This window comes from Podarcis bocagei (assembly GCF_964188305.1).
Source record: "Podarcis bocagei genome assembly, chromosome: 3".
In the NCBI taxonomy this organism is placed as follows: Eukaryota; Metazoa; Chordata; class Lepidosauria; order Squamata; family Lacertidae; genus Podarcis; species Podarcis bocagei.
In genome coordinates, this window is record NC_138127.1 from 41,428,242 (window position 1) to 41,716,599 (window position 288,358).

General features: G+C 42.3%; 3 protein-coding genes across 10 annotated transcripts; 2 read left to right on the plus strand and 1 right to left on the minus strand.

Moving 5' to 3' along the window:
- Positions 1–86,254: 86,254 nt before the first annotated feature.
- On the minus strand, positions 86,255–156,807 carry TBC1D32 (TBC1 domain family member 32). 5 transcript variants are annotated; one of them, XM_081187618.1, is made up of 35 exons: positions 156,563–156,807; positions 153,236–153,390; positions 152,185–152,346; positions 146,490–146,667; positions 144,936–145,007; positions 144,291–144,416; positions 142,046–142,124; positions 141,835–141,938; positions 141,675–141,736; positions 140,849–140,984; positions 139,069–139,128; positions 138,612–138,711; positions 138,124–138,261; positions 136,319–136,408; positions 135,896–136,038; positions 134,961–135,091; positions 133,339–133,540; positions 131,922–132,004; positions 127,936–127,995; positions 126,435–126,573; positions 126,010–126,097; positions 124,929–125,047; positions 123,196–123,312; positions 120,214–120,302; positions 114,392–114,514; positions 113,064–113,172; positions 112,602–112,695; positions 110,197–110,322; positions 107,340–107,423; positions 100,315–100,381; positions 95,487–95,602; positions 94,861–95,015; positions 93,007–93,147; positions 91,059–91,247; positions 86,255–86,978 (listed from the first exon to the last, which is right to left on the minus strand). In XM_081187618.1, exons 2-35 carry the CDS (start codon positions 153,388–153,390, stop codon positions 86,859–86,861), a joined length of 3,957 nt encoding a protein of 1,318 aa, XP_081043744.1. In that variant the 5' UTR covers positions 156,563–156,807; the 3' UTR covers positions 86,255–86,858. The 5 variants fall into 5 exon arrangements, 4 of the variants coding, with proteins under 4 accessions (XP_081043744.1, XP_081043745.1, XP_081043746.1 ...); XM_081187619.1 differs by lacking the exon at positions 127,936–127,995; XM_081187620.1 differs by lacking the exons at positions 152,185–152,346; positions 156,563–156,807 and adding an exon at positions 152,376–152,567 and having other exon boundaries at positions 153,236–153,331.
- LOC308583636 (uncharacterized protein) lies at positions 155,758–184,629 on the plus strand. Of its 4 annotated transcripts, XR_014006293.1 has the most exons (5): positions 155,758–156,426; positions 173,581–173,696; positions 181,668–181,820; positions 182,291–182,523; positions 184,040–184,629. XR_014006293.1 is itself a non-coding variant. In XM_081187831.1 (4 exons), the coding sequence occupies exons 1-4, from the start codon at positions 156,207–156,209 to the stop codon at positions 184,059–184,061; spliced, it is 429 nt and encodes a 142-aa protein (XP_081043957.1). In that variant the 5' UTR covers positions 155,758–156,206; the 3' UTR covers positions 184,062–184,629. The 4 variants fall into 4 exon arrangements, 2 of the variants coding, with proteins under 2 accessions (XP_081043957.1, XP_081043958.1); XR_014006294.1 differs by lacking the exon at positions 173,581–173,696; XM_081187831.1 differs by lacking the exon at positions 182,291–182,523 and having other exon boundaries at positions 173,663–173,696.
- A 15,239-nt stretch (positions 184,630–199,868) lies between these two features.
- GJA1 (gap junction protein alpha 1) lies at positions 199,869–210,791 on the plus strand. The gene is made up of 2 exons (XM_081186841.1): positions 199,869–200,165; positions 207,376–210,791. Exon 2 carries the CDS (start codon positions 207,392–207,394, stop codon positions 208,538–208,540), a length of 1,149 nt encoding a protein of 382 aa, XP_081042967.1. The 5' UTR covers positions 199,869–200,165; positions 207,376–207,391; the 3' UTR covers positions 208,541–210,791.
- Positions 210,792–288,358: the final 77,567 nt, after the last annotated feature.

Genomic DNA, 288,358 nt, shown 5'->3' on the forward strand with positions numbered 1-288,358 from the left:
TACTCTCCCTGAAATCAGACTGGTAGTGGATGTTCCCCAATCAGTGACTCCAGGCTGGATCTGGTACAACTAGTACAAGATAATTTTCAGTACTCAAAAAAGGCTTCCCTTAATATTGCTGAACTAGTTTTCATTGTCTTTATTAACAGATTTTGTATGCACCAAGAAGGAAGGAAGTTGAAAAGAAAAGGCATCATTTTTGTACATATTGAAACCCAAAACAACTAAATGTGAATGATGATAATATTTTATCTTTATTATGATTTTTTCCCTTTAGGATTTCATAAGTAGCAGATTGTTTTGGTTGCCATATGGGGACTAAAATTATTGCTCCATGTGGTAATTAATAAATGATATCATGATTTAAACCTGCAAAACAGAAAATTGCTCCTCTCTATATAAAAAGGCATTGCTAATTGTCTTACCCCATATGTGTCCAGGGGCCACATAAAACCCATTCTGTATTTGTAAAAAAAACGTTCTTTTAGCGTGGCAGCCTGTGAACTTCCAACATTCCTGCCTGTTGACACACCAGGAAGGCTCATTTACTGCACTCTTTTCAGCACCTGCTTAAAACATTTTAGTTTAGATAAGCCTGTCTAGACATGGAGATGCTGCTGAGTTTTAATCTTTTACTTTTAGTTATCTCTTAGATGTTTTATTTCCTTGTTTGTAATGGGTTTTTATTGTTAATTTTAATATTCCTTGTAAACCGCTCAGAAGTCATATTACAATCAAGCAGTACATAATTTTGCCATATATGGATATGATTCCTTGGGGAGAATTTAAGGCTGAATGTGGTATTTGAGGAATAGTTCATGAGATGCTTTGGGAAGGAGATCCTAACTTTCCTGGCCTCCTATGCATGTTTGGCATGCCATCACTAGTTGGATTTAAGGAGTAGCCGTCAAGTGTCCTCCAGATATTTTTCAACTACAAGTCTCATTATCCCTGACCATTGGTTATGCTGTCTGGGGCTGATGGGAGTTGCAGCCCAGCGACATCTAGAGGGCACCAGAATGACTGTCCCTGGTCTGGAAGGTGGAAAGTCAGCTAAGGCACACTTCTCCCATAAGGTTAAAATCCACAGGCTCAAACCAGAACTTGGGAAATGGTTCAGTGGTAGAGCATCCATTTTGCGTGCAGAAGGTCTCATGTCCAATCCCCAGCACCTCCAAGCAGGGCTAGAAAATACTCCTTGCCTGAAACCCTGGAGTGCTGCTGGGAGTCAGTATATAGAGCTAGATAAACCAATGGCCTGGCTCTGGATAAGGAAGCTTCCTGTATTCCTCTGCTCCAAGTTGCAGCTCAGAAAATAACCCTAAGAATAATGAACTAACAGCAAGCCTAAATTACATTTCAGATTAGCATTGCCTCTCCCTCTGCCCAGGGAAGTTTGCAAACTTGCCATATTTCAGGGCTTGGTTAAACTTACATCAAAGGAGAGGAGAGTTTTAGAAGCCCCTGAATTCTTCTCCGGTTTAGATTAAATTCTGAGCAAGAGAAGACTCTGGGCTAAAGAGCTGATTGCAGGAAAACTGCGCCTAAGGACAAAATTTTTCCCACAAAGGAACCCCTCTTAGTGTAAGGTTTTCCCACAGGTGAGTAGCGTTTTGCCCCTAATATTCAGGGAAAGTTCTTCAATGCACCTCCCCCCACCAAGGAAAACCATTGAGAAATGTTTCCATCACTTTGCCATAGATTGCTTTGGAAGCTGTCCATGTTGGTTCGGCAAGGAACTGAGCTGTTTATCAATTTGAGGGGAAATAGTTCACCCCATTGCCAAGCTAGTGTCTTGCGACTAAAAGAGAGCTGACCCACCTCTACCTCTGCCCTTTTGCCATCAATCTGATTTTGAAACAAAAGTGATTTAAGCATCTGCCATTTATCTTGAGCTCATACACTGTGCTTTTATGAGAATGAGCCCTGAAATACCAGAGGGCTTTGTGCCACCCTCTGCTAGTAGCTGGAGGTTGCACACCAGCCCCCAAGTGGCAAAACAAAATGCCAGAAGCTGAGGCTTTTGGCAAGCCTCTCTCACACACAGCAGAAACTGCTGAGGGCTTCCTTTCTAGCCAAGCACCAAGGTTATAGCATTCTAGCATTAAAACAATCTGCATGTTCCCAGCACACAAGGCCATGTCCTTGTTGTCGTCCTACATATTTCAAGCTTGAAAACCAGACATGCAGGCTGCAGAAGTGTGGAATTATTAGACTATTGATATCCCTCTTTCTCGAAAGATTCAAAGGTTAGTGAATTTGACATTTGAGTGTGAAGAGAAGCATGCACTGACTTGGGTCACCTCCAGACTGTCAGTATTTCACAAGAGCCATTCAACCACACATGAGAAATGCAAGTTTGCACAATCAAAATGAATTAAGGCACTCTTTAATTATTGTTTTTTAATGGTAACTAGGAAAGAGGTGAAGAACTGCATTAAAAAGCGTGGCATAAGTGAACAACTGAGTGGATGTTCATTGTTGTATAACCTCCCTGCAAACAAATCACAACAAATGCTTAAGAAAGAGCAGTCATCACATAATCTCTATGTAAGCTTTGTGTAAGCAGATCAAGAGGAAAGCTCAATCAAGAGGTCATTTTAGAAGGCGTGCAGTTAGTGGTGTGTTAGCCAGGGTATTTGGGTATCTCCTAGTTTGCCTTGTATTTCTTGTGTCAATATGGACTTGTTATTTTTGTAGAAGACTGCTAGGCAATATAGGTCTTTGGCTTGCCAGGTTTTATCTAGAGATTTTGTGCTGCATGGTGGAATGGTGAGCCAAGGGGATTAGTGGGGATGGGGTTGGGGACAGTTTGCCTACTTCTTCCTTTGAGCATGGTCTGTGTCCATGTGTCTGTTCAATCCAGTTGTAAAATCAACAGCCACTAGGCCCTTGACCACCTTCGAAAATCTCCTAACAACAACAGGACATGGCAAGAGAATGGTATCCACAGTATACAAAACACTGCTCCAAAGCCCCACAAACCCCCTTGATGCAATCAATAAACAATGGGAGCATGACATAGGCTACAGAATTAACCCCACCCAATGGACTAGAATGTGGTCTCAACCTCCCTTTAAATCCATATCAGTGAGAGGAAAAGAACTCACTCTGAAACTCACTTATAGATGGTAGCTAATACCATGGAAACTGGCTCTGATACACCCAGGAACCTCACCAAAATGCTGGAGAGGCTGCACCTCCACATGCACATACCTCCACATGTGGTGGGAATGCCCCCAAACCCAACTCTTTTGAACAGCAACCATACAAGAAATAAGCAAAATAACTAAACAGGTACTAGATCCCACCCCAGAACTGGCCCTACTGAACATCTTCCAATATAACAATGCCCACTCACACTATAAAGAGCTCATAACCCACCTACTCTCAGTAACAAGAAACATCTTAGCCAGACATTGGAGGGACCTGTCAGGAATAAACATGGAACACTGGTCTCAAGTAGTATGGGAAACAGCCTTACTAGAAAAGCTAACCAATAGACTGAAGCTGACAAGAGGACAAGTAGAAGAGGATGCCTTCACTCTAGTATGTCTCCCCTTTATCACATACACAGCCCAACAAGACAACAACATGAACCCATCGACAGCATACAATTCAATATGGCTCGCTTAACCCAACAACCCCCCCCCAAACAAATCCCACTGCAGCCAATCAAAGACAACCAGAGACCCTAGGCCACCCTAACCTCTCTCACCACCAAGGAAGCATAACAAGCGAATAGAAGAGAACCTACCCAAGTGACGCTGACACAAAACCCCCACACATACACTAAGTAAAAGAACATAAGCTTTACCATCCCACCCCCTCTTTCCCATCCCCCTTCTTTTCTTCCCAACCCTATACTGCATATAACACCAATGTATCTCAACAAATGTAACTGATCTGTAGAAAACACAACCTGAAGACAGAGACAATGCATGTGCTTTTATAAAATTAATAAAAATTATTATTATTATTATTATTGACATTTTGGGGAGTCCTTGAGTTTTCACTCAAGTGCAAAGACTTCTGTGACCAAACTTGTGTTTTAGGAGGCAAGGAAGGTAGTCTGCTACTTTATGGGGGGTTTCAGAGGATAAGTGGGACAAATGCTCTGACATAACATCATATATTATTATATTTTAAGTTATTTGAAATCCAGCTGTATCAGAGCCTTTTTTGTTTGAGTGATTTCTTTCCCTAAAACTCTTTATTTTCTGGGTATAATAATATGAACTCATGGAAGAGAATGTGCATAAATTTATAAGGATCATTGTAATTAACATGCGTGGTTTCCACCTGGAGACTGTGCCTATTGATTCATCTGGCAGTGTAGAAAGTTTATGCGGCCAGTTTGCGCTCTTTCTCCATGCATTCATATGAACACAGACAATCATTCTCTATTCCCCAATCCCAGCATAAAACCATCCATTTGTTCTCTCTCGCAGGCACACACACAGAGTTGTTGTTTTTTTCTCAGTTACCATTGTGTAGTTTACTCCCATAAACATATTATAAGCAGTATGGAGTTGTTGTGCACAAAGAAAAGATAAGGGAGGGGGGAGGTTCAGTAGAACCTGTCTGAAAATCTACTACTGGGTTTTTCAATTTCCTGCAAATAACATGTAATTTAACAAAAATAAAATAATCCTTTTGAATCAGTCAAGGATTTCTCTCTATATTCACTGAAGAGAGAAAAGGTTGTATACATATGTATTAAGAATGGCTGTGAATCTAAAATGAATGTTGCTGGCTTGCATTTCTGCTTATCTTGGTGTTTTGTTGGAGTGAGTGTTCATTCTGAATCCCAGCCATTTGTAATCAGATTTCCCCACCATCTAAATTAAGAAAAAATAGGGTTAGGGTAGACAGAAAACTGCTTAGACAGATGCTGACATTTGTGATTGGAAGGGTAAAGAGGTTCCTTTCATTCTCTCACTTTCCCTTTCTCTCCCCATAGTACTTGAACAGCCAAGGTATGAAAATAAATCTTGCACTCTTGCATGTGCAGCACTTTTCTATTTTAAGGCAGCTGATTTCATAGATGGCACCATCCTTTTCAAGAGGGCCAGCGGTGGCTAGCATTTAAGAGATGAGCTATTGGCTGGTGACAGATTGGCATGTTCATACCATGAGGCCATGGAAGCTCAGGCATCAAAGGCCTGAACAAGGGTTGGTTTACCATATCTGCATAAGCTGAAATATTTTACATGACCACAATGTGGGTTCTATCTCTCCATAATCGACTGAAAGGATACCTGAAGGAGTGTCTCCACCTCCATCGTTCTGCCCAGACACTGAGATCCAGCGCCGAGGGCCTTCTAGAGGTTCCCTCACTGTGAGAAGTGAAGTTACAGGGAACTAGGCAGAGGGCCTTCTCAGTAGTGGTGCCCACACTGTGGAATGCTCTCACATCAGATGTCAAGGAAATAAACAACTATATGACATTTAGAAGACATCTGAAGGCAGCCCTGTTTAGGGAACTTTTTAATGACTGGTGTTTTAATGTATTTTTAATCTTTTGTTGGAAGCCGCCCAGATGGGCAAGGTAGAAATAATAAGTTGTTGTTATTGTTGTTGTTATTCCCGCCCTTAGCGATCAGAAGCTGCAGTCATGTTCCTCATGTTTCAATGAACCCTTGAGGGATGGGATATTGTTTAGGGCTTTTGTTGCTGTTGTGGATATATATTTATATTGTATAATTTTAGATCTTATGATTTATGTGGAAATTGTTTGATTTGGTTGTGTGCTTTTTGATGTGTTTTATTTATTGTCTATGATTACGTTTGGGTTTTTTGTAATTATGTAAATACTTTTGTGTTGAGAGCTGCCTTGAGCATAGTTTTAACTATAGAAAGGTTACATACAAATAAAATGAGGAGGATGATGAGGCAGAAAAAGGCCCATCCTCTCCGTTGAATGCTCCACACAAGTGTGAGGCTGGAGGTCAGAAAAGTGGGAGGGAAATAAGGGGAGGGAAATGTAAGGGTCAGACTGAGTCCAAACCAAAGGCCAGGCGGAACAGCTTTGTCTTGCAGGACCCTAGTCTCTTGTGACAGAGCGTTCCACCAAGTCGGGGCCAGTACTGAAAAGTCCCTGGCCCTAGTTGAGACCAGTCTAACCACCTTGCGACTTGGGACCTCCAAAATGTTGTCATTTGCGAACCTTAAAGTCCTCCGCGGGGCATACCCAGAGAGGCGGTCACGTAGGTACGTAGGTACATGCGATGGAGCTGCAGTGGCAGGAGTATGCAATAGGCTCTGCCACTGCACATGCACTGCACTGAGATCCCTGCTGCCTTGCTCCTCACTCTCTCAGTAACCAACAATGAAGGGAAACTGGGTAAGCAACACTGCCTTGCCACTGCTGGTGGAAAGGTGAGTCAATGTCTTTCACATGTCAGCAGGATCAGATTAGAGTTCAATGTTACTTTTATTCCATTTTTGTTTTTGTTTTAATTATCCCTGTCTTCTGTGGTAGAGCATATGCCTGTCCAAAATTATCAGAAAAGAAGGTAATGGCGGTTCCCTCACTGCGAGAAGCCAAGTTACAGGGAACCAGGCAGAGGGCCTTCTCGGTAGTGGCACCTTCCCTGTGGAACGCCCTCCCACCAGATGTCAAAGAGAACAACAACTACCAGACTTTTAGAAGACATCTGAAGGCAGCCCTGTTTAGGAAAGCTTTTAATGTTTGATGTATCACAGTATTTTAATACTCTTTTGGAAGCCGCCCAGAGTGGCTGGGGAAACCCAGCCAGATGGGCGGGGTATAAATAATAAATTATTATTATTATTATTATTATTATTATTATTATTATTATTATTATTATTATTATTATTATTCCCATGTACCACTGCTCGTCTATGACATGCACAGATGATATGCACTATAGTCACTGAAAACAGACTTCTGAAAATACGATGCAAAGAATAAAATAAAGTCAGGGCCTTTCCACATGTCAAAACATGCCCAAAGTTATAGTGCCATAAGGTAAATGATCATTTATTACATTGTAAGTGATGTACGAGAGAATTGATTTTATGACACTGTGAAATATCATGCTATATATCACCAGCCCCAACACATCCATGGCTTCAATGGATGCCACAGTTTAAGAGGACTGTCAAAAATCTCTAATCCGACCCCGCTGGACATGAGAGACATCATCTCACCTTTCCATCTCGCCGGCTTCAAAATGAGAAAACCCATAAAACCAATCAGAACATCCCCACACACCTGCAACTCCACTGCCAAGTTCTCCTTCATTTCCACTAGCTGACTGGTTATCTGCTTTTAAAGCGAGAGAACAGAGCGACAGGAACAATTTCAACTGCAATGGTGGAGGAGGCAAACTAACGTCAGCACTCCAACCGTCTCACAACCGCTCCGAAGCTGTGGCTGAAATATTCATTTGAAGAAATCCAAAGAGAAAATAAGACAGAAAGTGTTGGCACAGAGAGAATTGAAGGAACATGCAGAAACACGCACAAGACACGTGGAAGTCTTTATTAGTGAGTGGGGGAGATGGGAATAGGTGGTAAAGCTGAAAGTGCCTTTGAGGGGGAAAGATGTGAAGAATAATCCCACCATCAAACATGTGTATAACTGCAGGGGTTCTTTCCCAAGCATCTGCAACAACTTAACATGATCTATGCTCCTGGAGTCTCTGAAGGAGGTGCAGTAGAAACGGAATCTGCTTAAGGGGGTGGGAGGTGTATTAGCAATGAATGAAAATGAATGCACACACACACACACCCTAAGCTTTGAGGATCTCATTATCAGAAGTGGTTGGGTAGTGCAGGCTGAGGGGATTCCCCCCACCCACAGTTTTCTCCCCTACCTCTCTCTCTTATGTGTAAGTCACCTCTGCTATGCTGAGCGATGACAGCTCAGCTGTATATGAGGATCAATATTTTGCCGCAATCTTTGAAAGGTAGTATTCCAAAAAGGGATTTTCCTGGTGCAGAGTTAATGAACGAGGAATTTGCTTTGATTATAACGTGCCGTTTTGTTCATGCTAAGAACAAGAGGCTCGCGCCCAGGATGTTCAAGACCTGGCTGCCCAGGAAAAAGCCATTTCCTTAATTGAGAAATCTCATTTGGAAAAGAGCAGCATGCCAGGTCGCCAAAGCATATTGCACACAGAGCACGTAGAGGAGAGATTATGCTTTCATCTTTGGCTTTGATGGGGGCTTTGCCTCCCACAGAATTTGAGTTTAAATCCGAGCTCAGTTGGCACATGGGGCTCCCTGCAGTGTGGCATTCATCTCTCTGCCTAACTCCGTGTCCTTGAGGCGGGCAGCCTTTGGTGTCATTGTTTCTTGAAATCGAGGCTTCTGACATCTAGCACAGAAGCATGGCCTGTGCTGTATTGCTATGGAGCATAAGGCATATATACAGTCAAAGGCTACCGTGGAATGCCCTTAGTCTTTGTGGGGCTTGCAAAACAGGCCTTTGGCCATGTTTTCATGGAATACGTTTGCTTCCTTCATTTGATTCTTTAATATAAGAAGTGGTTTAGTGGGTGAGAAGTAACAGGAAATCTCAGGCAGTATAAAGCAAAGGGGATTTTGGTAGGAGACGTGCGGGGATAAACTCAAAGGAAAGCAAAGGGACAATAAATCTACAGCAGAGTAGGGGACCTGTCAATCTCATTTTTTCTCAGTTTCTCATTTTTCCAACCTTAAATTCCATTGTCCACATCAGTTAGAGAGAGAGAGAGAGAGAGAGAGAGAGAGAGAGAGAGAGAGAGACGGAGAGAGAGAGAAAGAGAGAAAGAGAAAGAGAGATTCTCGTGAAAATTCATTGACATTTGAGAGTTAATTTTTCCTATATTTGTATGCAATTTTGCCTAAATTCTGCAATGCATCCCCCCCCAATGCAATGCATGCTGTACATTTTTTATGCACACTTTACCTTGTGCACATCACTTGACTGGAGAACTGCTTCACAAAATTTGGAGAAGTGCGAATTTCAAAGGTTGGCTTTGTTTTGGTTTGTGCATTCTTTTAGAAAGCATGTATTAGATGAGTTCATGTTTAAATGCCTGCTAAAGGCATTACAATCAACTAATGAACCTATTTAGTTTTGCCATGGCCTCATGATGCCTTGTGGTAACATGGAGGCAGGTTTTTTTCACTAGTGGTCGTGAAATGACCTCTCAGCTGAAAGGGAGGCCCAATCAGTACTGGCTTTCCACCAGCCCTTGTTTAGGAAAGCATACCCCTGAACTGATACTGCTTCATGTATATCATCTCAGTAATCCTTACAACAGCTCTATAAGGTAGGGTAGGCCAATCTTATTATCCCACTATTGCAAATCATATATAGAGGCTGAGAACGAGTGTCTTGCCTAAAGCCAATATTGAGTTCACAAAACTATGATTTGAACTGGGAATTTTCTGCATCACCACACACAAGATCCAGCCTAATGAACTAATGTAGAAGCCTTATAGTGTTCAAGAACCTGGAAGCAAGTATTGCTATATAGAATATGCCCAATGAATTTAATGTGTACTTAGTGCAAAGAAAGAAAAATATGTGCAGTGGTAGATCACGAAGCACATGGAGCACCTGGGGTGTTCTAGGAATGTACCTGAGCATTTTAAATAGGTTCCTAGTACATGTATGATTTGTCAGCATAATAGAGATGTATTCATTTCCCAACTCATCCTCTTGGTCACAAAGCAGGGGCTGGGAACCATTTCCAGGTCTTGGTCCAGATGGCCTAAGGTCCCCATGGCCTATTTTCACAAGTGGGTGGCATTTCAGTCAACAGATTGCTGGCACCTGCAATGCTCCTTGTCCTTGCAGATGGGCAGAGCTTTGCATGAGTGATGATCAGTTGGTCAACAGTGCCTCGAATCCCCACTTTAGGCAGAGACCAGCATCTTTACTTGCCATTCATATCATGTGAGATGCAGTGAGGGGAAAACCTGTCAGTATCGGTTTCACTGAGTTTCATAATATTCCAATCTTAAATCATGTTCTTCACATTTCTGCAGCAATTTGTGCATTACTATTTTTTTTAAAAAAACCTCATGAAAATTCATCAGCCTTTTAGTGCAACTTTCTCTTCATGAACACATTTTTGTATGCATTTTTTTACTAATGTACACATTTTTGAAGAAAAAATTCTCTCATATAATGCATTATGCTACATGCTATTTGGTTGGAGATCTGCATTACAAAATTCATAGAAGTGCAGACTTCAAAAGACAGCTGTGCTTTGGTTTATGCATTTGTTTGAGATGTACAAATTAGGCAGCTTCTCATTAAAAAAACCAGCACAAATAACTGCACCATTCATAGTCAGGTGTATGGAACGGTAGGAGTAACATGGCCAATATGGCCTCCCAAGCCAATTGAAAAGGCATACTGGGTCTAATTAAAGCCAGGGGCTGGAGATTCCACACCACTGTTCTAAAGGATGTGGCAGTGTTGATAAAGCAACCTGAAAGACACTTAAATGAGATTGTTGGGTGTTTTGCTGCTGTTGAATGAATTCTTGCCAGGGTTTTATAAGGAAGTGTCGCTGAAGGAGTGAGAAAAGAAACTTGATGTAGCTGCCTGTAGAGCAGGCATGGCCAAACTTGGCCCTCCAGCTGTTCTGGGACTACAACTCCCATCATCCCTAGCTAACAGGACCAGTGATCAGGGATGATGAGAATTGTAGTCCCAAAACAGCTGGAGGGCCAAGTTTGGCCATGCCTGCTGTAGAGGAAGCTAAAAACAATTGTGGCAGCTGCGTGTCTTGTGCTTCTCAGCTGTATGAAGGTGAGTATGCATGATTTCTTTCAGCTGACAGTATTTTGCCAGCTGGAATCAAAGGAGACCTAACATCTGTGTTTAAAATGGTCGGATTTATTGCAGTGGCATCAAATGGGTGGCTGGTTGGGGAGTGCCGATAGGTAAAAAATACTATGCTACAAGCTGTGTTGTGTATTTGGGGCATGGTCTAGGATTGTATTCTGTGATTATGTTCATTGATCTTGCCTTTAGGTGCTGCCTTTTGGAGATAAATATAAATAGGAAGCCACGTATTCCACCTTGACTGCAAATAGATGTTCATTTGGTTCACTCTTCTGCCAGCTGCTGTGAATATCAGAAAATAATGATTTTATTATCCAGAAAGCTGCTTTTTACAGCTTTCTGTAGATTAGTAGGCTGGACAGTAATCTGTCTCCAGAGAGGCTAATGTATAGTCAAAGCAAAGAGATCAGACATGCTCGCCAAGATTATTATCTGCCTCCTCAGAATCATGCTGGGTGCTAATTCTGTTGCAATTTCTCACATGGTTCACAGAAGAACCTCTACAGGGCACAGAACATTCACCTGTCAGACACAGGAACATAGGGAGGTGCCTTACAGGGAGCCAGAGAATTGTTCTATCTAGTTTCTTGTTGTCTGCACTGCAACAGCTCTCCAGGGTTTCAAGCAGGGAACATTCCCAGCTGGAGATGCTGGGATTGAACCTAGGACCTTATGAATACAAAGCAGATACAGCACTCTACCACTGAGTTGCAGCCCTTTCCAAAACCATTAACATGAGCAGCAATATTTTCCTGCAAGATCTCCAGTGTGAGCTATGGGAATTTATCTTGGGCAGGTGGAGGGAGGCAGGCTAAGCAGAGACTTGCTCCCTCTCTCGTGGTAGCGCTGTGGGGAAAGAAGAAGAATAGAGATAGGTAGGAATCAAGCAGGCAACTCAGTGGCACCTTTAATGTAACTGGGAATTCCTGAGGCTTGCCACCAGGAATATAAGGACCCAGAGGCAGGATGTGGGTTCCTTTGGGGGTGAAATTGTTTCACCTACCCTGAGCTGTGAGAATGGGGTGCAGGAGCAGATGCTAAAGGATGGCCTCCCTCAGTACCTGAACAGGCATAAGCTAAAGGAAATGTGGGAATAAGTGATTGTTCCCTCCCCAGCTCAATGGGCTTAATTTAGATAGATTTCAGTTTCTTTTCAGTTCCTCTCCCCCCACAATCTTGAGTTCAGTTTGCCTAATTTCTACAAAAGGTTTTTTTTTGGGGGGGGGGAAGGGGTTATTAAGTCTGTATGGGAAGTGGCACATATGGAGGTAGTGTGGTGGCAGCTCGGGGCCCCTTGATTTCAGAAAGCAAGGTTCTTGGGGATAAAAGACAGATCAATGTGTCGTGGTCCTGGTTCTATCAAACAAGCTCTCCATGGAAGTCCTCCTTAGCATTTCACAGGTATGAACCAAATTTGGAGTGGTGGACTTTTAAATTCTTAAGTGTTCTGATTGCTTATGCTTTTACTGTGGTTGCTTTTAAACTGATTTCAAAATTTGATTGCAGTTTGGCTTTGTGTTTTAGTAGAAGCCACTGGAAAGTTTTCAAGTGAGTGAAATAAAAACTGTAAATCACTAGCTGCCAATACAAAGGGTCAAGGTCGTCTGCATTTCTATACACAGCTCTGTGTCTTTCCTTGCCCTATCTAGATAGTTAATGAAATGGGCAGGAGGAAGAAAAACAAGGGCAGTATATATGCTAGCTGTTTGGCAGAATGAACTATCAGGATAGATCGGTTAGTAGTTTTGACTTGGCAACTCTCCCTGAACCATCAAAATGCTGCTGCGGCTCTTTAGAAAGAAGGATGTAGAAATTATGGTGGCTGCAGAGAACTATAGGTCATATATTTCTGGCATTCCAAATGCAAGTGACCATGACAGCAGCAAAGGGGCACTGTCATGAGGACCAACTCCAGAAAACAGAGCATAGTTTTTCTGTTGTTTTCTAAAGAGAAGTTATAAGCTACTAAAGGAATGAAGAAAAAGAGTGGTGAAGGATAGATCTCAATGCAAAGGTTAGTTAGAAGTATGGAGTGAAAAGGAATAAGATAATTCAGTAAAGCACCGGTGTGACTGTGGATGTGCTGGACCATTGTCTTGCCTTGATAATGTTCTGTATGCCAACAAACTGAATCTTAATCCGGATAAGACAGTGACACTGATAGTGGGTGGTTTCCAGTAATAAAGAATGAAAGATGGAGCCTACAGTGGCCTTTAGCTGGTGGAAAACAGCTTGATCCAAGGTGAGTTGCAACAGGAACACTTCCACCATGCAAATATATTGTAAATAAGAAATGTGTCCCCAAATGCATGCTTGGGTTAAAAGGGAGTCCTTTTTTATTTTATAAATATTTATTAAAGTTTTCACAGTATTACATAATGAAAAATAAAAAATAAAAAATAAAAAACAGTTGAAAATAATTCCATCTTTTCATCACTTATCTTTCATTTACTTGTTTCCCGGACCTCCTCATACCTCCCTTTTTTGTATTCCAGTTCAATTTATTAGTTCAGCAATTCCTTTCCCTCCTTATTATCCTGATCTTTAATCTTAATATATTATAACATTAATTTTTTACCTATTATAAATCCAATTTTTCCATATTCTTTTAAACCATTACAGCTAGAAACCACTTAACCTCAATCCAACATCATTCTAACATTCATTAATTTTGCAATATTTCTGTAAATAGTCTTTAAATTTCTTCCAATCTTCTTCCACCGACTCTTCTCCCTGGTCTCAGATTCTGCCAGTCATTTCCGCCAATTCCATGTAGTCCATCATTTTCATCTGCCATTCTTCCAGAGTGGGTAAGTCTTGTGTCTTCCAATACTTTGCAATAAGTATTCTTGCTGCTGTTGTAGCATACATAAAGAAAGTTCTGTCCTTCTTTAACACCGATTGGCCGACTATGCCCAGGAGAAAGGCCTCTGGTTTCTTCAAGAGGGTTAAAAGGGAGTCCTGGGTCATAAAAGGTTGAAGTAGTTGTCTACCCCACATCAGAAAACAAAAGCTACAAGAAGGTTGGGGAAAACTCAGAACCTTTCCAACTGAAGGGAGGAAACCACTCAGAAGTTATGTTTAGCATTATAGTATCCACATAATGGATGGGATAATCTTGTGCAAAGAATGCTTACGGAGTGGTGGGCTCTTGGTGCTGCAATTTTGGGGGAAAGCGAGGGAGAGTAAACCAGATTAAAAGGACCCACCCCTGAAAGCCTTACCTCTCCTATGTCTTTTAACATCTTTATCAGATTTTGGAGGTAAGGCAAGGAAGTAATTAAGGTCTTTAATTACTGGTTTTTATTTAATTAATTTGAACCAGTCAGGGTTTGGAGTGGACCAGTGGAAGAAGGGAGCACACAGAGGTCATAGGAAAGAAAATTAAAATTACAGTGTGGGGAGGGGGTCAACAAGGGAATGGAATGTGTATGGGATGGGCAAATTGTGTCAATTAAAAGGGGGGGGAGCTCCCAGTGCTGGCAATTTTATTTATTAGGGAATTAAGTGCCCCACTCACCCATGGTGGCATGGTGCTTATCCTCTGTCAGGGATTCTTTAGCTGTGATTCCTACATTGCAGGCGGTTGCACTATTGAGGTCTTCCAACTCTACAGTTCTGTGATTCTTTCAGTGGTGATATGAGCATTTCCCAAGATGAAGCCACAATGACATTAATCCACACAGCACTCCAAATATAGCTTAAGAACATAAGCAGAGCTCTTATGGACCAGACCAAAGAGCTCTTTCAGTACATGATCCTGTTTCCCAGGGTGGACAAGCAGATGCCTATAGGCAGCCCAGAAACAGGACAGGTGAGCAATAGCATCTATTGTTCCCCAGAAACTGGTATTCATGCTTCCTGTGATCCTAGAGGTAATACAGAGCCAGCACTAGCTGGGAAAAAATAATGGTATTTTACCACTGACAAGATATTGAATTATGAGTGCTGGGGAAGTGTGACTTCCTTCCAGCATAAATGCTTCCTGGAGGAAAATATTTTTGACAACTTTGCAAAATCTGTACATTTATCATGAAGGAAACCGGGTCTCTCAGACACCTGATGGATCAAACCGCAGAATGAGCCACAGGAATGATTGCCCTGGGAACTGAAGCCTTTTGATGTTTCAGTGAGCTGAACTCGAACAAGGTTTCATTCTGTTATGAAATGTACAAAAACAATTTGTGAGCTTCCCAGCTCCATCAGGAAACCCCAAAGCCTCTTTTAATTGTCATTATGGTCTCAGGTATCAAGTAGGGAAGGCCATTTCCTGTGTGAGTTAAGTGCTCTGCTGTGCGGAGGCTCCTGACGTCTCTTTTTAATGTGCCCTATTGGGTATTAATAGTGCTTAGCTTTATTTTACATAATTTAGAGGTTGCCTTATCAAATATTAAAATGCTTATTAATGTTTTGGGAAACTGGCAAAGCAACAAACATAAATTACGGGCAGTGGCGAGAGTGCTGATCTGCGCCATACTAATTAGCTACACAGCAACACTTAACTGTTATTCATGTGATGACAAGTTGGAGGCAAAATCCTCCTGTCCCCTTCCGAAAAGTATCACTGTCAGGGCTGCCACTCAGTCCCAGCTCACATAGGACCACGTTAGCCAGCGTTCAGGTTAAAAGAGTCTTTATTGGATTACAGCTTCCATTTCCAAACTGCGATATGCAGCCCTACTTCTTCTAGGTCAGACCGGCGGAGACCCGTCTGAGTCTCCGCCTCTAGCACACCAGCTTAATACCCTAGCCTTGCTCCACCTCCTGCGCCTTTCCCTCCGTCTCTGGGTCCTTCTGCCCCCCGGGGTCTCCTTTTTCCTACTCTCTTCTGACGCGGACCCCCCTGACCCTTCCGCCTCCTTGCGGCGGGCTTTGGGACCTGGTTCACTCTCTGGGCTGCTTACTGCGCCAGCTTCCGCTACATTTGAACTTGGCGCGCGCGCCCAACTCTCAACCTTCCTCTTGATCGTTTCGTCGCTCCCCGAGGTGGGCGTGACTACTCCTGACTCATGCCCTCCCTCCTTCTGAAAGCCTCCGGAACCCGATATCTGGTCCCCTTTCTCCCCGCTGTTCCCGTCTGGGTACGTGGGTCCCGATCTCCAACTGCTGCTCTCTGATTCCTCTCTGGACCCTTCTTCCTGGGGTGTCCCCCTGCTTTCCCCCCCTTGCTCTGACTGCTGGCGCTCCCTTCTGGGAATCCTCGGACTCACTGGATAAGCTCGGCGATCTCGGTTCGTCATCCCCACTCATCTTTCCTTCGTATTCCTCCCCCTCGCTCTCTGTCTCCTCCCTTCTCTGCGTCTCTGCTTCTGAACCCCTGACATCCATCCCCCCCTCGAAGCCCCCCCTTCCCCCCTCCCCACTTTCAAGGGTGGTTGCAGGGTGCTCCATCATCACAGGAGTGAATGCCGGATACAGTTCGCTCCTCGTTGCTGGCCGCCAACTGAAGACCTCCGAGTCTTCCTCCTCGCGTTCCTCAACGGTGAGCTGCTCCGCCTCCATTTCAGTGCCGCCGTGCTCGAAACCGAGATCCTCCCCGCACACGTCCATGTCAGTCTCTGCGTCGGTCGCTTGACCTGGCATCTCCAGCCACCTCCGGCGCCACTGCTCCTCTGGCCGATCGTCCCACCAATACGAGGTGTCGGACGCCGAACCCTCCGGTGACCCCTCTGGGGAATGTGTGCGCTGTGCGGGCTCCCCGTCCGAGTCGAAGCCATGGAACGTGCTGGAGGAAAGTGTGGGCGTGAACAACCAGTCGTCGAAGAAGCCTGCTGGCATGGGTCTGTGTGGGAAAAGGGCATGAAACTCGTCCTTGAGCAGGGGTTCCTCCAAAGCGTAGTCTGGCACCCAGCTATTAGCACTAGCCCGGGTGCCCTCTCTGGCTAGGAGGTATTCCACTCCGTCTTCCCCCCATCTGGAGTCCAAAATCTCCGTGACTTCGTTGATGGGGTCCTGCTGTGGCAATCTTCCCGCCTCCGACCGCTCCTGAGACGGACTCGGTGCTGTTCCTGGTTCCTGGAACCTGTGAGGTGTCCTGTAGGGAGTGAGCACCGACCTGTGGAACACCGGATGCATCCTGGAACCCTCCGGGAGCACCAGCCTGAAAGCTACTGGGTTGATCTGCGCTTCGACTTGGTATGGACCGAGTTGCTTGTGCCCCAACTTCTTTTTGGCTAACGATCTGGTCGGCACTGCGTGGGCTGCCAACCAGACCCAGTCTCCCACTCGGATCTCTTCGCCAACCCGCCTGTGCTTGTCCGCTTGCACCTTGTATGCGTGCTTCGCTAGCTCCAGCTGCCGTCGGAGTTGATCGTGGACCTCCTGTAACTCAGACGCGAAAGCGTCCGCCGTCTGCGGTTCCCCTTCCCCCACTCTGTCCAGTCCCGGGAAGGTTCTGGGATTCCTCCCATTGTTGGCGAAGAACGGTGTCACCCCTGTGGACACGTGCTTCGTGTTGTTGTAGGCGAACTCGGCGAGCGGCAGGTAATCCACCCACGTCGCAGGCTGTTGATTGGCATAGCATCTCAGGTACTGCTGCATGATGGCATTGACCCTCTCCGCTTGCCCGTTGGTCTGCGGGTGTCTCGCTGATGTCAGGTTGATTTTGACGTTCAGGAAGCCCATCAGCTTCTGCCAGAAATTCGAGATGAACTGGCGACCGCGGTCGGACAGTATAGACCGCGGCAGCCCGTGCACTTTGAACACGTGATCTATGAACAGTTTGGCTGTTTGTTCTGCCGTGGCCACCTTCGCACACGGTATGAAGTGTGCCATCTTGGTGAACAAGTCCACCACCACTAGTACAGCCGTCTTGCCTCTCGAGCTGGGTAGATCCGTGACAAAGTCCAGGGCCACCCTCTCCCACGGTTCAAACGGCGTTTGCAGCGGTTCGAGCAGTCCCGCCGGTGGTTTGTGCACCGGCTTGGCCCTCTGGCAGGTGTCGCACCTCGCGACGTAGTCCGCGACTTCCCCTCTCAGTCTGGGCCACCAAAAGTCCCTTGCGACTAATTCCACCGTTTTTTCCGTGCCAAAGTGCCCGGCCGTGGGTGCGTCGTGCAACTGCTGCAGTACCTTGGCGCGAAGTTCATCTCCAGGCACGTAGATGGCCCCTTTACGTAAGAGCAAGCCGTCCCGTATCTGGAACTTGTCGCTCTTCGCCGTGCCCTTGTGCACCTCGGCCATCTTCGCCTGCGCGAATGAGTCGTCCTGCAACGCCCGCTGCAACGCCTCCAGGTCTACTGTGGCTGAAGCTCACGCCCACGCTGTTGGCGCGAAGATGTGCATGGCTGCCGCTGGCGTCGCCTCTTCGAGGTATTGCGGTTTTCGGGACAGTGCATCCGCCATGATGTTGGTGTCGCCTGGGACGTACTCTATTCGGAAATCGAAGTCAGCAAAGAACTCCGCCCAACGTATCTGCCTCTGGTTCAGGAACTTCGCCGTGCGCCAGTGCTCCAGATTCTTGTGGTCCGTGCAGACCTGCACCGTGTGCTTGGCGCCGATCAGGAAGTGCCTCCATGCTTTGAATGCTGCATGAATGGCAAGCAACTCCCTGTCCCAGATGGTGTAGTTCTGCTCCGACTTGCTGAGCTTTCTGGAGTAGAACGCTCCCGGTCTCCAGACCCCCTGTGGGTCCCTCTGCAGCAGGACAGCTCCCACTGCTCTATCGGACGCGTCTGTCTCTACCCGCATCGGTCTGCTGGGGTCGATATGCAGCAGTTGCTCTTCCGACGCGAAGAGACGCTTGAGTGCCTGAAAGGACTGCTCTGCCTGCTCCGTCCAGATGAATTTCTTTTTCTTGGAGCTTAGCGTGTCCGTAATAGCCGCCGTCTGCATCGCGAACCCTTTGATAAACTTGCGATAGAAGTTGGCGAAGCCGACAAACCGCTGGACCTCCTTCCGGTTGCGCGGGCTCTTCCAATCCAACACCGCTCGCACCTTGGCGCTGTCCATGGCTAGCCCCTTGTCCGACAACTTGTAACCCAAGAAATCCACCTCCGTCGTGTCGAACTGGCACTTCTCCAGTTTGGCGTACAGTCTATGCTGCTGCAACCTCTCCAGCACCTCCCGAACGTCTTGGTCATGCGCTTGCTGCGACTCGGAGAATATCAGGATGTCATCCAGAAAGCAGACGCACTTCTTGTAGAGGAGTCCCGCCAACACATGATGCATGAAAGCTTGAAAACAGTGAGAACCGTTTTGCAATCCAAACGGCATCACTCTGTACTCGTAGGTGCCCAGAGGCGTGAACATGGCTGTCTTCCACTCATCGCCCTCCCTCATGCGGATGAGATTGTACGCCCCTCGCAGGTCCAACTTGGTAAACACGCGTCCCTTGCGCACCGTCGCCAGTAGGTCGTCAATCCTGGGCATGGGGAAATCAGAGGGCTTGGTCATCTTGTTCAAGAGGCGAAAATCCACCACCAGCCTCTTTTGGGGCGTGTCCTTCTTCTTCACAAAGAAAACAGGACTGCCCCCTACTGCCCTGGACTCCCGGATGAAACCGCGCTCCAAATTGTGATCTATGAACTGTTTGAGTTCCTGTAGTTCATCCTCAGACATGGAATACAGCCTCCCCTTCGGTAGCGTCGCCCCTGGTAGGAGGTCAATCTTGCAGTCATATTGCCTGTGCGGTGGTAACTTGTCTGCCTCCTTTTCGCAGAAGACCTCCAGAAAGTCTGCGTATTTGTGGGGGACTGCTTGCAACGTTCCCAACTGCAGTTGTGATTCCTCCTCCTCTCCCTCCTGGCCGGGCAGGATGCAGTGTTCTGCGCAGTAAGAGGAGCCGAAGATCAGCTGTCGCTGGTACCACGCCAGTGTCGGACTGTGCCTGTCCAGCCAACTCATGCCCAACACAATGGGTGTGTCCGACAGTCGTGTGACGTTAAAACTGATGACTTCCCTGTGGTTGCCAAGGCGCATCACCATTGGCGGCGTTTGCTTCACCACCTGCCCCCCCAGCAACTCTCTGCCATCCACTGTGACGACTTGCAGGGGCAGAGTGGCCGGCAATAGCTGTATAGCGTGCTGCTCCACAAAATCCTGTGCTATAAAGTCTGCGTTGCTTCCAGAATCCACAGAAAGCGGGACTTCGATAGTGACGCCATCAGGCAGCTGGAGAGATGCTGTGAGTTGCACTACTGGTTTGGGTGGGAGGGGGTCTGTGGGTTGCAAGATCGCTGGGGACTGCTTCAGTGATGCGTCTGGCTGGGCCCCAGTGCCTCTGTCTCCAGCCAGACATCGTCGTTTCCCTGCTGGTGTTCGCTGTGTTGTGCGGCCGCTTTCACCGTTGCGGAGGCTGCAGTGTGCTTGGAGCTCCTCTGGGGACACTCTTTCACCAAGTGTTGAGAGCTGTCGCATATATAACACTTCCTGGTCCCTCTAGGAGGTTTAGTCTTGACTGCCGCCGGTGCAGGGGCTCTGGTAGCTGACTGAGCCCTTGCTCCTCCCACCTCCATAGGTTCCACTCCCCCTCCTGGCAGAGGTGTAGATTGCGCACGCGTAGCGTCCCTGGGAACGAAAGAGAAACTTCTCGCTGCTTCGCGCCCTCCACGTCCTTCGTCTCTGCACCACGGACGTTCTTCCAGCCTCACCCCCACAGTCAGCGCCCTTTGGACCACCTCCTGCGTGCTCCGGGGCCTCTCCCCCCTCGCAATTTCGTCTTTAACAGCACTGCTTAATCCCTCCCAGAAGAGGTCTCTGACTGGGGGCGAATCCCGGTCCCATTCCAAGGCACTGACCAGCGCAAAAAAGCGGGCGTGATACTGGCGTACGCTCGCCCTCCCTTGTTTCAGTCCATGAATCTCCCGTCGGGCAAGATCCACGTCAATGGTAGATAAAAAGCACGCATCCATCGCTTTGATAAAGGCATCTGCATTCTGAAGCGCCGGGTCTTTATCCCTCCACAAATTGCGTAGCCACGCTTTAGCATCCCCATGCAAATGGGATAGTATAAACCCCACTTTCTCTTCCTCATCCCTAAAGTCTTTCGCCAGCAGTTGCAGTGCGCACATTACGTCTGCTCGAAAATTGGGGTACTGTTGTAAATTCCCATCGAAGTGAGCCACAAGCCCTCCTGCTCTCCGTGCCAACCCAACCCCCTCCGGTCTGGGTCCTGGCTGCCCATGCTTAACCAATGCTTCAAACCTGGCGTGGAGATCTCTGTAGGCGGCTGCCGCATCCTCCTCCCTTTTCTTGGATGCCTGTACCTCCGCGTTCAATTGGGTCACTGCCTGTTGCAGCGCTAAAATTTTCTCTGCTTCCGTCATCTCTGCCAACCGTTGTGAGCTCGCTCCCAAACACCAATTTCCTCCTCTCGCTGCTTCTGCCTCCGCTGCGAGGTATCAGGTGTCCGAAGCTTAAAAGGAGACGGGTCTTACTGTCAGGGCTGCCACTCAGTCCCAGCTCACATAGGACCACGTTAGCCAGCGTTCAGGTTAAAAGAGTCTTTATTGGATTACAGCTTCCATTTCCAAACTGCGATATGCAGCCCTACTTCTTCTAGGTCAGACCGGCGGAGACCCGTCTGAGTCTCCGCCTCTAGCACACCAGCTTAATACCCTAGCCTTGCTCCACCTCCTGCGCCTTTCCCTCCGTCTCTGGGTCCTTCTGCCCCCCGGGGTCTCCTTTTTCCTACTCTCTTCTGACGCGGACCCCCCTGACCCTTCCGCCTCCTTGCGGCGGGCTTTGGGACCTGGTTCACTCTCTGGGCTGCTTACTGCGCCAGCTTCCGCTACATTTGAACTTGGCGCGCGCGCCCAACTCTCAACCTTCCTCTTGATCGTTTCGTCGCTCGCCGAGGTGGGCATGACTACTCCTGACTCATGCTCTCCCTCCTTCTGAAAGCCTCCGGAACCCGATATCTGGTCCCCTTTCTCCCCGCTGTTCCCGTCTGGGTACGTGGGTCCCGATCTCCAACTGCTGCTCTCTGATTCCTCTCTGGACCCTTCTTCCTGGGGTGTCCCCCTGCTTTCCCCCCTTGCTCTGACTGCTGGCGCTCCCTTCTGGGAATCCTCGGACTCACTGGATAAGCTCGGCGATCTCGGTTCGTCATCCCCACTCATCTTTCCTTCGTATTCCTCCCCCTCGCTCTCTGTCTCCTCCCTTCTCTGCGTCTCTGCTTCTGAACCCCTGACAATCACTTTTAAAACTTTCTTTGTATTCCCTAATAAGTATTTGCCACACATTTAAAAACACTGAATTGTGTATAGTTGGATTCCAGCATAGTGATTTCCTGTTCACTGTCACCAGAACAGCCACAAGCTCCCCAAAATCCCTTATTCCTCTCTTCCTTTAGCCTAGGAGAAACCTGCTCCAGGCCACACCTGGGAGCTTTGCCAGAGAGCTGGATATAATCCCGCAAACAAAGTAATGCATTTACAAAACAAACAAACCTTTATGGAGAGCCAGTGTGGTGTAGTGGTTAAGAGCGGTAGTCACATAATCTGGGAAACCGGGTTCGTGTCTCCGCTCCTCCACATGCAGCTGCTGGGTGACCTTGGGCCAGTCACACTTCTGTGAAGTCTCTCAGCCCCACTCACCTCACAGACAAAATAAAAAAATTCCTTCCAGTAGCACCTTAAAGACCAACTAAGTTAGTTCTTGGTATGAGCTTTCGTGTGCATGCACACTTCTTCAGATACCAACACAGAGTGTTTGTTGTGGGGGAGGAAGGGAAAGGAGAATGTTAGCCGCTTTGAGACTCCTGAAGGGGAGTGAAAGGCGGGATATCAAATCCAAACTCTTCTTCTTCTTCTTATGGAGCCTGAATTCAAGAGGCAAGGCTCAGTAGACGACGTGGCCTAGTGAGCTTCCATATTGTTGTTTTACTGGTTTTACATTATTAGTTTCATGTTTTAATTCTATATTATTTGTTTGTTTTAGACTGTGCAACACTTAGCGATCTTTGAAACATCAAGCGGTGTATAAATGCTTTTAAATCTAAATCTAATCACTATGTTATAGGTACAAAACATGCCTAAGGCTCACACAATTCCCTCTGCCTTCTCTTCTTTTGGTTTGTCTGTGTGTAGGACATACGAACATTAGAAGAGTTCGCAGGATCAGACCAAACACCCATCTAGTCCAGCATCTTATTGGTCCAGTAGCACCAATCTGCCCATTGTGATTGATTGATTGATTGATTGATTGATTGATTTACTTTTAGTTTTGCCACATTTCCACATGCATTCTTTGTGATTTTTTTTTAATTAACATTTTTCCATGAAAATATATACGGTACATGTTTTTATGGTCATTTCCCCTAATACATTATCAGCTCACATATTTCAGAAAGTGTGGATTAAGTAAGCTTGCCTTGAAATACGAACTGAATTGAATTTCTCCCCATCTCTAGTGACTGTCAAAATACACAGTTATTTCCACAGTGATATTAATTGATGAGAAATTGGAACCCTGTTACTGAATACCTAAAAAATCAGAGCAATCTCTTCAATCAACGATAGCTCGCCTCAGCTCTCAAAACTTCACAGGTTATGCTGCATTTTATGTACATCACATAACTAAAACCAGTGTGAGCTTGACTGGGCTTTAATGTTAAATAAAAGTCAGTAAAAATGGGGGTGACTTTCCAACTTTTAAATCAGGAAGGGAGATGCAAGACGCTCCGTCTATTTTAGCACCCAACTTGAGTGAATGAGCTCTTTGCCTTTTACAGATATCACAGTATGGGTAGCTCAGTGGGAGAGAAAGGGAGGTTTTAAAATGAAAGAGCAACAGACCTTTCAGTCTGATGAACTTTGTGTGTGGGGAAATGTCAGCTGCATAGCGTAATGCAACTGGGAATTCTTCAACAATTTACCTCACTTATTTGTGTCAATAGAGTTTGCATGTGGTCCCTGAGAAGTCAGCATCCTCCCAATCCAAGTCTTCGCTATCGGTAACGGAAATCTCTCCACATAAAAAGAGCAGCCAGTCTCGGAAAAGTCATATTCATTATCCTGAAAAGATTTCATGGGGAGTCATCTATTTTAGCACTAGTCTTGGCTGGGTGGACTCCAAAATTCTAACTCTAAATTTTCCTGTACTTTTTTTTTTAAGCCTCTCCAGCCCTCCTGTTTTAGTGCCACCCAAGGGTAAGAAAATAACCTGAAGGAACAGGAATCATATCTTCTAATATTTGCCTCTTCCTGTGCATCAGTCTCACAAATTCTCCACTGTGAGATTTATTAGAGGAGGACTGCCCCCTACTGCAAGACAACAACGAAAAATATAAATGAAGCCAAGGCACAAAATGATAGCCGGTTTAAAGAGCAGCTGGTAGCAAAAAGGAAGCAGGAGTGACCCTGCTGGTTTTAATGTAACACAAATACAAACTGATCAGAAGAAATAGGGAAGTAAACATATTTCAGTAGTGATATCAAAAAGTTGGCATACAGATAAGAGGCAAAAAAACCCCAAAGCTGAACCTAGTTGTCATAGAATCCATAGCAGGGCAAATGTATCTGAAAGACCACCTTCCCCTGTATAGACCTGTAAGATCTCTTAGATCATCTGAGGAACTTCTACTCAAAGCACTATTCAAAATTATGAAGAGTATAGGCAGGATGCTATATCACTTGCAGTTTTACACAACACTTCAATCTTTGAGGCAATAGTGGAATACCATCATAGACCCACTAGATTACCATACCGCCCTTGATGTGTGATAAAATTCTCCTTACTGCTTAGCAAAATGGCCGACATAACCAAGCTATGCTGGGTTGAGAGAGCAACTGGGAGATTGGCATAGATTGTTCAGGTTCAGTTTGACATGCTGCCATCACTGCCTTCTGTGGAAATGAATGTCATAGTTTAACTACATGCTGAGTGAAGAAGTGCTTTATTTTTCTGTGATGAACTTTCCTCATGCAGCCTCATTGTATGTCCACAAGTTGAAGTGTTATGTGAGAGGGAGGAAAACATTTCTTTACCAACTTTATCCATACCATGTATAATTTTATAAACTTCTACCATATCACTTAGGGACACGGGTGGCGCTGTGGGTAAAACCTCAGTGCCTAGGACTTGCTGATCGTAAGGTCGGCGGTTCGAATCCCCATGGCGGGATGAGCTCCCGTCGTTCGGTCCCAGCTGAAGCACCCCAAGTGCTAGTAGATAAATAGGTACCGCTTTATAGCGGGAAGGTAAACGGCGTTCCGTGTGCGGCGCTGGTGCTGGTTCACCAGTGCAGCTTAGTCACGTTGGCCACGTGACCCGGAAGTGTCTCCGGACAGCGCCGGCTCCCGGCCTCTAGAGCGAGATGAGCGCGCAAACCCTAGAGTCGGTCACAACTGGCCCGTACGGGCAGGGGTACCTTTACCTTTACCTTTTACCATATCACTTACATTTTCTCTAAATTAAAAAGTCCCTAATGCCTTTACTCATATGGGAGTTGCTCCATCACTTTCACTATTTGGGTTGCCCCTTACTGGTTGCACAAATCATCACAATGCACAATTAAAAAAAAAGACTTCTGGAGAGGATATTTTGGACAATATCCGATCTTACAATTTTGATATCCCTTCTGCGGCCTACTCCTTTACGTATAATGTACTTTGTTACAAGACCTCATCACAACCCAAGTCTGGTCTTCTGCTTTTCGGTTTTTCCAAAGATGGGCGATGAAAAGTTGGTAATTTTCCTAAGAAAAACTTTCAGGACATTTTCGAAAAGTTTTGAAAACCAAGTTTCAATCTGACTAAAATGGTAAGGTAAATCTTAGGTAGACAATGAGTAGATTCTTTTTCGAACCATATAAATCATAATTCTTGGCATATTGTAAGTAGTATTTCTATATAACTATGCAATCCAGAGGCACTGCATTTTCTCAGCTCAGGTGGCAACAGGGGTTTTTTGGCAGGAGCACCTATCCTCACATGTACACAATTGCAAACCACTTTGTAGGCTGCCTCATATTTCTTCAGACTAAAAAGAGTCATTCAAATATGTAACAAAAAGCCTAAATAGTCTGTTTTGCCAGGAGTGCTGAACTACTAGTTTTAAGGTAGCTATGGTGTAGCATAGAGGAGCATAAAACAGCCCTTTCTGTATGCTTATATTGCTACAATACCTCCGTAACTCCCACAGGATTCGAAGGCTCTTCCCTACCCCCTTGTGAACCATAGCAATTGCCCTTTAAAATCACCTAATGTCCTTCCCTTCCCTAGATCATGTGCCAACAACAGTCTAAGTGCACATAAAAAAACAGGAGACTGTAATTTACATCTGAAATGTAATTGTGTTAACTTTGTAATCAACACCATTTAAATTGAGAACAGGTGGGTAATTGTCGGTATGGCAGTTTCCTTAACCAAAGCAATTTCCTTCCTTCCTTCATGAGTTAGGAAGATACAGAGCAGGTGTGTTTGAGGATTCTCACTTTTATTATTAGTGTGTGTTATATACACAATGGGTAATTAATATTGACAGTAAGTCAATGTTACTGTTTTTTGTTTATTGAAAACTTACCTAAAGAGGCCTCTGCAAAAATTATTCAAAATATCCCTACAGGTTTTCCTTTTTACCTGCAGTATAATCCCTAGTCCCTTTGCCTTGGTCTTAATCTGACTCATTTTTCAAAATTAACCACAGCTAATTATTAGAAACAAATCTGAAGCCTCAGTTCAACATAGTCCATAGAATGAACAATTAACTGTGCAATCCTAGGCAAGGATCCTACTCAGAAGCAATTTTGCTTTTTCTGTTTCTCATTTTGTTCAGACTGAAGGGCATTTCTTCACATTTCCACATCAGTTCACAAATTATTATTCTTTTAAGTCCTCATGAAAATCCACCAGCATTTTAGTGTAATTTTCTGCTAATATCCATATTTTTGTGTGTAATGTGCCTAATATGCATATTTTTGCAAAGCAGATTTTTCCAACTATAAGGCATTTTGTTGTGTGTTATTTTCACCAATATATGCACTTTTGTGCATGCTTCACCACAGTATATGCATTTCAACACACAATACTTTGCTGGGAAAACACATTACAAAATTCAGAGGAGTGTGACTTTCTAAAGATGGCTGTGTTTAAATTCTCATAGTGTTTCAGAAAGTGCAAATTAGGAGAACTGAATTTCTACCCTATCCCTCCTCAGAAGTAAATCCCATTAAATTCAATGGCACTTTCTCCCAAGTAACTGTTTATAGGATGGCAGCCTACACATCCTTCCAGTAGGCGAGAAGTGCTGTTTGAAAGAGAATTTAGAATGAAAGAGAATAATCTTTGAGAAAATTGGTCTGGTGCTAATGAGTTTAAAAGGAAAAAAGCGTCAGAGAATTGCTTTAGTATAAGAATGCTGGAGTGTGTGGGCGAATAGAGGATCCTGTAAAATAACCCTTATTTGTCCAGATGCTAACAAGCCCCTCTTTGTGACTCCAGAGATGCTTTCTTTCCTACAGAACTGCAAAATGTCTCTGCTAGCCTCCCAAGAGTCTTCTTATTAGGTTTCATATTGCTAATATGAAGCCTACATTTTCTCTTCCTTGGGGTTTTGGACTAGAAAGAAAGTACATTAAAAAATTCAGAAAATGTGTAGCTGGCAGATATGATTAGTCTTACAAATTAATTTCTCTCTCATTTTCCAATAACATAGAAATAACAGGGCCAGACCGCCATATAGCAGGGTGAAGCAACTTGCTTCTTTGAGGAAAAACCACACCAGTCCATTTCAGCCCTGCCTGTACATACAGTAGTTGTTCTCTTCTCCTGTAAGGGTGAGGCTGAGGCCCCATTCAGATGGTGATATTCACAGGCAGTGTGTGGAGAGAAAGCACTCAGGCCAGCATGGCATTCTCACTAGGAAACAAGTGGCTTAGACACCTCAGGGTGAGGCATTGATGGGACCATCGGCTGGGTGAGGACTGCAGGGCCTGCTCCCTTCCAGGGCCTTCTCCAACTGGCCCAGGGGGCGTGGCCCAGGCCCTTTCTCCCGGCTATAAAGGGACGCCTGCTGCAGGGAAGCCTCGGACCATCGGCTGGGTGAGGACTGCAGGGCCTGCTCCCTTCCAGGGCCTTCTCCAATTGGCCCAGGGGGCGTGGCCCAGGCCCTTTCTCCCAGCTATAAAGGGACTCCAGCTGCAGGGAAGCCTCGGACCATCGGCTGGGTGAGGACTGCAGGGCCTGCTCCCTTCCAGGGCCTTCTCCAACTGGCCCAGGGGGCGTGGCCCAGGCCCTTTCTCCCGGCTATAAAGGGACTCCTGCTGCAGGGAAGCCTCGGACCATCGGCTGGGTGAGGACTGCAGGGCCTGCTCCCTTCCAGGGCCTTCTCCAACTGGCCCAGGGGGCGTGGCCCAGGCCCTTTCTCCCGGCTATAAAGGGACTCCTGCTGCAGGGAAGCCTCGGACCATCGGCTGGGTGAGGACTGCAGGGCCTGCTCCCCTCCAGGGCCTTCTCCAACTGGCCCAGGGGGCGTGGCCCAGGCCCTTTCTCCCGGCTATAAAGGGACTCCTGCTGCAGGGAAGCCTCGGACCATCGGCTGGGTGAGGACTGCAAGGCCTGCTCCCTTCCAGGGCCTTCTCCAACTGGCCCAGGGGGCGTGGCCCAGGCCCTTTCTCCCAGCTATAAAGGGACTCCTGCTGCAGGGAAGCCTCGGACCATCGGCTGGGTGAGGACTGCAGGGCCTGCTCCCTTCCAGGGCCTTCTCCAACTGGCCCAGGGGGCGTGGCCCAGGCCCTTTCTCCCGGCTATAAAGGGACTCCTGCTGCAGGGAAGCCTCGGACCATCGGCTGGGTGAGGACTGCAGGGCCTGCTCCCTTCCAGGGCCTTCTCCAACTGGCCCAGGGGGCGTGGCCCAGGCCCTTTCTCCCAGCTATAAAGGGACTCCTGCTGCAGGGAAGCCTCGGACCATCGGCTGGGTGAGGACTGCAGGGCCTGCTCCCTTCCAGGCCCTTTCTCCCGGCTATAAAGGGACGCCTGCTGCAGGGAAGCCTCGGACCATCGGCTGGGTGAGGACTGCAGGGCCTGCTCCCTTCCAGGGCCTTCTCCAATTGGCCCAGGGGGCGTGGCCCAGGCCCTTTCTCCCAGCTATAAAGGGACTCCTGCTGCAGGGAAGCCTCGGACCATCGGCTGGGTGAGGACTGCAGGGCCTGCTCCCTTCCAGGGCCTTCTCCAACTGGCCCAGGGGGCGTGGCCCAGGCCCTTATTTGGAACAAACTTTTGGGGAAGCTGGGAAGTGTTCTGCAATTGCTTCCCTGTTCCAATGTGTTTTAAAATGTCCTCAAGCAGTCGGTGGCAATTTAAATTTGTATTTCTTTTTTTCCTTTTTTCTCTTGCTGGGGGTGGGTGGGTGTAATGGATATTTGGTTGGGGATTAATTTTAGTGTAATTGTTCTGTTTTTGTTTTCTGTTGTTTTATTGGTTCTGTATAGTTTGTGTTTTGTTTTTAAGGGGTGGGATCAGGGCTGCCTGGGAGTGAGGCCCCAGCCAACACGATGGCTGGGACAAGTTCCACAGGGGGGGGAAGCACTGGGACATCCGATCTCGGTGATCATGGGCAGGAGGCGGAGTTACGCTAAGACCAGACCATGTCATTACCGAGGAGGCAGGTTTAGTCGTTGTTTGAAGACTATCCCTGCCTCCGGGTCTGGCCTTGACCAGATGGATACTGGAATCAACAGGGGAAACCCACATAACCTGAAGGTGTTGCTGTGTAATGCCAGGTCAATAGTGAATAAAACCACTGCCATCCACGACCTGATTGTGGATGGAGGATTTGACCTGGCTTGTGTGACAGAGACCTGGTTGAATGAGACAGATGGGCCCGTCCTTGCTGCCGCTTGCCCACCAGGTTTCTCTTACGCACAGCAACCCAGGTCATGTGGGCGGGGAGGGGGGGTTGCAGTGATTTTTAGGAAGTCATTAGTCTGCACCAGGCGTCCTACTGGGAAGACCCAGTTTTCTGAGTGCATGTTCTGGAAGTTGGGCAATAGGGGCAGTACAGGATTCCTTTTGGTGTACCGACCTCCCCGCTGCACCAAGGATTCCCTGTCCGAGCTGCTTCAGGTCGTGGCGGATGTTCTCCTGGAGACACCTAGTTTGGTTGTCCTAGGGGATTTTAACATCCACGCCGACACGACCTTACAAGGGGCCGCTCGGGACTTCGTGGAAAGCATGGCCTCCATGGGGCTGTCCCTGAATAAGTTGGGCCCAACTCATAGTCATGGACATGCCTTAGACCTGGTATTCACCTCTAGCGACGTGGGTGATCTGACACTAAGTAAAAATGAAACCAAAGAAGTGCCATGGTCAGATAACTTCCTGGTGCAACTGGACTTCTCCGCGACCCTTCCCCTCTGCAGGGAGGTGGGACCAATTCGGATGGTCCGCCCCCGCCACTTAATGGATCCAAATGGTTTCCAGAGAGTGGTAGGGGATGCTTTATCCCGTGTTGATGGCCTTTCAGCTGATTCCCTGGTGGCCCGCTGGAATGCGGAGTTAACCAGGGCTATCGACTGTCTGGCTCCGAAGCGCCCTCTCCGATTGCATGGAGCCCGGACAGCCCCGTGGTTTTCTTCGGAGCTGAGGGCGATGAAACAATCGCTGAGACGGCTAGAGCGTCGGTGGCAGAAAACTCACTCCGAATCTGACCGGACACAGGTTAGAGCTCAACGTCGAGCCTACCAAGTGGCGATAGCGACGGCAAAGAAGACTTTCTTCGCCGCCTCTATTGCATCTGCAGAAAATAGTAGCAGGAGACTCTTTCAGGTGGTCCGCAATTTAACGGAACCACCTTTACCATCGGGGCCTTGTAAAGACCCCAAGATCTCCTGCAACGATTTTGCAAAGTTTTTTGCAGATAAAATCACTCATATTCGGAAGGAGCTAGACACCACCGTGGGAGCAGGGCTGGGGCGGGAGAGTGCTAGAGCCCTGTCTGGTCAAGTTGCATGGAATCAATTTCAATCCGTTACCCCCGAGGATGTGGACAGGCTGCTTGGACGAGTGAAACCAACCACCTGTCTCCTTGATCCTTGCCCATCCTGGCTTATAAAAGCTAGCCGGGAAGGGCTGGGCGATGGGCTCTGCGGGGTGGTGAATGCTTCCCTCTGTGAGGGAACATTCCCAGATCCGCTGAAAGAGGCGGTCATTAAACCGCTTCTTAAAAAACCATCTTTAGACCCGGCCAGTATGGCCAACTATCGCCCAGTTTCAAATCTTCCATTCTTGGGCAAGGTGATTGAGCGTGTGGTTGCTGAACAACTCCAGGCACGCCTGGAGGATGCGGACCATTTGGATCCCTTCCAATCAGGGTTCAGGCCTCATCATGGGACTGAAACTGCCTTGGTCGCACTGGTTGATGATCTCCGGCGAGCTAGGGACAAAGGTGAGAGTTGTTTCCTAGTTCTGCTGGATCTCTCAGCGGCCTTTGATACAATCGACCATAACATCCTTCTGGACCGTCTAGAGGGGTTGGGAGCTGGGGGCACTGTTATACAGTGGTTTCGCTCCTTTCTCCTGGGCCGTGTTCAGAAAGTGGTGGTGGGGGATGAGTGTTCAGACCCTTGGGCCCTCACTTGTGGGGTGCCTCAGGGTTCCGTCCTCTCCCCCATGCTTTTTAACATCTATATGAAGCCGCTGGGAGAGATCATCAGGGGGTTTGGACTGGGTGTCCATCAATATGCAGATGATACCCAGCTCTACCTTTCTTTCAAATCAGAACCAGTGAAGGCGGTGAAGGTCCTGTGTGAGTGCCTGGAGGCGGTTGGAGGATGGATGGCGGCTAATGGATTGAAGTTGAATCCTGACAAGACAGAAGTACTGTTTTTGGGGGACAGGGGGCGGGCTGGTGTGGAGAACTCCCTGGTCCTGAATGGGGTAACTGTGCCCCTGAAGGACCAGGTGCGTAGCCTGGGAGTCATTTTGGACTCACAGCTGCCCATGGAGGCGCAGGTCAATTCTGTATCCAAGGCAGCTGTCTACCAACTCCACCTGGTACGCAGGCTGAGACCCTACCTGCCCGCTGACTGTCTGGCCAGAGTGGTGCATGCTCTAGTTATCTCCCGCTTGGACTACTGCAATGCGCTCTACGTGGGGCTACCTTTGAAGGTGACTCGGAAACTACAACTAATCCAGAATGCGGCAGCTAGACTGGTGACTGGGGGCGGCCGCCGAGACCACATAACACCGGTCTTGAAAGACCTACATTGGCTCCCAGTACGTTTCCGAGCACAATTCAAAGTGTTGGTGTTGACCTTTAAAGCCCTAAACGGCTTCGGCCCAGTATACCTGAAGGAGCGTCTCCACCCCCATCGTTCTGCCCGGACACTGAGGTCCAGCGCCGAGGGCCTTCTGGCGGTTCCCTCATTGCGAGAAGCGAAGCTACAGGGAACCAGGCAGAGGGCCTTTTCGGTGGTGGCGCCCGCCCTGTGGAATGCCCTCCCATCGGATGTCAAGGTGATGGACAACTACCTGACATTCAGAAAACATCTTAAGGCGGCCCTATTCAGGGAAGCTTTTAATGTATGATATTTTAGTGTTTTTTGGTTTCTGTGGAAGCCGCCCAGAGTGGCTGGGGAAACCCAGCCAGATGGGCGGGGTACAAATAATAAATTATTATTATTATTATTATTATTAAGCGGAGTTGCATTGGCTCCCCAAGCTACCTAAGAAGGTAGCGAGTCAGCTGAAGTGGCCTTTAATGCTACTTAGGTGGGGCATTACAGTCAAATTTGCCATTCCTTTAGACAATCTGCTGTTTCGGTGTTGCAGGCGATACGTTGCCAAAACATGGCTGCAAGGACTCCCTGTTTGAGTCCCCTGGCACTTCACAGGCCATGCAGAGAACAGGCTATCTTAGATAGGCAGGTCAAAGCCATCAATGGCTTTCAAGGTCAAAGTCAACAAATTTCTGCTGAAAAGATCATAGGAGCCAGTACAAATCACTGAGCACCTAAAGAACCTGTGGTCCTCCCTTTGTTGCTGGACCACAACTCCCAACCTCCCCTAGTGATTAGCCATGCTGGCTGGTGATCACGGGAGTTTTAATCCAACAACATTGGCTCTCTTGACCTCAACAAGAGAGTTCCATAGATAGATTTCCCCAGAGCCAGTGATGGAGGAGCGGACACCCTGCCCATTTATATAGCTCTGTCTCTCTCAGAGATGTATGGGCTCCTGGCCTGTGTGCTGAAAGCTTAGGCATGCCACTTTCTGTATCGAGGACTCAACAGCCACCTTATTTCCCACAAGAGCGTACATGATACAAGATAATTTATGTCTTTGGCCTCGGTGTTAACCTTCTATCTTGGAAGATCTTTGAGATGGTCAGCTTAGTAATATGCCCTTCATTAAAGGTTGGTCCCCTGCTGATTTATGCTACCTAATTGCCTTCCAAAGCTGTCTCATCTCCAGAACAATTCAATAATCCCATAAAAAGCACTTTGAACAATAATGTATTGTAAACCCTGAGAAATGTACTGGCACTCATAAAAGGCGGTAATAAATTGTGCAAAATGGCGAGTGTTTTATGCAATGCAATGTTTTAGTTATAGCGCTATTCTCTTTAATAGTCACCCTGTGCCTCCAGATATCATTAATATCATATTCCTCCATTTTGAGTTTAGGCCACTTGCTGAGATTTGTCTGGGAAATTGCTTCCAGCTGTTTGTTCAAAGCAAAAGGGCATCATTTTCAATGTAGTGAGCGACAATATTTACTAGGGGTGTGTACTGGCTTTTGATGAATTCTGAATGCTAAGCTGTAGTGAATGTCTCAGAGAGATTATAAGGCAAAGTGGGATCCATACTTGGCACCCCAAGTCAAAACAGAAATCCCTTGAAGCACTTCATAGCTCCTTGGCAACCTGGATGCCAAAAAACCTCTGCAGACAAGTGTTTGCAAAAAGCAAATCTGTGTCTCTGAACTTATCATATAATGCCAGGATGTAGAGGGAGAAGGAGAGAGGGACCAGCTTTACGAAACTGAAACTTATGTCTCTAGCATAAGGCAAACACCAAGATTTGGAGGGGAAACTCCTTTGTGATTGGCAAGTCTAGCTAGTAATCAGATGGAATTGTTTTACCAGTATTCTCCAATCCCAGACCGTTGGGGAAGGGAGCAGCTTTGCAAGAGCAACACACATGTAAGCTTAAGGAAGATGCCAGTAGGCAAGGAGGAAGGGGGAAATCCTTCATAACTGACATGCCTAGCTTGTAATCGGAGAGGATGGTTTTCCTGGTTAATCCGTTCTTCCTATTCCAAAATCAAACATTCCTAGCACAAAAGCTCTCGGACTTACTTATCTGATCATTTGGCAGGTTTCTTACCCAGGGGCACTTCTCTCATGCTTGTAATTTTCAGGAAAATTGCCCTCAAAAAACTAGAGGAGAATTGTTCCTTTTCTAAACAGCCAAACCACTACAGATATCCTTCTGAATTTCAGCAAGATTCATCCATTGAGAAGGGGGTGTCCTGGCTTACACATTTCACGAATTCCACCCAAAAATAATAAAGCAAAGTTTATTTAAAAATCAAACGTTAAAGTTGTCTACCATAAAAACAAAACCCCTGGGCCTTGCTTGTAATTGGACAGGCTTTGTTGACTCTGGAATGGCAAGTATTCCTGCAAATACCATCCATTTCTGACAAAATAAAAATAAAAATTGTAGCATTTTAAAATGTTTCATTTCCCAGTAGTGAAGGAAGTGGAGTGGGGGTGATGGAAATCAGACTCAGATGGACCCCAGTTGGGCAGCCTACCAAACAGCTAAGACAGAGGTAAGCCGCTTCTCCCCGTGCCAGATTGGGGTGTTAACTAAGTACGTGCACACTCTTAATATTTACCACCGAGATAGATGTGTATATCTCCAAGCAGATAAGATGAAGCTGATAACCCTCGTGACATCTTCTAAAAATAATGAAGAGAATTGGTTTTGCCATTAGATCAATTGGGCTTGAGTGCTAATAGACCTTACCGTCCAAAAGTGTTCCATTACATCTTGATTAAGTCAGAATCAATGAGAAGTTGGCTGGCACCAGCTTATTTCCATAGAAAGCTTGTGGGGAGGCGAAGGGACTCTTAAAACAATAAGTAGGAGTCAGTCTAGAAGTTACAATTGCCAGGAAGATTGGGGTCTCTGTTGCTAGTTTCACATTTCCTTGTCCCTGGCTAGATACTGTTTTCCATATGAGTTTTTGCTATTGCATAGTGCATTTCCCTAACCCCTGATTGACATAATGGTAGCAAGTACAGGCATACCTCATTTTATTGCGCTTTGCAGCTATTGCTCCTCTCAAGGACATAGGTGCAGCTGCAGGCAGTCAGGCCATTTCCAGGGGAAGGAAGCCCCCTGCTGCCACCCCTCTTCTGGCCACAGGCTAGGGCTGCAGCCTGGCTTTTCCGCCACTGAAGCCAGGGAGCAGAGGCTGGCTTAATACACTACAGTATAGCGTAAATGTAACTTTTATATGCACTGGGAAGCAAACAAAATTGTACGGCTCACTTTAATGCAATATTCACATTATTATTGTGGTTTGGAGCCAAACCTGCAACATCTCTGAGGTATGTCTGTATAACATCAGCATCTAACACAGTTTGCAAATCAAAGAGCTGAAGGAATAAAAAAATGATCTAATGCAATATGTATGGACCAGGTTGCAGTATGGCACAATGATGGGACTAGATGAAATGGAGATCAGGGCTCCTAAAAGATCTGGAGAAAGGGTAATTTTGTCAAGCACAGTTTATCAAGAATGAGACATGTGGCATCCAGCTAATATCAAGTAGGACTTTGCATTACATGGACTACAAGGCCCTCTATGATTCCAAATGTTTTCCCATGCATCTCCACTTGTATAATGCTGTACTGTATAAATGTAAGTGCAATAACAGAAGTGATTAAATTGCTTGTGAATCATTTAAGGTGACGGGAGAAGAGGCTGGCAGAATCACATGAGATAGTTCTCAAGCCATTCATTGTAGATAGTTTTCCAAATGTTGCATACCATGTGAGAAGCACAAGGGTGAGTAATTATGTGTATAAACAGTGGGCCCAGTTCACGATAACACCCTGAATACACTGCACACACTATTCCATAAAGAGATTAAATGGACTGAGCAAAACACACCCTCACACAGATTGACTATGGGATACGTTTAACAAGAAATGTTCAGATCAACCCAAAGCATCACCTCATGCTACAGATGGGCAGAACAATCCAAACTATAAGATGCCAGTGTAATTTACAGCAGGGTAAATTATGCTGGTATAACTTACCCTTGTCCAAAACGCCATACAGGAGAGGTGCTACTGCTGGCTGCATTGGCCCAAGTCTAGCAGAGAGAAAACAAATCTTTTAAGTATAGTTTGGTTTTCCCCAGGAAAACCCACTCATTAGCACTGAATGAGAGCAAACGTCAATCTGCAGGAAACCCAGATGACATTTGCTCTTATTCAGTGGTCAAGATCAGGTTACCATGGGGGGAGCTGGTGTATGGAAAGTGCTGGGAAAATCAGAAGTCTGGGTGATCCCTGAGGACTTCAGAGAGTATATATTTGACTGAGCTGGAACGGGGAGATTTCAGCTGGCATGGTCCCCATTGGACCCAGGCTCAGCCACAGATCTAACTACAGTCGTACCTTGGAAGTCAAATGGAATCCATTCCGTAAGTCCGTTCGCCTTCCAAAATGTTCGAAAACCAAATTGCGGCTTCTGATTGGCTGCAGAAAGCTCCTGCAGCCAATCAGAAGCTGTGGAAGCCCCGTTGGACATTCGGGTTCCAAAAGAATGTTCGCAAACCAGAACAATCACTTCCGGGTTTGCAGCATTCAGGGGCCAAAACGTCTGAGTTCCAGGATATTCAGGATCCAAGGTACAACTGTATTCCAAACTCTGTTCATCCTGGCAGATCTTAGATTTGGATTGCTTCCTAGGGCAGTTTAATCTCCTGAACAACCAAGTTTGCAATCCAGTTTGATTTTTTTCTGACAGCAACTCCCACTGGTCCATTTCCCCCTACATACGCTTCTCAGGCAGATGGTGTTCACATGTGAGAGGACGTCTTCAAGTCCCATATTTTCCATTGGAGACCTCTGAGTTCTGCCTTTCCACTCACAGGTATCTTGCAGGAGAATATTAAGGCATTTCTTCATAAAGCACAGTTTCATTTTTCAATGGGAATTCTTCATAATTTATTTGTTTATTCTAGAACAGCACTTTCCCATCTATACATTATTGGCTGTGCTCCCAAGATGCTACACATAGCCTTAAGCCATCCAAATATTAAAGGTCCCTTTGTTATTTTGTATGCATATGCCTCCCATATTACTAAATTAAAACTATAAAATATGGGTAGGAGCGAGTTTCAGACTAAAAGCACGTGAAGTAGAGGAGATGCACCAGAGGGAAGCTTCCCCCCTGTCATATCCAGCAACAAATATGTTTCTTATTGCAATAGATTCACAAATGGTAATGAGACCTTTGCCTTACGCCAAATGACTCAGACTTTGAGGATGATTTAGCCTCCGAATTTACCATTTGCTCCCATCTCTCTACACCTGTCCCTGCAGGAAGACATTTAGGGCAAAATAAATAAAAAGCATCCCTGTTGAGGTACATTAGTGTATAGAAGCTAATGAAAATGCAGGACATTGAAAACGAGCTCTGCCTTTGATTTATCTTGGAGAAAGAGACGTCCTTTATCATTACCCTGCAATCTAATTGGCTTCTTTGTGTGCGTTTCCTTCTTGAATGGCCCCAGAATAAATCAGTTACCTTTGTAATAAACAGCCTCTGAAAGAACAGATGATTTTAAAAAGCCACTTAGACTGCAGTGGAGAATTTTATTTAATGTCTTGTCAAGAAATAACAAAGGAGTCAGTACGCTTGCAATATTTTTTAAAAGAAAAGAAAAACAACCACTGCAATGGTATTTTGAGTTTATCTTGCAATAATTTCGTATCTTCTGTGACTATACACAGGCTCTGTCTACCTCCTTGCAGACAGACAATAATTGGTTGTCAAGTCAGTCCTATTATGGCTGCAGTATTTTGTCTCCTATGGCCCATCTACATCTTCTCCTGCTTGTCATCTGCATTATAGCTTCTAACCCTGTAGTTAAAATCTCCACAAGATTCAGGCAGCAAAACTGCCAATGCTGTGAAAGATAAGGAAGAAAGGAGGAATCTCCTTTGGTGGGAGGCTGCTGCCCACCTCAAATTGTCCACCAAAGGTGTGATAATCTACAAAGCCCATCTCCTGCCTAGAGGAAGAAGAAGAGGAGTTTAGATTTGATATCCCGCTTTATCACTACCCTAAGGAGTCTCAAAGCAGCTAACATTCTCCTTTCCCTTCCTCCCCCACAACAAACACCCTGTGAGGTGAGTGGGGCTGAGAGACTTCAGAGAAGTGTGACTAGCCCAAGGACACCCAGCAGCTGCATGTGGAGGAGCGGGGACGCGAACTCAGTTCACCAGATTACAAGTCTATCGCTCTTAACCACTACACCACACTGGCTCTGTGAGCCTTCCTCTCTCATGAAAGGGAGTTATGAGGTGGCAAAAACACTCCCCTCACAAAGGGGGCTGGAGTGGCAGCAAAAAAAGAGGTGCTGGTATTGAGTACTGGTCAGTTTTGTCAGGAAAAAAGCACTGCCTGGGAGTAAGCTCCACTGAATTCAATGAGACTTACTTCTGAGTAGGCATGGTTTGGATTGTGCTGTTAATTCCTGTTTTGAAGGACTGAAATGAATCATAGAATCATAGAGTTGGAAGAAACCACAAGGGCCATCGAGTCCAACCCCCTGCCAAGCAGGAAACACCATCAGAGCACTCCTGACATATGGTTGTCAAGCCTCTGCTTAAAGACCTCCAAAGTAGGAGACTCCACCACACTCCTTGGCAGCAAATTCCACTGTCGAACAGCTCTTACTGTCAGGAAGTTCTTCCTAATGTTTAGGTGGAATCTTCTTTCTTGTAGTTTGGATCCATTGCTCCGTGTCCGCTTCTCTGGAGCAGCAGAAAACAACCTTTCTCCCTCCTCTATGTGACATCCTTTTATATATTTGAACATGGCTATCATATCACCCCTTAACCTCCTCTTCTCCAGGCTAAACATGCCCAGCTCCCTTAGCCGTTCCTCATAAGGCATCGTTTCTAGGCCTTTGACCATTTTGGTTGCCCTCCTCTAGACACTTTCCAGTTTGTCAGTGTCCTTCTTGAATTGTGGTGCCCAGAACTGGACACAGTACTCCAAGTGAGGTCTGACCAGAGCAGAATACAGTTGCACTATTACTTCCCTTGATCTAGATGCTATACTCCTATTGATGCAGCCCAGAATTGCATTGGCAATTCTTAAATAAGATGGATAACTCCCTAGGTTTAAAACATTTGGCAGTGGAAGTTGTGCTGTTTTCATCATGCGGTTTCTTAGGCACTGTTGGGCGTCATTTGATAAAATGAATCCTACTTAATGGGAGATAAAGGCAGAAGATCAGTGCGGCTGGCAGAAACATCCAAGGCTTCCTTATGTCTCGGTCTCCTCTGAGATGGATGGGGCATCTCTCATCTCCAGTAAGTGGCACAAAGGATGGGAAGGGTGCAGGGCAGGAAGATCTCATAGCTATTCTGGAAAAAAAGTAAGTAATTACAGGCATCTGGCAGATTACTCCTTCTGATTAATTACCAACTGGGCCAGGGGTGTGTGTTTTTATCTTTTTCCGGGAATGGAGAGCAAGGAAAGAGAAGGCCAGTCGAGAGAAAGTCAATACACAGTTTTTCTTGTTTTTTCAAAAGACAAAAGCGAAACCTTTTTCCTTGGGGTGCTCTGCAAATGCCAGTCCAGCTGTGCATTAGATGCAGCCCTTTGCAGGTCGCAGTCATCAAATATATGTCATTCAATGGGCTTGTATATTTACTTTCTACTTCTCATCAATTTTAAGTACATCGGTTGTTTGATTTTACTATAGCTATAAACCAGAGATCATATGAATGCAGAGGAAAATAACTGGGCAGTAACGAAGCAGGGCAGGCTGGTTAGCACTAACAGCAGTCAAAGCATCTGAAAACTTAGGAAAACAAAGAAGGAGGCCCATAACTTTTTTATCCTAGCTTCTAGTGCAGCTGATGAATAATTAGTTGTGTTATGTTCATGCATCTGTGATACAAATAAGTTTTATGGCCACTGTTTCCCATAGAAACCAAACTAGAGTTCAGGAGCTTATGGCTACTAAAAGAAAGGAAACCATTCCAAATATTTAACTGCACAGCATCATCATCTAGGAAAGTTGTAGATAGAGCAGGGAGACTCTGGAAGCTCATGAATAGCGATTGCCTACTTCAGAATAGAACCCTCCACACAAATTCATCAATATACATTGCCACCAGTATAATTAGATTGCAATGTCTTATTTCACCTCTGCGGTCTTGTTTTTAGGGTGACTAAGGGCCCTGTAGCATGTGATCATCTGGAGCAACCATCTCCTGATAATGTTTTGTCAGAGACACCGGCAAAGACCACATTTTGTGCTTCTATGCACACTCAGTTAATGCAAAAATTCAAGTGACTGACTTGTGGCTAACAATTGCAACCAAGGAAGAGGTGAATTAGACAGCACAACATTTTAATGCAGCTCCTATTTGCAAAACATGAGGTACTGTAAGCTTGACGTAGCACTTTCTAAGATGGCTTAAGTTGCCACGCGGGAAGGATTGCAAATGGCTCCCCTTCCCCTCCTGCTGTCAGTGCTGGAGGTCAATTCAGTATCACGCTGTTTTCTCCATTTTCCTGTTGGTTGCCTCTCTTTTATCCCCTCTCCCTATGGTTAGTCTAAAACAATCTAACTTTACACTATGGTCTCTGAAGCTGGCTTGTTTAAACTAACTAGGGTGAATGTTAATCTCAGTTATAACTCAGAATGATACAGCAAGCTTTTAGTTAACTAAAATCAAAAGCAGAAGCTATTATTCTCTTCCCCTTGGCGGCAGAGGAAAGGGAGAAAAGAGTGTGCCAGTCCAAAGCTCACTATGGATTATTTATGTTGCGTTAAACCAGTGATTCCCAAAGCGGGTGGTGCTGCACCCTGGGGGAAGCAGCGAAATTGATGGGTGTGTGCTAGAAGGCAAGTGAGTGGCAGAGGGGCTGGAAGTGTAAACAACGATGAGATATTGAAAAGCTGCTGTCACTGGATCAAGTTCATCAGTTTTGTCCAATTAATTTGAACTAAATAGTTCTAACTGGATGTTGAAGTTATGCAGCACACAGTCAGGCTATGGAACTTGTTCTCTCAGGAGGCAGTGATGGCTACCAACTTGGATGGCTTTAATAGAGGACTAGACAGATTCATGGAGGACAGGACCATCTATGGCTACAGGGCCGTCTTACCCATAGGCGCTAGGGGTGCAGGGCACCCGGGTGCTGGGCTTTCAGAGGCACCAGGCCAAGAGTCCAGGGCTCGAGAGTTGAGTCCAGGGAAGAGCCCACCCATCGGTTGGAGCACCGCGGCGTGCTCTTCTGCTGCAGGCGGCTCTGCACCGTGAGTTCAGGGGCGACTGAGCCAGTGAGATGCTGAAGGCAGCCGGCTGGCTCTGCCCTCCTGCATGCCTGGGATTGGGCAACTGAGGGGGCGCCGGGGGGATCTTTGCACCCTGGCACCGCATATGCTTAAGACAGCCCTATATGGCTATGCTTTATATCTCCACAGTTGGAGGCAGCAATGCTTCCAAAAAACAGTTGCTGGAGACCACAGAAAGGTATAGTGCTCTGTTTGCTGGTTTCCCATGGGCATCTGGTTGGCCACTGTGAGAACAGGATACCGGACTAGTTGGGCCATTGGCCTGATCCAGCAAACTATTATTATGTTATTATGGTTTAGCACCATGTTCAAATCAAACTCATTAAAAATAGCCTACCTCAAAGCGTAAGAGGGAATATTTGGTTCCATTTCTAACCCTTTGTACCTTTTCTATGCAACTTGCAAACTTCCTGTGCACAATCAACAAGGTCTGAATAATTCATATTATTTTATGACTTGTGGTTTGCCAGCTCTTTGAGAGCTTTGCCTTCTGTCTCTCTCCCCCTCCCCTTCTGACCTCCCTATTGTTCAGTTTCTTTCTTAAAAGACAGAGGGCACTTTCATCATCCCTTTGCTTCCTCTGTAGAAATGGCCAGTTTGCTATTTTGGGAAGGAACATGTCATATATTGTTAGCAACCTTTTGATTTCCTAGTTTATCCTTCAGCTATGCTTCATTTACTTACAAAATGAGGGCTTTGCTTTGTCTCATTGGAGTATTTTAGACCTTGATGACAAAACAAGTGCTAATTCCAACACTATTCACAGATTCTCCACGCATAATCTAATTTGCAGATTATAAAAATGTACCATAGCCCATAACCAAGAAACAAATAGAGCCCTATAAAAAAATACCTTCCAGAAACTGAGACAGCAGCATATGTAGAATTCAAAACCTAAAAAGAAAATATTTTTAGTGGATTACAGGGAGTACCTTTTATTAGCTTCAGGAAAACCTGAATACAAGGTTTACAGGAGAAATTCAAAATATGATCGTAGCATGTGTAATGATGACACCTACTGTGGATGAAAATTCTAGTGAGCTTCACCATTATAATACTGGATTGTTGGGAACCAGGAGTATATAAACCTTTAGTCTGATCCCACAGAGCACTTCACATGTTGCTAATGGATGAGATTATGCCTTTGGAGATTTGAACCATGGTCTCCCTGATTCAAGTTAAGCAATCAATCAGACTCAGGCCTGCAGATCCAGAAAGTGATCCAGAAAGTTTACTGCAACACCCAACCAGTCACATATTATGGATGTTTTGACCTTGTACTTTCCCAGAAGGGCTGCCAATGCATATATGACTAGTGGTCAGTTGCATTTCACTGAGTGGTTGACATTGTACAGTGGTACCTCGGGTTACATACGCTTCAGGTTACATACGCTTTAGGTTACAGACTCCGCTAACCCAGAAATAGTACCTCGGGTTAAGAACTTTGCTTCAGGATGAGAACAGAAATCGTACTCCGGTGGCACAGCAGCAGCAGGAGGCCCCATTAGCTAAAGTGGTACCTCAGGTTAAGAACAGTTTCAGGTTAAGAACAGACCTCCAGAATGAATTAAGTTCTTAACCCAAGGTACCACTGTACTGGCTTGCTCTATTTGTTATGCAAAACTGGTGTGTTGCATAAGAACGGACAATATTTTTATGTGCAGCTTAATACCCCCCCCCCAAAAAAAAAAACCCACCAGTTTTCCAATGTATGTTTTCTATTTTGTGCCTCTGGGAAGCATCTTAAGACAACTGAAGCTGTGCAATGCTTTCAGCTGTTTGAAATGATGGGGCTGACATCCTGTTTTTATCTCATGATGATTTTTATGCCGCATAGCTTTTTAGGACTTAATAGCACAATTCTTTCTTTCTTGCACTTTGATACCAAAGAAGTACTTTCTGATATTAATAAGGTAGGCAGCAGAGAAATGTCATGAAAGCTTAGCTCATTTGTTTTAGAAATATCCTAGTAGCAAGAGGAAAGTGCCTTCTGATCTCAGTGGTAAAATATTTTCCATGACCCTCCGTCACACTCACATGGTAACTGAGAAGTAATCCATTGAATAGGGGTCCCCCTCCCTGAAACCTCAAGGGCTCAGAAGTGAGAGATGGCTAGAGACTTGGTTCTCTGGGGGAATATAAATTTCCCTTGGGATTCCATTAGCATGTGTAGCGTCTCATTAGAGAAAGGATGTATGAGTCTTAAAACACAGATACATTTGAGTGCTGCTTGATTCATAAGCTAAAAGTTCCAGTTCACTGTGCAATAATCCCGATTCTCAATTAAATTAGCATTTTTCTTCTTGAAAAGTTTAATGCCTGTGAACTTCAGAAGTTTGGGATTTGCAACAGTTGATGGAAGTTTCCATAGACAGGGCAGGAGTAGAGAAAACACTGGCTCAATTCCTGAGCCACTTTAGCTCACTGTTGCTGCTTATGGAAAAAGTAGAGGAAGGATGCTGAAGTTCAAATTATGAAAGAGTGAGAATTAAATCCTCATTATGAACTAGCCACTGTGAGCGGAGTCCAAACTCTTGTCTTGGCTCCTACTGGAATGAACATTCCCACTCTGCTTCCAATCCTCCTCTCTCCCAAAACTCACCCTGGCAAGGATAGCAGTAAGGCAGGTTGGGATGAAGGTCAGTGGCAGTGATGTCTTCACATCTGTGGCCAAGGAGTTGCTAGATTCTTCTGAGGGTGTTCAGAAATAATCTTTAGTGCCTAGGAAATGGAGTCTGTAATACCCATTGGCTTCCCACCAGCAATGGCAGTATGCAATCCATTGTCTCTTAGTCTGAATTCAAGATGGCACAGGTCTGTTTGTGAACATACCAATTCAAGACACTGCGACACCATTTCTAGTTACACTTTTTAAAGTTCTACACATAACTAAACTACTAGAGAAATTTGGGAAATTTGTTTTAATGTATTTTTCAACAATTGCAAAAAGGAATCAATTAATTGAAATATGCAAAATAAATCACGACTTTAGTTTTGAGCTGAGAATGAAGAAGGCGCAGCAAATGAAAGGAAGTTGTTCCCATTGGAGGCAAGCAAGAGTGATCAATATTTCATATTTTAAAGGCAGAATTTATGATGCAATCCTAAATCATCTTGCACACTTGGGAAACCCATTGACCAGCAAGATTTATGAGCAGATAAATGAGTTTGGGGTTGCAGCCATAATAATTTCCTAGTTTATTTTCTGGGCTTCTAAAAGATTTTCTAAAAGAGAAAAGCTTGTGCTAAATGCTGAAAATAAAAATGTCTCTGACAGCAGGGAAAACAACTTTAAAAAGTATCAGTGATAAAAATACACAAACAGATATATAGATAGATAATTATAGACCGTCTCTCTCAATAAAACAAGTAATGTACTTTCAATTCATTTGTGGATTGCTGGAGATTTTACTTCTCCACAAGAAGTGAAGTTTATAAAATAGAGATGCCCTCCTTCAACTACAAACACATTTTAAAGCCTCTGGACAATAAAGCCAGCATGAATGCCAATGGAGACGACAACCCCCCTAAAGATGGGAATTGCACAAGAGCAACACTTGAGCTCTTGGGCTTCTGTTGTTCATTTGAATGTGCATGGGGAGTTCCCTGGTGGATCGTGTCCAGAGTCCTGATCCCATTTTCAAACATAATTTGCTTTTTAAGAGACTACAGTTTTAAGTGGTATATAAATAGTTCAAATGAACGAAGTCTGTCATGATTGGCAGGCACCATTTTAGAAGATGCAGTCACTACTGTGTGAAAGAGAAGCCCTCTTTCTAAGATTATGCCTGCCACCTGCTGTTATCATAAGTTCTTATTTTTAATATGAATAACATATTTTTAAAATGGCTTACAGCAGCAGCCCATGACATTTTGTCTCCCTGAAACTAAGGACAGAACAGCACTTGCAATTCCATGTGCAGTAGCTGAACAGACTGACTGCTGAATCCTACTTTGACACTAGGCTTGTTCACACATAATGCTGAAGGCAGGTACAAGCTGTCTGGACACAACGACAAGTGTTTGGAAGAAAGGGTTGTTGATTTGTGCAGTTCAACTGTTGTGTACACAGACTGTTCACTTACTGAATGTTAAATGTGAATAACGGTACAAGTGTACATCTCAGTTGTTTGTGTACACCAGTGACGTAGCGTGGGGGGTGCAGGGGGGGGCCAGCCGCACCGGGCGCAACATCTGGGGGTTGGGGTTAGGGGGCGCAAATCCATGGGTTAGGGGGCGCAAATCCACGGGTTAGGGGGCACAAATTACTTGCCTTGCCCCGGGTGCTGACAACCCACGCTACGCCACTGGTGTACACAGCTTCAGAGGTCGTACCCTTGTTGAATGTCATATGTGAACACTTGTGAACCGCCCTGGGACCTGTGGGTGTATACATTTTAATACTACTACTACTACTACTACTACTAATAATAATAATAATAATAATAATAATAATTAATAAACATCCCAACTGACTACCTCTGCACACCTGTGGGAAGCTAGCTAGCTCAGCAGAACACAGGAAGCTGCCTTGTACTGTATCAGACCATTGGTCCATTTAGCTCTGTATTTGCCCTGACAGGCAGGCTCTCAGAATCTTCTCTAGCCTTACCTGGAGATGCTGGAGACTGAACCAGGGAGCTTCTGCGTGCAACGCTGATGCTCTGCCATTGAGCTTATGGTGGTAAGATGCCTCTGTCCAACTCCATAGCATCTGCCCACCAGAGTTAGCCAACCCCCTCTGCCTAGTGACTGAGCCAGCTCTGATGGGTTGCCTGGTTAATCAGGGTCATTTTTTAAAGCAATAGTTTTCTCATTAGTCTGCTAAGTATTTCAGCCCTACTTGTGTGTCCCATTGAGTTGAAAACAACCCACCAGCATGTGTACTGTGACCTGTCAGTTGCCTGATAGTCTCCCATCAACAAAACCAACTGGAGCTCCTTGCCATGGTCCCAATTAAATCACTCACCCCCAAAGCTGCTCTTTCTTTTGGGAGGGAAATCTTTTTGGTGCCAAAAGAGACTTTCCTCCCATTGCAAACAGCAGCTTCAAGGTGGACCATTTTTATCAGGACCATGACAGGGGGAAAAAGGTTAAACTCTTCTTCCCCTTCCCCTGTGTGGTCCTGCCGCTGCTCAGGACTTTCCTGAAATATGTTGAATTAAATCAACATTGGCAAAGTTTTGCACTGAAGCTCATAAAGATTATGAAACTGAAGCTGGCTGTTTCAGAGAACCAAAGAGCATAGGGCTCACCTGTGCCCTAAGCACATCCCCCACAGTCTGGACCCTTTTCCACATGGAATACATTCCATTCACCACACATTCCATTCATCACAACACATGCCACAAGCACCCATGCCCTGTATATTGCATATAAATGGCACAATGCAGCCCTTGTATGGTTCATGTGAAGGGGATGGTAAGGATAACCTGCAAGCATACAAGCCATTAGGGAACAACAGGAGCAGCTAGATGCAACAGCTCCAATCCAGCATAGGGATGTGCTGTATGCATACGCAAAAGCCCCAACCAACAGCAAACTGCCTCCTATCCTTGGGCATCAGGCAGACTGGGCTCACAGAAAAACCCTGCTATGGAACTCTGCTGGCAAAGATGTGGGAGCACATCTTATTCCCCTATTCCTCAGCAGTAAGGGCTGGTTTATATCCAAGGTGTTTAAGGTCCCTTATTTACACATCAGAAAAGCAGTCTGAAATGTCTGCATATAAGCAAATGACCCCAGTGTAGCTTTGGACAACTTGCCCAATTGGGAAGGAAGAATTAATCGCTCATCTGGTGCCCACATATGGCAAAAGGGCTGTTTGTGACTATCCTTGATCTGTGGATATGTCACTGCAAGGTATAAGCAGTATGGCTCTGCCTCTATACAGGGAAGAAATCAAAAATAGCAAGCACATTTTCATATCAAGTTTCTATCTCAGCAAGTTCTCAAAGCACTTTGCAAGACAGATTATTTCAATGTCATGTTGTCCCAGTTTTACTCCTACTTAGAGAAGTCCTGTGCAATCAAGAAGAAGAAGTCTCATTTTTTAAACTTCCACCTCGCTGCCTTGATAAGTATATTTTTAACATGCTGAATAATATACTAGAACCAGTCGCAGGGACAAGGCTATAGCAATTACAATTCCAAGCTGAAAACTTTGTGCTGAAACTGCTCAAGACTCTTAGGACCCAACTCTGAAAATGTGGAGGTGACACCTGTGATTTATTTATTTGATAAAAGCTGCTGTATTTTATTATTTATTTTGCGATTCAAGAGTGTCTTGACACATATTTTTGAAGTGTATCTATATATCTACAAACTCACAAGAGAGAGAGGTTAATATTTTGCTCTTCTATGAGCTCTTGCATGTTCAACGCAGCCCTTGTGTAGAACAGAATCTGCTTTGGAGGAGAGAGGCATATCTGGGGTGTCTTCCTAAAATATCTCTTTGCCCATGTACAGATTTGTATATGGTGTAGTCTTTTATTTGAACAGGTGTAGACCGCAGGAGGCAAAACCAGTTTGCAAGCCGTATTGTCTTGTACAGTGTCAGACCATTGCTACATCTGGATAAAGTGACAGTGAGTAGCTCTCCAGCATTTCAGACAAGGGGCATTCCTAGCCATACCTGGAGAAACCTACCCACACACATAGAAGAGACTGAATATAATTAACATATCCTCTTACCAATATCCATCATACTAAGTCAGTTTCCAGCAGCTCTTCCTCTAGTGCTGCTGGTTCCATAGACATTGGCTGGCTTCTCCCCATCTGGATTGGAATCAGAATCCAGGCTGCTGCACAGAGGAGGCCCGTACGACAGGGAGCACGCTGCCAATTAAAAGCTGTGCTTCCACACAGCACTCATTTCTGTGCAAAGCCTATGTACACAGTGGACTTGAGGGCACTGCCTACTGCTATGATCCTGCTCCCTCCCCACCCCAGGGCATGTTCAGCTTCCCCGGCTTGGTCTTCTGAGCAGGGCTGCATAGGAGCCTCTCAAAATAGCAGATGTATCTGCTAAGCATCTTCCGCATAAATTCTAAGATGTTGCCTCTCCTTTTGTTCCGACTTCATCCCAATTGCCTGTCAAAAAAAACATTCGTCTTCCATCAAGCCAATTCAGATTAAATTGTGTGCTGCGCTTGCGACTTCAGAGCCATGCCTCCATGCGTGCGTGTGAAGTAAACTGATAAGAGAGACAAAAAAGGGGGAATTCAAAAGACAGAAAGATGAAAGAGGCACTTTTAGCAAACCACTTCTGCTGTGAAAGATGAACTGTATAATGTTGCCAGCTTGGGCATGTTGTAATTAGCCGCGGCAAATTCTTGGTACTCACTGATGGGGAAGCAGTTTCTGTGTGTATGTGTGGCGTGCACTTTGATTTCCAAACAATATAATAATTAACACTTGTATTACAGAACCTTGAAAAGTTGCTATCATTAGTCAGGCAGGTGTAGCTACCATTTTCTCAAAAGGGTTCCTTTGAAAAGGAATTGGTGGCTTCCTTTTCACTGCTGAAAACAACACTCTCTGATTTGATGATAGAAGTCCCTTTAAACAAAAAGTATGCATTTAAATTCAGTCATCATACTCACACACAAAATGCATTTAAAGGATTTCTCTTCCAAAACATACTTTCACTGGTGGAAGAGAAGGGAACGGCCTTGGTTTAAAAGTAGGCACGTTATAAGAAAAGTAAGAAATAATGTAAAGCAATCAAGTTGGGGGGGGGGATCAGATAGGGTTGCATTTAGATGTGCAGTTGGTAGCAAGATACAGCCAGCAGCAAGCGGGCAGCTGAAAACCTGAGCATAAGTCCCTTGGCTCTTGAGAAATCTTTACCATTCCCAGGTGAAAAGGTTGAGATTGGAAAAATTAAGAGGATGTGAAAACAGAGTTTATACAAGAATGAATTCTGAGTTTTAGATATAGGCCACTTTGGTACAAATAGTTTAACGCTGATTTCAAAGAGTCCTCCCAAAGGACACACATATTTAAAATTGATGCATGTTTTAAAAGCTGAGATTGTATGCTGTAAATGGGAAAGAAATTTAAAAGGGTTTTCTTCCTTCAAGTGAAAACTGGTTAAGCCTGTCCGTGTGTGTGTGTGTGTGTGTGCGCGCGCGCACACACACACACACACACACACACACACACACACACACACACACTAGTATTTTGATGTGCTAATACTTCGGGGATCAAAGCATGAATGGAAAACCTCTGGGAGCCCTCTGTAAGCCACTTTGAGCTTTCTAAACAAAGATTGGGATATAAATAGAATGAAAGAAGGAGCTCTTTTTATCATTGGCATATAAATTCTAGCCTTACAAAGTTGACCTTGCTACTGCAAAATCCCTAAGGCAGGCTTCTTAGGATGAGCTTTCCCTTTCACAGCTTCATGTTTTGGGGTTTGTTTGTTTTTTAATTGCTTTAAGCAAACTAATATTTAGATAGTGACCTAAGAAGAGCCTGCTGGATCAGACCAATGCCAACCAGGTGCACGTGGGAAGCCTGAAACCAGGACCCAAGCACAACAGTCCCTTTGGTTGTGAAAGTTCTTGGGACCCCAATGTGCTAGGAGTGCTGTCCCTCAGCCCACCACCCAAATAGCTAGCCACCTATGGATTTCCCTCCCTGCCCATCTCTCATAAGAATTAAGAGTATCACCAACAGTGTAGATAGTGTGTTGGCAGGGGTAGGGGGGCTGACAGTGAAATATCATGCTGGAACATGGTTAGAAAATAGATATCCTGCTCCAATTTACCCCAGTCTCCCCTGCTTTCCTCTTCCTCTGTTGTTTCTTTGGTGGTGAATTGTAGCTTGTAAATTCCTTGGGGTCAGGAGCTGTCTGTCTGTTCTCTGTAAAAACTCATGCTCACTAATGGCATAACTAATTTTAGGATTTCAACTTCCTTCTCCTCTGCTTGGACATAGCAAGCGCAGCAGCTGAACAGTGAAGAGATACCTGATTGGGAAATGTTTAAATGTGATTAACTTTCTTAGATATGGAAATGGCTCTATTCATTCGCCTCTACTTTGAGTTATTATGGTCTTGCCATCACGTCCTGTTTCATTAGATTTGTGTAAGAAAGGATACAATTTGCATGCATGAATATATTGGTGGCGATTGTTTTCTCTTTGTACAATTTCACTTCTTTCAGAAATATGCAAAACACTTTTTCCTTCTTCCTCTGCAGGGTGGTGGACGAGACAGTTTGTTTCATTGACAAAGGGGGGGGGGAGGGAGGGAGGGAACCCAACAACCAGGAATCCACTGTACTATGTCAGTTGTAAGAACCCCTTGTACTGTTCCTGTGATTATACAAGATCTGAAACTGGCTGTGGTTTTCCAGGGCTCTTCTGCTTTTCAAATATATCTAAATGATTTGGGTTTTCAAGGCCAGAGTTGAATACATCAAGAATACTTGGATAGTTGCTGGGGGCCCAATAACTATAAGGGCTCACCAGTGATCTCTACCCTGGGTCCCCATTTACATTTTATTCCAGGCTTACACTAGCTGCCATTTAAATTTCCTGCAATGTCCCTGATGTCATATCACTCTGGACATAATGGGAAGTTGAGATGCCAGCTAGATCCAGCTGCCAGTGGCTACTTGGAGGCAGGCTACTTGCCTGCTTCCATCCACCATTGCCTCAAGGTAAGCCCATTACAGATCACTTTGCTTGCATCACAAAGTGGTGCCCTCTGCATAGTCTGTATGGTGAAGAGGATGGTTGATGCACCTGCTCCCCTATTGCCTAAATCTCTCACGCTCAGGTAAGCTTGTGTTCAGCTTACTAGGTAGATGGTGATGTAGAATGCCTGCGCATGCCATTATATCTTTTAGCCGTTAAATAACAGACATAAAACACTGTTGCCGATAACTTCCATTAGCATGTTGGGAAAACAATCTGCAAAAGTCAAGAGTGCATTTAACAATACACACTCCCCTTTAAAAGAACTCACGGCAATTCTTAACATGCTGGCCCTACTTGTGTTGAATTTTGATTAGTCTAAAGCCAACACCAACTTTTATTTAAATCAGCTTTGAGTATATGAGCAAAGGAGAACCAAATGCTAACCAAACCAAGACATTGTGAGCAGTCTTGGGAGGGTTAGGCTTGTTAGGTGGACTATAAATGCTGTGATGAATAAAGGGTTTTCCTAAGTAGCCTTTTTGAGGGCAAGAGAGACTGGTGGAGGGGAGCTGAGAAATTCCAGAGTATGTGTGGAAGCTTCAGGATGAGTGCAGAAGGCCGTTTGGAAAATACACAATAAGGTGTGAGTGCATTTACTTGGCAGTTCACAGGACTCAGGGGAACCGGCTTCCAAGTAAACATGAATAGGTTTGTGCTGTACATATAATGCTGTACATATAATGTTGGGGAATAGGCTTCCCCCATCCACCTCTGAGCAGCCACATGTTCAAAGACCTGAGCGTGCGTCTAGCAGTAACCCATCATTCACCTCATAGTTTTTTGCTATGTTCACAGAAACCGATTTTCCGCCATTGTTTTCTGTACATAATATTCTCAAATGCTGCTTTCCTGTTATCAGAGGCACTTAATGTTGACTGTTATTTTCCCCCTCTGGCTGTTTCTTTTACAGGTAAGATTTAGGTTGATAAACTCTCCTTCTGACAGGGTCCTCAGCAGACCTTGAGATGCCCTAATAAACACAGCTAGTCTGGTGACATTGCTTGTTTTCTACCTAGCCATTGTCCTTATAAAAATGGTGCCTTTCCCGGAAGGTCAGACTCTGTGTGACTGTAAAATGCAGCAGGTGCTAGAGTTAGGTAAAGTTCAGAGAATGACTGGCAGCCACAAGGGGTGGAGATGCAGAGCACGACAGATTTGCAGACCAGCACAGGAAAATGTAATAATGTGTGACCTTTCAAACATTCCATGTGGCAGCTTATGACTTCATTAGCACCTGTGTGATTGTCACACTGAAAGGGTTGAAATTTTCTGGATCTAGATTGCAAGCCGTGGTTGTTGGCTTGAGGTTACGAAGGGGGCAACACACATTTGCACGATATGTTGCTGCCTGTCACAAATGAGTAAGTAGCTGTGCTTTTGAACATTAAGTTGTTCAATGGGTCCACAGAGCAGCTGGTTTGATTTATTAGACTTGTATATTGCCTTTTACTGTTTTTTAAAAAGCCTTGAAATTTTCATATATGTATGTTAAGGGGAATTTTAAAGGAGTGGCTAATGTGCATAATAACTGGTCATTGTGCACATGCACCAGGCCTCATGGAGAATGTTCACATATTCCTTCCATGAAGAGGGAAATGTATATGTTTCCAAATCAATATACATAATCCCCAACAGACCTTGGGAATGCACATGTCTTGACAACATTTGGTACATTTTCTGAGCAATATAGTGTGGGGTGTGGCAGGCCAGGTAAGGGGCACATGGCACAGGCAGTTAGTGACTGTACCGTGTGCCAGCCCCTCCTCCAACCTGGGGAACTTTGGTTGTCCTATCAGCTAGCCCTTGGGTCTGTGGCTCCTGTAGCTGAATGGCAGGTCAGCTTTGAGTAAAACCTCCCTCATCCATCTGGTCTGTATCACTGAGACCTGGGTGGGTGAGCACCTGTTCCCACCCGGGTACATAGTTCACTGCAATCTTCACTGTTCACTGTTACAACAGATGAATCTCAAGAGACAGGAAAAATGTGTCCCTCTTGATTCTTCTCAACCTCTCAGTGGCTTTTGATACCATCAAACATGATATCCTTCTGAAGTGGCTGTCCGAGTTGAGGTTGGGTGGCACTGGTCAGTTCCAGAGTGTGATGTTCTTTGACCCTGTGGAGCCTTCAATGTGGGGTTTCTCAAGGTTCAGTTCTATTCCCCATGATGTTTAACATCTACATGAAACCAATAAGTGGGGTCATCTGGAGTGTCATCAGCAATACAATGGTGACACACAGCTCAACTTCTGCTTTACATGTAGAGGTTTGGCAGTGGATGTGCTGGATCATTGTCTTGCCTTGGTAATAGACTAGATGAGAGCCAATAAACTGAAGCTCAATCCAGATAAGATTGAAGCACTGTTCATGGGTGGTTCCCTACATTGAATAGGTGGGGTTACGGTCCATCTGAAGGTGTGAGTATGTAGTTTGTGGGTACTGCTGGATCTTTTGATGTTGCTTGAGCTTCAGCTGGTGGTCCAGCTGCAGCCCATGATCTGGACAGGGATAGCTTAACTCAGGCTTCCTCAGTGTTGGCCCTCCAGATGTTTTTGGCCTCCAACACCCATAATCCCTAGCTAGCAGGACCAGTGGTCAGGGATGATGGGAACTGTAGTCTCAAAACATCTGGAGGGCTGAGGTTAAGGAAGCCTGGCCTAACTTACGTTGCAATGCTCTGTTAACACTTCAACCATTGTTAAGCTAGACTACTTTATTTTGAGGGAAAACTCCACTGATTTTCCCCAATTGAGTCTCACTTTTTTTAATAAGAATAAAAAATCCCCAGCATTCATGTGTGTGTTTTTATCAACATGCACTATAAACTTGATTCACGTATCTTTTATCTTGCACATTCCTTGTTATTACATTAGTGTGCTCATGAACTGGCTTTAAATCCTGTAAGCAGAGTGAATTTGGCAAGCCTCACAGTTTCCTTTACCTTCCCACTGTGAGGAAAATGGTTGAGGGAAGCAGAATAGTGCTGGGGACAATTGATTTTATTTGGTATGAGCTTATCTACATGACATAGTGCTCTTTAAAAAGAGAAGCAGGGGAACTGAACCACGAAGGGAAACATTGTGCTTAATGTGTCTCTGAGCTGGGGTTCATTAAGGCGCTCTGAGCAGAGGAGAATGTGTTTTCTGCTTCTTCTCTCTCCCCGCCCCAACTTGAGATGCGAGTTATGCCATGATATGAATCGGCAGAGGAAATAATCTCTTTGCTAGGCTAAATCAATATACGAGAGCTTACAAATAGATTTTTATTTTATTTTCATTGATTTTCTTATTTTTGCAAATGGGCAATTCCATGGGCCTTATTACTGGGTAGCCCTTTACTACATCTCCTCTATATATTACTGTTCCCCTTGAAGAGCGAAGGGCTGCTTTAAACTCAAGGCTCTGAGGGAGCCAGTTCATTCATTTGAAGAAGAAAAAAATCAAAGTGTTGTATCCAAGCAAATCATTCCATTTGTGCAAGGAATGCTGCTTGCAAAATGCAAGTTTCCCTTCCTCTACCATCCCATGCACACCCATGCTTTCTGTTCTGGGCTTTCCCCAACCCTTTGGGACAGATTTGGGCAGGTTTGCGAGAAGCAAGTTCTGTTGTGCAAGCAGAAATCTTTGAGCTAACAGGATAACTTTGTTTGACACAACCCAAAGGGTTCCATTCAACTAAGGCATACTCAAGAGTAGGCCAAATGAAATGAATGGTCTGATTTCAGTGACTGATTTAGCTAGATTCAACCCAAATAGCATGGATTTTCCCACTTCAGTCTGCTGGTGTATCAGGGGAGCAGGTTGCAGAACAAGAAGACAAGCAGTTTTCTTCCCTGACATGGTGTATTTCTAGGGGTAGGGCAATGCTTACATAGACAAAACACAACACCTACACACCTGTAGCCAAAGCAATTGAAATGTACCATGGCTGTTGATACTGGGCATGAGATTGGCAGATAATCTAACCCAAAGCCACACAATGAGCTTCATGGATCATTAGAGAATGGCAACTGAGCCATCCCAATCCAAGTTGAACAATCGATCCATTAAACTTGCCAGTGGTTAGCAATAGACAAACCATTGAAACAAATAACCCCTGGGAAATCAGGAATGGGATAGAAACCTCCAGTTCCTTTTCCTCCAACCCTGTTAGGGGGGCAATCCACTGCGTGAGGGGTGGGGCAGGGCGATCTGGCATATGCTATGGTGTGCCAATCCACCACACACAGCTACAGCGGTAGGGCAATCTCGCACACACTATGGTGAGCCAATCCACTGTGTGGCAGCGGCATGGCGATCTGCCGCATGGCGCGGTGGCTCTAGCCGCTGCACAAGGGGGCAGTGGGGCAGGACCCCTGTGGTGTGCCTTTTTATCACCCCCCTCAGAGATGACACCCAGGACAGCCCACCGCCACCGCCCCCCTTCCTACGCCCCTGCCCCCTCCCATGAGTCTTTAGGGAGCCTGCTGTGAATGTTTAATCTTTTTTGGGAAGAGCAGCCTCTAAAAAAATGAAGGCAAGAATTGCATAACAAGGAACAAAACGTAAAATGGTGGATCCACATTTCATATAATCAAAAGTACAACTGTCTGTAACCATGGTGGTTCACCAGTGGGATGTATAGATTCTACCCAGGTCCCCACAAAGGAATACAACTTGCATATGCTTCCCTGGGCATGTGAATAGTTCACTATACAACCTGGCATGTTAACAAGGCTTGGTTTGCTTCACTGAATACGTAAGCAGCATTACTGCTTTTATGTTGCCCAATATTCCCCATAGAACTTATAGCAAATTATATCTAGCAGCAGGTAATTACATTTTGACTAAACTTTCAGCCCAGAAATTAAGACAACAGTATAATTAACTCCATCTTAAGAATTGCAGCATGGAAATCTAGTTTTGCTGTACAGTTCCTTAATTTGGGTGTTTGTCTGGGTGGGCTGATGCATTTTTCAGCCCAGGCAAAGGACGGGGGGGGGGGTGAAATGGGACAAGGCAAAGGAGTGCTCAATGCAATGCTATGGTAGCTGTGATTTCGCATGTGTGAACTGCAGCACATATTCACCTCAACAGAGATCCATCAACACACTCCTGTACCTCTTGGGTTCTTCTCACTTTCTGACTGAAAACAGTTTAGGGAAGCTTGAGCCCTTTGACAATATTGTTACCAGCCATTCCCAATCCCTGCCAAGCCATATGGAATTCCAGGGGTCTTGGTCCTCAACCAGGGTCTGTGCTCCTTTGGAAAATTGAAAATGCAGTGGATGTGGCCGCAGCTTTAAGGAATATGATTTCATCACATATTTGCACCTGGGTTAGGATGGAGGGAGTCCAGATCTTACAGCAAGAGGGGTTTGTTCCCCACAACAGTGCAGTGCTGGAGTCCAAGGCATCTCATGCAGTCTGCCCAAGATGGAGCTCTCACTTTGTTCTCTCCCTTCCTCTTCTTCCCAGCACCCTCAAACCTATAACAATATAAAGAGCTATCACTAGAATCCAGAAATGAAGGGATATGTATTTTGCTGCCCCATATAAACTAACAATAAATATTGTCATGATCATGGACTTGCATCCCTTAGTTTTGTGAGTCTGTGAAAGCTTTTTCTTCAGTAGTTGTATGCACACAAGGTAGGAGGACGCAGCTGGGCTTGACATCAGTGGTGGTGGTGAACCTTTGGTCCGCCACATGTTGTTGGACTTCAATAGCACCGACATAAGACCATAATAGGCCACTGGCCTGCTGCATCATGCCAGTGCCCCTCTAGTCCAGTATCCGGCTCTCATGGTGCTACCCAGATGCCTATGGGAAGCCTGCAAGCCGGACATGAGCACCACAGCATTCCGTCCACCTGTGATTCCCAGATAGTCAGAGGCATACAGAGTCTTCCCAGTTGCTGCTGATGCTGTTTCCACTATTATAACCATCCAGAGGCCAGCAAGAGGGAAGTGAGCAGTTGGGCAGGCTCCATGAACCATTAACAGGATTCTGGGTATGTTTTAGATTCTCAGTGATGTCATCTGGAGTTCAATAGAAACTGAGCTGCACTTGGAATAAAATTTCATTGAGGAAAATTCCTCTATTTGCCAAGCACAAAACTGAATCGAGGGGGGGGGATGTGTGTATGTGTTTTTTCATGTTCATCCATGTTTAATCAAACTCTTCCCTCACATTAAAGGTGGATGGGGAAGTTTTTTAAAGGCTCCAGTGAAAGCAATGGTTGCTTGCTTTAATTTGTTGATTTTCCCGCACAGTGTAAATTATTCAGAGCAATGTTCCCCCAATACACTTCTAAGCAAATATCCATTTTGACATTGCATCTAACCATCCACATTTGTCAGGCTTCTCGCCATTCTTAACTTAAGGTTTGAAATCTGTAAATCAAACTACCTTTCCTAGTAGGGCAATGTTCCATTCCTTGAGGCTCACAACAAAGAATTAGGAAAAGGTGAGGATTTGTAAAGTGAAATTGAATGTGTTCTACTTTAATTGACTCCCCCTTTGCCTTAAAACGCAATTATTTGTTCTCCTAAGTATCTCAGCATGGCGCAGTGGAAAATAGTTTGACATTTCTGTGCTTCTCGGGGCTGTCCCTTAATTGTTTTAATTACTCCTTAATCCCCATAATGTCACTAACTGGCATGTGCTCCCCACGGCTCCAGAACTTCACAGGCCTTGAAATCTTGAATCTGGAAGAAGAATAGGGGTTTGGAACATAGAGGTTTTGTGGCATTTATTTGATGTTCCTAAGTGGATAGGTAGGTGTAAATGAACTTTAGGCAGATTACAGGTACGGATGAATTCTGTTCTTCTAGCTTCAGATTTATGATTTGAGTGTACAGCAAAAATTAGAAGACACTGGCACACTTGAACCAGAGACTCTGTTCTCTCGCTTTTCTTCTTCCTAGAAAAGTTTGACTCCTGCAGCCCTGGATATCGGAGAGCATGCTGAAGTGAAAAACAAACACCCCCCCCCCATCCATGCACATGGGAAGATACTTTATACCAAGTCAAGGCTGAAAGTGGCTCTTCAAGGACTCTGGCAAAGGTCTTTCTTCAGTTCTGCTACCCAAGATCCTTTAACTGAAGAGGCCAAGATCGAACTTGGCACTTTCTGCATGCAGCACATGCGCCGACACTGAAGCATGAGTTCTTTCTAACCTCCTTTGGGCTACTTTTTTTTACGGGTGACAATTATCCATTATGGAATTTCTTCTCTCCCCTCCTTTAAATTCAACATCATTTTATATGTCAGTACTTTATTGGGCGGGTTTCATTTGTTGAGTTTTAAGACCAAGGGGGGAAACCAGAATGATTCTGTCAAGCACCAAGACTGAGGAGATTGTCAGCCAAAGGCAGAACGCAAAAGTGTGAAATTAATCACATGTAAGTAAAGCATAACAGCATGTGATGGAATGTAACTAATTACCACAGTTCAGATGGGCAGAGGCTAGTTCTGTCTCAGTTATTCTGGTTCTTTCTTCTTCTTCAATGCTTGCCCCCCCTCCCTCCCAAAAAAGCTTCAATGCTTTGAGGTGATTAGAAGCCCATCCGATCCCAGTGCCCTAGTGGGTCACCAGCAAGACAAAGAGAAGAGTCCCACCCCCACCCCCTCACACACCTACCATAGGGTCCAGATCAGTTGGTGTGGGAAGAAGCTCTTCAACAAATGACCAAGTTGACTGCACCATTAAAGTTGCTTTTCCTCCCCCCAGATTACCTAAAAGTGAGGCATTCTTCTTGTACAGTGGCACCTCGGGTTAAGTACTTAATTCGTTCCGGAGGTCCGTTCTTAACCTGAAACTGTTCTTAACCTGAAGCACCACTTTAGCTAATGGGGCCTCCTGCTGCTGCCACTGCGTCGCCGGAGCCCGATTTCTGTTCTCATCCTGAGGCAAAATTCTTAACCCGAGGTAATATTTCTGGGTTAGCGGAGTCTATAACCTGAAGCGTATGTAACCTGAAGCGTATGTAACCCGAGGTACCACTGTATTTTCATTACTTCAGAGGGTAATAAGGAGGGGCACTTGATTAATATTGCAGCTTACATATACAAGGCAGAGTGCACAGAAAAGAGAGATCTGCCTCTGCCTGTAATGCAAAGTATATTTTTCATCGAATAAAAGAAGTCCACATAATCAACCTGCCGCATTCCACTCTGCCTCATCTTGGGAGCCATTAGAGGCACAGAGCAAAAGGGCTGGTGCATTCATGGGGTTTGCAAAGCAACCATTTGTACAGACTGTTTGCAGGCTCCCTGGAGCTTTTGTTTTCAGTAATTGAATCCTGGCAAGTAACCAAAACCATATAATTCCCAACCCCCAGAGTCACGCAGTAGATCAGCCAAGGAAGTAGGAGCCGGAGTGTTGCGATTAATAAGATCACCCTTGCCCTTTGCCTCCTTTGTGTGACCTCAGAAGAGTCACTCAAACCGTTCCTGGAATTTCTAAAATTAATATAATTGCTTCATTTCCTCACAGGTTGTTGTTGTGGCAAGGACCAATTAGCCATAGTACATTTGAGGCTATGGCAAACTCCTCTCTGTTTTGATTTTTGATGCTTTAATAAATTGACACTGATACTCTTCCAGGCATGATTAGCAATCCTGCAACTGTATAAAGAGATTGTTATTGTAGTGAATTGCCATACATTTCTTAATTGGTGTGTGTGGGGGGGTGGATCTTACAAATATTAGAATGCTATTTTTTCATCATAGGAATAAATATTGGAACTCACAAAACCCAAAGGTAAAAGCTCCCCAATATCCCAACTGTATGTGATCATCAGTAGAACAGGACAGGCTATGACACAGAGGACTGTGTTGGGGGTAGGTAGGCAAAAATTGGATGAGCCCCCTTGTGTGAGTGGAAGCACTTTCTGCTCCTTGGATGCCTTTAAAAGAGGATTGGACAAATTCATGGAGGAGAAAGCTACCAATGGCTACTAGACATGATAATTATGCTCTGCCTCCATGGCCAAGTGCAGCAATACTTCTGAATGTCAGTTGCTGGAAACCACAGGAAGGAAGAGTGCTTTGGTGCGCGGGTCCTGCTTGCAGGTTTTCCCACAGGGATCTGGTTGAGCACTGTGAGAAGAGGATGCTGGACTAGATGGTCCATTGGCCTGATCCAATGCACTTGCTAGTGCAAGGCCTCGATTGGATACATCCCTAGATATCCACCTTTCAGTTGCCACTCATTTAGCATGTGTTGTCAGATGTTCGAGTCCAAAAGCTATAAGGTTGAGTTCAGTAGTGGCCTCTGCAATTACAGACCTCTTCCTAGTGCATTGCTTTACTCAAAGATGGAAGGCACTGGACTTCTGGACTGGTCATAGCTCAGATATGAAGGATCCTAAAGTGTTTGGTTTTAAAGAATCTGTCCCGTATCTTCTGTAGCCCACCTGTGCTCCCCAAAGCCCAGGGTATGAGACCTTCTGGAACAGGGGATAATATCTTGCAGAGCAACCCCAGTTCCTGAACCACCATGCTCAAGGATGTTAGAATGCAGAAGAGAATTTATATCCACCCAGCTGTGCTCAGCTCCACCAGTGGGGGAAGGAGGCCCCACAAGGCCCCACTGCACTCACTGAATACATGGAAGAAGCTACTGCCACCATATCCCACACCAGTGGTAGCCATTGTAAACTTCTGAAATGGGGGGTTTGGGGGAGGGGAGGGGAGAGAGGACCAAGGGTCCACAAGTGGATCCTAAGCCAGTCCACCTACCAGCAACTGGCCAGATCCAGGCCCCCTTGCAACTACCTGGATTTGGCTAGTAAAGCAAAAATCAGAAGTGTCCTTTCCCCTCCTTCTCCCATTGCCTTGCTGGTGCAAACATCAGGGCTTTGGATGTGATGGTAGCAGAAAATAGAATCTAAATATGTCCCCTACATTCTCCCACCCAGAAATAGTGGCCATTGCTCAGTGGCCGGGTACATAGTCCAAAATTCAATCCCTGGCATCTCAGTCTGCAATAGGAGTGGGAAGACCTCCGGCTGAGAACATTGGAAGACACCATCAAATAAAACAGAAGTTAGATGAACAAATGGTTTCGCTCAGCACAGACTGTGCAGTTTATGCAAGGTGCAGTCCACTGCACTGCTGCAGTGTCTCTGTGAGAGAGTTGTGCAAATGGTTTCCTTTCGTCATGCCATTAGCTTCCAGTGTGAACTGGATCCTTTGTATGAGTGTTTGAGCATGCTGAGAGCTGATTTATGAGATTTCCCCCCTGTAACAATGGAGAAACTAATTTACAATGGAGCCTGAGTGCAAGAGGGAAGAAGCTTGTATCATTCTCCCATTATTCTGTATCAGCACTCTTCTCAGATAAACTGAGGCATTATCTATTAAACAGAGGATGGAATCCATCTATGCACTATATTGAACCTTACAGTCTGCCCTATGTGCAAGAGTTCTTTGCCAACTCAGTGGGCAAGAAATAGCACCATAAAATTACAAGTCTTTTTGTAATGGAATGCCACACCCCAACACAGAAGGAATAGGACATCTGGACCGGTCATAGCTAAGAGATTCTTAAACCTACACAGATATGCAGGAAAACTACACATACAGTTATTGTTCCTATTTATCTAATCATTCCAATAGTCTAATACTGAGTGGACATCCAAGTCAGTTGGCTAAGTGATACTGTACCACGTTTGCTTAACAATAAAATTAATACATGCTTTGAGGGATGTTCACCAAATCACCACAGCCTTCCACACCTGCAAATGTTGAGAAAAGCAAGAAGGCTTACCCACTTTTAAGATGCTGGATTTTGCATTTAACTTCAAATTCATCCAGAGACCTATGGATCCAGAGATATTAACACATCACACCTCTTGCTTTTTATTAAGCTGAGTGATATTCTTATTATGTATTCCAGTTATCAAACTGCACTTTGGCTAACATTGGGTTCTGGGGTTTCATGCCTCTGAGAGCTCCATAAATCATACAAGCCCTTCTGCTGATGAGCTAGTGTTCTTTTCCACCCAATTGTTTTAAAGGGTCTACTTATTGCTAATTCTAGTTATTCCATTACATGCAGAATTAGAGACGGAGGGTTCGTGTTTCAAGGGATGCTCAGTGTTGCTTTTTGGCACCCACAGTGATAATTTGCCACTGGAAAAAGATTACAGAATGGAGTATTATCTATCATTCAGGTTTATGCAGGAACAAATTATCAGAGAATGAGAGATGGATGGGGAAGGAGACTGGGAAATTTTTAGGGGGCATTTAGAAATACTAACTGGAACACAAATTAAAGCTAAGCCTTGAAGTTCTAACATGACCATTTATCCCTGATCTAATTCGTCTCAACACTCTCCCTACTCACATAGCTCATATTGAGCTCATGAGGTTTTTTTCTTCTTCCAGTGAGGCTAATTGAAGAGGCAGGTAATTATCCAAAGTGGAACAACCTGGACATGGTCAGATGAATGCCTATAGAGTTTTAATCCAAGCATTTTCTTGATCAGATCGTTGCCAAGGGTCTGAATTGCCACATGAGAGACATCCTATGGTTTGTGTCTCCATCCTGCTGTGATAAATGTATTATCTCATGTAACAATTTTATCCAAAGGTATCAAGGGAAGCTGGCAAACTTACCATTTGATTGCACGTGTTCCAGAACTATGAAAAGTAGAGGCCTCTCATGAATGCTGCAGCAGCAGCAGCAGAGGCTGCCTATTTGCATTCCATATTAATCCCCAGTACTCTCTTTGGCCAGCATGGCAAGAATTACCTTTATCCTGAGCAGCCCCATCTGAACAAATAAGACTCATCGGAAGAAAAAGGTAGATTAATAATAGCCTTTCTTTCTTTCTTTCTTTCTTTCTTTCTTTCTTTCTTTCTTTCTTGGAATTAAATACATTTGTGAGCAATGCAAAAGCTTGTTAATAGTCCCCAAAAGCTGCTATATCTAAGTAAAAGCTTCTTCTGGACAGGACAATTTGCAGCAACAGAGAAGCAGTGAGTGGGGAAAGGGTTGTGGATCCATTTACACGTTTCCCATTGCTGCCTCCCAATTCTCTGCCCCAAATTGACATGTCTGAAAGGTGCATTTGATTACAAATAGTGGCTGATGGAGATCATTACACATCTTTGCATGGAATATTAAGTGAAGTTCTCAGATAGGTCCCTCTAGGTTACATCTTGCTACACTGCTATAATGTGTGTGTTTGGCAGAGGTGGACAGATAGATTCAATTTGTTAATGCTTTCCATCACTTGCATGCCATTCAATCTAAAATTATTACTAGGGTTGTGCATGTCCCTGTCCCAATCCAATTAAGAGGATGATTAAGTAATTTGGATTGGGCCATAGGCACCAACTCCTAGTGGCCAAGGTCCCTTCATCCCCCCAATAAAATATTTGAGGGACTGCCCCCCCCAAAAAAAAATTGATGGGCATGGCCATTCAAATGGTGTGTGCACACCACATCTTGTAATTGATTATGCAGGGTGGGGCTTGAGTCCCCCACCCCCAATATTTTATTCAAGTTGGCACCGCTGGACTGGGACCTAATTCAGTTCAGATCGACCCAGATCCAATTCAGACCCTGGATATGAATGACGATATGGAACTCCAAATCTGTTTTTCACATAAGTGCATTAAATTTGGAGACATGGTAGCCCCTCAAGACGGAATTAATCCTGCCCAATTGCATACAAGTGGATCCGGGGATTTACATGCTAGCCACTTCTAAATTTTGTTGCTGCTGTTGTAAATACAAATAAAAACCTTCAGTTTACTGCTATTGTAAGTGCTCCAGTTTGGGCTGTTTCATAAAGTTGTAAAAAAAATGAAATCAATTGAATGGTGCAGCTGCATCTCCCAGGCAGCTAAGTCAAAGACAGACAGGCATGCCAGACAGGCTAGCATCTCCTAAGTGCAGACTTCGATTGTTGCACCAAAAGATGGGAAGGCAGAGGAGCAGTAGGGAACCGAGTCTGAGGAAGACAGTGTTGCCAGACAGGCACAGAAGTCCCTTTAACAGTGTGGACACTGTGCTTGTGTGAGACACGGAAGTCTCCTGAGTTCAAAGTTGAAGAACTGCACTGAAAAGCAGTTAGGTGGGGTGGGGTGCAGCTACTGTGTACAATTTGAGGAACTGCTATGATCTAAAAGGTATGGTCAGTGAGTGGACTGGACAATTGCTGGCAAAACCAAGAGCATCCCTGTTAAGGGAGACTTTCTTCAGTGGAAAGGTCCTTGGGCACACATCGATAAAGTCATACCCTCCTTGACTGCATTGTTCTCCGATGATCATCAGTAAGAGCATCCCTTAAGAGCTCAGGAACCAGTGTATCTTATCCAAAGATTCTTGGCAGTGTTGCATGTGGAGAAGTCAAGTCAGCTTTTGAAGACACCTGCAACAAAGGCTGCATGAATGAAATAAGTCAGTGAAGGTTTATGACAGAGGTTTCACCAGAGAATCAGGACAAGCCTTTTAATGTGGAAACACCCTGGAGATTTTGAAGAAGGTTGCCCATCCTTGCCTAATCAAGATAAAAAGACTTCTTTGAAGAAAAAGACTTTACATTCTCTTGGAATTTATGGAAGGCAAGAAGCTTGTTTGGCAAGGATCTGTGCCCATCAAGATTAAACGAAGTGACCTCCATGTTTTATTTCTATCAGATACGGTTGGCTATGCAATACCTTTATGAACTTGGCATTATTCACCGGAACTTGGAGCTGGCACACCATGACATGACAAAGAGTCCAGCCCTGCTGCTTCACAGAAACTGGTCCCAGGCAGTCAGAAAAGGCAAAAGCACAGAGTCCATATGACATTGCTGAAATAGCAAGGAGAGTTGAGCCATCACACTGAAATGCAGCAGAGGTGGTGGCAGAAGTGGCAGCAAGCCAGAAAGAGAAAGTATATGTGCGTGTTTATATATACTGACTGTGTATATTGTATATGCAATATTACACTGTAATGTGTGCTGCTAAGAATGGACTGTGTCCAGTGTACTGGACTGTGTACAATGTACTCACAAGTCTAACTGAAACAAAAACGATAAGCAACTAATAAAGACAACCACAGAAAACAGGACACAGCAGTATATTTCCCCCCTCCACAAGCACATTCTTCCTTGCAAGCATTGTGGATGCACAATGTTGGGTGAGACCCTCAATGATCGAAGTCAAGCTCTTCTCCTCCCTCCTGGAATTTTCCTTAAATGGTGTTGTTTTCATGTTTTGCTACAATCTGGAGTCTGGCTTCTTTTGAGAGTATTTTGAGTTCCAGATTGCTCTGGATCAACTCAGGGCAACCCAGTCTGGATTTTGCATGAATTGTCTAAATTTAGTTTGGGAAACAAGATTTGACCAAATTGATTTGCACAACCCTAATAAGGGAAGCGGGTGGCGCTGTGGGTAAAACCTCAGTGCCTAGGACTTGCTGATCGTATGGTCAGCGGTTCGAATCCCCGTGGCGGGGTGAGCTCCCGTCGTTTGGTCCCAGCTCCTGCCCACCTAGCAGTTCAAAAGCACCCCTAAGTGCAAGTAGATAAATAGGTACCGCTTTATAGCAGGAAGGTAAACGGCGTTTCCGTGTGCTGCGCTGGTGCTGGCTCGCCAGAGCAGCTTTGTCACGCTGGCCACGTGACCCGGAAGTGTCTTCGGACGGCGCCGGCTCCTGGCCTCTTAAGCGAGATGAGCGCGCAACCCTAGAGTCGGTCACGACTGGCCCATACGGGCAGGGGTACCTTTACCTTTAATAATTACTAAACAAATATTAAGCTAGGTAATGATAACAGCACAAACAAAAGCAGCCTGCAGCAACACAAGAAAGAAGAGAGGGAAGGAAACATCTGCTTGCACCCATCTATTCCATTCTCTATATAACAATATATTGGTTGTAAATTGCTTTGAGTTGCCTTTGGCAAGAAAAAGTAACATTTTAATAATAATAATAATAATAATAATAATAATAATAATAATAATAATAATAATAATAATAATAATAATAATGTACTGTGACCATCATCCGTATATAGAGAGTTCAAATGCTAACCATTTTTTAAAATAAAACCTCCTCATAATTTCCATCCTTTTCCTTATAACTGAAAATTATGAACCTCCACTTCATATGCAAATAAGGGTGTTTGTTCTGCTGTTCTAGTAAAAACACATATTCTTTGGGGTGTGCAAATATTTTCATTCCTTCTCCTCGCCTTGCCCTCATTCCAGATGCTTAAAGTATTGGGTCACATAAAATGCAGTAATTTCTAATGTGGCTATTGCAGTAAAGTGTTGTTTTTTTTTATGGGAGGGGGTCGCCGATACAGCTCCTTGCAAAGTGCACAAGGGAGCCTAGGTACACCTCTGAGTTCTGGAAGACGCTAGTAATCCATCTTGCTGCAACCCTCCACCTAAAATTAAGCCCTGGTGCGAAGGGCACGAGAAAGCATATAGCCAGCTACTTTTGCCTAGCTAGAACATAAGATGGGGGCTGTCTTTCATATAACCTGCTGGAATATCTTTTTACCTGAAAAGGTCATTTCCATCAGCAATGCCTGTTATTCAGAATGGCCCATTATTTTTCTCCAAGCTTTCTACTATTTCATTCTTTCTGGAAACAAGCCTGTGCTTGTCTCAAAGGTCTGTGCATTAATATAATCCCAAAGCATGCTTTAAGGATTCACTGCACAACCCCAATACTTATGCTGGAAAGGACAAAGAACAGATTGCATTTTTAATGTGGTCATGCATGGAAACACTTTCGCCAAAATTAAATGGCTGCCATAGAAATGTATGGGTTGGATTTATGTTATCAAGTCCGGTTTATTATGGTTAATAAGGTGACCCTAAACTGACACGTGACCAGTTATTCCCCTTACTCTTTTTCCAGTACACCAAAACCGCAGCATATTGAACAGTAGAATTCAAGACAATGTGCCCTTTTTATCTGGTGTCCTTTTTCTGCTAGCAGCTCACATGAGCCCAGGGGTCATCACTGTGTCTGAATGAACTACACAACTAGAACGGAAAACTGTAATCAGAATTAGACTGGAAACAAATACATTGAAGGGTAGCTGTTCCTAACCCAAGATTGCTAATAATCTTCACTTGGGATAATAATTCTCTTTATTTAAATGCTTTTCAACATATCCAATTATGCTGTTACAGCCTGCATCTCGATGTTAGATGCAGATGCATGTGATCAAATCCAAGATTTTGCTTAGAATAGCAGCTTTGGGGTGCTGCTGTTTAGAAAGAGGATCAGCATAGGGGCTGATGAGCTCTTTCCCCATTTCCCTGCTCCATCCCCCAAGGGGATTTCAACCATCTCCTTCCCCACTCTCCACTGTCCCCAGGATAATAGTGTGAAAGTATTTTCCATTTGACATGAGCATAAATCTAGTTCAACAATAAACACCACATCTACTTTATACTGTGGAAGGCAAATGACCGTGTAGCAGCAATTTGAGTTGGCATACTGTATTGCGTTGTGCCCATCACTTTACCAATAGACATTTTAACAGTTGTCCTTCAGGAACTAGCTTTGTCCTCTTCCCATATTTTAATTGTGATATAACTTTTAACTCTTGCATCCATGTTTCCCCCCCCCCCTAGGAAACCTAAGTGAACACGGAGCACCTATCCAGGTATGACAAGCAACCTAATCATGTCTACTCAAAAGAGCCTCCTCTACACATGTGCAGAGTGTCTTCCCCCCACCCATTGTTTCCCCACCTCCACAATGACTGATCTTCTTAATACACTCAATTTTCCTTCTCCCTGTCTCTATTCTCCAGCCCCCACTATCCCCCCTTTAGCCTACTCTCACTAGTTTCCTTTTTAGGGGGTCCCCCAAATTCTCATTAGGCCCCTGTTCCTTCATACATCCCATTCCCCCTTTCTCTCCCATTCTCACCCCCTTCCAGTAAGCCCTACTTGCCTGGACAAGGCATCTTCTCTCCCACAAAGCCAGACTCCCAGGACAACATTGATTTGGGTCAAAGCTAGCCACACCTTTATTGATTACAGATGTGGATGTTTGGCATAGTCTTCGGCATAACCATTGAACCACCAGACCACCTGTTGGAGTATACCTATTTGGGAACAACCCAAGGCAAAGAGGGCTACGATCCACTTCTCCAGCTACAGCGAGGACCATTTAGAGGTTGCGCCAGCTGGGAAAGGCCCTTGGAACTCAGTTCCTTTGTTGGGTCATGGCGCAGCGGGGGGGGGGGGAGGCGCTGTCCCACAATGCCAACAAGGGGGAAAGGCAGGGAGGGGTGGGGAAGGTGAATCCCAGCATCAGAGGCAGCCTCCAAGTGGCAAAGGAAATGTTTCTCTCCAGGATAGCTCCCTGATGCAGAGGCAGCAGCTTAGCTCCCAGCACCACAGGCTCCCTTGGCTCCCTTGTTCACTTCTCTCACACAACTCCTCCAAACCAGGGTGTCATGAACTGGCAGGACAAACATGAGGAGGAGGAGGAGCCCGGCAAGGGGTGTAGCCAAGACTGGGACACATTGGGGCAAGCTGGGCATGGGGGGGGAGAGGTTGGTATAGGAAGTACTCACAGGGTCACAGAGGATGGCAAAGGTCAGGGCACAGGAACCAGAGCTGCAGGACCCATCACCAGAGTCAGAGGGGCCCCTGTCTCCACAGATATGGTGGGATCATGGAGATGAGCAGAAGGGGTGCCCTAGGAGAGTGAGGCAGGCAAGGGCTCACAGCCCAGTTCCTTAGCTGGCCAGGTGGGGCTCACTAGCCCTGGGAGGAGGGGTGTGATTCCTCAGCTGGAGTAGGCTTGGATCAGGTGAGGGTGCATATAATCAGCAAGCCAAGTTTAAAATGCAACAGAGCTGAGGTGCTGTGTTTGCTCAGCTGCCTGTTTTGATGAACCTGGACTTGGATGCTCCTGGACCTCCATGGGTTTGACTCTGGACTGTCTCCTGCCTGCTGGACTTCAGACTTAGCTACTTGGATTCACCCTGAACTTCATTTCCTGCCATTTGGACTTTGCTTGTGTAAATTGACCCCCAAACTTTCAACTTTGGACTTGGCATACTGACTTGCTGCCAGGTGGGCCAGGGGTTTAGGCCACAGGGCTGGCCAACCCATGAGGCAGTTGCCTCAGATTGGGGGACAGTTGGGAGGAATGGCAGATCTTTGAGGAATGTGCTGTGCCGCTCGTTCCCATCTTCTCCTCCACTGCTGCCACATGCTTCTCTCTGGCTATTTTTCTCCCCTACCAAGGCAGCTTTGGAGTTGGGGGTGGGGAGGTGGCTTTGGCAGCCGGCAGCGACTTTGGCAGTGGCAGCAAAGCCTCTCAGTCTGGCCCTGCTCCAAACCTATTTTCTCACAGCTTCTTCTACCCTCAACACTACCATTTATCCACCATCACCACCACCCCCGTTGCCAATCACTACCTCACAGTTGCCCCCTCCCCACAACTTGCCCCAATCTGCTGCTTTTGGAGGAGAGGCGAATGAAGTGGAAGAAGTCTCTCTCCCTTTGACCCTGCTCTGCTGCCCACATCCTTCTGTCAGTGGCACAGAATGAAGAGGAGAAAAACTATCCCCTCTTCATCCCCTTCTCCTCTGTGAGTGACAGCCTGTGGAATCTTAGGACTGGGCCAAACTGTGAGGAGATGGGGCAGTGCAGAAAGCCCTGCAGGCCTGGCTAAGCAGGTCACTCGTGTCCTCACTCCTCCTGACCGCTTCATCAGTTGGGCCGCCCACCCATTTAGACCTGGGAGGGGAAGGGCTTTCCTGCGTCCCACAGGCATGACTCCACAACCTGCCTCTGCGTCGGGACACACCAGTTGAAGGCCTACAAATGAGGTCGTTTCATCTTCCCAAGTACTGGATCCTTTAAACTGCATTTAACCACAGAGGTGTTAGGCATGACAAGCATGTGTTCTACCTCTGAATTGTGACCATATACACTGGCAGAGGAAGAGGGGGGCGGGGGAGCACACTGCCCTCAGCAGTACGATCCCAGTGGGGTGCCATCATGGCTGTCCCCACGCTGGGTGCCACACCCCCAGGATGCGCACCACAAACCTGCGGGCGGCATGCCAGGCCCCTGGGACACGCACCAGCCACACCCCCGGTGCCAGAGCATGAAGCTCTGCCACTGACCATATGCTGAACCTAGTTGCTGTAACATGGCATTTTCTATGTGTGACTGTGTGCTCTTTCTCCATCGCTTCCATCAGTCCACGTATGAGGAAAGGAGACCAGGTGGCAGGCAGGGGAAGTGTCCATGCACTCAAGGATATGCCACATCGTATTTCGTGGCCCTTCAGTCTTAACAAGGACTTTTTAGCATCCCTTTACATGCAGTCAGTCTGTGTCAGGACATATAGTGAAAATAATGGGCAATGACAGTTTCCAGATGAAGTGACAGATGAAAAGACTCGGCCTCCTTCATCATTTAATTTAGCTCCAGGTTGATGAGTTTCAGCAGGTTTTGCATTTCGCCCTGAAATGGAAATCTTTAAGATGGAAGCATGGTACTCACCAGGGAGCATCCTATGTGTCTAAAAGCAGCAAATGAACGGCAAGGCCTGAAACCCAGCTGGGTAGAATCGCTTAGCAATGCAGCAAAACAAGACAGTGCTACCCTCTGGAGTAAGATTACTTTCTTATTGATCCTGCATGTTACGTGTCTAGGAGCTGGGTATTATTTCTGAGAGCTGACTAACCAACCAGGAGCCCCCAAGCAACAAATAGGTCAGTTTTCCTTTTCAGCAATGTCATTCTCAGAGGAATCTTTATTCTTCTGGATTCTAAGTACTGTGCAAGCTTCAGTTTACACACTCCAGAGTATAAGCAAGCAATGAAGGAAAGAAAGGGTTCTAGCTCAGCAGGGACATAGGAAGGCCTCAGGTTTAATCCCTGAGAAAGACCACCACTGCTGGAAGTCAGGTGGACTATTCAGCTGGATAGCTCTACAGCACGGGTGTCAAACACAAGGCCCGCGAGCCGAATCCGGCCTGCCAGACCTCGTCATGTGGCCCGTGTAGCCGCCGCCGGCCACCAGCCTTCACCTTTTATTCTCGCTTTTTTTTTTTTTTTACACAAGAAAGCCGCCTCTTCAGCGCATGCGCGGCAGCCTACAAGCCAGAGAACATCTGCCCTCTAGCGGCGCCTGCCGTTCTACACAGGAAACCTCCACTTTACATGCATTCAGGAAACCTCCACTTGTTTTTATATTGAGCGCATGCCATCCTACAGATACAACCGGCCCTTTGAGGGTGACCAAACTGCTGATGCGGCCCCCGATGAATTTGAGTTTGACACCCCTGCTCTACAGTGTTCTGACAGCTTCACAAAACATAAAGCAGGATAACAGGTTAATACTCATGGAATCCTGCAGTCAGTGTTTGTCTCTGCTACAAATAACAGAAAGGAGAAACCTGGGAGATCAGAGAGCCTGCAGGATAGCCTAGCATCTGTAGCTACAGGCAACGTATCACACCAGGAAAGAAGATGGGGCAGGAAAGAGAGAAGCCTGGAACTAAGAGAGACTAGAGAAATCTATAAAGGTAGCCCCTTTGAAGTGTAGACATGACCACCCCAATCCCAGTCTATTTCCTAGTTGCATGTTTAGGATTGACATTTTAATAACGAAGCACATTTAGATAACTGCACACGGTCATCAAATTTCTCTGCTATAGAAGTTGTCCTCTGGTTATATGGTCCTCCTGATATTCCTTTGGGATAGGGGTGGATAGCACTTTTTAGCCTGAAGACTGCAGTCCTTGGGTAGTGAGGGTGCATGCCTGCAATGGGCATGGGCAAAGCTGGCAATGGGCAAGAGACCCTATTTCCTCCACAGAGCTGCAATTCCCAGAGCTCTCTGAGAAGAGGGATTGATTTTCAACACTGGCGGAGGAAGAGGGGTGCGGGGGGAGCGCAGCACGATCCCGGTGGGGTGCCATCGCGGCTGGGTGCTCCCCTTGTGCTGGGCACCATGCCCCCAGGACGCACGCCAAGCCCCTGTGGGTGGTGCGCCACGCCCCCAGGATGCGCGCCATGCTACCAGGATGCGCGCCAGCCCCGCCACTGCCTGTTCTGTGCCCCCTGGTGTTCTGCCACTGATTGTTAAACCACTATTGGAACAGTAGTTCTGGGAGAGGGTCTCCTAACAGCTCTCAGCACCCTTAACAAACTACAGTTCCTAGAATTATTTAGTGGAAAATTGTGATTACTTAAAATACCATAGGAGTGCCTTGAATGTACAATGCAGATGTGACCTTAGCTGCAGTTGCCATTCTGGGCAGATCTGCACTGAAACCATTTCACCAGTTGTTTAGGTTTTCTCTGTCCATTAGAACAGGGGACCTTCCAGAGGACAGATGTGGTACATGTCTTTGCTTGAATTCAATTTCTGACTGCGGAATTGAGTCCAGGCTGTTCCTTAAAAAGCTTGATGTGAGGTTGATGGCTGAAAAGATAAGCTCTTTTTCTCCGCCTGCTACTCATCTGCAGCACCAAAATGTAAAAAGTCTGAACTTTTAGCAAAAGGTGCCGATACACAGTTTGTGGCGTCTCATAAAGGCTATTCTCCATAATGGGCTTTACAAAAATCCTACTCAGAGGGGTTTTTTTTGCCACCTTCTAAATAATCAGTTATTTCGGCTGTTATCTAGCACTTGCAGGTCTCCTGAACCACAACAGCAGCATTGTGGTAAGCAAAAAATATCTTAGTTGCCAGGAGAGCTTTCCTCCTGGGAGATGTTCATTTTGAACTGTGGGGCAGTTATTTGCATTGCATATGTTGACACTGGTTTAAGCTTTGAAGGATATTTGGGAGTCATTTTTATTTACAGCTTATTTTTTTTCACATATTAATGTTTCTGCTATCCTAGACAAAGGGTCCAACTCTGCAGAGTGAATGCCAACGCAGGCCCCAGCCAGGAGCCATTTTTTAAGCACCCTGGTATAGAAAAATCACATGGTACCATCCTGTGGGCATTTGCTTCTTTGTGTGGTGAGAAGCACAGCACAGCAACCCTAATGGTGGATGGTTTCAGACTTCTGAGTCCAGTTCAAGAACTGGGGTGGAACACTATGAGCAACCTTCTCCCCCCATCAAAACAGAATCAGAGCCATTTCAAAGTGGATCAGCCAAACAGCAGAAAGTGTTATTTTAAGCCCCCCCAATCCCCCCCCCCCAGTTTAGGCACAATAGTAAATTTTAGCCCAAGAAGGTTGTTCTGAGTCGTCTTTGCCACAAATATTAGATGCAGAAAGGAATGCTTATTTCCCTCTCCCCATCGCCTCTGCCACTGTGAAACAAACAAAAATAAAAAAATAGCCTCACAACATCCGCTGTAATAAGTTCAGAAGGAAATATATTGGCTTGTGCAAATGAATGGCAGACATCAAGGCGAAAAGTAATTTTCTATTCTTTTGAAGATGGTTGCCAAAGTAAGCAGGGTGGGAACTACCAGCAGAAGTGTTGTCTGGCCAAGCCTCTTTAAGATATACCAGTCTTGCCAGACGGAAAACGAACAGCAGCAAAAAATAATACCTTCCCCCCTTACCAAAGAACCCCTTACAATTCATTTTAAAATGTGCAGCTTCTGGTTTCTCCTTGACAGGAAGAATTGTGAACAGGAAGATTTTTTTAAAATCCCACAAAATAATTTTTCTCCCCAGGAAGAGAAATCCCCTTCATCTTTTTAACAAAAGCTTGAGAGAGGATTTTTGAAGAGGGAAGACTTCAGTGAGGGTGGGGGAGTGGGGGAGTCAGGTGTAAATAACAGCATCTAGAGAAACATCACTGATGAATAATTTAAGTATTAAGACAAGAGGCGACAGGAATGATTTCATGGTGAGTTCTGAGGATCGAAAATGTAACAGCAATGCAGTGAGTTATTAGCCCCACATGCCTTGTAGTTGTCTGTTTTCTATGCACAGTACCCAATCAGTGCATCAGCAGTGACATTCTATAATGGCATTCTTTCTGCCTTTCAGTCATGCAGTAAAAAGCCCCATTGCTTAAGCCCTGGTTGCTACACAAAATGGAAGCATCTCATCTCTGCCTTTTATCAGAAGGCTTAGCTTTAGTTGCAGAGAGTGACATTTACTAGCCTTGCACAAGGGATTAGGATTCTTGTTTGTCTGGCAGTGCTGAGAATCATCCTAAATGCTCTGCATGCCAGATCATACTTTGTATCTGGGATCAATTCCACTAATCAACAGCACGAACCAAAATGTCAATCTTTTTCTGACCCACTGAACATGGAATATTAGCATATTGCCCTCTGAAAATATCCCCCTGCCTTTTTCTCCGTAGATGGGAATGGACCACAAAGACTCAAGATTTAAAGCGGTGGGGGGAAGGGAAGGGAAGAGCCTATTTGAATACAGCACCAGAATGTGTGGGTGCTTTTCAGGTAGGGTGAAATATAAAGGCCTGGTCTAACTTAATGATCTGGAAGCACAATACCTCCACATATCAGATCCTTGGCGGAGAGTTCACCTTGATCTAGCCTGCTAGACGTCTGATTTACAGCTCTGCACCAGACTGGAGCTAATCACTGGGGGCAGGATGGCAAAGTGAAGCACATAAACAATGACTTTAAAATAAAACAAAATGCTAAAGAGGCTGGGAAGATTGAGCAGGATCTTTACAGAAAATCTGTTGGTTGCTTGTTTATCAAGAATCCAGTGCTAAAGGCAGCAGTAATGAAATGGGACTGGAATATTAATCTTTCGTTGAGCAGCTCCTTCGGATGATTCAGGCATATTAGAATCCTTTAATTAATTTTATTGGAACACAAACACTGAGGCGTGCATACATGTTTCAGCAAACGGTGAAAAAACATTGAGAACGATCCATTTCTAATTTGGATGTTACATTTTCCAACAATCAATGCAATTAGTGATTGCCCCCTGGATAAGCTGCAGCAAAATATGTCATTTTTCTTTTTTATACGTCTTTCCTACAGCCTTTGAATGCTGAAAAACAAAACAGCAGCAAGTCCTGGTGAAAATAGCTTGAGCACTGCCATCCCTTACTCCTAATTTTCTTATTGATCCGACCACAGCTCATCCATACAGATTTAGCTTTTACAACTTTATGGCAAGTAGGAAATGCAGCCCAAGTGGAAGAAGCTGGTTTTATTTTTAATTTTATTTGAAAACTGTTCAAGAAGAATGCTTAGGCACGCTTGGTATTAGTGATAGTCTGGCCTGGCTCACACATGCGCACCCACCCCCACACACACCCCACTTAATTTCTCAACTCTGCTGGAAGAGTGCTCTGCAGCATGGGACATTAAGTTCTGGTGTATTTATTGTATTTCTATTTTAGCTTTCATTTGTATTAATATGCTGTTCACCATTTTGGGCCAAGGAAGCAAACTATAACATAAAAGCTTACTCAAGATTGCACTCATGGACCAAATCCAAAAATACTCAGGTATGCACATGGTTTTTTTGCACATGCAGGCAAACGACTTATCTTTCCAAAGGAAGGAGCTCATCAGTGTATGCAAAGCTATGACCAGAATGGATATATAAAAAGAGGGGGAGCTCTGGGTATTCATTGAAGCTCTTGCCCTCACATCAGATTGATGAAGCATTGCTAATGACTACAGCTTTGGGGCAGTTCCTGTGAGTGACTAGTAAAATTTAACTGTTGTAATGAATCTCTGAAACAGATGACCAGCAGGCATTATGGCATTTTGCATTTCTCTACCAGCATGTAGTATTTGTGTGCTTAAGGTGCTAAAGGTTTTATCTGACACCTCATTGAATGGCTACAGCTGTTTCTATGTGCAGGAGTCAACAGGGAAAGTGGCGCATTGCAGGGCTGGCTCTCATTTTGACCCTGTTTGCTCTTTGGAGAACAATCTTGGTGCCACAGCACTGCATTCAGAAGCATTCCTTCATAATCAAAAAGAAAATGTTTTCCCCGATTAAACCCTTTCATGCCAATAGGAGCCTTGTTTGATGCTATACATACAGCCACTGGGATGGGCAGCTGCTGCGTAGAAACCCTGAAAGGAAGGAGCGGGGAGCCCTAATTGAAAGGGTGAGCTATGTAGCCAAAGGCATAATTAGAGACCAGCATACTCTCGAGCCAGAAGTCAGGCCATCAATCACAAATCGCCAGAAAACCAAGCAAGAAAATGAACAAGTGTTCAGGGCACAGCTTAGAAATTCCTTTTACAGATTTCCAGGTTCTGATCTCAGTAGCACCAAATCTTAGATATAATATCACAGCTCCTATTTTAATTGCATAAGAAGGGAGGAAAATCTCAATATAATGACCTCAATTTTATTCCTTCTTCAAGGACAGATGGATTTTATTGATGCCCCCCTCCCCTGCTGCTTGTTCTTGAAGCTGTAGACTTCCAAGAGTGAGTTTACACAAGGCCCCAAAGGGTTTGTTTCCCTTGTGTGTATTGTGGCATGGGGCTCTTTCTTCTGAACCTCCTGTGTGTAAGGGGGAAATGCTTCTGGCCACACTTAGTTTTTAAATTATTTTCTTTCTAGGTATTTTTAGCTTATTTAAAACAAAATACCAACAATATTAGCTTCCAAGACCACACGATATCCGGCATGTTCTGAGCATAGCTGTCAACTTTTTCTTGCGAGGAATCCTATTCGGAATAAGGGAATTTCCCTTAAAAAAGGGGAAATGTTGACAACTATGGTTCTGAGTGGTATGGCCTTGCTTGCTGTATACACTTGAGTGCTAGAAGTAATCTCAGTGCTGGAGTATCATTTCTGCTTCTTCCTAGACTTGAAGAATGAAGAACCTGATGAGCTGCTGGTTTAGGCACATCCTTTCAGAGAAGACTTGGGGGTGACTCCAACTTTGCAGGGCCGGCCCTACTATGAAAAGAGCGAGACAAAGTGGCAACTGTGCCCTCCAACCATTTCCCCTGAGCCTCCCAGTCATTCTTCTTTGTTGGAGATCAGAGGTCCTGTCATATACCCACTAAACAAGATTTCTGCCCTCAGCTGCCAGTGTTGAAGTAAAAGTCCAACGCTCCAATCAGCTTCTGTATATGGAATTCAAGAGCAGGGAAAAGAACCAAGTTACCTGAGGCATTTCCTCTCCCCATATAACCAAGCCTGACAACTGCACTCTTCAGATGAGGCACTGCTGAGAGTACCACATATGCCAGTGACATGCTTAGTTTGAACTAGAAGCCGGGTTTTTAATGTTGCATCTCCACTCCATTGGAATGAGTTGCTGACTGAAATTAGACAGACCAGCTGGCATCTAGGTGTTTGTTCAGCTACCAGATATATGTTTGTTTAAAAAGGCTTTCTCTGAAAGATGCCACATTCATTTTATGGAATATTCTTTTTTAAAAAACAATTGTGGAAATGGTTTTATTACATTGAGAGTCTCTATATTGTGTGTTTAATCTCTTATTTCTTATTGTACACTGCTTCTATAGCTTCTGGCTGTGAAGCAGTCTGAAAAGCTGTAAAATAAACAAATATTCCCTTCAGGTAGCAAAACATCCTAGCCTGGCTTGGTGTTTCTGGGCTCCTTTGGTTTGGTCTGGGGAATCTTGGCCCTCCAGATGCTACTGGACTGCATTTTCCACCATCCCTAATTGGCTGACTGGGGCTGCCGGGAGTTGGAGTCCACAACATCTGGAGAACCAAAGACTCCCCAGTCCATCAATACAGGCTTGAAGCTCTAGCTTTCCAGTCGTGCTGCTTGGTGACAGATAGTACTCTCCCCCCTCCCCCCCATACATCATATATAAAGACTGCCCTCTTCCCTCTCGCTGGCTGATTTTCTTAAAAAGCATGATGATAGATTTCTTAATGAGAGAAATCTCATGTTAATGGCTGTTCTGAATTTTCTTATCTTTGGAATACAGTCCTCCTGATGTAAAATGCATGTGAAGCCTTGTGTTAAGAACTCTTATTATTGATCTAAATCCATGTGATATAAACTTCAGCCAGTAGATTATTAGGACTAAGTCCAGAATGGGTGGGTATGCACTCCACAGTGAAGGGTTGTGTCCCCCCCCCTTTTAAATTTAAATCTAGTGTGCACTGAAAGCTAGGATAATGAATAAAGAATTAATTTTACCCAGGCAGACGCTGCACTTCTGGCTCCAAGTGATTTGGCTGCAACATTCATTACATTTCCTTTCCAGTGTGGTCTTCAAAAGCCTTATGTACCTGGGGACCATGGTTTCAAACTCGCTGCTCAGCGTTATGCAGAATGAATTTCCTAAGAGCGAATGAATGAATCCAAAGTCATCTAGACAGATGGCCTCTCTTTCCACTCACTTGCGGTCTTGGTACATAATTTACTGAAAAACACATGCCCTGCCAAAAAGTCAACTCTGTTCGAGTCCTGCTTTGCTGTGTATTCTAGCAAGAGATATTTCTGTTCTGTCGGTTTGGGACAATCAAAAGTGAAAGTCCGACGTTGTCTCTGAAGAGATGGGGTGATGTATATGAATGTGACTCTGTACAGCAGAGTTGGCAAATCTGCCTGGCTCTCCAGATGGACACCAACTCTCATCAGCCCCAGCCAATTTGGTCAATGATTCGGGATTATGTGAGTTGGTGTCTAACAACATCTGGAAGGCCACAGGTTAGTTACCCCTGCTGTAGAGACTAAAATTCAACTTCTAGACTTACTTGATTCCCTCTTAATAGGATGGGACTGAAGACTCTTTTGGAAAAAAGCGCTTTTGATTATTCAGTTCCTTCCTTATAGAAAGTGACATATCTGCAGATACCAGTGCAATCAAATGAAGTATAAAATCCTAAATGAACTGCTCCAAAGACTTGGGGTTGGGATCCACATAGCTGTGAGAAGCCCAAGGGTTGCCATACATCTGGAATTTCCCGGACATATCCGAAATACTGCAGTCAAAAGCAGTGTCTGGGTGGAAATCAGCTAAACGTTTCCTTCTGGGAAGGTAGAATCCAACAGTCTTCACTGAGCTTCACCCAGGAGCAACTATTTCCACTTGATTCTGATTTTGAATTCAAGAGACCAGGCTATTATTTGGGCCCCAGTTCCTTCAAAGATAAAGCTGGAGAAAAAGCAGAAGTTTCCCATGGTAAACCATCATTACTCCTTGAATTGGTCAAAAAGAAACCGGAGAACAGGCAAATGAGAAGAGGGGCAAATGATAAACAGAATATCTAAGTACAGGGGTTGGTAGGGTGCTTTCCTGTCAAGATGCCAAAGTGCAGTTGAAATGTTTGAGGAAAATTTTTTACGAGCTTTCGAGTTGCCCTTTTGAAGCCACAAGCAATGAATAGATGATTGCCTTGCTAAGCTGCTGTGTGATATTTCAGGATGCCTAATCTGCCCTAATGCAGAGACTCAATTAGTGTGACGCTTTATGAAAATAATGGACTCTAATTGTCTGCCATGGGTGCGTATCATGTGCAGCACACTCTCGGAGTGGTTATTTTCTGCAGCAGTCGGGCCAGGTATACACAAAAGGAAGGAAAGCCAGAGTCTTCATCATCACAGTGCAAAAGAGCAACTTGGAGGTGTCATTTTCTGTGTGCACAGCGGTGGCATTTTAATCAAACGGCAATGAGAATTAATTACGGTGCAACCCAACTATCTAATTGCTTCCCCAAAACAGGATTCTTGTAGTGTATGCTTCTCATGTTTCAAATAGGAACGCTTCCAACAGCCTCTCGATGGTGAAAAGACCAAACATACTGATGGTGCAGAGGAACTTAATCAACAAATACTGCTATCTTAACTCTGTACTTAGTCAAATAATTATTTTTGCTCACCTTTCCCAAAATGCAGCTTTGGAAATGAAGCTGTTCTTTCCATTTCTTCTTTTCCCCCAGGTCATACTCCCATCAGTATGATCTCCACCCAGGGATGATGAGATCTGTGGTCCCACAATTATCTGGAGGGCAACAGGTTCCTGATCCCTGGCCTAGGCACCACTCAGGCGATGCCACCTTTGTAACTTAAGGTTACCAGACATCCCCATTTCCCAGGGACAGTCCCCAGATTTACAAATCAGTCACCTGACAAAACCCATCTATTTAGTAGGAAGTTGAAAAGTGTCCCCGGATTCACTGAAAAAAATCTGGTAACCTTATTTTAACTTGTTCCACCAATGGCATGGATGGGATTAATGGAGGGAGAATCAGTACAGTATGACTATGCATGGAACCAGAGCAACCAGGTATGTTGTATGAGCACAATGCGCAACCCCCCCCCCATAGAACTATCTACATAGGTATGTCCTACAGATCATAGCCATTTCTCACTTTTATATTTGTGCAATTGGGGATGGATATTGGCATACAAAATACAGAATCTTCTTATGTACAAATAAAACCCGGGTCACATCACTTTAAAATGCTCAGAGGTGGGCTGTGGAACATTCCTAGTTGCCATTTCCAAGCATGTTAAAGAGCCCCAGCATGCCAAATTGATGGAGCGCCTACTCCCATATCAACACTAACATCTGCCAATGGCCTTCTGCAAGTGCTCTTCCATCTGTGAGGGGACCAATGTCAATTAGACAGAGGTCTGTGATGCCACAATTATTGAATGCCCTCGCCAAAGAGGCTCGGCTGGAACCAACATCAGTAGCCTTTAAATGCCAGGCTAAACATTTCTGTATTTCCTCAAGCATTTTACAACTCGGTTTTTATTTCCATTCTTGAATCTGCTGCTTGTTAATGCTTTGGAATACTGTATTTTTAGCTGGGTGGATTTTTTTATTTTTTATTTTGTAAACAATCATAACCTACTTTTCTTAGTTACAAAACAGAACACACAACAATCGGATTGTAGTTTTAATTATTGTAAACCTACCCTGGAACTGATTCTGATGAAGGATGCTACATCAATATTTCAAATTAAAATAAAATTATGGACAAGCCCACCCTATTTAGTAGTTGTGCATCCATAATGGGGTACAAAATGGGTACAGGGAAAATCTGACCCTTGATCTCTGTTTTCTAATGAGGTTTGGAGAAGGCAGTGCAATTGATCTGACTTTTCAGATTTAAGAGACTTTGAAATAAACCATCCTATCATCATTATAACTAACTTCCCAAAGGCTTTAGACTTAGTCAAAGTCCGGCAATTTAGAAATCATAAGGAGGCTTCCGTGGCTCTCTGGCAGCTCCAGACAAATTCAGCCACAAATTGAATTATTTGTAGCCACGAACCAAGTATCATGGAGAATTCAAGGCTGTGTGAGTGAGGTTTGGTTTTGTGCAGAGTTGTGCTGCTGGAGGGTGCTGCCAGATGTAAAATGGGTAAGGCAAAAGGTGTGACTTCACCTTTGGACAATAGGCTATAATGAAGTCACACCAAAGTCAGAGGTCTCTACAAACACAAATGGCGTAAACATATCTTCATCTCGGTAAGGAAGAGACATGATTAACGGTTTATTATTGTTTTTATTCATAAATCCATGACATCCCAACATCATTCAAAATATATGATACATTTTTTTAAACATAGCAATACAGTGTGCAACCTGTTAAAAGAGAAAATTCAGAAGCACATGAAATACATACTTGGCAATGACAATCATGGATGGCTTAGCTATCCAGGTGTCTTGGTAATAAATCTAATTTGTAATAAACCTCCCTGCCCTGCCAAATAATGCAAGAAGAGGTCCCACTTCCCTGCAAACTTGTCCCTCCTGCTTTCACCCCTCATTACTGTATGTCTTGTAAACGTTACAGCTGGGGTAAGAAACCAGACTTTGGGCCTCCATCCTTTCAACGAGAACTGCTTGGAGTACTTCCAATTTAGATTTACACCCTGCTCTTCCTTGCAAAGGAGCCCAAATCAGCAGACAAGTGTTTTTAAAAAAATAAAAAGACAGCATCTTACAAACAATTCCAATTCAGATGCAGACTAGGAAAGATGTCAGCTTAAAAAGCCTGGATGTAGTTTTTTTTGCAGCTCTTCAAGGCTGTGTCACTAGAGTAGAGCTGAAAACCAATCTTCTGCAGCATAGATGCTGTTGGACATCGGCACCAGATGTTGTTGGACTCCCATCATGCCACTCCAATGGCCAGGCTGGTTAGGGCTGATAAGAGCTGGAGTCTAACAGCATTTGAAGGCCACCGTGTTGGGTATCCCTGTTCTACAGTCTCCCCCAAAAAGGATTCAGCTTGTAAATTTTTCTAGTCTTTAATTCACAAGGATTCAGTTCATGTCACACAATACCTTTGCAATGCCTTAGTTTTAGCAGAGGCTTTAATAAAATAAAATTTAAAAAATAAATGGGTGGTGCTTACACTCTGCTCATACAGCTGCTTATCTCACTTGTTACCTTGGGGCCAAGGTGCTTCCCCCCCCCCCTTTCTCTTACTGTGGGCTCCCCTACCAGGTTCACTATGCAGATCATGCTCTGGCAGAAAAGGACAGACACTAAACAGAAGCACTATTAAGGAAGACAAAGTCTCTTGAGCATCGCTTCCAGCTACACATTAGCTATTAAAGAGGCACTAGTCAAGATATCTCATAAGCATCACCCTGTGATATGGATTTGATTTGACCCAGATATTACACAAACCCATGAACCAGCAACGAACAGATGCATAAGCCAAGAGCTTATGTTAGAGCCACTCAAACGATTTCTAGAACCAGAGAGATTTCAGTCAGAAATTCCCTGGCTCCTTAACTCCATATTTAATGACAAACTGCAAGGTTGAGAAATGTAAAAATTACCTTGCATCGATATTAAACGGCTTTTAAAACCGCAGGACACACAAGCACACAGTCCCTGGTACTCCAAGTAAACCTGGATAGGATTGCACTATAACCCGCTTGCCTGAAAGACCTAAGTGGAGTACCAGCATTTGAAAGCGACTGGCGCTACCCTGCAGTTCTTTATGTAGGATGTAGCACAGTAAAAGGAAGAAACATGGAAGGTGAAACCAAGTCTGCAATTACGAAAAGAACAAAACTAATCCGGATTGCAGACTGAACAAATAAGAACATAAGGAGAGGCCAGTTGCATCAGGCCAAAGGCTCATCTAGTCCCCCTCTGGTTGTTATACTGACCTGCCAGATGACTGTGGGAAACCGACAAGCAGGACCTGAATGAAAACAGTGTGGCGACGGAGCTTAATACAAATGCAACTGTCAGAGCCCTTTTGGTTTTGGGTGCTGAATACTAGTAAGTGCTACTGCTACGAATGCTTTTCATTCTGGACCAAAATATCCACTTGTGACATTGCTTTCTTTAAAAAGGTTTTCCTTGGCTCAAGTGTTTGCTGCAGCAGCATGAAGTTAGATTGTAGTTATTACTCCCCATAGTGCTACTGCATCAGAAACTACAGGAGCACACAGCTGAAATATATAGGACGTCGAAGGTGGGTGTCTGATATTATCTGCCTGTTCAGCCCTTCAATCCAAATAGCAATGACTGCCAAAATGAGAAATGATGGCAAAGATTTTCTCTGTGTTGAAATAAGTGCGCGCGCGCGCACACACACACACACACACACACACATATATAAACAAACAGAAAGTCTTTGATATCATTTTTCATTTCAGCAGTCATTGCTATTTGCTACACATATAAACAATCCTTATGTTCTTGCACTGCAATTTACGATTTAGCTCAAAAAAGTAAGAGTGCTTGCTTTAGTGGAAATTACAATGCTTGCAATTTGTGCCCTCTAGTTCTCTTCCTGTTATTTTACAGACACTGTACTTGGAACAGGCTATTCATATCAGAATAGAAGCTGTCAACATGAATATTTATACATTAGAAACAGAGATTGGGGGAGAGAGAAAAGGTTCTTTTCAGATACATAGCTAGATGGACTCGGAAAGGCCACAGTATCTTCTTCTATTCCTAGACTTTCTATTATAAATTATGCTTTTAAAAAGCCACTACAGTGGATGCTCGGGTTGCGAACGTGATCCATGAGGGAGGCACATTCACAACCCACAGCGCTGCGTCTGCACACGTCGCGATTCGGTGCTTCTGCCCGTGCGTTAAGTGCGAGCGCCAAAACCTGGAAGTAACCCGTTCCGGTACTTCCGGGTTCGGAGTGATGCGCAACCCGAAAACACACAACCTGAAGCGTCTGTAACCCGAGGTATGACTGTATTTGTATTTATATTTAGCATCATGTTATACTTTATTTATTTCTTTGGAGGGGGTTGACATTAGCTTATACTGAACAATCTGTGCTGCATTATCTGATCAGCTTAAACATCCAAAGAGAGCATTCCTCAGCTGCATTTTATAAAAGGTAGGCTCTCATTTTTATCTTGAAATTTTTGAAATGCATACTGGATAAAACAGTGCAATTTCCTCCTGTAACTTTACAAGCTTGGCTGTGTGTACTCTGCAATGGATAAAATCCAAATTTGCCAGAGTATGTTCCAAAAACATCTGGCTTTTGAGACCCACATAGTAAGTACCCTTACTATGTAAGACTCACAAGTAAGTACAAGATAAAATATTATGCATGCTTTGCATTATTCATTTTGCTTGTCAGACTATGCTGGACCCTATAGCCCCAACCCCCCCTCCCCCACCCAAGTATTGAACCCCAATAAGGTCTAGTAAGGCCCACCCTGGCACCTGCAATTTCAGCTGGCACTACCCACAGTTTTGTTACAAAGCCCATCTTTGCAGCTCAAAGGGGCAACAAATTGCCCGTTAAAACATGAAAAAGAGCACCATTGGCTTTAGCCCTCTGTGTGTCCTTCTCTGTTCAAAAAGGAGCACGGCATGAATAAAACATGGTGGAATGTGACAATTGGAAATGGATGAGGCTTCTGCCTCTCATTTTCTGTCTTTCTCCTCCTGTACCCAATGAAGTCATCTTGCATCTCTCACTGGGACTGTGCCATTGCATAATTTACTTCGGCCTTGTGGCGATAATTCTTTTGAAAAAAAGTGAACCTGTTCTTGGGCACACCATTTTTAACTTGGAATAAATAAGTGAAAATGGAGCAGGTGAGGATTTCCAACTCCAGCACCCATCAGACTGCATTTGGCAATATAATACTTGTAGCTTTCCTATCATGTATGTATCTTGGGGTGTGCCTTTAGAGATTTTGTTAAACTTATATTTGCATTAGTTGTTGCAAAATATATGACCAACAAACTCTAGAATTGGGATTCCAACTCAAACCAAATCAGGCAGTTGCTTTGGATGGAATAAGGATGTGATGAATTGGCTTTGAACCCAATTTTGTGGTTGGTGTACACCCCTAATATGAACACCAAACTATACCCAAGGCTATAGCTTGATAAGCAAAGCCAGTTAACAATGATACAATTATTTCTCCCAAGACCTTATTTGTTGCCTTTTTATGAAGTTGCACCATAAAGCGTAAATATATGACAAGCACATAAACTGCCCTAATAACTTGGAGGACCACAGTATAGGCCTTACTAATAAACATATATACAGGTGACTCCCCATTTATGCGGGGATTGTGTTCCCAACCCTCCCATATGCGAAATCACCTAAAATGGGATGTTGCCTGTATCAGCTCAGCTGATGCATGGGTAAGAGCCTCCCTATTCATCAGCTGTGGGAGAACCAAACTGTTCCTCTACTCATGTGCACATTACTCCACTTCTGGTCCACATCATCTGCGTCAGAGATGCATTGTTCCTCTGGCTCGCACATGCAAGCAGAGGGTCAGCTCTGCTCTCTCACAGCTGAGCAGCTGTTTCCGTGCTACACTGAAAATCAGCTGTTAGGCAGGAAGGACTCATGCTCACAAGGAGATCCTCCCCAGAGCCTTAAGAGGACATCCTATTCAGGCTCTGGGAAGGGTCTCCTGACAAGCCAGGACGCCTCTCCAGGGTGTTCCCCATTTCCAGAATCCACTTCTGAGATTCTGGCACCACGTGTGTTTGTGGTCACATGTAAACAGAGCACGTGCAGATGGGGAGTTGTCTGTACTCCAAAAGAAATCACTGAGTTTAAATTCAGCATGTTCACCATTACACAGGAATGTACATTTCAGAATTTTGTGATCATGTCTGGGTAAAATTCAGTCAAATTTAAGCACTTTTAAAGTCCCAGTGATTTCAGTTTTTTGATGTTTAACTTGTTAATTAATACATATACCTAATTTGTGTGCACCATATAAGATGCTCACAAACATGTAATACATTGGAGAAGCCTGCAGACAGTTTAACTCCAGATCAACTGGAAATATTATTAGCAATGCTCATACACACAACCTCAAAACTGACCTCCTCGCTTTCCATTTTGGCATAACAGAGAAGTCACAAAAACACAATAAATACTGCATATTATCATAACAGGAAGTTTAATTTGTTCAGCTCATCAAAACGTCAAGGTTTTAGTGTACATTGTTAAAAAAACAACTACAATTCTACTGCAGACTAAGATACTCAGAATGGAGAATCTTCAAGGATGTTCTGTTTCCTGACCTTCGAAGGTCAATCTTGCTACATTCAAGGAAGTAGCTTTGCCTTTATTTATCAATATTAAGTAAGGCTGGATTTTCAGAATGGGGATTCATATTACTGTCTTTTATTGGCAAACTTGTATGCAATTTAGAAATTGAAGGTAGATGTTGAAGAGAAGCAAAGTTTAATAGTATGGAAATCACTCCAAGAAAATATAAGCAGGACATTTAAGTAATTCAAGGGCAGGTTCTGAAGCCAAGTGTAAACAAGGCTATGGTGCATGGCTAGAAAAACACATTATTTTTCAGATGAACCAATTTAGAGGATGTCTTGTGAAAGCAGAATGCTGAAAAGCCTTATTATTGATTTGGCAGTATGTACATTTAGAATGAATGCATTTTTATAGAGAAGTATATAAAACAAATAATCAGTGTCCTTTTAAGAACGTAACTAAAATTTGAAATGAGAGGCTCATTTGCTTGATCTATGTGTTCTGCACTCTAATGTTCTTCATGTCTCTTAGCAGCACTGGTCTGTAGGTTAGAGCCAGGTTTTCCATGTATTTGAAATAATCACTCACTTGAAATCCATGAAGTGCTTCTTCCTGCACATTGCACAAAAGCAAAGTATTAGCCAGGGGGAAAATGATGGATATTAACATTTGAGGCTTTCCCAAGAGGCAACTTGTTTTATTTTTTCATCCCATTTAGAAATTTGTTCTGTTTCCATTGTAATACACAGATACTGCATTATGACAAAAGTGAAAAATAGACACATCCGTTTCTATACAATGGTGTCTAATGACATATTTACTAACGGAATTAATAAAGCAAAATGAGGATTTCAAACTTTACATATTTCTTAGCTGTATCAGTATACATAATTTGAAGTATAAAATAAGCTACAATTTATCAGTAGCCCTAGTTAAAATAAATTACTGTTTAATATAAATGAGCAGTGTATTATTTCATGCTGCTCCAAACTTCCCAATTTGCTTCAACCTGGTCCTACCGCTGCCACACAGCAAGAAAAGCAGCTATGACACTGGTCTCATTGTTCATTTGTCTAGAAATAAAGAACAAATGGAAGCCTATGTTTGTTCTTAGTTTACTGCTTATAGTTTGGAAATAAACAAGCCACAAGCCTGATGCAGACAAGGTAACCTGAGATTTGTTTCCTCAGCACAGGAGTAGCATGCTGCTCTATCACACTGAACCATCATTTATTTTAACTATGGTTTACTGTGACGTGCATACTTGGCCAACTAACATTGCCTTGTCCCATACCCTTTGTTTGCAGTTGCATGCCATGTCCTATTTTGTTTCTGACAAATTAAACCAACCATCTTGTTAGAAGGTTAGCACTAGCTGCATTATGAACGGTACATTTTGAATGTCTTTTAAAATAAGATAATTGGGAATTAACCCAAGGACAGACAAGTTTAATTATTATTATTTTAAATTTCTATACAGGGCAGTTTATGATAGAAAAACACAAACATGAATAACATAGAACAAATAAAAACAATAACACCCCACAACAGAGTTTAAAAGGGCATAGATGGTTTAAGGCCTGGGTGAAGAGGAATGCCTTTGCACTGATTTGCTATTGAGGGATAAGGAACTGCAGACTTTTGTTCCCCCAGCTCCTACCACAATGCTGGCAAGAGCTGGAAAAGGATATTTTCCAAAGCTATCCACTGTTAAAGTAATCTTAGGGACATGGTAAAACTTTGCAAGGTGCAGAGCATCGGTGAAGTCGGTAGTTCTAAACAGAAGTGGTTGTGAATTCCTCTACAAAACAACAGCAAGTGTTGCAGATGTTAATATTTGCATCTCATTTGCAGCAACTGTAGCATTAATGGCTAGTAGCCACTGGGGAGAATAAGAAAGTTTTTAGTATACACTGAAATCAATGCTTTGTCAGTGCTTCCCTTAACCTAGAGGCAAGTTTAGTTGTTACTTTGAGTGCTGTGTAAACCATATGGAAATACAAGATGAGGATTTTACTGCCTTTCCACATTAAGGTTTTGATGGGGGGAAAGTAATTCAGATACTGTTTTGTTTGTCAATAATTGTGTGCATACCTGTATGATGGTTACTAGATGCTTCAAATCATCTATCTAAAATTTCATATTATATATTATGTCACTGTGCAAAAAAAGTGAAACACTTGGTTGGAGTATTATGGGCCACCAGAAACCTCACATACTGTAATGAAGGATAGTGGTTTTGTTAGAGAATCTGCCACTTTTATCCATATATATTATTATAAAGTAATTACATGACAAAGAGCAGCTGGCTCTTCTTGAAAGTCAGCATCAGAAAAATTGGGATAAGAAAATGCCCACATAGACTTTTGAGGTGTGGGTGGGTAGGAGAGAAGGAGGAAAAGAAGAGGTGACCTGACGGGCCCACAATCCTAGCTACAACTAAATACTGACTTTTAGTATCAATGGGATGAGTAATTAGAAATTATTTGCTTTATGAAGCAGTTAATAAGGCTTTTATTGGAGAGATTTGCAGTCAATTGTCTCAGCCTACTAGCAAGGGAAATCCATGTGCAGAAAAAACCTACCACGTAATAACCAACATGGATGCAGATGTTCGTCTGTATTACAATGCACACCTGAGTTCCATTAAACTGGCTTGTGCATTTGATGTAAATAGGTTTGTACATTCCTATATGTAGCCACAAACTGTTGCACACAGCTTCAAGTAGACAGGGTCCTCTTAATTAGAGTTTCCATTTTAATGATGCACTGCTTTGTGTACTTAGTACTGTGTTTCCTTCAAACAATGTATTGTATTCTAAGGGTGTAATTTACAACCAATTAAGTCCAGAGTATTCTAGTTAAAATTAAACTGGAATCAGATATGGTGGATTTCTTTTCCAAAATCTGCCAAGTCAAGCCTAGTTATTAAAGTCTAGTTAGGACAGTTTGACAGAGAGTGTAAATTAAAATCGTGTTCTTTCCTCAAAAAACATTTATTTTTTTCTTTTATAAAAATACAGCAAACCCCATGATTCCTTATAAAATGTGTTCAGCACACTTTTAATGAGAGTTTCATAATTTTTGACCTATTATTTGGCCTCTGTATCTTAAGAACTATTTAATCATGATGGCCTGTCATCAGATGTTAAGATGCATTTTATTACAAGGAAGAATAGCTTTGGTGTGTTGTCTCCTGCTATATAATGAGGACTACAGATCTGTCATGCTATTTTAAAATGAATGTCAAAGATTTTAAATTAAAAGTATATTTTGGGAATCACATTATACAAAATGGCTGTTATAGACAGGCAGCAGCTAATGGCATGTTTAAACAATTAACTTGATATTTCTTATTTTAAAAGTATTATCCAGTCTAGAACGATATATTCAGCTTTGATTCTAAAGTTATGTATATCAAACAGGGTTTATTAAATTTAATATATATAATGCCTGAAGCAACTCTTTTCATACAGAGAATTCTACTTTGGAGTTTTCGTTTGTGCATTCTTAGAAAAGGTAAAGACAGATATGAAACTTAAATAGAAAAGCAGCTTTCAGAAAATATTAACTCATTTAACTTCATCTTTAAAATTTATATCCCTACCTCTTTGCCCAAAGACTTAGGGGCAGGGGACAACAATAAATACATAATTAATGTTAAAACAAAACAATAATAGTAGAATAAAAACAGTCTGCCTAGGTGTCAGTCTACATTTAAAGAAGGTCTTTAGCTGAGTCCTAAACCTGAACGACGTCAGCACCTGCCCAATGTCTGGGAGAAGTGCTTTCCGCAACTGGGGTGCTACTACTGAGAAGGCCCTCAGATGGGTTATAAAGTCCCAAACTATTCTCAATGATGGAATCATCAGAAAGCTCTCCCTAACAGATTTCAACTCACAGGCAGGTTGAAATGGCGAGAGGCAATAGGGATAAGGAAAAATATATATTCTGACCACCTAAATTAGTTACCAGAACATGCAAAGCACTGACATAGTTACCATTCATTCAATGACCATTCATTCAGCTTTGAATTAACTCAGGTTTGCCAAAAGCTCATTTCTAGTTCTGAAATTCTTCACTGAGTTTTCTGAGTTAATACAGCCACTACACTTATGAGGAGACACTTTAGCTGAGATTTGTGCATTGCAGGGGCTTAGATTAAATGACCCCTGTGGTCCCTTCCAACTCTACAATTCTGGTTCTAATAAAAGGCAGCTACTGTTTCTGCAGAGTAATGTAAAGCTTAGAAATAAACAAATCTATAGGTTAAAAATGTTAAGAACAGCCCTGCTGGATCAGATAAAAAAATCAATCTAGTCCAGCATTCTGTTCCAACAGGGTTCAGCCAAATCTCCTTGGAAATATCACAAGCAAAGTATTTTGCTCAAAGTCCATTAAGGATATGGCATTCTGTAAAAGAGAATGACATATCAAGATCAGGCTCATCACCAATTCCCAGTGAACAAACAAGGAAGAATCTATTTCATATACATTTGGCATATGCATTTGTCTTCTTTAAAGAATTACAGAAAGGATATTTTCCTTTGTCACTAAGTAAAGCTACGAAGAAAACAGACTGAAAACAAACACATATTCAAAGAATAATTTGTTAAGTTTTTCTAAAAACTTGACATCAAATCTTCAACACTGTTCTATTATTCTAAGTCATGAAGATAAAGAAGAAATTACTTTAAGAAAAACTTGGAGATCCTGAGTCTGCGTATGCTGAAGAATTTCTTGCTGTAGATGCTTGAATACAGATATACACATATAAATCTGATAATCTGGGCCAAGAAAAATACAAATGGCAATGTAATGGCAGATCTCGCTCCAGTCCAAGTAATTCCAGAAGCACTGAGTCAACCATTGTTGACAGATCTAGGAAAAAACAATAATCCAATTCATCACTTCCAGCAGCAACTGTTCCACATAATGCATCCAGCTCTATATACTCCATTCTGAGGTCCCTTGCAATTGTCAGCTACCATAATTTACAACAGAAATCCACCCCCACTCCTAGTCATGGGGGGGGGGTAGCACACCCTGTTTCGCCACTGGAAGTGAAATGTTTTTCCCTGGAGGTTCCCAGAGCTCACTGAAAACCTGAATCACTGCCACTAGTAAGGGCTTGTCTGGGAAGGCAGCACTTCCGTTTGTAAAAGCAACTAAAGCTCTAGACCACGTCTCCTATGCTAGGGGGAGGCATCTTTTCTCAAAGAATTTGAACTAAAAAGGAATGAGGAGGTGTGTCATATCAGCATCTCCCAATTAGTCATTTGCACTGCATCTTCTTTCTGGCAATCATGGGCATAAACAAGTTTCCACCTTAGTGTAGCATCCTTAAAAACCTGGAAGAAGAATTGCTACATGAAAGAGTTTTCTAGTGAAGAATGTCACAAACAGTAGTACTTTGGTTTTGTTTAATGTGTTTGTATTTAGCAGAAGAGGAGCTCTCCAACTTTTTAATAAATCTGACATTCTGTTATTAAACTGATTATGAAAAACAAAATTAGAATAACTGTTCTTTTTGTTGATCTCTACCACGACAATTTAATTTAGCTGTGAACTTATGAATCTTGTGTTAATCAGCCTGTAAATATTTACAAAAGTAAATCAGGCAAAAGTACTAATTTGATTGCAAAAGATAAGGTTTAAAACAGATTTTAGCTTGCTTCATTTGTAATCCAACAGTGACAATGGACTGGAACCAGACTTTTTCTTTTTGTGGACAGCTTCTAATCCAACAGAGAAAACCATTTTTTGTTGAGTCCCCCCTACACTCTATGACTCTAGAAAAACTTACCTAGAGGATTAAGGATCCCTTGGAAGGTAGCACTGGGGATTTTGAGGAATGGAAAAATCACTCCTCCTCTTTCATGGGAGTGTCCTGAGCAGAATTCTGCTTAGGGAATCTAGCAGGAGCAAACTCTGAATCTATCCCAATTAGTGTTTAGACAGCAAAATTACTTTTGCTCTTTTCACTTAAAATTATGGGGTAAGAGCTGGCATCTAATACACTGCCCAATTCTATGTATTTTCATTCAGAGGCAAGTCTCATTGTTATTCCTAAGCATTCAAATACTTTCAGCCTTATTGTAGAAACTGTACAATAAATAGTACATATCAGCAAAACAAACTGTTTTTTATTGCAGTAGCAATAATTCATTTTTTTGGTCTCACCTGTATAACTTGATTTCAAGTATGGTTATGAAGAACTACCAGACAAAAGCAATTCAATTTCAAAAAGCTCTCTCTTTCTACAATTCCCAGCTGACTATTCATTAGCAGTAAATATAATTTATAGTTAACTCTGCCCACTGCTGTGCATTTAAGGGTCTGACAAAGCTATTCTTTTTACCACTATGCTTTTTAAGAGAAAAAGAAAAACCTTCCTGTGAATGTCTTTTCAGAGTAGCTTCAACATGAAATGATTTAGTGGAAGTCCTACCCAGCTGGAATCTTGTCTTAATTTCCCTGTAAGCCTCATTTAACTTAATGGGACTTACTTCTGAGTAAACACCTAAGGGGCTGCACCATAGAAGAGGAAAGTGCTTTGGCTCCAGTTTTGCAGTCTCCTTTTCACTGACAGTCAAGGCAACCATTTTTTAAAAAAACAAATTGAAATATTTTCTATTACCTGTGACGACGTAAAACCAGACATATGGAACGCAGAAAAGACTAGGGGTAACTCAGCCTTCAGCAACATCTCAACATAATGTGCACTGCAAAAATAGATTGGATGGATCCCAGACGCTGCTGTGTCAACGGGCAGGTGAATCTGGTCAATGAAGCAACAATACCCAAAAGGATCCTTATTATACAGCTTTTCAAAGGTCTCCCTTCAAAAAAGATGTCACCTTCCCTCTGCCCATTCATTATCCACATGCAGAATAGAACAGTGATCGCTTTTCCTAATTTATGTCTAGCTGTAGAAAGTTTATTTGCTCCCAACACAACTAGAAAAAAAAAATACGGCAAAGTAGCCAGTAACATTTACCATTGCTTTGGGAGCAATGGGAAGAAAGGACTACCTGCTTCCCCCTTCCCTCCACAGCCCCCTGATAATCTAGTCCTGAAGGCTGCCCCCCCCCCCCGGGAATATGGGACATAAGTGATGGGAGCTGCAGATGGATGGTGGAACTGGCAAAAACTGCATGTCCCTCTTAAATGAATGGAGAAGCGCCTTAGGATCCAAGTCACAGTCCTTGCCAGGGCCAGACATGTGGCTGTCTTCAAGCAGCTGCATTGCACATTCCAAAATGTGTGTTTCAGGATCCCTTGGAGTGTTGTCGAAGGTGTTGCAGCACACCTCTAATGCTAGACTGCTTCACAGAAACCAAGAACTGCACACTAGTAAGAGCTGTGGCTCTTCAAGGAATCCTGGCATGCACAGAATTCCTTGGTGCCTAATAGAAGCATTTCGGTTCCAAGTGGACTGCTTGGGGTCTTTCTGCTGACCTACCTTTTGCAAGGAGAGGTTTACTATCTCTAAAAAGTAGTGTACAGGAAAGCCTGTTCTTGCCAGAAACTCCATGAATCGAATGACAGCCTGCTTGGCTTAAACTGCATTTATGACATCTAACTGCTAATTTGAATGCTTTGTTACCAGTGTTAACAATATGATTTGGCTTGTGGCTTCCCTACTAGATGTGAACCATTGCTTTGACCTCTAATGGTCTTAGAAACAAACGGGCATCAACTGTGCAAGCGTCGAGAAAGTTCCAGAATATGATTTGGAATTGTCACATGTCCATAATGTTCATAAGTAGCACTTCTTGATCATGCCCTACACTATTTCTTAAACTCTTTTTCAAATTTTAGTCCCTCTTGTCATATGGCTTTATTATTTTGGGGTGCTGACATGTCTCAAGTGGGGAGCCACACTTGCCCTGTTTGCTCAGTTTTCTAGTATGTGGAAGTTTATGTTAGTAGGAGAGTAAAAAATTAAACATACAAGTTTTCATTTAATTCTGTGATTATTTATGTTAAAGGAAACTTGTATAAATATCTGAGATGCTAAAATAGTGAGGCTCTGACTAGCAGTGACAATGCAAGCTGGCTTACTTTTTCCCCCCTTATCCAAAATTGCTACTTTGTATCATTTAATGATTTTATAATAAAACAAAAGCTACTAATCTAAAGCATGAGCTTGCACATAGCAATAATAATAAAAAGGCCATTCAATAGTTCTATCTGCCTACATACAGAATTTAACACTACTAATAAAGTGAATTTTATGGCTCACTTTAAAATTCAATAACACCACCACTGCTATCTGTCTACCTGTTTTTTCCCTGGTTCCAGACAACCATTTGAGCAGATGTCAAATCCATATTTTTCTGAGAGAAATTTTGCAGGGCAAACATTTGGTTAAAAAAAACCTTTAAGTAACTGCATTGTGTTCTGTTTATCAACAACTTTGGAAATATTAAATTTCATTTAAAATGTTCAGAGCAATCTTGTCAAGATGAAACCTTTTTTGAAGTCTTACAGAACTGTGCAGCCGTGGTATCCAAAGGAATGCTGACACAAGAAGACGGGAAAACTGGTGGAGAAAATTTAATGTTTTTTCCCTGTCTCCCATCATTATTAGAAATACAGAAGATGCAAACCAATCAAAGCCGACGTATCCTCCCTGCAAACCACCTGTAGGAAAACGTTCAGGAAATCCAAGGGTTTGTTGTTAAATGCAGAAAAACCCTGCGATCGAAAACACATCTATTAGTAGACCATTATTAGAAAAGGATCAGGCCTAGATACCAAATCCAGAGACTTAAGGGTATTCACATGCATCATGTACAAAGTACACCCCTTTCATTGCAATTGTGAATGCAAATCTATAACTGTGGGATGTCTGTGGATCTGCTTTCTACACTGGAGTAAGTGGGGAAACCACTGTAGATTTTAAAAAAACTCTGGGCAGAAATAGAAACTTAGATGGGAGAGCATCTGCTCTGGAAAATATGCCTGTTGAGAAAGGAAAATGTTATGAAGTTCCTGCCTATATGGCACAAATCTTTGTGCCATCTTAAATAATTCAAGAAGGCATCTTAAAAATTATTTTGACAGTTATACCAACAAAAGACTTGGTGATGTTTATATTATGAGAAAGGATACGCAACGATGTCCTTAGAAGTGCCTGTTGTCGTTTCAAAAAATTTTCACAGTGCATTATTACATGGCATAGATCATCTTCGGCATTCTCTCTCAGCAGGTTCAAATGTTTACCATAGCTAAACCAAAAAAAAAAAAAAAAAGTTTAACTTAACTAGAAGCTATACTCATTTTCATTTACTTATTTCATTACGGAAAAGAGCACACCAGACATTAATGTGAGTGATTTGTAGCCAATTGGCAGAAGCCTTAATCCACATCATATTCATAGGCAATCTATACTGGGAAAACATGTCTGCAGCTGTTTCTTTCTTTTAAACCTTGCTACTTTATTTAAGATGCATAACATTACACATAAAATAATAATCTGAATACAGAGAGCTCATGGAAGGGCTTGATACAAACCCAACAATATTTGTGACTCCTTCTTCCAACAGCTGAACTCCATCACCACCACCCATGGCACATCATAAACTGCATTTGAAAGTCCCTCATTCCCAGATTAAACAGTTTTCCATGTGGCTTAGATGGCTGGTCTTCAAAAGAAAGCACTCTAAAGGCCCCTTGGGTTCGCGGTACTAGTTTAACGGTTCTTTGAATCCTCGCCTGACCTTTCTCTCCATATAAAGCACAGTCTGCCACTTAAATGAGACCGCTGGTTAATTTCTGCGTGAAATGTATAATGGATTAAGGCACTGATTTGACAAAATTATGCTCTTTCTGTTAAAGATGCTGCAACTGCATGCAAAAAATGATGTAGTTACTCAGATATTGCTGTTCCACCAATGTAAACAAATAATCCCAAACCTTCCTTATGCCCAGCTCCAACCAAAGTTGTTGGTGGTTTTGCTGGGGACGTAGGAGCTGGGTGTGAAGCCTCAAGCTAGGTGCAGGAAGGTACAAAAAAGTATATTAAATACACATCAGACTACATGTTCCCAACCACAACTGGCGCCATTACAGCAAGACCAGGATGCATAAAAGGAACGTAACGTGCAACATAAAAATGAGTAAAACAGAATTTTTGAACCTGTACCTGGTACTTTCCATGACTATCTATCTGCATCTGCTTGCAAATCCTATTTGCCTTTTTAAAATTGTGTGAGTGTCTTCTCATCAAGGCAAGGTAGCAAATAGAACAGAAATAATGGCACAACAGTATTGTACAAGCATTTGCACATTTAAAATGTTAAAACAAATGGGCTGCCCTACAATTATAATATGTGCCAGCCTAGTGAAAGCATAGGTGTGGCGTGTATTTATATTTTTATATAAAAAATATAGAGCAAGAATGGCTAACCTTTCTGGGCCTGAGGGCTACAGTTAACCTTGAACAACCCCCTGAAAGCTGCATACCAGCAGTGCATGTGATCAAAAGTGTGTGTAGCCATCTCACTCCCTTGCACACGCACACGAACACACATGCATATCCATTGATACTAGACATTTTTAGTATAAAAACTTATTAAATTCTTCCACAAAGCATTCTGCTTTGCTTCAGGCTTCCATTTGCACCCCACTGTTCACAGCTTAAGTCAGCTTTAAAATGCACATTATGTTGATTTAGATTATTATTCATTCTAGGAAGATCAAATAAAGCATATACAATGGAAATATGTTGATAGTTTAAATAAATGAATGAAACATTAGTGGTTCAAGAGCAAGGAAGAAGATTACTAGGTCTCAGTTGAATTAATATAGAATTATTAAAGCATCTGTTAATAGTATTTTGGTAAAAATATAGTGTTCAGAGCTTGGTTACTCATACTAGAACAGCTTACTACAAAAATAATAGTATGTACTATAAAGATGTTTTTAAAATATCTGATACTCCTGTTACTGCACTTCCTATGAGGAATGGCTTGAGGGAAGCAATGGCTTCCTGTTACCTTACCATGTAGAATTCACACTGTCGTTCATGACTTTAAAAGCCCTAAAGGGCAGAGGCCTGGCTGATTTAATGAATCAAGGTGAGCACAGATTCAAAGAACTGTAGTGTTGGAAGGGAACATGAGGGTCATCTAGTCCAATTCCCTGCAATGCAGGAATATTTTGCCCAATGTGGAGCTCAAACCCACGATCCTGAGATTAATAGTCTCATGCTCTACCGAATGAGCTACTCTCACTCCTAAAGCCTGGTGTGAACTTATTTATGTCCTGCCCTTCGTCACAACTTATCTCAGGGTGAATTACAAAAAAAGTTACAATATGATAAAGCACTAAAATACTGTTAAAATCATCAAAGTAAACCCATATGGTTGCCTATACCTACTCTCTGTAACTGTGTGACTACACAGAGATATTTAGAAAGCATGATGGAAGAGAAAGCAATTCAGCTGGCGCTGAAAATGAATGGCATCAGCTCAGTCTTGGAGAGAGGGACATTCCTTAACTGATGGAACCAGCGCTGAGAAGCCTCTAATTACATTTTTGGTGGTACTGTCAGAAGGACCAACCTAGCTCATTTCAAAGGCTTGAGCAGGGTAGGGCCACCCACCTGTCAATCACCTAATGTCATAAAGATGTCACAAGGGTCTTGCAAAGTTCCTAAGCCTATATTGTAAAATAACCAAGAATGTTCTTCTATTTCACTATTGCTCCTACTGTGACCAACAGGGACCTTTAGATAGACCTTCTCAGTAGAAGTCATACAATTATAAAATTCTCACTCCTGAGATGTCTGCTAGTCAGAACCTAATCATCTAGAAGCACTCTCTAGTTTGGGGAGGCCTTTGGTGCACCGGGTTAATTCAAATTGTTAACTGGTTTCAAGACAAAACAAAACATGATTTTTGTATTCAGTTAGGGGGTTTATTTTATCATAGTAGTAATCAAGCACTTTTCTTTTTGTGTAATCTGGTTATATATTTTTTAACCTGCACTAGGCCTCCGGGGTAGAGCAAATAACCAACCTCAAATAAATTACATTCAATGTGTCTGAACACCATTATTAATCCCTTCAGTGGAACAAAAAAGAATAAAAGCAAATTCCTAGTTTTGAAGGACAAGCTAAATGACCTTTATCAAATCTATTCTGAAAACAACAATTATGGTAATTATGTTGAAATATACAATTCAAACTTACTTAAAGGAATGAAAAACATACAAACCATACCAGGAATTATATACTGGTAAGAACATCAGTATTCATTATAAATCTCAGCTATGAAGTCACTGGGGTGACTTAGGCGAGCCTTTAACTCTTCACCTCAGCCTGCCCTCCTTTTCAATGGCAATAATGGAATATTTATTTCTTTAAAAATTACTGACAACTTTTCAGGATAAAAAAATGACAAGGTTGTTTACAAATAAATATAGTACAATAAAACATAAAGCAAACTATCTAGAGTTCAGTAAAGCTGGTACTAAGGATTAGAGTCCAGGAACGCCCATATCAAATGAAAAGTTTTTACCAGCAGCAGAACATCTGCGCTGTAGGTTCCTGTCATATCTGTAAGGGGCCGTCATTCCAGTGTGGGACACTGGTCTATTTTATACAGGTCGTCTTGTGAGGATTACCAAGAAAATATATGATAACCGCATTGCACAATATTCACTCTCTGTCCAGTTTACAGCAGGTGCATGGCTTCTGAGCAGGATCCCCAGAGGGGAACTGGATGCAGCCCAAAGAGAAAACGCAAAGCCATCATTTATACAGCACAACTGATCAGTCGGCATAAAAAGGTAAAAATAAAGAAAAAAGGCTAATGAATCCATTCTAAGACGGGTACTACTTAGACCTGAAAGCTTGTTATTGGCACACACAAAAAGAACCAAGTATGCAAACTTCTGGAGTATTCCATTTGCATTGGGGCACTAATTTTAGTACATCTTTGATAATGAGTAGTGTTTTGTTTTGATAACATGAAAGTATCCTTATATAGAAACTTAACTTGGTCTCGTGTTGTTTCAGCACACTATAGCCCCATCTACCGTATTTCTAAGATGCTTCATGGAGAACACCCAAAGGCAGACAAAGCTGGCTGAGAGGTCACTTAAAGTGATGTAGGTGCTGTTCTGATGGTGGGGAGAGAAGCCTGCCAGCAAACCAGCCCTTATACTGCTGCAGGTCACCCACAGAAAGCTCCAGACATAGATGTTCTGCTGCCACTGAGGGGTTGCCCAGTGTTTCATGGGCAATGGAGGATCTGATGTACTTCAATCAATCCATTTTTTTGTTTGTTACAATTTCAGATCAGCCACTAGAATATAGTCCAACACATATAATTTTACAGAGATTATAAAATTGGGATTACCAGTACTACCAAAAGCTAGGGTATGTTTGTGCATTGCCATGCATTCACAATCACACTAGAATGAGTTTTCTGAGTGCTAGTGTGGTTGGTAGAGAGATGTAATCATCTGGTTCCTGGTAATGCAAGCGGATGTGCATAATTTTGCCACATTGATGAGTCTGGTGTAGTTAATTCCCTTCTGTTGACTTCAATGAGGGGTGTGGGGAGAAAATAGTAGAAACAAGTCTATGGACCCCCCACAATGGATGCAGTGAGCCAACAGGGATTGGGAAGTAGCAATAGCTCTACTGTAGGATCAGTGAGAGGGGGAAGAGCTTGATCGGCCATTGATTCATGGAACATTACAATATTTTGGTGATGTACCTGGTCTGGAAGGTGCTGGTAGCAGTGAGAGAAACCGTGTGCAGTTCTGTGGTTCCAAGCCATTCACGTTACAATAATGATTTTCACCATAAAATTGTTCAATTTAAATGTTGTATTATGTCGAATGGATAGTTTCAATAGCATTCAAGTCATAACAAATTAAAAATGAACATTTTATAAATACCTAAGTGAAATGTTTTGACGTAATGTACCTGATTGTCATTTTAATGCCAAGCTGCTGTACAGATGAAAGAGTTTTGATCTCCACATTTGCATCAGCTGAAAAGAAAAAGTCACATAAAAATAAGTTCAGGTAGGTAGCAGTGTTGGTCTGACGCAGTCAAAATAAATAAATAAAAATTAAAATTGTCCAGTAGCACCTTAGAGACCAACTAAGTTTGTTCTGGGTATAAGCTTTCGTGTGGTGTCTGAAGAAGTGTGCATGCACACGAAAGCTTATACCCAGAACAAACTTAGTTGGTCTCTAAGGTGCTACTGGACATTTTTTTTAAAAAAAAAAATTATAAAAAGAAGTGTTTAACCATTTTAATCTGAATTTCTAAGAACTGTTTAAAAGATGAAGTTTGGTGGCAATCCATAATACAGTGAATTTAGTGAAAGCAATAAATAAGTTATTATAGTTACAATAAGACAACATTTTGGACTATCTATGGCCTTACTTTTAACAACTGAACTCTACAAGCTTCCATTTTATGACAGATATAAATAACTGTCAGCTTATGGTTCATCACCCCTTACAACTTCATAAAACTGTCAAAGTGGCACCTTGCCTAAATACTGTCTGTAGTACTTATGCACAATCCTATGGGTGTTGCGATGGAGTTCCAGGAACCATAGGATTTTGCAGATGAATCTCGCCTTCTCCATGGGCTCTGAAGAAGCTTCATCCAGGTTGCTATGAAAAGATCCATAGCTACTACTTCCCCAGAGAGAAGAGGGCAAAAGGGAGCATTTTGCAGGTGGATTTAAGTGGTGTCTTTGGATCTGCTTGAATTCAAAGCCCTTTCACTATGAAACCGTCGGGAAAGAATGTCGACCCTTTGGCTGGTGTCCTTCTTTTCCCTATTCAAATTCTTGGGGGGAAAAACTAAAAGCCAATAGGAGGAGAGAGAAAATGGGGAACAACACCATCACACCACCTTCTGTCCTGACAGTGCATTCCCAGAGGGCTTTGGATTTTGTGATTTGTCTTCTATAACTACTAACCACTCCCAACACTGTTGCTCTGTCTAAGCACTTATCCCGCAGACAGAACTTGACATCAAGTGCTCTTCTCCAATATTTGACTCAACTCAGCCTTTTGCCAAGTATGGGTAGCATCCAGTAAAAACAATAGCCTAATTCACTATAATCAAAATGAACGAACAGATTATCCTGTTTCACAGTCTCTTATATATATATGTATCTATTCATGACATAAATTAATGTGCAAAATTGTGGCTGGGTTGTCATTATAGCTATGTTTTCCTATTCAGAAGATATTTGTATCAACTCTTTCAGTGCAGATTTTAAAATGGCTTGCAGAACTCTTCACAATTGAAGTACACTTAATATTAACCAATGAGTGAAGCATTGGCCTGGTGCGGTAGTTCTTAGATTTTTCCAGGCTAACAATATTTTCATCTGCTGTTTATAAAAAAAGTAGGCCTACAAGTCTTTCTTTGTACTTTATTCAATACATTAGGAGCTCAACGCCTCTACAGGGAAGGGGAGGAGGCATGAAAGTTGCAATTGTAATGATGCACAAAATGTACCTTGTTTATTCCAAGATACATTATTTAATTTCCCCCAAAATCAATGTGAAACCCATTTTATTAAAAATGTCTTGAAATAATGTGGCTTTCAGAACAAAAGCATCAAAGGATCAATTTTCTCAATAAGAAAACCATTTTCCCCTTAACAAAAGGCAGAGTATCTCTGAACTGTCAATCAGACAAAGAGGTGAAACTGCTATAGTTGTTAAGCAGAATGAATAAAATATGCTATGGCAGTAGCTCCCAAGATGCCAAATTCAGGGAAAAGATTTAAGTACACCTCACAGTTCAAAGAGAAATAAAAATTGCACAGAACATGTGTAATTCATTTTTTAAAGAAATCAAACATTCAATTGGATGTATCACAATTCATATTTAATTTCAATATATGGTGACTGTCAGAATTCCAGATACAGTCATGCTGAGAACTTGTGCTGAAGTAGTTTAACAATGTTGACCATTTTTGTTTTTCAAAACACATCCTTAATTCAGAATTCACCGGCTTCTAAGAATAAGGCAGCCTCCCCACCACCATACACCATTTTAAAAATCAGATCTATTGTGTGCAGTTCTTAGGTTTTCTAACAAATTTAGATTCTAAAATAACAATTTAATAGTCTATTAAACAATACCAAAAAACGTTTCTACTAGTTGGATGCCATTAACATTGATTATTACAAGTGTTGGTGTCAATTTTCCCAAAAGGAATGTGACTTCCTCTTCTTAGTGTTAACAGGGTGCTATTCTTGACATCCAAGAAGCACAACTTCTTTTTGCATACAATATTAATTGCATTAATCAATAACAAATTCACTATCTTTATAGGGGTTCTTCCAACCCCCAGACTTCCCCCCACTCCTCTCCCCGGTTTACAATAATTATCTCTTCTCTTTTCTGTGACTAAATACTTTTATCTAATCTATTAAGTCTGCCTTTTCAATACCCTTTATCAAATTACCGTATTTTTCGCTCTATAACACGCACCCGACCATAACACGCACATAGTTTTTAGAGGAGGAAAACAAGAAAAAAAATATTCTAAACGAAACAGTGGATATATGATTTTTGTGGTTCATGCTGTGGCCACAGACATGTGATCTGATAGTGAGTTTGGAGTAGCCCAATGCAAAAATCCTGAGGATCCATGTGGATCCATGCTTTGTAACCACATTTTTGCACCACTGCAGCCCCAGGCAACAGTGGGTGCGTGATTTTTTTGGGTGCAAGCTGTAGCCATGGACATGCTATGTGATCTGATGGTGAATTTGGGGTGACCCAGTGCAAAAATCCTGAGGATCCATGTGGATCTGTGCTTTGTAACCACGTTTTAAGTGGGGAGGGAAGGAAAAGCACTCAAGGGACAAAGGACACGTGTGGGGTGGGTGGAGAAGGATGCTGTTAATAATGCAGAAGAGGGGTATAAGAGGAGAAGGCTCCCCTCCCCTCCCGCTTTGCTCCTTTAAAGAAGCAGGCTCTCTGTCCCTCTCTCCTCCCCACTCAGCAGCTCTTCTCCCGCTTTGCTGTTTCAAAGCGAGCCACGGAGGAGGGAAGGAAGGGGAACCATGGATCCTCTGCTCACGACTGCAACTGATCCTCACCAGCACCCGTAGGCATTCGCTCCATAACACGCACAGACATTTCCCCTTACTTTCTAGGAGGAAAAAAGTGAGTGTTATGGTGCAAAAAATACGGTATATTACAAGTGCTAATCCAAGCCTGCTAACGTATTTAAATGTTTGCAATGCTCCTTCATATATTCTATAAAGTTAATCCATTCATTTTTATTTTTATTTTTTTGTCCTCTTGGTGTCTAATCTTCCCATTCCCGTTCAATTTCGTCATTTTGGCATAATCCATCCAGCTCTCTTTTTGCGTAGAAGGAAGCTGCTTGAGCAACTGCTTATCTTCCACCTCCATACTGTAGCTACTGAAATAAGAACGACCTGGACAGGCAATGGGTCTCTCTCCCTGAAGCCACTTGGACCCAGAGGCTGTAACCAATCACCCTAATGTACTAGCAGAAGCTAACTTAAGGATTCCTACCAGTGCAATGGGACCTTTCCCCTTCTCGTCCCCTGTGCCCTCCCCCCCATATGCTCCAGAGGATTGGGAGAAATCCCAAAACAGTGCATGGTGGAAGGAGAGAGGAGACCTTAACTGCAAGAGTGAGAATACGCAGAACCTAAAGAAGGCCTTATCTTTATGTTTATCCCATCAAGAGGAATCTGGATGGCTCTCATGCTGGCTTACAGAGTATGATAGAAAAAAATAAAAAAATAAAATCCAACATAAAACTAAAACTCAAAAGAAATATGGTAACAGTGGCTGAAAACAGCAGCTAGAACACAATTCAGTTTAGAAGTTAAATGCCTTTCATAAAGGTCAAGAAAACTAAAAAAAGATAACAATGAATAATCTTCTTTCCTAGAACACAAAATTCCAATCTCTTACAAATCTACACATAATAAAAAAATTCTTTGCACTTGCATCCTTAGATACCATCTAGCAGATGAGCAATCCTGTCCTCATGCTAAATTACTACTGGTAAGAATAAAGCAATTTCAAAACATAAAGGTCAATTTTTAAAAGTGCAATCCATGTTCCAGGATTTTCAGCTTTTATTGCTACCTTGAAAGGAGATGCAAAATAATGTGTATGATCTGTCCTAATTCTAATTACATGAGACGTGTTCAGCTCAAAATATATACAGCTACTTATTTCTAAAATGACATTACATTCGCCAGAATTTTAAAGACTCTCTTCAGCTGGAATTGTTTCTCTATTAACAAAGTACTCCTCAGAGTTTTGAAGGGGAAAAAAATAAAATGTGAGCAGCAGAAGTGCAGTCTTAGTTTTATAGAGCTCAGTAACCCCATGTAATCAAATGGCAAGCATGAAAATAAAAAACCCGTGGAAGACAACAAAGTAAGAAATGTTCTTTTAATAGCCAAATCCCAAATGGGACATGCAGCCCAATTTGTAATGTTTGCTATGCTCTCCAAATAAAAGGGAAGCTTTGTCCACTTTCACTTCATTGCCAAACTATGGGCAAGAACTACATGGAAGGGAGGGATGAGAGGAGATATTTTCCAGAAAAAAGGTCAAAGGTTGCTTTTAATACACACACACACACACACACACACACACACGAGTGAGGTTATAATGTTTAGTCTTATCTCAGGACAATCTAGCCAAGTAGGGTCAACCATTAATGATGGGCAGGAAATGATTTTCATTGTCCCACTTTTAGAGATCCTTTAATAAGAAATAAGATTTCAGACCTATGCCTGAAAGACATGCCCAACATGTCTGACTATTACTCCATACCAAAACTAATATTTAAAAAACCCAATCCAGAGACATTTAGGATGCCTGTGAGACGGATCCTAAAATGAGTTTTGTCTTCACCACGCTAATTTTCTGCAGAAAAATATTAAATCTTGCAGAGGGGCCCAAAAAGCACAGCCCAAAAATAGGTTTGCCACTCCAAATGTTATCTTATGAGTAGGCTTAAATCTGGGGTTTCACAAATGTAGCTGGAAAATGGCGAGTCTACTACCTTAGCATCTTAATTTATAGCAGATGATCTGATGCGAACATTGCTGTCAGGACTAGCAAGTACTCCAGTACCACCTCTAGGGCCAGCAGGCTGCCATATGGTGATGGAAAAGAGAAACAAAGAGGAAAGATTTTAAAAATATCTAGTGTCAGTTTTGTTGTGGTGGTTTGAGCTCAGGAGTGATATTTAAAGTTATATATAGCTATATGCATGGATCATATTCATAAGTCATCCATATATTATATGAAAGACAGAGGCTGGATTTCCAGAAGTCTTTTTTCATATGCTTTAACTTTAAGCGCATCTTCCACATAAGCCAACAGACAGGCAATATAGAGTTAAGTGTTGCTATTGTTTATTATAATTTTTTAAAGCCCTGCAACTGTATAAATGTCAATATATTAGCTTATTATTCTCCCTCATCTTTAAAACGCTAACCGAAACTAATTTGATTTTTCCAGATTTGCAAATTTTATAATGGATTGAAATCCTGAGGGATTTCACAACAGCTGGATGAATTGTGTTATTCTAATTTCAACTACCCAAGGGTTTAGAAAGCTGCTGTAGTTTAAGATAATCAATTTCTCATTTCCAGAAACATGATAACACTGAATATCAATGCATTGTCCTGAAACTACTTTCATATAACACATTGATTCTATTCATTAAAAAGCCAGGCTAAACTATTGTTATACTCCCTGTTGATCAAAGCCTAGCCAAGGTGTGTGTGTGTGTGTGTGTGTGTGTGTAGAGGAGCTGCACTAAGTAGTCTGCTGGCTTATTAAAACTCAAATCCATCTGCTCCCTTTACAAATAATTTGGGATACCAAACGACCTTACATCAGATTTCTTATGCTTGATGATTCTCTGTGGTTTATTCCAGTATATGATTCAAGGGCTCAATACAGAGGAGAAGACAAACAGGGAGCCATAGTGTAACAAAAGTGTCAAAGGAATATGTTGAAGATACAAAATTATATTTAATTTTTAAAACATTTTAATTTCCATTGATAGGTGGAATAAAATGCACTACAGAAGCACCCAATTAAAAAAATCATGTTCCAGCTACTCTTGAACCATAATGAGATGTAAATAGCTATGTGGTATTTCAGAGGGATCCTACTTATTTTAGTGAAATCGTGTGTGCTTTATGTCAGATTTATGCCTATTGGAAAGGTATAAGAAAATGATTTTTTTCCAAAAATGAGGTGACAGGGTCAAAGTGACTCTGCAAAAGCCAGCTAATGTACCCCAGACACAGAGTGCAAGCGTACAGACCAAAGATCACACACAAAGTCAATGGCTGGGGGAAATATGGCCACAATTTTTTATTGATAATGGAGATTGTTGTGGCATGGCAGCAAGGATCTTGGTATTGGGTGGCCTGACTTCTGCCTGATGTTGTCAGGAATTAGGGAATGGCCCACCTCACTGTGGGTCATCCCAGTGGTTGCTCACCCACATGGCTGCAAAGAGGCCAGCCTCAGTCCCCAGAGCTACAGCCCCACCAAGGAACCCTTATGTCTATGAATTCTGTCCTTTGTCCCTCTGCCACCAACTGTATGCTGTGACAAATACTCACTTTAGAATAAAATAGTAAACTCAATATTCTACAACCTGTGCATGTTGCTATGAGAAAGGTGAAAACCTCATCACTACGTCATAAAATGCCAAGATCTGCCATCCTCCTATTATCATGTATTAATTATAATTATAGACTGCTTTTCTTTTTCAGTCAAAACTGAAGGTCAGCTGGGTCAAACCAGATCAAGAGAAAGGAGCCTGCTATGTCTACCTATTCCACTCAGAGCCACTAAGAGAGGCTCAGAAGCCAGAAGTGTGGCAGTTACCTTTCAGTTGACCATTGCAAGCCAGAAAAAACAGCATGAGAGAAGAAAATTACCTTCACATTCTCTGCTGGTGAAGTAACATTCTGATGGCGTTTCAGAAAGATGCAAGACAAACATTTCCATTAATTCTGCCAAATCTGAAATAAAACCAAAACGATTAATGCATCAATGCCACAAAATTTCCTTTTAAAAAGAAATCATGTCATGTTTTGTGATTTGCGTGTGCACAATTTTGTAACAATAAAATAAATATATATATATTTAAAAATGCCACAAAGTAAAATGCAGAACTATATCAACCAATTTCTTTGTTTCCCTTTCCTCCACAGAACCAAAGGTGGCATATGTAGCTTGCTCCACTCCATTTTATCCTCTCAATCACCCTGCGGGAGAGGATAGGCTGAAAGACAGTGAGTGGCTCAAGGGCACCCAGTGAGCTTTATGGCTGAGTGTGGACTGAATCTTAGTCCCTCTGATATAGGCCAATACTCTGACCACAGCACAACAGTGAGTAGAAAATGAACCAAAATGAAAGCCTATAGGCAACTAACAGTGCACTCTACTACATATGAGTTTAGAAGAAAGTCTCACTGGGTTCAAAGAGGCTTACCTCCAGGTAAGTGCGTTACAAGATTGCAGCCTAAAGCTGTCTATACGACCGCATGTTTATTCACAAAAGCATGGCAAAAATAATTCAAAACAGGCATTCTGTTTTTGTATTCATAACAACATTCCTGGTTTAAATTAAAATTTTAATGGCTTCTCTGACAATCTATTCAGTGTAAACTGAAAGGGAATCGTTTGTTATCCTTGGATCCTCTGAGGATTACTTCGGAATTTGTTAGACAGTTTCAACATGAAGAAAATTAGCTGTAATTAGATTGCACTGCCTACATTCTTCTATTCAGAGGTTCTGAGGAGGGAAGTTTGGCCTTAATCTTGCAGTAAAGGTCAATGCACTTTAAGAGTTTCTGTCCTCCTTTGTGCAAAAGGCGTTCCAACACAGCTACCTGCTTCCTTTTGCATCTCAGCAGGAAACTTTCCAAGCTCTGCATGGAAGTCTTTTGCACTTGTCTTACTCATTTAAATGAGTAAGAAAGCCCTAAAAGGGAGAAGAGTTCTATGTTCTATGCACACAGCATATTTGAGTACGATTGTTTTTCATTCTTTCATGGATAGTTCCCAAAGTGATCTTTGCAAACACAGGTTTGCCTAGAGCAGGCTTTCACCAACATCTGAGTTCACTGACCCCTTGACGAGCTTATAAAGTTGTCATTGACCCCCCCAACCCAAATTCTTAGGGATGTAAATGAAATGACATCCAGAAATATCAATGTATAATCAACCTTTTTAAACCACCAATCACCATTACTAGGAATCATAAAATGGGGAAAAAAATAAGGAATACTGTCACATTGTAAAATCATCTACAGTGGTGCCCCGCAAGACGAATGCCTCGCAAGACGGAAAACCCGCTAGACGAAAGGGTTTTCCGTTTTTGAGCTGCTTCGCAAGACGATTTTCCCTATGGGCTTGCTTTGCAAGACGAAAACGTCTTGCAAGTGTTCCGATTTTTTTCCGCTTCCCCCCTTTTTCTAAGCCGCTAAGCCGCTAATAGCCTTTTAGCCGCTAATCCGCTAATCCTTTAATAGCCGCTAAGCCTTTAATAGCCGCTAAACCGCTAATAGCGCTAATCCGCTAATAGGGTTGCTTCGCAAGACGAAAAAACCGCTAGACGAAGAGACTCGCGGAACGGATTAATTTCGTCTTGCGAGGCACCACTGTATTAAATACAGAGGCTCCTCACTGGCAAGGAAGATGCATTCTGTACATATTAATGTTCTTTATTCCTGAGGCTCGTTGCATTTCCACACTGTCCCTTGTGGCAATCTTTTCCACCCCTAGGCCGTTTCTGACCTACTTTGGAATTCTAGATCTTTTATTCAGCCCCTGCACATTCACATCAATATCAACCACTTTGGGAAACCATTGCCTAAATAATGTATAATTCTGATTTAGTAATTCATTTGGAGTAACTCTCTCAGGGATTCTTAGAGGAATGTTTAGGATATACTGCTATGGATACATGACGTCTCCAGGCACTGCAGTTGTCTGCAAGGGATTCCGGTCTGGCGGAGTTGATGTTGTCAGGCTTCATGTCACATTTGCAGACATCTTTGGAACACAGAGTTGGTCTACCAATGGGCCTGGTGCTGGAAGCCAGCTCCCCACAGAGCAGAGGAAAAATAACCGTGGGAGGAGTGCAGAGAGAAGAAACGCCATGGTGCATCTGCTGCAGCACAACTGGATGCCTTCATCTGCCCCAGATGCAACAAAACATGTGTCTCCCACATCCGTCTCTACAGCTACAGCAAGCGCTACAACCCAGCAACAGTTTGACTTCACCTCAATTGTCGCTTGAGACAGGCATATTCCAACCAATTTAGGACATTTTGTTGTTGTTTAATCATTTAGTTGTGTCCGATTCTTCGTGACCCCATGGACCAGAGCATGCTGGTAGCTTCGAGAACACTGTCCAACCATCTCGTCCTCTGTCGTCCCCTTCTCCTTGTGCCCTCCATCTTTCCCAACATCAGGGTCTTTCCCAGGGAGTCTTCTCTTCTCATGAAGTGGCCAAAGTATTGGAGCCTCAGCTTCAGGATCTGTCCTTCCAGGGAGCACTCAGGGCTGATTTCCTTAAGAATGGATAGGTTTGATCTTCTTGCAGTCCATGGGACTCTCAAGAGTCTCCTCCAGCACCATAATTTAGGACATAGCAACATATAATACAAACTGGTTTAAATGGCATGTCTTCCCCTTTGACAGTCCTCAATCATACCTCACTATAAAGAATCATCAATATAACATAGCAAGGATAAGCAGCTTCCCTTTAAAAATAATTATACTTACTGGTTCCACTCATAACAGTTGGTTTGTTTTCCATGATTTCACAAAACTGTCTTTGAATATTTTCAATCAATTCCAGTGGTTTCTCTGGATTATTTAAAGCACATGCAAGCTTGCTAGCATTGCCATCTAAAACGAAGATGAAAATATTGCTATGAAAGCTATGGTTTTACTTTTGCCTAAATGACCACAGCAATCAGTGAAGAACTTAGTAGGTCTGCCTCAAACCAATAAAGCTCCTATACAAGGAAATACAAAAAGATGTTCACAGGTCATAAGAGGACTGGACTGTGAAGGTGAGTTGCTTGGCTCAAACAGCAGATGGGGTCTGGGAGGCACTCCCCTCCCACCTGGCTGCTCTGCCTCTTTAAACTTCATGCAGTATTAGAATTACTAAATATTACCATAGTAACAGCATTTTCCTGAAATTAAAAGTCCTGCTTTTTACAAACAGGTGCTTAGAAATGGCTCTTTATGAGCCTCCAAGAAGCTTTCAGTGAATTTCTTAATTGTAAATATCAAAGTGATCAAGATAATTTCTCCCTGCTATCATCCTCTACCAAGTTCTTGTTTGTGCAATATCGTACCTGTTTCTAGGCTTTAAAATTGCCTAAATTCATTTTAAGTATACACAATAAAACATTTCTGTAGTCAGACTTTAGAAACTTTGGTTCTTTAAGATACTTATTATTCCTGCTTCATTTCAGCATTTTAGTATCCTAGTTAATATTCAACTTCCTAAATGAAATCATCACTTGCAAATGCCGTTAGCCTTTTTTTATTAAATAGAAAATATTTGCTTTCTGTTTCTTTCACCGCATAAAATGCATTTTAAAATAGTGTTTGCACTTTAATAATTTATACTTAAATTGTTTTCCCATCACTGGAATTCATTTGACCAACCCAGAGTATTTCACAAAGCTGTTCGACTAGTACAATTCTTCCAATCTATTCCATATGCACATTCAAATGCCAAGTAATTACACCAAAAGGCTTCATTTCTCAAAGGCCCTCACTGGCACAAGCCTAATTTAGTTCTTCATCTAATGTTCACTTCATGTAGCCAGGCACAGGGAAAAAGAAGCTTCTTACGCAGATTAGATCGTTGGTGATGATGAAACTCCTCTGGCCCTTTCTCCCTGTATGATCATGACTTGTTCCCACTGCCAAGGAGGAATAGGTATTCATTTCCTACTTTCAACACCTTTTGTTTATATCTATTTGTAAGTGTAAGGTATTCTATATGTCTTATCATGCTTCTCAGGATCCCACTTTTTGACTCTACATGATTGCCCTTTCCTTTTATGAGAATGAAAGGTGGCAATAATGTAGAAGACTGGAAAGTACTTAACAAGAATAACTTAGAAAACTTAAGACTGTGTCTGTTAGGAGAAAGATTCAATTCAGGGCCGCACCAAGAAACGTGGCTGCTTAAGCAAAGTATAGGATTATAATCTACTGTCACCTGAGGCAGTTGCCTCACTTTGACAGCCCTGATTCAACCCCAGGCAGAAAGTACTAGAGTAGGGAAAGGTTTTCTAGAACAAAACTGAGTTTCCTTTATAGGTATTGGGTGGGAGGGGAAAACTAATTTGTTCCCATATTCTGTTTTCCCTCAGTTTGATTTTCATACGTAAAGGAATTGAGTCCCAGTATCTGATTGATTTTATTATAAAAACCCTGCTGTGTTTGTATTAAATTCAAGGAACAAGTGTAAAGTCATCCTGTGTTCAATTTAACACTTGGTAATATACATCTATATTAACAAAAACATTAAGCCTAATGGATAATGTGTGCATCTTAGAATTGAAAGGGAAAAGCACAGTAGACACAGATAAACCATGCAATCCCGGCAGGTTTTGAATGCGCAAGACTCTTCTTTGGGGAATAAATGCTGCCTATGGGACATGGGGTACATTCAGTAAAATTCCTTGATTTGTAGAGTTAAGCTCCACGAAGATTTTTATTTTATCCTCTAAAGAGCCTTAAGTGTTTGAAATGCATGCAGTTATTGTACTGTTTGCCTGGACATAAATATCTGCACCTACTGTGTTCTCTCTTTCACAAGGGATTTTGCTTGGAGCTACCCTCTCTGTGACAACACCTTATGATTCAAATGTGAATAAATACAGATCCATATTGCATCTCAATGATAAAATACAAACCAAGCAATGCAAACAGAAAACCAAGAGATACAAATAAGAAAAAACTATCACAAAGGAATATGGTAAACTCCAGCTGCCATACAGATATGTTCATCTCATATTCTTTACCCTCGTGAGCCTTTCAAAAAGGTTCCTCAAAACAAAACAAGATTTATGCACAGACTAACACATAACCATAAATTAATCTAAAATACATATTTGTGCTTTTTACATGCATCACTCCAGTAAACTAACATATTATACCTTGCCTTGTGTCAGTTTTTCTTGGAAATTCAGCAAGATAGCATGTTGGTAAAGGATATGACGAAAACATGGGCCAAGGATATGGATCATCACCCTAAGGGAGAACCACCAATAATAAAGTGATGTTATAACTTACTGATGGTTTATATATTTCATTCTGTCGTTTGAAGACTCTGCACTCTGTACTTACAGGTAATCTTCAGATATTTCATGCATTACCTACATATAAAACATAGTGCACTTGACACTGTACTTTAATGCTATCAGTGTAATGAGTCAGGATGATTACACAGAACAACTCTTTTAAGCCCACTCAAAGGGCAGTAGCCGCAGTTAGTCAGCAGAGGTTCAATGGAATAATCAGCTCTAAATAAATGGTAGAAATAATAAATAAATCTCAGTCTGCAGCACTTATCTCCAGAGAGGCTAAATGTGAAGAAAACTGAAAAGCACGTTTACAACCTTATGCAATATTCTTGGAGGCAAGATCCGTTCCGTTGGTCCACCAACATGATTTATTCTAACAAGAATATGGTTTCTCTCTACTGATAGGCCATCAATTATAAAGTCTCTGCAACAAAACAAAATTGAATTGCATGTGGAAATTGCCATGAGTCTCATGATTCTCAAGAGCTAGATTACTGAGAAAGTATTTCAAGCCCGGTTGTTAGCATGGACACTGAATTGCAGTTTTGAACAAGGTAACAAAATCCTGGCACTGGATTCAGGGGAATTCAGAGGTAGAAGGGAATGCATTATGTGTGCTTTGCTTAGTCTTTTCTAACCAGAATATAATACAAACTACTCTTTTTATGGCATGCAGTATTTATTTATGGTGCACTGACCAGCCCTAATGGTTTTTGAGATAATATATCAGCACTTCCCAAGATCAAATTACAACACAGAAGCCAAGAATGGGTTGTGGTTAACGAATAGTTACTTCAAAGGAGTAGCAAGCTTACAAATTATTCCCATCCTTGCGAGGTCAATAAAGGTTGTGAATACATCAGGGATGTTCATTCTGCCTCATGTTGGTTGTACCCCTTCATGCATGCTTCCTAGTGGCAGTATGCAGCCAAGTAGTAAAGAACGATACGAAGTCATCAGACAAAACTTCCAAGAAAAGTTCAAGTGGCACAACAATGAGGACAATAAACACAACCCATTTTCATGCTTTCAATACCATAATTTTTGTACCTCCAACAAATGAAAAAAGAGAGTCTCATGCCAAATTCCTTAACTCAATGAAGCCATACATTAATTTATTATTATTATTATTATTATTATTATTATTATTATTATTAATAATAATAATATCATCTGGTGGAACACTCTGTCACAAGAAACTAGGGCCCTGCGGGACTTGACATCTTTCCGCAGGGCCTGCAAGACAGAGCTGTTCCACCAGGCCTTTGGCCAGGGCACAGCCTGACTCCCTCCCTCGGCAATCTTCGCGGAGCTCTGGCCCAATGGTGGCCAGTGGCTTGAATTTAATTAATTTTATAATGAATGATTTTAGAGTGTTGTTTGTGCTGTACTTTTGTACTGTTTTATTGTTGTTAGCCACCCTGAGCCCGGCTTCGGCTGGGGAGGGCGGGATATAAATGAAATTTATTATTATTATTATTATTATTATTATTATTATTATTATTATCATTAGCAGAGCTGCCTCCTCCACTGATATTTTTCTTTTGGAGGGTAAGGCTACAGGTTTATGTGAAAAGCTCCAAGTAAAGATTACACAGAACTATAGAGTGGGGTGATACATTTTTTAAATGAATATTCCTTACCGAGAAGTTTCAGAAATGTAGATGGTATTTTCTCTTTGGGCATCTAAGAGCACTTCTGATACCTTATACTGAGATTCTAAAAGTAGAAGTGTATCTAGATCACAGCAGAGCACATTTAATAACCTGCAGGATGTAATATTTTGAAATATCAGAACATTACAAGTTATGGGAAATGCAGAGCAGCACTACACAAGTTTAAATATTTTGGAGTTGAGTTCTTTTTTTAAAAAAAGAAAAACTGCTGTAATACAAAGCAGAATTAGGAACCTGGGACACAGCATATGGTTTGCATGTAGAATACCACTGACCTATCCTAGAACACCATTTGAAACAACACTGTTATCTACAGTCAAGGCATTTCTATTATATTCTTGCATGTGCACACTGCCTTTTTATTGCTTCTTGTTGAATACTGCTAAACTGACTGTCAATTTCTTATTGCCAGTTTTGTTCCAGGGAGAAGGGGCTTTAATTACCAGTGCTTCCTTTTATTTTTTTTCTTCTATTTTTTATACAACAACGTTTTACTATACAAAGCTCCTTTCTGCAATAGGAACAGAAACTGATAGGGAACAATGTAGAAAGGCTTTCTAGAAACAATTTACAGTCATACCTCAGCTTACATGTCCCTCTGGTTACGTAAACTTTGGGATACGTAAGCAGCAAACCCGGAGGTATATTTCTGGGTTTTTGCCAGGCGCACATGTGCAGAAGCGGTCCCTCCGGTTGCGGAAACCTCGGGATCCAACCGGAGCTCTGGAACGGATCCTGTCTGCAACCGGAGGTACCACTGTACAGGCTATACATCAGTGAGCCCACTGCTACACAAAACAGAAAGAAGCAAAACAAAAACCTGAAACTAGGAAGCTTGTATCTAAAAGCACAGAAATGCTAAGTACCCTTTGGGATGTCCACACCAGACAGGCTGTGTCCTCCAGTTGTGTTTTAATTTATATACCAAAAAAATCAGCAGAAATTTTGCCAGAAAAGGGAGCGCACAATGTAAGGAAGTAACAACATCTCAACAATGCCACCCATTTTCTCTGAAAAAAAGTGAATGAAGCAAGGATGGCAACAATGCAAGCAAGCTAGCATGGAAACAACCTTTGGTCCCTTTATGAAAGAAAATTGCCTTCCCAGTGTTGTGATCCTATACCCATTTACATGGGAGTAGGCGATATGAGTAGTAGACATGTGCAAGTAGACATGTGCAAAATTGCACTGAATTTTACACGTCCGGTTTGTCCAAATTTATCTCATCCATGCAGTGTAGCCCAGATGTTTCATTTCATGAACAGGTGGAAGAAGAGCCCAACATAATATTGTAGTGGACCCAGCCTTCTTTCTCATTCGGCTGCTGAAAAACAAAGCTACTAGAGGCAATGTAGTAATAACTATTTTTAGTTTCAAAAGCCTATTCATTTGCTTGAATGTTTTATTCATAAAATTATTCTCCATAATCTTCAGGACAAGCATTCATTCGTTAGTATATTTCAAGAAGTGATACAGCGAGATTAATAAAATCAATACTGAGACATTTAATGCTTTCATAAAGATTTATAGGACAAAAGAGAAGCATTCATATTTTCATTACTGATGATCATGTCATTCTAAAACATTTTTAGTATGAAAAGATTATTATGAATTACTTATGAGTAATCAGTGTGGGGAGAAACATTATGATGCATTCAGAAAATCAGTGTGATATCAAAATAATTTTTCATACACAAATGCCCTTTTCTGCATGGCATGTCTTTGACAGTTTAATTTGAATATTACTAGCAAACAAAGGAAACAAAAGCACCCATTGATATTAAAACTAGAATATTTTAACCCACTAATCCAGACCATTTTCCATCCAAGTTACCCACACTAAATGCCTTTGCATGAATTATACTGCACTTTCATGAGGTCGTAACAGATGCACATCTTTTATATAACTTGTGAAACTGGTCACCGCTTTATCCCTTGGTCGAGGACTAAAAGCCCTGATTGCTCTTTTGTGCTCATAGCCAATGTTCCCTAGTTGTTTCAAAAGGTATGGAAAACGTGACACTATTCTTTAGCCCTCTGTTCTGCATCTGATATCAGTAATGGCGGTTTCATATTGCAAATCTAATGCAGTTCAAAGGAACTATTTCCATTTACTGTACTTGTTCTGCTAGCCATGCTATTTTAGGTCTTTCCATTTTTCCCCTGTTAACTTCTGTTAATCTTGCTTTTCAAGATTTCAAGTGTTGCTTGAAATTTAAAAACAAATGCAAATTGATGTGCGTATGTACAGATTGTGACATGAATGTTTTATTTAATTATTTGTTTCCTGTACCTGCAGTCAGGTTTTAATACCACTGGAAACAGACCAGATGTGAATATCTAACAAAACAGGGATTCCCACCCCCTCATTAATATATGACATGTTAATTTATCCTCCTCCATTGACAATACTCAGATTCTGTAGAACACGGTACATTCGTTTAAAAGATACAGTTCCCTAAAACTATTGCTAAAGATTGTTTACACAACATTATTACAATTCCAGTAGCGAAACTGGAGGAAAATACAATCTGTTTTGTTTTCCAAACCAAAAATTAGAATGACTGCAATATCCTGTATAATTTGCAGTAAACGTTTTTTTTAAAAAAAACCTATAGGTAATATACACTGATTGAAAATTAACTAAGTTTTGGCTGACAGAAGCATATTCCCAAGCAAAGTTTGTGTGCAAACTAGACAGGGACTACAGCAGCAGGCTCACCTTCCTATCAAACCAGCTTCCCAACTTGGATCAGGGACTCTGTGAGAAAGAACTGGTCTACAAAGACAAATTATATGATAATGCTGTAAGTAGTTTGGACCTCAGTCTTCCCAAAATCTAAGAGGAACTGGTTGTGGTTTGTGAGCCTGATTCTACCCACCCCCCTGTTCTGGATCTGCAAAGAAAGGCGAGTACAGAGCTGCTTCCCTGTGCTTCTCCTGAGAGCATGAGCAACTATGAAACATCTAATACAGGAAATGAACCAAAATAACGTTATTAAAAACTAGAGTTGACAGGTACTAAGATTACTGGAAGAGAATAAAGGTTTTAATCCAGATAATGTATCTTCAAAGTAGAGAATCCAATTTAAACTCTTGATGCACTAATGGAAAATCTTGTGGCACTTCAGGTACAAATAAAAAGCTAAAATTAACCTGAGGCTTCTCATTATATGTTCAGAAAGAAGGACAGGCACATAACCTAATGACAACTACTTGCACATATTTTCTTGAGAACACGATGAGCTAGTTTCTTTAGGGGAAAGCTACACATTCTCCTGAGTGTTAATTAACTGCAGCTAGGGAACTTGGGAAACTGCTGCCTTTTGAGCCAAGATCCATTGGGAACTTCATTTCTCAGATTCCCCAGCATACAGGCCTCACCAACAGACAATGATAAGTTTAGGAGAAAGGGAAGCAAGCAGTGAAGGCTTTCCCCTGGGAAAATTGTTTCTGAGAATTGTTTAAGAAAACTCAAAAGGGCGCCTGCCTTTCACCAGACTTGAGGGATATCAATGTTTTGCAATATCCATCTGATGACTTGGTTGTGGACCACTGAGATTAAGACCATAAGGAATTCTTTCACTTGTATTAATGTGAAACCTATTAAAAAATCCTACTGCAAAAAAAGGAAAAACAAACCACAGGACTGTAAATACTCTCTAAGAAGATATAGCAACATTCACTTCCTATTTGAGACAGTTTTACTGTGATAAATATGTTAGAGCAGCTAGACTAGGGACAGGGAACCTTTAGCCCTCCAGAAGCTGCTGGACTCCAAATCCCAGCAGCCCCAGTCAATATAGCCAATAATCAGGGATTATAGGACCAGAAGTCCAACAACAGCTGACCATCATTGCAGTGGCCTACTGTCTCTGTTTTTGTGGTGGTTTTATTGCAATTTCGTTATGCTTTAAATTGTTTTAAACCCTTTTTGTAAGCTATGATGTTGACAGATGAGGTATAAATTTTAGAACGCAAATTACAATAATCTATGATAAATGCTTCAACATATAGTATTGTTCCACTGCTTTAGCATAGTAAATTTCATTGCTACAATGTAGAGAGATGTTAGAACTGACACTGGATTTGGCAGTCTCTTTCCTATAATTATTTTGCATAAAATAATTGTGTTAGCATTGTTTTAGACATGGGTTGAGATATGGTGGGAAACAGCTCTAATATGTGGATCTGGCCCTCCAATGAGTCCTCCTCCCTCTGACAAGTTGCTGCGTTAGATGTAAACTCACAACTGTCAAACAAGCTCTACCGAAGCTGATCTACTTCAGCAAAGGAAATTTGTCAGGAACAGGGAACAGGGTCTGCCACATACTAACAACACCTTCCAATCTGAGGCAGAAGAAATACAGAGATATTGGGGACAGACGGAGGACCAGAATAGCACAGCACATGGCACCAGTCTAAAATTACAGCAGCTAGGAATCACACTTTCACTTCACACAGAAGTGAAAGAAATTGACCTACAGAAAGTGGTAAAAGTGAGTGAACTGAGCAGGAAGAAACTTCTTCATTCTGTGCTAGGAAAAGATAGTAACTCCTGAAGCATCCTTCTGCTGATCAACTTGTTAACATATATAAAGCCCTGAACAACTTGGGACCAGGTTATCTGAAAGATTGCCTGGTCCAATATATTATTATTATTATTATTATTATTATTATTATTATTATTATTATTATTATTATTATTATTATCATCATCATCATCATTATTATCATCATCATTATTATTATTATCATCATTGCTATTGTTGTTGTCATTTATTACCCAGCTGGTGTCTGTGAGCCCCCAAAAGGGCCTTTGGTCCACTGGAAATCCCCACTAACATAAAAAAGGAGGAGGAACCCATTTTTGCCTATTCCCTCTTCTCCATGCCACATTTCACATTGCTCTGGAGGGGCCCCCAACCCTCTGAAGCCAATTTTCAGGGTGTGTGCTGGGAGCTGCAACGGAAGGGTGAATAGGGTTGCCATATGTCTGGGAATTCCTGGACGTGTCCTCTTTTCACGGTCCTACTTGCCCTTCCCTTTGCCATACATGAAGCACGCAATCATCAGTTGCTTCAGCAAAAGCCTGCATTCGCTCCATAGGACGCACACACATTTCCCCTTCATTTTTGGAGGGGGAAAAGTGCGTCCTATAGAGCAAAAAATACGGTAGTATATAAATGTTTTTTAAATAAAATAAAATAAGTAACAGAAAGGTTGTGCTCATCAAACCAGGCACAGGAAACCCCTGACATTCAAAGATCCAAGACTGTATACAGCCAATTAGCTACAAAACATCAGTCAAAACCACTGCAGCTCTTGATTAAAATTTCAGCATCCTATTTCTTTCCACATCCAACAAGAGACAGCAAGGAGTAACGGTTTAAGTGCCTAAGTTCTTTCTATTTTGTCAGCACAGCAAAAATTGTAGACTGTATTCCAAGAAGCTAAGGGTTCCAACCCCCAAAGCAACCTATGATAAACAATATAATGGGGGGGGCACACCAAAGATTTGCGTTGAGAGGATTTTCTCTAAGCCTCATATGAACTTGGGTACAATACAAGTTGTCTAGGGGAAATACTTCCTTTGTGCATAGTCTAATTTCCCTGACTGTATGTTGGTCTTCATTGCCATACAGCACTCAACCTGTATATTTCACTCACAGATACCTCTACCCTCATATAGGCCAGATTCATAAGCATTTTACCAAGTCAGCACTGCAGAACAGAAGAAACTAGCTGATTATTTTACCTTAAGTGAATCAGAAAATTTAGTATCTTACCTCAGGCCAAAGATATGAGACTGCTCATAATTGAACAATGAATGAATTTTAGCTTCTGTGTTCACAATTATAAGCCTGTCAATGATATCCTGAAATATAAGCATCAATTTTATTAATATGTGACGAGCACTTTGAGCAGACAACATTATTACTCAACCATTTTCATTAAGCCACATTTTTAAAGTATATGGACAAGTATATGATTTGGTTGTTACATTTCCTCACAAATAGCTCTTAAACTGGCAAGAAGCAATTCAGCAAACTGTTCTTGTGTTTAAAAAGTAAGTATTTTCCCCATTTCATTCCAGTCAGTTTCTCTGACTCAAGTGAAAACAGAATCATAAAAATAGTCATTATCAGATACTCTACATGCATTTAATACCCAGTGCATTTATTTTTAAAATCTATGTGTACATCTGGGGAAAACACAGTGAATAAGTATAGAATAGCATTCCTATAAAGGAAAACTGTTCCTAATTGGAAGTTTACTTCCTTAAACAAGTAAATTTATACAACCTTGCTAATGTGAGAGTGTAAGTAATCCGCCAAGAATAGAGATTTGGCAACATCTTTTGATTTGCTCTTACATCCAAAGTACTTTGACACCTCAAACAGCTAACCAACTCCGTCTACACTGAGCAAAAACACTTTTGCCCAGCTGTAGCAGCCAAGAGTAAGGTTTCTAGTTATTTTCCCAAAACCTCAGAATAAATGTGAATAGCCAAAGGGGATTAGACACTATACTCTTTATTTCAAGTCAGATCATTGGTCCATATAGCTCAGTACTGTCTGCACTGACTGGCAGCAGCTCTCCCGGTTTCAAGCAGGAGTCCTTCCCAGCCCCACATGGAGATACCAGGAATTGAACATGGGGCCTATCATATGGAAAGCAGATGCAACTGAGCAACAACCCTTCCTTAAATGAGAGGCATAGTGTGCTTGCCATAGTAGCAGGGGATATCATAGACATTGTGCTACCTGAGACAAAAGACAATATAGCATATTACATGGTGAGACTGGCAGTAGAATTTTATTTCAACATGATGACAGAGTAATGCCCTTCACTGCACCAGAGAGTAGCAGGCTAGGTTCTGGGCACAGAGCAGGGTTACAAAGCACACATAGCTGTATCTACTTCCTCCCTTACCATCTATGGAGAGCAGGGCAGGTGACTGGCTTTTCACCAGTTAAATTTGTACAGTACATGATTTTTGGTTGTTAAATGTTTATAGTGTTCAGCTGAAGTAAGAATTGAGTGGATGAAGTGGTATAATGTATGCAAAGAAAGTGTGATGGCTGAATGAGCAGTATCCAAGTATGGTTCTTGAATTCCTGATTTGTATTATTCATTATAAGGATACTTTTCTGCAATATTGGTGTGTGTGTGTGTGTGTGTGTGTGTGTGTGCGTGCGCGCGCGCGTTTTAAAGATAATATTGCAATTCTGTTGCATTCTGTTGCTGTATTTTGCTGTTGTATTACATTGATGTATTTTGATGGATTCTTGTTTTGTATAAGATTTGCTTTTGTTTATTATTTTACATTGTTTAGATATTTGTTATGTTACTTAAAACAAATCAGCTATAGTCACATAGAACTGATCTAGTCCTACTACAGAGGGATAGAAGGATAAACTGTCATGAAACAACCCAATGCAACTTGATCAACATTACAGCAAGATAAGTGTTCCGGTCTAAAGGAAGAGCAACAGAATGAAGAAATCCAAAAAGAACCATTTACACCAAGGTCATCAACAGTGACGGCAACACAAGCAGACATCTGGTTGACCACACAGCCCACAGATGCATCACTGGAAGTGGGAAGAGCCATCCCCAAGATTCAGGAACTGCCCTCAAAAAAGAAAGGTCACAGATACCTTTATGGTTAAATTACATTCAGGGATGGCATAAAGCACAGCAACACCAAACACAGTAATGCCTCTACCCTGGATCTCCCAAGTGGGCCATGGGTAAAAGACCAAGAAAAGGAAAATCACATTCCAGTTCAGGGAACTTCAACCTTTTTGAGGCAGTGGTGCATATGCAATTTTGAGGAAGTGCCTGAATGCCAGTCACTAAATGGCTGCCACAAGGGCATGGCATAACACAAAAATGGCTGCCATGTCTAAAAGAGCAGGAAAGTATTCAACCCTTCCTTATCAATGAAGAAAAGGCATGTGCATCAGTCACCACCACACTCACTCTCAAAGGAAAGCTCTTTGCACCTCTCCTCTGCTCAGAGTAGGAGGCTGGGTGTCCAATCCTGGCATCCAATGAAACGTGGGCATGTCTGAGGGGGCATGAGGAAAGGCCGAACCAATGCAAACACAACCGGAACAGGATGAGCAAAGCGTGTCTCGTGCATCGTGGATTTTTGAAGAAATCTTATTGAACCCTTTCTCAAGAACCATAAGAGGTGCTGCTAGGCAGGCTGGCACACACAGGTGCCAAAATTGTGGCTCTTGTTCTACTTTGACATTGGTTATAATTAAATATATCTATATTTCTTTAGATATGCAAAAGATTTTTATACATCTACAGATTTTATATGATATAAAGAATAATTTTATTATAATCAAATCCATTGCTTACACTTGAAAGAAGAGATTTGTCTTTAGACAAGAGAAAGCAGCATCTGCAGATTATTATTTAAGTATTACATTTTCCTATGACTGTAGGAAAAATAGATTCACACTGAGGACACTGTGCATATACTGCCCTCATGCTGCATGCAAGAAAGAAATGCTGAAAATGTACTCAGAACCTAAGCAGCAATAGAACACCAAACCCATATGAAGCTTCTTATTTTTATTGAACAGATTTGTAAACCACTCATCATATGATTGTCAAAAGGAGATACAAAATTATAAAGTTAAAGCAGTAAGAAAACATTAAATCCATTTGCAAACAGAGCTGGTTTCAATCCGAGCAATATAACCATTCAAAAGAGCTTTTCAAAAAGGACTGGAAGCAAAGCTACTTACTATAATATCTGTAGGAACTTCACGGAGAGAATATTCTGGTTTATTAGGTATCGCTTGATCACCTATCAGTTCGTAAACAGCAGGGTAGGATAACAAGTTTATCAGAGCTAGAAAAGACTAAAGCAGGAAATGGTGACACAGTAAACAAAATGATTACTGGCATTTCATTCAAGCAGGCGTTCTAAATGAATTCTGATTTTATAGTTTTAACACATTTTTAGTCTTATTGTATCAAGTCTTCTGTACACTGCTTAGTGGCTACTGTCACTGAGTTATACAAATTGTCAAAATAAATAAATAAATCTAAAGCCTGTTACAAAAGCCGTTAGTATTACTTTGGTTTTCACAAATATGATATATAAAGAGTGACCTTTTATTGGACCAACTCCTATCAGTGTGGGTGTTTTCAAGCTGTAGCGTTGAACAGAATGGAAAGGTAAGTTTGCATCCCAGGCAGAGCAGGGCTATTTAAAGGTAATTAAAGACATTTGCAGAGCGCCTACTGTGGAAAAGAAGGCGGAAAGGAAATCTAATGCAAACAGCTGGAATGAACGCCCACTGCAAATCACAGACATTAAAGCAATACCAGTTGGCTTAGCCTTTATAGGAGCAGGGGTGGGAAAATGGCAGATCAAGCAAGGTTGAATCCAGGTATAATATAAGGAAACAAATAGCATTGAGGGCTGCCACAAATCCAAACACTGCTGCCTTTATCTAGAATCTCCTTCAGTGAAGCCCAGACTACATTTGCACTTTAAACCTGGAGGGCAGACCAAGGTAATACAAGTCTAACTACAGGGACACTACCTTCCAGTACAGTATCTCCTTGTACTGACAAGAGTTAGGATAGCACAGCCATTATTTTCCAATTAGACCATTGAAGCAGGCTGGATAATCCCCTGCTTTAGGACAGGCACGGCCATTCATAGACTAGGCTGCTGAGAGCAAATAGGATGAGCTCTATGTATAGCAGTTTCTCCCTCAGCCTGAATAATGTATATTTAAAATATACATGGCTATGCTCAACCGGTAAGATCACTGAAGAGTGATATTGCTGCATCACACAGAGATAGAAAAAAAGATTGTACAATAAAATGCAGGCAGTCTAGGGTGCTTCCCAAAGGAACAGCAACTACATTATGAAGTAGGAACAGTCACTTAGTTTTTATTTCTCAAGATACGCTAGTTTAAATTCTACCAAAGAATTATGTTGTGGTGATTATTTGCAAGAAGTGTGGATTGTGACTTTTATATGGGTACTGTTTTATTCTGGATAATTGTCTTTATTTGTAGTTGTTAGTAATTATGTTCTGTATTATGGCCTCTGGCCGAGATAATAAAACTGATTGATTGAAACATATTCACTGAATTCTGATGCGATTATACGTAACTCTTCTCAAACTGATTTTGCTCCTCTTCTTTAAGCTGCTAAACTTCCAAAATATTAACACTAAACAAAGTTAGCACTTCTTTTTCTTTTTGAATTGTGGAGTCAGTCTCTATCCTTATTAGCAAGTTTATCAAGAACACATCCTCAATAAAAAAACATATCAGAGCATGGTACGGCAATCCCATGCTATGCTTTTATTGTTTCCCCAATACTCTACCTTAGCATAATACATAATTTACAACCTGCAAGCTACAAGCAACTTAAGGAATATCCCAAGGAAAACATTCTGCTTCAGATAAAAACTATATTCACATATTAATGTGCAAAAGAAAATTCAAACCACCTTCTGACAGCTCCGATCAATGGGATCAACTGGTGTTGATCTGGGATGAGTTACTCGGACATCATCTCTTCCACACTCTAGAACACTCCACAATTCGGTAACAAGCGCTTTTATAAATCCTAGGAAGAGAGTATTTTATTCACAAGGACTCTGTCATATTTTATAGCAGAGGTCCTAGCAAACGTTATTAGACAGGAACCACACTGAGAACCCTTTCCATAAGGGTTAAGCTGATAATGCTACCATAGCTCTTCACTAATGAAACTATCCTCTTTCATAAGATGCACAATTTCTAATACGATCTCTTAATCTGTACTGTTTCACATCATAATAGGAACAGTTGGTGCAGTCACCTCCACATTTCAGGTGGGGGCTCTGTTTGGTTCCACATGGACTTTGCTCTGGAACACTCAGGGCCTCAGTGGGTGGAATTCCATGTAGCACTGAGGTCTGCACATGGGAAACAAGGCCTGCTCATGCAATGGGACTTTCCCACCTCTCCAACCCCAAAGCCCTCTAAACCTGTTCTGAGGGTTTCCCCAATCCTCCAGGGCAGGTTTAGGAAGCCCCGTTGAAGCCTTAATCCCACGTACACAGCAATTTAGTTGAATCCCACGTCATGATCTGACATTATATGACCAAGCATGGCAGCATCTTTGGGCTTGCATGCTCCTCTCCCTCCTTCCCTTGTGAAAAATTTATCCCTCATTTCCTTGTTTGATGCAAATCATGGCTTCTGGAAAACCATGGATTGCCTTTTATCCAGACTAGCAAAGGAGGGAGGCATCTGCAAATTGGAGGATGGAGAAGAATCAGATTTTCAAATATATAATGCAAAACCATGGTTTGGCATTCTGTCTGAACTGTCCCATACAGAAACACAAGGACAGGATGATAGAATAAAATAAATTATTTGCTCTGATGCTTGCTGACAAAAGTCAAAGCTATAGACACAATTCTAACCATGTCAAAAGGAGTTAAGTCCTACTGAATTCAATGGTGCTTGCTCTCTGGGAATTGAGATTAGGATTGCAGCCTTAATTACCAAGATTTATTCATGATAATCTATACAAAAAGTTACCTGAACTCTGTAGAGCTACAGCACCTGCAGCTGTTGCAGCTACTTGCGATACAATTGCTCCATAGCCAAACTTTTCAAATCCACAGACCTAGCACAAACAAATTATAACAAACCATAAATTTCAAGGGCTCAAACACCTTAGATATACAGGAGGATCATGGCTTATACAAGATAAGAATAATGGTGCTTTTTATATATTGTTTGTTTTGGAACAAACAATTAATTCCATAATCAAATGTATCATTAACTAGCATTACCTAATTAACATTCTGATGCTATTATACCGCTTTAACAGAGAAAGGTTATGGCATAGGAAATAAAGACTGCTCAGGCAAACTAAGTGATGAAAATATTGTTTCGTGTGTGTGTGTGTGTGTGAGAGAGAGAGAGAGAGAGAGAGAGAGAGAGAGAGAGATTATACCTACTTGGAGGTTTTTTGTGAACCTGTTGAACATGAAAGTCACACACTCGTTTACTGTTCCTGTATTCTGCAGCAGCAAAAGCCCTTTAGGTGTAGCTGCAAAATTTAGCAAGTCATCCAACAACGTCTCTTCCAGTACAATACTGGAAAAAAGCAAACAGATAAAAACTAAATTAAAGTACCCACAAACAAACAACCACCACCACCAAGTAAGCTCTCTTCCAATGAATAAAGGGATTCTTTTAGTAATGATTTGCATAAAAGGCTCATTTGTTATAGCAAAGACATAGACTGGTCTACCAGTATATAATTTCTGTTAGAAAAAAATGTTTCCATTCAATATTGCTTACACTACTCAATTTACCATCTGGGTGCAATTAATTCATTTAGGAAAGCAGCTGTATATCTGTGCTTGTTCTACCTACGCGACAGCTGTCTCCCCCTGAAGGTCTAAAGCCCTTCTCTTGGATCTAATAGGTTTGTCTGTTAACTCTTCTGACACATTTCCCTCCAACAATTATACCCTTTCACCATATACAAAAAAGGCTGAGAGCAAAGCAAGAGTTTAACTCTATTACTCTTTTGATTATTTGCTTAAGTTTCTTCTACCTGACAAAGAGAGAAACAAAATAGGTAGTAAGGCAGCAAACCATAATGGTGATAATGCCAACTCAGTGAATTGCACATACAAGCAAACTCTTCCCGCAGCAGGCAAGGATCCACAAGTTGCACCTATTGTTACTGACCATAGGATGGTGCTAGATGTGCTCATGGTACCCAATCCCTAGTTCTTAAGTTGCTTTCCATGTCATATATATGCATGCTTACCTACTGAGAGTTCAACAGAATTTACTCCTAAGCATGCATATAATTGTATTCTAAGGTCCAGTGCCAATGTAATGTGAACCTGCTACAAACTCAGGTCTGCAAATTTGGCAGCCTGAAGAATACCAACTCCCTTCCCACCCCCTTGCTTTCCTTTGTTTACCTTAATTACATTTTAATATCATTTATTGCTACATTCAGATGATCAAATCTTGAGTAACCTGCAGGCAGGTCCTTTGCTCCCCCTTCATGTGAACATAGAAGCAAGCTAGGAAGCAATACTCAACCATAACTTCCATTACTTTCCCATTACTTTCAATAATTAATGGATTCCAAATGAGCCAAAACCTAAAGCTTACTTACACTTGCTTTTCAGAACCTGGCTTCTTTAGAAGCCACTAACCAAACTTCCTGATTCTGATGTAAAATGAAGCTCTGTTTAACTTCAGCTTCTCAGCTTGTTCATTTACTTCTGCAAAGGAGCAACATGTGGATACATGAAGCTTGTGAATATCTTCACTCGTTAAGCTGTGGTTCGATTATCTGAACGTGGCCAGTTACATAAAATGCATACCTCGTCCTTCAGTATTACAAATCATGTAAAACAATTAAACACAAAAATCATATACAAGGCAACAGAAAGAACGGAACAGTAAAATCATAGAAGTCATATGCCTAACCTGAAATTGTGGGGGTACATTGAGAAGGGCACCTGAAGATGATCCTGGCGTACAAAAAATCTGTGGGAGAAGGCAGTCCTAATATTACACCTGCTCCAACACTAACCCTAGTTAATGCTAACCAGGTTCCTTCTTAATACAGTTTTTAGCAATCTATGTGATATTCTGGTAAGTCTAGCTAACACTACCCATGATTAGCATTTGTACAGATGTAACAGAAAAAGTGTTATTAAGGGTGACAAGGAGAGAGAAACAGGTGAGATCGGTGTTGGAGTGGAATGCAGCATGAGAATGCCTGTTCCCAAGGCTGGTTTTTAGTAGGCTAACCATAGTTTGCAGCAAACAAGCATTGCACCAGCAAGGGATCTACTATTAACCCAAACTTTGTTCACCACTCTGAAAGGACTGGAAAGAAGAAAACACTAGAGCAACAGAATCATCCAATGAGAAGAGAACATACAGAGACCCGCCTAGGAATACCCATCTCTAAAACTGAATTCTTCACTGGGGAAAAACTCTTATAGAAACTGAAATCTGAACTATAGAGTATCTCTAATATTGATATAGGTATCCATAAGCTACCTATATTCCGTGAGACACACACACATTTTGAGGCTACTAATGTACCACAAATTTCTTATATATTAGTACAGTCATGGGAAAAAGAATGTGACCCTCTTTGAATTCTGTGGTTTTACATATGAAGACATAACAACAATCATCTGTTCCTTAAGGGTAAAGGGATCCCTGACCATTAGGTCCATTCGCGGACGACTCCGGGGTTGCAGTTCTCATCTCGCTTCATTGGCCGAGGGAGCCAGCGTACAGCTTCCGGGACATGTGGTCAGCATGACTAAGCTGCTTCTGGGGAACCAGAGCAGCGCACAGAAACACCACTTACCTTCCCGCTGGAGCAGTACCTATTTATCTACTTGTACTTTGATGTTCTTTCGAACTGCTAGGTTGGCAGGAGCCGGGACCAAGCAACGGGAGCTCACCCTGCCAAGGGGGTTTGAACCGCCAACCTTCTGATCGGCAAGCCCTCGACTCTGTGGTTTAACCCACAGCGCCACCCACGTTCCTGTTCCCAATCATCTGTTCCTTAGCAGGTCTTAAATTAGGTAAATACAACCTCAGAGGAACAATAACACATGACATATTACACCATGTCAAGATTTATTTAACAGAAATAAAGCCAAAATAGAGAAAATGTGTGAAAAACTAAGTACACCATTACTGCATCCAGAGGAATTAAGAGGCCAAGTAGCAGACAGATGCTGCTAATCAAATGTGCTTGCTTAATTGATCATCAGTAAGTGTGCCCACCTCTATAAAAGCCAAAGTTTTAGCAGCTTTCTGGTCTGGAGCATTCAGGTGTGTTTTAACACAATGCCAAGGAGGAAATATGGCACAGTGCTCTTAGAGAAGCAAGTGCTTAGAGAAGAAGTGCTGCTGCCCATGAAACTGGGAAGGGTTCTAAGGCCATCTCCAACCAATTTTAAGTCCATCATTCTACAGTGAGAAAGATTATTCAAAAGTGGAAAACATAACATTCAAGACAGGTGCAATCTTCTCAGGAATAGATGTCTTAGCAAATTCACCCCAAGATCAGACCTTGTAGTGCTCAAATTGCAAAAACCCCAAGAATTACATCTCAGGCCCTACAGGCATCAGCTAGCATGTTAAATGTTAAAGTTCATGACAGTACAATTAGACAAAGACAAAACCAGTATGGTTTGCTGGGAAGGGTTGCCAGGAAAAAGTCTCTTCCCTCTAAAAAGAACATGGCAGAACAAATTAGTTCAGTTGCATCTTATCAAACCACAAGATTTCAGGAACAATGTCCTTTGGACAGACAAGAGCAAAGTGGAGATGTTTTGCCATAATACACAGCACCATGTTTAGCAAAAACCAAACACAGCACAAGCACCTCACACCAACTGTCAAGCACGATATTGGAAGGGTGATGATTTGGGCTTAATTTGCAGCTACAGGACTTGGGAAACTTGTGGCTATTGAGTCAACTATGAACTCCTCTGTATACTAAAGTATTCTACAGTCAAATGTGAGGCCATCTGCCTGACAGCTGAAGCTTGGTTGAAATTGGGTCATGCAACAGACAAGGATTCCAAGCACACCAGCAAATGTAGTAGTTGTAGAATGGCTGAAAAAGAATAGAATCAATGGCCCAGTCAAAGTCCAGACCTCAATACAATTGAAATGCTGTGCGGGACCTTAAGAGAGCTGTGTATCAACAAATGCCAGCAAACCTCAATGAACTGAAGCAACGTTGTAGAGAAGAGTGGGCCAAAATTCCTCCACAACGATGCGAGAGACTGATTAAGTCCTACAGAAAATGATTACTTCAAGTTATTGCTGCTAAAGGTGGTTCTACAAACAACTGAATCATAAGGTGTACTTAGTTTTTCACACATAGCTTTTCCATTTTCGTTTTATTTCTGTTAAATAAATCATGACACAGTGTCATATGCCATTTGCTATTGTTCATCTGAGGTTGCATTTACATAATTTTAAGTCCTGCTAAGGAACAGATGGTTGTTATTATGTCTTCATATGTAAAGCCACAGAATTCAAAGAGGGTCACTTTCTTTTTCCCATGACTGTATGTTTTAGGCATGTTAGGTATTAAATTGACACATGAAAGCTGATATATCAATTACATTTTAATCAAAACTTTAAAAATATCGCTTCAAAAACTATTAAACGTGCTTTTATATTATACAGTGCTTACTTTTTAAAAATGCATTTATATGCTGCTAGATTTTTCTTCTATGGAATTATCATTGTAAGCAACATATTTTTAAAAATAAAGTGATTGCTGTCTTATAGTCTGACAGTAAAATAACTCACTTCATTTTATAAATAGTCAGTGGATGCTGACATTACAAAAAAGAAAAATGCCTGTTGAAAATGATTTAAACCAATCGTAATTAATATATACCCATAAACTGTGATATCTTCATTGCCTTGGCCAATACATCTTGCATGGAAAAATGACAGCTTATAAAAGCTAAACAAAATTTATAGCCTGTTTCAATTTGCATGTTACATGTCATCATTATGAAAAAATAATATGCCAGATTCCCATTTCTAGGAATATAGACTTGGGGAACTGATGATTGAAAATAAAAAGTATGAAGCACTGTATTGACTCGTGAAATTCACAAGTTCTGAAAATGCAGAAACCACATAAATAATAATTATCTCTATAATAGTAACATTCAGCGGTGAAAGCTGATAGCTACACACACCCAAAGAAGAGGAAAGATGTTCATATTCAGGAGAACTACATGCTATGCAGAAGTAGAAAAAGGGGGGGCCTAAAAGTGGACATATTTGCACCCCAACCACTGAAACTGGATCTCATGTACCATATGCCTGCCTCACCCAGGTCCTTTTCCAAGTGAGGCTTGCACAACAGATGTCAAAAAGCCACTGTGAAGATTCCTTTCTGAATGTGTTAAGAATCGAAAACAAAGGAGCAGGAAAAGCAACAATAACATTAGTAAACAAAATGGGGATGGGGCAGATGAAAAAGAGGAAGCAGATGTAGCTGACAGGAAAAGTAAGACTGAAAATACAGAGGGCTGATGAAGGCAGAAGTGACAACATACTGGACAGCTGAAAAGCAAATGAGAAGGGAGGGATGGAAATCATAGCAGAAAAAATGGGGAAACTGCAGGACAAGTGACAGAGGAAACAGAAATCAAAGAGGAGAAATGGGAGAAACAATAGGGAGTGAGGAAGACAGAGCAAGCAAAGCGAAAGGGAAGCAAAAGGCTGTGCGAGCCACTAAACTGTATTTTATATTCCCATGCAGAACTTTGCTGTTGCCTCTGCCTGGTAACAGCAATACAGCTTTATCAGAAAGATTTCCCGTTTTTAAATGTTACCTAATCCCCACGTTGAAGTTTTGAGGACTTTTCTCATGTATCTCTGAGCAGGTAACCCAAACTAGTACTTACAAGCTCTGTGATTCTTGACTTGCTGACGATACACAATCTGCCCCCGCAACAGGCGTTGGAATTCTCTCCGAAAGCAAACTAGTCTGTCAGAAATGAAAAGCAAATCACATAAATTTACTGTTAGCAACAGTAGCAAATCTAAATTATGATCGCTAACAACATAGTACGATAAGGATATTTGATTAAGCATCAGAGACATCTTAAGGGGAGACATATCTGCAAATTGTCGGAGGGCCTGTCTCCGAGTGCCTACCACCATTTCGGATCCCAGCAGTGACAGTACTGCAGTTATCAGTCAACACTGCTTGGCCATTGTTGGTGGGGGTGCTGCAATGGGTGTGGTAATGACAATGCTGTTTCTGATGTCTGATAAACTCACTTGTGTGCAGGGGTGATGGTGGGTGCCTAATTTCCCAGACCATTATAGTGCCACCGCCAGATATGCCTGTTAAAGAAACCTGCCCGCTACCTGCTTCCAAGTGGGCTTTACCCAATTGCAGCAACACTGCAATGCACCAGAGAACCAAATGGATGCTTGGATCCTTCACCACTTACATTAATAACCTAATAATAAATCCTGATACCACCAGATAAACTAGCTTGCAAATGTGCAAGGTGAGAAGCAGCAGCTGCAGCAGCAACCACCCGTGTGATAGTGGGGCGCTGGGCACTGACCAACTTATGGGCATCACGAAGTTACTTGGTGAATGTTTCTAATGTAACTCTTGGAGCCAAAAGCAATGCATGCAAGAAATGCAGCACTGGACTTTTCATGACTAATGAAGATTAACAAACAGATCTACTTGCCAACTTTAAAAAATATTTCAAGCTCCCAACATCTATTCAAGCCTATTTCACATATAATATAAATTAGAATGTACACATCTGTATACTATACTGGCAATATTTTCCAAAGCCTGAGAGGACAAGACTTGCCTATTTTTTAACTACAGCGGTACCTCGGGTTAAGAACTTAATTCGTTCTGGAGGTCCGTTCTTAACCTGAAACTGTTCTTTACCTGAGGTACCACTTTAGCTAATGGGACCTCCCGCTGCCACTGCACGATTTCTGTTCTCATCCTGAAGCAAAGTTCTTAACCCGAGGTAGTATTTCTGGGTTAGCGGAGTCTGTAACCTGAAGCGTCTGTAACATGAGGTACCACTGTACACTGTTGGGATCCAAGAGAAATTGCTACTCCCCCTCCCTCTTTGCTACACTTGTTACAAAGAGGGGAAAACTAATAATCATCTTTGGGATATTATAATGTTAAGGTGCCACTTCCATGATAAAATCTGTACTACATTACATTTTCAGCATAAAAAGTACCCTTTGGGAACAGATGCACACACAAGCAAACATAAACATCCTTTGCATAACTTATATACATATACTTTGTATAAACAAGGATAGGACTACCTTTTTCCAAGCCTCAGAAATAGATCCATGTAAATGGTAAGGTAGCAACACCTCTAAGCCTTCGCAAGTGCTATACATCTGGTGGCATACAAAGATGAAAGCACCTTTGAGCACTGGCAACATCTCAGACCCAGAAAGAACAGAAATGTCTTCATCAAGAAGCTTCTTTGTAAACTGAACGATAGTATGTGCACCCCTAAGGCTACAAAGAATGAAACATTTCAAAAAAACAATGTTTTATTGATTCAGCAGAATTATGATGAAATAAAGCTTTTCAGTTAGTAATTGAAATGTTAATCCTTCTTCTGCTTATACAATATGCTGAGACTTGGCCTAAAGAAAGACTTACTGCCTATCATCTTCCCAAGTAAGATGGGAACAAACATGAGCAAAACAAAGGAGGAAGGCTTCTCTCCCCCTTCCACAGAGATCACCTATAAAACTGCTTTATTCTTAGTGAAGCTACACATCCACCATGTTTTTGAGCAGCGTGACTTGGCATGACTGTTTCTTAACAAATAAGCAACAGCAAGACCCAATCCATATTAAAACCATATTGTTGGAAGATGCTGTATAACTCTCTACACCACCACCTTCCCACCCAGTTCATTTGGATTGTGGCCATGATGCAGATTATGCATTAATCTGCTTTGCCATAGCTGCTCTTTGTTAAGAAAGTGATACTGCATTTGCAAGTTTTTCCTTTTTCCTTTTTTTTTTAAAAGAACTCCATTAGTTTTACATATGATTTATATCAACCCACAGGACGTAATCAATGATACCAGGTGCTAAATAGGTATGATCTCAACTATTTAGAAATGTTTGTGTTCATTTCTAAGACAGAGCAACCTGGCTCAGGGAAGGTGTATGAAGGCATTTATACTGCTGTGAAAATGGTGATGTATTCTGAGAAGCACACAATTTTCATATCTCCACTTTTCCCAGGATAGCAGGAACACATCTTCAATTTAATTGGGAATATGTTCCTTTAACTATTTCCTCTTACATGCCACCTTCTCCAGAATGTTCTGGAGATGGAAACATTCCACTTTGATTGTTGATTAACCACAGCTTATGATACATCCAAATCATAAACTGTAGTTAAGTCTTAGCTACTACTGCAACAAGCCAATTAATCCAAGGTTTGCCACTGAATTCAGTAAACAGTAAACATTAGTTAATTCTACATTTGTCTGGGTTCAGACACAATGTTTAATTGTGGTTAGTTTAAAACAGAAATGAAACCTTCTCTCGTATGGAGAGAAGGTAGGTGAGAGTACACAAGCCTGAGGTTTGTTGACATAACAAGAAATCATAGTTTATCATTACAACCAAATGCAGTAATACTTTAAGCCAAGAAACAAAAGCATGACTAATGAGAAATAACATGAAAATTACAGTGTACGGACCATTCGGGTATTGCATGCAGACTGTTTTTTTATACCGGTGTGGGAGCTATCTCCTTAGGTACATTTGCATAAACAACAAAACATGCAAGCTGTTCATTTTATAATTCAAATCATGGAAGCTTCTCTCAAGACTTATATACAACTAATTAGATATGAGAGACAAGAACTTATTTCACAACACTGTTTTTGTTCTTTTAAAACACATTCTCTTACCTGCCACCCTCCATGGCAGAGGGTTTCTCTCCTCCATAGAGAAGGAGTGAAAGACCATCATCTGCAGCAGCAATCCTTGCCAAAATATCAGCTATATGTATTAGAGTTGTTTCAGGAGAATTTAGATGCACCTGCACAAACATTTTAAAAACTCTGAAGAGTAATGTTTTATAGAGACTTTTGTCTACAAACCTTGTGTAACTAAAGGCAAATTAATGTAACAAGACTGAGGAATTCTTACATTATAATCCATCTTATGTCAATGGAGCTTTGTTTTTTTTTTTAACAATGCAGTTGAAAATGATACTGCTGATTTGTATTTAGCTAAAAGTAGCTGTGAGGATAAATCTAAATGTTAACTGACAAACAAGAACAGAAGAATCCAAAGTCCTTTCAAAATGAATTAACATTTATTTCAAATATAAAATAGAAACAGATGGGGCTAACTTCCAAAATAGACTAGCATGCCAATTCCACATTCCTTCTCTTACTGAAACAAGGATGGAAACCTATGACTCTCCAGATGTCAATAGACTATAATTCTCAACATCCCTTATGATGGAAGTTGGAATCCAACAACTGGAGGGTTATAGGTTAGCTGCCCTTGACTTACATGAAATGCAGCTTTCTTCATAATCTTCCCTGTCTCCTTTCCCCACAAATCCCAAGCTCCATTTTTAACTTTGGCTCTTGTAATTCATTACAGCTTAGCTCAGTCATCAATATGTTTTATTTCACTGTGGTGTGCACAGCTGTATTGAAACAGATACATAGACACAATGTCCCCAATGCAATTCTCACTATTTTGCAATGCACATCTCCATTCACTAGTTATATGCAAGACCACATTGTGCCTGACAATTAAATGGATCACAGCCATTACATTTTTCTGCATTAAGTTTTATTCATGTTTATTTGAAGGAAATACAACCAACCTCTGTTCCATTCAGTAAATAATGTATTGGCTGAAGAAGTGCTTCTATCACTGTATTAGTATATAGACATTCAGTTGCACATTCTTTTCTCTCACAAAGAATTCCGAGCACATCAGTAATAAGGCCTGCTGGAGAATAATTGCCTGACAAATAAAAAGAGACTTGTTTCAAAATAGTAAAGAACAACAGAGTGAGCAACACAATCAGATAAAGGAAAAGAAACAAGTGGTATTTCTTCCCTCTTGCCAAGCCCACCACTTCAAATACCCATCAGATGTGAAGAGTCACTCAGTTTTCACTTTAAATATGATGTCATGGTGTCTATAGACACAGAAATGATTAAGAAATATGGAAGGGAACAAACCTTTATTCACAAAGAAGAAAATTAAAGAATAACAGAGAAAATATAAAGGGCAATGTTACCTGAATGCACTGTAAGAGTCTTTGGACAATTTGGGGCGCAATAGATAAGACGAGTAAACATTACGACAAGATCTGTCAAGGACATCAAATCTACAAAAATGAGAATGGGGAAAATAACTTCATGTTACTTATAATTTAATTAGGAACAACAAACGAATACCTGAATACAAATTTAAGCTAAATTGCTGTAGCTTTTCTTCCATTTCCAACTGTTTCACAGACAGAAACCATTTAATTTAATTTATTACTGGTAGAGCTATTCCAGCAATGTCAAATAAACTGTTGGGTTCATGTTTTCCCTCCTGGAAAATAATGTAATCAAACTTTTTTTGTAACAGCCACAGGCCAAGGAGGACAGATGGAAGAATATTTAGATAATTGTGTAAGATGATAATGTGTACTTCTTCATAGCCATAAACCAACCTGCCTCGGAAAAAACATAAGTCAGCGCTGCATGAATAAGTACAAGCGAGCCCCAGGCGCTTGTCCTCACCCTCCTCTTCCAATACAACAGCAGGAGGTGGAAAATAGACAATTGCGGGTTAAACAACCTAGAGTTTTGTTGTATCCCACCTAGGGAAACTGATTAATTTAAACTATGCCATGTTTGGAGAATCATAAACTGTGATTCGATGCTGTCTTATTGCAACTAACTATAGTTTAAACTAACTATAGTTTAAGGGACGCGGGTGGCGCTGTGGGTAAAACCTCAGTGCCTAGGACTTGCCGTTCGTATGGTCGGCGGTTCGAATCCCCGCGGCGGGGTGAGCTCCCGTCTTTCGGTCCCACCTAGCAGTTCGAAAGCACCCTTAAGTGCAAGTAGATAAATAGGTACCGCTTTCTAGCGGGAAGGTAAACGGCGTTTCCGTGTGCTGCGCTGGTGCTGGCTTGCCAGAGCAGCTTTGTCACACTGGCCACGTGACCCAGAAGTGTCTCCGGACAGTGCTGGCCCCCGGCCTCTTAAGTGAGATGGGCGCACAATCCTAGAGTCGGACACGACTGGCCCGTACGGGCAGGGGTACCTTTACCTATAGTTTAAACTAACCAGAGTTCCAGTTCCATTGATGTCAGTTCTATTACTGAGCCATGATAACTACTCCAAAGGAAGCAAGGTATTCCAGTGAAATGCAATTCTGTCTCACGTGCCTGTCATTGTCTCCAGCAAAGAACTCAAAAGCAGTATTCTAATTTCCCCATTTTTCCACAGGTACACGCAATAGATGTGTCCATACAAATTTGTGAACTGGCATACTAGCAGATCTGGTAACTTCCCTTCACTCCCAAGGTTTGGACATAACAATAAACACCAGTTATTTGAAAACAGAAAACACATGCTTCCTTGAATCCTCCTCAGGAAAGATAGGTTGAAGGAAAGAGAATAAAAGTGCAGGAACCGAAGGTTGTTTACACTGCACTATGCACATGGTATAGTTTAGTATTATGTCCAAATCGAGTCACTATGTTAGTTTTGATAAACATCTCAGCTTCACCACTGTTACAGAAAACAACCAAGTTTTGTTATAAATAGGTTTTAAAAAATCCAGATAAAAATAGTGAGACAGGAATTTATGTGTGATCCTTCTATATAGAGCAGCATGGGATAATCCACCAGGCACTCCAATAACTTGTCCTGCTTACGTAATTTACGCCACATAATTTACACCCTGTTGTACAATCTCTTTTGGATACCTATAAGCCCTCTCCCACAAACAACAGAACCAAAGCTGAAAAAGCATTAGAAAAATCGCCCTAACAGAACACACTGTCATGTTTCTATGCTTCTATGTTCTTTAACACGCACTTACCTTTTCTGTTTTTCAGCTGAATAGGAAACAGTCTTCTGCCTTGTTTATATATCAACAATCTTCCTAAGAGGCTCAGGGAATGAACAAAATATATATACTGCAATTCTTTTCCAGTGTAAAAATTCTTCTGTTTATTACCTTGAAAGACAAGACAGTTTCTGTCAATAAACCTGTGCTGCCTCTTGCTTCGTTCTTGTATACTAGAGTCCAAGCAATCACTGCTATCATGGGCAATAATGTATTTATAAAGAAAACTGCCAAGATCACAAAAAATGCAACCACCAATAAAAATTGGATTTGCCATTTCTAGGTGGGAGGGAAGCCTCACACAGTTGAAATGTTATTTAGAAATTCTGAGATAGAACATATTCTGAACATTTGTCACAAAAAGCACTACTGGAACACTGCTACATATATTATTAAAATGTAAGCAAAAAAGAAGACTTCAAATAAATATATATTATTCAGAATATGGAAAAATTACTTACCATTATGCAATGTGGAGGAAGAATGAAACCTGCCTGTTTTATCAACGACTGATTCACAAGTTTCAAGATAGGAAACACACTGCTCAACAGATGCAATAATCTGACGAATAAAACGACAAGGTATATCAAAATTCACAGGAAATGCCTATTGCACAATTCCCTCTATTAATGAAGATTCACTTCACTCACATCATTAGCAAATTTGCATTTGACCCTTTTCATATTAATTTTGAGTTGGTAGAAATATATACAGGCAGTAGTGTAAATTATAAAGTCTCTGCAGAACATTATATTTAGAATGTGAAACTGAACTTCCTAAACGGCCATATTGATAAACAAAAATCAATTAAGGAGTATGTAATATCTTAAGATATGTCTTGGTTCAGTTGTAATTGATATGTACTTTGTTCCTTGTATTGATGAGAAAGGATATTGACTGATGAAAAGACAGACTTACCAAAGATTTGTATTTTTTTTCAAGTAGCCTTAGAACCACTGTTCTGCTATAATATGCATGCTAAAATGACAAAACAGACATACATTACACTTAAAGCACTGAGTAAAAAAATCAAAATGATTCAATTATTTTTCAACTGATTACAAGATCAAAATTGCACAATAAGTTCTGAAATTAGTCCATGTTAATATATATCGGGTTGGAGACAGGTGTGTAGAGAAGCAAATAAGTGCTTTGTATTTACTGGAAAACGTAGTTCAAATTGTCTGTAAACCTACAGCACTATTTTAATTTCATTTTGACTACTGCCTGTTGACACCAAGGACAATTCTACCCATACTCTACAGAGGAGGTGGATGTTGCTGGATTTCAGTTCTCATTAGCCCCAGCCAGCACGGCCAATGGTCAGGGGTAGTGGAAGTTTCAGTCCAACATATGGAGAGCCCCCAGTTCACCATCCACACTCTATAGCATGGGTAGGCAAACTAAGGCCCGGGAGCCAGAGCCGGCCCAATCACCTTCTAAATCCAGCCTACAGACGGTCTGGGAATCAGCATGTTTTTACATGAGCAGAATGTGTTCTTTTATTTAAAATGCACCTCTGGGTTATTTGTGGGGCCTGCCTGGTTTTTTTACATGAGCAGAATGTGTGCTTTTATTTAAAATGCATCTCTGTGTTATTTGCGGGGAATAAGATTTTTTTGTTGTTTTCCCCCCAAAATATAGTCCGGCCCCCCACAAGGTCTGAGGGACAGTGGACCTGCCCCCTGCTGAAAAAGTTTGCTGACCCCTGCTCTACAGCCTTCTAAAACAAGGGGACGTTCCACATGTGTAATAGATTAAGTCATCTATTTCTAAAGCACAGTCCAGACACCATGCTTCCAAGATGCATTTCCACTGTAGGGATCATGCAATTAATTTGCTTATGGTGGGACCTGCATTGGCTCCCAGTACGTTTCCGAGCACAATTCAAAGTGTTGGTGCTGACCTTTAAAGCCCTAAACGGCCTCGGTCCAGTATACCTGAAGGAGCGTCTCCACCCCCATCATTCTGCCCGGACGCTGAGGTCTAGCGCCGAGGGCCTTCTGGCGGTTCCCTCATTGCGAGAAGCAAAGCTACAGGGAACCAGGCAGAGGGCCTTCTCGGTAGTGGCGCCCGCCCTGTGGAACGCCCTTCCAGCAGATGTCAAAGCGATAAACAACTACCTGACATTCAGGAGACATCTTAAGGCAGCCCTGTTCAGGGAAGTTTTTAACGTGTGGTATTTTATTGTATTTTTGGTTTTTATGGAAGCCGCCCAGAGTGGCTGGGGAGGCCCAGCCAGATGGGCGGGGTATAAATAATAAATTATTATTATTATTATTATTATTATTATTATTATTATTATTATTATTATTATTATCCATCATGTGCTAGCAGAGTGCTATAGTATTCCTGCAGTGCGAGTTTTTTGGGGTTTTTAAAATACAAGTAGTCCTCCTCCTGCCATGTTCTTAACTTGGTTTGGTTTAGTTTGAAATGTTACTGTGGGTTGCATTCTATCCTGGTGAGCCCATATCATTCCCAATAAGCCAGATGAAGGAGAAACCTGCAACCTTCCGTGCAATTCCTCAGAAATTGCAACTTATCTCATCTATTGCATTACACTGACACATTCAATATCAACCTCTTGAAGAAAAGGACTAAGAGGATTATTAGCTCAAGGCATTATCAACAAAGCAATAACCTTGAAGGACTAACAGAAGAAGCTGCAATCAGCAAAATACATACATTTGCTTACCATCCATTTTTTAAACCAAACAGCCTTGAGATCGACTAGAGCCAAGAAGTACACAGGATCCAAAGAAACAGGGTGGCCTGACTCACGCTTTGCTGACAGAAGTGACAGGGTACTCTCCATTATTTCTTCCATGTACCTAAATATGTTATAAAGAACGAGCTGTTAAATAAAATCCCAATGTTCGTATTGATGCCATTTGTATTTAGACTCTCCATCATTCAAAAAAGGAATTTGAAAAGGGAAAGAAATCAGATGCATTTTAATATTTTCTACTTTACTGTGAATATGATTTTTTAAAGTCAAGAAATTGTATGTACTATATATATATATTTTTAATACACCAAAATAAAGTCACCTTCAAAAAGAGATTAAGAAAGTTACAATGAGCAATATTGTGAGTATGTTTACTGGGGTACTGTGAATACATTTTGGAGTTAAACTGCCATAATAATTTAGAGTATGCAGATTCTCCATGCTTAAATATTGTGAAGACCAGCTGAAAGGGAAAAGTGATTGTGATCCTATATCACCAAACAGGAAACAGAAGTGTCACCTGTAGAATCCAAATCAGGAAACCAGTAACTGGCATAGATTAAATAGCACAAAGAGAATAGTGGTTTGGGGAGTTTTAAGTCAAGGAACTTTGTCCTCATAGACACAGATTGACTTATGACAGCAAGCAATGGAACCAAGAAACTTCACTATCAAAAGACAGATGAGTAGCAGTAGTAATTTCATGCTTAATCACTGATTTTAGTAATTTAGCACAAAGGAATTGCAACAGGCAAATGAAAACTAAGGAAACAATTGAATAATTGTGACATACTTTTCTGGATGACGAATCCAAAAAGATGGTACTTCCCTCTGGTACTCATTTAGCAGACGTATCTATGAATAAAAGAAAAACAGCTTGTTTGCTTTTTTAAAAGACTGGATGGGGGAAATAACTAAATTTGAAAAAGAAATAAGGGAAAACTGATTTGTACCTTTTTAAGTAAACGGATTATATCTGGGTTGCTTATATCAATACCTATTGATATGGTAGGAACATAACTATCTTCAGAAAGGAAGTACATCTCTAAATACTTTGCTGTAAAGAGATAAATAATTGCCAAATAATTTAAGAGGCAAAATTTAAAAATAGTTGCTGGCTACAGAAAGCAAGTAACATTTCTCCATTTGACTTAATGAACTTACCCAAACTTGTATACAGTTCCCTTGTCATATTTAGTGGAGAGGAAGAAAATGTCTTGGCATAGAATTTCAAAACTTTGTCCTGAAACAGTAAAAATGAAAGCTAGTTACTGCTAGCTAAATAAAATCTAAACAGAATTTCAATGTTCTGCCTCAGCAGCAATGTTATAAAGAATATCTGACTTGTTAATTTATTTCATTTCATTTTTTACCCAGCATTCTTCGAAGGCGTTTCAAACTGTTGTCTTTCCGCCTCACAACAACCCTGTGAGGTAGTTTATGCTGAGAGACGATCAGTAGCCCAAAATTACCTAGTGAACTTCATGAGTGAATGGGGATTTAAATCTGGGTCTCTAAAGTCCTAACCTGATACTAACCACTATACCACACTGGCTTCTGTAGCTCTAACATACACCAGATGCACCTGTAGACTTTTCATTCTAAATAGAGTATTGTGCAAAAGCTGAAAATTATTATAATAACATAACTCCCTATATTGACAGCTGAAGCACTTGGGCCTATATGTAAACACACAAACAACAGGCTATACAGTGGTACCTCTGGATACGAACGGAATCTGTTCCGTAGCCCCGTTCGCATCCTAAGCAAATGCAACCTGCATGTCTGCAGGTCACGATTTGCCGCTTTGACCGTCTGCGCATGCGCGAGCGGCGAAACCCGGAAGTAATGCGTTCCGTTACTTCCGGGTCACTGTGGAGCGCAACCCAAAGGCGCTCAACCTGAAGCAATTTCAACCCAAGGTATGACTGTAAACACAAAACACGTTGTACAGAGGCCATGCCAAAATGTACCTGCGGGACCTCTCCCTCAATATCTGGAGTTACCTTGATGGGAGAACACACCACCACTGTATCAAACAATAAGACAGCTTATTGATATATTACTATATTGGAAGGCAGAAGGTTTGCTATAGTCCTGCAGGCTTTCTATTTCAGTGTTTACCTGAAGGAGCAGCTCCACCCCCATCGTTCTGCCTGGACACTGAGGTCCAGCGCCGAGGGCCTTCTGGCGGTTCCCTCACTGCAAGAAGCAAAGTTAAGGGAACCAGGCAGAGGGCCTTCTCAGTAGTGACACCTACCCTGTGGAACACCCTCCCGTCAGATGTCAAAGAAATAAACAACTATCTAACGTTTAGAAGACATCTTAAGGCAGCCCTGTATAGGGAAGTTTTTAGTGACTGATGTCTTAATGTATTTTTAATCTCCTGTTGGAAGCCGCCCAGAGTGGCTAAGGAAGTACAGCCAGATGGGCAGGGTAAAAATAAATAAATAAATAAATAAATAAATAAATAAATAATTTTTTGTTATTTTACATTCATTCAAAAAATACACATAGCCCAAAGGCCAACACCACATAGCCCAAAGGCCAAATGAGACCCAGCAGTGCTCTCAATGTGGCCCGTAAGGCTGTTTTCCCCAAACCATGTCATATGTTTATTGTTGTTAGCCGCCCTGAGCCCAGCTTCAGCTGGGGAGGGCGGGATATAAATAAAAATTTATTATTTATTTTATTTATTATGTGGCCATAAGTGTGGAGTAGGTAAGGAAGTACAGTGGTACCTTGGGTTGCATACGCTTCAGGTTACAAACTCTGCTAACCCAGAAATAGTACCTCGGGTTAAGAACTTTGCTTCAGGATGAGAACAGAAATCGTGCGGCGGCGGCGCAGCGGCAGCAGGAGGTCCCATTAGCTAAAGTGGTGCTTCAGGTTAAGAACCGTTTCAGGTTAAGAGCTGACCTCCGGAACCAATTAAGTACTTAACCCGAGGTACCACTTTACTTGCAAAGGAACAATCAGGAGCTTAAACTGAGCTTGCAATTATTCTTTTGCAAGCAGCGACTGACAGTGAGCATGCCTGAAGTTGCCACCTGATGTTGTAATGGTATGAAGTGACTGACAGGTTGACAGCTCTGTTCACCTGTCAAAATGGCTTGTGGGGAAGCTCAGGATTCAGCCTACCAAATAGAAAAGCTTCCCAATCCCTGCGATACAACAGGGACAATTAAAACGCTGCATACATAATTTTATGCATGCTATTCAAGGAAGAAGTAGTAGTAGTTATAAAGAAAGACATACTTGACCTGCTTCATTTAAAATCCCAATGGTCACTTTTCTACATGGAGTTTGTGAGAGGTACGTAAAATCTTTGCATGTGCTTTGATTTTCCACACTATATAAATTATGATCAAGTGATACATTAGGAAAGGCAAAAAAAAAAAATCCTTACACTGAAACTGGAATCCGGATCTGAAAGTGCTGTTGCAAGATGTTTACGTAAATTAGCCCAACTCTCACAGTTTAATATATCAGATGGAGGAGCAGAACACAATGTCAGCATAGCTTCCTGACGCACCTGCAACATCAAGGTAAGATGTGGATTTAAAAAATCACAAAGAGTATTATCATAATAAAACAGAAATCTTCAACCAATGTGATGATGCACACACACACACAAAATAAGGTAAAGGCAAAGGACCCCTGGACGGTTAAGCCCAGTCAAAAGCGACTATGGGGCGCGGCGCTCATCTTGCTTTCTGGCTGAGGGAGCCAGCATTTGTCCACAGACAGCTTTCCAGGTCATGTGGCCAGTATGACTAAACCATTTCTGGTGCAACAGGTTGTGTGCGTGTATACCTACACACACACAACCAATGGACCACAGAATAGTCTACCCTCCTCTATATGTTGTCCACCTTTAGCTCTCCTGCACAATGCCTCCATACTTCTGCTTTCTAGATCTCACCTTACTAATAACCAATCGTGCCCCCTCCAAATGAGACTATCCAAGTTCACTCAAGCAACGTGAGCTTAAGATGTGCTAAAATAAAAAGTATTGTCTAAGTGGGTGTGTCCATTTGCCTTTTAGACTCACCTCCTTAGGTTGTACCGGATCAAGCCTTTCTACCAGTAGTTGCAATTGTTCTTGATTCATGAATGTATAACTCTGTAACACATTGCAAAATGCTCATTAAGTAACTCATTAAATTAAAAAGATTAATAACTATAATAATTAGCTATTATTAGTGAAATAAAAATTATCTTTAAGGGATTCACATTATCTTAATGAAATATTAAGGGGGTAATGTTAATTACCAGATATAAGGAAAAAATGTTACCTTTCTATTTTTAATAACCTTTCTATTTTTAATTATACAACATGTGATACATGGTTTACCAACCATAACATTTTGTACAAATAAATGTAAGACATTTTGGAAAGACCTAAACTTTATAGTGCTGCTCCCAGTAAAAAAAATCACAGAATCACAAAACTGTAGAATTAGAAGGGACCCTAGGATCATCTAGTCTAACCTCTGCAATGGAGGAATCATTGAGAAGGTACATAGTAAACATTTTGAACATTAATTAACTTTTTTCTGGGAAGTAAATATTGTAATTAGGCTTAGTACTTAAATTGTATGGGGTGCATGTACACCTTTACATGTACCCCACCCTGCACTCAGCTCTAACCTGTGGCTCCAAGAAGCTGTCAGAATGTGACAGCTGTCCAGCTAAACCAAGTGAAGGTAGCCGATGGAATTAGTGTATTAGGCACTTCCGCCTGCATGTGAAGACAGGCTCTGGCGTACTGAGCCCTAAGGCGGTTGTATGCCTCCTTCCAGCAACTCCTGCAGCCAATCTGGTGTTAAATGTATAGCTCTGCTTTCCGTTGGGCCATAATAGCAAGGCCAAGAGTGGGGGTCTTGTCATCTGAGCAGCCCAGGACCTCCATACACACTGCCCAGGCTTGCACCTCCGGTAGGTCACTTCAGTGCTGCTAACACAGCAGTCTGACTAAACCCCTGGAGGAGCACTCCATTGTCTCTCGAGACACAGAGATGCCAACAACAACTTAAACTGACTTCAGTATTGTGGGTACCCTGTGCACAAAGTGGAGATGTGTAGAACTGCACTGAGGTTGATGGGAAATCTTAACGCTATGAGAATTCTATGCATGCCCTCAGATAAGGTATTCCAACTTTCAGTGGAGATAATACAACCCCATAAAAACCAATAGGCTTCCAGCCCTTGATCTAAATGGAATGGATTTTATCTATTGATTTTGCAGTAACAATTTAAAGAAAATATAGCCTCAAGTCTGGCAGTGTAAGTCAGAGAAAAGATTTTCTCATTGATTTCATCAGCAACAAACAAGACAAGGAACATGAAGATGAAATCACAGAAACCAACTAGGGCTCTCCATTAACTCTAATGGGAGTGCATTTAGATATGACAGCTATTTTGGTGGCATAGCTCTGTCAGCAGGGAAGGAAGGCCCAGCCCAGGGGAGGATAGAATGGCAACTATGGCCAGCTAGTCACTCTTCCATTCCTTACCACACCCATGCCTTCCCCTTACACCCTTGTTGTTACAACAGCATAAAAGATGGTGGCCCTACAAGACTATTACATAGACTTGGCCATACCTGATTAAATGAAGAATCACTATCAGAGCAATTATCTGTATAGTAACTGCTGTGCTGTTCTGTTTTCACTTTCCTCTGAATTTCCTTATAGCGCATCTGATCTTCTTCAAACTTGTTAATTAAAGATTCAACTACAACCATCATAACATTCTTCAGAGAATGCATCATTTCTCTATACCTTCAGAGCAGAACAAATGTTATAAAAACAAACAGTCTAAAGTTCACAAATCTTATTACACACAGGCTGAACTCCTAAGCACGAACATCAATGGGACTTAGTTGTGGGTAGATAAGTACAGTCAATAGGAAGTGATTGGTCTCTTTTTGTGGGGGCTTTGCACTGGTAGCATTGCAGTCAGAACAGAAACTTTTAAGGGGAAGCAATGGTTGGGAAGTTACCTTCAGAGATGTCCAACCATACGAGAGGGAAACTATCCAAACGTACCTATTCACTGAAGGACTTTTACACAATAAACTTGAAAGTGGAGACTTAACTGGAAAATAGAAAAGGTCACAGATTGCCATAGCAAACTGATTTACATTCAGATACAAAGCAACCAGGCCAGTATCGGGACCAAAGAGCAACAGAACAGGAAAATACAGTCTCTGTATTGCTGAGCCACAAACCATATCTTTGGGAGACCTAGTCAAGGCTGGGGAATAAATCTGTTCTGGATGAAGCCATTATCCCCTGTAGGAGCAGATTCAAAGACTACACCACTTTTGTTGCTTGAGGCCCAAATAATCTCAGTTCTAGGAATGCCTATCTCCAGTTTAAATTGATGTGCCTTCCTAGATTGCAACAGCTTTGCTGCAGTGGTCCATGCTCTGTTGAACTCTAGATTTGACTATTGTAATGCAATCTACATGGGGCTACCATTGAAGACAGTCTGGAAGTTGTAGCAGAACACTATCATATTATACTTGGACTTTCAGAGGAAGAGAGGGGAACTAGCCCTGTTGTATATCGGGGGGGTGCGGTGTGGAGAGAGTCTCTTCCTTTAAATTCCGGGGAGTTTATCTTAGTGAAGGCCCCACTTGGAAAAACAATATAACTCAAGTGGTTAGGAAGGCCAACAGAGACTTCATTTTCTCAGGGTCTTGCGAAAGAACAGTGTTAAACAACAATTGATGACCTCCTTCTACCGGTCCACAATAGAAAGTATCCTCTCATATTGTATCACAGTGTGGTACATTGGCTTGACAACCACGGAGAGAGAAAGTCTTTACAGAGGGGGGTGAACACAGCACATGATATCATGGGCTGTCACCTGAGCCCGCTAGATGACATTGCAAGGGATCGTTGCCTTAAGAGAGCGAGAAAAATTCTCAGGGACGATTCACACCCAGGCCAGCACCTCTTTAATCTTCTACCCTCGGGCAGGAGATATGGAAGTATAATCAGTCATACCAACAGGCTAATAAACAGTTTCTATCTGTGGGCTGTTAGGCTGCTAAATGGAAAATAATATAGTGCAACTGACTTTCGGGGTTGGTGTGTTGTGCAACAAGCACACAAGAGTACAATGGGATTGAGTGTTAGGGGGGCGGGGGAGGCTCGGTTAATTTCATTGTACACAGGTTGAACATTGACAATAAAGGTATTATTATTATTATTATTATTATTATTATTATTATTATTATTATACCTATCCGTCTGGAATTGCACTAAATTCCCATTTGCTACCAGGCCCAACTCAAGGTGTTAATGTTAGCATGTAAAACCCTAAACAGTTTACAGCCCAAATGCTGGAAATACTGCCTCTTCCTGTATCTGCCTAGTCAGACACTGTAGTCTGCAGGGTAGGTCCTTAATGTGGTTCTGTCAACAGATGTATCAATGATGCAAGATAGGGCCTTATCCTTGGCAGTGCCAGGTCATGGAACTCCCTCCCACTAGAGATTCAGTAGTCCGTCCTCCCAGTGAAAAGGGAAAGGGTACTGTGAAGTAAAGGGTATATGGGATATTCATTTGTGCTTTTACACACTGCCTTCCTAATCACTCCCCTTTACAGTCTTAAAAAAGAAACCCATGAAGATTGAGAATCCTAAATAACAGTATCTAGCCTGGGGGGGGGGTATAAACAAAGGCTACCCTACAGGAATGAACATAGCCTGGGATTCATCTGTGCTCTCTAAAAATTATTTCTTTGTGCAGTTGGCTCAAAACTGACATGCCATTCCTAAATGTAAATAAATGGCTTATTAAAAATACAGCAGTCCACACATTAATTTATAAAAGCAATTAAGCACTGATTAAGTAACGAAGTTTTTTACAATGACATTTCTAATTTCCTCTCACAGAACAAGGCCATCCACATATCATTGAAATTACTATTAAAATGTTCCTAAGATTGATCTCATCATTAGAGGTTCATTGAACTTTTCTACAAGGGGTCCGCTTTACCCTTGGTACTTTCACATTCGTCTTGCAATCTCCCACTGTCTGAAGGTTATCTGGCTATATTTAAAGTGATCAACACTTCCAGTAATGTTTTGTTTGGTAAAATCTCATAACTAACTGGGCTGACAGAAACATTTAAGTAATTAGTATTTATTGAATGCACTTCTTTCCAGTTGTAAATAATTATAATTGAATTCTAATTTTGCTACTATTCACAGAAATTGTTGACAATCATATACCCTAATCCAATACCACCTATGAACACAAAAGCACAAGTATACACACAGCAGTGTCATGCTCACACAGGCATCCCCAATTAATGCCAAGGACAGATATGTCCTCACATCCGACAGTACCAATGTAATTCCACTGAACAGTGAAAATTCCACTTAACCGAAATCTTTTTACTGGACCACCTGACGGGCTCCAGATTAGATTAGTTTACAATCCCTCCCTGAATCCCTTCTTAGAGGTAGAAAAAATGCATAATCATTGTGCACATACCTCTAGCTTGTTACAGTGAGGTATTCTGCAGCACAGTGCTTTAAAGTAGCATCAAAAATAAAGATGCAGAAGAAAAAAACTACTGCAACAAATACAAAAAAACCCAACAAAAAACAAAGAGTAATTTTTGGTGAAGGCTTGCAGATAATAAATTGACTGTACTTATTACACCGCTCCCTTCCAGAGACATTTTGTAAAATGTACTGTAAATGCAGTGAAACTTTGAACTCAGGGGGGTGGGTTGCATTCTTTGGTAAAGTACTTACTGTAAAGAGCTTATTGTACAAATTCGTCTGAATTAGTTTTAAGCAGGATATATCTTCTCAACATTTCTGGTCAAACTACACTCTACAATTTTGGCTACAATCCTATGCACATTTACATGGAAGTAAGACCCACTGAACCCAATTGAGTACGCATGTATAGGACTGCAACACCATGCCATTATTCCATGGTACCTAGCACACTTGTTTGAACAAAGTAGCAGAAACAGTAATTCAGAAAGAACAGGTGTCTCAGGATATGCATGAAATGTGAGGTGCACATTAATACCAAGTCTTCCCATGCTCATACTTATGGAATCAAAATCATACCACCATAAAAAAATTCCTTCCAGTAGCACCTTAAAGACCAACTAACTTAGTTCTTGGTATGAGCTTTCGTGTGCATGCACACTTCTTCAGATACTATGACTATGGCAGACCAACACGGCTACCTATCTGTAACTGGAATCATACCACTGACACATGAGAGAGGTATAGGCAGACTCAGCATAATTCTGAGGTACATACAAGTACCAAAACTCTGCAGGGTGGAAAGCTAAGGAAGGGAGACACCAATTATAAAAAAAACACCCAGCCCCTGAACTACTCCACAGCACAAACCAAGATTAGAAGAATCTGCTGGATCAGGCCAGTAACCCATCTAGTCCACCATCCTGTTCTCATAGTGGCCAACCAAAACTATTGAGATGCAGAGGAAAAACTAACATGGTTGGGTGGGAGCAGAATAGAGCTACAGGAACAGAAGGAGACACACACAACAGACATATACCGTATTTTTCGCCCTATAAGATGCACTTTTTCCCCTCCAAAAATGAAGGGGAAATGTGGGTGCGTCTTATGGGGCGAATGCAGGCTTTCGCTGAAGCCTGGAGAGCGAGAGCGGTAGGTGCGCACCGACCCCTCTCGCTCTCCAGGCTTCGCGGACCTCTCCTCAAGCAGCGGGAACGTTCCCACTGCTTGGGGAGAGTTGCCGGCATCCCGAAGCCTGCAAGCGCTGATCCCAGCACGTGCAGGCTTCGCGGATCTCTCCCCAAGCAGCGGGAACGTTCCCACTGCTTGGGGAGAGTTGCAGGCATCCCGAAGCCTGCGCGCGCTGATCCCAGCACGCGCAGGCTTCGCGGATCTCTCCCCAAGCAGCGGGAACGTTCCCACTGCTTGGGGAGAGTTGCCGGCATCCCGAAGCCTGCAAGCGCTGATCCCAGCACGTGCAGGCTCCGCGGATCTCTCCCCAAGCAGCGGGAACGTTCCCACTGCTTGGGGAGAGTTGCAGGCATCCCGAAGCCTGCAAGCGCTGATCCCAGCACGTGCAGGCTTCGCGGATCTCTCCCCAAGCAGCGGGAACGTTCCCACTGCTTGGGGAGAGTTGCCGGCATCCCGAAGCCTGCAAGCGCTGATCCCAGCACGTGCAGGCTTCGCGGATCTCTCCCCAAGCAGCGGGAACGTTCCCACTGCTTGGGGAGAGTTGCAGGCATCCCGAAGCCTGCGCGCGCTGATCCCAGCACGCGCAGGCTTCGCGGATCTCTCCCCAAGCAGCGGGAACGTTCCCACTGCTTGGGGAGAGTTGCAGGCATCCCGAAGCCTGCGCGCGCTGATCCCAGCACGCGCAGGCTTCGCGGATCTCTCCCCAAGCAGCGGGAACGTTCCCACTGCTTGGGGAGAGTTGCAGGCATCCCAAAGCCTGCGCGCGCTGATCCCAGCACGCGCAGGCTTCGCGGATCTCTCCCCAAGCAGCGGGAACGTTCCCACTGCTTGGGGAGAGTTGCAGGCATCCCGAAGCCTGCCCGCGCTGATCCCAGCACGTGCAGGCTTCGCGGATCTCTCCCCAAGCAGCGGGAACGTTCCCACTGCTTGGGGAGAGTTGCAGGCATCCCGAAGCCTGCAAGCGCTGATCCCAGCACGTGCAGGCTTCGCGGATCTCTCCTCAAGCAGCGGGAACCACCGCTGGGCTCCCACGGCTTGCAGAGAGCTGCCTGTTTGGGGGCTGGGGTCGGGGGAAGCTCGGGCTGCCCCAGCCCCGCGCCTGGGGGGGAAATAATTTTTTCCCTTTATTTCCCCCCAAAAAACTAGGTGCGTCTTATGGGCCGGAGCGTCTTATGGGGCGCAAAATACGGTATTCCTGGTTCACACTGAAAAACTAGGTATCTACTGAAAAAATAATAAATATCGCTGGAATTGGATACCAAGTGCGTCTACCCCACCCCACCCTCAAAAAGATCCAAGAGGAGAGGAAAAAACAACAACCCTAGTGAGGACTGGGCATGTTCAGTGGGCCTGGGATGCTGGCTAACGTTCAAGGAGAGGAGAGGAAATATTCTACACTGCAGTATTTTGTTGCAGGGCCACTTGTTTGAGTTTTAATGCCAGCATAAAATATATTTTTTTCTGACTTAAGCAAGGAAATATTACAAACAATGTCAAATCTGAAGCCAATCTTTCAGAAGAGTTACAATAATGAAGGGACACGATTTCAGAAGGACAGTGTCAGGAACCGACATGTACTCACTCTTTTGATTCTCGGGTCTTTTTAGTAACATGCTGTACCAGTGTATCATAGCCAGATCCTTCACCCTGATTTTGTGCAGATGTACATTTATCAGTTTCTTCTTCTATTACGGAGCCCAGCATGCTACTTATATACTGTCTGAGATATTTCACAAATTCATAGCTGTAATAAACACGTAAAGTATAACTTACTTTGTGCTGTTGTATTTTCAATGTTATATAAACTGTATTTCATCAGGGTACTTCTAGAATTCTGTACAGCAGGAGTTGGGCTAGGAACTTGTGGTCTTCCAGATGTTACTTCTATCATCTCTGACCACCAGCCACGCTGGCTGGGGCTGATGAGACATCTGGTTGTTAGATTCCACAGGTTCCCCACCTCTGCTGTAGAGGGTCATGAAAGATTAGCAGATTTTTAACAGTAGATTTGCAGAGGTGAAAAGAAACTAGGTGTTTAACTCACACCAAGCTTTGAAATAATTTGTGGTCTATCTGCCCACTGGAAAAAACAAAGTATTTCTCCATAAATCCTTAGTAATCCTATGGCTGCAAAATTATCAAACACACATAAAAAAGGAAAATGTAAAGATATGTCTAATGTCTCAAAAACCATAGTTCACAAATGTTTTCAGTTATTATACATAATGCCACAAAGCAGCCTGCTAGATTTGTACAGATGGCTCAGTATTTTTTCCCCATTCCAAAATATCTTACAATTAACCACTTGCCCACAGACCTGGGGCAAGCAATAATTCTTTCCACATGAGTAGCTTGGTAGAAACACCCTGTGAATGACAGACAAGCATTTAACTAAGTTGGAAATTGTTTCTTAAAGACATCTGCAGGATTGTAACATCTCAATTTCTAAAATCAACTGACTTGAACATTATATGTATGAGTACCCGCAATGTTCTAACAACTCACAATCAAAAACATTGCTCACTGCCAGTCATCAGCTGCAAAACTGCAGCAGCAAGTTTCCCCACATGGATCAGCAGTCACTATTCAGTTCCTTCAATAATGACACAAAAATAAACTTTCAAAAAAATTACTTGTGAAAATTTTCATCTGTTTCCTCCAGATGTAGAAGAATCTCTTCTGCACACTCTACTGATGGGGCTCCTGTGATTTTTTCTTTGACACTTTGCAGTAACTGTCTGAGCATAGACTGCAAAAGAGCTTCATCTTCACTAGAAAAATGAGACATCTAAAGAAATAAGCATAAACATCGTATTTCTGTAATACTCAGTAATACACAACTCACTCTAAGCTTTTACAGATTTAGACTGAAAGGAAATGAAGCCTAATAAGTTCTTAGCAGAAATATGAGATACAGAAATCTAATTCTAATTTTATATGATTATTATCTGCTGTCGCTGTATTACCTGCATTCCATGGGCCCAAATTCCTGGTTTTTTCTTTCCTTTACTGCCTTTCTCTCAGGCAGCAGTGACACAGGTAAAAGGAGTGCTATTTTATCTGTCTTTATTAGCATGAATGGGCCTACAGATATGGCTTTGGGCTGACAATGGATGATCAAGGTCATAAAAAGAAAGTGTTAGGTTTTCTTGGCATCCTTAAATAATTCCTCCATTCTTAGAATTGTGAAATCCATCAAAGTTTGGGGGAGTAAGAACAAGAGGCACTAGGAAATTGATTTTTGGCAGAGGTAGAGACACCTTAATAACCTGTGAAGAACTTAGGGTTGTATCCAACTAAATCTTACTCAAAGAAAACCCATCAAAATGAAGTCAACTAAGTTAGTCATGCCCATACAAGGGGCACTCTCTGAGTTTTATTAACATTAGAAAAACACTTTAATCTAATGTAGTACTGAAGACAACTCAGTTAATACTTGAACCTTTCATGGCAAAGGACTTCAGTGAGACTAAATGAATACTTTATGTATTTTACCACATCAAAAACAATGGCCATACATATGGAATCATGACTACACCCAAACAAAAGTCAGTTCAGAGAAATAAATGCCTAGGGAGCAATCTATAGGAAGAGCTACCAGGATGTGCAGGGTTAGGATCTAGCAGATCTCTGGCTGAGAGTTGCCAGCACGGCTGGACTACACCAGTGTTTCCCAACCTTTTTTGGGCAAAGGCACACTTGTTTGATGAAAAAAATCTCGAGGCACACCACCATTACAGCCCCGTGACGTCAGCGCGCAGCGTCACGCCGGGAGGGACGCACGAAAGTGTAAGTTTCAATTTTTCCCCCTCCCCCTTGCCGGGGAACCTCCAAGCTTTGGGGGTGGGGGGGGGAGGAGGCAGCAAAGCGAGGCAGGAAGGAGAGCGCGGCTTGGCTGGGTGAGCTTTGGCAGGGGCAGGGAATGAGAGCCGCGAGGCGGGCGCTGCGGACGGAGGCGCTGCCCGCCGAGCTCGCAGGCAGCCAGGCAGACAGACGGCGAGAGCCCCGCGCTGGGCGGCCTCTCCTCGCCGCCGCCGCCCCGCCTCTCGCCGCCCGACTCGCCCGCCTCCCTCCAGGCAACATCTCGCGGCACACCAGGCAACATCTCACGGCACACTAGTGTGCCGCGGAACAGTGGTTGGGAAACACTGGACTACACTGACTTAACTCCTTCCATCCTTGTCTTAGCAGGAGATAAAGGTAAAGATAAAGGTACCCCTGCCCGTACGGGCCAGTCGTGTCCGACTCTAAGGCTGTGCGCTCATCTCACTTAAGAGGCCGGGAGCCAGCGCTGTCCGAAGACACTTCCGGGTCACGTGGCCAGCGTGACGAAGCTGCTCTGGCAAGCCAGCACCAGCACAGCACACGGAAACGCCGTTTACCTTCCCGCTATAAAGCGGTACCTATTTATCTACTTGCACTTAGGGGTGCTTTCGAACTGCTAGGTGGGCAGGAGCTGGGACCGAAAGACGGGAGCTCACCCCGCCGCGGGGATTCGAACCGCTGACCATACGATCGGCAAGTCCTAGGCACTGATGTTTTACCCACAGCGCCACCCGCGTCCCCTAGCAGGAGATACACCAGCTTATTTCCCCCGCCCCTGCCATGTTCCTGGAACATCTCACCTGATGGTCTTGGCTCAGCTGGGATGGGGGAGATATGCAAAAGGGTGGTGTAACCGTTGTCAAGGTTTGTTTTCTCTCTGCCAGGCTTGGGCCAGCTCAGCCAGTAGCCCCATTAGGCTCTGGTGTATGGTACTTTAAATCAGCTTAACTTGACGCCACTTTACACTAGCTTCTTGTGTATAGGATTGCTCCCCTAATGTCACATTCCTCTGCACCTTGAACTCAGGAATAAATCCTCCAAAACTCCATAAAGATACTTCCAAAGTAAACATATACAGAATTATCAGGGCCGGATTTAGGCTTGATGAGGCCCTAAGCTACTGAAGGTAATGGGGTCCTTTATATGTCCAGCTGTCCTTTGTCAACAACAAATTGTTGCTGTTTTTTGTGTGTTGAATATATGCTATATGGTAATTTATGGACCTAATAGGTACCTAAAGCCATTTGCACATAACAAAATATGCAACCAGTCCATTAAGAATGTATGCACACTGTATATAGAAATGAGCAAACCAGTGATATTTTAGGGAACAGGATAGCAGGCCATTACTTACATCTTAGCACCAAACACTGTTGCTGAACGTAGGTTTTATTTTATTTGTTTTTTAATCTTATATTTTGGAACTGTACATCCAGGGGTTTTTTTTCCTTTAATTTTTGGGGGGGACCCCAGGAGAGTGGGGCCCTAAGCTATAGCTTGTTTAGCTTATATGTAAATCCAGCACTGAGAATTAGGCAATTAAGAAGTTTACTGTGTACTTAAGATTCCACCAATTTCAATGGGTTTTAGCTGTGAATTGAAAACCATCAACTACCTGCCCTTACATATTCTATGTTTGGGTGGGGAAACCAAGAGTTGGAAGGTTCCGTAAAGGGGCAGAAAGGCAGGAAGAAAGGGTGCATTGCAAGATAGCAATACAACATGGGTAGCTTTAAACCTGAGCGTTGATTTTTCGAGACAGCAGAGTGGCCAGCTGACATGGGAGAGCCAGTTTCAACAGAAGAGTTTCAACAGCTTTTCACAGCAACTTGGTCCGCAGCAGTTTATCAGGTTCCCTTCCACGGCGTTCAAAGCGTCACTGCAGCGCAAACTCCTGCTTTGCGCAAATGGCACCGAAATGAGTCGCGGGGAGGCGGACAGAGCATAAGCCGTGGGCGGCGGGACAAGAGCGAGGAGAGACCAGCGCGGAAAGAGCCCGGTAGGTGTGCCCGCCCGCGCCCCGGCGCCCCTGCGTTGCCAATCCCGGGGGAGCTCAACTGCCCAAGAAGCGCGCCTCACGGGAGGATGGCAGCCTAAGGCTGCGCGGGATGGGGAGGCGCAGCGAGAGCGCTTACCTTGGGCGAGAGGAGGGCGCTCTCTACCCTCGGCCGCCGAGGGGCCTAGAAAAGGAACTGGGGCGCTTTCCCGGGAAGGAGCCTCCGGAGCGACGCCCTCCACTCCGGGAGAAAGAGCGAGGGTGGGATTCGCCTTCCAGCTGCTACAGAAACCCTCAACTTCTACCCCGGGCGCGGCCCTTAGCAACCGCCCGCCGCAGCCTCGCTCGCCGCACGGACGTCCCTAGCAACGGCGCCGGGGAGATATGCGCCGCGCGGAGGTTGCCGGGAAAGGGGCGGGGCGAGCAAGTGAGAATCCCAAGCGCGCGCTTGATTATTCCAATAAGGGGCTCCCCGCCCACAAGGCGGTGTGCAAAGGCTTGAGATCCCGTTTGCATTGGAATCAACGTGGCACAGATCGTATTGCATAGCTGCTCCATATTATATGTGTATTGACTTGCTGGCTGCATGTTTCCACCGCCGGTTGACAAGCTATCCGGACAGCGTACAGTAAAAGTTGTTTGTTGAGGCTGCGATCCTATGCTCGCTAGTCCAAGAGTAAGCCCCATTAAATTGAGTGCATGCGGTCTGGCTTAAAAGGATAGTCTAGGTTGGGGGGGGAACCCCAGATTGCGTGCCCCTGAACGATTGTTTCAAACCACAGTCTACCTCCATGTTCCCTAACTTCCAGCCCGCCCGCCCCGGTTGCATAAAGTCACCCCAAGGGACACCTGCCCTATACAAAGCTGCATTTAGAACATTGGTTTGCACAACCCTCTGAGGAAAAGGATAACAAATTCAAAACAGTAACAATTCAATCAAAATCCAATTAAAACTAGTTTAATTAATTCAACAAAATTGATGAACTTGAGCCTGTGATAATCATTTACACCTCTAGTGCCCTTCTGCCACCCCCTTGCCTTAGTGCCCCCCTAGGTGATCACACTGCCCCCCAGGGAGCAATACAACACACTTTGGGAAGCAATGGGCTGCCTTATGCCCTGGATGATTAAATCCAGTCAAAGGCAACTATGGGGTGCGGCTCTTATCTTGCTTCAGGTCAAGGGAGCCGGTGTTTGTCCACAGACTGCTTTCCGGGTCATCTGGCCAGCATGACTAAACCACTACTGGTGCACGGATGACCATGACGAGCGCCAGAGCACATGGAAATGTCGTTTACCTTCCCACCACAGTGGTACCTATTTATCTATTTGCACTGGTATGCTTTTGCCACTGCTAGGTTGGCAGAAGCGGAGACAAAGCAACAGGAGCTCACCCCATCACAGGGACATAGCTGTCAACTTTTCCCTTTTCTTGCGAGGAATCCTATTTGGAATAAGGGAATTTCCCTTTAAGAAAGGGAAACGCTGACAGCTATGCCCGGGGATTTGAACCACTGACCTTCCGATCAGCATGCCCAAGAGGCTCAGTGATTTAGACCACAGCGCCACCTGCTCCCACAATTTGTTGTAGAATGCAGCCAGTAGAAGTCTTGCAGATTGCACAGGAGGGTCAGCAATTGGATGGCTAACCAAGCTTCCTTTCAGGGACATTTTCCACCATTATCTTTTCATTGAGGCATTCCTGATAAGCTTCCCAGGCATTTCAAGGTCTCCTGGGACATAGCTTGAAAGTGCTGCTGCTCCATGAGTACAGCTTTCTGTGAACCAGAAGATCACTGCAATTTGTAAAAAGTATTAAAATAATACATTTTTGTGAAAGAGATGCAACATGGTCTCTTGGCTCTGAACGCTGCCTTGAAGAAGAATTCAAGGGGTTTGAATGCTTGCAGACCTTTTATAGAGCTAAAAAGAGAGTGGCTTATCTTGGGCTTGCCTTTTGTGAGACTGAATATACCTATCATCAAAGCAAAAAATGGTGTTGCCCAAGTATGATACAGTATTAGGAGCTAAAGAAATTGAAGGTACCCTGTGGCATGAAGTTGAAAGCAGCTTATTTTGCACAAGTTTTCCAAAACATATGGAAGATAGTTCCAAGCACTATCTACTGCAGGAGTAGCTACTGCATAGCTGTCAACTTACAGATTGGAAAATAAGGGACCAGCAGCCTCGAAAGTAAGGGATCAGCAGCCAAAATAAGGGATTTTAGTCAACCAGCAGCCAAACAAAGCCTCAAGCGGTGGTTCCCACAGCGCAGCAACCCGGCAAAGGGGATGCAGCAAGGAAAACCACAGTCACCTATCCGCTGGGAAGCGCTGAGCAAAGGCAAGTCCCCAGGCAACGCGGCCGATTTGATCGGCACAAAGCATGCAAGCTCCACCCCCAGTCGTTCTTAGACTCCTTATTGGGTGAGCAACGCAGCCAAGCAACACAGCTGGAGCCTCCCTCCTCCCTGGCCGGCATGGAGGGAGGGAGGGAGAGGAGCTGCTTCCTTTGAAATCCGGGAAATTTAAGGGACATCATCAATAAGGGACTGCAACAGGACACGGCGCTGGGATAAGGGACTTTCCTGCCAAATAAGGGACGGTTGACAGCTATGAGCTAATGTACCCTCCTGATGTTTTTTAACTACAATTCCATCACCCCTCTTTACTGGCCATGCTGAATGAGCCTGATGGAAGTTGTAGCCCAACAACATCCGGAGAGTGCCATGTTGGCTACCCTTGATCTATGCTGCCTCAAGCCACTGCAGTTTTGACCCTAGATTCCAAAATCTTTCTTTTGAACCCTGCCAGTCCTTCCCTTTATTTGCTGTGCTATTTCTGTGAAAAAATTGTCTCTCTCAATACTGGAGTGGTGAGAGTACAGAGGAGCCTCTTTTATGTGATCTGCTCTGTCTTTAGTTCCAGTTTTCCGGCAAGAAGACAGTAGCAACAAATTCATTGAGCCATATGGATCTCCTGCCTTCCCTTTGCAAACAGGGAAGGGGTCAAGTAGCTTATCCACATCAAGAAAGTAGCTATCTACCAACACAACTAAAAAAAGTGTGAATTTTACCACCACTTGAAAATGCCTGCTGTCAAAAGTTTTTTGATTACTTTTATTTTTAAGTAATCAAAACTTTTTGCAATGAAGACATTTCAGCTGGGTTTTTAAAAACCCTTCAAAGGCACATTTGCAATGCAGTGCAATGATCTTGAAATGTTAAACACACACGCCATAGTTAATCCTGAAGGAGATTCTTTCCTCCTTATAAATGATCGCTAGAAATGTGTCAGAGTAATGCTGCATCATACATATTAATAGATGGAACACTTTTTAGCAGCTGGCTGTTCTAAATAATATAGAGATGCATTACAATTAATACACATCATAGAGAATTATGATGTAGAGCATGTATTATACATAGCTAAGTGTTGTGCAAAGGCTATATCGCTTTTAAGAATATTTATAAAGATGTTCTAGTTATTTTGTACCCCAAATAGGCTTAAAGTATTTTCAGTGCTTATCATTGTGGCTGCAACATAGTGGTAATACTGGTATATCCTATTCAAGTGGACTCTTCTGTATGTCAAATCTTTCTGAACATAAAGGTGTATATGAAGCTGAGTTCAACTATGTCTCCAATATTATTTACTTTGATGGACAATAGCTTTCAAGGGCCTCCAAGCAAAGTTTCCCATCACCTGCTACTTAGTCCTTTAAAAAAAAGATATGTCGGGTTGAACCTTGGACCTTCTACATACAAAGGATGTGCTGTACCTTCCATCTGATTGGGGGGAGCACATCTCAAGAATTTGAAGTGCCTTAACTTTGTGCAGGCCTCAGCAATTCACTTTTTGACGACTGAGGTTCAATATTTTATACCCTCTTTAATGCAGAGTGTACCGACAGATGTGAGCATGACTGAGTATTGTGTCTTTATGGTGATTGCTCAGTTTGTCATCCAAACAGAGGCAAAGAAAAATGATGCCATCACTGAATAGGTAAAACTTTGCCTGGTTTAAGTGGACTATCATTTTAGCCAGGGGTCAGCAAACTTTTTCAGCAGGAGGCCAGTCCACTATCCCTCAGACCTTGTGGGGGACCGGACTATTTTTTTTTGGGGGGGGGGGGAATAAATAACGAATTTCTATGCCCCACAAATAACCCAGAGATGCGTTTTAAATAAAAGGACACATTCTACTCATGTAAAAACACGCTGATTCCAGGACCATCTGTGGGCTGGATTTAGAAGGCAATGGGGCTGAATCTGGCCCCTGGGCCTTAGCTTGCCTACGCATGGTTTTAGCTATATTGGGAGTTTCCTGGACCTCTTTATTCCACATCTCTAACTTTTAATGAGATGCTGTGTGTGCCTCTTTCATTTTGCAAGTTTCCTACTAAATCATTGAATAATTATATTGCTGCTGTATTTCATTCATTAGCCTTCCATTTATGTACCTTATGGTGTTGTTGGGTATTAGATTGCATATAACTCAGATATTTGATTGCATATAACTCAATATAATACCAAGTCACTGATTTTCATCAACTTAACAGATGTCTACATTGTATGTCAAAAGAGCTATAAACAAAAGGTGGCAAATTGTTGTTTTTCTTTAACATTTACTAAAGGAAGAGCAGAACACAACAAATACTCTCATTACAAAGAAATATATTAACCAAAGATCTAGAGACAATACCATTCTTGAACACCATATCCCATATAGTGTTTTTTCAAATTTGAATTTTAAACAGATGGCTTCATTTTATAACACACCATTTGTCACCATATTCTATATAAAGAGAAATAACATGATTAAGTTTCATAGAATGGTAGAGTTGGGAGGGACTCTGATTATCTGTAGTCCAAACCCCTGCAATGCAGGAATATGCAGCTGTTCCATATGGGTAACAAACCTGCAAGAATCCAACATTGTTGCATAGTGTTATCTTCCATACCACTTTTCCAGGAGGCACTACTGAGCTGAATTTGAAAATGCCCAATAATATGTGTGGACACCATGCAAGGTTTAATTTGCAAGGTTTCGGTTGTGCTACTAAGGGAAGCAAACACTAAAATGAAATGAGCGTTGACTAGCCTGCTTTTGATCATTATTGTTCCCTGTTTGGCCAAGGTAATAAATTGTTTTCTCAGTGCTGCCTTACCCAAATCTTTCTTGCAAACAATAAAAAGAGGGGATATGTTCCATCTGATTCATGGTTGTTATGTGCTGGTGTGGTTGCTCGAGAGCAAACGGGCAAGACTCCACCTGTCTTTTCCAGGCTTTATTATCTGTACAAAACTATTTACAATGCAGAGCGTCGGAAGTCCATGTCTGCTCAGTCGCTAGCAGAATCTGGGAGTGGGCGGTCCTTATACCTTCCCCAGCATAACAGTCTTTTGACCCCCATCCTTCTCCTCCCCTCTCTGCTCGCAAACCTACTGCGCAGAGAGGGTGCTGGCAAAGGGGGACTTGCCTCCCCTCCGCTTTGCTCAGGCTCAGTGTTGCGGCTCTCCCTAGCATCTTCTGATCTCTGCATCCCTTCCCCACTGAAGGCGGGGCTTCCCTCCTCGCCAGAGGAAGAACTGCTTCGCAAGATCTCCGGAGGCTCCCTGTAACACAACTGCCCTTCCACCTCTCGCCTCTGAGCTGATGGCAGTTCCCTGACAATGGTTATTTACAAAATCAGGTTATTTACAAATCTGTGTTAATTTGTGCAATTTGCAATCTATAAAGTGACAAAACACAGTTGCATACATCTGCTTTCCTAGTTTTTGGTTTTTGTTTTAATGGCACACAAGCAAAACCTCGACCACTGCAATGACAAACATTACCATAATAAAAAAATTCCTTCCAGTAGCACCTTAGAGACCAACTAAGTTTGTTATTGGTATGAGCTTTCATGAAAGCTCATACCAATAACAAACTTAGTTGGTCTCTAAAGTGCTACTGGAAGGAATTTTTTGTTTTGTTTTGACTATGGCAGACCAACACGGCTACCTACCTGTAACTAAGACAGTACCATGTTAGCAAAGCCTCAGAATTGGCCTTTTCACATGGAATAGTTTTCCAGGATGCAACTCAGTCAGAGGACTTTCAAGGTACAATGTTAGTAAGACCTGTGAAGCATAATGAGACCTTGACCGTTTATTCTTAAATCTCACTTTTTGGATGATTTATCGTGCTCAGCTATGTTTATGCACTCAAAACTATTGATCTCTGTTTCTTCATAATTGTTGTCAGATTCAATATGCCCAGATAGCAAGACAGAGATAGCAAGACAATATGCCCAGATATTCAGCACAGGGACTAAGTTTCCAACTGCCTGGATTATCCCTTTCATGCTGTCCTTCCATGAGAGTACATCCCACTAAGCAAAGTGAGTCTTGCTTCTAAATAAAGTAAACATTCATATGATTGCACTCTATTAAAACCAACTGCCTTGCACTAAATCTGACCACCATAATTCTATATGCATTTTTAAAAGGCCATTTTCATTAGAAGGCAATTAAACTTCCATCTATTTCCCAGTGTAAGCGACTACTCTCCAATTCAGGTGATAGTTTGAGGAGAGTTAATGAAGATAGCTTCTTTCTCAAATAAGTTTAAGCACATCTGCTGATTCAATTTTTTTGCAATTAGACTGTTGCCAAATGTATTCCTAAAAGCTGAAATTTAATATGCTATTTCATTGAGAAACAGCAATGGTATTAGAGCTATGGAAATAATATGCTACTGAGTACTTGCTAAAGCAAGAACAACTCTTTTTTTGTTCTTGTATGTAGGGTTGCCAACCACAAGAAATTGATTGCCAATTCTCTTTCCATGCCTAGGTAATATACCACCTAGGCACACCATTTTTTTCTAGCCCTCCAGGTTATGGATAAAAAATCATGTTAAGGGTGCAGTGAATTAAAGTGGTTAGATCTGAAATAGTCTGGTGAACACTAATCTTGCTTCCTCTCCCTACTATCAAACAGGAATTTTACTCATATCAAGTTAGAGTCTATTGTGTCTACAACACAGATAGCCAGTATTGTGCCTTCCAGATGTTGGAGCACAACTCCCATCATCCCTGACCTGAAGCTGCTTGGGAGTGATGAAATTTGGGTTCCAACAACATCTGGAGGGGACCACCTTGGCTACCCCTGGCCTACACTTGAGTAGCAGCAGCTAACCAGGGTGTCAAGAGTTTTGCTCTTGGTACTTTTAACTGGAATTGCCTGGGATTGAACCTGCAACCTTCTGCATGACAAACCATGTGCTCTTCCACTGAGCTACAGTCCCTCTCCAAAGTTTACTAGCATTTCTTACTCTTCAGTTTAGATCCAATCAGTTTTCGTTGTCATACATGACTATACAAGCTAATTTTAGACATAGACATTGATAATTTAAATATACCATTATTCTCTTGCTTTTTGTGTTTCCACTGGGTTGTGGGGGTTTGTTTGTTTTTTGTTTAAAAAACATAATCCAAATAATGAAAAAAAGAAAATGCATTTTAATAATAATAATAATAATAATAATAATAATAATAATAATAATTATTATTATTATTATTATTATTCATTGAAATTCTCATGAGTACAGGCTTACCATACTTTTGAGGTGACCAAGAAGTGTTTGTGAGTGCCCTTTCTTTCATTCTACAAATGATCTCCCCAGTGCTCTGCACTCCTGTGTGCCTGTACTCCATTGAAAGCCCAGGGGAAAACATTGTGAGGTAATTCCTCCCATGGGGCTTTTTCAGATGAGGAAATACAAGAAGACTGCAGAGTGCGGAATACATTTTTTCTTGGAAGTGCGGGGGGATCACCTTTTGGCCACCTCACGAAAAGGTAAACTGAAAACCCCAAACTCACCAAAATATGGAAGCAACCTGAAAATGAAGCAGAAAACTAGAAGCCTCATTCCCAGAGGAAGGAAAACTTTGACAAACATCCTTAGAAATTTATCCCATTCTTCATTGAGGGGCAAATTCCAACCAGATTTTCATAATTGGTTTGTGGTTGCTTTTTTAGCTTTCACAGTGAGCATTCAAAAAAAAAAGCTTGGCTGCCGTCCAAATGTTGGTGTATGCACACCAATGATGGTTTTAATTTATCATATTGCCTCGGGAATTATACATTGGTTTCACCTGGCCTCATAGCACTAGTCTGCAATATTATTTATTTGTCAGTCTAAAGCTCTTCAGTCAAAACCAGCTCCCAGAATGGATTACAAAAATCAATAATAAGATAGTCCCTGCCACCAGACTTGCAATCTAAAATACACAACACAAAAAGTTAAAGAGATTAGAAGGGAGGAGGGAAAATACAAATTCAAGAGCAGTACTTCATAGGATGATTGGCTGGAATGAAAAGAGTTCAAAGAAAGGAGGAGCCAAAAATTGCTGGTTCCAGCAATTGATTGACCTTGCTTCTCAAAGTGGCCTCAGTCTGATGCAGCCTGATGGAATGGCTGTTGCAAGATGACAACTGAGGGATACGCGAAGCCTGATGGAACTGTGTCACAGGAATAGTCCTTCTTCCATTCTTTCCCTCCCATGCTGCCTGCTGGAATAGCTATTAATAGAAGGCAGTTGAAGGAGGATTATTCCAACTCCAAACATTTATATAAACATCTAGCTCATTGTATCTCAAAACCTTGGGATGAACAGCTCTGTTCTGTGGGTTTCATTTAAACAAAATGAAACCCACAGAATAAAATGAGCATTATAGTATAAACCTCCATTTAGCATGTCAGAGTCAATTCACCCCCATACTGGTTTAACCTTATCCATTAAAATTCAGCCTGAACCAGGTTTATCACACTTTTGTTAGTCTGCGGCTTGGACTTTGGGAAGACTCCAAAAGAAGATCATGCCCACCCATCTGCAGGCTGCCATTAATCCAGTTTTGTTCTGGTTCAATCACAGTCAGTGTGTCTGCATTCTTAGTCCCCCACTGTGAGGGAACCTAATTCAAAAGTCAATGTTTCATTGGGAGTGGAATGTTGTCCTGGGCTCACAGCCAGCTCACATCCTCTTCTGATGTTACTTTTTATTGGCACAGATCTTACATATATGAGCTTTGCTCCCAGACACATTCATGATACATCTCTGGAGAACAATTTACCTGTAACTTATACCTTTCAAATAATTCTTGGCTGACTTGACTGAAACCCTTTAGGTTTTCCGAAGGGAGTTTTGTCTGCAAACTTGGATGGAGACCTTGCCTAACTTTTTTGATGGTTCGTTCATTTTCTCTCTCAACATCAGGTTGTCATCTTTAAAACTGGATTTGGTATGGTCTGTCTCTTAGGATAATATTAGCAAAAAAAGAATGAAAGTTCAGGTTGTAGAGCACTTTAAGTACAGCATAAAACAATGAAAGTTAACTGTGTTAGCTATTTCACAACTGGAACCTTGCAACAAAATGTTGCTGTGTATCTCTGGTGGATGGATACTACCTGTGACTGACAGGGCTGGGGCGGAATGATAGACAGATATCCCACCTCTAACTTGGGTCTTATTTAGCCCAGGGGAGACAGGTTCAGCAATTGATGGCAGCAGGTGGTAAAGAAAGCAAGAGCAAAGTCAGAAAACAGGGGCTGCATTGTTTGGGTAGTTGGCCGTTACACCTCATATTCAACTGCTGCGTTCCTGACTGGCCAGCCATACCCTCCACAGGAAGTCTGCAAGCAGAACCTAAGTGCCACAGCTTCCTGTCCCTCCCTCTGTAATTTCCAGCGACTGGTATTTAGAGGCAGACTAGTGGACACAGAACACAGCCATCATGGCTAGCATACCTACCCTCCATGAAATTGTCTACTCAACTTTTTAAGCCATCCACACCGGTGGCCATTGCTACCTCTTGTGGGAGCAAATTCCACAGCTGAACATTAGCAATAATGTTACTGTGTGAACGTATATCAAAGTTGGGAAGGATGGTAGCTTTTGGCTCATCCTTCATTTGATGGAAGGAAGAGATTGGTGAGCATCCCTTCCAGTTTCTCTGATTCCTATCTCAGCTTTTCCTTGCCTCTGCTTTCACTGCCTTTTATCCTTTTCCTGCTGCCTTACAAGTAGCCACCCCACGTCCCTTTCCCAGTTTTATCCCAAGTAAGCCAAGTATCTTGGGACAATGTCTAGGGAGGGCACTCATCAACTTTGCCTCAAGCTCTTCTCTCAATGTCACCTTCTGTGTATCTGCTCATGTGACATAGCTAGCTATCCCTTTCCTAATAGGCAGCCAGGGAAGGGCTTTGCCTAGTACTAAGCTCACAGGCCCTCCAAGTGTCCCTATTTTCCAGGGACTTCCCTGATTTAGAGAAGCCATCCTGGTTTCTGATATGAAGAAGAGAAGAGTTTGGATTTGATATCCCGCCTTTCATTCCCCTTCAGGAGTCTCAAAGCGGCTAACATTCTCCTTTCCCTTCCTCCCCCACAACAAACACTCTGTGAGGTGAGTGGGGCTGAGAGACTTCACAGAAGTGTGACTGGCCCAAGGTCACCCAGCAGCTGAAAGTGGAGGAGCGGAGACACGAACCCGGTTTCCCAGATTACGTGACTACCGCTCTTAACCACTACACCACACTGGCTCTCCTACACCACACTGATCCCGGAATGTCCTGCTTTTCCTTAGGATGTCCCTATTTTCACTGTAGAAATGTGGGAGGGTATGGAGTTATCTGACCCCTGAGCCGTCTGAAGGCAATCCTGTATACAGAAGTTCTTTTTAATGTTTTATTGTGTTTTTATATATGTTGCAACCCAGTAAGATGTGTGGGGTATAAATAGTAGATATCATTATGGAATGGGACATCCCTATTTCCATCAGAGAAATATTTCAGGGTATGAGCCCAGGGCATGCAAGCTGCCTACAAAAGGAATGGCTAAGACAAATGCATGAAAACCAGATGGTGCAGATGCCAAGTCTTGAAGGAAAATGGGTCTGACTGAGTAGTGTAGAAGACGACTCCTTCTATTAATGTCTTTGGATCCTAAGAGCATGGATGTGAACCAGAACGTAGCCCTTTTGCAAGTGTTATTGGAGACAAATTCAACTCTTAGAAGGCAAGCAGGAAATCAACTCATAGCACAATGACCTTTTAGATTGAATGCTGCTGTAGAAGTTTGCATGTCCAAGTCAATGGATGTCTTGCTAATGGCTCCATATATATTTCAACCAGGACCACTAAAATACATCTGTACTTTTCATTCAAGCATGAAATACTGCATTGTGAGAGAACAAAGGAGCCACATTGAATCATGTTATTTGGTGGCTTTTAAAAACCGAAAAATAAATGACTGACATTCTCCACATTTGACAGCATGTGTCATGCAGCCTGCAGTGCTTTTTTCGATGAGTGCTTTTAAACAGAAACAGAGGTTTTTAAATCCTGCAAAGGGGAGGGGGGATGGGAGTAATAAAAACTACTGAAAATCACAGGAGAGAAAAGAAAAAAATGTTCCAACAAGATGTACAGCTAGTGGATGAACATGTAACAAGGTGGCTAAAGGATGCTAATCCTTAGTAAATTATCCTGAATATGCATTCTAGAAATTACTGCCAATCAGAAAGTTTAAATCATATATGGCTAGGCTAGGAATTTTGTTAGTTAGATTAAACAGAGCGGCTAGTAAATCTCGCATCATTAGGGGGGTTGTGCATTTACAAGAAGTCCCAGACACTCTGTTTCTAATCTCCAAAATCTTTACTAAGATTCATGTGTCTAAGAAACATATTTGTGATATTAGTTTTAAATGGCCATTGTTTTGTGTGCATTTATCAGAGGTTGGAATTGATCCATTTACTCTAGAGAGATTCACTGCCTGAACTTAAGAGTTTGACAGCAGGCCCATTCTCTCATCCTCAGTACTTTTAAATTATTAAGCTATGCCCATTTCAAAGGACTAAAACAAATTGAATCTGGCAGATGTTTGTTTCCTATTAAATGAGGAGAAAAGCATGGTAGTGGTTGCTGTGAAATAAATCTCATTTTAAATGGGAAAGCAGTCTGTTTACTAATCCAATACTGCAAGTGCTGTTTATTTATAATTTTTTGTTGCCGGGGGGGGGGGGGAGACCCAGAGGACAGCAAGAATGCAGAATCCTTGGAATCTGTTTTGAAATTGCTGATCATCCAAGTTCCGTGTTCTGTATTAGACACACAATTACCATTGACTGGCAATAGTGTTTAGCTCAGCCTCGGCGGATAGATCTGTCAAGCTGGTGGAGAAATGCTGAGCCGAGTTTTGGAAACCACATCACAGAGCCATTTCCCAAATGTAACTGTGGTTGTTGCCCAACAGTCTGAAGAAGTGAGAGAGAACAAATGGAAGCATGAAATCAGAGTAACAGATGCGTCCATAAGGCGCAGAATACCAAGAGAAATAGGACAGAGAAACTAAGCAATTGTGAAGTCACGCTTTATTCATCGTTTCTAACATCTGTTCGTGTAGGCTTGGGAAAACACTGAAGGTAAAGAATGTAAGCTTTTGGTGTCATTTGGACTTGACAATTAAGCACTGAAACTCAGGGAGAGCTAGATGACTATTGCACAACTTTCCATAGTTCTCTATATGCCCTACAGCAGGGGAGGGGAAACCTCAAGCACGGGGACCAAACACAGACCTCCATTTCTCTCAGTCTTGCCACTGGGAGTCTCCCAAGCTTCAGCCTCTCCCCAGCCACATTCCGTCTCCTAAGGTTACATCCCTCACTGCTTTGGACTCTCTTCGGGTTTTCCCTGGGTAAAATGTGTGCTTGAATTCTGATAATGCTTTTTACTTGCCTGGATGCAGAAGGGTGTGCAAATGTCTGTAGAAACAAGTCTAAAATTCACATTGTTGCTTTGCCTTTTACGGCAAACCCCACCCACCCCTGGCAACTGGCTCCCAGAAGAGTGTGCAGCCTTTGGCAAAGAATGGTTCCCCAGCCCTGACCTATAGTAGTATATTTGTTATATCCCATTCCTGGTTTCTGCACTATTTTTTAAAAACTGAAAGCAATACCCTACCCATCTGGCTGCGTTTTCCCAGCCACTCCGGGCGGCTTCCAACAAAGTATTAAAATACAGTGGTCTGTTAAACATTAAAAGCTTCCCTAAACAGGGCTGCCTTCAGATGTCTTCTAAAAGTCTGGTAGTTGTTCTTCTCTTTGACATCTGGTGGGAGGGCGTTCCACAGGGCAGGTGCCATTACCGAGAAGGCCCTCTGCCTGGTTCCCTATAACTTGGCTCCTCGCAGTGAGGGAACCGCCAGAAGGCCCTCAGCACTGGACCTCAGTGTCCAGGCAGAATGATGGGGGTGGAAACGCTCCTTCAGGTGGGTCTTGAAGTGTCATTCAACTACACAGTGGCTTTCAGGTTGAAAGCAGGAGGGTTGCATCCAGTGGTGGCTTGCACTAGCAGAAGTGCTTCTGCATGCCCATAGTCTGGTCCTCCATTTCCACCCATCCCACCACCAGCAATGGCAACCCCCTCTTCCAGCCTTTCTCAACCTTGTTTCCATCAGCCCTAAGCACCTGTCTGTCATATTCTCTGTGCCTTATTCCATTCTGTTCCAGAGGGTCCCACAACCCTCAGGAGAAGCTCGGTGCTGCATTGGGTAGGTGGGATCAGCAGAAATCAGGTGGTCCAGTTTGCGCAAATGGAAATGCTTCTGTTCGCACAGAGTCATCACTGGATACTGCATAGAAACTTAGAATTGGATTCAGCCTTTTCAGGGGAACAACACAAAGTATCTAACCCAGACAAGGATGGGTAACCAGGCCCTTGGCTGAATATACCATATGGCCTTTTAAATGTGTTTGTGGGAGAAGGGTTATTGAGTTTTGTTTTTATTTATTTTCCTGTTACGTATTCCACCCTGCCCAATATTGTATTTTTATGTTGTGAACTGCTCTGTGATCTTCAGATGATGATAAAAAATTAATTAATTAATTAATAATAATAATAATAATAATAATAATAATAATAATAATAATAATAGTATTTTAGAATGGTGACTGTTCTGAAACTCAGTAGGTATTATGAGTTGAGTCCAGACTTAGTCATGCTTACAACAGACTCGCTCAAATTAGTGCATTGTGTCCAACTAACTTTTATTGAGGCAGACCCAAATAAATTAATGGGCTTACAATAGTCATGCCCATTAATTTCAGTACATCTACTTTGAGTAGGACTGAGACTGGATACAACACAATGGTTTTAACTTAAGTCTCATTGATTTCAGTGGATCTACTGTAAGCATGCCTAAATCTGGATTGAAGCCTTTGCTACCTGACTCCTTGTTTCATGATGATGATGTTCTCAGTTACCTTCTAGATTTCAAAACAAAAAACACATTGTTATCCATCAATGAACACATCTCTCCTTTGTTTACCTATAGGGCAGTATGTGTGCAATAAAATGTAGCATGATGATTTATTGCCACCTCGATCATAATCTCATTGTGAACTTTGATCATCAGTCAACCAACCATTTGTGTATCTCTACACTTTCAAATTAGCCAGATTGATTGCTTGGTTAAAGTCGCAATGTGAAATCATGTAAGATCCTGCCTAAATTCAATTAGATGAAATTGCCTATAAAATAAGTACACAGTTGCCCTTCAGGATCTGTCTCCGCATGTGCAGAAGGGCTAAAGAGATAGGTTTGGCCACTGTCCAGCTCTTGCAGCAATTCTAAAGCCATACAAACCTGAAAATGAAGAAAGCATACTACTGCTGGCTCCATCTTTGCATATACGGGTACACACACACACACACACACACACACACACGTGTTATCATATCTGCATATTATAAATACAGGGGCGCAGGTGGCACTGTGGTTTAAACCAGTGTTTCCCAACCTTTTTTGGGCAAAGGCACACTTGTTTCATGAAAAAAATCTTGAGGCACACCACCATTACAGCCCCGTGACGTCAGCACGCAGCGTCACGCCAGGAGGGACATGAATTGCTAGCAAATTACATAATCACCTCCTTGAGGGCTGGCTCATCTTCTCCGAAGGCAGAACCCCATTAATTAACAGCACAGACTCACACCATAGCCAAGACGAGGGGGGAAAACCTCAGTCATGCACAGTCATGCACATGTGGGGGCTAAATGAGGACGAAGACCGGGCAGAGAGCAGGGTTCAAATCACCCCACCTGGCCAGGACAATCCCTGGGTGCTCCCTTGGGCCACTCGCCTGACCCACCTCGCAGGGCTGTTGTTGCGAGGATAACACGGGGAGAACCACGCGCGCCCCCGGGAGCTCCTTGGAGGAGAAAGCGGGCGATGAATGCAATGCACGAAATATATGAGAGGCGACCAGGTTTTGCAGGTGAGGGGCCCCCGCCAGCCTCCGCTTCCAACACCCGGCGCAACGACGCCGAAGTTTCCCCCCGGGCTCGGCTCCGGGAGCAGAGCTGCTCCCCCCCGGCTCCCCTTCGCCCTCCTGGCTCTCTCTGCCGCCCACTGGGGACCCCCCTCACCTGCCAAGTCCGGAGCGCCGGTGGAAGTTGCATGCATGCATGCAGGGCGCCGCGTTGCCATTGCATTGCACTGCACTCCATGCAACGCCTGCACGCATGCATTGCCTTGCACGCCCGCCAAGGGGTCTCCCCGCGGTCCGATGCGTCCCCTCCGGCGCGGATGTAGCATTGCAAAAATAAAAAAACCCCGACGCAGCCCTACCTGGGGGGCAGCCTCCGCCGCTCCGCCTCCGCGGGGATCCCCGGGCTCCATCCTGCCGCCCGATCTCCGCGGGGGCGCAGGCAGGCTGCGCGGGGTCTGCGCGGAAGAGCCCCTGCCCGCCCGGCCGCCGCCGCCGCGCTCATTCCATGGCCGGGAGAAGAGCGCTTCAAACAAAACGCCCGGCCCGCCAGGCCACGCTGGGAAACGTAGTTCGCGCACCCCGCGCGGGCGCGGAGCCCAAGGGCGAGGGGACTACGGATCCCGGCAGCCCCCGCGCCGGGGACGGAGGGGGAGAGGCCGGGTGCAGGGATGGAGGGACGGGTGGGCGAGCGAGTGAGTGAGTGGCAGCCGCCAAGCCTTGGCCGAGAGCCAGGAAGGGCCTCCCCGGAGGAGGAGGAGGAGGGAGGCGCAGAGCGGGAGGGAACCCCAGGGGTCATCTAGTGACGGCGCCCCAATCGAAAATTTGACTTAAAAAAAAATATTTCGAATTTTTTAATTTTCCCCGCGGCACACCAGGCAACATCTCGCGGCACACTAGTGTGCCGCGGAACAGTGGTTGGGAAACACTGGTTTAAACCACTGAGTCTCTTGGGTTTGCTAATCAGAAGGTCGGCGGTTCAAATCTGTGCGATGGTGTGAGCTCCCATTGCTCTGTCCCAGTTTCTGCCAGCCTAGCAGTTCAAAAGCATACCAGCACAAGTAGATAAATAGATACCGCTGCGGCAGGAAGGTAAACTGTGTTTCCTTGCGCTTTGGCTTCTGTCAGGGTGTCCCGTTGCACCAGAAGAGGTTTAGTCATGCTGGCCACATGACCCAGAAAGCTGTCTGTGGACAAACGCCAGCTCCCTTGGCCTAAAAAGCGAGGTGAGTGCTGTACCCCATAGTTGCCTTTGACTAGACTTGACTGTCCAGGGATCCTTTACCTTTACTTTTTATGTATTATAATTACATGCTCCAAAATTCTATCCTTTGTAGCTTAGATACATCATATTAAAAGCTTTATCTTCCTAGATATCGTTTTGCACTGATTAGTTTAATGTAAATCACGTAAGTATTTTGAACAAGCCTTTTTTTACATGTTTTACATTTAATAGAATTTAATTTTAAAACGTATTTTATAAGTAAATGCATACTTACTCACTGGAGAATGTACTGCTTTCAAGGCAGCATTCTTTGTTTTTATCAGATAATGTTGCTTCTGTTTTCTTAGCGAAAGTGGATTACAGTATTTGAAGTGTAAAAATTGCCAGTAGCTTTAAAAATAACATTTTCTACAATTTATTTCATGATAATAAACATTCACAACCTTTGAAAAAGTTAGAGTCAAAGACTATTTTCCACAGCTTCTATTTAGATACATTTTCAAATAATAATTAATTATTTGCTTTGATTTTTTTAAAAAAAACACAAGCAACAAAAATCCAAAGAACAGAAGATAGAGAAATGCCCTATTGATCACCTTATCTGTCACTTTTTTCAACAGAAGTTTGTTTATAGATTGTGGCTTCAAAAGATTACACTAACTGAAAAAAGAATCTCATGGGATGTTTTGTTTATAAATCCAGGTTCAGAGTTGTTCATGATCCTGTTATCCAACAGGTAATCTGTTGGAGTAATTGTTTACTTTTTATTCTGATCCCCTCAGCAATATATGATGATATTCTGAGATGCTCAGATAGCAAATGCATCATTCAATTTTCCTTTGAGAAAAGGTCACAGCACTTCGAGCTTTTTATTTTAGAAAAAAAAAGGGTGGGGGGCATGATAGATTTGTATAAAATTACTTCCGGAGGCGGCGCGTTCAGCAATGGCGGTCCTCTTCAGTTGCTGAAGAGGGGCTCTGCGGAAAAGGGTCGTGCGCTGCGGCACAGCGACGACCCACTTAGAGAAACCACGGGTAGAGTGAGCCCGTGGCCGTGGGGTTCGGCGGGCACCAGAAGCGACCTCGGAAACGCAGAAGAGACCCCGTAAGGGGTATCGGAACGTGGAGGGGGTAGCGGTGCTGTGAATCCATCGCTCTTTCCGCGGAAGCGAAGCCGCGCGGCTGCTGCTGATCAGCGCTGACCTTTCTTCCTTGAACAACTGAACTGAAACAACTTACTCGTGAGTAAGAAACCTGAGGCTTTATTTGAACCTAATCTGGCGAAATTTGGCTGAAAGCGGGAGGCGCTAAAAAGGAAGTCAGTCTTCCGGCTCTGTTTAAAGTATCGAGCAAAGACTCTTTTAAAGCGGAAGCTTTGAAAGGAGGTTAAAAGAAGTTGGAGTTTACTTCGCAAATTCGGTCTGGACTGTCTAAAACCTAAAGAAAAGTGATAACAGTTTTACAAGTGGACAAAGACTGTGGTCCCTCTTTCTATTTTCCTGTGGATTATAAAGTTATGAAACCTGGCTCCTGGTCTGCCTGGATACAAGTAACATCGGACTGCGGTAATTGTATACAAAATATAAAGTTATATTGGGCTACTTTGTAGTTGCAAAAAAAAGGAACTGTTGCATGCACCTTTGCTAAGAACTTTTATTCTCTGCAGTTAAAATTGAATGTGGAGGGTCCCCCCCCCCCTGTTCTGGACTTTATTTGACTCTTTCTTTGGGAACTTAATGGTAGAAGTTTTTCATCCTTCCTTCCTAACTTTTTGGGAGCTCCCCCTACTGGATTGCAGAATTATTAGTCTCTGAGAACTGCTGGTTGACTTGGAATTTTTTATATCTGGATGTTTACTTTTTTGTGGACTGTTTCCCATGGGATTTACAATTTGACCTTGACTCAGGGACAGCTGTGGAATGAGTGGCGCAGCAAAAACAAGGGCTGGAAAGAAAGCAAAACAAACTGAACTTTTACAAACAACTTTGCCTGTGCAGCTACGTAGATCGTCTGTTCCAATTGTGACAGGTCTGCAAGAAGGACAATCTATACAGCCACCTCTTGGGGAGATGGCTGCTGGAGGGTTAGATCCTGTCTCCAAAGAAATATTGGACCAACTGGCAGCATTGAATAAGAAAGCTGACGAACAAGCCAGTGTGAGAGAGAGAGAGAGCCAGTGTGGTGTAGTGGTTAAGAGCGGTAGTCTCATAATCTGGGGAACCGGGTTCGCGTCTCCGCTCCTCCACATGCAGCTGCTGGGTGACCTTGGGCCAGTCACACTTCTTTGAAGTCTCTCAGCCCCACTCACCTCACAGAGTGTTTGTTGTGGGGGAGGAAGGGAAAGGAGAATGTTAGCCGCTTTGAGACTCCTTAAAGGGAGTGAAAGGCGGGATATCAAATCCAAACTCTTCTTCTCTTCTTCTTCTTCTTCTTCAAGCAGCTAGATTTGATGAACAATCTGCTAAATTTGACCAGGTGACAGCTTCAATTAATAAATTGACAGACCAAGTCACGAAGAATACACAGGCAATAGACAACATTGAAAAGACTACAACAGAAAATCGAAAATTAGTCGAGGAAGTTAATACAAAAGCAGACGAAAATAAAAAGAGGATAGAGGAATTAAGAGGGGAGGTAAGACCACTGAGTAGACAGGTTACTGAACAGCAAGCGTACCTGTCCCTGGCAGAACTGAAAAACAGGGAAAGCAATCTGAGGCTTAGAAATATCCCAGAATCAGAAAAAGAGGACTTGATTAGCTTTTTGACAACAGAAATATCCAAGTTCTGGGGATTGGCAGAAGAGAAGGATTTTAAAATTATCACCGCTTTCAGATTAGGAAGAGTGGCCAAGAAGGATAAACCAAGAGATTGCCTGATCATTTTGAGATCCAAGCAAGAAAAGGATAACATACTCGACCTGCATTTTAAAAATTCATTGGTGATACAGGGAAAGACGGCAGAAATTTTCAGAGACATACCAAAACAGCTACTAGATTTAAGAGCTACATATAAAGACCTAGCAAGCTTATTGAGAAACAATACAATCCCTTATAGGTGGGAATTCCGTCAAGGACTATCCTTTACCTTGAAAGGAAGGAAGGTAAGAATTAGAACAGCAGAAGAGCAAGAAAAGTTCCTAAACGACCACGGGGAGGACCTTCGAAAAGGAGTAGCAGGAGCCTGGCCGCCTCCTTCGTTTGGCCTCAATCCGGTTCCACCTCCAGATAAAGAAGACAAAGGAGACACCCCTACTGACAAATTGATCCAGGATGTCTCTGCAGCTTCTTAGTTGGAATATTCATGGCGCAAACTCTCCCGAGAAAAGGAAAAAAATCTTTCATATATTGAGAAAAGAACAATTGGACGTTATTTGCCTTCAAGAAACACATGTGACTAGGCTCCACAGGAGAGTGCTAATTAATAAGAGACTAGGCCAAGAATTTATTTCATCAGACAAGGTAAAAAAAAGAGGAGTAGTGATCTATGCAAAGGAGAGCCTAGCACCAAAATTGGCGTTTAAGGATGAACAAGGACGAATTTTGGCGATTGAAATACAATCGCAAGGAGAAAAATTTTTGATAGTTGGAATATACGCACCAAACGATGGGAAATCGGAATTCTATAAGAGGCTGCATGAGATAATGCTGGACCACATTGACTATACCAACATCATTTTGATGGGAGATATGAATGGGGTAGTCTCCACTTATATGGATAAGTCACAAAACCAAAATTTGAACAAGGACGGCAGACTTCCAAAGACTTTTTTTGAACTGACAGACAATATGGATTTGATTGATATTTGGAGGACAAAGAACCCTCTAGGTAAGGAGGGAACATTCTTTTCTGAGGCCCATCTATCTTGGACAAGAATCGACCAAATCTGGACATCTAGAGGACTGGCTCCTAAGACAAAAAAAGTAGAGATCTGCCCTAAAACTTGCTCCGACCATAACGCTTTGAAAATGGACTTGAGACTCACACCAGCTGGATCCTTCAGATGGAGAATGAATGACCACTTGTTTAGAGATCAGGAGATTGTGAAGAAGGCCCAAAAAACGCTGAAAGACTATTTTGAAATAAATTTGAATACTTCGGTGGAAAAGAAAATAATCTGGGACGCGAGCAAACCTGTTATGAGAGGGTTCCTGATACAACAGAACACTATTAAGAAGAAACTCTGGAATGGTAAAAAGGATAAGATTTTGGACAAAATAAGAGATGGAGAGAAAAAGCTGAGACTAAATCCAAAATCAAAAGAAGTTTTAAGAGAAATAAAATTCTATCAAGCACAATATACGAAATTGATAAACCAAGAAATTGAATGGAAAATTAAACAGATGAAACAAAGATCATTTGAATCGGCAAATAAATGTGGGAAGCTGCTGGCATGGCAGCTGAAAAAGAGACAAAAATTGAACTTTGTTACCAATCTGGAGGTCGAAGGAGAATGTATTCAGAAACCAGAAGAAATTAGAAAGTGCTTCCAGAGATATTTTAAAAAACTCTATACCCAAGGACCCCAAGCAGAGACTGAAATAAATAATTTCTTAAAAAGTCACGGCCTGCAAAAGTTAACACAAGACAAACAAACAGCCCTGAACTACAAAATAACACAACAGGAAATTGAAAGTGCCATTCAGAACATGCAAACAGGCAAATCCCCAGGCCCAGACGGACTTACCTCCAAATATTATAAGACACTGAAGGAATATCTGATACAGCCACTAATGGAGGTATGCAATCAGATTTTGGAAGGGAAGGGGGCACCAGAATCGTGGAAAGAGGCATTTATTACTTTGATACCAAAATTGGAATCTGAAAAGACTCAACTTAAGAATTATCGTCCCATCTCACTCCTAAATGTGGATTACAAAATTTTTGCTGATATTTTAGCAAACAGACTGAAAAAAGTTTTGAATGAAGTAATTCATAAGGACCAAGCAGGCTTTCTCCCTGGTAGGCATTTGTCTGATAACACTAGGAATATTATTGACGTTTTGGAGCTACTACAGACAAATATGAATACGAAAGCAGCCTTGATCTTTATAGACGCGGAGAAGGCCTTTGACAATATATCTTGGAAATTTATGAAGAAAAACCTGGAAGGGATGGGAGTGGGAAGGGCGTTTCAAAATGGTATCGAAGCAATTTATTCAGAACAAAAGGCAAAATTGATAGTAAACAGTGTGGTGACAGAGGAGTTCAAAATTGAAAAAGGGACACGACAGGGGTGCCCCCTATCACCATTGTTATTTATTTCTGTCCTGGAGGTGTTGCTGAACTTGATCAGGAAGGATCAGCTGGTGGAAGGAATACAGGTAGGAGAAAAACAATACAAACTGAAGGCCTTTGCAGATGATTTGGTTTTGACATTACAGGAGCCAGAAACCAGTACAAAAAGAGCTTTAGAACTAATTTTTGAGTTTGGTCGGGTGGCGGGATTCAAGTTGAACAAACAAAAAACTAAGGTTTTGGCAAAAAACTTGACACCTTCAGAAATAGATGGGTTCCAGAAGGAAACAGAATTAAATGTGGTTACAAAAGTGAAATACCTGGGGGTTAACTTGACTGGGAGAAATTTGAATTTATTTAAGGATAATTATGAAAAATGCTGGTCGGAAATTAAAAAGGACTTAGAAACTTGGTCAAGATTGAAACTTTCCTTGTCGGGAAGAATTGCAGCAGTTAAAATGAATGTACTGCCAAGAATGCTGTTTTTGTTTCAAACCCTCCAGATCGTGGACAGAGTGGAATGTTTTGGAAAGTGGCAGAGGGATATCACGAAGTTTGTCTGGCAGGGCAAAAAGCCCCGAATAAAATTTAAGATACTAACAGATGCAAAGGAAAGAGGGGGGTTTGCCCTGCCGGACTTAAGATTGTATTATGAAGCTGCATCCTTCTGCTGGATGAAGGATTGGTTTCTGCTAGAAAACACTGATGTCCTAGATCTGGAAGGGCATAGTAATGCTTTTGGGTGGCATGCATATTTGTGGTATGACAAGGTAAAGCTTCATAGACTGTTTAAAAACCATATTGTCAGGAAAGCTCTATTCATTGTCTGGACTAAATATAAGGACTTACTTGAAAGTAAGACTCCGAGGTGGTTATCACCGACGGAGGCTAAGGCCATAAAACTACGGAACATGGAGAGTGGCTGGGTAAAATATTGTGAGATAATAGAAAGAGATGGTGATACTTGGAGGTTGCAGAGTTTTGAAAAATTGAAAGGAAAGGTGCGAGACTGGTTTCATTATGCCCAAATTTTAGAGATTTTTAAAAAGGACAAAAAAATTGGTTTCCAGGTGGAAAAATCAAAATTAGAGACAGAACTACTTGAACCTAAGACGAAAGTGCTTTCAAGAATGTATAACTTGCTGCTTAAATGGAACACTCAAGAGGAGACAGTTAAATCAGCTATGATAAAATGGGCACAAGACATTGGGTACAACATCATGTCTGAAGACTGGGAAAGGTTGTGGACCACCGGTATGAAATTCACGGCATGTAGTGCCTTAAAAGAAAACATTATGAAAATGGTATACAGGTGGTACATGACCCCAGTCAAACTTGCAAAGATATATCATTTGTCTGATAATAAATGTTGGAAATGTAAGGAGGCTGAAGGAACATTTTTTCACCTCTGGTGGACATGCCCGAGGGTGAAGGCTTTCTGGGAAATGATTTACAATGAGTTGAAAAAGGTGTTTAAGTATACCTTTTATAAGAAACCAGAGGCCTTCCTCCTGGGCATCGTGGGCCAGAGAGTGTCAAAGAAAGATAGAACTTTCTTCTTATATGCAACTACAGCAGCAAGAATTCTTATAGCCAAATATTGGAAGGCACAGGAGTTACCCACGCTGGAAGAATGGCATTCGCAGCTGATGGACTACATGGAATTAGCTGAAATGACAGGCAGAATCCGAGATCTGGGAGAAGAGGCAGTGGAAGAGGACTGGAATGTTGAGAATTTGCTAAGGCTTTTGGGAAAAACATGCTTCAGTATTTAAATTGGTAAATGATGGAAACTAAGTTATGAATTAGAAAAGTATAAATTGCAGACTATATAACTAAATGAAAACACAAAAACATATGAAATAAGGTATTAATTTGCTGTTTATTTTTATTGTAAAGAAAGCAGGGGATGGAGGACGTGGGGAAGTCCGGTTGATCATGAAAATTGATTTGAAAAAGTGAATTTTTTTCCTATAATTTCTTCTTTTTTCTGTAAAACCGCTTTTGTTGTGTTACTGACGATGTATTCTGACCTTGGAAAAAAGCAATAAAAAATTATTATAAAAAAATAATAAAAAAAAGATTTGTATAAAATTATGCACAGCGAGGAGAAAGATAAGTTTTTATCCCTCTCTCATAAAGTTAGAACTTAGGGCCATTCAATGCCATTCAATGAATCTAAATGTTGAACAATTCAGGACAAAGAGATGAAGTGATGGCCACTAAACTGGGTTGCTTTAAAAGAGGATTAGACAAATTCATGGAGGAGAAGGCTTTCAATGGCCACCGGCCACAATGCTTTTCCACTGAGCTTGGAAGTGGTATTGAATTGTGGTGTTCCTCCACCCATCCCTTGCATCCTCCAGCTACAGAGCTTCCCCTCCTTGCCTGCTGAAATCCATGCTGGCAGCAACCAAAGTCCCAAAACAGGTTGTCCCAGGGCAGGAAGGGTGAGAGACTGAGTCCGCCCAGAATCCCTTGGATCCACATCCCTTGGATCCCCAAATGCCATCACATCTTGAAACTAGGCCTGATCCAAGCCTAATCACTGCACTGGCTACAGGCTGGCACAGTGATTTGCCTCCCCCCACAACCACCACCTCCAACCCTGGCCAGGGATCACAGCAGGGCTGTGAATGTGGCAGTAGTTCCACTGCTCCATTAAGCACCGCCTCTCCCTAGGCAGCAACCAGGGGTTGGATTGCACCCTTAGCCTTGTATTGAAAGCAGCACTAAGCAACTGTTTGACCAGTGCAAGGATCAGTGCCAGATTTACGTATAAGCTAAACAAGTGATAGCTTAGGGCCCCACTCTCTTAGGGCCCCCCAAAAAAATTAAAGGGAAAGAAAACTGGATGTACAGTTCCAAAACATAAGACAAAAAAACAAATAAAACCTACATACAGCAACAGTGTTTTGTGTTGTATAGGCTCCTATGATATAAGTAATGGGCCCTGCCTGCTAGCCTGCTCCCTAAATTATCACTGGTTTGCTCATTTCTATATATAGGATGCCTACATTCTGCATGGGCTGGTTGCATGACAACGTGTGCAAATAGCTTTAGATACCTATTAGGTCCATAAATTACCATATAGCATATATTCAACACAAGAAACAGCAACAATTTGTTACAATTTGTTGTTGACAAAGGACAGCCGGACATATAAAGGGCCCCATTACCTTCGGTAGCTTAGGTCCTCATCAAACCAAAATTCAGCCCTGGCAAGGATTCCCACTTGCACAACTCCTTTGCCTCTCCTCATCCTCCCCAAATTTGCTTGCGGTGGGGGGCGGGGTAGGGGGTAGGTAAAACAGATGGTGGGGGTGGGGGTGGCAGGGAGGAGAGTAGGGAAAATCTTGTTGCACATGCTTAACTCCATGTGCTGACAGGATGGTTAATAAGCATTCTTTTGGACACAAGTCTTACTGTATGCTGTTTTGTATGCTAGTCTGATTGTTGATTTGCACACAGACATTTCTGGACTGAACTCATTGTGATCAGGACTGCAAAATCATTATTCATAAGACCAAATGGTGCAGGAAGTAGGTTTTACGGACAGGAATCCCAAATTGTTTCACTGTGTAACTTGATGTTTACAGCAGCCTTTCAAAACGTGCATGTAAGGTAGGCCTGTTTCATTATCCTCAATGTACAAACCAGGCAGTAGCAGAAGTTGAAAACTAAAATAAATGCAGTTTGTGGAGATCACAGCTTACACACACACACACACACACACACACACACACATAATATTATACCAGAATATGAATTGAAATCTCTTTATGTTGCAACTCCCCCTAGTGGGACATAATTTATCATTTTAATATGTATCCACTGCTAACAACATGAATTTTCCTTTTCAATAAAAATGTAATCATCAGTCGTTTTCATATATTTGGGTAATTACTGACACAGACAAACTTCTTCTGAGATTGACATATATTTTTGAAAGCAGAATTAATTTCAGTTGTGTAGCGATTACTGCTGGACTTTTAAATGTATTCAGAAACAATTATAAACAGACCTTGAACACTGAAAAGGAGCAATAACATAATACTTAGTAACAGGTTTTTTCTCCCCATATGAATTTGCAGAACATAAAATGTCTACTAATCAGCGGCAGATGATGTGAGAAAGTGGCAGGACTCACCTGACCGCTGATCTGTCATGCTGCGGCTGCTGCTTACCAAGAGGCAAAAGGGGTAGGGCAAGGGCACTGTGGGGCACAAGCACTGTGGGGCTGCCAGATTGGCGCCGCTGGTGCATCTGCCCCATGCTGATCTCCTCTTCCCAGTCAGCAGCAGCAACATGACCAGCTGAAGGTCAGGTGAACATCACTACCATGCTACACATCCACTACCACTATAAAGGCTTTGCATTCAATATAATATCTAAAGCTGCTTTAACAAGAGACACTTGCATTTTTGTTCATTTCCTACCTCGATGCAATGATGGCCAGCAGTGATAATAGTAAAGTGAAATGGGTTGGATCCAGATGCCTAGAACATCTTGAAATCAAGTCCTATTTATTTCAGTGGACTTGTGTAGCCTCTTCTGTAATAGAAAACAAAGGGAGTGGAATTTTAGTTTGTAGCAAAGATGGGTTGGATCCAGACTCACACATGCTTAAAGTACGGTTCATTTCAGTGGGTCTACTCTAAGCATGACCAAGTCTAGAGCCATCCCACTATGAAAGCGCTCTAAAAGTCAAGCCTTTTTCAATTATTATAGTTCAGCATCTCTTCTTTATGTGAACTGGTTCATTTAAATGGCACGCAGGTGTCCTAAACATTGTACAGTTTGTGCAACATATACTGTAGGAAAAAATATTTAGTTTTCAATTCTGAAACATACTTTTAAAGAGCCATCTCACACTTTTTTTTAAGATGGACTTGTAAAACATGTGCTGCTGCATTTTTATAAATCACTTTTCATCAAAAAAAAAAAATCAGTATACTTTACAGTACCTAATAAAACAATAGCATTGCATTCAACAAAACAGTTTGGTTGACTGACATTCAATGCCCTCTTAAAATGTGTTTTGCGGGTGGCTATTGGGTTGTTCTTGTTTTTATTTTGATTACGTATTCTGTGTTTTTATATTGTGATTTTATCCTGTGAACCACCCTGAGACCTGCAGGTATAGGGCAATATAATAATAATAATAATAATAATAATAATAATAATAATAATAATAATAATAATGGTACACATTATAGAAACAGTCCAGCAGCAGGTTTCATAATACAATGGTACCTCGAGTTACAAATGTTTCAGGTTACAAACTCCGCTAACCTGGAAGATTTCCCTCGAGTTGAGAACTTTGCCCCCAGGATGAAAAAGGAAATTGTGTGCTGGCGGCACGGCGGCAACAAGAGGCCCCATTAGCGAAAGCACGCCTCTAGTTAAAAACAGTTTCAGGTTAAGAACAGACCTCCGGAACGAATTAAGTTCATAACTAGAGGTACCACTGTACAATGCAACCTTGCATAGACACCAGCATGTTCCAAAGACCTGGATAAATAGATGGATCCTTAGCTGATGGTGAGAACTCAGCAGGGAAGAAGGCTGAACCCCTCCCCAAGGGCTGGAAGTTCCACATGGTTCCTTGGTAAGCATATGCTAGTGGTAAACAAGGGTTTGGTGTGCAATGCATCATTGGGAATACTGTATAAAAAGACTTTAATTGCATAAACACTAGGTGGCAGAGTAAGTACAGAAAAATCTAAACGTTAGGTGATATTTCTAAACTTTGCAGCAATTTGAACAAGTCAATATATTAGGGTACACTTTTTAAATTTGTAGTACTGTAATCTCTTTCCCCCTTTGTTTTTCTCTTCCAGAAATGCTCCTGATCAGGTGTGAAACTGCAGGTTTTGTCATTCCTCTCCAAAAAGCAAAACATATGGGACATATTAAAGCTTACAAGGAACGCAGAATAGAATGTCAGAACTGAGTTAGCACAATGCTACTTAAACAACACATTCATATTTACTGTATATGCGGCGTTTAATCCTGTATGCACATACCCGGGAAAAAGTCCGATTGAACACAATAAATGTCTGTGGTTCTTTTTCATTTACACCATGGACTGAAATAAACTGATTTGTAGCAATAGGAGGTCTGCCTCAGGAAAAAAACCACATGTTTACTAAGCTTTCATATATTTGGCGCTAGGTAATTTGAAGGTCCCCCCACATATTTAAGATACTTAATGCCATACGGGAGTGGGCCTCAGCGCAGGGTAGGAATGGAGGAGAAATTCAATTCAGTTCACATTTCAAGGCGATGCTACCAAATTTGTACCTTACAAAACCATAGGCAAACAAAAAATTCATCCCTCAACATTCTCCCATCTTTGAATTTTGCAATGCAATCCTCCAGCCAAGTAATATGTACATAAATGCATAAGCTAGGATTAGTGTGCTTTAAAATGCATTATATTAGGGGGGAAATGCTTTGCAAACATGCATGTTAGGCATACCAAAATTTGGAGAAATTCACATTAAAATGATGAATTTTCATGATTTTTATTTTTAAAACAATAACTCATGAATTGTTGCAGAAAACTGAATTTAAAATTGCAAAAATGAAAAACTAAGAAAACAAAAACTGACAGTTTGATCCATCCCCAACAGTGAGAGAGAGGGAGAGAGTAAATAAGTAAATGATTCCTTTGAATTGGGTAGCCCTGAGGACAAGAGTACAGAAGTCTTCAAGCTGGCTGCATCGGGCAGAGATTGGTATTGTAACATGTGATGACATAACACATGCACATTCCACCTTAGAATTCATATACAGTCGCATGACTTTACCACCAGTCATTTCTTTTCTCTTTCTACTCCACATCCCCACCCCCGACTTGCTTTGTCAACATTCTAGCCTGATGAAGAGTTTTGGAGAACACAAAAACTTGCACACTGATTTGGGAGATGGACTGGAACAGTAGGATGGAAATGGCAAATCAGGTCCCCCAAGAAGTAAATTCAGCTTGCTGCACCCACATATAAGCCATGCTACCAGCCTGCCCAAAATAGTTGCTTCCAAATTGAATTGCACTTTGTGGCTGTGCTATGTTGGTCATGGGTTCTAAAACAGGATGGGCTGCTATGGACCTACAACCTTAGCTTCTGTGGGCACTATATCAGCCTGCAGTGGTCATGGCTGGATAGAAGTCTTTCTCCTTCTCTTTGTGTTGTTCATCCTTCACAGATAAAAACATATCTGGGGGAGTGTCTATGTTTGCTTTTGCTTTTTAAAACATGACACTGCCTTGTGGGCTCTTTGTCAAAAAGGCAGGGTTTTAAAACTGTGATATGTAAATAAACACCCAACTCAACAGGGAAGAGACATGCCTAAGGGCTCTTTAGTGGAAAACTGTCTTAAGAAGTTCTTGGGCTGGGGAGGGCTGGACCAGCGAGGGACCGTCCAGCTCTACGGAACCAGCAGACCTCACTTTGCCAGCAGACAGCAGGTGTCTGGATTACAAACAGGCCAGCTATGAAGCAATGGGTTATGGTGACTACTTTCCAAGAACAACAGATTTTCTGCTGTCTTAAGAGCTTTAAGGTCTTAAGAGCTACAAGGAAGACAGATTTCAAAGGCACAGTTCTTCCCTCGTGATATTGAAGGAATCGGTGGTGCTGATGGAGCTTTGCATGCTAAACTTTTCTCCTCTTGGTTTTTTACTTTTTGATGCTTATGACTACTTTTGTATTGTTTGTAGTTATGGAACTTTTTATATGTTGTAAGCCACCTTGAGCAGGGTTTTAAGTATGGAAAGGTGGCATACAAATAAAACGATGGATTGATGGATGCCATGAGTATGCAGATGGTATCCAACTCTGCTTCTCCTTTGCATCTAAATCAGGTGAGGCTCTGGGAGAATGGGACTGGTGCCTTTGAAGACAGCCATGGAAGGTGGTCTGGAAACTGCAGCTGGTTCAGAATAACACAGCCAAAATTCTAATCAGGGCTGTCTGGGCTCCCTTGGTTTCTGATTCATTTCCAAGCCCAATTCAAAGTGCTGGTTTTGAGTTGTAAAGCCCAGCATGGCTGTGGACCTCAGTAGGACCTAAACGAACACCTTTTCTTACCATCCAGTAATTTATCTGATGAAAATAGAAATGTCTCATTGCATAATGATAATTTTACTATTTATACCCCACACATCTTACTAGGTTGCCCCAACCACTCTGGGCAGCTTCCAACATATATAAAAACATAATAGAACATTAAACATTAAAAAGAACTTCCGTATACAGGATTGCCTTCAGACAGCTCAGGGGTCGGATAACTCCATGCCCTCCAACATTTCTATAATGGAAATAGGGACATCCTAAGGAAAAGTGGGACATTCCAGGATCAAATCAGAAACCAGGACGGCTTCTCTAAATCAGGGACACCCCTGGAAAATAGGGACACTTGGAGGGTCTGCCATAGGCACCTACTTGGAAAAGATCAATGGAGGTTCTCTGAGTGCCCCAACAATTTATGGTGGCTATGATGCAGAGAGTCTTTTCCATCATGGCACCTGGGTTGTAGAATACTCTTTCCAGAGAGAGCCCTAACTGGCACCTACATATTTTCTAAGCACGAGGCAAAGACATTTTTAATATCCCATGCCATTTAACATCTTAGCAATATATTTCAACACATTTAATAACTTTGGGGGTTTATTTTATTTTTAGTGGCTTTTTGCAGGGCCTGTAAGACAGAGTTGTTCTGCCTGGCCTTTGGCATGGAGTCAATTTGATTCCCTCCCCCTCTTTCTTTTTCCCTTTTCCTTTCTCTTCCTGTGATGAGGCTGCACTTTAATATTTTAGTGTTTCAATGTTGTATTTTAATCTTGTTTTTAAGTTGTATTTTTTCAACTTGTTTTTATTATTGCTTGTTAGCCGCCCTGAGTCCAGCCTTGGCTGGAGAGGGAGGGTTATTATTATTATTATTATTAATAATAATAATAATAATAATAATAATAGATCTAAAGATAGATGTTACTAGTTTTGACATTGTTCTGTCTTCTTATATATTTTCAAAAAAAATTTAGCCCTTTGAGATTGTTCTTAGCTCCCCCTATGCCCTTTGGCAATCTGAGTATGGTGATATAACATGTTTGTATTCTCTGTGCTGCGTCTGGGCTTTATTGTGACATTTGATTGCTGTACTTGCGTTCTGTCTTGATGTTTGTTTTAGATGCTTCTATTGTACTCTGCTTGGGGGACTTGGTTGGGAAGCAACTAATAGATGTAAACAATAAATAAACATGCTGTCTTGTTTGCTCACACTCCTAAATCCAGAGGCCGAAATGCAGAGTTGGCTTCAATGAAAATCCATGTAAACAGTAATTTGAGATGGAAACCAGGAGGATTTGTCAATGTTATTCCCGGCTGTACCTCACAAGTTTATGTTTTGATCTTGTTAAAATGCTTACTGCCACATTTAAATGCTAGTTCTACAATTTTTCAAAGGCTCACAATAGGCTTTTAAATTAGTGTTCCATATCTGGATTAAAAAGAGCTCTATGAATGTTGAGAGGTATTTTTTTACATTATATCATTTAAACCTGGTAATATTAAAGCCGATTAACAGACATGCTATTTTAAAAAAACAAAGGGTATAATCCAACCCAAATTAAGTAAATTTTAAACCCATCAATTTTAGAGAGAGAGTTGAGCACTTTCCTAAATCTCTGTCATTGAAATCAATGGGATTTAAAGGTACTTAGCTTGTATTTATTTCTCACATAAATAATCAACTTTGGTTAGATTGTGCCCCAAATCTACACATGATGAAATGGCAAGTGCTTGTCTGTCCATTTTTTTTGTACACTTTTGTAACACAATTCTAAGTAGCATGGTATCATTTTATAGGTTAAATATCTATATGTAAGAATGAAAGTAAATTCGCTTCACGTGATTCTGTTTTTTTTTTTAAAAATATTTTTTATTGCTTTTTTTCCAAGGTCAGATCACATCGTCAGTAACACAACACAACAAAAGCGGTTTTACAAAGAAAAGAAGAAAATATAAAAGAAAATTCACTTTTTCAAATCAATTTTCATGATCAACCGGACTTCCCCACGTCCTCCATCCCCTGCTTTCTTTACAATAAAAATAAACAGCAAATTAATACCTTATTTCAAATGTTTTTGTGTTTTCATTTGGTTATATAGTCTGCAATTTATGCTTTTATAAATCATAACTTAGTATCCATCATTTACCAATCTCAATACTGAAGCATGTTTTTCCCAAAAGCTTAGCAAATTCTCAACATTCATATAACTTGTAATATTTTTGTAAATAGTCCTTAAATTTTTTCCAGTCCTCTTCCACTACTTCTTCTCCCAGTTCTCGGATTCTGCCTGTCATTTCGGCTAATCGCTTCACGTGATTCTGAAGTCCATTTGACCAAGGATCCTTATAAATGGTAGATTTAATAATATAAACCTTGCCAGGGCCTTCCCCCCCCCCCCCAGCAAGAACTCAGCAAGAACTCAGCAGAACTACTATTTTTGAGTAGACACGCATAAATTGCACCATAAATGACAGAAAAGAAACAGCCCAAGGTTTCCTAAAACGATATATACACATTTCACAAATATACCCCCCAAAAAATTTAAATAACATTCCAGGCAAGGATTTCAACCCTTTGTTTCATTTCTCTTGTGTACAGAAGGGGGAGCCAAATGCAAAAAAATGAAGGCCACGCATAGCCTTTGATTATATGCAGTGTTATTGTATCTGATTTTTTATTTATTTATAGAAGCTTTTTTAAAAAATAAAAGTATTCTACTTTCTAGGAAGTGTACTAAGCTTAATCACTTGTAGTGGTAGGCTGAAGGATGCTTTTCATGGAGCAATGTTATAAATGACAACTGAAGGGACTATATTTCTAATTTTTGGCCAGCAGGCAGTAAATCTGGGTTGGTAACTAGGGTATTCCGAGACTTTCTGTTTAAAGCAGACAGCACAGAGCATCTGTCAAAGTCAAGTCATGGGGGCAGAGAGCTGTGATATGGCCTTTGGCATCAGGAATATACTACTGAAAGTTAGAACTTGTTGACTTCTCATATTTAAAAACTTTGCTGCAGAAAATGAATCCAGACAAGAGAGAAGTTTAGAAAGCAGGAGGATTAGATAATTTGAAGACATAAAGATTGCTATTAATGATAGTATCACACTCCCTTTGGAAAACAGAAGGATAGAGCTCCCCAACTCTGCACTGTTCCTGGAGTCCCCGGCGATAGCAGTGTCCAAGATCCTTTTCACTAGCTGCTTTGCAAGTGGGATCTGCCCCATGCGCTACCAAGAGATCTTGCAATTTGCATCCATGCACTGTATGGATTTAGACTATGGCCTAAATCTGCAAAGAGGTGTCTGTGGAACTTCTCTTGAATACAGTTTGTAATCTTCAGGTGGTGCAGAATGCCAAGGCCTGCTTTACGGCATGCACAGACCATGAAAGACATAGCCCTGTTTGACAGTCTTCTAATCTGAAAGTATAGCACAAAGAAGAAGAAGAAGAAGAGTTTGGATTTGATATCCCGCCTTTCACTCCCTTTAAGGAGTCTCAAAGCGGCTAACATTCTCCTTTCCCTTCCTCCCCCACAACAAACACTCTGTGAGGTGAGTGGGGCCGAGAGACTTCAAGGAAGTGTGACTGGCCCAAGGTCACCCAGCAGCTGCATGTGGAGGAGCGGAGACGCGAACCCGGTTCCCCAGATTAGGAGTCTACCGCTCTTAACCACTACACCACACTGGCTCTCGAAGGAAGTTGTGGGGATAAAAAACTAACCCCATTCTACCCATCCATATCCCCATCAACCTCCATGAGTTGAAGAAAGACTATCTGAAATGGTGAGTCACCTGCACTCATGGAGACTGCCTGAGTGATGCAAAATCTTGGAAAATTCAAGGTTCTCCCTGCAGAAACCTCAAATGGTGCATTTCCAGATTAGAAGGATATTGCACTGGTTTCAAGGCACCTCTAATGGCTAACGATGGGATCCAGGTTGAATTCATCATGCTAAATGGGTTGAAGGCTGTTGAAGGGCAAAGAATATTCATCTCAAGCCTGTGGATAGATAGGCTATCTTGGCAGGAAACAAATTTGTAAAGGAATTTATTTATTTTATTTGAGAAATCTTTAAAATATCCATTTAGAGGGGATTTAGTGACAATAGGAATTGGAAGCTGAATTATACAATGTATCTTACTGTTTCTTTTTCAATTGTTATTTTCATGATGGCCAATTAGTTGAAATTGCTTTTATTTCCTAAAACAGGCAACATACATTCTATTATAATCAATCCCATTGATTCTAATTTCTCAAGGTAGCATCCCCAAACAGTGGGCTTTAAAATTTCAGGAGTGGCTTGTGAAACACCAAAATTTGGTGTATCTCCCTCCCCCCATCTTGTCTTCCCTTCTTGTGGCCATGCTCCCTGCAGCACCCTCTCAGCTCAGCACCCAATGCGGGCAAACTGGTTGCACTCCCCTAAATCTGTCCTGCCCAAAGTCTCAAATAATATTTTACACTTTCATTTAAAAAAACAACCAGAGCTCTGCTTTTACTAGTTCGCAGAGCCTGTGTGAATCTTTTTATTACATCCGAGCTGAACTGGGGCCTTAGCTAATCCGTAAGCCTATAACAGTGACTAAGACCGCATATTAGCTGGCATATAATAGTTCATCTGAGGTCATTGTGAGAAGAAATGCCATCCTCCCGATTAGCTGCCTAATTCCCCTGAACAGCGGTTGAGAATATTTGTGCTTTGTGTTCTGGTCATCTGGTCTTCTTGTTAACTGCCTTGCTCCCTCAACTGATTGGAAACAGGCTCCTTGGTTCAGCAGTCAGAACAAAGGAATATGGCCTCATGCATCATCAAAAAGAAGAAATGGATCATCCAAAAGGACCAAAGAGGACACAGATTTGTAAAATAGTAAAATAAAATGAATGCACATACTTATGTACATGCATAGATGCAAAATATGCATTGATATGTTGCTGCTTCAAATTCAAATTCAGATTCAAATTTTGCAATGTACGTTTGTGCATTGAGTCGCCTCAAGACTTTTTAGCAGTAGGTATTTAACAGGTGGTGAATATCTCAACAGGGGCGATACCTTTGGCTTCAAAGATTAATAGCTATTGCTAGACCTTGTAAACAACTATAACCTTTATTAAGCCCGATGGCTCAGGAAACTGCTCTGCATAACAGCTGCGGCATAAGGTGCAGAGGACAGGCAGGTTTCTCCATTGACTTAGAAATGTTGCAATAACTGGGCCCCATGCTGTCATGTGACAGCAGTGAAAGTGGTTCAAAATCTAATGGATCTCCTAATGGATTCCCAGCCAGCTCAGCCCTTGTCGCTTCCTACTCTTGGAATATCACCATTTCAGGACTTTTTGCTGCCTGCTCCGGATGAGAATCTCTGCAACAGCCTCCCAGCTGTCTGCATGGGCAGCGAGCAAAAGGGGTGTTCAGCACCAGAAGGCCAGATCATCCAGGAGAGCTGGGCAGGGGGACACCTCCACAGTTTCCAGTACAACACCGTTTCCATACCCACACACAGTTGAGTAGGTTGCATTGCTCTGCAAACCACATTTCATATTTCTGTGCGCTATATTTGCTAGTTATGCACTTTTATTATTCTCTGTGCTGGAATTTTTTAAGCTGCAAATGGTCATTTTAGGATATCATGTTTTTAATTATTGTTTTATCCAGCAAACCACCTAGAGAACAATGCTACTGGGTGGCTTTCTAAGAGCTGAGTAAATAAAAATGAATAGATAAACATCAGTGTCAGCATCAGCTTATGGGTATTATTTGTCTGTTACAAGCTCTTCTTGCACTTTTTCCTGACGCCACCCTCGGGTGTCTTGCAATTCTGCTAGAGAAATTTCCTCATCCCTGGCAGGGTGTCAACTGCTGCTCTTTAGCCATAGTAGTTTGTGAAGGCCAGTAAACATGTTTAGACACCATTTAACAGATAAAAGCAGCTTTAGTTAACGGATATGTGTGTACATGCAGCTGAGGGGAATCTGCTCAGATATGAGTGACAATGGCCTTTGGACTGCAGGCCATGTGACAACTCCATTTGCCTAATTAGTGAATTCTTTACATGCTCTTTATTTTCTCAAGTCCACTGTTGGGCAATATCTTTATTAGGACTCACGAAAATGTCACAAAATAGTTTCCAGGCTTTTGAGCTTTCCAGAACTTTGGTTGTGAGCCTACAGAGTCAATGTGGGATGCTGGCTCCAGCAACCTTTCAGGAGAAGAGAGAAGATTTAACTCTTCTTCTGGGCATTTGAAGGGAAATTATTATGATGCTTCTTGCTGTGTCTGCATTCCTACTTTATTTTTGAGGTATTAGGAAAATAAAATAAAGTAATAATAATAATACACAAATTGGATTGGAGAAATGAGAGTGGAAAGGGGTAAATTATGCTGGATCTTGAATTACTGAAGTTTGCCTTTAGGCACAGTGTGAAGATGGAGATTACAGACTGAATTCTGTCTTCATTGTGTGCCTGCAGGGACTTAACATACGTAGACTAATTCAGACTAGAATCTCCTTCTTCAGACAGAGTCAAAATGCAGACCTCAAAGCATCAAGAACCAGCCTTTTAAAACCAAAAGGGGGTACCCATTGCCCTCCTTCTCCTGCTTTTTGCAACATCTCACCTGATAGAGTTCTGGAGAGCCCCAAAACCTTGTTGACTAGTTTTGCAAAACATTTGGGAAGTCCCAAAAAAGCTGTTGACCACCTGAGGGGTTGGGGGTTTCCATTATGGACCAACACAGCTGCATTTGCTCTTTATTTTCCTTCTCTCCCAGTTAATGGAAAATTAGAGCAGACTTGAGTTTCACAACTTAATTTGCATCTTGTGAGCAATTTCTTCAGAAGAAATGTTCACAGTGTGGGCCGAACTAAACCCACTTTCCTTATAGCCCTGGTTAATCTTATCAAAAGCAACTCAGAACAACCAGCATAATCTCTCTTCAGCCAGTAAAATCTTATCTTCAATTAGACTAGAGACAATGACTTGGATCAGAACTTCCCTTTCTATTGCAGTTCCCTGTGCACACCCACAGAGAGAGAAAAGTTGATTCTTGAGGCATGGGTTGTGGTGTAGAGGGCTGCAGTCGGAAGAAGGAAGTTGTGGGGGGGGGGGAACTGGGGGAGGGCTGCTCATGCAACAGAATGTTTGGATCCAAGCAACTTTTGAACAGAAAAGTCCATCATCTTGTAAGCGAGGGGTTCCTTCCAGATGTTGCTAGCCGACAACTCCCAACATCTGTAATCTTTGGTCAGACTGCTGCTGGAGCTGATGGCAGTTGTAGTTCAAGAGAGCACTATGCTGGCTGCCCCTGCTGTAAGTCCTTTACTAATAAGAGAAACATCTGGTTTCTGCTTTCGTTGGGATTCCTCTCTGACCCGTTTCCATGAATGTGTCTAACCTTTTTTTAAAAGGCCACTTGCACTAGCAAAAATTGCCACAACATGTGGCAATGAGGTCCACAAGTGTCACATACTATGAAGAGGTCCTTTATTTGTTCTGTCCAGAACTTAACCTGTCAAATATTTCATTGTGTGAGCCCAAGTTCAAGGGATATGAGGTATTTTTTTGGTTTGTGTTTGATGCTTTGTAGCACAAAGACCATCAGTATCGGTTGGCAGCACTATGTAGCTCTGAAAAATAGTGTTTGTGTTTAGATTAAGAACCAGAAAGTCCCCTATTACAGGTCAGATCTGAACTTTCCACTTACAGTACTTAGCATACTTTACCCTGGCATTTCTGTAATTTCCTGCTGAGCTCAGAAAGAGGAAGCAGGATTCTCAAAAATGATGTTTTGTTTTGTTATTCAATTAAGTTTTTCCATGGAATCCTGAAATGATGAATCCCAACATTATCTAAACATTATGATACAAAGTGCGAGGAAGCAGAAGGAAAGAGAAAATCTTTCAGTTCATAAACAACAAACCTCATCAGCAAGTCAGGTGAAATGGCTGAATTTTTATATGCTGAAACCCAGTAGTGAAAAGGCTTTTTGTTAATTAGCTACATTGGAAACCAAATGTTGTTGAAAGACTAGGAGAAAAATATTAGAATAATTAAGCTCAGGCTCAATGTGTTGCTTCAGGTAAATATAAATAAAAAGTGATAGTGAATTCATTAGGCTGACAAATTCTTAAGGTCCAATATTATATCTATGTCTGAAAATACTGGGGAAATGGATCAATATAAATGTTATGACAGCACGCCCACCCAAATAATAATCCATGGCATCATATTCCATCAAATGCCTGGGAGAAGAAGACCATTTTAACCTGGTACCAAAAATATATTGGTGTTTGTGCCAGGCAGTCTTCTGAGGAGAGCATTCCATATTTATACAGTGGAACCTCCATTTTCGATCGTCTCAGAAGCCAAACGCTGAAAACCCAGAAGTAATTGCTTCCGTTTTCGAACGCGCCTCAGAAGTCAAATGGCTTCCAAGGCACGTTTCTCAATTTTCTCATTGAGTTTGCTGATGGCCCATTGTGCCTTGGTTGTCGAATGGGAAGTCGAATGGTCTTCTGGAATGGATTACGTTCGACAACCAAGGCTCCACTGTAATTATGTGTCTACTTTCTACCATCACTGGAATCCAACGTACCAAACATTGTATCAAACTTTTAGATAGCAGTGTTCGACTGAAAGAAGCAGTTGAGTTTACATTACCTACAGATAGCTTTTGAAGGGATTGAGAAGCATGCTCTATACTTCTGAGCTCTACTGGTTCCTGTCCTTTCAAATGAGGCAGCAATGCAATCAGTTGACTATATTTCTGACACTATATGGAGGAAAATTTATCTTTGGCTGCACGCACACCATAAACTTAAAGCACATTTCCACCCCAAAGGATCCTGGGAACTGTGAATTGCAGGTCCGTGAGAGATAAATTCCAGTTCCCAGAATTCGGGCCTGTGTGCCTTAAAGTCTATGTAATGATACTTGCCTTCAACTTTTAATATCATTTGAGACTAGCCAGCTATTTGTATTTATTCTGTTTTATTTGTTTATGATCCGATCAAGATTTATACAGTGGTACCTCGGGTTACATACACTTCAGGTTACAGACTCCGCTAACCCAGAAATATTACCTCGGGTTAAGAACTTTGCTTCAGGATAAGAACAGAAATTGTGCTCCGGATGCGCGGCGGAAGCAGGAGGCCCCATTAGCTAAAGTGGTGCTTCAGGTTAAGAACAGTTTCAGGTTAAGAACGGACCTCTGGAACGAATTAAGTACTTAACCCAAGGTACCACTGTATTGGAAACATAATACAGTGGATATGGATTTGGATTATATACTGCAGCTGGATAACACAGCATGCATGTAAGGCTTGAGAAACAAGTGGAAATGTGACTGCTTTTCACTTATACACCGATGCCTGTCTGTTATAAAGATTGTGCTATGATATCAAAAGGTTGCTAGCCCAGGACAAGCGCCATCCGGGTGAGGGCCTTTGATGAACCTCCCGGAACCCAGCAGTGGAGCAAGAATCCTCAGCTGTCAAAATATAGAAATACAACGGAACAATAGTCTTGCTGAACTATCCAAACAAGATGAGCTGCTGGAATATTTGTTATGCCTTCCAAGGAGTTGCCCAGCACTGAAGGGTAGGAACACAGTAGGAAGGAAGGACAAAAGACACTTCTAATTGGCCACAGCACATAGGACAGTCACGAATCTTCCAGCATTTAACACTTTCCATAGCAGTGTCATCTGTAGGTTGGCCATGTGAAGCCATATCACAGCAAGACGGTTCTGAAGTGTTTTCTAAGGAGGGAATTATTCTACAAGTGTTTATAAGGGACTGGTTCCAGTCCAAAAGCAGTTCTGCTCCAGGACAAAGAGAATTCTTGTTTTGTTTTGTTTCCAAACTGTCCTCAGAAATATGAATGTCCTCCTTTGTGTTTTGTCCCAAGAATTCTTGGTGGAAAATGACACTGCCCTTTCCTTGGACCCCTCACACAGAAAAACACTTCGGATTTCACCTCCTCACATTTTGATGTTGATTATTCACCGCCTTCTTTGAATATTTGCCAAGAAGTCATGCAGTGTTTAACATCTACATCTCAAATGGTGAGCACGATTTGATTTCAACTGGACGTACAATGATTTTTAATCCTTGACGGTTGATGTGCAAAGGTATTTTGATGTGCAAAAGCACTCAGTTTTCAAGTACTGAGATAAAACTGCACATTCAGTGCTCAGATTCCAAATTTTACATTATAAATTTGAATAGCGAAATGGGAAGTGTTGCCAAAATATTTGCAAACATTTCTTTCAGCTTAAGCTGCAAGCCACTGTCCACCATGGCAAGAGTACAAGGTGTTTTTTCCTGCTGTAACTGACAATGAGAAGACCTATTCTTCCCATGCAAGACTATGGGACTGAAAGTGATATGCACATCACCTCAGTCATATTGACAGGCCAGTGGTAGCAGGCCCCAAACTGTGTTCTGGTTAATGTGAATGAGAAGGAAAGCAAATGAGAGTGTGATAACCAAATAAACAAATGTTTGTACTCAAGACTGTCAGCGACCCCCTTCTCAGAAGATTTTATCTGGAAAATGGACAATGAGTGAGGATTAAAGGTGATTAGGTCATGTGGACCGCTCTGCAAGTGAAAGACCCTGACCAACTGGCTAAAATTGCACATTTTTTTAGGCAGACTTTAATTAAAAACTGAGCAAGAAGACTGAACATTTAAACTGAACAAAGGTGTGGCTTGTTTGCCTGCTTGTTTGGATTTTTTTGCATTTATACCCTACCTTTCCTCTAAGGAGCCCAAGATGGTGTACATAGCTTTCTTCCTCCCCAGCTTATCTTCACAACAACCTTGTGAGGTTGGTTAAGCTGAGAGGCAGTGACTGGGCCAAGGTCAACCACTGAGCTTCAGGTCCTTGTCTGACACTAACCACTACATGATCCTATAAATGTCTATGTAGAAGTCATACACTCCAACACCTGGAAGCAAAAAACTGGGGTACCATCTTCTGGGATGCCATCTTCCTGTTTTGCCTTGCAAGAGAACAGTTGCCATTTGGGTGCCATGATCTCATGTGATTTTGCACTGCAGTCCCCCCTCCCCCCCAAAAAAGCATGCACATTTTGGGACACCTTGTGAAATTACAGCCCCCAAATAGTGCTCTTTTAAGAAGAAAATCAGGGTGCAAAATTGTGGAAGGGTCCAAAATGGTCAACATTCTCTCATGAGAAAAAACAGGATGCCCCATTTTTTCCAGGAAACTTGTGGGGTATGAGAAATCTAGGGTCTCCATATTTCAAAAACTAAAAACCAGGACACCTCAAAAGTTGTTGAGCTTCTTTTATGAAGACCCCAAACAATTGTTGAGCTTTTTTAAAAAAACAGACACATTTTTTCGATTAACTTGCCAAACATCCAGGACAAAGTGCCACATTGTGGAAATTCATTTCTGCCTTTGAAATTCCAGTAATGTCTAGACGTATGGCAGCGTTATGAGAAGTTCGTTTAACTGAGTTAAACGAAGCTTACTTTCAGAAAAGTGTATACATGATTGCCAACTCAAAACTTAAACAGGACTTGGACTGAAGAGGAAATCTACATTTTTATTTTTAACTCACACAAAGGCTATACCGTGGCCAGACTTATATAACCTATATACAAAATTTTACCCCTTTCAAAATTAGCTTTAGTCTAGGTTTCTACTGCAGTCAGGCAAAATCTCTGCTGTAGGGGAATTAGCTTGTGGCCCTCCAGATGTTGTTGAACTTCAACTCCCATCAGTCCCAGCCAGCATGACCAACAGTCAGCAATGATGGGAGCTGGAGTCTAGCAACATCAGGGCCAGCTCTGCCATTAGGCAGCATGAGTCAGGTGCCTCAGCAAGGGGCAGGTCTGCAAGGGTGAGGTACTGGCAGACAGGGCTGTGTGTGCTACCTGGCCTGACCTGCGTCTCCCAAATTAGCCTGCTGTTCTGTTTCCAATGTTGAAGTAAGATTTCACAGCCTGGCTAGTCAGCTTTTTTATATGAAATAGGAGAAGGCACTCTCTTTTCTTCTGAGGTGTTTTGAGGACAGGGCGGAGCTAGCCCAAGGCCTACTGGATCCCAATCCAGTGTCACTACCATCAGACAATGGCATCAGGCCCAAAACATGAAGGATAATGATACAGTGGTGCCCCACAAGACGAATGCCTCGCAAGACGGAAAACTCGCTAGACGAAAGAGTTTTCCGTTTTGGAGGTGCTTCACAAAACGAATCTCCTATGGGTTTGCTTCGCAAGACGAAAATGTCTTGCGAGTTTCTGCGGGTTTTTTCCCCTTCCCCCCCTTTTTCTAAGCCGCTAAGCCGTTTATCAGCTGATCCGATCAGCAGATAAGCCGCTAAAAGCCGCTAATAGCGCTAATCTGCTAATCCTTCAATGGGCTTGCTTCGCAAGACGAAAAAAACTGCTAGACAAAGAGAATCACAGAACGGATTCTTTTCGTCTTGCGAGGCACCACTGTATCAATAGCTACCAGCCATGATTGCTGAATGTAACATCTGAATGCTGCTTGTGGGCTTCCCAAAGGCTCCTTGTTGGGTCATTGTGAGAGACAGGATACAGTACTTAATAGTACTGATCCCTGACCTAGCAGGGTTCTTTTTCTTCTTCGTAGCTGTTTTGTTCAATTTGTTTTTGTCCACCCATACCAATTTTTAGAGTCGAAAGGAAGATGAAAAGGCCATATTTAAACAAGACCAATCTGCTGCTCTGCACTTAAAAAAACAAAAACAAAACCCAGGCAAATGGGTTGTGTTAACTGCTGTGGTGAATTTCTTCTTTGGGCTTGCCTCCCCTTTCTCAGTGTTTCCACATGGTGCTTTTTTAGCATGGCTGTGGAATTGTGTGAGGAACCCCTTGCCTCGTTCACAGAGCAGCCGGCTGCCCTGTGCCAAGATGCCTATTTCCAACACTTTGCTGGTATTCCCTTTTTTTTTCCCCTCGCTCCGTTGGCAGAAGGTTTGTTTGTGCCACCCTGGAGTACTCTCTATGTACTGTATGCGAAGTTCACCGGGCAATCCAGCAGAAAGGAGGCGAGAAGGAGACACAAAACTACAAGCTCTGACAGAATATGAGAGTTGGCACAGGGGGTGGAAAGAAGCCCATCTCTTTCTCCACACTTTGACTCCTTAAGAGCTGTGTGGGGAGTGCGCACCTCCGTCTGATTGACCTGAAACGGTGCCAGTGCAGTTTAGGGAGGCACTGCTTCTGCTACTAACACCCAGGCAGCTATCGGAAATTCCTGTAGGCCAGCTGCTGAAGGAATCCACTTCAACTCATCGTCACTGGTCTGCAGCAAATTCATGATGTAGACAAACCACGCACCTTGGGAGAGTTGTATTTCATACCGTAAATTAAACTGTGTCACTTCCCTACAGCAAGACGGCTCTGGATACCGTCCCAGTTCGGTCTCTTTCATGTATCCCACCCCCCTTTCTTTGCAAGTTTGTGCTTACTCAGCCACTTTGATGCTCTCTCCTTTTCCCTCTCTCTCCCCACTTTGCCCCCACCCCATACTGTCTACAGCTTCTGTGCCTTCTCTCCTCCTTTCCTCCTCCCCATTCCTTGGCAGCCCCACCTCTTATGCTTTCACCACTCCTTTTCTCCTCCTCCCTCACAGTTAGTGGCTTGAAAACTTTTTAAAAGCTCTTGCAGCGCTTCAAGTTAGGATGAAAAAGGGGTTTTTGTTTTGTTCTGTTTTTTAAATGAGTTCTCAGCACTTTTCTTTCAGGAAAGGGGGAAGGAAAGGACGTCACAAGACAAAAGAGCAGGGGACTTTTAAAGTTTAAATAGGCAGGTTGGGTGCCTGAAGAAGTTTCTGCCTTTTGGGTTTTAACCCTCTGAGGAACTTTGTTTGACTTTCTTCACTGCTGACAAGCAAGGTAAGGATGGAAAAGGGTTTGGGTTTGATCGGGGGTTTTTAACTTCAAGTTAGTTCCAAGCAAATCTTTTCAGAGGACTGTGAATACCTCAGACTTTAAAGAAATGAATATTTTAAGTGCAAGAGTTTTATTACTGTTCTTAAAAAAAATAAAATCCTGTTACAGCTGCAAGGACTCCTCTGGGTGTCCCTCTTTGGGGGCACATTTTAAATGTACCTGAATTTTATCAGAGAAATGTATTTGGGGGAGAGATATCATTTATTTCAGTTGATTTAGGTGCTTCATTTTCACACTGTAACATTCTATTTGCCAGGTTTTTCCATCTCGTTTACCAAGGGAGCCTGTTTTATTGTACCTCACCCCATATAACAAAAGAAATTCTTTTTCTGGAGAGAGCATCCAACTTTGGGGCACAGTAATCACATCACAACAGTGTTGTGATCTCTCAGTTGCTTTGAAAGGGTCATCAAGTTAAAGCAGTTAGATCCTACCTCAAGTATTTCCAAATACCCCCTCTCAGCACACGCGTACACACATTTCACTTTCATATGGAAATCATGGCTTGTCTTTAATAGTTCATACAATGCAAGGTCCTTAATTAGGGGCTTTGTTCAACTGCTGCATGGGCTTCTGTTAACTCGTAACGGGATGTCTTTCAGGCGGCCTTTGCTTATTTCCTCCTTATTTGCTATTTTGAACAATTGAGCTAAAAATTGATGGGGATTTCAAGGGAATCTGTACAGTTAGTGTTCAACCCCAGATATGGACTGTGTGGAAGGGATCTTATATCACCGCAGGCTGGCAATGTTTGCGAAACCTTTTGGTTACTCTAGACTGAAATTGCGCATTACCAAAGTCTTTCAGAGAATACTGTCTCTGTCTGCATCAAGCTACATTCCTGCAACCTCTTATGAAAACCATAGTGTAGGATTGGAAAGGAAAGAGTCTTGGCATCTACCTTGAAGCTGTTTTTTTCCCTTTTGAAGGTATAGCAGGGAGGCTCTCAGAGTCCCTGCTATGAGTAAGCTTCTTGTCATTCAAGGCAACAAAAGTGGATTTTTAACATCACTTTCCCCCCCCTTTCAACTTTCACACACTTTTATGCCCAGTTTCACCTCTCCGATCAGGTTCTGCTGTAGTATACGTCGCTAGTCCTTCAATCTAGTGCATTGTGTTTTAGAAGCAGAAGAATGTTCACAGAAAGATTTGTTAACGCCAACAAGGTCAACCAACAGAGGAACATGTCTCTGTGATTTCAGAAATCTGTTTGTTTCTCAGGGAGGAAGGAGCTGGGGGGGGGGGGCGGGAGAGAGAAGGAGCTGACCTGCCTTGAGCTTCCATTCAGCCATATTAACATCTGGAGTTTTGAAGCCTCCAGACTTTGAAACTGTTTACAGTAATGTTTGCTGGAGGTTGGGGGGGGGCGGTTGGCCGTGTTCAAAGCTAAACATTGGCGCTGAGCCATGATACCTAACTAGAATACAAATGGGAGAAGGATGAACAGGCGGAATTTGAAAGGGTCAAGGGGAGATGATGGGGAAAAATCTGAGATTTTAAGAATAATGCACTCTGTACCAACCATGATAAAGCAGCAATCATTAGCAATTATTATTCATTACTTTTAAGCGTGCAAAAGAACTGTACTGTTCATCCTTTCAGAGAAGCTCTATGAAGTGGGACGCTTCCCATTTTATATGAGGGGGTGGAAAGTGAGCCTTAAGGAAAAGCAATCTTAGAGAGTGGTTAACTGAGCAAAGAAGCAAAGGGGCCTATGTATCTTTGCTCAGAATTTATTTCAGGGAGATGTGCAGCACAATCCTCCTGTATTTAATGGGTCTTCCTTGGTGAGTGTCTTGCTGCTATGACTTTGCAGTAGAAATGAGCTCAGAATTGCAGTCTGACTCCCCATATCCTACACAGTCAGTCCCACAGAGTCAAGTGGTTTACTCAGAGTTACTACTGCTTAAAGATGCACGCACTCAAACAGATGCCAATCAAGTAAACGCACAGCTCCATCCAGCAGGCAATGGCTCTCCTATCTGGCCTGAAAAACAAGCTGTTTTTGAAGGAAATGCTCCTTGGGGTTGAGTAGAAAGGCACTTGCATGGATAACATCTGTTCACCACCAAGTAATATTTCTGAGTAAACAAATAATCTCCTCGAATCATGCATAGATTGGGCTATCTGATATGTTGTTTGCAGGCCTTTTTATGAATGATTACAGGGCTTCCTTAGCTGTTGACCTCAGTACCACAGTTGAAACTCCTCATGCTGCTTTTCCTCCTTGCATTTGACTCTCCCTGCATCTAACAAAGGAGCTTGGCGCCTTATGCCTTAATTTTCAAGGTGTTAGCTGGACTCCCTGTTGATCTCATGCTTTGGTAAAAGTGTGTGTGTGGGGGGGGGGAAACCTCGCTCTCAGTTATTGGACAGACCTTGGAGATTCAATTTTGGGACTGAAGAAGGGGAAGAGCCTTATTGTCCCATTTCTCTGCATACTGATTTTGGTCCCAAATGTAGTCCCTTTAGTGATTGATTGCATTTCTTTTTATCTCACCTTGATCCAAAGAGATCAGGAGGTATGCAAGGTTCCTTATCTCCCATTTAATATTCACAACAACCTTGATGGGTAGTTCAGGCTGACAGAAGGTGACTGGCCCAAGGACACCCAGTGTTCTTTGTAGTTCAAATGGGATTTGAACCTGAGTCTCTGCAGCCCAAGCCCACTGCTGTAACCACTGCAGCCCACTGCCTCTGTAGTGAAATCCTACACATTTAAGACCATTAGTGTCTCAGCTGGATCTGGGTTTGTAGCCTTGTTGGACAGTAGGAAAGGCATTTTGGGTCCTTGGATATTTTTTTAAAAAAACCCAACAACTGTAGATCTAGGCAAAATGTCTTTTCCGGCTTGCATGTGAAATTGTCTGTTATTTTTCTCTGCTCACCAGATCTCATTTTCCATATCCAGCCTGGTCCTCATTGGTAAATCACTACCCATATCTTTTCTTAAGAAGTTCTCATGCAGTTTCTGACCCTCTCTTTATTGTGTCCTGGTTACTCTTTGGAAATGCCTACATCTCACATGCTTGTACTCTGTTAGAATTCCAACAGGTAGCTGGCTGAAAGCACAAGTAGTCCCAGTTTTTTCTGTAGGATTTTATGTGAACCAAAGAACTAGCCAGCCAACTGCAATATGCGCACATGCTCCCCACCACAATCCCTCAGGACCATGACAAATCCTTCCTTCTGACCTTCTGACATTATGCTCAGTCATCATCCTAGAACACTGAAAATGTCTTGTGTGCCCTGGAAAACATGAGCCATAAGTTATGGCACATGGCACAGCTTCACTTTCCCAATTGTGGTTTGCAGATCAAATTTTTCCTGCATGTGGTCACTTAAACGCTAACCAAGTAGTACAGCCATTATTTTATTTCTATGACATGCTTTTTTTTCTGAAAAGACACTAAGGACAGGCCCCTTTTAAGATTGGATCTACTGTTCTGGCACCTCTGATTGCTACTCGTTATTTGTATGGGTTGCTTCAGACGTGATGGTCCCACACAGCCAGCAGAATGTACAGTTCTTTCCCTGTTTGGCTGGTGGAACAACATCAGTGCCTCTAAAGGAGGGAAATAAGCAGAGATGTTGCACAAGCAGTGGATACACATCCACAGCGTGTGCATAACTTCCCTCCATGAGTTCCCCAGGGGATGCAATAATCCTGCGCCACCAGCCAAGTGAAGTGGCTGCACGTTCAGCTGGTTGTTCGGGATCACCCCATGCAAAGCTTGCCTTGAGCTGGTCTCCGGAAGTCTCTGTGTGCCTGACAGGGAGCGACGCAGAGCTAGTGCTGACTGTGTGGAACTCACATCTGGTCTGGTGGAGCGAGAGCCGGATTGCGGCACAGGGAAAGGCACCTTGCATTTTCCACAGATACTTCCCAAGGACTGAGCCAGCAGCGCAGCAGCCTTCTGTATGCAGAAATAGAATGCAGTAGAAATCCGGCCGAAATCATCTTTTCATCACTGGGCACAACACTGCAAACCACTGCAGACAAAACTGGGATTCCACCTGCCCAAACTATACGTTGCCAAATCATTAGTTGGTTTTTCAGCGATTGGTTCCTGAATTGTAGCCACATTTACTTGGAAATATCGAAGTTCAATTGGTTATTCTGCTAACTTTTCCCAATCAAATGACTTCAAAAGATCAACAATCCTGTTAATGTTTACAGTGGTACCTCAGGTTAAGAACTTAATTCGTTCTGGAGGTCTGTTCTTAGCCTGAAACTGTTCTTAACCTGAAGCACCACTTCGGCTTATAGGGCCTCCTGCTGCCGCCGCGCCGCCGGAGCACGATTTCTGTTCTCATCCTGAAGCAAAGTTCTTAACCTGAGGTAATATTTTTGGGTTAGCAGAGTCTGTAACCTGAAGCGTGTGTAACCCGAGGTACCACTGTACTGAGAAGTCCCATTCAATTCAATGTTGCTTATGCCCTAGTAAGTGTGTATAGGACTTGGAGATCTATCCTGAATTGACGGAGACTAAATTGGATTTTCTATTTCTCCTGGACCTGCCCTACCATTAGGCAGAATGAGGTAGCTGTCATAGGCAGTTGATTTTGGTGTCCTGAAAAGACAGCAATTTGATAGTTACTGAGAGTTGTGCTCAACTAACTTTTACTCAGAGTAGAACCATTCACATTAATGAACCAAAGTTAGCCATGGTCATTAAGTTTTACTCTGGGTAAAAGTTCCTAAAATATAACCCCAGATTTATTGTTACTGTATTTTTACTGACATGGAGGAGGAAAGGTGCTTGTGGGCTTTTCTGACTGTGATCTCAGACTAATTTTTATGTACTTCAACTTGAGCCAGAAGGAAAGAGCACCATTTGATGCTCTGACTCAGGCAGCAGAATGTCTTGGGCTGGCCCTGCAAGTCTGCCATGCAAATATAAAACCTTCATGGGCTAGGGAGTGTTGGCTTTCTTCCACTTTCAATCCTGCATTGTTAATATTCGAACATGGAACAAGTGACTTGCAAGAAATTAAGATGCTTTTGAAAGTCATGCTTAAAAACCATTTATGCTGCAGTGTGTTGCTACAAAAGTGATTAAGTCAGGGTGTGACAAGTATAAAGCATGATTTTATGCCAGCACTGCAGGAACAGCATGTTAGGAACATAGCTAACATCATAGGTGGGCCAACCTAAACATTTAGGATCAGGGTTTGATATTTATTTACATTCAGTCCTCAGTGGGGATTATAATATGAAAGCTAAGGTGGATATTATTCCAAGAGTTACTTCCATGGTGTATTCACCATGGCCTTTCCTCACAATGATCACATGCCATCTGCAGGATCAAAGGCAGCGTTGCTCCCATGTCCCACTTGTGGAGCTTCCTAGAGGCATCTGATTGGCCGCTTTGGGGAACAGGATGCTGGCCTTTGATCTGATCCAGCAGAGTTCTTCTTGTGTTACCCAGGACTTGTGCTCAGGATCAAACCATTCAATGCAAACCATTCAATCCCATGCATGTTGACTGAAAAATGCCACCCTGTGTTCAACAGAGCACATTTCCCAACAAGTATGCTGTGAATTGCAGAGTTCGTTCATTAGTTGCTACGTATATCAAAATAGTGTCACTCAAAAATTAATAAAACTAAAGACCTACACTAATGCCATGGCTTTTCACTGTGCAGTGCAACTTCTGAGTTGCCTCCTCTCTACATATGTACCCCACACCCTCCTAAAGCTGCCCAGGAGAGTTGAGGGAAACCCCAGAGCAGATCTAGGAGGGGTAGAGGAAGAGGAGAGGGTGGGGAAGTCATATTGTGCAGCTAAAAGTTGTTGCGTTAGAGTAACTGTTTAGTTGTTGAATACCATTCTAATTTCCCCCAAAGGGGGATAGGATTCCTTGTCTCTTTAAAACTGTATCTCTTTTCTTCTGATGAGCTACTAGCAGAGCTTTAGGGATATTTGCAGTGAATAGTTTTGTTGAAAAATATTTGTGTTTTTAGTAATTCACCCAAGGAATGCTTCCTCCTGAAGTAAATACAGTATAGCCTAGAGAAAAAATCAAACTTCATTTTGACTACTAAAACAAACTTTAAAATTATTGATAATTTGAAAAGAAATATTGCTGACATAGAGTTAAACAGCTAAGACTTGGAATATATCTTCCCATATTAATTGGCCACAGAGGAATGTAATTAAAAACAAATAATCCAAAACTTTCTAGCAGTAATGCTTCTTTTGTTTTCAGTCATACTTTCAATCTGAAATAACACTATGCTGTGAAAAAAACAAAGCACCATTAAGCCTGGAGGGAAGTCTCATAATGGCATATTTTAACATCGGCACCAAGCTAGTTAATGAAATCAAGAAGTTATTACTTGACAGTGGAATGGCTCTCTCTCGGATAGAATGAAGAAAAAGGAAGCCTTTCAAATACAAGCTTCATAACTTTCTATTTAAACACTTGTGGCTTGCAAATCTACTTTGCATTCATAGTCACCCCACGCAACCAGGATGACCTACATGTTAAAGCTCCCGCAAATGGTTTCTGCCTCTTGATGAAACCCTTCATGCACAAAACAATGCTACGCAGGGGTAAAATTCCAACATTCACCACAATGTAATGTCACCAATCACTTGTTTGGGGGAATGATATCAGGCACCTTGTCTCTCCCTCTCTTCATGAGTTATGAACACTGTCAAGCTGACAGCACCAGCCACCTGTCCCAGCAGAGAAATCAGTGTGGAATTATGTCCACAAATCCCACTGTTGTATGTTAGGTGCTCAGGACAGGGGCTACAGTCTTAATGACCCACAAACATCTGTTGGGTACATGATCAGTCTTTGGGATGGTAAACTTAGTGGTGAAGCACATGCATGGTATGCAGAAGGTCACAGATCCCATCTCTTTCTTGATCTATAGTATGAAAAGAAATAAACTACATAAACAAATGTGAAATTGCTGAGACCCAGTTAAGAATGCTCAGAACTAGAATTATGGGCACTTAGAACTAGACTCATATTTATGAAAGTGGTAGATTTTCTAGTCTGTGTTTTAGCTCTACTTGCTACCATATCTCTTGCAATCCATGATTCAGGTGTGACAACTCATGCATCTCCCTTTAAGAGCACACTATTTTGACTGTCCAGCAGGCAATACTTGAGCAATTTTTGTTGTTTCTCTGTAGGTAGCAGGCAGTGAAGATGGGTGACTGGAGTGCTCTGGGAAGGCTCCTTGACAAAGTCCAAGCCTATTCCACTGCAGGAGGAAAGGTGTGGCTTTCTGTCCTTTTCATTTTCCGAATCTTGCTGCTGGGGACAGCTGTGGAGTCTGCTTGGGGAGACGAGCAGTCAGCATTCCGGTGCAACACCCAGCAGCCTGGTTGCGAAAACGTCTGCTACGACAAGTCGTTTCCCATCTCCCATGTGCGCTTCTGGGTCCTGCAGTTCATTTTTGTGTCCGTGCCAACCCTCATGTACTTGGCACACGTATTTTACGTGATGCGGAAGGAAGAGAAGCTCAACAGGAGAGAAGAAGAGCTCAAGGTGGTCCAGAGCGAAGGGGTCAACGTAGACCTCCACCTCAAACAAATAGAAATCAAGAAATTCAAGTATGGGATTGAAGAGCATGGCAAAGTCAAGATGCGCGGGGGGCTGCTTCGCACCTACATCATCAGCATCATCTTCAAATCTTTCTTTGAGGTCGCATTCGTGGTCATACAGTGGTACATCTATGGGTTCACCCTGCACGCCATCTACACGTGTGAGAGATATCCATGCCCACACAAGGTGGATTGCTTCCTCTCCCGACCCACGGAGAAAACCATCTTCATCATCTTCATGCTGGTGGTGTCTATCGTCTCCCTTAGCTTGAACATCATTGAGATTTTCTACGTCACCCTCAAGAGCATCAAGGATCGCATGAAGACAAAAAGCAACCCTTTCTCTCCCAACAGTGGCATGAGCCCCTCCAAGGAATGTGGATCCCCAAAATACGCCTACTTCAATGGCTGCTCCTCTCCAACTGCCCCCTTGTCGCCCATGTCTCCGCCAGGATACAAGCTGGTTACTGGAGACAGGAACAATTCGTCCTCCTGCCGTAACTACAATAAGCAAGCCAGCGAACAGAACTGGGCAAATTACAGCGCTGAGCAGAACAGGATCGGACAGGCTGGGAGCACTATTTCCAATTCACATGCCCAGCCCTTTGAATTCCCTGATGATCCTGAGAACACGAAAAAAATGGGCTCTGGGCATGAGCTACAACCTCTCAAGGTGGTAGACCAGCGGCCTCCAAGCAGAGCTAGCAGTCGAGCCAGCAGCAGACCTCGACCTGATGATCTGGAGATCTAACCCTCTGTAGCAACAGTAATACTTAACACAACTATGATATGAAATGCATTAGAAGATGCACATGTGGTGTTCATGCAGTTCCATTGGAGGTGGTACTTTAACAATCTCAGCCTGGAGATTTTAACAAACAAAAAACATTGGGATTTTTTTTTTAAGTGGGAAGCTGGGGTGATTTGGAGACATACAGCACATGTTGGTATTTAAAGTAGTCAGTTTTTAAAATTTTAAATGCTAATTTTAATTTTTTTAAAACTTAGTCAACATTACAGTAGCTGGGTTTGGGTTTGTTTTGTTTTGTTTTGTTTTGTTTTGTTTTAGAAAAGGTTATAAAATGCCTGGATATGTGTGTGTATAATATGCTGATTTTTCTAAAGAGTTTTGTTTTTGTTATACTAAAAACAAAAGTTAAATCTGAGAAAATTCTTTTGGTCAGGATGAAATGGAGATGGTATTCTTTTATTGAATAACTGGCAGTCTTAAGTCAGATTTTGATCATTTTCCTATAAAGAACATTCCATTGTTAATGTGCACTTTGAAGGAAAATTTCCTGGTATAAACTTGTCTGTGTCTATACATTCAATCATTTAATTCCTTGGAATCAATCCATCAATCAATCTACATTTCAGTTAAGGCCCACCCACTATGCTTTGCCCAGTTGTTCCCAGGGTTTCAGACAGAACAATCTAATTGAGAGTGTAGGTTGGAAGCCCTGTTCTGCACCATCATTGCTTGTTATCTTACAATCAGAAGCACCTGCCACCCATTCCCAGGTGTGAAATGTAAAGCTGGACACTGAAGCCATTTTTATTTGTTTAATTTGTGTTTGTTTAATGCTGTCTGCTGTCAGCAAACCAATTTATGACAGAATTCTATTAACGTAAATGAGATGTGAATGGTGAAGATGGAATCCCAGCAACTAGACTGTGGTTAAAATTGATGGGAACACTTCCACTAAGTTCAACAGCATTTGGGGTTAGGTCTAGTCACTGCCACACCAACCCTTTCCAGAGCCCTGATATGCACATATCCAGTTAAATTACAACTGCTATTTAATAGAGAGATCTGTGCATACATCGGAACCCTTATATCTGTGTTTACTTCTGTGTTGTTTTTAAAGTGCCGGGAGTCGATGAACTCTCAAACTAATATGCACACAAAAATTCTTAAGCATTTTGGGATATTATGGGTCACTATGATGTTTACATTAAATAATTTCAGCAGTTCAAACAAGTCAAATGTTAGTTTTACGAATCTTAATATTATTCCCATGTATCCTGTAGTGGATAATTTACCATTTTTACAAAATACGAATGCCATCTTAAGAACCAAGCCCTGACAACCTTTGAAAAACTTCCACTTGCATTCCAAATAGAAGCATTGCTTGAATTGTGAGTAGAACACCGAAAGTCACAAGCTTCAGAAGTTCTCGATTATTTTGCTTCATAAAAGAAATTAAGGAAGAAGAAACCTGCTAGGTTACTGAGTCCATTTCTCTGACTTGTTTTAACTTATGCTTGAATAACAGAGATGATAGTACTGGGGGTGGGGAGGGGGAGGGGGAGTGTTAGCCTGCCAATAATGTGAGAGACTTGGGTACAATTTACACATCCATGTAAATCACACAGTAACTGCAGTTACCACATGATAGTTTAGGGTTACGCACCATAGATCCCATCATTGATGGAACAAAGGAATGTGAAAGAAAGCACTTGATAACTGCAACCTCAGTGGATTGTGTGAATGGACCCTTATACAAACGGCTTTGAGCTGTACTAATAATATGATGCCTACATCTGTTTTTATAGAAACAAGCATATCTTGCTTGTCATTCACTTACAAATCAGTTCAACTATAACATGGTTCAGTTCAATTTTGATAGTTCATTCCTTCTCAGTGACAGCTTTGATATTTGCACATAATTTTTTTTTGTTTGGGGTGTAAGTGAGGCTGAAAGAGTACAATTCTAATTTATTTGAAATATATGCTAAGGAAATATATCAGTTTTTATTTTCTTTTTCAACCGCAGTGCCTTATACTTCAACACAGTTCCACAAGGAACATAGCCTTGGTTTCATTGTGTACCAGTACAGAGTTTTGGGTTAATATGCTAGGTTTTTACTAAGTTGTGTGACATTCCATGTTAAAACCATTGCCAAGCTCATTGATTGCATGTATGCCGCCATAGTTCATCAAATCACCTTGTCTGGAGAGCAAACCTTAGTCAATAAAGTTTAATTTAGTATAAATAAAATTGTCAATAGTCGTTTGTGTGTGTGTGTGTGTGTGTGTGTGTGTGTGTGTGTATAACTTGAAATTAGGTATTAAAAAGGTAGCGTAGCCTGCAGTTTTCATCACAGAGGTATCTCCCATGCTGTAGAGGCAGGGGAGAAAACACACTTGCTGCTCAGTTACACTAAAAGCCAATGCCTTTTGAAACAGGCAGAAATTCATAGTCCTGGTTTGCTTCTCTACAGTTAGGGAAGGGGAGCTGGTTGCTGAAGCAGGTAGAGACCAGCAAGCAAGGAGCATTGGTAAGACGTTGGCAAACAGAGCTATGTGTACCACATGGCCTGTCCTGCATCCGCTAAGACAGTCTGCTGATCTGCAGCATAGGATACTGTCCTGCCACAAGCCTTGAAGTAAGTTTCCTCTGCCAATCCCATCCGCTTCTGCATGTGGAACGGGAGGGGTGGCATCAGACTGGGCATCAGTGGCTGTTCAGCTTGGGCACTGGCAGAGGGCCCCATGGGCTCCAAGCTGCCCCTCACCGGCCTGACACGGCTGTGTTGCCACTTAACAACCTCCGGGTGACCATTTCAGCAGTGGGTGGACAGAGCTGCTGCTTTTGAATGGGAACTAAGGTTGGCTCCTGTCTGCAGTGGCTGTCTACCAACTTAATTTACCCAAAATGCACAAGCTCAGCTGCTGCTGCATAGCAACAGATAATTTTTTAACAAAACCATACCTCACTGGGAGAGTGGGTATATGGGTGTTGGGGGGGCAGGATCAGTAGCTTCAGGCCAAAGGGGGCCCCTGATGCCTGGCCTTGGATGCCATCTGATTCTTCACTTCAGGCAGCAAATGGTCTTGGGCCAGTCCAAGCTGTTGATATCAGCTTCATGGCAATTCATAGAGCTCTATGTACCAACTTGGACCTTAGGTTCTGCATTCTGCCAATTCCCTTTCATCCTCATGTGTGGATGAACAGTGTCCCCTGCCCAGCACAGCCAAGCCTCACAGGATTTGGGGAGAAGCCTTCAGTTACTGATGGGCACATTCTTTTATTCCCATTCCAGGAAAAGTTTGGTGAACCAAGCTTTTCTATTCAGGTGTCCACTACCAAACATTCTGCTTTTGAAATCCATTTTGGATTATAAAATGCCCAGCTCCTCCTTGAAGCTTATCATACACCTTCAGGTTCAAGTCTGGCAATTCCAGAAGTTTCTCCCATGCACAGGTCTCCTCTGTGATCAGTCACCACACAGCACAGGACACCTCTGTACATGTCAGGTTGTGTCTACTGTGATGAAGAAGTTTCTAGAACTGAAAGAGAACTGTGAAGTTTCAGGCTGTTCTCTTGTCTGTTTTTAGTATGGTTCCACCTGACAAAAATGACAAATTCACTTGTGGCAAAATTTCAACACTTTTCTAATGTAGGTTGATCTTACCTTGTGTAGCGCTCCTAGGGATTAGATTTGAATGAATGTGTGAGAGAGTAAGTTATGAAACACAAAACAAAAGCAAGCTAAGAGTCTGGTGCATCATTTAAAAATTGCCCCTTTATGCCAAGAACTCAGGATTCTAGTCAGCTTCAGAATTATACTTTGTTAAGATTAATGTGTGTCTTTACTGTTCCTTCTGCCACTCCTGCGTTCCACACATCAGAATATGCCTGGAGTCCTCTTCCTGACATATTGCAAAATGTTTCACCTGAAGGGGAAGGCACTGATTTTTTTGGCTCTTCAGAACACTTCAGAGCAATGATAATTATTGTGTCATGCAAAAATAATTGCATCCTATGATGTATTTTTATCATTTCAACTTTAGCCAGATACATATGTGCAATCTAAAATCCTCACTCAGGGACAACTTGTATTTCAGGAGTAGGGAGTTGTTGTTGTTTTGTAAGACATTTCTACGTTTGAAAAATAATGTGGGCATGAACCGTCCTTTAAAGTGCAGATTGTGCCCACTGCCTGAAGATTTGCGGTCTTACCGAAGAAAACAAAAGAGAGTAAAAGGGAAGGAGAATCAACAGTAGAAAGCCATGGTGAACAGTTGCCCAAGCAGACCACATAAGAACATAACAAGAAGCCTTGCAGCATCAGGCCAAAGGTGTATCTGGTCTAGCATCCTCTTCTCACAGTGGCCAACCAGATGCCTATGGGAAGCCTGTAAGCTGCTCCCAAGTAAAACAGCACTCTCCTCTCTTTCTGGTTCCAGCAAACTGGTATTCAGAGGCGTACAACCTCTGACAGTGGAAGTGGAACATAGCCATCAAGGTTTATAGCAATGGATAGCCTTATCATCCATGAATGCATCTAATCCTCCTTTAAAGCCATCCAAACTGGTGGCCATCACTATATCTTGAAGGAGCAAATTCTGTAGCTTAACAATGGCCAGCTGAAAGGTCTCTCTTGCCTTTTGTCTGATGTAGAGTGGCTGCTGGCTAATGCTGGAGTCCAAGACAGAAAGGACTTGATGGTTCTTGGGCCAGGCAGGCTATGGGAAAGCTTGTTTTTGGTCTAGCTTCCTCTGCTAAGCCACATAATTGACTATTGCATAGAGGCTTAATTTGCAAATTGTCATTGACAATAGGGTTATGGGGTGTTTTTTTTGGGGGGGGGGGGTGATGTGGTGTTATTTACTGGATTTCCCCCTGAAAGGAGAAATCTGGATTAAATGGGGTGGGGAATATGGACTGTAATTGCGATGCCATCATCATTATATGATGCACAAAATTTGCATGCATGAAGAGTACTAATCCCACAACAATACTCTCCTAGAAGCACCCACTATCTGAGATGGAAGGGACCAGTGGAGGCTGGCCTTTCTCCTTCCTTCTCCTCAACTGCAAAATAACTTCATGTGTGTAAACTCCATTTACACACAGAGGGCTCTGGAGCCTTTCTCAGACACAGAAATAATTACCCTGCCTGGGAAACAAAATGTTTCATGTCGCCATGGGCTGATCTCACTTTACCTTTTGTCTCTGACAGATGCTCAGATACGGAATGCTTATTAAATTGCAGTGAAGAGAATGTGGCTGTCCCTTTAAAAATGCTCAAACCTGGGACTCGGCTACCTTCCTTACTGCCGTTTCTGAGGTTTTTTAAAGGAGCACACAGCAGATTACGCTTGTTTTTTCCATGTTCATAAAACACAGTGAGGTGCCTTTATAGTACGAAAGGTAAATTGACCCTATTTGTTAGGAAAGAGAAACTCTTTTTGACATTATTGCCTCACTTGTGCTGGCAGGACCAAAAGAAAGGAGCCCTGTGTGCGAAATCCTTGCTCTTGGAATGATGCCACAGCCTATATAAGCTGCCCTAACTTGCCTGCAGATTAGCCTTCTTTGCTGCAGTCTCCAGATCAGGGGACTGTAAGGTTAAGTTCTGAACAACTGTTCTATTGCCCTTATGATCCACTTTTCTGCTTAATAGCCAACACAATAGCTTACTATGCTTTTCCATGCCTAGTTTCTGTTTCCCTTGACAGCTGGTGAAAATTCTTTTCTCTTGTGAATTTCTGAAAGGATCTGCCATAAAGTTTGTAACCTGAACGAAAACGACACTTTTGAGTGCTGTTTATCTACTAGTTCCTCATGAAATGCATTGACAAAGATGACAGGCACATCAGGTCTTAAGTACTTAGAGCTTTAAATATATTATTTGCCTCACACACAGTGGTTTAAGCAGACACTGTTCTGAAAAAACATGGAACCCACCTTCCTTACTTGGAATCAGCAAGTAAACCAAACAAAGTATGTTATTTTGCACCCAACAAAAATATGTTATAACTACAATCCTGTTCATACATACCTGAGAGTAAGCCTCACTGAAGTGAAAGTGGCTTCCTTCTGAGTAGACATGCATAAGACTGCATTAGGCATTATAGCCTCAGGAATAATGATAGCCATCACTTTAATTGTCATAATTTATTCCTTTACCTTTCTATCAAAATGCTTGAGGCGCTTAGAATAATTAAAGTGAGAACATTCCGAGATAAAACCGCAAGATAAAGGATAAAGAGAGAAGAGCAAGTGTTTAAACAAACCCTCCAATAAACAGAGGTTTTAAAAAAAGTTTGGCAGGAGAAAGGTCTGCTGGAAAAGAAAAGCCTTTGCAAAGTGGTGTGGTGGGAAGCCATCAGGAAGGGCTCAGGGCTGAGGCTCCCTCAGAGTTCCATAATTTTGGGCCTGGCTACTGAGAAGGCCACCACCTTTATCTCAACCAGATCTCATTAGTAAAGATTGAAGGGGAGCCTCACCGTCAAATCTTACTATGTATGCTGGATCATATGTAAGAAGATATCCTGGTCCTAACCTAAGCACTTGGAATTGGACCCAGAAAGGAACGGGAATCCAGTGAAGCTACAGTATTTCAGAAAAGGAGTCACCTATGTGAGAAAGTGTGGATTAGGTACCAGGCTAGTATATCCACAAACGGAGGCCTGAAGACAATCTATAGAAACATATTCAATCTATGAAACATATCCAAAATAAAAGTACTTGCTTACATTTTTTTAAAAAAATCTTAGGCCCCATCTGAACATACACAATTTATGCATATTTAACTTGTGTGCATATAATAATAATAAAAAAAATAATAAAAATATGCGCTTGGCAATTAAAAAAAACCATTTAAAAGGGGTGGAAAGCTAGTGGTTCTCGGGGAAAGACTTTGGCACTCCCACCTACTATTGCACCCAATGTGTTTTGATGATACGTGATTTTGGCTTTATGTACTGTCCCCCAGAATGTAACCCTTGGGTAAGCTGAGAGTCACCTACATACATTTCTCAGAGCGGTTTAATAACCAATTCATCTTCCTAGGGAACTCTGAGAACTGTAGCTGTGTGTGGGGAACAGTGGTCTGATAAAAACTCTCAGCAGCCTTAAAAACTACACTTCCCATGATTCATTGGGACAGCAGTTTTCTGTGCTTTGTTTCAGGTGTGTGGAAGCGTCAGGGACACCCGCACTTCCAAGCAAGAGAAAGCAAGAGAACTTATAGACTTAACTAGCTTAACATGAGTAATGTTCTTCTGTTAACTCTGTTCAGTCCTGCTGTGGCCCATTACAGAAGCTACATTATATGGGTCCTTCTCCTCCTACCCCCACTTCTCTTCCTCTTCAGTGTATGGAAAAGGAAGAAAGAAAATATTGTCCGTGGTTATTAGAAAAATAACAATTCAGAGCCCCTACAAAATGCCAGGCCTAGCTGAAACAATCATTTTCAGTTTCTGCTTTAGCCTGAACCACAGAGTTCGCTTTATTCTAAAGACTAGTTCAATTCAGAGCTGAAGCGGCTCTGGAATCACTCAGTCCAGCTGTTTAAATAACAACGCCATTTACTATGGCTGTTCACAAATAATTGCTGCAGTCAATAAGCACAACAGTTTGATCTGTTGGTGATACAATTTCAGGTTTCAGCACTCGTTTCCCCAGTTTTAGTTTGTGTGTTATAAACTCTCAACCCTGATTCCACATTTATGGTTGCCCAAAGAAATCCAGTTCTCTACAAGCGTCATGTGCTTTGAAGAATTTCCTCACAGCTGTCTGAATCTCAGCTAAAAATCAAGTAGCAATTTGCTTAATATGTATGAGTAGAAACATGTTTCTTTAGCTCCTGTAAATTATAGGGTCTGTTTCCAATGTAATCATTCCCCATTGACTTTAGTCTTTTTCTCCCCAATGCTTCATTCTGGAAATGTGCCCCACAATCCTTTACATCAGCATATTTGAACAGCACAATCCTATGCATTTTTTACCCTAAAGTAAGTTCTACTTTCTCAGTGGGGCTTACTCTCCAGTCTCCTCCTCGCAAAAACCTCCCTGAACCCAGAAGTGTTAGGCAACTATTGCCCAGTGGCAAATATCCCCTTTCTGGGCATGGGGCTTGAAAGGGTGCTGGCAGTCCAGCTTTAGGGAAGCCTGGATAAGGCTCAGTTTCTGGATCCATTTCAGTTTGGTTTCAGGCCTGGTAATGGCACTGAAACTGCCTTGGTCATACTGGTTGATGACATTCTCTTGACAAATGAGGGAATGCAACCTTGCTCTTTCTTTTTGCATCAGAAATACACCCTTTAGAACCCAAGGGGCAAAGGGAAGGAGGGATTGATAGACTTGAGAAAAAAAATACTAGAAGGATTAGAACTGCCTGAACCTCCAGAATGACATTGAAAGATGGCACTGGATATGGTGCTGTTTGGAAACAGATTGATTCACAGACTGGCTCTTGCATCTCTGCAGTGCAAGACTTACATGCTTGATATTGGCAGTTAAATTTGCAGCAAAAGTCAACTTGGAGGGAAAATCAGAATAGCAATAAATGCAGTAGGACAATCATGTTAGCCTTGTGCGGGTGGGGTGGGGGAAAGACAGAGCCAACTTTGAATGCAAAGATGAAAAGTATCCCACAGAGTCAGCCCAGTTTAGGAATTTCTTTAAAATACAAGAATGCACACCCTAAATATCACTCGCTGAACAACTTGACTGAGCTGAGAACGAATAATTTGAGCTGCTGTAAGGCCTGCAGCTTGTGGAAACCAGTCCATTCTTATCAGAGCACCTAAAGAAAGAGGGAGAGATGAGAATGGAGAAGATTCTCCATTCTCACTTCCTCCTTCTCACTTCCTATTCAAACAAGCCAAGTGTCAGGTGGCCATTTCTAGCTCTGCCAAGGGGAAGAATAAGACTGGAGCAAGTAGAGGTGACTGAGGGCAGATGGTCTGAAATGTGTTGCAGAGAGCTGTATAGGAGAAAAAGCTTGCAGATGTACAAATACATGGAGGAAGGCAGTTCTTTGAAAGCCATAGCAGAGATCATAATCTCTGTTAAAATAAAAGTGTATCTGAAGAAGTGTGCATGCACATGAAAGCTCATACCAAGAACTCTTAGTTGGTCTTTAAGGTGCTACTGGAAGGAATTTTTTTATTTTGACTATGGCAGACCAACACGGCTACCTATCTGTAACTGGAACCATAATCTCTGTTGTAATACTTCACTAGAAATAATATTTCATTGGAGATATCAGGCCTTCTACGTCAAGAAGAAAGGTCCTCTGCTGGGAGGTGACTGGGAATCTTTCTGAGAACTATAAACTCATTTGTCAGCAATAGTTCAATCCAAAGTGAACAAGGGCACATAAGCCTCCTTAAATCAAGGTCATCAGCTTTGGTGATAGGGCATTGAAGGGGAGAAACTGTTTGGACTCCTCACATGTAATGAGACAAAATAAGGATGGCTTTAGGCAGTGTTTACATTTGTCCACAAAAATCAAGGACAGGAAATGAAAGCAAAACAATGAATTGTACAAGTGCCCAGTGATTCTAAGATACCCATAGAATTATGCCAGGGGAGCACAGAGCATGTGAAAACATCGTCCTGCACTGAGATTAGAGACACAAATGGAGTTTGTCAGGCCCATAAAATGCTGACTGAGACTGTTGGTAAGCAGTGTAGCATCCCTGGTGTTTTTAATGCTATCGGGATGCTGGAGGCGAGGGAGTGGTGAGACACAAGCTGCAATCCTATTCACAGCTACCTGGGAGTAAATCCGATTGAGCAAGGCATACATTATTGATTCCTTGCTTTTTGCTCCATTTAGAATTAAAATACTGTAGGTGAGGCTTGTAATGATCCTGCTCAGCGTTCCAGCCAGGATACTCTATTACTTTATAACTTCCCCTGCTAAGTTTTCCCTTTCTTTACCTCCCTCAGCAATCAGTCAGCATGCTGTGCCCTCTGAGGATCCTCAGTCTTTGTTGGGCTGTTTTGAGGTTGTTGTTTTGCTTCCAAAGATTTTTTTGTACTTCTGAAAACCTTGGTGTTCCTCCAGGCCTGCTGATCCCTCCTTGATGTGTTTGGATGGTGTTGTTTTGACTTCATGTGGATCTGCTGTCATCTCTAAAGTTTGGAAATAGAAAGATGCAGGACCACCATTCAGCTGGCCCTGCCTGGTTAAGTTCTGTTCACATTTCAAGGGGCAAGGGGAGACTTTAAACTCTTCAGCAGGAATCTTCACAATATACACACAAATTGCTTAGTCCCCCACCCTCTTTTTTCCACAAGACAGAGCCCTATTCTTGTTCCTACATATAATGCACAAAGGGATTCTCCTTCCCCCAACCATATTGAAGCAAAGCTAGCTTTCAAACTTTAGGATCCCCTATGCAAAATGGGGAGACCAGGGATTATTGACTGGGTGACCAGAAACACCAAATAAGCAGCCCTCTGCCCTTCCTCGGAGTCCGTGCTAGCATTTATTTTTTGTTTGCAGTTTGGGAGAAAGAGATGTGTTTTCTTACTGGATTGTATTGTCAGGGCAGTATTTAAATATTTTTGAACATCCTGTTCTATGGAACATTCTTTTCAGCAGCAAGCTAGTACTTAAGGCTTTCTCCAGCTGCACAGCTCAGGATGAAGCCTGCAGGTGTTACTCATTGTAATTAAATAGTTTGGGGGCCGAATAGCTGGAGAAGCCATTTTATCTCTCCCTTGACAGTTGCACAAACTTGCCTGGGCTTTTCGTTTCTGCGGCACATTATAATTAAGGCAGACTGAAGTGGCACTCAAGGTGCTAGTTATCTGGATCTCCCAGTTCCTAGGCTGCAGCAAGAGCAGCGCGGACAGTGTTACAAAGCAGTGAATTCATCCAAACCTTCCTTTTCATGTGCATCCCAACAGGGCTTATGAGCAAGGTTTCCATCAATGACTCCTTATATGCTACATAAATAACAACCCATTTAAACAAGGTCTTTTTATCTTCAAAGTGCTTTGCAGCCATTACATATTTAATGTGGTGCCAAGTCATCGCATATGATAATTTCAGATGGTCCTGATGATCTATGGTGAGAACAAAGAAGAGATTCTTCAGCCACATGAAACAAAGGGAAATCACCAGGCACCATCACTTTTTAATAATATTTCATAGAGAGAGCAGAACAGGGGCCTTTCAGTTCTTAATAGATGTATGATGTATGTCTGAGAAAAGAAAAAGCCATCATTAGCATATTAACAACACAAAAATTGAAAGCCTCTTTTTGTGTCTAATAGGCCACAGAATGTCCAGAATTATTTTCCAGGTCTATAGATTTGTCACGGGGATTCTCAGTTTTCTTTAGCCCTTTTTGCTTTGGATATCTAAGGAAGAAATTAATGAGGATTTTTTTCTTTCGTGTGAAAGAAGGCTTTTTAATGAGGGCTTCTGTCCATGTGTTTTCTTACGCTAAAGCAGTAAACTAAAATTTGGTGAGTACTCTTATGCTACTTGGTACTTGGTAACTTGGTACTTACCAGACACTTTGGACCACAATTCCTATCATCCTTGGGCTCTGCTGGTTTTGTCTGATAGCAGCTGAAGTCCAAAATATGTGGGCGCCAGGTTGGGAGAAGACAGCCCTAAAGGATAATTAAGGTGGAGAAAGAAAGATGCACATTGTTAGGGCCAATGACTACTTTCTGTGTATGATAATTCATATGCTTTCCTTTTAGCGGAGAAAAATGTTATCCTTACTTATCAGGTTTTAAATTCCAAATATCCCTCTGCTAGTACCTTGCATTTTCATGATTATCTTACCTGATGTGTCTGGACTAACAGATTTCCCTCAGCAGAATGCTGGATTTAGTTGGCTATTATTTTATTTTTATATTGTTTCAGTTCTTGCATCACCTTGTGGCCATATCTTGCTTTTTTGTTGCAAATGTTTTCAAAGCTCAAATAAATAAATATACCAACAACAGAAAAAGCAAAATCTGCAGCTGGAGAGTTGATAGTTGAGAAGAGACAGCCTAATGTAGCCCCAAAGCCAGCTTGATATTAAAGAGTGGTGTGTTCCATTGCCATAAGGCATTGAAAATTATACAGCCCCTCCTTGGGAAGATGTAAACCTTGATCAGTACTAATTTTATGAAAAGGTCTGAAGAGTTATATGGGCTTAGTAAATACCACTTCTTACATTATTAGAGGGAGTGGCTGCATTCAGATGATCATATCTAGGCTTATTAAAGCCAGAAGTTCCCTTTTGTTTGTTTTTTGCACACACACACACACACCCCTTTTTCAGTGAACTGAGATTGAACCAAGAAGACTCTAACTAACCGAACAGACAAACTATGGTTTCCTGCTTCAGGGAAAAAGCTAGGATTTTGAACCATAATTTGAAGATAGTTTAAGCAGCTGCTTGTTCCAAAGCTGCTAACCATAGTTTCATGGTTTTGACAAAGGGGGATTCAAGTAGAGGATTTTCACAGCACTGCCTACCTGAGAAACTCACACTGGGGATATACCAAGGATTAAATCTGGAACCTTCTGCATGAAAAGCATGTGTGACATAAGAGTCTCTCCTGGCACTGTGTCTCGATTCCCATTTGTCTCTCTCCCATTTGTTGCCTGGAAAGGAAGCAACATATATAAGCAGTTAGCTGTTTGAGGCAACTTGCATGCTTGTACATGTGACATCAAGTTTGGGGGAGCAGAAAAGGAGAGAGGAAATCCTAGAAAGAAATATAATCAACTCAGAAAGAATTTACAGAAAGAATTAGAAGTGAGAATGACAACCTAAAAATGTTGGAGTCTTACGGCTGGGCAATCCTGCAGTTTTCACTTGCTCAGTCTTTCCGATGATACTAATGTAATAAATGTTTCTTCCCCAAGAATGTTGCTTTTAGGAAAGAGCTTTATTCCAAATAGCATTCATTTGCTTCATGAAAGCTGAATGTGTGGTGTGGTTCAGAAGCAGTGTTTCTTAACAGGCTCTGACATCACTGAAAAGGCTACTAGCGACTGTCTCATGTCAAACAGTGTTTAAAAGGACCAACTGCCCCATAGTAACTGTGTGGCTCATACTGTGTCTGGAAACAAGCACAGGCTTAGCCTCACGTACACTCTATTTTAAGGATCAGTCATTTCAGAAACTTTATCCTCTTTTCCTGCTAACCAAAAGTATTACACAAAACCATAAACGCAGCAATATATCTCAGGTTCTGCCACCGAGAAACTGTTTGTGCTCAGCTTCCTTGGCTTATTTTTACCTCAGAGTCCCACTTTTGGTCGGTGAAGAGTTTTTCCTCTGCCACCTTACCCCAGAATGAACTCATTACAGTAAGGTCAACAGATGATCTACGCAGCTATCTGGCATAGTAAAGAATATAGGAAAAGATCTGCTGCATCAGGCCAAAGGCCCATCTAAGACAACATCTTGTTCTCACAATGGACAACCAGATGCCCATGGGAAGCCCACAAGGATGACTTGAACACAACAGTGCTTTCCCCACTGGCTTGTATCCCTGCTGTCCACAGTACAGGTAAAAACCTATAAGCTCTGCAATCCTCTGAGTCCAAATTTAGAGCTATCGCTATTAGAACTCTGCCTGCCTGCCTGCCTGCCTGCCTGTCTGTCCCTGCTCTACTCCAGCTATAGTATGGAAGTAAGAGCTGGACCATAAAGAAGGCTGATCGCCAAAGAATTGATGCTTTTGAATTGTGGTGCTGGAGGAGACTCTTGAGAGTCCCATGGACTGCAAGAAGATCAAACCTATCCATTCTTAATTACATCAGCCCTAAGTGCTCACTGGAAGGACAGCTCCTGAAGCTGTGGCTCCAATACTTTGGCCACCTCATGAGAAGAGAAGACTCCCTGGAAAAGACCCTGATGTTGGGAAAGATGGAGGGCACAAGGAGAAGGCGACAACTGAGGATGAGATGGTTGGACAGTGTTCTCAAAGCTACCAACATGAGTTTGACCAAACTGCGGGAGGCAGTGGAAGACAGGAGTGCCTGGTGTGCTCTGGTCCATGGGGTCATGAAGAGTCGGACACAACTAAATGACTAAACAACAACAACAAAGGCAAGGGAGAGATTTCCAGGCTATAAAGGACCATTAAAATGGTTCCTTACATATTTATTGTAAGCTACCTAAAGAAATATATGCAATGAGGTGACACGTAAATGGCGTAAACAAACAAATAAACAAAGATCTTTAATCAACTTCCCTATACAGCAGACACACAAGCAGAGCAACAGGCCCATTTGTGTTAGGCAAGGTAGTCCAGACTTGTGACACTATTAATGCAAGAGGTTGGAAGGTAACTTTAATGTGCCACGTGATCTAACTACTAGTCAATGTTATCACCTGTGTTCTGTATACAGTATTCAGAGTTCATCTCCCCATGTCTATTTTACTCTCACAATAACCCCGTGACTCACGGGCCATGATTTAGGTTAGACTGACAGTCAAAAATCCAAGGTCATGTAGTCCTGTCTCAAATCCCAATCCTAGTCCTACACCCTGACCACTGTAGCTCTCACGAACCATGCAGTAGCAAGAGGAGGAACGTATCTTTGGAGAGTTTGCATTATACAAAGAGGACCACGCTTTCCAAATCACCCTCTTTAGGTTTAGTCTGCGGTGTTGTTGCTTAGCTTTATATCCCACTTTGCAATTTGGCTCAGAGTGGCTTGCGGATAATGCACAACCATGGGGGGGGGGGGAGACCTACAAACCTATGCAGCTGCCAGACGAAACGATTTCAAAATAATCTCAGTAGCCCTAGATTGAAACAGTCAAAGAATGAACACAGGCAAGGTGACGTCAAAGTGTCTCTTTTATTCAGGAGGGTGATGACACGACTGTATTAAAAGACCTAATGAAGAAGGAAAACCACAAAGCAGGCAGGATGCCTTTGATTGTGTTTATAAGAAAAGAAAAATAATTTAGATTTGATCTTGGCTGAATCATGGGCCTTACCTCAGCCCATTACACTATTAGCAAATATTTATATCACAAGCGTGCTTTAAACATATTTCCTGGGCAGAAACATTAACAGTTTCCAAGCAGCTTGTATCTGAGACAGTGAGACACTATCATAAAAGGTATAAAGGAAGTTGGAGAGCTACTGGATAGGATGTCCCAGGAACGTCTTTTGTTGACTCCTCTGAAATGAATGGAGACTGTGTAAGAGCACTGCTTCTTTCTTACTGGACTCAGGCACAGTCAAAATAAATATATCATTGCACAAGAACACAGCTGTGTCCTTCTTAGTCACCTCCCATCCATCTCAGTTTTCAGGAGGACTAACGTAAGATATGTTCCCAATGGACTGCTTGCTCTTACGTCTTAACCTGCTGTGCTTCTCTTTGCTTTAAAAATAAATAAATATATATTTCCCCTGATTTCTTTGCCTTTCGAGAACTTTTTGAATATCTGTTTCCTTGCTAACCAACTATTGGTGACTTTACCATGAAAATATTTTGCAGTCACTACAAGTCTCTAGGTGTTAATCTATTTTTGCATGGCGTAGTCATTTCAAACTTGCATATCCTTGCCAAACGACAAAAGCGCTCCAAGCATAGCTTTCCAAATACTTCTCTCTTTTTTTTAAGGCATAACTTTAGTTGCAAATGATTACTCTGGGTTTTTGCACCCAGAATTCTTGCCACCAAAGTCCTAGAGAATCAACAGCAGGTACTGAAATAAGAAAAGGGAGATGTGGCGATAGCAGCAACAGCACCTGTAGGAGAGCTTTAATAACAGTGCATCTGGAGTCTAATTATACTATATGTGCATACTGTAGAGAGCTGCTTATGCTACAGAAAAATAGCATTTATTTGCCATGGATGACAGTGACTCACAGAACAATCATGCAAAAATAGACAAGCCAGCACAACACGAATGATTCCTCGCATGTTGCATGAACACACATGCCTTGGTTGCATCAGGGCCGCTCCCGTGATCCTCGCATCTTGCGAGCCATAAAACACACACAGGCAGATGTAAACCTGATGGGGCTTTTGCAGCAGTGTGCTGCTGTGCATGCAGATAATTTTAGAAGAGGCAAGCACCCACCTTGGGAAAAAATGACCCTAAAATTTAAATAAATAAATGTCACAAACATAGGCATTCCCTGCACATTCCATTATTTCAAGGCCCTGTCTATCTGGGAACATAAGAAGCTGCCATATAGCAAGACAGACCATTGATCAATCTAGCCCAGTATTATCTACACTGACTGGCAACAGCACTGCAGGCTATCAGACAGGCCTTTCTCAGTCCTGCCTTGTGATTCCAGGGATTGACCTTGGAACCTTCTTCAGGCAAAGCAGATGCTGCACCACTGAGCTATGCCCTCCCTTTTTACTCCAGTATATATGTAATTTGCAAATCCTGACGTATTTGTATATTAACTCATCATAGCACATACCTCCTTCATGAAATCCAATTCCTGCTGACACTACAATTCAGAGCAAAAACAAAGAAAGCATTGATTACATAATCTCTGTATTGAAGGAAGGCTGAGCTCGAAACAACAACAACAACACGATTTAGAAATTTGGGAGAACACAGCTCTAAAGCAAGGTCTCTTGGATTGTTTGATGCACAGCTAACTATTTTGCACTCAGGAACATTCTGTAAAGGAAGTTGCTACCATTCCAGTTCAAGGAACGCTACCTGCTTCCCACTATATGAATATAAAGGCTCCAGTATACATTGCAAATAAATACTGGTCCCAACAGCCCTTATCTCCTTTTATTCCTCTTCAAACCTCATCCTCAGTGACTTAAGAAAGGAGAGATGCTGTACTGGCCAAGGGGACAAGGCAGCAGTAGGGATGATCTCCCAATGTTGTTTTAAGGTAGAAGGTGCAATGGAAGACAGCGCACCTGTGTTTTTAAGAGTAGCACAGGTGAGGGAATTGTGTAGGTGTCTTTTCCTCATTGTATAATGCTGCAGAGTTGAGAAAAAGCTGTTATCTGATGAAATGTCATAATTTATACAGCCATAAGTGAGATAAACAAGTTCTTATCTTCTGTGGTGTCTTATCACCTCAACAGCGGCAATGTAAAGTGTCAGACTAGGCCAGGGATTGTTTCAAACAGTGGTTCCAAAGTGGGAGGAGCTGTTCCTTGGGGTGGGGGGGCAATGGGATTACCTAAGGGGGTGCTAAGATGCAAAGGAGAGGTAGGGAAGCGCTGGAAATGTAAACAAATATGAAAAGCTGGTATCACGGGACCAAGTTCATCAGCTTTGCTGAATTAAGTGAATCAAAAGTTTTTATTGGATTTTGAATAAATCTGCCATTAATTGCTACTGTTTTGAATTTTATTGCACTGTTATCTTCCTTTGTGGGTCTTGCCTTATTCTGATTAATGCTTTTCTAGGGTAGGAGGCACTGGAGATGAGTTTATGGGGGAACAAGGCCCCAGAAAAGTTTGGGAACCAACCACTGGTTTAGAAGCTCCTTTCTCTCCCCTCTCCCCAGCCCTGGCCCCATGTATTACAAACCAAAATGAGAAATAGACTGCCTACACATCATACTGGTACAGTGGTACCTCGGGTTAAGTACTTAATTCTTTCTGGAGGTCTGTTCTTAGCCTGAAACTGTTCTTAACCTGAATCACCACTTTAGCTAATGGGGCGTCCTGCTGCTGTTGCGCCGCCGGAGCACAATTTTTGTTTTCATCCTGAAGCAAAGTTCTTAACCCGAGGTACTATTTCTGGGTTAGCGGAGTCTGTAACCTGAAGCGTATGTAACCTGAAGCGTATGTAACCCGAGGTACCACTGTATTCTAAAACACGGCACCACAAAGAACCAGACAATTGTCAAGTGGAAATATTCTACTACATTTGTCTCACATCAGAGCCTAATTGAGCTGTGCATGAGTCCTGCACCTTTGCTCAGTAGAGGAGACGTGTTTAATTTACCATAACATTTGTGAGTTTAAAATAATAATAATGAGGATCTCTCTCTCTCTCTCTCTCTCTCTCTCTCTCTCTCTCTCTCTCTCACACACACACACACACACACACACACACACACACGTATCCAGATTCCTGACAGCACTTATGGAACCAGGCAGTGTACTGAACACCGTGTTAAATGATATATGACATCTCCTGTAGGGGGAAAAAATGTCAGAATGTTCCGCCAATTGAGCCATCTGATTAGCTTCAGGTGTGTTTTAGAAAAGAAGTGGTATGCACATATCTCCAAAAGTACTGAGGCAGGCCTCGCAGAGTGTAACTAAGCTGCTCTGACCATAATCTCTGTGTTCCCAGTGGATGTCACTGTGACGAGGGGAAACAATCAAAGCTCTGTCATAAAACAGGCCAGTGCATTTGATAGCAGCATGGACTTCTCGGGACAGAGGGCTTTTGGCACTACTGCCTGATGTTATTGACTAGGGAGCATGCTACTTCAGTTCAGCTTCGTTAACCATTTTCAAGTGGTAAAGAGAAAATGCTTGCTAATAAGCTAATTTCAAGAAATGTTTCGCTTTCCCTACTCAGTCCATCTTTCTCTATCCATTTTTTGGTGTGTGTGGCGGGGGGGGGGGGAATCCCCTTGATACATCAATTAAAAGGTCTATATCTGTACAGTATTGCTATTCTATGCAGAATATGATTCATTGTTATTTCTTTTATAAATCTAGTTTATTTATTTTTTGGTGTGTATAATGATGAGGAAATGTCACCCAATCAGCAGCATGTGTAGGAGGGGCTGTGTCTAGGGCCAGGCTAGCCAATGAGGTGTCCTCCAGATGTTGTGGACCAATACCCATCAGCCAGCAGGTCCAATGGTCAGGAGTGGTGGGAGTTGTAGTCCACAGTGTTTGGAGGCACCACATTGGCATAGGGGCAGCCATCACTCCAACAGTTTAATGTGCAAAGTTGTTAATTTCTGGTAATACACCAAGAGAGATCCCCTAGTCTAGAGATTCAGCTGCCCGTTCAAAGCAGTCTTTGTATCTGCCTGAAATGACCCTCTCACCCTTATGTGCATAATAGAAGGTAATGTGGCTAAGAAAGAGAATGGCAAAACCCAGAAAAAGACAAACCCACCATTGTCTTTCACATCATCTGGGGTAAATGAATTGTGGCCTGCAACCAACAATGGATAGCTGCATCAGCTAGACTGGTAGAGCCCAAGAAAACAATGAAAAATATTGGTCAGCAACTTGGACACTGACCTCTATACTTAAATCACCTAATGCTGTACACGTAATAGTTGTATAGAAGCCACTAAAAATCTAAATTGGAATATGTGTCATAGTTTTGAAATGCTAAGAAATAAGTATTGGGAGTTTGAAGGCAGCCTTTGTTCACCTCTTTTTTTCAACCACAAAATAGTATTCTTCTGTTTTGAAAGACACACCCACAGCTATCTGATGGCACTGTTGTAATTTCCTTTACATCACTGCATTGCTTCTTCCACCACCACCCCCAAAAAAGACAGCAAGCATCCATTTGGGACTGCCTGTTCTCAAAGGAGGAACTGAAGATCACAATATCTGTATGCCTGTAGTAAATGTACCCCAAAAGGAAAGTATATCTTTTAGAATTAAATTTATACACAGTAGTAAAATACATTGGAGGGCAAAATTCTCAGCAAGATTGAAAAGCCTTCTCTTTATTTAAGATTAAATTGAATGAAATCACTGTATTTTTGAGAGTATTTCTAACGGTTAGGTTGTTCTGTAATCCACCTAAGTCCTTTTTTAAAGCAAAGTAATCTGCACCTTGCCAACAAAGGTCCGTATAGTTAAAGCCATGGTTTTCCCGGTAGTGATGTATGGAAGTGAGAGCTGGACCATAAAGAAGGCTGATCGCCGAAGAATTGATGCTTTTGAATTATGGTGCTGGAGGAGACTTGAGAGTCCCATGGACTGCAAGAAGATCAAACGTATCCATTCTTAAGGAAATCAGCCCTGAGTGCTCACTGGAAGGACAGATCGTGAAGCTGAGGCTCCAATACTTTGGCCACCTCATGAGAAGAGAAGACTCCCTGGAAAAGACCCTGATGTTGGGAATGATGGAGGGCACAAGGAGAAGGGGACGACAGAGGACGAGATGGTTGGACAGTGCTCTCGAAGCTACCAGCATGAGTTTGACCAAACTGCGGGAGGCAGTGGAAGACAGAAGTGCCTGGTGTGCTCTGGTCCATGGGGTCACGAAGATTCGGACACGACTAAACAACAACAATCTGCACATTTAACATGCATGTGCCCATTTGAATTATCTTATTAATTTAAAAATAATTTTATACCACATTTCATTTAAAAGAAAATTTCAAGGAGTGATACAATGTTAACAAAGAAAAATTCAAGATAATTACAGAATAAAGTAGGCCAAGAAATAGCTGGAAAACATCAGGGCGAATAAATACATCTGAATAGATGGTGAGAGCACACTACTGTAGATGCCTGTTGCATGTGTGAGGGAGACCATAAAATAGGTATCACCACCTGGGTCATGTCGGGATGGATTAGTTCCGGTCATGGCATCCTCCAAATATAGCATGTTCACACAAGAGACAGAGTTCTTTCACATAACCAGCTCCCAAGTTATTTGGAGCCTTATAGGCCAATAGAAGAATCTTAAAGTTGGCTCTGTAACAAATTGGCAAACAGCACAGTTCCTTCAAAAAGGTTTTATATGATTGTGGTAAGAAGATCTAGTTGGCAACCTAGCCACTATATTTGGCACCAGTGTCAATTTCCCAACAAACTCTAAGGGCAGTGACACACAAGAGTGTTTTACAGTAGCCCAGTCTTGAGTTTACCAATGCATGGACCACTGTGGCAATGCTATCCTTATCTATGAACTGCTTTGGTTGGTGTAAAGCAGGGGTAGGCAACCTAAGGTCCGTGGGCCAGATGTGGCCCAATCACCTTCTCAATCTGGTCCGTGGATGGTCTGGGAATCAGCATGTTTTTACATGAGTGGAATGTGTCCTTTTATTTAAAATGCATCTCTGGGTTATTTGTGGGACATAGGAATTCATTCATTTCTCCCCCCCAAAAAAAAAATACAGTCCAGCCCCCCACATGGTCTGAGGAACAGTGGACTGGCCCATGGCTGAAAAAGGTTGCTGACCCCTGGTGTAAAGGTAAAAGGTGCTCTAGGCACCACAGCTGCTTGAGCCTCTGGTAACAATGATGAATCAAGGAGCAACCCCCCCCCCCCACCATAAAAATCCCTTTTGTACCTGCCTTTTCAGAGAGAGTCCAGTTACATCAAGAAAACAGTCCACCCAATTCCTCAGTCCAGAAACCACTCATCCACAGGGCACCTGTAATTTCATCCAGACACATTTGAATATAACAAATATACATATATACAGAGAGAAAGAGTGCCAAGTGTCATTTTGAGAACACCAAATCTCTTAATGACACCGGGGGAGGAAGAGGAGTGCGGGGGGGGGGGAGCGCACCGCCCCCGGCAACGCAATCCTGGTGGGGTGCCATCATGGCCATGCCGCTGTGGGCAGCATGCCACACCCCCAGGACGCGTGCCAGCCCCGCCCCCACCCCCACCTGCTCTCCCCCCCCCGGTGCCAGAGCATGAAGCTCCGCCACTGCTTAATGACAACATCATATAGCCATTGGTTCTCTGTGTTAGGGGGGAATGAGACAGTTACCCAACAATTATCATTGAGGATATCTAACCAGCGAGCTGACTCATGAGAAATAATTTTGGCAAGGGAGGTGTTTATTTTGGGGAGGTCTCTCCCCTAACTGTTGTAGTATTTCCTTCAAAACTGGAAGCTTCTGCAGAATAGCAAGTCTTGGCAATTTCCAGGAAATGATTCTTCGTAGTTGTTTTGTTAATGCAAGTTTGTTTGTTAGTAGCATAGTGGAGCAAATAGTTTTCCAGCCCCTGCTGATTTGGTATGTATTAGCAATATCAGTTGGAAAAGAGAACTCTTGCTGAGACTTGCCCAGATGTTCACTGAGTCAGTTTGTGAAAATGTTCACAGCTGTTATGGGATGCGTTCCTACCAATTCCTTCCCTTCATCAGCATACTGTGGATCTCTATAAAATAAAGATGAATGAGGGGTGTGTGTGTGTATGAGAAAAAGAGCAGCTCAGCCAAAAAATGCAAGGATCCTTCATGGAATTTCCCCCCACTTCCATCTCCATTCCAGACTTCATGCCAAAATGGAAACAGGTCAAAAAAAGCCTTCAGACTGCAATCCTGACCTAGTTTTTCACCTACAAAATGCACTGATTTTAGTGTAACTTGCACATGCATTGCAACATCCACAATTGCCACCCTAATAATTAAGAACCTTTAATAACAGGCTTTACAACTCCAGTCTAAGAAGCTTTAAAATTTTGCACAGTCAGTGCAGGTGTACTTCATAATTTTGCCAGGAAGCTATTGAAGGTGAAGGAGCATCCTTTGTGTTTAGCTATTGGCACCTGCACTTAAGAAGATCCTTCTTGTTCTAAGAGGGCGGGGAACAAAAGAGCTCAGCCCTAACTCAGTTATTTCCTCAGTTATTTATCCCCTAGAAGTCTAGAGAGATGACATTCTGTATTCAACCCTCTTAAGAGTGCTCACACATTCAGATGAGTGTGTGGAGGCAGAAGTTGATGACAATTCATTTCCGCCCTCCAACTTCAATGCATGGAGGTAAGGGGTTGGGACCAACAAATTTTGCATTCTCCCACTCTGTATGTTCACCAGCATGTAAACAAAGTCTTTTATTTCTTAGTTGTAACCTGAAAAGATTCCTTCATTAGGATATCTATAGCAGGTTTAGGTAGCAAAACCTTATCAGTTCTGTCTTCTCACTGCACATGTTGGGTTTTGCTCGTATTTTGTTGGTGTTTTATGATTTCTCACTGCAGGCCAATGTCCAGTATGCTCAGAAACCATTCTTCCCCATAGCCTCTTGCATGCCTTTGGCCTTTGAAAATCTGTCAACTCCCTTTCCTATAATCGTTTTTCAACCACATACTTCCCTCCTCCCTTATAATGCTCAGCTGACGCACTAATTTCAAGCTGTCCGAAATGGAGAAGGCCTGCAGACTGAATCATCAACCTTGTGTATTAGAGCACCTGGACTTTCATTTGAGGCTTCCCCATTCAAACACTTTGCTGAACAGGCCTGGCCTTGTTTACTTTATGTGCCCTGGCACCATCACAACCCAAGGTGATATGGCTTCTGGCCAAGGGCACAAAGCACTCGGGTCTCGAGCGTATGGAGGCACTTATTCCGCACACAAACACAAAACCTTTAAACGATATTGTTCCCCTGTCGCTCACCGAATCTCATATACCCATCTGTCTAAGGAATGCTTTCAAATCAAATGGAGAGCTTATTGTACAAATGTCTGTTTAATTTTAAGGCTGGCTTTTGTGAGTGTGCAGAACAATAAAGGAATGTGAAATGGAAGGCCTGTGGATCAAAGGGGAATTCGATGCCATGCTTATCACGTAATAGAGCTGCTAAACATACTGGCAGAGGGAGCTCTTGTATCTGATTGCATGGCAAACATCTTAACTTTGCAAAGAGGTGCTTGCAAAACACACACACACACACAGACCTTTTTTTAAAAAAGAAGGGTTGAACTAATAGTGCTCTCACAATAGGTACAATTCACCATACAAGTCTACTGAAACAGAAATGAGATTTATGCCAAGATACAGGCAGGTATGTTCCGGTAAAGAATTCATTCAATGGGCCTTGTGAAAGAGTACTTCCTGGCGAGTGTGCACTTACGTTTCCCAAGAGATGTGCGGGTGCTGCATCTCCCTTAGCAGTTGATGCAAGCATAACAAAAAGACGCAAAACAAAGAGTAATCCATTATATGAGGAGTACAGCAGTGTTTCCCAAACGTTTTTGGGCAACGGCACACCTGTTTACTGAAAAAAAATCTCGCGGCACACCACCATTAAAGCCCCGCCCCGTGACGTCAGCGCGCAGCGTCACGCCGGGAGGGACGCACAAAAGTGAAAGTTTTTTCCCTCCCCCTTGCCGGGGAACCTCCAAGCTTTGGGCAGGCAGGCAGGCAGAGCTGGGAAGGGGGTTTCCAGGGGACACGGCAGCTCCTCGAAAGGCTTCTCTCAGCTGCGCTCAATCCTCCTCGGAGAGGATTTCCCCTCCGGTCCCATGCCTTCGTTTGGGGCATCGCTCCGGCTGCTCCCTCTCCCGCCGCGCAGGAGCGATGCCTCTCTCTGGCTCTCCCTCCGCGCAGGCTGAGGGAGGGAGGGAGGTGCGCGTGTGACCCGTCTCTGCTGGGAGACCAAACCCAGCGAGGCAGAGTCGCACGGAGACGCCCAGGCAGCGCTGCCGGCTGCGAGGAGGAGCGCCAGGCAGCAGCAGGAGGCGCGGCCTCTCCTCGCCGCCGCCGCCCCGCCTCTCGCCGCCCGACTCGCCCGCCTCCCTCCAGGCATCTCGCGGCACACCAGCCGATGTCTCACGGCACACTCGTGTGCCGCGGAACACCGGTTGGGAAACACTGGAGTACAGTACTAGCAGTGCTGCTCGCACCCCTAGGCTGTGTACTCATTATGTCCTTAAAGCACATTCAAAGCACCTTCTTTTCCTCAAAGAATTCTGGGCGCTGTAGTTTACCCCTCACAGAGTTTATTTATTTAATAAATTTGTATTATTAGTTCCCAGCACCCTTAACAAACCATGGTTCCCAGAATTCCTTGGGGGAAATAACAATAATAAAATGTATGTTATGGTGTGTATGGTATGTACATTATTTAAACGCATGGTATGTACAGCAAAGACTCTCCTCCTGCAAGAGAGGGGAGTGGTTGTGGTCAAGAGCCGGACTCCGCCTCAAGCAGGGGGCGTTAGCCCCCTGCCTCCCACTCACCTGGCTGGCCTACGCCCATGGGCAGGCACCCAACCAGGTGCCTGCGAGGGGGCGTGTTTAGCAGCCCAAATTGCTGTGGCACCAGCCTTCCGGCCTCACTTTTCGTCGTCCCGTCGCGAGTCACCCACCCTCCACTCCCTTAGAGCTCAGGGTCTCAGTTTTCTTTTGGCCTTGCTATGGACCTTAGGTTGGTCGCCCTGGTAGGAATTTTTCCATTTGGCATTAGGCTTTTGGTTTTTTCGCCTACCTCGTAGCAATCGTCACAACTTTCGTGGTATTGGTGGGTAGGTTAGGCATTGGAATAATGTGTTGTGGTGTGTCGAAGGGCTAGGTGTGGCCATCGCCTATGCCTTCAATTTTTGGATATTCCGTTAAAGGAATCTGGCGGTCATGTATTCTGTCCGATGCCTGCTTGGCGGGAGGCCATGGCACGACCCTCGGTGACATCAGGGGAGAGCTTATAGTTGGATTAGCATCAACAGGCTCCACATACTGGTGAATAAACCCCCCTGTTTTAGACTCACTCCTCTCTGAGGGGGTGGAGTCAGCTGACGTAATCCAATGCCTTAGCCAATACCTTTTCACTTGCTGTAATCAATAAAGTTGTGGCCTTTTCTTGCCCATTAACCTTATATCACGTGTCCTCGTGTTTTCATTCCACTACGCGGGGATCGGGTCCTCGAACCACAAATACAATAAGCTCATTAAAACAGCAGCAGAGGGACAAAAAAACAAGGGTTTTGTTTTATGGTTCACAGAGTTACAATTCCCAGAAACCCTTAATGAACTACAGTGCCCAGAATACTTCGAGGGAAACAAGATGTTTTAAAAGTATGCTTTAAGGTTTTGGTGAACATTATAATGCAGATGAGAATATTTGTCCTCTTGTGCATGTACATTAGCTGTCTGTGCAAAAACATCCTTGCACACAATGACCTCCCTTACTTGGGGCATAACAGTGCACTCCTGCACATGCCTATTCAAAAGTAAGCTTTGTTGAATTAAATGAGACTTATCCCCAAGCAAGTGCATATAGGGCTGCAGTGTGAGCACCCAGCCACTGATGTCATTTTGGGCAATACTTTTCCCTAATTGTTCCCTTACAAGCAATGTAAGTCTAGTGGCACACTCATCTGTTATTTTTCTATGCAGCTGTCCTGCCTGTTTGTCCACACTGATTTCTATAGAATTACCAATCATGTAGAATCTAAGCATTCTTAATTCCTATAGAAATGCTCAGAAATTTTCACTCCATTTGACTGGAAGAAGCAGTCCTTGAATAAGAAAACTGAAATGTAATCAGTGGAGTTGTCTCCAAAGTGTAAATGTAAAGATGAGGTGAAGCAATGGGGTGAGCTCCCATTGCTCTGTCCCAGCTTCTGCCAACTTAGCAGTTCAAAAGCACACCAGTGCAAGTAGATAAATAGGTACTGCTGCAGCAGGAAGGTAAACAGCATTTCCATGCACTCTGGGTTCCGTCACAGTGTACCGTTGTACCAGAGGCAGTTTAGCCATGTTGGCCACATGACTCGGAAAGCTGTCTGTGGACAAACAGCAGCTCCCTTGGCCTGAAAGCGAGATGAGTGCCACAGCCCCATAGTCGCCTTTGACTGGACATAACTGTCCAGGGGTCCTTTACCTTTTTAACCTAAAAGAAAAGAAGTACTTTGCTATTCAGTTTGATTTCATTAGATGTAGCTTTTATCGCTACTTGTTCCTGGCAATAATGACCCGAATTCAGGCCATAGTGTAAAAGCCTAAATACTAAAGGTAATGACATAAATCATTTAAAAACCATATTGTCAGGAAAGCATTGTTTAATGTTTGGATAAGATATAAGGACCTACTGGAAAACAAAACCCCAAGGTGGCTGTCACCGATGGAAGCGAAAGCTCAGAAAAAGCTCAATATGGAGGTCAAATGGCTGAAATATTGGGAAATTTTGGAACAAGAGGGAGATAGACTGAAATTGCAGAGTTTTGAGAAATTAAAAAACAAAGTGTGAGATTGGCTTCATTATTATCAGATAATGGAGGCATACAATTTGGACAAGAAAATTGGCTTCCAGGTGGAAAAATCAAAATTAGAAACAGAACTGCTAGAACCCAAAACTAAGATTTTGTCAAAGATGTATAACTTGCTGTTGAAATGGAATACACAGGATGAAACGGTGAAATCTGCTATGATTAAATGGGCACAAGATGTTGGACATAACATAATGATGGCTGACTGGGAACAGTTATGGACAACAGGTATGAAGTTTACGGCATGTAATGCCTTAAGAGAGAATATTATGAAAATGATATACAGGTGGTACATGACACCAGTCAAGCTTGCAAAAATCTATCATTTGCCCGATAATAAATGTTGGAAATGTAAAGAAACTGAAGGTACATTCTTTCACCTTTGGTGGACGTGCCCAAGGATTAAGGCTTTCTGGGAGATGATTTATAATGAAATGAAAAGGGTATTTAAATATACCTTTCTGAAGAAACCAGAGGCCTTTCTCCTGGGCATGGTCGGCCAAATGGTGCCAAAGAAGGACAGAACTTTTTTTATGTATGCTACAACAGCAGCAAGAATACTTATTGCAAAGTATTGGAAGACACAAGATCTACCCACTCTGGAAGAATGGCAGATGAAGGTGATGGACTACATGGAATTGGCGGAAATGACTGGCAGAATCCGAGACCAGGGAGAAGAGTTGGTGGAAGAAGATTGGAAGAAATTTAAAGACTATTTACAGAAATATTGCAAAATTAATGAATGTTAGAATGATGTCAGAATGAAGTTAAGTGGTTTAAGCAGCAATGTTATAAAGGTGTAAGTAAAAATGGATTGTAAACAGGTGAGAATCCAAAGTTATAATATATTATGTTAAAGGACTAAGATAAAAACAAAGAGGGAAAGAAATTGCTGAATTAACTAACTGAATTGGAATACAAAAAAGGGAGGCGTGAGGAGGTCAGGGAAACAAGGAAATGAATGTAAGGTATGGAAAGACTGATGTATTTTTTAAGTGTTTTTTATCTTTTTTGTATTTTGTATTTTTTCTTCTATTTTTATTTTTGTCTTTCTTTTTCTTCTTTTTTTAATTCATGTAATTCTTTTCTTTGAAACTTTAATAAATATCATTAAAAAAAAATACTAAAGGTAATGATTGAAAGCAAAGGACTTGAAAAAGCTAAGATTTGAGCTCATGTGTGAGACATTTTCTTGTGTACTTTGACTAAGATTGCAGCAGCACTTCAGGTTTCTCTTTTTCTTTCTCCTGGGAGCCAAAAACAAACAACAGTGAGGAAGGAAGACATTTAAGGATAACCAAACATTTTGTTCTTCAAATTTCAGTGCTCATAAAACAAACTTCTCATACAAACTTTTCACGCAAAGTCTTATTTCAAAATGCCTTTATGAGATTTCCAGATTTATGTGAACTTTTTTATTAAAACATTTAACGTGTAGTTTTGAATTATAGCTTGAAAACCATGCTCTATCAAGTACTCCCCTCCATGCCTCACCAACAAATAAATAAATACTGGAAACAATTGCATCACAAATTATAAGTAGCTGATTTGGTTAGATTTTCCAAATATAAAGGTGAGGAAGGTAATGCGAACATGAAGTGAGGGGGAGGCGGGAGGAATTGCTGATTTAGGTCCTTCAGTTTGGATGAGTCTACTCTATGTTAAACATAATTGGATGCAGCCCATAAACTCTGGGGAGGACTCCTGTCCTTCCATGATCCATACTCATGCTTAAGAATCCCTTTAAATTTAATTCATACAATGCTTTGTTTTTCCTCAAATATCATTCCATATCATGGATGACTTCTAAACAGTACTGCAGTTTTAAAGCAACATTTGGTCATTTAATTCTGCGAAGGTAGGAAGGCAGTAAACGTCTTTATGGTATTATTGGATTCAGAAATCATTAAGCCCAGCAGGAAGAAAAGCACTTCAGAGCTTTCAAAAAGATAACAAGCCTTGAAGTGCTAAGGAATGAATTTCTTTTTATTAGAATTTTCATACAAACACAGCCCTCATGGGCTGCTCTAATAATAAGAGCTCTTGTAACAGGTCAAAAAAGGAGAATCAAAGATAAACAACCAGTCAGATTTTTTTTTAAGTGTCCTATAAAAATAAACATCAAATGAAGAACAGATACAGATTTAGCTGAATCAGTAAAATGTATGGGCACATTTCAGGCAAAGTGGAGCTCTTTTTAAATCCCTTTATTCTGTTAGGAGAACTAAGTATGCGATTATATCTCTCCCCTTGAAATTAATGAACCATCTAATATTATCCTATGCATTCAATATTATCCCAGGCATGTTGATTCAATGGGACTTCTTTCCAAGTAAGCATGCACAGAAATGCAGCTTTTAATATACTTTAACTTTGCAAGGATTGTATGCTACAATTGCATCAAGTGTTTACAAACACACATTTGCTGCATGATTGCATTTTACAGTAAGGTTAAAATATGCATTTTAGGGTATGCTTTGTTAGTCATATCTAGCAAAGTCATAGTGACCATGGCTAATGTAAGTCCACTGATTTCAGTGGGTCTACTCTGAGTATGACATAGTTGGGTAGAACAGTCAATAGAAGCTAAATTCAGTAGCTTTACCTTGCAGTTGGAGAGAATATTCCCTCAGCGAAAAAAGGTCTCATTTTCAATTGATGCAAAATCCTCTTCCTCCATTTTAGGGTCTTCCCACTGAATGGCAGAAATAAGTATTTTTCTGGTCACAGAAAAAGCAAAGGTAGCAATGTTGATCCATAAGAGAGAGAGAAATCCACATGTTCATATTAGGGTAATAGCTTTATTGGACCAAAAATAAATCACAAAATTGTGTGCAAACAAATAACAATATATTTTTGTCAAGTTCTGCAGTCATAGTTTATATATACTGTGACTTCATTACTGACAAAATGCAGACACTGAAGCCAACACTAACTCTAGTGAAAGGACATATATGAGAGCATTTTGATAATTTGGGTTTATAGTTGATGTTTCTGGCACAGCCATATGAAAAATGAATATCAAGCTGACATTGTTCCCCAGAATGGTGTTGGACTAACCTTCCGAGCACATTGTGTCTACCACTAAATTTATTATAAATGATTCCCGCCCCCCACTCTTTGCCTGATAAATGACTGCTGAGATTCCTAAAGCACTGAGATGACATCATTGAAATGGCAGTTATCTAAAGCAACATATTTCTTTATATCAAAAACATATAACCCAAGTGATGCAGCCAAACTTCAGTCAAGGTTCACGATGGCTGATACTGTTGTGCTTATCATGAGCATAGCAAGTTCTCCTTCCTCGTCCAACTCTTTATCTGCACCAATGTATCACACTGACTTGCATTGTCAAACTTGCCCGCCACTTTCTCAGCTACTCATTTGTATCATGTTTCCTCTAGCATTGGAAAAAGAGATGGTACAGTGAATGGAATGGTGTGTGGCTGTGTAATAGTAGTTGTAGTAGTAGCTTGCTGACTCAGTAGTCTGACTGCCATCAAGTCCATGCTCTGGCCCTGACTGCATGCAGCAGTTGCAACAGCTGCCTTTATGGACCTAATGTTTTCTCCAGCTTTTGGGGGGACCTTGGGCAAGATGCCTTCCATCGGCTCCTTCCCACGGTGAGTCTGTTTTCTCACTGCCATCATTGCCAGCTGCTGCTGTAGCTCCTCTTCCTCATCATTGTTGCCCTGTGTTTGGATTCCAGGCAGAAAAGGGCCAATAAGCTAGCAATAGCACCTACGCCTACTCCTTCTTGCCATCACTGTTTTTTGGTCCAGAGTGAGAGGCAAGTCAACAAGCAGGCAGGTTTCAATGGTGAAGAGGATGAGCAGGTCCAGGGGGCTTGTTGAATGTGAGCCCTTGGCACTGTCGGCATTTAGGGGTCGAAAGGCCAGCTGGCTCGGTCCCAGCTGGAACGTCTCCCTCTCAGCCTTGCCGCTGCAGAGATTCATCGACCTCTGGCTCCGACGTACATCAGCGACTCAAGCTTGCACACTTTACTCAGCAATGTATACTCCTCCCCCCCAATAATGTTTATTAAGTTTCTTACAAATATAACACAAACTAAAAAAAAAACCAATAAAGAAAAAATAGGAAGAGAAATAAAACAAATAAAACAAATAACAACAAAAGATATAACAACAAATACAATACAAATTAATAATTAATTAAACTTCCAACCTTATAAACATATTACTTGACTTCCTCCAGTCCCTCCCATCTGAATTTCCTTGTAACTAAATGTAGCAGTTTTCCAATATCATTATTCAAAAACAATATTCCAATTGTAGTCAAGTTTCGTAACTTTTCTTAACCTTCTAAATCTCATTTAATAATTAAATCCTAATTTAATCCTAGGCCTAATTGATACTTCCAGGTTACTTCTAATTTTTAATGTTACAATATCTATTCAAATGGTCTTTAAATTTCTTCCAATCTTCTTGATATTCCTCTTCTTTCTGGTCGCGGATTCTCCCAGTGAGGTCAGCAAGCTCCATGAAGTCCAACATCTTCATCTGCCATTCTTTCACAGTTTGTAATTCTTGTGTTTTCCTACTCAGCAGTGTATACTGCACAACAGAAGAGGCTTGAGGCTGTAGACACATACTAACTACGCATTTATTAAACATAAATCAGGGCAAAGAAACATGTCGTCTCTCCTTGCCGTCTTCTCGGAGAGAGAGAGTAAAAATACAGAGCGGAAGTTCCGCTTGCGCCAGCACTCTGTGCTGGAATGTAAACAGACATGTGACACGCAACAATCCCATGTCTGCAACTAAAAGGTGGAATGGAATCCCAACATCCACATGCCCAACCATGCCGAGCCTTGACATTACAGTGATGCAATACAGCAGATTTGGCTACATTACAATCTTACAAAGTCATTTTTAAAAGAGGGCAATGCTTTGTGTCCCAGCAGGCAACTGATGTAAGAATGAAAAAATCAGTCCTAAAGTGCTATATGCAGTTTATGAGCTAATACATTTTGTTTATCGAAGGCTTTCTATGCTAGGTAGTAGGTGCACAATGTCCTCATGTTTATGCATTTATTCTCTATGGATTTTTTTTTTCAAAAAAAGGAAATAATTGACAACGCAAGAGTATTGGAAAGAAGCAAATGTTTAGCCGAAGGTGAGTTTAAAAAAATAAATCAGAGGCAACTACAAATCTAAAAAGCTTTTCGTTAGGACAACTGGCATTCTAACACAGGCACTTCAATCCATCATTCCTCTCCTATTAGGGCACTGCCAATTTTGTGCCCTTTAAGAGGGAACATGAAAAAGTAAATAGAAAGCCTTGGGGAAACATAGCTATTTCTGTATTCCTTGATAAGTCCATAATTGATCTGTTTGGTCATTGGAGCCTTTGTACACTAAACTACAGTGCGTTGCCAGAATTCGTTTATAATGGTATACCACACACACCCCACTGTGGATTTTGTTGTTGTTCCATAAGAAATACAGATAGAAAAAGTGCTGAGGAAAATCATTTATGTTCCAAAGAAAATGCTTGAGTTGGTCTTATTAAAGACATCACATCAGGACTGAATGTAGCTACACCATTCCTGTGAAACCTTAAATCTTTGATGTTTTAGAAAACATTTTCATAACTAGTGGAGAAAATGTAGAGAAATCATTGTGACAAATGCTAGCCCTTTTAAGTTGTATTTATTTCTGTGTAATTTAAATTTCTTTGGGCCCCAATGTAGTGGGAGGCAGTTCTAGCAGGGCAAATGCCAACCTAATGGAGTCATGCTTCTCATGGTTGAACATCAGTCGAATCAACAGCACAAGAATAGCTGTGGAAACTAGTACTGTGTCAAAATGTGTCTGCCAGTTTCTCAAGAGTACTACCCTCCACCACACCAGCAAAAGAGACTTCCATTTGTCACACTTTCTGGAACGTCATAGGAACAACAGGCAATCCCATGAATTACTATGCCACAAATTACTGTGAATTACTATTCCATGTCAATATATTTTGTAATTGAATAATAGCACACTATTTGATTCATGTACTGTATATGGAAGGATATAGAAGTCATTTAAGATGTGTCAGGACAGCATTTTGTTTTTTTAATGTGTTGATGCTTAAGCTGTTTCTGGGGAAAGAGATAGATCACTAGGCAAAACACCTAGGCATAAAAATATTTTGGATATTCGAGTGGATTAATAGAAGTTACTAAGAGCATCTCCTGTGAATTATTATAGATATTTTGCTCTATATACAAATTGAGAGGGACATCTCTTAGGCACCCTCAGGACAGAACTTGAGCACTTAAACATTGCTATTTATTCTAATTTTTATAACCAGACTTTTGCAAAGGTAGTTGTAGATAGCTGTGACATTCCTCATTGTTTACCATTTGTCAGACTTGCTGACTTGACTTCAAGCTAGGCAAGTGGTATTTGAACAGGTCTGTTTCTGACCTAAAGTTTGCCCCTACTAAAGCAGACATTGATCCTGCTAAATATCTGGTAACAAATAAGCAATTTTGCTTTCTCTGTGCTTTCGATTCAACATTCACTAGTTACTGGGTTTCTAAATGCCAAAATAGGAAACCAGGGACCAAACGTATTTATGAACTAGAGGCAAATAAAATAAAATAGAAGTTTAGCAGTAGTTTAAAAATATTTACAAAAAGAAATGCAATAAAAAATGAATGGAACAAAAGAGTCCATATGCTATTATGAATGTATAATGCTTCTGTTTTTGATGTATTGGTTTATATTATGTGTGTAATGAGCTCTCACAGATGGCAAATAATGACAGTTTTAGAGCAAAAGGTTTTTAGCTACTTAAGAAATGTTTTAATGCCAAGTTTTCTGACATTTTTTATTTCACCGTGTTTACATTTGTGTGACTTAAACATATAAACTATACTAATATTTAGTCTTCATATGCTTCATCTTATGTTTACTTTGCTGATGGTTAGACTTACAGAGAATGATGTATCCAGATTGTCATCATAACGCCATCTAGAATAATAATGATCCAACAAAGAAAAACTTGATTTTAACATTCATTTGTTTCCAACACTCATTGCAGAATCTTGATTGAAATTACTCATTTACAAGTTTTAAAGCACTGGTGAACTTTAAAATGATGACAGAAGTGTTTAACTCCTATTACTATTAATTTCCGGGCTGTTATACTGCTGGTAAATGTATATCATGAAAGAAAGCAGAAACGCATAAATCTCCATTAGTAGTGAAAATGAAATAAAGGATGTTGACTAGATATAATGTAGAAACTTCTCACCAAACAGACAAAACAGCAGAGACCATTTTGGTTTGTAATGATAAACACAAAGGAAGGAAGACCCGGCTCACACACACCTTTCTTTCTTTTTTACAGAATATAACTCATGTAAAATCATAGTCACTTATAGTTATAGACCCAAATTTTACACATTAGAATATCCAGTGGAGGGAAATGAACAGAAACAACCAGCAGCTGCTTTGGGGTGTGTGAACCTTAGTATGAAGGGTATGCTAGAAATTCTCAAGGTTTGTTTTCCTGCTGCCAGGAGCCCTGCTCCTGAACAGAGTTTGGAATATGGAAATCTTATGCCGGCTTAATTTAAACTGGTGTAAATGACATTGGCTTCTTATATTTAGGATTTCTCTGTTCCTCCCGGGTAAGTATGTCTAGGATTGTATCCTTAATATGATTACTATTTTTTGCTTCCTTGCTTGCTTGTTTAGGCTTTCACAATCAAGGTGAGCTAGTAAATACATCAGCCACAAACAATGCAGCTCCTGAAACTTAATCTATGTTGGACTGGGTCACAATCCATATTTAAAGCCTCTCATTTTGTGGAAAATCACAACATAGTAACAACTCATTGAAATACGTGTGCTTGTTCCTCTGACTCTGAGTTACCAAATTCTAGTACATGAAGAAATAGAGCACATCCAATCACTGTGAAAGACATTCTAGATTTTGGCTTCTTCTTTTGATACTGACCTTTGAAAGATACCACATAATTTTGTATGACCTTATCTAATTATAGTGGTAGTCCTTTAATCATATTCAAAAGTTAGCAAAGTTGAAAGATTGTACTGTAATATCTATTTACCCAACTAAGGCAATTGAACCGGGAATTGCATGGCAGTGGTAAAAAGGGCAGCATGTCACAGAAATGGATTGGCCAGCTCTGACCTAGAAATCTCTAGAGTAAATCATTTTACTGTTGCCCAGAAAATTCCAGGAAGATGAAAAATGGAGTGCAATCCATTTCCACGATATCAATAAATAGGAAGGGCTCTGGAGGTTCAATATGCTGTGGTTAGCTACTCATATCACTTTATTTAGAACCCAAACAAAATACATGCCTACTCTGCAAGAAAGTAATTACTTTGCTGCGCATTTTGTCGTTCCATCGAAAAGAAGAAATGATTGTTAGTTTAGGAATACTGAATAAAGTAGTCTGCCATTGGCCCTCTTCATTCTCTTCTGCCTTTCCTGTCTCAATAAACTCTGCCAGTTTTCTCCCTAATGCACCTCCTGTTCACTTTCTGGACCAGGACACATCTACAGAAAATCGGTGCGCTGTGTGCAGTTCTCATACTGTCCCATTTAAAACATTCAGCACAGACTGGAGAAAGTGGATAAAGAGACTTTGCCATGCAGGACTTCCATGAAGCTTAGAATTATAAAATTGTAGAGTTGGAAGAAACCCTAAGGGCCATATAGTCCAACCCCCTGCAATGCAGGAATCTCAACTAAAGCATCCATGGCAGATGACCATCTGCTTAAAAACCTCAAAGAAGAGTCCATAACTTCCTGAGGGAGTAGGGAGTCTGTTTCACTATTGAACAGCTTTTACTGTCATAAAATTCTTCCTGACATTTAGTCAGAATCTAAATGAAGCCATTGGTTTGGGTCCTACCCTCCAAAGCAGGAGAAAACAAGCTTGCTCCATCTTCCATGAGACAGCCCTGTAGATATTTGAAGATGGCTATCATATCTCCTCTCAGTCTCATCTTTTCTAGGCTAAACATACCCAGCTCCTTCCATCATTCCTCATAAGGCTTGGTAGGGATTGTAGGGTTTGTACATGGGAAAATGTATACCTACACAGCAGCGGCGTAGCGTGGGTTATCAGCACCCGGGGCAAGGCAAGTAATTTGCGCCCCCTAACCCGGGGCAAGGCAATTAATTTGCGCCCCCTAACCCGGGGCAAGGCAAGTACAGTAATTTACTCTCCCAAGCAGAAGCAGCAGCGAGGCTTCTCTTTCCTCCGCGCTCTCCTGGAGCTGCCTCTTTTCTTTCCTTTTTTCCCTTTCTCCAAGGCTTTTCGCTTTCTCTCCTTAATTGATTCCTCCTCCACACCGCAGCGTTTCGTGGCTGCTTCCCCCCCTTCCCCTCTCTCTCCTCCTCACTCTGCTTGCCTTGTCCTGCCCTGCCTGAGGGCGCCCTGAGGAGACTCCGCTCTCCTTTTTGACCAGGCGAGGTGGAAAAGTCTCTTCCCGCCCCCTCGCCAGACTCCCTGCTCGGCTCGACTCACTACCCAGGCGGCCAGTGGAGAGAGAGCCGCAATTACCATAAAGCTCCTCTCCCTCCGCTTCGCCAAGCTGTCAAAGCCCGGCAGCAGCGGCAACGGCAGCAGCAGGCGCAGCCAGACCCCCGCCAGCCAGCCAGCCAGCCAGCCCGCCCGCCCGCCCGGCTTCCTCTCCTTTTTTTGCCCGCGGCAGAAGGCTTCGCTCTCCCCCTTCCGCGACCTCCTCGCCAAGCCGAGCGAGCGCGGGCTCCCTAACCCGTGGATTTTAGTAGGGGCAGAGAGCTGCTAGTGTGAGCGCGCCCCCCGCCCATGTTGCGCCCGGTGCGGCCGGCCCCCCTGGCACCCCCCACGCTACACCACTGCTACACAGGAAGGTGCCTTATGGCAGTTCAGAATATCTGTCCGTCCATCCAACACTGAGCTATGGTGCTGTGTGGTCATGTTAAATACCCATTAAAAACATAGTCTAGAATAGGAACCTTTGGTCCTCCAGATGTTGTTGGACTCCAACTCCAATTAGCATTGCCAATGGTGAAGGATGAGGGGAGTTGTAGTCCAACAACATCTGGAGGGCCCCTGCTCTAGAATATACGTAAGTCCTCTGGGGAGGGCCCATGTGAATTCTCTGTTACCCATATCACTGCCCCAGGAATGTCATCAAATGAATGCTTGCTTCTAATGCTAGATAGCACCCTAAATTTGATGATGCCTAGTTTACTCTGAAGTCACACATGTGGCAACTGTTTACACAAGGAAATGAGGATTTAACAATATTTATAAAACAATAAAACCCTTAACAACTTGGGAGCAGTTTACTTATAAGATCACCTTACCCTACACATTCCACTTGACCACTTTGATCAGCGGAACTGGTGCTCTTATAGGTACCCGTTCCACATTTATAAGTGCCTGCAGTTTAAAACTACCTGCCTGTTGAAATCAAACAAACACCTTCACAAGTCTACCCAGACAAGTCTACCCAGATGCTTAGAAAATTGAGGTAATTTTAATCTGCTTTAGTATTTTCGCTTTTGTATGTTTTAAACTGTGGCTGTAATTCTTTCTTGATCTTCTTGTTTTATATTTTTGCAAAATGCTTTGAGGATTTCTTTAACAATTAAGTGGTATATAAATTTTATGAAATCAATAAATAAAATATCAATAAATAAAATTTTAAAAATCCTCAGTATCCTGGCATGAAGCGGAGTGGAAAAACAATTACATTTGCTACATTACATAAAAGACTAAAATATGCTTTAATGTTACTAATTCTCACGGTGATACTAAGAAGTGTTGCATTACTTATTTGCAGATAAAGCAATTTCCTGTTGAGGATCTCAAAATACTACACAGGTGACCATTTACAATGTCTCAAATTATCCATGCTTAAAGCGCTGGTAGTATACTGTGACCTTAATTGTTTCATAGATAAGTCTCCTTGTAAATGTGGCTTATGGCTTTATGGCTTATGTCTTCAAGTGCTGTCAATAAAACTGAGAAAGTACAACACAAACAACCTGTAGCATAACTGGAAAGAGAACACAGGTACTCTAGGTTCCTGGGCCCATGTATAAGTTATAAGAGTATCACATCTCCTGAAAATGTTTTCCTTGGTAAATAATCTAATTTAGGTGTCACTTCTTGTGCCAGAGAAAATATTTTCAGGAACACAAAAAAAGATATAAGAAGAAATGAAAACAGTTATTTAACTGCACTCCCCAGATTTAGACCTTCTCAAGTAACCGATACAGTGCAATGTTCTTCAGAATGAACAAAGCATTCACTACATGGCTAAGGAATTATAAATAAAACCCTTTCATGATGGACAATAAATTAGCATTGCATCTTTCTGGGAACACAAACACATTAGCCTCACAAGCGTAACAGTGCCAGGATACATGAACTCTCCATTGGTGGATGACCAAGGAATGTAATTGCACAACTGTATATCAACACATGCTTATGCCAGTCCTTGGCACCAAAGAAAGATGGAGACAAAACAATGTCTTTGGGGTGTACAACTGATGTAGCCTCTGCAGTCTAGTTTAGGAATCATTCACATTTTCAAAGCTATGAGATAGTTATAGATGGGAAAAAAAATGGGTCCCTGAAATGACTACGGTGGTTGTCGTTTTGAAGTATAGTCTTCCAATATTTCAGAACAAAACTAAGGTCAGCAACTCTCTAGTTACACAGAAAGTTCTGCAAAGCAAAGATTCATTCATCTGAATTTAGCTAACCCACAATGTATACACCTTGCCAAATATGTAAAAAAAAAAGACTAAGTCCATCCAATGTGAAACGAGGCTCTGGGGCCAAGGTCTTCATCATCTTCTTAAAGTCCTGTTGTTACACATTCTCAGTCTGCCATTGTCTGTTTGCCAGGCCAGAAAAATCACAGGCCAAAAGGAAGGTTATAATCTGTGGTTGATCTTCTAGGAAGATAAAGATATATCTGGTGAAAAGTGCTGTTTGGAAGAGTTATTCATAACTTGGGGAAACTGCAGTATTTCAAAACTACACAAACTCTTTAAGAGCATCACTTAAGAAAATGACAAAAATAACATCCTACAAACAATCATGAAATTACAGCCATGCATAATAGTGTTGATTACGCTGAACTTTCACAACAGGTTCTTTGAAATATTGGCATGTTCCAAAGGTTGCGGTGGACTCTTTCATCTACAACTCCACCTACTTTGCAAATGACAGTATACTATTGGGAAGGTTCATCTAGATTTTGAAAAGTATGGCAAGTGGGACACATCTACATTTCCTGGCTTCCCAGCAGAGAAGTAAAGTAAAGAACAACAATTTATGATATTTCACCATGAGGGAATGGCTCAGTGTAGTCTCCTTTACCAGAACAGTGCTGTCAGAAGTGATCATCTTCTTGACAGGTAGAGACAGACAGGTAGACGCATGCACCAGCAGGAAGTGAGCCCATTTCATTTTCATGCAATGCAGCCAGAGTCAAAGCAACAAGAACAATGGATTATGTAGCCTAACCAATTTCTCAAGGCAGGACACCCTGTATGTAAATTACTCATTGAAGACATTTGGCCAACTGTTATGCTGTAGTAGCCAAGGGCCAAACCAGAGGAGACATAAATCACTTGAATGCAATTAACTTGCAACTTTTTTGGTATGTAGGAGCAGCCAAAACAGCCTCAGGAGCATGGTGGGTGGAGAGGAAGAAGTTTAACTCTTCCTTTTCCTGGTGCTGCTATTTCTTGAGAGACCCACACACATCTCCCTTAGTTAAGGCCACCTCAATAAATGTGCCCATGGGGGCCCCTCTTTAAATGGGGCATCATTTATTGAGGTGGCCTTAACTAAGGGAGATGTGAGGTGCCAGGAATATTGCAGCTGAAATGTTCCTGTTGCTTCAGCCATGAGCTCACTGGAATGATGCAAAAGCTCCTATCTCTCAGCCACCTGCCCCATCTAAAAAGTGAGGTTTAAAATATTGGCCCATTTTACAGGGATGTTGTATGGATTACTGACATGAAGGACACATAGCTGTCAACTTTTCACTTTTCTTGCGTGGACTCCTATTCAGAATAAAGGAATTTCCCTTTTAAAAAGGGAAACATTGACAGCTATGGAAGGACATATGAAGCTCTTAATACATATGAACCCTAACCACAATGATTTCTTCTATATCTCTCTTTAAAGGTAAAGGGTAAAGGGACCCCTGACAGTTAAGTCCAGTCACGAACAACTCTGGGGTTGCAGCACTCATCTTGCTTTACAGGCCGAGGGAGATGGCGTTTGTCCGCTTCCGCAGACAGTTTTTCCAGGTCATGTGGCCAGCATGACTAAGCCGCTTCCGGCAAAGCCAGAGCAGTGCAAGGAAACACCATTTACCTTCCCACCGGAGCAGTACCTATTTATCTAGTTGCACTGAGTGCTTTCAAACTGCTAGGTTGGCAGGAACAGGGACTGAACAACGGGAGTTCACCCCGTCGCGGGGCCTCGAACCGGCGACCTTCCGATCGGCAAGTCCAAGTGGCACAGTGGTTTAAACCACAGCGCCACCTGCATCCCATATAGCTCTCTTTAGAGTTCACGTATTAAAGTTCATTGTAGCAATTTCTGAAAGCAGCAGGAAGCACTGAACAATATTGTTGCCTTCTATTACTCTGGTGAATGTCATTTAAGGCAGATGCAGGTCTGATTCAAATGTTACCTTTGTGGCATAGAAGCTATTTCAGTGCAATCTGGTCTCATGCGGAAGTGTTAGCACACGCACCAGATAACATCAGTTGCTTCTCAAGTCACCATGACTTTGCCTGAGGAGTTAAACTTTCTATCATATTCTTGTTCATGCACATCACTGGAGAAGGGTGAGACCAGCTCTGGTTAAAATGACCTTCACACAATAGAGCAAAGATGCAGAACCTGTGGCCTCCTGGTGTTAGACTACTCCCGTACTTCCAAACTATTTGCCGTGCTGGCTAGGACTGATGGGTGTTGGAGTCCAACAACAACTGCAGGGCCACATGTTACCCATCCCTGCCCCAGAGGTACTGTTTACAGAGGGTCTGGGTGCAACTCTGATCTGGCAAACTGGACTCCTGAACTCTGCCTGGATCAAGTAACCCCATGGAAGACAATGGGAGAACTGGAGAGGATAGCCATGTCATAAGAACATCAGAGGCCCACTGGATGAGGCCAATGGCCCAACTAAGTCCACCATCCTGTTCTCAAAATGGCCATCCAGATGCCTACAGGAAGCTCAAAAGCACCTGGTGCAATAGGACTGTCCTCAGCAGCTAATACTCAGGGGCATACTGCTAGTAGCCACAGATAGCCATATTTCCATGAATGCCATTACATTGTTGTTTATGTGCCAGCAGGGCATGGCAGCAGAAACAAAGGCATCAAGAAATGTGAGAGAACATATGGGGAGAGCTATATCGGGATGCAAACCATGAGGACACTTTTCTGTAGGGATTTCAGAGCATGTGTGAAGGGGGTCATTTAGGTTAGTCCTAACCCTGCTGCCATGCCTTTCCCCTAGCTATGCATTCAGCCAGCATAATCCATTCTGTCTTATGTACATGCTGTAAAAGAATTATTATCTGATCTCTCGTTGAGAAGTTCTACATGTGTAACATTAGTACATATGTATAGCCTCTTCTAATGCTAGCGGAATGCAGAGTCATGACCTTGCTGGGCTAGCTCACATAGTTCCCCCCCCCCGCAAGCTTTTAACATCTGTGGGAGGGGGCTGCCTAAATTTCCCTTACAGGACACACATTAAGGAATATCCTTTGTCATCTTACCAGGAGATCTGTGTTTATACCCAAAGGTGTACTTTAAACACTATTGATTAGCACAATGCTGTGGTCCAATTTGGAAGAAGGTTAGGTTATTAAACAAAAACAAAAAAAATACCTCTGGAATGAATGAATGAATGCTTAAGCAAGGTCCAATAGATCAGGAGCAAGAATCTTTGGACCGTATACTCAAATCCAGAGAGGAAATACATCTCCATTTTACAAGCCAGGTAGGAGTCTTCACCTGAACTCTTCTGGGGTTCATTTGGTGATGATAAGCATAGCAGCTAACAGACATATCAGTGGCAACCGACTTACTCATCTGTACCTATTTATCAGTATTTGAAAAAGAATCTGAATAGATTTGTCACCCCATCCATGTTCAAGTTTATTTTAATTACAAAGTTAGAAGCAAGCAGCCTGACCAGTTAGTGCTGAAACTTCCTGAATGTGTTTATACATGCATGCCATAATGTCAGCTTCAGTCTCTGTTTTTTGTATTGTCCAGAGAAAGGTATGACAGCTTTTTGTTAAATAAAGGAGTGGGGGGAGGAAGGAATTGTCCAGTTTCCACAGCAGTTCTAAGCAGATTTACTTGGAAATAAGTTTCATCAAACACAATTTAGACTCCCAAATAAACACATTTTGGATTACAGGCTTTCAGGCAAAAATATCTTCAGGGCTTTGGGCTTTTTAGTGTTTAGCTGACCCAATTTTTAAAAATATACAGACAACAGAAACAACCTCGGTAAATGGGAAGAAGCATTCTGGCGTAAGAGTAACTGAGATATATCATTACATGCTAGGGAAAATGAGGATTGAAATTTCTACAAGGCAGAAAGAAGAAATTCTACAGGCCAAATGCTTTGTTCAGCTAGCATTAATTTTGAAAAGACATGAGAAGAGAGGACTGGTCCTGATGGGTAAATTTTAATGCATTTTATTGCACTTAGTTTGATGTACCTTTTGTTTGTTACTGTAAGCATAAAAAACTTGTGCTAAATCCAGAGCTTTATTTTAGTAGGCCTGTTCACCCAGGTCAAAAACATAGGAGGAGCACTCATCTGAAATGTCTGCAGACCAAAAAGACACAGCGCATAAAAGCATATCTTGAATTATCCCCATAGTTGGTGCCTTAACCCATCTCTATACAGGAAGGGTGGGGAACTTGTGGCTCCAAAGGTTCCATCTATCTCATGCCTGTTCATACACATCTCTGGAGAAGGGTGAGACTAGGCCAGGTGTTAAAGTGACTTTCACACCACAGAGCAAGGATGAAGAACATGTTGTTGGACTTCAATTCCCATCAAACCTGACCATTGGCCCTGCTTCCTGGGCCTGATGGGAGTTGGAGACCCCAAAACTATCTAGAGATCATGTGCCTCACAACATGGGACAGTTGGTTTCTATAGTCTCTAGAGTTGAATCAAAACTATGTGTGTCCAGCACACCTTTGGCTACCCTTTTGAGTTTTTGTCTAGGTCTTGGACGTTAGAAGATGGCATGCGTGACAGGACAGGACAGTTTTAATGCTCCAGGGGACTGTACAGTTTGGCTAATCACAATAAAACTAGAAATAGCCAAGCTGAACCTTAGGCAGAGCCTGAAAGCCCTGCCTGCACTTTCCCATAGTTCCACTTTAGCCTTGCCTCTGTAACAGGAAGGATGGAACATAGACACTATAAATGGACTCTGCCTGAGCTTTGCCTCATTCAGATCAAGGAGCGTGTCCACACTGGATCAGACCAGTTAAAGGTCCCTTTCCATTGAACATGTACATTTTGAAGCAGACATTTAAACTTTGTCTTTGTCAGCTATTTTGGAGAAGAAAAGCATGGTAAAAACCAGCACCTCATTTGACTAGACCTACAGATGACAGGCTATCTTAGTAGGCACAGCTTACATGAGTATGTCTTAAAATGGCAACCACATGCGAAGTCGTTGTCTGTCCTTTCCCCATACCAGCTAAGGCAGATTAAGTGAGGCTCACTAACTACAATAGCTTTGTGTTATCTCTAGGCACCATGCCTTTGAACATCAGTCACTGGAGAACAACAACAGGAGAGAGCTATTGCACTCATGTCCTGTTTGTGATCTTCCTGAAGTCTTCTGGTTGGGCCACAGTGGGAAACAGGATGCTGAGCTACAGTAGATAGGGCTTTGGCCTGGTCCAGCAGGGTTCTTCTTTTGCGGTCATGACTGTAAGTCAGTAATAGAAAGGGTCCTTGTAAGCAAACACATACTTTTTTTGTTTTTAAAGAGAAAACACTGCATTTTCTTCCAAAGCAACATTTCTTTCCATTCAGTGCTAGCAAAAGGCAGCTCTGAAAAGAAGAGTGGTCTCTATGGTTTGCACACTAGCAAAGGAAGAAGAACCACAGTCCACATTAAGCAAAAGATGTTTGCCAAAATGCTTGCATAAGCTTTGAGGTTAAAAGAGAGAAAGGCCACATGTTCACACTTGTCAAATAAACATTGCTGACTGGAAGTTTATTTTACATAAAATTCCTACCTCTTACTTTTCTAAACCTAGAAATAGTTCATTTACATTCTTGCATATGGTTAGTGGAACTCTGTGTTTCCTGCTCAGCAGTTCAGCTGCTTTCAGCCTTTGAGAAGAGCAATATCTGACTGGGAGAAGACTGTGGTTACTATTTTATATCTCTGTCATAACCAATTTATCATATAATAGCCGATGGTTATTGTGTAAGTTAAATGGCTGGGAATATTCCCAGTATCTCTGTTTATTCCCACATCCTGCTGTTGTTTGATCCCACTGCTGAAGATGAGGACAATGGCCTGGCAAAAAGGACCTCTCCCCTGATCCTTTTATGCTCACTCTTCACTCCCTAACCATACTTGCTCACCTGACTCAACCTGGTGTCCTCTGGATGTTCTGGACCACAACACCAATGAGCCCCATATCAAATATTACATGGGACTGATGTTGTAATCCAAAACAGCTGGAGAGCAGCAAGTTGGCAATTACCTATTTTCCCATGATTTATAATGTAATCTTTATTATTATTACTTTTTTAAAAATCTGTTATTGCAATTGCTCACTCTCTATTTTGCCTTGAGTTGAAATAGGGAGAACCTCCATCTTTGAAAAGAATCATGATAACTACTGGTGATAGAAAAGAAAAGAAAAACTTCAGAAGACATATGATTATGATGGGGAACCCTTTGAAATGTAATGCACACCAGATGGATCAAATCTTTGGGCTCCATAAACAATTTTATTTAGCAATGGCAAGCCTTAAAAAACAATAACCCCAGGGGAGGGGTGTTTGCTTAGCTCTATCTAAGCAGGAATTTGTGTCCAGGACCCGAACTAAAATGTACTTAAACTGGCATCAGAACTCAATTTAAAATGTAATTATTTGACTCCCTAGTCAGAGGGGAAAGGAGTTGAAAGCAATTAAACACAGGTCCTACTGACCAGCTCTGCTCTGGGCCAGCCAAAGACAACCTTGTAGCGGCCAGAAGCAACATGGATCAGTTGAAGTTCATTACCTGTAATGGGCCAATTTGGCATCTATTTCTATGCTCACACCCAACACTGTCTGTTGTGCTGTGACCCAAGATCAGCTGGATTTGGGTCATGGGCAGGGCTCTTATTGGATGCTTGAAAACACCCCAAGAAGTTCTGAAAATACAGATTTTGAAGCTCATACTATTCCGCCCAGCTGAAACAAATCTCTGGACTGTAACAAGACTTGACTACGCAGTGCCAACAAATGCAAATCTATGCCTACTCCTGTATATTGAAAATTACAGCTCTGTAAACTATCACTGTAACACAGGCTTAGACTGGATGATCTGAGTGCAACAATAATAATGCTGAAAGCACATGGTGCCTCTTGAAGGCTCCAGCCCTCCTAATGCCAGTGCTTCCCCAGTGGCGCCATGAATCAGCCCCCGCTAGTGAAATGATCTGTACATCAATACATCTCTTCTTTTGTTGGGGGAAAAGAAGGTAAAAATATAGATCATTCTTGTTCCAAAGGCTTTCACTCTTAATCTTCAGAAGAGCTGATTCCTGTGAGAACATTCTTGCCACATTTATTCATAGTATTGGATTTTATTAGACGCTCAGACTTATATGTAATACAGTTACACTTTCAAGGGAGGTGAATTTAAGGGTTTGGATGTGAGTCTTGGGACAGCTTCTAAATTACATTTAAGCTGTTTTTGCTCCAGTCTTCATGTTTGTCTGGCTCATATTTGTCAGATGTAGAAAGATACTGTGCGGTTCAATTGCTTACATTACTTTGGAACCTCATCTAATAAAGTGAGCTGCAGTGCCCAGAGATTACACAGAAATGCAAAAGGTTCAGGATGCCCCTAATCAAACATATTTGTAACTTAGGAAGGCTCCTTTCTACTTATTTACATTCTAGATCTGGGGTGGGGAACCTGTGGCCCTCCGGATGTTGTTGGATCGCAACTCCCATCAGCCCCACTCAGTGTTCAGGGATGGTGGGAACTGTAATTCAGCGATATCTGGAGTCACAGCTTTCCCATTCCTTCCCACATAGCTCTATAATGCCATAGACAGACAGACAGACAGATATCTGATTACACACATTTGCACACTCAAGCACAAATCTATCTGTGCTGAAGCCTATGAATATTGTTGATGGACTTCAGAATGGCTTACTCTGTGCAGCTTTTAGCATTTAAAACAGCTGAGTTCTCCTCTGAACTAAAGGGTTGTCTCCAGTGCTGGTCCTACCTAGTTGCCTACAGCCCCAAATACTTAACACATATCAAAGTTCAAGTAACTAAAGATACATTTTGACTGAACATTATGGCTCTTGGAACCATTTATGCAAGCAACAGAGTGCCTGGTGCCTGGTGCATCTTGCATCTGTCTCTTTCCCTGGAGAGGAGGGTGCCCACTTATACATCATCAGCAACTTAAATAGATCACAGTTTTCCTAATGCAGGCAAGGCCAAACCTGGCCCTCCAGCTGTTTGGGGACTACAGTTCCCATCATCCCTGACCACTGGTCCTCTTAGCTAGGGATGATGGGAGTTGTAGTCCCAAAACAGCTCGAGGGCCAAGTTTGGCCATGCCTGCCCTAAAGCGTTCAAATGCTAATTTACAGCTACACATTGCAAATTCAGAAATAATTGTTGCAATTTAAATAAGATCATTGTGGTGGGGGATGGGGGGAGAGACTGTGGCCAGGTGCCTTGTGTGGCTGGTACATCTGCTAGGTATTAAATGCTGATTTGTAAAATCGGGGAGGAGGCAGCACTTATCTTTCTCCAGCTTGCAGCAATTATAAGGTCACAAGTCTGGTCACATGTTTGCTACTCAGATGACACCCTCACCCCCCAGGAGCCATTGTGGGGGACCAGCTGGCATTTTCCATGTACCTGATGACAAGTGATGATGTGAGGTGATGTCAAAAGTCCACAGGTCTCATGAATGGAGATGAAGGCAAGTCCGGCGCCTGTTTATAAATCCTTTCCCTGCCCTTCCTGCCTTTGATCAGAGACAACCTAAGTCATTTTGGTGCCTGAGGCAAAATAGTGACCTGATCTCCACACTACCACAGTTGTAAAACATCTTTGAATAATTGTCCACTTCCTGCCCTTTAATGAAGGAGGACTAGTAGGGTCCAAAACATGTTGGATCAATTGACATCTCTTTACTACCCCATTGCTTCTAGAAAGATCCTACTTCCAGTTCCTTTAATGCAGTCGGGGCTGATGGCCCAGGAAAACTGGAGGGCAAGAGGTTGGCAAAGCCTGCTTTAATGGCACATCCATTTTTCTCATCTGTTGCACCCACTACCTCTGTCTCTGTTCTGTGGTCTCCGCTACCAGGATATGGAATAGCTTGTTGGCCTGTGAAGTCTTCTGCAGAAAGCTTTGAAAAAGAAAAGTGGGAGGTGGGAAGTGTTCTGTTGCTCTGAGCATCTGGTGAATTGAAGGTCTGCTGACTTTGTAATGTATTATATAATAAATGTGTGTTTTATTAAATGTGCATGCCCAGGCAAACTTTGCCATTTGTGCTTTTTTATGGCTACGCACTTCGTACCCCTGCACAATTACTGACTCGCTGCTGTTACATTTATGACCATTTTTGTTTAAAAAGGGCTTCTTGTGGTTGTTTAATAGCTGTACAAGTGGCTCTCTGTTCTGAGTGTTTCTGACTCAGTTTTGATGCCGGGAGGGCAAGGCGTAGGGGGGAATGACAGCCCCTGCCCATGTGGCTGTGGCTTTCGTGAATGCTCCTGGATGGTGAGGTTCCTACAGGTTACAGAAGTCTGTTGGGGGGTGCTGTTGAGGGGTGGTGCATGTGAGCCTGGCCCAAAGTCCTTCTCTTGCAGCCTCCACTCCACTATGTTTCACATCACATTCATTACAAATGCAAATAAGTGAGGGTGGTTCTTGTTCCAACCTAAGTGCACTTAAATAGACAAAGGATGGAGGAGGAGGACTGATGAGGACACTGTTAATAAACACTTGTCTAAATGTTCTTTTCCCTGTGTGAATAAAATAAGAATTAATCACAAAGAATAGGAGTTCTGTTTTGCTTAAGCACAGGATAACTTTGTGCGGCAGGACTTGATTTTCTTATTGAGCCGCTTAATATAAAAAAATGATGTTAAACTTGAACATTTCTAATCTGATCGCAGCCTAATTGTAGTAATATCAGGGGTTCATCATTGCTTTAATTAGCTAATGCCTTCGCAGTGGTTAAGCGCAGCTGTTTTGAAGAATACCATTTTATTAAATTCCCAAAGAGTTATTATTTGAACCACAGCTAAGACACTTTCATTAATTACGGAGCAAGGGCATGAAAGGCAAGAATTCTGCTCTGCCCATTATTACAGCAGGAAGAGGCAAAGCAGCAGCACTCGTGAGCCTGCTTTTCCCGCATCTTCGTAATGTTTTGAAACAGCTTGGCTTTGACTTCCAGCCAGATCCTGCAGTGTCCCATTAAACTTTAATTAGTTTAATGGTTAGCAAATGTCCAGTGCGCTTCCGATGCCACAATGTCCCATTACAGCAGAGCTTTTCGCACAGCGGCTCAAGAAGGGCTGGAGAGTCAGCATCTTTTCAATAAAGGAATCTTGGAGCAAGCGGTTTGGAACTCAAATAAAAGGTTTATTTACACAAAACAAAAAACCCTGGTGAAGAATCACACATTTCAGCAAACACGCCCCAAAAGAAAAGGAAAGGGGGAAAAGGCAAACACAGAGTGAGTTGACTATTTATACAAACTCACATTCCAGGAAGCTTAACGACCTCCAGCTGCTCAGTGACTAGAGCGTCTTGATTAGAGCTTCTTAACCCTTTAATACCAACACCCCCTCTCGCTCGTAACACTGAGCTGTACCAACCTTAATTCAAATTTAAACCTGAACAGAAACATTTATGAGATTGCGGACTCAAAGCTTTTGTAAAACCGTCTGCGAGATTTTCTTGGCTTGGACAATACTTTAGTTCAATTAAACCTTGTTTTACACTTTGGCATACATTTTGATAACGGATATCCAAATGTTTTGTGTGTGCCTTGAATTGACCTGATTTAGCTAGTTTAATACAAGGTTGATTGTCTTCCCACACTCTGATAGGTAGGGAACATTCTCCAAACAATTCTTGTACCAGTTGCTTATAAAATTCCAGTTCTCTACATACATCTGATAATGCATTGAACTCAGATTCAGTTGAACTTAAAGCTATAAGTGATTGTTTTCTTGATCTCCAACCAATTAGTGCATTTCCAAATTTTATCGCCATTCCTGACACTGATTTTCTATCTGGTCCAGCATCTGCCCAACTGCTGTCAGCCCAACATTCAAGTTGTGTGCTGCCCTCTGCTGATAGTTTTAAACGAAACCTTTTGGTAGTTTGGAGATACCTTAAAACTCTTTTTACTCCTTGCCAAGCATGCATTGATGGTTTTTCAGCTTGTCTACACAGCATGTTGACAGCATATGTTATATCAGGCCGAGTCCACTGTGCAATGTGGAGTAGACTGCCTATCGCTGACTGATAAACCCCGGGATTACAGAACTCTGTCTGTTGCTCAGTTTGAGCATCCTTTGTGTAACTTAACTCCATTGGGGTTTTAACACCAGCACAGTTGTCCATTTTAAACCTTTCCAGCAACTGCTGGATCTTAGCTTCTTGGCTGAGCCAATAGTTCCCATCTTCATCTTGCTGAATTTTAACTCCTAGATAAACAGATACATTGCCTAGTGATTTTATCTGAAACCTTTCTCCAAGCTTTGTGGCAAATTGTTGTGCAAGTTTATCGTCCTTTCCACTGTATAATAAATCGTCAACAAATATCAAGACTGCTTCTTGTTCACATCCCGAGCCTTTTAGATAAAGACACGCATCTGCTGCGCTCTTTCTGAACCCCATGCTCTCTAGAGCATCGTTTAAGCAGGAATTCCAATTACGGGCGGACTGTTTCAACCCATAAATGGATTTGTGTAGGCGCCAGACCTGGTTTGGCTTGTCTCCTTCAAAACCTGGTGGTGGTGTCATATAGACTTCCTCCTGTAAGTCTGCATTTAAATAAGCCACATTGACATCAAAATGAAACAGCTTATTTCCCTTCTTAGCTGAAGAGGCTAAAAGCATTCTTAATGACTCCGATCTTGAAGTAGGAGCATAAATTTGAGAATAGTGAACTCCTTTGCGCTGTGAAAACCCTTTTGCAACTAGTCGGGCTTTATATTGCAACTCCTCAGTAGTTGTGGGCTTTAAACGATATACCCATCGACAACCTACAGCTTGTTGGCCTTTTGGAAGCTCTGTACTTGTAAACACACCGAGAGACTTCATTGAAGCCATCTCTTTTTCCATTGCTTCCTGCCACTTTGCGGCTTCTGAGCTTGGAAGCTGTTGTACCTCTACATAGCTATCTGGCTCACACTGTGCCATATTTACGTATACACTTGTCACCTTAAACCGCTCTGGCGGCTTGCCCTTTGTGGCACGTTTTGACCTGCGCAATTGCTCCTCTTGTGCCCCCTCTGACCATTGGCTGTCAGAATCTGTATCAGACTTTATGTCTGGACGTGCCTCTAGGGATAAAGACCTCTGTTTAGATACCTCCCTTGGGCTTGGTGTTGCAGGCGACCTGCTTCGCTTTTGCTGTCTGCTAGGCCTAATGACTGGCGATGTTGGAACACTTTTAGATTCTGGCTTTTCTACCTTAGGAGAAGAACCTTGTGCCTGGTCAGAATCTGCATCTGAACCATGTGCACCATCCCCTTCTGGCTCAACACCCCCTGGACTTTCTTTCTCAGCATAAATGCCTAAATCATCTCTCAAAATGTCAGGGTTAGCATGTAAGTGAGTCCATCCAGATTGCTCACAAAATTCAGCGCTCCTACTGAGGACCACTCTTGTAGTATCCCCATCTGGGTTCACGAACCTCCAAGATTTGGCATGTGGTTCGTACCCACAAAAGATGAGTTTCCTAGCCCTTGGACCTCCCTTTTTCCTTAACGCTTTTGGGATAAGTACATAGGCTTGAGATCCAAACACCCGAAAGTAATTAACTTTGGGCTTCTTCCCATATAAAGCAAAATATGGCGTAGTATCAATTACCGAATTATATACTCGGTTCAGAACATGAGTAGCCGTCTGCCAGGCTTCCGCCCAGTAACTTTGAGGAAGTTTAGCATCAAACAACATAGAGTTTGCCAACTCTTGCAGAACCGTGTTTTTACGTTCGGCCACGCCTCCCTCTTGGGGGGAATAACGTGTAGACAGACGATGCTTAATTCCCTTTTTCTTGAAGAAATTCTGCAACACAGACCCGGTAAATTCTGACCCTCTGTCTGTCTGAAAAGCAAGTACTCTAGTACCGAATTCAAGTTCTACTGCATGAACCCAATTTTTAACTGTTTCTGCAGTATCTGCTTTCGTTTTGAGAGGAAAAAACCATGTAACCTTTGTTTTGTCATCTGAGAGACACAGTGCATACCTCGAACCTCCCATGCTAGCAACAGGCATTGGGCCACATAGGTCCATATGCACAAGTTGGAATACTTTGTCAGATTTCCTATTTGAACTGGGATAGCTGCATCTATGAACCTTCGCCCTTTTGCATGCAGTACAATCCAAATACTTAGTACATTTTTTCAATTTGCACCCTTCTGATAATTCAGGTTGTCTTTTAACATACTGAAAATTAATATGTCCCAAACGGCGATGCCATAAATGAACACAAGAATTATGGGTAGGTGAGTTCACACAACCAGCATGAACCTGTTCAACTTCATCTGGACTTGTCTCAAAATAATATAACCCATCTCTGCATTCCACCTGCAAAAGAGATACGTTATTCTTTGAAATAGTGCAAACCCCATTTTCAAACACAGTTTTAAACCCATTTCTATCAAGTTCTGACACAGACAAAATACACCCCTTCATTCCCTTTAGCACATAGGCATCAATTTCTGTTTGCAAACACTTCAAAAACACTGTGCCTACAGTCTCTAAGGAACGTTTAGTTGAATCTGCCATTGTCACAACTTTAAGGGTTTGCAAATGTCTGCAATTCTGCAAACGGACACTAGATGGCGCCACCAGGTGATGAGATGCACCACTGTCGATCAACCAGCGTAGATTGCTGCCTTGGCCACGCCCTTGCATCAACGCCATTGCTGAAGCCATGTGCTGTGTGCTGTGGGAGTAGCCACGACCTCCTCCTCTTCTTCGACGTCCCCTGGAACTCCTTGTCTGGTAACTAGGGGCAACGGCCTCGGTGCTATCTTGACCAGGTTCACGTGTACAATTCCTGATTAAATGGGAAGAGGAACCACAGCGAAAACAGTGTCTAGCTGCAAAAGCATTTACTGTGTTCTCAAACTCAGCATCACCACTCTTAGGCACAGCATAACTCCCCTTTGAAGACAAACCTCTTTCTCTTTGCCTTTTATCCTGTTCATCAGCAAGTCGAGAAGAAATGTATTCAAGGGTTAATTCAGATGAAGGCATAGCTTCCAAAGTTAAAGCTAGAGTCTCATAGCTTTTATCAAGAGAAGACAACAAAATGTATGACTGCTGCTCCATGGAGAAAGGAATGCCCAGCTGTCTTAGTTGATTAAAGGCAGACACCATTTTGGCAATATGTTCTTTCACACACGCTCCTGGTTGGAGACGTAAATCAAACAAACATCTTGTAGCATGGATCTTGGCCCCCGCAGTGTTTCTGGAATTTAGCCGCTGCAGAACCGTCCAGACCTCATGCGTGTTCTTTAACTCAGAAACATAAGGCATTTGCTCTGGTCCCACTGCCAAAACTAGTAGACCTTGGGCTTTCCTGTCGCGTTTCTGAGAAACTGCCGCTGCTGCTTTGTCTTCTGCAGACGCGTCTGCAGCTGCCTGTAAAGGCGGTGCTTCAGTACAAGTCCACAACTCTTTTGCTTGCAACCAAACCCTTACTCTAGCCTTCCAATCTTGCCAATTTTTCCCATTGAGTCGCGTAAAGGGGACAGTAAAACTTTCCTGGGACTCTGCCATCCTCCCTGGGGCTTAGGAACGATACTCACAGACCTGTAGACCGTCTCCCAGCTGCTGAGGTGGCTCCTCGAGGAATAAGCCGTCTTCCAGCGAGTACAAACTGCGCAGTGCCTCTTTAAAACTTTTCCTAGGCACGTTGCAGGACTCAAGCTGCTTTGAAGGCTTTCGTTGTCGGCAACCGCTTCTGTCTTCGCTCCAGTCCTTGCATAAATCACTCTTAACTGCACTCCTTATCTCCTTCTTGACGTACAAACATCCATAACCTGTCCCATTAAACTTTAATTAGTTTAATGGTTAGCAAATGTCCAGTGCGCTTCCGATGCCACAATGTCCCATTACAGCAGAGCTTTTCGCACAGCGGCTCAAGAAGGGCTGGAGAGTCAGCATCTTTTCAATAAAGGAATCTTGGAGCAAGCGGTTTGGAACTCAAATAAAAGGTTTATTTACACAAAACAAAAAACCCTGGTGAAGAATCACACATTTCAGCAAACACGCCCCAAAAGAAAAGGAAAGGGGGAAAAGGCAAACACAGAGTGAGTTGACTATTTATACAAACTCACATTCCAGGAAGCTTAACGACCTCCAGCTGCTCAGTGACTAGAGCGTCTTGATTAGAGCTTCTTAACCCTTTAATACCAACATGCAGTCATGTGAACCCTGCTGGCATCTCCCTTGGCACAAGCAATATGAAGCATGAGATCACAGATTTCACTTGCCATAACTTGCACGATCAAGTGCAATCACCAGGAGTTTTTCCCATGGGTGCAAAAGTCATCACGTATCAGGGTCAGGCTAAGGTGATGGGTTGGGGGGCCAGGGCTGCTCCCAAAATACAATCCCCATTCCCCCCAAAAAGATGCATAAAATAAGGTACAGTCACGCGGCATCTTGAAGTTTTACAAGAGTATTGTAGGGTTAGGTTTCGTAGAGTGCAAAATTAATCTGAGCGTGTGCACTTCTGCAACTCTAAGCAAAACGCACACAAATTTTGTCAACATTGATATACAAAAAGAAAGTACTCTTGCATATGTGCAGTTTAACTTTTTAAACTCACTTACCTTGTTTGATTTGTTCACTTCCTGCCTTGGGCCAGTCACCAACTCTCAGCCTAACATACCTCACATGATTTTTGTAAAGATAAAGAAGAAGATATAAATGGTTGCAAAGGGGAACTTAGTGTTTGCATTATAGATATCAAACTATGGTTCCTTTAACCAGAGTTATGCAACATTGTAGTATAAAGGGTCATGTGTTTTTTTCTGAGCCTGCGGCAAATTAGTACAGCTCTAATCTGTACCTGATTAGCAGCAGGAAAGAAAGTGACACTAAAGGACAGCAGCTCTTTCGGACCCCAGGGATTCCTATAACCAAATAGCTCACTTATCAGTCACAACTCTGACTTCATTATTGGCTGAAACTATGAAAATGGGGAGTGGCCACTCTGGGTCATCTGACAGAAATTGCTGATAAAGTTGCCTGCAGATTTTGCTTCATAAGGCTCCTCCTAGGAGGGCTAGATGCTTTCTTACTTTAAAAATGAAAGCTCCAAGTCTATGCTCCCTGGTAGGTATGGGCCCTGCTGCAACTGCACAATTATAACCCAGCCTTACTGAATCAGTCCTTAAATAATCTTATATATTTGTGGCTTTTCACCCTCATAGGCCTGGGAAGGACAGGCAGCTGTCAGTCATCACCATTCTCTTCTTCCCCATTTTTGGTTGGTGTTCTCCATTCTAACTTGAGTTATTTTAAGTCAACAAATAGCAAAAGAGAGAAATTGTAACAAGAGAGTGAAAAGCAAGGCACATAAGCTAGCCAAGAACTGCAAAATGATCAGGGCTGTGTGGATTTTATCATAAGTCAATACGGCCATGTCACACAACCCTACATAAGGGCTGAACTGTGGGTAGAGAAGAGGCACTCTGAGTGCTTGGCCCGTATGGTATTTGTACTCAAAATTCTCAGTCTGTGCTGATATTTCAGTGGATCAAAAAAAGACTGCCAAGGCTTAACAGTAGTATGAACTAATACATTGGCATGCCGCCCATTGAAAAATTGGAAGTCATGCCACCAGTTCCTAAGCAGATGCCCACAATCCACTATGCACGGTTTGGCATGCCTTCAAGGTCATGTGAATCATCTGCCCTCTAACTCATTGTGGCCAGTATAGGCAGGCCCAGTGCCTTTATGCTTCGGAAGGCACTGAATTGGGAAACGCCAATAGCAAGCATCCCCAAGGCCTATACCTACACAGAATGCTCTCAGTTAGGATGCGTGAATGCTTCCAGCTCTTTATAATTCTCTTCTCCCCTCTGCTTTTAGCATACCCCACATTTAAAGCCAAGCATAGGTACCCAACATATTTAAACCATGAATGATACACCTAACATGTATGCAGGCTAAAACCCGCTCTCTTCAAGTACCACAAAAAACCAGGAAAGGACATGTAGTGCATTTGAAAAATACCCAGAAGTGTTGTAGCTTTGATAGGAACAGGCTTTTATTTACCGTATTTAAAATATTGTTTTACCACTGTATGTTTCCAAGGAAGACCCCCCCCCCCAATGTCCATGATAAAATACAAGACTCAAAATAACATATAATCAAAGATGCACAGATTTAAATTGGCAATATGTTAGAATAATCTTTTTTAACCTTTCGCTCGCTTTTACCATATTGCAATGGTGTGGAACCTTTGTTCTGGTACTGAAAACCAATCAAAGGTACCCTGTTCCTTAATTCTAAGCATCTGTCTTTTGCAGTAGGACCTGGTGGGTGGATGTTGGTGTTCAGGTTGACAAGTCTGAAGTCCATCTAGTTCTGTTGTAGAGCATCAGCATTAAGGAAATGGATAGGGGATAAGTGGAGACATTGTTTCTGAAGACCCCAGTTGATCCTGAAAGCATCTTCTAGTCCTCTTCCGGCTATTTTAGACATGCATAGCTCTTTCACATTGAAACTAAGGGGATATAAGTGCTCTTAACATAGGCTGTATCAAGCCCTTGGCTTTTACCCAAAGCACATGCACAGCTCATCTCAACACCTTCTCACTCTGTGCTTTAGGAACAGGATATAAAAATGCTTCTTAGACAGAGGACACATATTTCTGAGGTCATGTTTCAGCTGAGCATCTGCATAACATCTCATCATCAAGCCCTTTATTTCATCTCTTTGCTTACCGTTTCTAAAATTATATTATTTTGGCTGGCATTCAGGTGGATTCCCCCCCCCCCATTAGAAAACTAACAAATGACAGACAAAAAATACCTAGGGTGGTTAAACTTACATTTTTTCCCCTTGTGAAACTGTCTATGAAGATAAACTGAAGATCTTGGATGAATGCCTGCTGTCAAAGAAGGCACTGACGCACATCTCGTTTGCTGCAAGGAGGGCTTTACAGTATTTCAGAATTGTTGCTTCTGCAGCATGTTTACACCCACATCCCAGGTTACTTTCACCAGTGAGAAAAGTCCTTCGATAGGCCTCCTCTCCTGGAGTACCTGCTGCCACACTGCTGGCCTTGGCAAGCTTAAATCCAGGATTTATATGCCTCCCTGAGGAGGGAGGAGGCTTAGTAAACCATGGATGCAAGGCTCCTTTGACCCTGGTCAGTGGGACATAGATGGACAGCCTGAAGACAACCTCTGGCTGGGGTGGGGGGTGAAGGGCAGGCCTCCTTTCTCTCTGTAGAGGTCCTATTGAGGTCTAGCTATTCCAGCTTGCTCCCTGTGTATCCACTGACCCATTTGCTCTTCATCTTCCTCCTCCTCCTCCTCCCTCCACCCTCCATTTATATTATCCAGATTTCCACACCCTTCCTTCTGCCTGAGGCCCTGCAGCTGAGTTCCTTCCTTTCCACCATACAGATGTCTGAGAGTACCACACCCTGCTCCATCTCCCCCAGGTGTAGCCTTCAGGCAATGACAACATATGATGGTCTCAAAAGCCATTGCCTGGTTGGTGCTTGGTGGTGTGGATCAGGGCATACTTAAAAGGCAAGGCGCCAGCAAAGGATTGGCAAGCCCTGGCAGCCTATCACATTTATGGACACTTAATTTTGGGCCAATGTAAAGAAATCCGGGGTATCTGACAGCTTTGCTTCAGATTTCTTAATTTTCCTGCATTCTAAAAGGACTAGGCCAGCCTTTCTCAGTCTGGTTGGGCCTGATGGGAATCGTAGTCTAAACCATTGAGGAAGGCTGAATGAGACTCTTGTGTTTGCTTTCATTTAAAAATTAAATTCAGCACAAATATAAATGACTTGCTACACCTAGGGTGTTTAATCAGCACAAAAATGGCCACAGTTGAACAAACGCAGCCAGGTTAAAGTGAATCTCTTGAACATGTCTGTAAATCACTTTAGATCTCTCCTCTGTTTCTTTTTGCCATGGGAATGATACTACACAGAGTAACTGCCATCAAAATGGCTTAAAATAATAAGGATAAAGTATTCTGTTCCGAAATGTCAAGTTAGTTCTACTCTCTGTTGTCCTGTCAGCTGATGATGAAACTGTGACTCCAAAAATAGGCAGTGTAAACTGAAGACATGACGTTCTTTCCATATTTGCCAAATAAGGGCACTTTCTTTTCTTTCTTTTTTTACGTTAAGTGAAAAAGAGATGGGGCAAAAACCACGAATAAGCTAGTTTCAGTTGACTGCTAGAGAAGTCTCAGTTTGATGGACAACTTGGGAAGTCTTACTGTTTGCAGAATTAAGACCCACTGGGAAATTGAATGGGAATTGTTTGATTTATTGATTGATTTACAGAATTTTAGGCTACACTTAATTAAAATTTCCAAAGCAGCTTACACCACATAAATATTAATAGCAAAAAATCTGTTAGTAGCAAATGGCATGGTGAGTTGCCACCATTCACCTGATATGTGGTTAGTCACCAGATTATAATAATTCTCAGTGGCTTGATATCAATGACCATCAAAGATGAACAAATAGGTTTTTGAGAGACTAAAAAATACAACAGTTGGCAGCGACTTTATTTCAGATGGGTGATGGCTCCACAAGCTAGACATCACAACAGGAAAGGCCTTCCTAGTCACAGCCAGATGTAGTTCTGCAGGCTGCAGCACAACTAAGAAGGGCTCAATTATTATAGAAAAATGGAACACAAACCAAATGTTTTGAACATTCTTTGGAAAATGTAAAATCTTTTCCATTCACTTCTCCTGCTTTACACTCAATGGGCAATAGTGACTGGCTCTATTGGCTGAATTCACGCATTATACCAAACAGCGGCTTGAACTAACCACAGTTAAGAAACCATACCATGGTTTGAGATTCCAAACGTAAAACAGGCAAAACATGATACAGAGATGCTGGTCTGCTTCCATTTTCCAACTGCTCTTGTACTTAGCTTCTTAGGTTCACTCCTAGATCCGTGGTGCAGCAGCCTGTGGTGGCAGAGAAACAGCTGGAACAGGTTTGTGAACTCAAGACTGTTGCTATACTCTTGCTAGATAAAATCTGAAAAGTGGAATGAACCAAGAGGTGGTGAGAAACTATGTTGATGCATACCACTGATATGCCAGGGCATCCTGTTTACTGTTTGCCATGTTTACTGTTTTACCACTTTTGTACCATCTCAAAAGAATCATTCATCCAGCCTGTGTATCACTCTGTAGCACCTGTAAGTCTTACAAATGTAAAAAAAAGCCACAAGAAATAAAGCAATTCAAATTCAGCTGTGAGTTATTGGGTACACAGATATAAACCAATTCAAGAATCCACCCCAAGTAATATTGAATTACCGTATATGTAATATAATTATTGAATTGAATGCAGTATAAGCACATATCACAGCTTCTAACCAGAGAAATTGGAAGGATCTGCCAATTTCAATTCCTTCTGTTTCTCATTTTTCCAATTTAAATTCAGTTCTCCAAATTTTGCAGCGATTTGTATCATCATCATCATTATAAAATGCTTGTGAAAATTTATCAGCATTTTAGTGAAAATTTCTCCAAATAAACACATTTTTGCAAGACACTTTCCAAAACGTAATGCATTTTATATGTTATTTTCAGTAATAACTTCCTTTTTATGCAGACTTTCTCCTATCATGTGCAGATTTGTAAGCAGGGTTTGGGTAGACAACAGCATCACAAAATTCAGGTAAGTGCGAATACTCTTCATTGGAAGTCTTAAAACGTTCATGAATAAATTTTTGATAACTAAATAACAACCAAAGTACTCACTCAATATTTAAGAAAATATTTTGTCTCTTAGCAAGCTCATTTGGGGATGAAGTAATTCCCTGGAGAACAGGATTCAGAATGCAAACCTGCTTCCCTTTTTGAAAAAGCAACCCTTCGTGCCTTTCAATCATTTTGTCAGGTTTGTCTCAACCTTTCTATTAAAATCCTTGGCAGAATATCATGCTTATAAAATTTTAGGCATGTTAGGTTAGTTTTGGAAGAAAATTAGGCTGGGTAAAAATAAAGCTTGAATTGGAAAGCTAGTTTTCCAGCCTAAACTGTGGAGAGAAAATGAATGGGAAAGTCTTCCAAGGTAAACAGTGAATATCTGGCTGTGAAAATCTTGTTTATTTTCAGACCAGTACCTCTGGTGCCGTCATGATTGACTTTCCGGTCATAAACCCCAAACCTCCTTTCAATGCATTTTTGGTATATTTAACTACTGGATACTTTGATACCCTTCAGTAAGTGAAATACTTCAGTTCTGTACATTTACAATGCTTTCTACTCAGAGTTCAGTGGGTAAGCATGTCTACGATTTCATCCTTAATGGTTTTGGACCGATAGGCAATGAAAACAAATCCTTCAATGAACACTCAGGAAAATGACCGTTAGAAGAGTCTTTCAGGATCAAGCCTAAGCCCATCTAGTTGAGCATCCTATTCTCACAGTTGCCATCCAGATGCCCATGGGAAGCCTGCAAGAATTCTTCTCACTTGTGATAGCCAGCAACTGGTACTCAGAAGTATACTATGTCAGCGGGTGGCACTGTGGTCTAAACCACTGAGCCTCTTGGACTTGCTGATCAGAAGGTCAACGGTTTGAATCTGTGTGATGGAGTGAGCTCCAGTTGCTCTGTTCCATCTCCTGCCAACCTAGCAGTTCAAAAGCACACCAGTGCAAGTAAATAAATAAGTACCACTGTGGAGGGGTGGTAAACAGCATTTCCATGAGCTCTGGCTTCCGTTGCACCAGAAGTGGTTTAGTCATGCTGGCCACATTACCAGGAAAGCTGTCTGTGAACAAACACCGGCTCCCTCAGCCTGGAAGCAAGATGAGTGCCGCAACCCCAGAGTCACCTTTGACTGGACTTAACCGTCCAGGGGTCCTTTACCTATTCAGAAGCATACTACATCCCACAGTTGTCATAGAATATAGAAATAGAAGAAGAAGAAGAAGAAGAAGAAGAAGAAGAAGAAGAAGAAGAAGAGTAGTAGTAGTAGTAGTAGTAGTAGTAGTAGTAGTAGTAGTAGTAGTTTGGATTTGATATTCCGCTTTATCACTACCCTAAGGAGTCTCAAAGCGGCTAACATTCTCCTTTTCCTTCCTCCCCCACAACAAACACTCTGTGAGGTGAGTGGGGCTGAGAGACTTCAAAGAAGTGTGACTGGCCCAAGGTCACCCAGCAGCTGCATGTGGAGGAGCGGAGACGCGAACCCGGTTCCCCAGATTGCAAGACTACCGCTCTTAACCACTACACCACACTGGCTCTCACATAGCCATAGTGGCTATTAATAGTAATTTGATTGTCTTCTGTGAATTTGTTTGAGCCTCTTTTAAAGTCATCCAAGGCTATCACCACCTCGAATTCATGGTTTAACTGTGTACTTTCTGATTAACTCTACTTTTTTGGATCTAGCCTACATTTTCCAGCATTCAACTTCATTGGATGTCCCCAGGTTCTATTACTCTGTGTGTGTGAGAGAGAGAGAGGGGGGGGAGGGAGAGGGAGGGGGTTTCTCCCTATCCATTTTCTCTTCCATTACTCATCTTTTCTTATAAAGGCTGTATGCTTATGAATGCTAGTTGCTGGAAAAGGCAAAAGGGGAAAGTTCTGTTGCACTCAAGCCCTGCCTACAGGCTTCCCATTAAGCATGAGGCCAGCCACGGAGAGAACAGGCGGTTGGACCAGGTGAGCCACTAACCTGATCCAGAAGGCTTCTTCTCAGGCTCTTAAAAAGCCACAAATGTTGTAACCATTTTTCATAGGGGAGTTGCCCCAACCCTTGATCCTTTTAGTTGCCTTTTCCTGAACCCTTTCCTGCTCTATAGTCTCCTTTTTGAGGCGATGTGCCCAGAATTGCAAGTGTAGAGTCACATTGTAGATTTGTGTGTTAACAACTTTGCGATACTGGCAGTTTTCTTTTCAATCTTTTTCCTAATGTTTCTTCGCATGGAATTTGCTAGTACAGTATGCAATATCTTGCGCTGATTTTTTTAAAAAGTGGGTAGGAATCTGCCACGCAGGGGGTGAGGGTGGCCTTGCCGTTAGTTGTCTGTCAGTGGCGATATATTGAGTCTATTTCTTAGCAAATAGAGGAATTTCTTAGCAAATAGAGGAATAAAAGCTAAAGGGATGTGGACAGGGTTAAATGACTTCATGGCATGAAGGATAATGTTCCTAGGAAAATGTGGTTCTTGAGGTTTATCCACAGACAGTGCTGGGCTGTCTGCTTATATAGAAGACATATTGGGCAGCTTGCCCTTCCTTTAACTTCCTGTTTGAAAGTTCCTAGTGTTTTTATTCAGGGCTAAATTAAATTTGGTTATGAGTATTCTAGCCATCATTAACCAATGATGTTTCACTTCCCGGCACCTATTGGCGAAATGTCTCCCTGAGTCTCTGTCTCCCTCTTTACCCCTGCAAAACAAAGGTTTCAAAGGCAAGTCCTCTCCCTATCAGTAATATCACCATCCAGATTTGTTGTGCAAAATATTGGAAGGCATTTTAGATGTGATATATTTTTACCGCCACAGTTAGGCAGCTCACTTTGGATTTGGTGATGTGGCATTCTCCACTTACTGGTTTTGGAGGACTTGCTGACAAGGAACTTCCATCCAAACCACACTGCAATCAGTTGGCTTCTTTTGTCTCTCTCTCTCTCTCTCTCTCTCTCTCTCTCTCTCTCTCTCTCTCTCTCTCCCCCCCCCCCCCGATTTCAGTGGGCTTTGGATTAAACAGGATGTGCATTTAACCCCAGAGATTGCTAAAATGTGCAGCACTTTTCATATCTGCTTACAAATACAAGATATGGGGGGGACGGGACCAAAAGAGGCCTGAGACATATTAAAGGTCAATAATTATGGTGTAAGCTTTTATGGACTGCAGTTTACCTCATTATGGACAATAAAAGATGTGTGGAGGGACCTCTTCCAATGCATTTTCTCCACAATATGCATAATTTTATATATCTCTACCATTTGCGTGTTCAGACCCACACACCTCCCCCCTAAATAAATTCACACATGACTCAAATTTTAGTTTGTTTTTTGGCAGAATTTAGGCCACAACTTTATTGATTACAGAGAGTGATCTGCATAGGCTCTGGTTTGACTAGCTCCCTACACCCTTGCAGGCAGCGCTGACCCAGGGCACCAGCATAGGTCAGCCAAGGTGAAGGGTGAAAAGCCGGGAACAGACTATGTTCACCACCCAGATGCCCCCCTGGACTCAGGCACGGGCACAACCCCCTCTCGGGGGTTGACCAAACCAGTTGGGTCCCTGGATTCCTTTAACGGAATACCCTTCACATAGGGATGGCGAGACCGCTCTCCCATCCCATCACCTAAACTAGTGCCTATCCACAACCTTCCAATTTGCTACGCAGCAGGCAAAACCCAAATGGCAACAGCCAATCAGCCAAGTGGGAAAATTCCTGCCGTGCCCCTGTCCCAATGACAGATGACACACGACGGTATAGCAAGGTCAATAGCGCAAAGCCCTAAAAGTAGGGAGAGGTGGGCAGGTGTTCCAAATGCACAAGCCGAAAGAGGAAGCTCTGGGTCATGTGCATGGATATATAGGTCCCTTGATCCATTTAGACTGCGCCCCATTGGCCAAATTGAACCCAACATTGAGGGGCCTACCAATCAGGTGTTTTGGCTAACCAATCAACCCACTCACAACACAGGGTGTCAAGTCTCCAGGTCTCACCGCAACACGTGCCCTCTTTTAGGGAGAACACGATTTCCCCATACCTACCTTTTACCTAAACTAAACTTCCCCCCACTTATTTGCTACTGAATTCCAAAGGCAAACCAACAGCTCCCTGCCAGCATGATGCCAGCATGATTTATAATGGAAGCCTCAGCCTTGATATTGCCTAAAATAGAGGTTTCTCTGGGGTGAAAGAGGACACTTTATTTTTCCAGCTTGCATAAACAAAAACAAACCTGGAAGTGCTAAGTTCATTCCTCAGGCAGATTCTGGCACCTATTCACGTCCCTTTTTGTATATTCCAAGAGAGAAATGGGTGTGTTTCATAAAAGTACCACAGTCTTTTAAAATATGTAATAAATGCTTTTGTATTAGCAGTATGTGTTGGCAGAGTTCTTGAAAAAAAACCACCTTATTTTAAAGCATAAAGGCTTTGGCATTAAGGAATACAGTGTTAAGAATATTATGGTTTTGGCCTGGAAGATTTTTGTGTGTCATTGGCTTCTCTCATTTTCTATCCACAAGCCAAAAGTGTTCAAGGAAGTATATTTGTTTACATTAATATATGTTTTTAATGATCTCTGGTAGTAGGTAAAAAATGCTATGTTCCCACATAAATTCATTACAGATACTTCACTAGTACATGTTAAAACAGGACACGGAAGCTGCCATTATTGCTCAGCACTGTGGGTCTGAGTTCAGCACATTTCTTCCTAATTTATTGTCAGCTGTCTTCACGGTATATAAATTATGAAATGGACTCCCTCAAGAGGTTGTGGACTCTCCTTCCTTGGAGGTTTTTAAGCAGAGGTTGGATGGCCACCTTGATTCAAAATGGTTCCCAATTATTGCCAAGCATAGACCCACTCCTCAATTTCAGGAACCATCATGCCCAAGTATATAGTAGTCTCATTCTGATTTGTTTGCTGGGAGGTTATACCACAATGAGCATTCTTCCTGATTTGCTACTGTGGTATTTGTATGTCTATTCATTAATCAGTTGTTCATCCCACACTTTTCAGTGCATTTCCCTATCACTTTCCTAACTGCAAATGTGTCAGGTTTGGTGTTTTCTTTTGTTTTTAAGTGTGTTTGTTGTGCCAGCCCTACACAGTGTTTTCATCTGAGGAAACTTCTTTGTTTGGTATGCGCTTGAATTGCTTCTGCAATATATTGTCAGCCTGGAGACAACCTTTGCCGCGTTTATGCTTTCCTAGTTTCTTCCTTTGAAGCTTCCCATACTATTATAGCTTCACCGTCAGCTTGCCATCTGAACAGGACAACCCATTTTTGGCAACTACTAATCATTGTCCCTCCCTGGACATGTCCCAGCTTGCACAGTTGTGTTCAGAGTTTGGTTCATATGTGCTTTGGTTTCTGGATATGTCTTGAATCTACGTCATATTTTTTCCTTACCAAGCAAACTCTGCCACTTGCATACATCAAATTCTACACCAAACAATGCACATGAGGCCAGGGCTGTGCAGAACTTGTCTGAGGCCCAAGGCGGGAGTCTTGTTAGAATAAAGTTATGAACACTCCCCATTGTGCTAAGCTAGCAGCAGGAGGGGACTGGAATCATCAGAGCTGTCTCTTTGGCAAGTAATTCTGGCTAAGTTGACCTCTGGTCAGTTCTGGGATACCCATCATCAGGAACCAGCAGGAAACCAGAAAGTTGCATTCTAAGACCAATGCAGGATCCATTGGATTCTGAGCCAGACTCACTGCTGTTGTGAAATGGCATCAGAGCCTAATCACTGTGCTCAGACTAGAACTGTCTTTACAGATCATCCTACCCACCCCTTCCATAGCAGCTACCAATAGAGGCAGGACATTGAATGTCACAGTGATTGCTGTGAAAAGCCCCAGTGGCAGGGTGGAAGTTAGACTTACACCCTAAATCAAACTGAGAGTAGACCTATTGAAATCAGTGGACTTGTGTTAGTCATGTCCATTATTTTCAGTGGGCTTTCTCTCAGTACGCCATATCAAACTAAGGCCTGGGGGCCAGATCCAGCCCAATCGCCTTCTAAATCCAGCCCGCAGATGGTCTGGGAATCCATGTGTTTTTACATGAGTAGAATGTGTGCTTTTATTTAAAATGCATCTCTGGGTTATTTGTGGGGCAAATTCGTTCATTCCCCCCCCAAAAAAATATAGTCTGGCCCCCCCACAAGGTCTGAGGGGCAGTGGACTGGCCCCCTGCTGAAAAAGTTTGCTGAATCCTGACTTAGATGGTGACGACACTTTTGCATATATTTTACTACTACCAAAAGTGGCCAAGGTAATTGCTGCTTTTGGTATTGCAGATATTTTCTTGCCCTAGTGATCTAAAATCATCCAACATGTTTATTAAATTTAAAAGCCACCACATATATGTAACTAGCTCTGTAATCCAATAGCATTATGATTGTTTCACACCATCCAGTCTTCTTCACACCATCAGTTTGTGAAATAATTCATAACTGTGCTATGTCACCCGGCAAGGTGTCCACAGACAGTCTTAATGTCTGCCTTTGGAAGTGTAGCTTACCCTTCGCAGAGCTATAATTCCCAGCACCTGTAATGAACTACAGCTCCCAGTTTGGGACAGGCATAGTGTGTGTGTGTGTGTGTGTGTGTGTGTGTGTGTATCCCTAGTTCCAAATAGGATCATCTTATTTTATCTTGCCCTTGATGGCCCTATGAAACTTGAGCGAAGATGTGGTTAATAAATTGGCCACAAATTCCATTGTACAAAAGAAAAATAAGTCTCCATGTGTATTTCCTATCATTTTTTATTTTTTTTACTGCAATACTATCTCGTAGACGCGTACTGGAAAAGCAGAATGTCACTGCCAACCTTCCTCTGCTCATGAACCAAGTTTCTTCTTTCTTTTCCTTCCTGCTATTTTGTATATATTTACTGTCATACATACAATACATCAATAGTATTAAAGTAAAAAGAGAAAAGAAATTTAGTTTCTGTCTGGGTATGCCACAAAGAGAGGACCATACACTGTGTCGTATTTTGTTGTTGTTGCTGGAGTCTGTCTGTTTCTTTCCGTGATTTCACGTGCTAATGTGAATCGCCTGAATGTCATTAGTCATTGAAGAAGGCAAAAAGAATTAGAGCTGCCGGAAAAGTAGAAAGAACAAGTTCTTTTTGTTGGCTGATGTTAAAGACTTCTTGGCTGAATTTCTTATACTGAATTTTCCCACCTGTCATTTCTTTCTAAAAGACCTCTTGGTTTCAAAACTTTCTTAGACACTTTAGCATTACATGCCCCATTAATGGCAAATGAACAATTCAGACAGGACACAGCATGCATTTAACAAGTATGGTATTAATTCAGGGAGCCAGGAGCAATAAAGGGAATAAAATATACTTGTGAATCATATTTTTTTCCATGAATTTTATAGGAGAATACAATGTTTGGAGTCAAGTACTAAAAAAAGGGATAAAGAGTTCTATACATAAATCTATAGAGTGATAATTAAAGTATATATACTTTTAAGCTCTCCCCCACCCTGCCGCCAATAACATTTCAGTTCACAGAGCATGTCTCATTGCAATCCATGAAGCTAATGCTACAGAGATAAATGTTTTGTATTTTATCAGCAGGTTAGATACTCAACTTTTGTTCAAATAACAAGAACAGTGGATTTAATATGCAGCACATGGGGTTGAAGATTTGTCAGGATTAAGGGATTTTCACTCAATCAGATTTTGAATATTGTTAATGAATAGGTAAAAACAAAACAGAATCACGGGAAGCTAAATTTAAATCCATCAGTAAAAGCAACTTGCATTTTAGGTTGAAAAGCTCCTTCTGGGAAAAGAGAGTAAAGGTCCTTTCTTCTGAAATGTCAGTTAACGTTATTGGCACAGAACAGTTTTCGTAAATGTTGTAATTGGGTACATTGGGATTTGAGTGTTTTGAACAGGAAGTGTAATGCAGGTAAAAGATACACTATTACTTGCAATTTGCTTTGAGAAAAGATCTGATCACCACTTGAATGCCTGTTAGGCTGGTCTGTAAAAATAAAAAGTGCCTTTAAAAAAATACCCCTGGCCAGATGAGCTACATATCCCATGATCCACTGCAAAGTCACGAAGAACATTTCTCTTTTCAGAGTGTCAGATGCAGAATATTGTTTTACTTGAAAATTCCAAAAGTCGTAATTGACACCACCAGTGTTAAAGTACATTTCAAAGCAATTACTACCCAGGACATCACTATCAACTCATACAGAGACACAATTGCCTCTTATAATAGTGGCACAAACATATAGGAAGCCTTGGAGGCTGGTTCATAAGGGAGAATAGCCTCCTTACATCAAGCCTGGTGTGTGGCCCTGAATGCCAATTTCCTTGCGGGGGGGGGGGCAATACTAGAATTACTGGGCTTTGCATGCCCATTGGCTTTGGCTCCCCCTACAGTTGGTCTCCCTGTCTTCTGCCCTACCAGTCCCAGTAAGTCTCCACTGGTCGGAAGTATATGGAGGAGTTAGGGAGGGCTGAATTAAGCTGTCCAGAGTTTATAGTGTAGATAGTTATTCCCAGCTATGCTTGATTTCCACAGTAACACGATGTGAAGACCAGAAGCCCCTTCCTCCCAACATCAAGGCAGCTTAAACAGCATTCTCTTCTAGACTAAACAAGTTCTGTTCCAGGTATACACACAGATACAACCTCAGGCTCATGGAGATCAGGTATGGTAGAGTGGCACCAGCAGCCACAATCCTAATTTTACATACACACAGTTACTTCTCTACATGTATTATGGATGGGAAAGAAATTTTTAAAAAGATGAATGGGGGGGGGGGAGAGATGAATGAGAAACTATATAATTTGTATTTCTAATACAAGAACCAAAGCACAGCTATCCTTTGAAATCAGCATTTCTCTGCTTTTTGTGATGCACTTCTGCAAACATTGTGTACAAAAGTGCATATAAAGAAAAGTGTGTATAAAAATGCAGATGAAAATAATATACAAAATGCATCACATTAGGGAGAAATGCTTGCAAAGACGTGTGTATTAGTCAAACATGCAAACGAAAATGTGTTGATTAGGAGAACGTTACACTAACTTGCTGCCAAATTTCCCTAGAGATTTTTATAAAAATACAAATTGCTGAAGAAATATGGGGGGGAATGAATTTAAGACTGGAAAAATGAGGAACTGAGAGTAACCAAAATGGACAGATTAATCCATCCCTAACACATGTACAGCCTCAGTACAAAGTTGCTGGCATCCAACAATCAGCCTCGCTGCCAATGAGTATTGCTGTCAGAGTTGGAGAAGCAGCTGGTTTCTTCTTCTATCTGATTGCTTTAAAAGATATTCTTTCTTGCTCTTCCAGTGTAGAAATGAAATGTCTAAAGCTGCAGCATACTTATGATGCACACAGGAAAATAGGTCAGCTTAGGGCTGGGACAACTCTGGCTGCACCTTTATAAGCTGTTCGTTTTTTGTAAGAGCAGAGCGTCACGCTCTGAATAAATGATCTCTCGCTATCACCACATCCCTGCTCCTTGTGCGAGAATATCCCTAGACCACAAGAGAGCTGGTGGGAATGCTGGTAAGCCACCTTCATTTTACTGCAGTGGATGAAATATAATGTACATATACAGTGGTACCTCGGGTTAAGTACTTAATTCATTCTGGAGGTCCGTTCTTAACCTGAAACTGTTCTTAACCTGAAGCACCACTTTAGTTAATGGGGCCTCCCGCTGCCGCTGCACCGCCGGAGCACGATTTCTGTTCTCATCCTGAAGCAAAGTTCTTAACCTGAAGCACTATTTTTGGGTTAGAGAGTCTGTAACCTGAAGCGTATGTAACCTGGAGTGTATGTAACCCGAGGTACCACTGTACATGGGAATGTTCAGCAGAATGTGAAAATAAGATTCAAATCCCTCCGTGCAGACCAGTAGCCATGAACATAGTTTTACTATTTTGTGCACTCTTAGATCCTTGAATCATTCTTTCATTCTTTGAAATATCTATAGATCATCAAATAGTGGGCTGGGTACTGTGAGAGTTTGTTTTATTTTACAGTGGTAACTGCAGTTCACATGAAATACCACAACAAAATACAGTAGATAATTTTTTTTAAAAAAATGTCAATAAAACAAATCCCACATTATTAAAAGTAGCAACCCAGCATCAAAAAAATTCAGCATAGCACAGTCACCAAGGCCGGACTACACGATGAGATTCCCAGCCACAGTTAGTTTCTGAAATACGAATATGATTTTTCCTTTCAGCAGGCCTGGGGAACATTTGACCCTCCAGATGTTGCTGAACTACAGCTCCCATCAGTCCCAAAAAGCATGGCCTCGCCCCGGGGATGATGGGAGTTGTCATTCAGTAACATCTGGATGGCCAAAGGTTCCCCACACTTGTCCTAGAGGGTCTGAGGTTACATTCCTAGTCTGCTCTCTCTGTGTGTTCTTGATCAGATTTTCCACAGAAAGATCAAACCTGGATTAAATGGCAGGGGGCACAAGTTAGCATCTTGATGCCAATGATGTGATGCAGATGCTGTGAAAAGCCTGAATGTGTGAGGAGCCCCAAACCCACAATAAATACTGTTCTGTATCCAATCCTACTCATGGGAACTGCACCAAACACTGTTCTTCTTCAGGGTGCCAGCTAACCATGAGCATTTCCAGGATATTCTCCAGAGTTGCATGCAAAACAAAAAAAAAAAACAGTAGTTGACTTGCTGACCAATAAATATAGGATTTGAGGTAACGAAGAAGAAAACCCAGATTCTGCCAGGCTCTGGCAATGACTAACCATATGTTGTCAAAGCCCATCCTATCAATAACCCCGTTACGTTCTGCACTGCAGGGGATGGGGGTGATAAGGTCCAAGCTATTTTTCCGCCTGAACCACAACAGTAAAGTCACCACCCCATGCCAAGGTTCATCATGCTGAAGGCTGGCCAAGTTATTTTGGCAATGAGGCCGAAAATTCCAACAAACATCTCTCTCCCTGGGAGCAGAAATTTGCTGCCCTTTCCTAACAGTCGAAAGCATCTCCCTGAGGCATCTGTCTCACTCTGCTTATTGGCAGCAGAGCATGGGCTTTGCATGCAGAGATTCAATCCCTGGATTCTCCCTGTGACCCCAGGTGAGACACAGCAAGTCACATTAGACAGCATAAGGCTAGTAGGATCAATGGTCCCATAGCAGATAATGGTTCAGTATGCATATAATGGTCTCGTTATATGCATATATGGTTCAACCTCTGCCTGATTGTGACTGTTCGTCCAACCCTTAGACATGCCTAGGGAGACAGTGTTGCTGAAGCCCAAAGTTGGGAACTTTGAAAGCAACTATTTCACCACATGTGTATTACATAAAATGACCAAATGCATATTACAAAACCATGCAGGACAAGCCAGGGCTTGGGGATTGTGTGTGGCCCCCCCAGATGTCATTCTACAATTTGCATCCTCTCTGGCCGCTGGCCATGCTGGCTGGGGAAGATGAGGGTAGGATCCAACAACATCTGGAAGCCACAGGTTCTCCATCCATGGTGGGACATTTTAGGCTCTAAGACGTCCAAAAAGGAAACAAACATATTCCACCCTTCAGACAAATATTTACCATTCATTGTTATGAATCTCAAACTCGCATATTTGTTGTTGCTCTTGTTATTTCCTGTTATTTTTTCTTGTGCTTTTAAGGGGGTTCTGTTTGTTGAGTCCTGTTGAACGCTGTTGCATAGCTACTAAATTCTAAGATGCTTTGAACTGATTGCCCTTTTATCTGTTATCAGATTAAATCTCCAAGTTTAATGAGAGGCAAGATTTATGAACAGGTAATCCTTGCCCAAAGGAGCAAGCAAGTTTCCCAATGCAGTAAGAATTAGATCAAAGTGCACTCATTACTACAGACTTCTCAATGCAACTGCACAAGAACCAACTGTTTTCAAGGCATGTGGTAGCTTTATTGGGAGTTTACCTCTAAAAAATGGGCTGGTGTTCTTCAAAGAGACATTAACATTTCTTGACATCCTCCTGCTTTTGCTGAAACATTGTATCCATGGCCTCCTAATCTTCCAGCCTTCTAATCTTCTCTACGTGATCAGTGACCCATTATATGCTCTCAGATCCCATCTTCTCAATAACTTGTTTAATCCATCATGTGTATGTTGGATACACATTGAGATCATCTGAGGGTACACTTTTTGGTTTCCATCATGAACCAGAAGAACAACTCATTTCAGCTTCAGTGTGGTGGGCCCCACTATCTGCAGCTTTCTCCCATTAGAAACCAGGCAGGCACCATCCCTGCTGAATTTCAGTTGTCTGGTTAAAATGGCTTTCTTCATTCGGGAGGTTGGGAAAACCTCCAGAACAGCAGAGAGGGAGATTCTTCTGTCTGGCAAACTGAAAAGCTTGCACTGATGGAACAACTGTCATAGCACTACATTGAATTCTTCCCTACAGCTGGTCTAGCACAAGGTTGCAGGGTTAGACTGGGTGGTTTGGCCATATTACTCTAGCTCATTCTTAGGTTTTCCTCACTGTGCTTGTTTTAATCTTTAAAGGCCTGAATGCATTGGGGTCAGACAATCTGAAAGATTGCTTTCTCCCATAGATTCTGCCTGAACCTTAAGATCCTCTCCAGAGGCCCTGCTCCAGGTGTTCCCACCAAATAAACAGAGGCAACCAACCACTAAGGAGAGGGCCTTTTCAGTAGCGGCACCCAGGACATGGAATAGTCTTCCCAAAGAGTTTTCTGGTGCCACCTTTGTTGTTTTTGAGGCATTAGATGAAAGCTATTCTGCTTACCCAAGCTTTTTAAATAACTTACTTGGTCTGGGCCTCTTTTATGTTTTAATTTTGGAGACGCTGAAAGTTATGCTTTGTTGTATTGATGTCATATTTAATCTCCCTCCTTTTTTTAAAAAAAAAGTTTTATGTTTGGCTTTGTTATGTTTTAATTTCGGGTGGCTGTTGGTTTGCTTACTGTAAGCCACCCAGGTAACCTTTTTTAAGGGGGCTGCATACAAATGTCACAAAAAACCCCAAAATATGTGGAAGGCTGTGGGGCTGTGCATGCCAGCTCTGCCCAAAATGTTCTGCACATGTCCCAGCACTGCACGCTCCATCAATATCATGATATTAAGCAGGAAAGTCTGAAAGGGGCTTCTAAGTGCATTTAGCAGAATATGGTGAGAAGTGTCACCATACTACTGGAAGGAATTTTTTTATGGTGAGAAGTGTCCTCATGACAGGGGACCCTGATAACGCAGAAGTGGATGGGAACACTGGCGGAGGAGGCAAAACTGCCATTCCCTGTTCAGGCCTAACACCTGCAGAGGCCTTCACTTTTCTCTGGCCAGAGAGCGTATCCGCAGGGTTCAATAGAAAAGGCTAAATATGTTTAACCGAGTTAGCATTTCAGTTAGCTAAACATTTTAGCGCGTATCTTTAATTATATGGTACTGTGCTATGAAACAATATAATTGTCTCCAGAAGTGTGTGGCAACTTTTAGGAATAATTAAGTGCTTAAGTCATAGAGAGTGAGAGTTATAATTTCAGAGGCATCAGCTTCAGATTGCAACCATAGTGTGGCTTAAATGTGATTTAAGGACAAACTTTAATAACTAAAATAACTTGTTTTGGGAGATTTGCAAGCAAGCATGTCCCCAGTTCTGGGTGGCATTGCTTCCTTCCCACCCACCACACAAATACGCACACTATGCAAGTGTGCAGAAAATGTCTTCCTGGGAATAAATTTACAGAGGGGTCATGGTTTTGATCTGTTGCAGCAAACACAACACATGGCATCTTATGGCATCTTGTGGCCTGAAGGCTACAATTTGCTCTTCTTTAATGAATCAGAAGTCTTCATTGTTCATCTTCTCTGCTGTTCTACCTCCAGTACACTTCTTTTGAGGAAGCTTTTGTGATGCAGAATCCCCTTAGAACCCCCCCCTTCCCTTTCCACCCAGAACAGAGAGATTTCACCATTCTGGCACTCCAACCTGTTTTCAGATTCCCTTCTGAAGAGGGCCAATATTTAGAGGACACTTTTGTTTCTCTCCTTGGCGCACTGAAGGTGGGGTGAGGAAAGGAATGCTAGTCTCTGAAAAAGTTCAAGTGGGTCTTCTCTTCCCCAGAAGGGAAGAAATGTAAAAAAAGAAAGCAAACTACAATTGAATTACCACCCAGTGGGTGGCAAAACAAGCACATGTTCTCTGGTTTGGGATTCCTTCACACTTCCCTGTTACGAAAGTAGCACAAGCAGAGACAGGGAAGGCAACAAGGCAAGACGTTATAGCTGAGCATTTATTCCCATTCTGATTCATGCTCCAATTTGACTTCTTAGGCTTGTATATTGCCTGCTAAGGAGCTGAAAAAGCTTAGGTCAATTTGTGTGTGTGTGTGTTTTCAGGAGTTGGCCCACTTATCTGTACACTGGGTGGTGATGGAAAATGTGAGAGTCAGAAATACACAGATCTCCTATGAAGACAGATCTATATGCTGAACTAAATTGGTTCTGGAGTCCATAAATCTGATTGGTCCAATTATTTACATGTTATATTTCGCCCCCCCTCCCCGAATATGAAGAGTGCTGGGACACAAAAAGGGGAATGTGTAAAGGACCCTTTGATATTGCCTTTGATTTTCCATAAACTCATCACTGTTTTCCATAAACACATTCCAGCTGACCATTTCGGCTGCTGATTAAATTCAGTAGTATTACAGCATTGTGAGCCTGACCAGCTTGAGGACATGTTGCTAATTCCTAGAACTGTAGCATGGACAGCTTTCTGAATGGGTCATTCACACTGGGGCTTGAAGGTGTTCTGTAGCTCAAAGAGATGGGAAAATATGCCCCTCCCCAGTTTTTATGTTTTGCAATTTTCCTTGAGAATGACAGGAACATCACCACGCCAAGGCAGGACTTGCTGTATTGCAATCAAAGCATGTGGAGACAATGAGTCCAGTGCACTAGCAACTGTGGGTGGCCAGACAACTTGTTTATGATCTTCTTAAAAAGGCAATAGATTTCTGAAGAACCAGGCATGGTAGCCATCAAACCATTGACTGGTTCAATGCTATGGAACGCTCTTCCAGTAGGGATTCAGCAAGCATCTTTGCTATTAATTTTCAGGCATCTCTTGAAGATTTTTTGTTTGTTTGTGCTTGAAGGCCTGTGCAGTTGTTTACAACTTTTACTGAGAAACAATATTTGTTAGTCAACAATTACTGAGCGCAGTCGTTTGCAATTTTTATTGAGTAGTCAGTTATTTTAATGATGGTTCTGCATTGCTTTTAAAAGTTTTTATGTTGTGGTATGCCACCCCAGTGTTTAGTGAGAGGGTGGTATAGTAGCATGTTTATAAATAAGTCTAACTGCCTCTTTTGTGCTTGCTTTCTTTTTCTTTCTTTTTTTCTAAATGTGTTTCTATGTGTTTCCCTTTAAAAATTCACAAAAATGTGAATGGATGGACTCACTGCTTTCCCCATGAGGAACTGAGAGAGATCAGACTTCAATTGGCAAATAAAGCAAATTATTTTAAGCAACTTGTCTCCAGTGTTCTCCATCACCATAAGGAAATTAAGCCCTGTATTATTCCTCCTGAATCATCTCACCCGTCAGGGCAGTGGGGAGCATACAACATGACTATGTGCATTGGTGCGCATGGTGACTCTTAATCAGAATAACTAGATCCTCAAATGTTGCTTATAACAATGCCCTTCTAGAATAAGAACCGCATGCATAACAGACATACATCTACCTCAGAAGCAGTTCAAATTTTCTCATATTCATACTTTTAGTCAACCTGCTGGTGTTTGGCTTTGGATGAAAATATGGCAGAGAGAATGAAATGAGCAGTGAGGCTATTTCAGCTCCCATTGCCCCAACAACTCTGACACAGATTCTGAAGCTATGTGAGTTGCTAGTGCATATCTAGGCTTAAGTATGCCTAAGAACCTTTTCTGATTTATATTGAACTGCTGGTAGGAAAGTCATATCTCAAAGAAATTTTGAAGAAGAAAAAGAAGCTCTTATTCCCCTTCACCCTCATTTTGAAATTCAGATCTAAAAGCCACTTTTGAGAATCACTGTGAGCAAGACTAAATGTTATGTCTTGTAGATAAGAATTATGGCACTCATTTTATATACTAACTTGACAAATTAGATAACTTGTGCCCTGTTCAAGGTTATGAAAGCTTTACATTCAGTATCAGCCATTCTTGGGAATGTAAAAGTAATTTAAAAGTAGGGATAATGAAAGATCCATTTTGTAAGCAGACCTGAACTGGAAAAATGTGTTTTAATATTGCTCCCTCACACATTCCTACCGCTTTACATTTGAGTCCTTTCAACCAGGCTTTATGCCTCAATATTCTTTTGTAAACACCAGAAAATCCAGAGGCCTATTTTTTTTTTCATAGGGGAAAGAGCCTCAGGTAGTTTACATCCACTTCTAGAGCCCACATTCTTGCAACTTGTCATCAACCGAGATTATATGAAAAATGTATCCTATGGACCTTGTTTAAAGCTATAATCCTAATTTGCACTAGGACACTCACCTGGAGGCCATTTTTCCAGGAAACTGTCATCCTATCCTATTTAGAGTTTTCTGCCTTTGTCCTCCAGAGACAGCAGCCTTTCCACTTTATTAAAAACCCAGAATGTCCTTAAAGCACTCAGTATACTTTTCTGTACAGATTAAAATCCTCAGAAGGGTGGAGTACCTTCTATATTTAGCAAAACAAGTACCTACAAATGACTGATACTGGCAAATATAGACCCTTGTCAACTGTCATTGAGCAAATGCCAATGGAGAATGTGTATATAATTTTCTGTGTGGGTTTAACAGCTGTGCATATTGGTATGTATACTACAGGCCTCTGCATGGTTATTCTGGGGATAGCCAATGACAGATTACACTTTTACGATGCAGAAGAGCCAAGAATAAACATAAACTGAAGAACTAGGTCATATTTAAGCTTACCAAGTCAACAATTATTTTCTAAGAGAGAGAACAGCGAAAATTTGCTATATCAAATCTTATTTTTAAAAATGCTTGCAGTTAACCAAATGGTCTCCTCACATTCAGTTTCTCTTTGTTTCTCATTATTCCAGTCTTAAATTCAGTTCTCTATATTTCCACATCAGTTTTTTAAAAGTCCTTGTGAAAATTCACCAGCATTTTAGTGCAAATTTCTCCTTATGTGCACATTTTTGTATGCAGCATCCCCTTATATAAAGCTTCTTTGCATGTCATTTTCAGTGCACACTTTACCCCAGCATATGCATTTGTATACACATTACGTGGCTGGAGAAACGCTTTGCAAAATTTGGAGACGTGCAAATTTCAAAGGATGGCTGGGGCTGGGTTCACGTATTGTTGCCAAATGCACAAATTAGGCAAGTCCACCTTTAAATGCAAACTGGATTGAATTTCTTTCTCAACCTTATTCTCAAGTGTCCCTTCTACCACTGAAAACAGTATTTGGTACGTTCCATATTTGGTGCATGGCCAGGGTGTGTGGATACAGCTCAGACCTATTTTGGGCTGCCCTTGGATAAGATGCCTTCAGCGGTGCAGTTCTTTCTCAGGGCTATTCATTTTAGGTTGGGGTGGGGGAGTCAATAGAGGCCAAACTGGCCACTTAGTTGGAGGAAATCTTTTCTACTTCAGATAATAAAACCCTGCCTTCAGGTAGTAGAAGATCCTTTTCCTTCAGTTGAAGGTCCCTATGATGAAAGGCTAAATTCAGTACAGTGGTACCTCGGGTTAAGTACTTAATTCGTTCCAGAGGTCCGTTCTTAACTTGAAACTGTCCTTAACCTGAAGCACCACTTTAGCTAATGGGGCCTCCCGCTGCTGCCGCGCCGTCAGAGCATGATTTCTGTTCTCAGGCTGAAGCAAAGTTCTTAACCCGAGGTAGTATTTCTGGGTTAGTGGAGGTTACATACCTGAAGCGTATGTAAACTGTAGCGTATGTAACCCGAGGTACCACTGTATGTCTACAGTCACACAACAAGTAAAGGTTGGCTCATAAGAAATAATCCAAAATCCATTTTAGGATTGTACCTGGCAGTTCACCTAAAATTAATTCCCACCTCTATTTATCTTTATTTCTGCATTCTGTCTACCAGGGAACGTGTGTCTTTCACCTAATGATAGAGGCCAACCTGGGTCACAACTGGTTTTGTATTTCCTGAAATGGAGATTCGGCCATTGCTATATTTTATCTTCCCTGTGGACCTTGGTGCAACCTGATACCTTCATAGCACCTCATTTGACTGTCATCTCCTTCTTCACTCAGCCTTAAGATTCTTACAAGATTCAGACTGGGGGCATTACCAGCAGTAATCGCTCTCTCTCTTATTACCATCTAACCTGAGTTCTGGATAACTTGAATGCTTGTACACTATTTTGTGAATTTTTGGGTGCTTTAAACGAATTACCCTAATGTTGTGCTTAATGAGTCAGCCATCACCAAACAATAGGATAACAAAAGCTGTTTGTCAAAGTGTTTCCTTTACTTTCACATAACAGCAAGTTGTATGTGTGGAGCTGGAATCACCATGTTTACATCCATTGCTGCCAATAAGATGCCATAACTTTTCAGTTAAAGGAAAGGATTTTCTTTCCCAGCAGGTTCACATAATTCAAAGGACTCATTTTGTCATATTGTTGTTTGTCAGATATTTTCTTATGAGTCACACAGGGTCAAGCTCTTATATAATGCTCCCCCCGCCCATCCCGTACCTTCTCAAAATAATGCTAGTTGATTCTTGGTAAATTAAGCAAGATATTGCAGATGGCTTATGCTAAATGTGCCAGTATTTAGCATATTGATTGAGTTTGGTTTTCTAGTGAAAAGTTTTACATTTCTTCTCTGACAGCTTCAGTGGCTAAATGGGCTTTTAACTATAGTGAAATTGTGACGTTGTGCATTAAGTAACCTACTTTTTTTTCTTAGCCCCCCCCCCCCCGCAACTGAAACTGTATTGCCAGAAGAATGGAGCAAATAAAGAAATTGATCACAGTAATGGATTTCGGCAAGAGCTCTCCTGAGTCTCATTTCCCTTGGCTTCTCTACTGCCATTTATTTTGAAATGCTATTGTGGTTTGATTTCCGTACTAAATAAGAGATTTTCTTGATGGAAACTTGCCTTTATGCAGCAATACTGTTCATCACAAATGTATTTTGATGCTGTAAATTGAGAAAAGGGTTCTTTTGGATTAGAAATTCAGCAGTTGTGGTGGATCAAAAAATTTTGTGGCTGGGGTTTCTCAAAGGTTAGGAGGAAACTATTGTTTTTTCAGAAAGTTGAGCACTGTTACTGTCCATGATGCACCCACACTGTTGTTTCAGGTCAGAGACTTTGACCAGACATAGAATTTAGTACATGTAGCAACTCTCAATTCTATTTTACTGATATGCAAAACAAAAACAAAACCAGAACCTGCTATGGTAAGCTCCTTCTAAATCCCTCCCAAAAGCACTGACTGAAAGGAAAAGGATAGCCTTTGTGTGGTCATTTTCTGATTGGAAGCTAGAGATGTCTGTCATGCCACCACCCCTCCTACGCCTCAGACTCTTTCCTCCTGGTGTTTTATATTTGTGAGTGGTTTCAAAATATGTATCAAGTGGCCAGAAAAAAAAGTAAAAACACCCTTCTGGGGTGGTTCTGAAGCAATAAGATTTTTCCTTCCTTGGTCTGAACTGCTTCAGAGTGACCTAAGTTACTTCAGATCAGGCCATTTCAGTTTGGTTTGTGCTTCGTGTGAACTGAATGCACAACCGTATGCTTTCTGCTCTCTTAAAATCTATTGTCTATCTCCAGCAAAACTATTTCACCTTGCTTCCCCCGAAATATAAATAGCTGCCTAAAATTGCAAACAGCTAGAACCTCAGTGTGTATTTGTTTTTCACTTTTGGATTTGTAAAACATCCAGGAAGACATATGTGGCTTTATTCTGAGCTGCATGGCATGTTGAGCTGGGGAAGGGTGAAATACTACATGAAGTGGAAAATCTGTGGTTGGATCCCCCAATATATTTTTCTTTCCCTAGAAGCAGCAGTCGGGGCCACAGAAGAGTCCTCAGGTATCCCTTTCCTCATGACCCCTCTTCCAAGCTACTGAAATAAAAAAGTGAGGTCTTATATATATAATGGGTGTTCATAAATGTACCAGGCAAACTCGTACATAAACGTATGGACCACATGTCTGAGGCAGCAGAGGAAAACAGCCCTGGAACCATTTTGGCTCCCAGACTGACCAAATGTTTCCTCTGCCAGGTCAAAGGAAAATGGAAAAGCCTCCCCATTGTCTTTTCATTCACACAACCTGTCTTAAAGGTATATCTGTGTATGAATAGGGTGAGCCTGTGACTTGGCTCAGGAACTAAGTATTTATCATTACAAAAGACTGGCCAGGCTCCCCAGGGTATCCAACAAGTAAGCATTAACAGGTAACTTGCCAGAAAGGAGATAAACAATGACAGGAGGTA

Coding starts and splice junctions, on each gene's coding strand:
- TBC1D32 (XM_081187618.1), bottom strand. CDS start 153,390: ATGTCTCATTTTTCTAGTGAAGATGAAGCTCTTTTGCAGTCTATGCTC. Junction 152,347..153,235: donor ACAGATGAAAATTTTCACAA/GTAATTTTTTTG, acceptor TGTTTATTACAG/CTATGAATTTGTGAAATATC. Junction 146,668..152,184: donor AAGACCCGAGAATCAAAAGA/GTGAGTACATGT, acceptor TCTGCTCTGAAG/GTATAGAGAAATGATGCATT.
- LOC308583636 (XM_081187831.1), top strand. CDS start 156,207: ATGGGAGAGCCAGTTTCAACAGAAGAGTTTCAACAGCTTTTCACAGCA. Junction 156,427..173,662: donor ACCAGCGCGGAAAGAGCCCG/GTAGGTGTGCCC, acceptor TTATAAATCCAG/GTTCAGAGTTGTTCATGATC. Junction 181,821..184,039: donor TTTCAAAACGTGCATGTAAG/GTAGGCCTGTTT, acceptor TTTCTCTTCCAG/AAATGCTCCTGATCAGGTGT.
- GJA1 (XM_081186841.1), top strand. CDS start 207,392: ATGGGTGACTGGAGTGCTCTGGGAAGGCTCCTTGACAAAGTCCAAGCC.